Source organism: Lingula anatina, chromosome 1 (genome assembly GCF_051362555.1).
Source record: "Lingula anatina isolate TDL-2025a chromosome 1, LinAna3.0, whole genome shotgun sequence".
NCBI lineage: Eukaryota > Metazoa > Brachiopoda > Lingulata > Lingulida > Lingulidae > Lingula > Lingula anatina.
Window position 1 is genome coordinate 68,944,163 of NC_141767.1, and position 287,586 is coordinate 69,231,748.

Genomic DNA, 287,586 nt, shown 5'->3' on the forward strand with positions numbered 1-287,586 from the left:
CAACATTGTGTCTGGATTGGCAAATTCCTCCTCCCCTGAACTGTCACTCAACTGCCCCTCTTCCTCCACCCATGTGGAAGAGTCCCCAGTTGACATTGATGGCTCCATTTGGGAAACTTTTTCTTTCAAATCCCTTACCTTTTAGGCAAGGGGTCCCACGGCGGCGCTTCCCAACGCCTGTAATGTATCCATAGACTGATCAGTCCCACGTGCCTTTTGTTGTTTCCCTTTGTTGCTGCTTTTGTGTTTCTCCATACGTGCGTCCTTTTTCACTGTTTTTTCCCCACCATCTTGGCCTCGTTTGTCCTCCTCTAGCTCCTCCGCTGCTAAAATTTTGTCCATTCCTTTCATTAAGTTTTCAGCTACATGTTGCATGCTCACATTTTTTACTGGTTTTGTAAAGAGGCCCAGAAGTACACACTGTCTGTTAATTTCTCAAAATTACTTACCATCCTTTCTAAATATGTTAAAGGAAACTATTAATTTCGTAAAACTTTCCTGCATATTATTTAACTTTCGAATCAAACCATTTATTCTGTTGAAAATGCTCTCTTTCAGGTAATGTTGAATAGAGTTTATGTTGCATACTTGTGTTCATAGTGTTTATCCTTTTATTTACTACAGAGGCAAAAATTTTACCCTATGAGCGATCTCCCATTTCTCCTTCCTTGTTTCCGTAACTAACTTCTACATTGCTCCATTATCAGTACTTCTCAGATGAAATAGAAGAGCCCGCATTTAGACAGAGACAGCTGGCCAAAACTGTCTCAATCCACCTTACCAGCGACTACTGGCAATGTAAGCAAGGCTGTCTGAAAACTACCTATCAGTCTTTGTTTCCATTGTTCCTTTGCCGCAGTGTTTATGAATCAACCTCTGCACACCCAAGTCATCTCCATTATTACTTCACCCAATTTTGCGGCAGTGGTCTCCATACACCAGATCATTAACATCTGCGGCTAGCACAATCATGTAATCTGCGATTGGCCAAATGTGGGATATTTCACATTGCAATCTTTTATTTCTATTGCCTTTTTTTCCATACTTTCACAACGTAATCTCTAATTCTATGTACTATATGTTACCAGGTATGATCAACTGAACTCTGTGGCTGGTTCAAAGTTTATTTCAAATTCTAAACCAATAAAATATAAAAACAAAACCCTAAAAAATGTACACACACACACACACACACACACAGTTGTGTGCACCTTTGTGATGAGTTTTCCTTGTGATGAACTCTTATCGGATCAGCATTGACTTGTGAGTAGTCAAAATATGCTCATCACAAGTCAATGTTGCCTTATTAGGTGTGTGCTTCAGTTGTGTGCACCTTTGTGATGAGTTTTCCTTGTGATGAACTCTCATCGGATCAGCATTGACTTGTGAGTAATCAAGAAATTATGCTTATCACAATATCCTTAAAGGAGCTAGTTCACAGACGAGTGGTAAAATTTCCGAAAATTTTGAATCCAGATTTAATAATGTCTTAGGATGTATGTAGGGTTACACGCCAATAAACTAGGATATCCCGCAAGCGGTCGCTGCGATCAGAAGAGTGGGATTCCGTCGCCGGAGGTGGCACATGGCCCGCCGCACTACCACGTTTTGATTTTACATCTATGTTGTTCCGTGCTAGTTATATGTCATTTTAACATCTATTTGACATAGGCGGGTGTCATGCATGAGGCAGGGTATGTTTACTCTATCCGGAGCACCTAGTACCGCTTCCTAATTGGATATTTTACATCTGTCCATTTCATTATTTGGGAAGTCCTCTTAATTATTGCACGTAGATTTTTAACCTCAGGAGGAACTTATATTTACAATGCATACATAACTTATTTTCATTTATAGATATTTCAGGAAAGAGTAAAAATACCTCATGCATGACATAATACATAAATACACAACCCAAATATTATATGCAATCAAAACTGCTTTAATTACAATACTATCCTAAAGGAGCAGAAAAGAAATATCAAATATGATTGAATACCATCTTTATTAGGAATAAACAACTATCAATTATCCAGATACATTAATTGATAATAAAATCATATTATTAACATTAATAGTAAAGTTTTAAATCCTTTTTACCAATATAGGGCCAAATTTAGTCCAAAATTAACTGAACAGATTCAAACACATTCCAATATCTTGCAAACAAATAAGTGTTCCATGTTTTAACAGATGTGAAGAAATACTTAATGCTGGCAACAAATTAAAATATAAAGATTGACAAGTTTACATGGAATTCTCCCACACTTAATGACAATAACCTCTATACAGTATGGTAATAGGAAAATGATTACCAATTAGAGACCTGTCTTTTAATATCTCAATTTTCTAAAACTTCATAAAAATTATTTATCAGATTAAAACAATCCATAGAAAAAGATAATGTTCTAAATGAAAGTCAGCATGGATTTACAGCAAACAGGTCAATTGATCTCTCACAAGCAGAACTGACCAAAGAAATCACAAATGCTATTGAAAATATTGAAAACATGTTAAAAAACATTCCATACAAAAGATCATAAACTTTTACTAGAAAACATGAATATTATGAGAAAAATAATGTGGAAAATCTTTGATTCCATTAAAGGTTATCTAAAGAAACGTTCCAACAGGTGAAAAACGACCTTGAAAATATACATGTCGAAACTCCTTACAAATTAAAAACATGAATTACTGTTGTGATTCATGGCAAAATGCTTATAAAACAAATTTAAGACCTTTGGTATTATTAAAAAAGCAGTAAGAATAATAACACAATAGTCTAAATGTGGAAAAAATTGAACCCACTTAAAAAAAATTAATTGAATACAACTAGATGTTATAGCATATAAACACTGGTATGTAATGTTTAAAGTATATTTAAAAAAACTACTTTCTCCAAAAATACAAGGCAACCAAATACCTGAAATAGGTGGATATATAGATATGCACACATTTCATTATTAATTTTTGGAAGTCTGCTGTCGTTTTATCTTTTGGACATCTGCGTTTATTTTATTACGGATCTTGTAGGCAGGTACAATTTCCAACGCTGTTCCTGTTGTCATTTGTGTTATTGTGGAATTCCCTGGCACTTTCTTCTCCGCAATAATTGTTTTAAATATCTTTTGATAATCTGGGTGGATTTTCCAATTATTGTCTTCTTTTCTCTCTGATTTTTTAGAAAATCAAAGCCGACAATTTATCATTCATGAATAAGAAGGAAGGAAGGAGATTTAGGAAATTTATGAAGATAACTATATATATATAAAGAGCTTGAGAGCAAAGCAAGATACATGTACATGGAAGAGATTTTTGGTCGATGAATAAAATATTCAAATAAACTAAGATCTCTACCTGTGTATTTTATCCGCTTCTTGTCTAAATCACTGTGGAGAGATCTTTTTGATGCTGACTGCTCTGAACTCTGAAATGCTACATACACATTTGTTTTAATATTTTACATAATAACCAGTAATCAATCATTTATACTGTTATGTTGAGCCCATAGCCAGGAGGAAGGGGTGCAACAGGTGCACATGCACCCTTTCCAGATATCAATAGTTCCTCCCAACTGAAAAACTCTTGCCGCAGAGATAAATGTTTCACACAATCCCAGTTTTATTAAAAAATGAGGTGTTAATAAATATCATATTTTGTAATAAAAGATATCAAATGTATGGGATTTAGCTTTGAGACCTTTTTTTTTTTTTTGCTCGTCAACTTTCTTCTGGTTTCAAAAGTTTCACTTGTATAATAGGAAGTTCCGCTTGCTGATTCTATGCACCCCTTCACTCAAAATTTTGGCTATGGGCCTGTATGCTGTGTAACTTGTATCATAAATCATGCCTTTAACTTTATTTTGACAATGAATATAAATGTTGAGCAAATTATCATATCTAAACTTCAGTCTTTCAAACACAGAATGATATTACTAATGAATATTAGAGCAATGTTTAGTTGAGTATATACCAGTTGTTTGAGGCTGACTCGGAGACTGGACTTCATCATCCACGTCATCATCCAAAGCAGATTCAGGAATAACAACATCTGCACAAAACAGAAATGTTACATGACAATAAAGTGTACTGATGTGTATACACACACACACACACACACACACACACACACACACATATATATATATATATATATATATATATATATATATATTCCTAAAATTTCTAGCTTTAAGTTCCTCTTAAGCTCAAAAGTTGTCATTTATTTCATTTTAAATTGGTATAATACAGAAATAACTATATTTCTGTCATTACAATAAATGACATGATTTACATTGTTTCTAACATTTACTCCCCAACTACTCATATCAACCCTTTGACTGCCAAAAATTAATGTGTCTACATCTGATTTTTTTCAAGTTGATTAAAATGTCATGTTATTTCAAGTTCTGCAATTACAGTTTAAATAACACATCATGCCTGTAGGAAATGCACAATGTTCTATTAGAGTCAGTGAGCGAATGTTTGTTTGTTTATTCCATGTCCTTTATCAACAGCTGACAACCAAACGCCAATGCCGAGGTGACTGCTATAGCTCTTTGGGACAAAGTCCTGACGAGCTAAAAAAGGATTGAAGGATCATAAAGGAAAATATTAGAAAGAAAAAAGTATTAATGTATCAAGTGCAAAATTATAAATGTAAAACTTACCTTCACATGAAATTTTGTCAAGTGATTTTCCACGGTACTGATCAAGATTGCCACTTTCTGATAAGACCATCAATTTCGCCATCTTGGTTTTTTCGATTGTTGTCGACATCATTCTGTAGTAGTCTTTATGCACATGCATAGTATGGCCTAAATGAGACGCCACCCACTCGAGTTCATACGCCTCAAGGGAAAATACCTGGGGATAGAATAGAAAAATAGTTAAATATCATTTAATCTATACTTCTTCCTAATATTTTTAAGTAACAAGATGAGTTACCAAACCATTATCCAGTAATAAATTGTCAAAGTCTGAGGACCTGTGTACGTGTTACTATTTTAGAATATAATATGGACCTTTTCCACATTGAAAATTTGAATTCCTATTATTATCAACTTAAAAAATGAAAAATATTAAAGTGGCAAATAGCTGACATATATATGTCTATCTATTTGCTGTTAACTCAAGTTTATATGACTGTGAAATTGCACGTCAAGGTCAAATTCAATGTCATCAAAATGAGACAATTATATGACTTCCTATTAGTGTTCAATAGTAACCACTTCTAATTTTAATATTCTACAAGTTATATAGCAACCTGAAACCTACATGATATCAATTGACTGAAACATAAACTAAGGTACAAGGTGTAACTAAGGTGTAAGAGTCAAAGTCACCAAAACACTATCAATATAACTTCTTGTAAGAGTTTAATAGTAACCATTTATATTTTTGAATAGTCTATAAGTTTAAAATATGGTTGTCGACATCATTTTGTAATAGTCTTTATGCACATGCATAGTATGGCTTAACTGAGATGCCATATCATGAAGTCATATAATTGTCTCATTTTGATGACATAATATCAAATGAAATAAAATAAACATCAAAGTCACTAAAATGAAGCCAATAAAATTATGACTTCCTATTAATGTTCAATAGTAATAATTCACAAATAGTCCCGCTGTAATGAATCGGTTCAGCACCAATACCATTCCATCATGTGTATATATATATATATATATATATATATATATATATATATAACCTGTGTCAGGCAATAATTGATCATACAGATGTTTCAGTGCAATGCAGACAATTCTATGTATGCTGTAGGATGAATACAGTGAACTTATTCACCCCATGCTGCCCTTGCATATTCTAAATGCAATCTGGACATACTAAATGTACATTTATACTAAATGTTTAAGATCTACATATTTTGTTGCTTATCATTAATATATTGTTATTGAACCATGTTTTATAATTAGGCTCTGCTAGTCCTTTAATGTTGAATGCATGCATGGTATGATTACATATTATTGACATCTTCAATGGAGATTTAAATAGAAATCATTTGATAAAAAAGTACAATACACTACCTGTAAGGTTGTGGCTAAATATTTTCGTAATCTTGTAGCTTTGATTGAGGAAGGATCTTGTAGCTTTCTCTTCAGTGAATCAACAACTTTTGATAAAGATTCAACCGCTCGAACTACACCATCACCTAAAGGGACATCAAGAGCTTTTCATACTGTTGTATAATTATATTTCAATCTGTTGTATACTATCTTGTAAGAACTATAATCTACGATAAATTATTTATTTGCAAAATATAGTAAATAATTGAACTTTCACTTCAATAAACGTGACTTTCAACCGAACATTCGCCATTTATTGATTTATGATTGATTGACTGATTAATCCATTAGAGTGCACTTTCAGCATCGAAGGCCATGCAGCACTAGATAGAAATCCGGGACAGGGTTACAATACCCTACTCTTACGATTGTTCTCAGGAGATCTTTATAGTGCGTGTCCCCATAGACAGTGCCACACAATACCAGGCCTTTTACACAGTCGGGCTGCACTGCCAAACTCCTACCCTAATGCCTGCATGCAAAGCAGGGGGGGGGGGGCAGTTTGTACCATTTTGATGATGGTCTTTGGTATGACCCGGCCGGGGCCCGAACCCACGAACTACCACAAGAGAGGTGGATATGCTAACCACTAAGCCATCCCGACGAGGTCTATTTCATTTATGAAATACAGACTTAAATCTCCTACCTGGCAATATTAAGTCAAAAGTGTTTTTGGCCTAGTGTTTTGTGAAATATGACTTGTCATTTTTTTACAGACTTAAGTCAAATAGTACATTTTTGGACTTGAAAAGGACTTAAGTCTGTTCGTGAAACCAGGCCCTGATCATAACGCAGACTCATCCTTTCCACGAGCAAAAACAAAATGATGTTCAGTAGCATGTTAGAAGTTTAACTTACCAAAATTTGGGAAAAGGTAAGGTGAATTGTCTACTTGAACTGCTTTTCTGACTTCTTCAGATGCTAACAGTTCCAGCAGGTCGTACAGATCAGGGGGCAGTAGAACTGGAACTCCACGTCCCCTCTTTCCTCTGACGGTTATAAGTTCATGTGTCGTCAATAAATATTTCTCCAAATCGGAAAGGGAAGACATGAACTGTGACATGTGTGGCTCACCTTCCTTTCTTCTCTTCTGGTAGTCATCAAGACTATTGAAAAATCATCAAACAGAAACTAAAGTTGATGTCGTCATAATTATAGCTATGTGATTCATCTACTTTTTCTTGTTGACCCCATTCTTCACTCATTTAATAAAAAAGTTAATCTACAAAACCAGCTAATTAACCCACTGCCACAATCAAACACTAATTTTTGTTACATTAAAATTTTTACTCTACAAATCACACTGTGTCCCCATTGAAACATGCAACTTGAGCAATGTGATAAAAAATAAAATAATACAAGTACTGTTGGGAAATAGGCAATTTATGATTTAAGATTTATTACGATTTTTTAATATTGTTTTATTGCAAATGTGTAAAAAAGCCAAGTTTATCTTGAACAGTATGGAAATATGATTGACTTTCACTCAATCAATGGATACCATGGAAGTAAAGGTGTCAAATTGAATTCATAACACTTTAAAGTTGTAATATTGAACAATACTTAAATTTTTAGCATGTAATTGCTTGTTTTGGGTTTATATTTATTTTAAAATATATGTAATGGTTTCACAATCCCAAGAAACTTATTTTTTTAATGTTCAAAATCTAAGAATGTTCAAAATTTAAGACATTTTTGTGGAAATAATAGGTTATACTTACTATATAGCTTCTATCTCCCCTGGCCTTCGCTTATTGAATGTCACCAGTCTTGCTTGAGCGATCTCAACCCCTTCTCTAAACCCATCCTTCGTCTTAAGGATTGCTTCAGTGCTCAATGAGTTTGATTTCCACTGAACATGTTGTGACAGAACCCTCAAATCTTCAGGAACAGGTAGAGACTGAACGGTAGTGTAACGACCTTCATCTAGAGTAGCTGTTGCTAGCGATGATACATTGCTGCTCCAGTTTTTCTCCATGAGCTTGATGACATCTGCTGCTTCCTCAGCTCTCTGCAGGTTTTTTGGGCTACTCATCAGAGCTGCACTTTCCTTGATGTTTGCGAGGTCTTTGATAACGTATCCTCCTTTCAAAGCATTTGATGGGGTTTCGTACGTATTTCCTTCTTTTCCTATTCCTGCAAGAGTTGTCACAGCTGTTACGATTATGGTAAAATTCTCCGGTTTCAGTACTTCATCCCATGTTATTTCTTTTGCCATTATTTTCCTTATTTCGATCAGAATTCTAGCTGCTAGTCGCATCTTATCAGATGCATACCTTCCTCGTTTCAGAAGATTTTTCGCCACATTCTTTATCGTTTGGTTTCCCAAATGCAGAATAAGTTCATCTTTGGTTGCTACACAGCTGATTTCATCATTAATAAATTTACTGAGTACTTCACTTTTCAGGAATTCAGAGGGAATATGATCAGTTCCACTGTCTAAGAGTCCTTTAGCCAGTAAAGAGGCTCTTGAACTGGACATATCACCATCAAAACCTTTACATCTTTTCGTATAACTGCGATGCTTGGCCAAATCTTTAACGTATAAAAAACAAGTAGGACATGGCAGGAAATCGGTAGTTTTCATATCACCGTCAGTAAATCGACGAGATAGAAGCAGTTCACCCTTCTCCTGTTGCAACACCCTCTCGTTGTGGTCATGATCTCCTTTGTTACGCATAATTTCTAATGCATCCTTTTGCTGCTTTTGTGACATTTTGTTTAAGGCTCTAATTTCTTCATGATCTTCGTGGACATGAAGCAGATGATCACGAATTCGGAGTACCAGCTTCCCACAAATCATACAACAATGTTTTGAATTCAAAACCCTTTCATTCTTCTTTTTCTTCCCATTGTAGGACAACTTTGTTTTTTTAATCTTTTTTATATACACATGTCTCTTATCTGTAAAGAACAATTTGTCTTCATCCAACTTGAGTAGATCATCTGGAGAACTCATCAAGGGAATTTCAAATGATTCATCACTGCTGTTGTCTGAGCCATATACTATGGTGTCTTCTATGGATTCATCAGATGCATCAATTTTCACAGCACTCCTACTCTCTTCTGCAAGAGAAAGCAATAAAACTAGAATTGATATTACATGACCGACGGAAAGCTTCCTGCTGGAAAAAATAGAATAAATATTATATGGGTTGCTTGGGGGATGTCTTGTATGCAGTGTGTATTTCCTTATTAGGTGTGTGTACAACTCAGATCTTATAATAGTAAACAAAACGACACCTACCCACATCAGCGACAGCAGACTGCAACAACTGTTTGTTACTGCCGTGCGACTCCGAAAGGATTTCTTCTCCCGACGGAAAGCTTCCTGCTGGAAAAATAGAATAAATATTATATGGGTTGCTTGGGGGATGTCTTGTATGCAGTGTGTATTTCCTTATTAGGTGTGTGTACAACTCAGATCTTATAATAGTAAACAAAACGACACCTACCCACATCAGCGACAGCAGACTGCAACAACTGTTTGTTACTGCCGTGCGACTCCGAAAGGATTTCTTCTCCCGGCGAAAGGCTTCCTGCTGGAAAAATAGAATAAATATTATATGGGTTGCTTGGGGGATGTCTTGTATGCAGTGTATATTTCCTTATTAGGTGTGTGTACAACTGAGATCTTATCATCAACAAAAGATATATTTTAACTAGTTGCATATTCAAAATATTATGAAAAAGGATTTTGATCTAAGCTCAATATATTTCATGTTCACATCCTTTGCAAATATAAAAATGTGCCTACCTTTGATCCGAACTGAAGCTATCTCATAAGCCTCTTTTATTATACAAGTCAAATCATGCATTTTCTCAGGGGATTTGCATTTCTTCTTAATGATGTCTGGTAAGTATACAAGTTTTGAATAAAAAACACAGTTATTTTCTATATTCAAAATGAATTCACTTCTACACACATTCAGCATATGCAATAATAACGATGATATATATATATATATATATATATATATATATATATATATATATATGACAAAAACTTGAAATACAAACACAATATATTACAGATTTTCAATTTCCTTCATATGTACACTATATTATTGAGTTACAAGCACAGGATACGAAAAGAAATGTTGAATTCCTTTTTCCTGACATAAACATTACGTCCAATGGGTAATGAATGCTAATTGCCAAAGATATGGTATGATAATGGGGAATATTACTAGAATTCTTTAAATTTGTGACACAATAAAGGTTTTTGATTTTTGTTCATAATAAGTATGATCATCATTATGATACTAAGGTTTTGAATTTTAGTGTCCGGAGATGGCTATTTGAAGTATTTATGTATAGATATTTTGATTAAATAGAACAGATATAATTCAAAAGGGTATTAGTATTTTCAACAGTAACGAGTTTGAACATTTGAAAATGAAACTAAACATCATAAACGTCTTATATATATTTCATTTACCTAATGACTCCTGAAGATAGTCAACACTGGTGAATGGCACTACTCTCTTAAGAGAGCGTTTACCTATCTTAACCCTAACAACAACAAAAACTACTCAAATTCTCTCCACAAAAGTAAAACGATTCTAAATTTTGCTAAAATGTTAGATCAGATTATGACATTGTGTGAATAATCTAAGAAACAGTTTGTATTTTCTAATTACACTCAATTACAGCTATCAAAACATTTCATTGCAACAAAAAGTATAACAAAATATATCAATGGTGCTACATTTATGATGTAACCTTACATATAGTATGCACATATGAGATCAGGGTATGTAACATTGTATGGTTGGGGAATAATGAAGTTATAGTCAATAACAAGGTCATCAAAATGAAGCTAATATACGACTTCCTATTAGTCATGTAAGTGTTCAATAGTAACCATTTTCCATATTTGTAATAATAAATAGCCAACTGAAAACTATGATAGCAAATGACCCTGAAAATATAGGTCAAGGTCAGATTCAAGTTCACCAAAATTAAGGAATTTGTATATGACTCTCTATTCATGATGTATAGTTACTATGTGCATATTTTGCATGGTTTCTTGGCTAAAAGCCGAATCAAATATAGTAGGTTATCATACCCAGAAGCTCATAATATTAAAAATATTGAAAAATAGTTCATACTGCAATGATTTAAAGAAACTAAAAATATGTACTTAGGTGCATGAGAAGTCATGAGAAATCAAAAATGTGTGTTCAGAAGTTTGTGCTGTTAAATGGTAGAAATAATACTCTTTTCAGGTTCATTTAAAATAATAAATCTACATACCATCCTGACTCGTTGAACCAACCTATGTAAATATTTGGTTTCACAGCTGTAACGATACCCGGCCACCATATTTCAGTGTCTGTAGTCTTACACCATACTATTTCACCTGCATCCATTTCAATCCTACAAAATTATGATCAATATCATTATTCTACTTATTAAACAATTTTTTTTGTGAATTTTGAAAATACAGAACAGTGTTAACAATTAGATTAATAATGATAAGTGATTGTGGGTATCTGTGATTAATAGCATATCAGTTGCCATAAAAATCGACATGAGATATTTATAATTATATAAAGGCGTCCGTTTTCGTGCAAAATAGTTACAATGAGCTACATGTATGTGCCCTATTTTAAGTTGATATATCTAGCTTACTGCCACAGACAAGCTATCAATCTACCTAGAATAGTCCTCAGAATTCATTGTAACATGGACATATAATGTATATACAATTATCGAAGATTATTTGTCTATCGGAAAAGTGTTGTCTATTTTAGTAACCATTACTGCATTAGCCAACTTATCCGAAAAAAAAAATAGAGTAGATCTAACGACGTGGTGTGTTTCGTGAGCCGCTGACAAGTTTTTCTTTTCGGTAAATATTCAACAGAATTTTGAGAATTATATGCTATCAACAAAAGTGAATAAGTTTTATCAAACTTGACTGAAATTTTATTTCATTACTCACCTATTTTTGTGCACAGCTATCAAAGTTTTCTGATGTGTGAATTTCCCGCTTCCCGCTATCGGGCAGCCATGTTGGATTGAATTTTCCATGAAGTGAAGCACGCCGGGAAGCACGTGACGTAATTTTGCATGTAAGCTCCAGGTGGCGCCATGAGCCAATGCGAATGAAAAGTGTGTACACGCGTTATAAATAGCAATTACACGCATCTCAATGCACGCTAATCGAATGGATTCCTTATGATGATGTTGAAAAAACTGTTCCACACGCATCACTAGACGAAAATAAACGGATTTAAGAGATTTCCTTCTTGAAAGCTCATCACAAGGAAAAATGCTCATCACAAGTCAAACTATGTCGGATGAAACGCTTCACAAGTCCTACCTCGCCCGCGCGCACACACACACACACACACACACACACACACACACACACACACACACTTGTCTATGTGTACCAACCGAGGACATCAGCACAACACCATACAACCGAGGACATCTTATTCCTTGGTTAAATCAAAATAAAAACATTCAATTTAGGGTAAAATCTATTCGGGTATGAATGTTATAAATTAATTTTTTATAAAAACTAATTTTTTGCTGACAAGAATTTTACATTCTAACCGAGGACACACACGGACACACACACGGACAGACACTACACATTACAACCGAGGACATGCATGCATCTACATGTAATAATGATTGTACTTTTAATGCAAAGCAAATTTTATATAGCGTTACTTTGCAGCAATTCACATTTTTATGAAATTCTTTCATATTTAAGGTAAATTCCAAAATAACACCAGAGGTGATGATTAAATGAACAGTTATACAATATTTAATGCTGGGCTTTGCCACTTTTTTAGAATTGAAGATTATGAGATAAAACATCAATTAATTTAGGAAAAGAAAGGATACTGATGAAATAAAATAAAAGACCAAAGAAATTCGTTTTCAAACATTTTATTTTCATAATGCTTATTTTCTATTTAGCACTCTTTTATTATCATGAATTTTATATTTTGATAACACAAAGTGTCGTCCATTGGATACAGACTTGCACAGTACACAATTTTACAATTGAGGACATCATGCCAGCAGCACCCAAAATTGTGCTTTCTTCCAATTTGGTGCAATATTATATAATGCTTAACAGCATAATGATCATCAATTTTTTATAATAAAATATTAGTATCATGAATATTCAGAAAATGTGACTAGCAAAGGTTTTCAGGTTCATGGAACTCCAAAGTCATACTTTGAAAATGCTAAATGTATACAAGAGAGCACTGTACTGAAATGGGCTTCTTTCCATTTTTAACTTTTTTACATAAAATAATACAGTTTACTGCCATTTCACATGATCAACTAAGAAAATTGTTGAGATGGCAAAAATATCAATATAACAAGTTTAAATGTCCAATTTCCTCCATTCCAAACATTGTGAATGATTGAATCTGACAAACTACAATGATACGAGTTCATTTCCATTTTGGCACTTTTTTTACACAATACAAGATAACAGGTTTACCACCATTTTTATATAATCAACTAGCAATATTGTCAAGACGCAGAAATTGTCAAACAACCCATTTTACATATCTAGTAAATTCAATAATGAGACTGTTTACATGCCTGACAATCAAATCTGAGGAAAACCACTTATATACAAATAATAGCTGAAGTCCCTCAAAACTCAACCAATCAATCTTATTTTTAAATTTGATTTGTATATAGATAACATTGATCACTCTTGTGAGTTTAATGACAACAGGCCTTGCGGTTCTCCCTGAAATGTGCTTACAGTGTTACTAATATGCTTTTACTAATAATCATCAGTTCTGTGAGTTTCATGAAAACAGGCTTTAAGTTATTGGTTCTCCCTGAAATGTGCTTACAGTGTTACATATATGCTGAAAAAAAAAACAAAAAAACAAAAAAACAAAAAAAAAAAAAAAAAAAACAGCATAACATTTGAAAGAAAAGGGCCTGGTCTTGCTGATTTTCAATCTTGACCATTCTTTTACTAATAATCATCAGTTCTGTGAGTTTCATGAAAACAGGCTTATTGGTTCTCCTTGAAATATGTTAACAGTGTTGCATGTACACTGAAAAAAGGAGAAAAAAATGCAAAACTTTTGAAAATAATCATCCCATTTCCTCCATTTTGAGACACTGTATTACACAGTACATGATAACATGTTTACCGTCATATTTATATAATCAACTAGCAATGTTGTAAAGATGCAGACAATTTCAGAGAAACACTAACATATTTACATATCTAGTTAATTAAATAACGAAACTGTCAACATGCCTGACAATCAAATCTGAGGAAAACCACTTATATACTTGTTAATAAAAGCTGAAGTCCCTCAGAACTCAACCAATCTATCTTTTTTTTAAATTTGATTTGTATATAGATAACATTGATCACTCTTGTGAGTTTAATGACAACAGGCCTATCGGTTCTCCCTGAAATGTGCTTACAGTGTTACTTATATGCTGAAAAAAAAAAAACAGCATAAAATTTGAAAGAAAAGGGCCTGGTCATGCTGATTTTCAATCTTGACCATTCTTTTACTCATAATAATCAGTTCTGTGAGTTTCATGAAAACAGGCTTTAAGTTATTGGTTTCTTCCTGAAATGTGCTTACAGTGTTACTTATATGCTTAAAAAGAACAGCATAACATTTGAAAGAAAAGGGCCTGGTCATGCTGATTTTCAATCTTGACCATTCTTTTACTAATAATCATCAGTTCTGTGAGTTTCATGAAAACAGGCTTATTGGTTCTCCTTGAAATGTGCTTACAGTGTTACATATATGCTGAAAAAAAACCAGCATAACATTTGAAAGAAAAGGGCCTGGTCATGCTGATTTTCAATCTTGACCATTCTTTTACTTATAATCATCAGTTCTGTGAGTTTTATGAAAAGAGGCCTATTGGTTCTCCTTGAAATGTGTTTACAGTGTTGCATGTACAATGAAAAAAGGAAAAAAAAATGCAAAACTTTTGAAAATAATCACCCCATTGCCTCCATTTTGAGACACTGTATTACACAGTACATGATAACATGTTTACCGTCATATTTATATAATCAACTAGCAATGTTGTAAAGATGCAGAAAATTTCAGACAAACACTAACATATTTACATATCTAGTTAGTTCAATAACGAAACTGTCAACATGCCTGACAATCAAATCTGAGGAAAACCACTTATATATATCAAAACAAGGCACAACTTCCACAAAACTCAACCAATCAATCCTATTTTCAAACTTGATTTGTATATTGGTAACATTGATCACTCTTGTGAGTTTAATGACAACAGGCCTATCGGTTCTCCCTGAAATGTGCTTACAGTGTTACTTATATGCTGAAAATGGCAGAAAAAAAACAGCATAACTTTTGACAAAAAATGGCCCGGATATGCCGATTTTTGATCTTGACAACCCTTTTACTAATAATCATCAGTTCTGTGAGTTTCATGACAATAGACCTATTGCTTCTCCTTGAACTGTGTTTACAGTGTTGCATGTATGCTGAAAAAAGCAAAAACAACAGCAAATTTTCTGAAAAAAAAAAGGAGCCCATTATGAAGATTTTCAAACTTGACCTGCGTTTAACTAATATTCATCAGTTCTGTGAGTTTCATGAAAATAGACCTATCGGTTCTCTTTAAAATGTTGCATCGCATATAATATTATGCTGAGAAAAGGGAAAAACAGCAACTTTGTAAAATTGGCCAGATCACACTGATTTTCGAACTGCGTTTTATAAATATTCAACAGTTCTGTGAGTTTCATGACAATAGGCCTATCGGAAATATGTTAACAGTGTTGGAAATATGCTGGAAAAGGTGAAAAAAGCACAGCTTGAACCCCCCCCCCCCCATGCTGATTTTCGAAATTAACTTGCTTAATTTGCATAAGTTAGTTTTAGTGGATCCTTTGTTTGCATTCTGTTTCTACAAAAGTCTTTCCAGCTCCTGCTATCCAAAGCAGATTCTTGTTCCACACATTCCATGATTGCTTCTTTTCCAGGCAGTTTTCCTTGAACCAGGAAACTTCCTAAATGCTTCAATACAGCTGACACTTCTTCTTTTGTCCAAGGCCTTTTGCCTTTTGCCTTCTTTTTTGGGACTACAAATAAAAAAAGTATGGAACTATTCAGACTTAATGCTGTAGAGACTAATCATAACAAATGAGCTGCAGCTTAACTGAGCTGAAGCCTAAATCATCACACATGTTAAAAAAATAAAATTTTATCCTTTAACGAATCGACCCGCCTTCCCTGCAGGGGGGGGAGAGCTATTAAAACAGCGAAGTTGCCTGAAGACATTCCATTAAAGAATTAGGTGTTATTCTTTCAAAATGTCACATGATGAGTCAAACCCTGGCCCAGTTGTTGTGAAAGGCCTCTTAGGTTCCCCATAGAATATGGATCTAAGCATTTTGACAGCAAAATTAGTGTATAGCATATTTTCACCTGATATGTTATTAGATCATGTAACAAGTAATATCCAGAAAAAAATATGTTAGAATACCAATATAGAAATTTGAGAGTTCATTATATTATTCAAATATTTTGATAAACATTTACTGTATGTAATTTCTTGCAATTCTTTTTACCTGGTTTTTCCACAAATGCATTAACTTCTCCACCATTATCTAAAGGGACCCTTGGAATCAATTGACCAACAATATCTGAAAAAGCAAAATTAAAGGTAAATATACTAAAGGGATAATAAATGACCATTTTAGCAAAAAAAAAAAAAAAAGGGGGGGGGTTAAGGGCAATTTTCACATACTTAAAACTATTGGTCAGTGAATCAGATCTGCAATTCAAAGTTAGTCCCTGTTTTTTTTCTAAAAAGTTTGGTGTTTTGTAATATTTTCTTAAGAGAATATTACAGAGTACAGTCATCTATGGAGGTCACGTGATGTGATAACAAGCACAGACTTCATAAAAATTGGGTTAACTGCCACTTTGGTGGTAAAATAGCATTTGTATTCATTGTCAAATAAGGATTTCATACTAACAGTTATCACTTTAAATGTAGCATGTAAATCTAGATAATTCTGACAGTTTTTATTGTACGTTTACACATAGAAGTGCACTCACTGCATGTTCCTATACTACGAAAAACATCACTTGTGCAACTCAACATTTTATCAAATTTTACTATACCTTGAGCAGAGTCTTCATTTGCTGCGTCCTCCAACAATTCCTCTTCAAATACTAAAATTTGAAATCGTATAATGTTTGATTGATAAAACAACTAGTGAAATGAGAATTCAGTGTGTATTCTCTTACATACTTTGAATAAATTTTAATGATAACAGATTTTTGGTAATATCTCTCAGGTACACAACATCTTAACATTTAGAAATGTTTTCAGGGAGATGGATGGAAGTGTTTCACAATGATTTCTAAAGAAGGATCTAATACATACCATCTTCAGTGGTGACATTTATGTCATCGAGAGTCTTGCCTCCAATTTGCAGTCCTTGCTCTGAGGCAAGCAAAAGCTTGGACACTTTGGCCACCTGAACTGTTGCTTCTGGCAGTCTATAATATTCCCGATGTATACGAATATCATGGCCTAAAAACTTAGCCAAGATATCCAGCTCATTCTCTCTCAGATCTACCACCTGGGATATGGTGGCAATCTGCTTTCTCAGGGTGGTGGAATTGATCAGCTCTGGCTGCTTTGCTCCACTCTCTTGTGCTAGTTCTCTAAGGCAGTCCGACCACCGGATGTGACCCTCACTGCCATAGTTGGGCCTGGGGAAGAGATACTTGTTATCTTTGCTCACTCCAAATTTTGATCTTGTTTCAATGAGCAAATTTATTGCCTGTTGCACATCTGATGGGAGAAGAACAGGGACTGTTCTTCCCCTTTTCCCTGTGATCTCCATTCTGTGTAGGGTTTGACATAACTCCTGCTCTACAGTAGTAAGACTATCTAAAACTACCTTCTCCCCATTAGGTGCTGGCCTATTCTGGTAATCATCTAATGTTATTCTGGAGGCCTCTCTACGGACGATCCATTTACCCTTTTCATTTAATTCTTGCACCCTCAAAAGATTGTCGGTCCTAAGATCTACCGAGTGAGCCACAAATTCAGACAGTTCTTTTTTATTTAAACCACTCCAAGTCAGTTGTACTAATAAAGAAGCGTGCCGTAATATGTACAGTGCGATGATAGTTATGTAGTTACGTAACGGCCTAGGAGAGCTTAATTTGATAAAAAAGACCTTTAGTTTAAAAATATGAACTTACTGAATATATAGACATCTGAGATATAACATTAGTTGCAGTTTAGTCTGCCCTTTACAGCACAACCGAGGACGCGGAATTTGGTCCGCCCTTTACAGCACAACCGAGGACGCGTGTGTATAGCACGATTTCAGACAAAAAGTTGGACAGTATTTCTGATACACTCGTGGCGGGAATTTGGCCCGCGTTATACAGCATAACCTAGGACTGGCTCAGAATAGCGTCAAATTTCACCACCTAACTTGAGATGGGCCCCTTTATGCATTCCACTGCTTATGTCAACCGAGGACGTCCTCGGTTGGAGGTGTGTCCTCGGTTAGTGGGTTTCGGGCGGGTGTGTGTCCTCGGTTAGAATGCGTGCACAAGAGCACACACACACACACACACACACACAAAGATATTTACAATACAGTCGAAAAAATAAATGATAGTGACAATTTAACATGTCATTGTTAAATTAAAATACTAGTCTTACTACTGTAGATAAATGCCACATTATACGTGTATAGATTTGCACATAGCACTAAACCTTACGTACCCCAATGTCCAAGAGGGGGTTGTAAATGACTGAGACGGAGGATGAACAAGAGGATGTCTGTTTTCTGAGTCTGAAAGAAAAATGAATAAAAGCAGTGGAAAACACTTGTATAGTAAATACCATAGGAAATACGAATAGAAATGAAATACTAGAGCAACCAACTCGCCAACACAATTCTCAAGTGTCAGCCTTTCCATCATCTCAGTGTTGGAAATTGGCGCGCTGAGGCTTTATATAATGAAAGGTCACGTGATATAAGACCAGATGTCAAGAGATGTGTAAGTACTTAGCAGTCACGAGAGTTAATGAGAAGTATTCTGAGAATAACCAAATATATCACACGGTCACATTTATCTAGGATGATTTTTTGGTTTTCTATCAAACTCTTCTTTTAGCTTGACCAGGTGTAAATTGTAACAATCTATTCAATCTAATCTGAGGATCTTACCCAATAATTTTTTCAGAGTAATGAAATTCCATTGTTTACTTGGAGATGAGGAAGAACAAGATTCTAGTGAAACATGGTTTTGCTAAGTTGAAAACTACTAAATTGAAGATATCAATCATTGTGCGAGTTTGTTGAGTGGTGTCAAAGACAAGTGTGAAGGTGCAAATTTACCAACTGCAAGTGAATCAAGTTTGTTTTCATAATTAAATGTGCCATCATACACTATTAATGCTTTAAGTGGAAATGCAAAAGGCTATTCTTCACTAGAATCTTTAGTTCTTAATCATCTACAAGTAAACAATGGAATCATGCACTGATTCAAAGAATGCGAGTGTTTCTTTCAGTTTATCTGTAATCCTCCTCCTTCACTACATCTCTCTCTACAGCTCTGATACACCCCCTCATGACGGCATCTTAACGTGTTCTTTACACACAAAGCAGATCCTCCATTTTCTCGTCTGTTTCCCTCTAAAGAAAGCACAAAGACTGACACAGACTCTCTACACAAAGACACTGCAGAGTTTTGGGGCTCATTTCCATTGAAATTATTGATTGATTAGCATGCCTTCTTTGTTAAGATTGTGGATATTTCTGCAATCCTTTTTTTCTTCAGTTACATAAGTCTAAGAGTTTCACATGTTTATTTTCTGTAGTTTTAGATTCCACTTTGTCACAAATTCACCTTTAAATATAGTTACATATAGAATAAATTTAAATAAATACTATTGTGTAGAGAAGCAATTAGCAATCACATTACAGTGGCCAGCATTACAGAAGTGAAGAGACTTCTCATGTAGTTACAGCTAGATGAAATAGTAATTTACCATCTAACCAAAAATTGTTTTTGGTTTGCAAACTGACATCCTTGATTTTTTCTTGACTCTTAAAAATAACTATCTTGAAAAATTATAGTTTATTGGCAGCCCCTGTATTTTACAATACTTATTCAGACAGTTCAGGCTGTATTGAAGACCTAATGGGCTCTTAAATGATGCTAATAGGTTTCTGTGTTGCAGATATGCACCAAGAGTGTTTTTGATATTAAGGCAGAGGTTATATGGTATTGGGGTACAGGTGATTTAATATTGATGCACAGGTTATATGATATTGGGGTACAGATAATATAAGATTTTGGTGCACAGGTTATGTGATATTGGGGTACAGATTATATAAGATTTTGGTGCACAGGTTATGTGATATTGGTGCTCATGACACTGTCAGTTTATAATGCCTAGGCTTTGTCTGTGATACAAGAATGTAAAATTGAAATGAGAATATTTTATATGAAAATAAAGTTATTTGCAAATCAAATTTTGCTTTCATTTTAATGTATTAAGTATACAGATCAGTAACCAGATGTAAGGTTCTCAAAATCAAAGTGGTAATTAATGAGCATTGAAAGACCTAACATGAACAGAAAATAATTATTGGTTAAAAAAGGAGGTAAACGTGTTGTAAGAAGGGGAAATTGCAAACATTTCATTTGTGGTCCAAATATAATGTAAGACTATTCCATTATCATTTTAATAATGTATGCCAAAATTTGACGTAAACTTTATTTTAAAGATACACTCCATTAATATTAATGGATTTTCCACTAACGTATTTTCCCAGAAAAAAAAGTTTTCCCGTACTCATGAATCATTTGTGTATCCCTCTCTGCACTTCGATTCGACCTTTAATAAATAAAATTTGACTGGCCAGTCATTTTTATATAAGTTCCAACAGAAATATCTACCTTGGGTACGCTCCAGAAAAAAATTTAAAGGGTTAAATCATTTTCAAGATGTATGTAAGGTTTTATGAGAAGCTGTGGATAGCAAAAATAAGCATTTTCGGGATTTTCAAAACCATGGAGTGTATCAACATTACAAGAATTGAAAGTAATTTTTTCTCAGTTTCAATGAACTGGATAAATTGAATAAGGTATTTCCTTTTCAAAAATGCTGCATCAACCAACTTAGTTAAAAGATGTCTACAGTAAGCTTTTTATACTAGCTGAACACTTGACAATAACGTAAAGCAGTGTGTATGCACAATAAGGACAGCTACCTCCACCCCCCCCCCCCCTCACCCCCCAAAAGTGGTATCACCTATCCTCTGGTCCACTGCTGAATAGCTCTTGTTATAAAGTTCTATTTGCTATTGCTAAGATTAATTGCACAGCAGTAGTGAAATACCCCCTCCTTCCTTCAGAAAGTAGGCTCTAGGTAGGTATATTTCATTTAATACCTTCATTAATTGGATTCCAGTGCAGCAAAAAATAAATAAATAAATAAAATAATAATAATAATAATAATTATAACAATAATAAATAAATAAATTGATATTGCACATGTAAATAACATTTTATTCAAATCTACTACATAATGTTAAAGAACTTTATTTTACAATGGAAAAAATATACAAGATAATGACCAATATTTACAATGATCTTTCCTATTGCTTGAAGTATTATTTTTACTTCCATGATTTTAACTGTTTGTTTTTAAACTCTCAGCAGTATTATTCAAGTTCTCCTGATAATGCTTAGTAGATGTATAATGAGCCATCATAGGGTCCAACATAACCTATTGCAATCAATATGACATCCACTATAGTCCACACTCCCAGACCTCCAAAGCTGAACAGTTTGCCAATCCCTTCTCTCCAGAGACCTAAATAAAATCTGTCTGCTCCAAAACCACCAACTGTTACACTGAAATTGAAGAGTTGTTAAATAAGTTGCATTCTTAAACAAATTAGAAGATAAATAAAAAAAATGAAAAATCAGTTAAGTACTGTAAATAATTGCTCAACTTTTCCAAACATTAGAGAAAATTTAAGATTAAACTTAAAACACTTAAAAACAAATTATCTTAAGCTAAAAGAAAAAGAAAGTCACCTTAAAATGAGAGCAGTGGACCATCTGTAACCCTTAGTCCAATTGCATGATCTGTTCTTGTAAAACTTTCTTCGTCCTAAAATATTTAAGAAGGGCATGTTTTGAACAGACATTTTTGGATGTAAGCATCTAGTACTCAGACAGCTAGTGAACCACAGCACGTGAAAGGGCTACACCATTCAACAAGAATCATCGGTTGTTGTGATGTTACAGATCTGATATAGTAGATGAGTGAAGGTTTTGTTTAATGTGGACATAGTTTAAAAATGGAAATTGCTCAGTCAAGAATCAGATGGGCATTCCTTACCTAGACAAAGAATATGGTCTTTGACAGAGCAGTTTGCCCTATAGGTAGGACGCGGTGTGGTCACAGCCTGACAATTGGATTGAGTGGTGCAAGTATGCTGCCACTCTTCTGTTTGGTAGCAATAACGACAGTTGAATTCCCTTGTGAAGTTTCTTTCGCCCTGAATTTAAAAGCAGAAAAGAATGAAGACAAACTTATGTTTAATCTAATATATTTTTAATGATTCCGTAATCAAAATGTCAAAAATATCTCTTGAACAGATAAGCTACATTAATCCCAATAAATAAATAATTAATTAATTAATTTATTTATTTATTAATGTTGATGTTTTTTTAAGTGTGTGTCCATGATAAGACCAGTCAGAGGGTGGCAAGGTGGGGGTCAACAGATTTCAACCAAATTCATAATATAGTTGCATACATAGGAGATATTCACATTGAAGGCAACAATCCCAAAAGAAATCATTGGATATAATTATAATATAATATTAAATGTTTTGGCCATTTTTGGCTTGATTTTCAGCTTCAGTCAATAAAGCCACTTCATAAGCAAATATGTCAAAACTGCTGACTTTTTAAAATAAATTGATAATTTACCTATTTAAACCAGCCATTTGCCATTGAGAATATGTTACTTAATTTCAGTTTAACCCACAAACTAACGAGCCACGCCCATTTTTATAACCCCACCCCCCAAACTCACTTTTCTACCAAGCAATGTTCAAGCATTCATATCTCTCTTTTTGCAGGGTTGACAGCCATAAAATTGAATAGGGATCCTGAGCATATATTGGTCTCATCATACAAATTTTAAAAAGTGTGTTAAACACAACAGAAGATATTGAAAAAGTGCCTCAAACATAAGCAATTTTAGCAGAAAACCAAACGACCAAAATCAAGATATCAGTACATTTTGAGATAATACCTTCCAATAATCAAGTTTAATCAAAGACTCACAGCCAGGAATTCAAACAATGCTTTGATAAGGGCAAATCTATCCAATTTTTATAAATACAAGATGGCTGCCATCAATTCTGTCCCAAAATACAGTTACCATAATTCCTCAAAATAATCAAGAGGCCCATTTTTGCAGGTTTTTTTTTTTTATTTTGAGATCTGTAATACAGGATTGCTCAGATAATATTCTTTTCAAACAGAGCCATACAACTTCTGAATAAATTTAAATTATTAGTGACAAGTTATTCACCCCCCCCCCCCATTTAATGAGTTATTACTGTGCATATCCAATGTCATCAGCATTGTGTATATACCTTATTTTCAGGGAGCAATAGAGAAAAATAAAAAATAAAAAAAATTACAAAGGATTTTTCTAAAGGTAAAAGGGAATGACTGTCTCATTTTATCAGTTTTCTCAAGTGCAACACTAATTAATCCACTTGAAATGATTTATATTGCATTTTTCAACCATTCTTTTTCCTTTCAAATGATTCATAGGTTTTGTAAATACATGTGATATCTTGATATCTATATTCTTTATTTATAAAGAAAATTAAAACAGAGTCAGCAACATACAATGACAGGAGTACTTTATTTTCATATTATCAATTGGACAGTAAAAGAACAAAGCAATTTCTTTTTCACAGGAGTGAAATCAAGCTATGAATCTCCAAGGTTCCAATATCACGGTCATCTTTTCCATATACTGAACACAACAGTGATGGGTAGTGTTCCAGAGATTTTAATCTTATAACTGATTGATCCCCAAGTTTCTTCTTCTGGTTGAGAGATCTAGGGTCTCCTTAGACAGTAATGATAATTCAGCAATCTTAGAATAAGTGTGGTAACTTGAAGCAACATGCCACTATAGTTTAGTGTAACTGAACTGTCAATTGTCAATATTTGTCAATCCAATGGAAATCCAATTTGAAATCCAGAATTTCATAATAGAAAGACAGAGTTGGTGCTCACATCTGAATCTGATGAATTTGCCTGTGCAATTTCAGGTGAATCTTCTATTATTATCTGTACGATTGTCCAGGTCAAGGTTCACATCCAGGCCTAGGATGTAAAATCTGAAAAATAAACATAACATCAATAAATGTTTTACAACAACAGAGGCTTACTGTGTTCAGAATAGAAACTACTGTAGCAGGATCAATCTATCTCAGCGGAGTATCACACTCAGGCTCAGTCACTGTAATCAGCTTAATTGTCTGGCACACCCCCTTGCAAAGCAACATGAACAACATAATGGACCGCAAAGTCTTCCTGATTTTACTTAAGTACTTTCTAGTTGTACAAGTGTTCTGTGTAAGTCTTGAAAATTGAAGCAGTGTGTTACAAAGTCACATAAAGCTAAGTGGTTAACTTCAACTTCATTGTAAACACATATAAATCTGCATATCAAACTAAAATATAAAAAACTGGCACAAGTAACATCCCCTAAAATGCCAAAACTTGAAACTGAATGTGTGTTACATACCTTTGATTCTGGGTAAGAAATTTCTAATGAAGCTGTCTACAAGCTGTCTCTTAACTGTTTGTGTTATGATAACACATGTAACAAAGCCCTAGAATTTAATGCACAAATATACTTCATAAGTTAGATACACAGTTAATTCTTTTCAGCAAATATATTTACCATGAAATAGAAATCAAGTAAAATTCTATGAATTGAAATATACCAGAACATCTTTTAATTCTGCTTATATTCTTTATATTACTTAAAAATATTCAAACTTATTATTTAAACTGGTTTGAGTTTTTAGTGTATCTGATTCTAGTATATGTATGCTACCACTGGCCAACAACAGAGTAGGTTATTACTATATAAAGACTACCTGAAATAGTGACAGAACCGACTTTGTCTGTATATATATATATATATATATATATATATATATATATATATATATATATATATATATGATCACTTACCTTACAACAAACATCCAGAGCTAAATCGATGAGCTGGATATATTGAGGAACCCAAGCCTGACAACAGTCTGAAGTGGTTCAACAACAACAACAAAAAAAAAAAAAAAATGCACATTCTAAAGACGACCAGCTGCTATGGCCATTTCTTGTGATATTCTGGTGCACACCAATCCTTCTGAGATGTACCTAAGCATCTCTAGCGCATGTTCTTCATAAAATTAAGAAAGCATTATGTTTTAACACTGTAAAGACGATGTGCTTTTCTCCACAGTTGCTCCGGTGATAATCTTAGTACCCGCCATGTTGAAAATAGGTCACAGAGTTAGCATTGTTATTTTACATTTAGTTTCTACAACATAAACAAATTTAAAAAATGTATTTTTGCTTCATAAGTTTGTCTGCAGGGCAAACATGGTTGTTTTAAGGGCTTTTCACAAACCTATACATGGTTTTGACTTATTAATTTAGTGGAAGAAACAGATTAGCATTTCAGTAGTATAAAAATATTCGTTTTTAGGCCCTTTTTAAAATTGTTATAGTTCTCATTTTACAAGGTTTAACACGGATTTTATTTCATAAAATTTATTTTGCAACCCTTTTCTATCAGCACATACCAAAATTATATGGATACAACCTGCAAAAAAGAAGATGTGTGCATTTAAAGAAGGGGAGGGGGTCAAGCATACGGAAAACATGCCTTATTAGAATCAACCTTGTGTGGTCATGACAGTGCCCTTTCGAAAAATCTGTACTGGGTATTAAAGGTCTGTCCTTAACCCATCATATGGCATACCTAAATAATTCCTTATGATGTACATGATTTTTTAAAATAATATTTAAAATTATAACTTTTCAAGAGCTGAAAAATGCTATATTTTGGCAAAATTGCGGATAAAAGACCTTCCCCCATATCTCTAAAACTAATGATCCAAAATAAGAAAGCCAGTGGCTCACAATATCTTTCATGTTGATGGTTTACCACACCAAAAATTATTAAAATCTGCTGACCCCCACCTTGCCGCCTTCTGACCGATCTGTTTGGCTTTCTCATGGACGCGCTCTTAACACGTTTTGCTAAGATTAGGTGGCTATCTTCTGTTAGCAAAGATAATTTTGTTTTCAAACACACTATCTTACATCAACAAGAGATCATTAGTAATTTACACTTACATCACATACAATATCTGCCAGAGCTTTGCAAGTCACTGTCACATCATCTCCATAGGTGCATGAAGTATCAAATTCACATTCAATGCAACAGGCTCCTAGCTCACTACATTTTGCCTTGCTAGGACATGAAGATATGTACTGTTTGCTGCATGTGTTATTAAAAAAATTAGGATCCAGGACGGTACTATTGGAACCTGAATGCCCTTGCCATATCACAGTGCTTTCATCTGATGGAAAAGTATGTGTTCCTCTATCTGGAAAATCTGTTGTTAGTTCTGAAATAGAAATTTATCATATTTGTTGATAATAAAGTTTTAGGAGTTGGAGTTTTAGCTGAAAGATATAAACAGATAGCACCTATGAATACGATTAAAATAAATTGAACTGTTTTAACAAACGGATTTAAAAAGCCTTGCTTCACGGGCGTTGCTTCACTTAGAATTACAGTATCAGGAGACCAGGATCAACAGTGGTCCGATTCTTCTGTCTTTAGACTGCTGGTCACGTTTTCAGATATTTATTGAGCGTGCTGGAACTACTGTGCATTAAAAGTAAAAAGGCCTATCATTTGGACTAGGTCACCACAACAATCACTCCTGTCAGTGATCTCAACCAAGGTAAAACAAATCATGAAATAAACATAACATGAAATAACATTGCAGACCCATATTAAGAATAATTCAATTTGGATATCCTTACTACTGATTCGCTTGCGGGTGTGTATAAATCTGGCAAAAACCTACCTGTTTGGTCAGCTGTTGTTGTCAAAAAGTAAGAAAATACGAAAAGTATCAGCAATTTCGTTTTTTCCTCGTCGAAGGCCACCATGTTGTCATCCCGCAGATAATTAAATAAATGTCAAACACAAATGAAACTTTCTGCTGTGATGCAATTTGAAGCTTTCCTCCTGATATTTTGTTTCAATTGTCCCATTAAATGCTATATTTCTACCGACTTTGGTTATTGGTTTTGTCAAAAAAGTGCTTTCGACCTCAGGCTGCTAATTGGCCTCTCTTTGAATGAACCAAGCACTTACCGTACCAAGAAGGTAAACATTGTGAACTAATGCATGGCTTTGTTTATATTTTTTACCCACAGCATTCGGCAAACGTCAAACACAAATTAATGTATAATTCTGCATTATGATATATTATTTAAAGTAGATTGCTCATGTACTGTCATTGCGATTGAAGTCGAAAATCTTCCTCATTTGTAGATCTAACATTAGTTAGTGCTTAGGAAAATGACAGATCAACAAACTGTGGTTGTGACAGGTAAGTACTTTTACATCATGTGATATTGTTTTGTAATAGATAGTCTTTTTTTTTTGCATTTTTTTTTATTTAACACATTGTGAAATACATGAGTATATAAAAAGGAAGAAAATTCTACATATTTTAAAATCAAATCTTTTTTTATGAAAAAATATATTTTTATAGAATTCAGGGATACAACTGCATGTACTAGTATTTGGCCGTATTTCATTTAACTGGCACTGCTTTGTAAGTGGTACCATTTTACAAGTTTTTTAAACACTCATAGCAATAAATGGAAAAAGAGAACACACCATATATGATATACAATTTTGAAGGATTTGGACCCTTTGGTTCCCACACAATCAATGCCAGCTGGCTTGCTGTCCAGGAGTTGGCAAGGAAAGGTTTGGGACAAGGCATTAATCTTGTGGTGGACCAGCTACCAGTGGCCTACTCTGAAGTGAAAAATATTGTGCCCAAGTTGTGGAATCTTAGACCCAAGGTCAGTACGTATAGGTAAATTCTAATTTTTTTCTTTTTTGTTTTTTTAAATAAATATCCTCCATCATTTCAGGAATAACATGGCTCTTACATTGTACCTTCATAATTCTTACATTAAAGTTAACAGAAACACATTTTTATTGTGGTTTCTTTTTAATTAAAAAAATGTGAATGGTATAATATAATATAATATAATATAATGCCCAGCAGGGTTTATTGGACCACAGTCAACTTGCTGGTGTCAGTGTGCCAATGACTTCATTTGCTGCACTGTATAATAACTTTCATCACGATACTCTTCCACTTTTAGTTAGTAGTACATGTAGGAGTGTCCGGGATTGCAGACAGACTGACACTGGAGCAGCTAGCACACAATGACGGCTATGAGAGAGAGGATATATATAACTGTGTTCCTGACACCAAGTGTTGTGTGGACGGAGCAGACCACTGCCTGGTGTCGGCTATAGATATGACTAAAGTACAGCAGTGTGTTAATAGCTCTGCTTGTGGAGTGGAAGCCATTGTTTCTACTGATCCCGGAAGGTGAGAATCGAAGTTGATGTCAGATGGCATTCTCTGAATACTTATTGTACCACCAGCGTAGGCGCTGGCGGTACACATGGTTTTAGTCCCGACCCGTATGTTCCGCCGGCTCCTGCGGCTCCGCCGGCTCCTGCGGCTCTGCCGGCTCCTGCAGCTCCGCCGGCTCCTGCGGCTCCGCCGCCAAGTCACCGTTACCGCTTCTCCTCCTAGACGGTAAGGGCCTCCATACCCATCTCTTGGATTTAGGTCACCTATAATCTCAACTCGTTCCACGTAAAATTTGGGCTTTGTCGGTATTGGGGTCTAGGTGTGGCACTCATTGCAATGCACCCTTGTCCAAAAATGGCAAAATTAAATGCTAATTATCTCCCCTACGGAAGGAATTATGGGAAAAATTTCTACAGACAGCTTTCCAAAAGTCATATGTGTAGATTTCATATATGCCCTTGGATTTGACCTTTGACCTTTATTTCAAGGTCAAACAGGCCAAAATTTTCAAAAAAACAAAATTTTTGCCGAAAAAAAAATTATTTGCGGCCTTATTCAGATACCACACAGACTTAACTAATAATATTAATGGAAAGTGTTACCCTTCGGGTCATCTTTCATCTCCGTGAATTTGGGGTCAATCGGTGCATTTTCACGGGAGTAGCGGCCATAAGATATCGAAACTTAAAACTGTCTCTAATTTGGGAACTGTTAATGCTAGACACCCATTCTTTTTTGCATTTTGTAGAGCATGTAAAGCCCAACACTGGAGGTGGTCTCCGTTTTTTTGTATTCCATACCGTTTTCGAGTTACGCTGTATCAAAAAGTACATATTGGTGGTGAAAGCAAAATGTGCAGTACGGTAATGGATAATAAATTTTGAACTCCGAAAAAATAAAACATAAGCCTTGGCAAAGCAGACAACTTGTGGTCAAAAATGACATTATTTCATCAAATTTGAACATCTGGAACTTCAGAGCACCTCCCATTTCAAGAATTTTGACCAAAATGACCTTTTCTTTATTTTAATTAATTTTTTCTATAGGAAATTTATGGCACATTATTGTAACTCCAAAATTATAACATTTAGTCCCTGATATCTCCAAAACTGGCAGAGATAGGTCCATAGTTACTATTGAAGTTGAATAGGAAGTCATATACTGGCAATCTAAATGTGACCTTAAAATTGACCTTTGACCTACTTTTCACCATGAGCTGAACTTTGCAAATTTTGCTTCCCTTTTATCTCCAAAACTGGCAGAGATAGGTCCATAGTTTCTATTGAACTTGAATAGGAAGTCATATACTGGCAATCTAAATGTGACCTTAAAATTGACCTTTGACCTACTTTTCACCATGAACTGAACTTTGCAAATTTTGCTTCCCTTTTATCTCCAAAACTGGCAGAGATAGGTCCATAGTTACTATTGAAGTTGAATAGGAAGTCATATACTGGCAATCTAAATGTGACCTTAAAATTGACCTTTGACCTACTTTTCACCATGAACTGAACTTTGCAAATTTTGCTTCCCTTTTATCTCCAAAACTGGCAGAGATAGGTCCATAGTCTCTATTGAACTTGAATAGGAAGTCATATACTGGCAATCTACATGTGACCTTAAAATTGACCTTTGACCTACTTTTCACCATGAATTGAACTTTGCAAATTTTGCTTCCCTTTTATCTCCAAAACTGGCAGAGATAGGTCCATAGTTACTATTGAAGTTGAACAGGAAGTCATATACTGGCAATCTAAATGTGACCTTAAAATTGACCTTTGACCTACATTTCACCATGAACTGAACTTTGCAAATTTTGCTTCCCTTTTATCTCCAAAACTGGCAGAGATAGGTCCATAGTCTCTATTGAAGTTGAATAGGAAGTCATATACTGGCAATCTAAAAGTGACCTTAAAATTGACCTTTGACCTACTTTTCACCATGAACTGAACTTTGCATATTTTGCTTCTCCTTTATCTCCAAAACTGGCAGAGATAGGTCCATAGTTACTATTGAACGTGAATAGGAAGTCATATACTGGCAATCTAAGTGTGACCTTGAAATTGACCTTTGACCTACTTATTATCATGAACTGAACTCTGCTAATTTCTTTTTCTTTTAACTCCAAACCTGGCAGAGATAGGCCCATAGTTACTATTGAAGTTGAATAGGAAGTCATATACTGGCAATTTACTGTGACCTTGGAATTGACCTTTGACCTACCTTACAATGAACTTAACTTTGATTGTACCATTTGTAGTTATATATATATTTTTTGCATATTTTGAAAATTCTTGTTGATTGCATTTTTACAGCTTGGCAAGCACAAGACTGGTGGCTGTGTTCCTTATTTTGTATATGTGGGGGTCTATATGAATGCGCTTGCTCCAGCTGGTGGTACAATATTCGGAGGCGGTATCGCCTCTCTGATCCTCTAGTTTAGTCTTAGGGCTCATTCTCAATGAAAAAAATCTTTCTTTCTTTGTAGACGAATCCAATTCCTCTGGGACTCTTGCTGAGTACAACCAGATTAACACACCTTATTTCCAATGCTCTCAATTAGTTACCAGCCTTCTTTTATTCTACTAAGTGACAGGAGGATAAATCTACCTACAATACAATATGATACAATACGATATCTTTGATAAATCTACAGACACAATTAAGACGCCCATAGTAGTATGAATTTTGGTTAAACAATAGTTTCATTGGGAACAAACACTCACTAGCTTTATTGGAGAGTTATTTTTGTGCTTATCTAATCAGCCACTGTCTCAGCTTAATGATTGTATGAGCAGTAGTTTTTAATAACCTTATTATTGCTGTTAAAAAGGTTTTGGTGGTCTCTGGATATGATATGATAAGATAAGATAAAACAGTTATTCTTGACTTTGAGATTAATGTGAATCTCCAGTATCAAGTCACTTTTGCACTTTTATTTTTCTTTCAGGTTCCTGTGTGATTTTTCCTATTATCTTTCCCTTCATGTCAACCAGGATTGTGCAGCTTTCATACATGTTCCAGATATCAATAAACCATACACAGTTGAGCAGCTGGCAGAGGGACTGAGAGTAGCCATATTAGCCATGCTGCAACAGTTGCCATCTTGATGTCAGGGCTTTTTTGAGTGATAAAGATTTAATTACAAGGCTGATGAAAGAAATCTGATTTTGTTATATGATGCTATAGGAACACAAGTGGTATGGTTTCCTCTGTTCTAGTCATTTAGAACATTATAAAAAAATGATTTTTTTATTTACCAGTTGACAAGTGGAACTACTAGCTAGCTTTAGACATAAGTGATTGGTTCAAAAATAAATTGATGAACTGTTGATCAACTTTTGAAGATCAAGGTTAAATGAGATGTAAAAATCAGGTGTGCATGAACATTACTTTAGTAGGAGCATTGCATTGAGTGGAGGAAAACGAAGCCCCCTCAGCCTATATTTCAATTTCTCAATGTCATTTACAATTTATGGAAATCCATTAAAACAAGTTCCCTGTATAGCACATGGACACTTCTTTTTGACCCATTTGTTAGGGTAATGAAATGATGCTTAAGGCAAAATATAGACCAAAATGACATTTTTTATTAAATTTATTTATTTCTAAAATATTAGCAACAGAACACTTCAACATGTATCAAGTGACTCAAAAGATCACATGATATAAAACATTCATTTGTTCCTTAAACAATCGTTCTTTTAGTAAAACTATAATTTTTGTAACAACTACATGTATTCTGTTATTTGAATGTAAGTAGAAAGATTGAAATATACATATCATTTTGAAAATAAAATGTTACTGAATGGAACAAGGTGTGTAAAGAATGGGAATCATCTGAGGTGTCCTAAAATGAGGCCTTTCAGACCACGTGATATAAAAGACTGGAAAACAAGAAAATATGCGCTAGCGATATGCACCGAGAAAGTATTAAAAAGCATTGCAGTAGTGAGACCAAAAATGTGTGAATCCATATTGTTCTGCACAAGAACATAAAACAACCAGAGGGTACATAAATTCTGTCAGCTTTCACTCCGCACTTGCATTTCTGCCATTATTTCTGATCCCCCCATCTCCAAATCCTGCTAAATCTTGCTTGATTTTATTTCAAGTAACAAAGACCCGGTTCTTTCAGATGATTCCCATTAAACAGATAACATATTGCAACAAAAAATATACGCACAACAATAATTGCAACAGAAAACAGTCATGCACACAAATAATTGCAATGAAAAGAATGGCTGACAATATTGCATAGACCATGTTGACGTACATGTACACTTATGTGTCAATAAACACAAATTTTAATGGTAATACTTTTGTATTTGACTGAAATGATGTTTGAGAAAGCTGGTTAAGCAGCAATGACTAGTTCTATGACAGCAGTCTATGATGTCATAGATACTGTGTCAAGACACCTGCTGCACATAGCATCAGCCTAGTAAAAATGATTTTAAAAATTCAAAGTAACCACTGTGACTTAATTATATAATTACTATAATAATTATTAATCAAATTACTTAAAAACCTAATCTAGTTAATTTTAATTTGAACTAGAAGTATTCCGAGGACTTGTAGTCAGTTTGATCAGTGGTTTGAAATGTTTAAGACTGCATTCCCAGAGATTTAGATCGATCTATCTGGGTCGACCTAACTCCCTGGGGGTTCACGCTAAATTGCTGTCAGCCGAGCGAGCACGACAGTTAATTACCCCCTTACAGCTCTTAGTAGGCGGGACAGACATTTAAGCCAGCTAAGCTGATGGTAATCTAGTGAAACTCCCCACAGGGATAGATCGATCTAAAATCTGTGGGAATGGGGTCTAAGGTTCAGACTCTTAATATATATATAGTATGTTACTGTGTTGGTTGCTTCAATACCAGAACAGTACAATAGAATAGCAAGCACATTAAAGCCCTTGGTAAACACAGACACTCAACAAACTTTGACATGCATCCCATTTTAAGGTTCAATGTATAGTATATTTTCTAGTCCTTGTAACATCTGCTATCTGACTATATATAAAAAAACAGTGACACACATCTCTGACTTAAAAAAAAGAAAAGTGAAAATATTTATTTTCTATCATCATAAGTTGAAATCCAAGTATTTGGCATTGGTAGTCATAAAAATATAATACAAAATTATTTATCCTTTTTACTCCTTATTTACACAATTGATATTTTAATAAAAATTTGGGGAATATTTTGACCCCCCCCCCCAAAAAAAAAAAAAGGAAAAAAGAAAGAAAGAAAGAAAGAAAACTCGATTACAAGAACAGTGCTAAAGTAAAGAATAATGGCTTGGGCCCTGAGTTTCCACACGTTAAAAGAAGTAACATCTCAGTAGAACTTATTCTGCAACAAACATAGTCCAATGAAAAATGACTAAAACAAATTTCTAGTATAAACTTCACAGGTCACTAATCAATTCAGTAAAATTTCTTGCCAGCTGTTCTACTAAAGATGTTACTTCTTGGTGTAGAAAATAATGCTGATGACACTTTACTACATGTGTGCTTATAAACATGATTTATTACAATAATACCAATAACAATCTCCTCATGTACTTGAGAAGAGTTTTAAAGGGGAGGGCTGCTGTAACAGCCTCCTAAATGGTGTACTGCAATGGTTGAATTAGAATCCTAATTAAAAACGAAGTTAATATTACAATGAGACATCTGCCATTTAAAGTAATGTTACAAACTATATAAAGATTAAATTACTAATTGTTTGATTAGAGACGTTCTGTTTTGAGTATGTTTTAATGATAGTTTGAGAAATGTAATAGCTACAGATTCTGATGTGACAATGATTTTGCCAAGAGAAAAGCAATGCAACTATAAAAAACATTCTAACAATTTCCTTTCAATGTGTCAAAATAATTTAAACCCCCCCCACCCCCCAAAAGGTAATATTAGATCAAATCTAAAACCCCTTTGTCTTGACAGTAAATTGCTTTTAAAAGCATGGTTCAAATTCTAAGTTAACAAAATAAAACCATTTTCATTATTTGATGGCAATTAATTTTCCAACTTTGTTGAATAACAAACTTTGAATTCTGGTTATTTTCTACACCTAAAAGAACCAGCAAATCAAGAACGAACAGTGTAACCTACAAGTTCCACATTATTTTCACAAGAGGAGGGAATATTATTTTTAGGAGAAGAATTCATAACCAAATTGCCATCAGAAAGCTTTGTCTTTGTGCCATTTCCTGCACTATTTTGGCGAATTGGAGTGGCTCCATCTAGTGGCCTGTTTGCCCGCATTATGCTTCCACTTGTTATCAATTGTCCAAAACCCTCTTGGTGTGCAAAGGCATAGCCAGACCTTATGGAACCATGCTTGCTGCTGCGATTGAAGGAGGCACGACTTAGTTTCAATCCAAGGTCTCTTGATTTTGATTTTGACTTGGACAGTTTAGTTCTAAGCCTTACTCTGTCAGTTAACGTAGGTGCTGTATCCTGTTTATAAAATCTGTAGGCTACCACAGGTAACAGTAAGACCACATTGCCCAGCACAAGAGAGAACCAGAAGTTGGCTGTCGCCATGGTGTGTCTTGCCGCTCCTGTGTATGTCGTTGTAATGAGCCAGTTGTTCCCAAAAATGTCAGAGTACAGAAAGAATATAGAGCAAAAATAAAATATGATGCTGCCAAACGTCATGATGGGATTGAATACTGACCAAAACTGTGTGTCTATTGCCAACTGAAAGGAAGAAATTGTCTGATTATGCTTGCTTTCATCGTGTATAATCTTCACAAACAGAGTAATAATATATTTATTTAAGTCTAAAATCCATAAAAATATCTTCTATAGACTTCACAAATAAAACACAAAGTAGAAAGAATTATTTCAAATGAAAAAGAGAAGAATGTCCAATTAAAATGTTCAGTAAATTATTTAATGTCCAATCATAATTTTTTTTTCTTTAAGATAAGTTTTCTGTAGTGAGAAAAATTCTATAAAGGGAACAGAATTCTTTCTCACCTTGAAGTGTTTTGAATGTGAAATGCACTTAATTATATAAAACTGGGCTGATACTTCCCATTACATTCAAATTCAATTGAAACAAAGTTGCTTAAAGGGCACAGTTACCAAAATATTACCTTTGAAACTCTTTTGCGTCATATACAAACTCAACTTACCCGGAATGTCACTACAGGTATAAGTATAGAGGCCACTGTGACTCCGTAGGTATGAAAGTCGGCCACGTCATGGCCTGTGGGGTCCACCCCCATGTTGAAGGCCCCGTAAGGAATGAAGAACAGGAGAAGTGAAGAAACCACTCCCTCAAACACACTGTGAAGAAATACTTTTTTGTTGAACAGTAAGTTTGATAGGCCTGGTGCATACAGCTTGGGATACTTGATTGAATATATATCATTCACATCCTGAAACAGATGAAAAGGTGTCATAATATTAGATGTTGATATCAGAATGTTAAAGCTATTGCTTATTTATCAAAAAATAAAAATGTTTGTATAAATGAAAAAAAATATTCTGTTAAAAACATTCATGGAAGCACTGGAAGACTGACAAAGTGCAATCATAGAAATGTCATGTACTGTCTTTAATATTCATCAGGGAGACAATGCAACATCTAAATAGGCACTGGAGCCTTAACTTCACTAACATACAAAAGAGAAGAGATATTCTATAAGTCATAAAGATGTTTCTACTAAACACTTCATCCAAACTTGCCTGCTCAAATATCCCTATTACCAACACTGGCATTGATGTGTAACATAAGTTGTACAATGAGATGAAGAATGGGTCATATAATGTCTGAAAGAATACGATAAATTAAATATAGTAAATATGAAAATTATCATTTACATCATGAATTAAATGCTTGAAATATAATTCTAATTATTTAAAACAGTTCCACAATAATAATATCAAAGTGTGAAATTTTTTCAGTTTACCTGTGCAGAAAATCCACAGAAGAATGCAAACCAGAAATGACAAAATGTGAAAGTGAAGTTCTTGTAAAAGAAGTAGCGTAAAAATATGCACATCCTGACGTAGGACCAGCGGCCATGACATAGAAGTAGTCTCTCCAAGTACCGGAACTGAGCCAGCGAGAAATCACTAGCCAGCACTGCTTGCATGCCTTCCTGGCCACTGATGCCAACACCTATGTGAGCAGCTGAAATGAAAAGATCATCTTTTAATTTACCCATCAGCAGCCCTGTAGGCAGGGGGGAATGGGGGGGGGGGGGGCAGTTTCAAACAAATAAAAAGACACACCATCTTCAAAACTGATGGCTTCATACCTATCTATCCTTATGTACACATATAAGACTAAATAAAATGGCATTCTAGAATTGTACAAGAAACACTTTTCAATTCAAATTGATATAAAACTTAGATGCTTAACAGGTTGTGACTGTACATAAAAATTGTGTTAAAATTTTTATTTTTTATCAGAAATTACAGAATTTTTGTTTTTCACTCATTATTTCAGAAAAGTATTTAGTGTGTTTGTATACTGATATCATTTTTCTTAACAACCTTTTTTTGTTTAGATATATTGAATATTTTATGGAGACATTAAAATAAGACTTATCAATAATTTAGGCACTCACTTTTAATCATGCTAACATCATTGGCCCCATCTCCTATTGCTAAAGTGATAGATTTCTTATTGACCTTGACTAGATCCACTACCAGCGCTTTCTGCAGCGGAGTGACCCTGCAACAGATCACTGCCTTACATAAACAACCTGTCTCCAGCAGAAGTTGCTCCATATCTTTATGTAGGGCAAATACCTTGGAAAAGAGAAACAAGTCGTCAAAAGAAAACTCAAGAAAAACTTAAAAGTGCAACAAAATTTTGAATAAAACCTGCTGTCTATTCAATTAATTTAAGTCAACAGAAATGAATTTTCTTTGATATTCATCTGGATATTTCTATACTTTTGTGATATATTTCACTGTAATAATTTCCAGAGAATTCAGTGATGTTAAGTTTAATAAGCATGACTTTCATATAACCAACAATGCACCTTACTTATATTTCAATAATGAACTGTCTCTGGAAGTCTTAATCATCTTAACTTCACATTTGTTCACTTTAATTTGAAATTTAATTAACACTGTTGCCATACTAAAATGTCTCATCACTTCCTGTATATAAAGCCTAAAGCATACAACCATAAACATAAATGTAGAAACTTCTCTGCCACAGCTCTACTTACCAGGCTGTGTCCATTGATGACCAGAGCATAGCCTCCAAACTCCTCTGTTGAATTTCCATTCTGCATGGGAGTAGCAGTTCCAGCATAGGAGACGACCTCCACACTGGAGTGCCCAGACATCATGTCTTTGGCATTCTGCAGCTGTTTGGCAACTTGTTCTTTAGATTCCCCGTCCACTACGAACACTTCTTCCATTTCTTCTGTCAACAGCTTGCAGGAATACCCAATGTTGATAGCCGTTTCTAGAGATTAAGTTGTAAATACTTAATGTTTTGATAAAATGGGAAAGGATCAGAATAAATTAATGTGGTCCAATATTTCAAACTTATAATAGTGTTTTTCATTAGGTTTATTTTTACCTTGTTTATCCCCAGTAAGCACCCAAATCTTAATGTCAGCTAATGCAAGGTTTGCAATGGTCTGCGGGACACCATCTTGTAGTTTATCTTCAATAGCTGTTGCACCTATCAAAGTCAGATTCTGCTCTATTTCCTCAAATACTTCATCTAACATCTCATCTCTGTTTACCATTGATGTGCTGGAAATAGATTAGAGGATTTTTTTAAAAATATATAAAACATTCTAATTTAAAATATACATTCATGGGAGACAAACAGTGCTTCTTTTTTTCCCTTCTTTTTAAGGAAAGAATAGTAAGGCAGGTGTTCATGTGTTTGCAATACAAGTACTGTAACTATACAACAGACATTAGATGTATGCAACATTTCTCTGACCGCCAATGCATTACTGGAGTGGAAAAAAGTGGGATTGCTGAGATGTAATTACACAAAGAAGGAAGTAAGTAAACTTATATGTCATTTCAGGCTGCAGTGGTTAATGTTATAAATGCCATGACCCTTACCTTGCTCGGTGGTGTTTTTTCTTCCACTCATTGTAATAATTGGAATCAATCTCCTTGGTTGCCAAGCACAGGGTTCGCAGTCCAATGTGAGCAAACTCCTGGGGAGAACACAGGACACACAGTCAACTACAGGGTCAGGCCTACCCAACTACCAGACTCAGCACCAAATGATCCTGAATTCACTGGCAGATTGGACTACACTGCCTGTTTTCAAGGTGTGCGTCAGTACGCGCTTCGAAGTATCAGACACGAAATCGCTCTTGCCTAGTAGGCAATGTGATAGCAATGATTCTGAGCAGGATTGTAAAGTAGTGCATCTCATCTCAAAATTAGTTCCGGGGTATGATACTGTGAAATGTGTACTGACGCAAACCTTGAAAACGGGTAATGTGGTCCAATCTACTGGTGAATTCGGAATCATTCGGTGCCGAGTCTGGTAGTTAGGAAGGCCTGAGGGTGTAGCTTCTTAAGCCATTACCACTATCTAACAATTACCCTAATACTATTTATTCATTTATAAACTGTATTTATTGAGGGTAAAAACATGGTAATCATAAAATTATTCTTCTCCAAGATGCCTATTATCCAGTTTATGCATCAAACCAACTTTTTAGAATGTCATGCAGATAACCATGTGTTACCTATACATAGAACTAAGCAAAACATAAATATAAATATATAAAATAAAATAATAAATAAAAATAATAAATAAATAAAGTAAAGCACACTTACATTTAAATGACTAGTGGTTAGTTCTTTAATATCTCCACAGTTTTTATCCAGGTGGGCATAAACAGTGGTGTCAGCTCCTTTGCACATCAGCATTATCTTGTCATCTTTTTTCACGATCACCTGAACATACCAATAACAATAGTAGAGAACACGAACAGCAACATACATTGTAATATTACCTACCATCTAGCCTTTATCCTCCCATAAATTTAATAAATGCTAAGTTAGTTGAATCCACTTTGACAAATGAATAGTATTACGTGTACAAGTACTTACAGACATTCTTTTCCTGACATTGTTGAAGTCTAAAATACACAACAGTTCATAGATTTCCTCCACCCCATTCACTTCAATGGTGATTGTAGTGGGAGTTCTAGTCTAAAAATATGGAAATTGTAGACAGTTATAAATCAAAAACTTCAAAAAGTTCAAAACTTAACATTTGCATTTTTCGATGGGTGATCGACACTTGAAGACTTTCTCTTTTAAAAAACGAAACACCTGCTCTAAATATAGCACTGTCAAATTTCATGTCTCACCTTAAACACAAATCCAAAATTCCTTGCTGCAGACACCAGTGCCGCCTCATCAGGAGACTGTGCCTGGTATTCTAACTTGCCTGGAATGTAGAGTCAGTCCTTGGGTAAGAAAATCACTTTTAAATACAGTCTTGGACAATCAATCAAGATCACTGGTAACCAATCATTATTTTTATTTCACAGAATAGCACAGCATTCATGACCAAACTTACCATCTTTTTCTTCAGACATGACAGTATGACACAAAGCCAAAACACGGAAAAATTCATCTGCGTGGGGATCTTTATTCTGAACTGCCTTTAGGAGTCGGACATCATGAAATTCGAAAGATTCCTCATACATATGGTTTCCAGAAAAATCAACTTTTGTTCTCTGGAAGAGGAGAAATGAAACTGTTAAGTGGCAGAACTCCAATGTCTAGCTGCAGCACAGATGTTTCAGTAAAACCAATTGTTTGTTATCTATCAAAATGGGTAACCAACAAATCCTACTCATCAGAGCAAATAGACATTTATAGTATGAGAAACATCATTTGCAGAGTGCATCACTTTACAATTTATAATAGGTTACATCATACTTTTTTCTCTAGTAATTTGTCACAGCCTTTAAATTGGGATACTTGTTAAAAGAGAATTGAAAACAGCAAATTTCCTAGGTTTAATAAATAATTCTAACATATACTTCTGACTCACATCACATATTTCCATGGGGTTGCCATCAGGATCATAGGGGTCGCCATACATTTTCCCATTGATAGAACATTTATTAAATGTCATAATGTTCTGGAATAAATGAATGCAAATCAACAGTTCATTCAAGTGCAAGGAAAACAAAATCAAATAAAACATAATAGGCTGTTTGAAAATCTTAGAAAGCAACACATTTTATTTAAATAGGCTTGGTTTGTCACTTTAAGCCACCCAATCAGGCTTTCACAAAAACTTAAAAACAAAGGTTTCTGAATTTTTCCTCAGCCAATACAAGTTATCTTCAAATATTACGGGACAGGAGGGTGGATGGGTGGGTGGAGGGGGGGGGGGGGGGGGTAAAACCATTTCTACCCCTATTGCTCACAATGGTGGTAAAAAAAAATCAATTACCTGTGTAAGTGTCCCAGTTTTGTCTGAAAAAATATATTCTATCTGGCCTAATTCTTCATTGAGAGTGGTAGTCCTGGCCCTGGCTGGGGTGTCAGACTGGGGGTGGTGCATCTTCCTATCCCAGTTGATCCACCAACTGTTCACAAAACGTATCACCTCAACACTGGAAGGGAGCAGCAGGCTTTCACATAATGTACAGAGTACAAAACTAAATAATATACTTCCAATATGAACTCTGGGTGGAACAGTAAATGAATAAATGGGAAAAAATACACCAAAATATCTAAATTCCAGAAGTGTGTGTGACAACGTTCAGGAAGAGGAACATGATTATTTCCTTGAGCAGGGATAAGACTGCCATATAATAAAGAGAAAAAATCAGAAAAGATGGCGTGGGGTCCAGGGGAACGCCTAAGCCAATGATATTTTTGGCTCCAAAAAAGCCAGAAATCTGCCAATAGTCTGAAAAATCTCATACCTGCTTGAGAAAGAAATTGCATAAATGTTATTTGGGATTGTTAATCAGGAACAGTTGTGATAACGACTGCTATAACAGTCTTCTAAAAATGATGCATTTAATCAAAGATGTTTTGTGAAATTAATTTCTCTCACCTGACATACAAAGAGATTGGCACCACTGTATTCAATATGATGACGTATGAGAAGAAAACCATGAGTGCCAGCACCGTGGCCCCAGCCTCTTTGGTGCCAGACGTGGTCCCCAGGGACGTCCCCGGGATATAGTCCTCCCAGGGTAAGTAGAGCTGGAAGTCAAAGCCTGTGGTCGACTCCCAGATACCAAATGCCACCGTGCAAATAAGGCACAAACAGCATAAGGCAATCACAATCTGGAAATGCATTTATTCAGAACTTTAGGAAAACATGAGATCTTTTCCCGTGTATTTTATATAAAGTTAAAAGAATTCTTCAATTCTATTGAAGATACTGAAGTTGTAATTCTTTCTCAATAAAATACCATCAAAATAATCATCATACTGCCTGTCAAATGGATTAGATCAAACAGAGGAAGTTTGGCTGCCATTCTAAGGTAAATGCTGCTGCCTCATCCCATTTGGACACCTCAGTATTCATTTTGTTTCTGTGCCATAATAACTCACTAAAACTCACCCTAATAATGAGAACATTCATGAGACGATCAATATTGGTCCTTTTGAACATGCTCTCTCCACAGTTCATCATGAGTTTTGTGTCTTGTCCAGCAAACACCACCAACCCATAACACCACATGGTATTTCTTAGTACACAACCACGGAGGAGGATCTTGTCGTTATCCACTGAATACGCCTCCCCCTTCCACTTCAGGGTGCCCTCGTATTTGTTCAGCCTGTTGTTGGGGGCTTCACAGGTCAGCTCTCCTATTGAAATCATACACAGAATAATGTTAACTAATTAAGGCACACCAAATGAACTGACCTCTCATTATTAATCAGTTCCTTCAGTAATTATATAGCTAATTAATCAAGGAGTCATCAATAAATGCAACTGATTATTAGTTAGCCAATTTCTGATCTTATAAGTTTAATCAACTCCACCCATTACTTTTTGAGTTAGGCTGTAAACTAACAAACCAACAAAGACATAAAATATGAATACCTAAACGGTGGTTCTTAAAGCAGACACACAATAATGAACTAAAAGTCAGTGAGATGTCAGTTGATTGTGATTTTGCAACTAATTCACTCCAAACACAATCCAACTGCATTTTCCAGGTCACTTTCTTTTTAGAATTCAGTTTTCCCAAATAACATTAATATCCACTGATCTTTTTTTTTTTTTTTATAATCATTGAAGCTTAAATATTTATAATCGAAATCAAGTAATCACCCACTTTTTATCCACAACCCCAATTTGCCTTTAAGCATAACAGGCATACATTGGAAAATGAAATAAACACTACAGTAAATAAAAAAGTGAACTTAACATTTTGCAAAAATTTTTTTTCTTGTATCCTACTTTTAAATTGCACCAAAAGGCCATTTTTCTACAGGTATTTCCACTGTTTCAACTTATTCTGTAATTTTAACCAAATCCATAAAAATTCATATTTTTTCTTTTTTATTTTTTAAATTATTATCAAACAATTCCATGCTGGCCTGATTCTGGACTCTCTAATTCTGCATGCCATGTCTCACCATCAAATTTACTGAGCTCTCCAATATCATTCCCCATTTCTGCCGTCTCTGGCAGAGCCTGTCTGACCTTCAGGTTGGTTTCCCTGTAGATAGAACCAATAAGTTAAAATCTACAGAAATCAGGATTAATGTGCTTACAAAGGCATTCCCTTTATGAACTGGAAACTCAAACATCATCATCATCAACCAGTGGGAGAATATAGCAAGAGAGCTTGACGTCTGAAGAATCGTTTTGTCTATGAGAAAATCAAGTTTTACATCCTCATATCCTGGGCTGTATATAATTCTATTACCCCAAATATGATAACATAGAAATAATGGATTTCTGTGGAATCGATTTACAAAACATACCCATCTAGTTCTGCTGTTTCAATATAGCACAGACTGTTTGGTTCACTTGTTGAGAGCAGCAATAAATCGGCCTGAATCAACAAATATGAATAATTAATCATCAATAAAAATCGTCCAATATTAAGATAACACTCAGTGAAAAAGGCCAGATCAATTCCCTGACAGTGACAACATCTTGCTTCTGCCAGTGAAATAGAAGGATGGTAAGATTGTGTATATTGGGAACTTACCGCTACAAATTGATTATTTTCCATTTTGATGATATCCCCAACCTCCACTTTGTGCCAGCGCTCCTCCACGAGCTGCCCATTACGTAACACAGACGACAGCCGGTTGTTGACCCGGTTATCGCTTCTGTGCCTTTGCTGAAATAATCCAACACAAAACGCACATTGACTTAACTGTGGCAATAAAGCTTAAACAATCCAATACTTTCTCAGTGAAAAACTTGTTAGTTAATTAATACGCAATATTTACTCATACATGTATGTTTAACGTTAGACACAATTCAATCTAAGGGAAATGATTGTAGTACAGTGCACATGGATTATTGACATCTTTGGATCTAGACCATATTGTCTAAATAAAACTGCCTTGCTTGCAACGCAGAAATAAATGATGGTAATAATAAGATCAATAAATCATATAAAAATATGTAATGAAGAGTACACAAAGAGCTATGGATCTGCTCCTTAATGTTTAGACATGAAGACTGAATTAGATACAACTCCCTCCTTCCCTGGAAGAATTGTGAATAATTTGCTATGAGTAAAAGCAGTAAAGATTTTATACAGCAATTGTTTGGTGCTATTCAAAGTGGGGTATTTAATTTGTAGTTTTATAGAAAGTGGAAAGAAGCTAGACCTTGCATTAAGTGTGTTGGAAGTAAATGAAATAAAAATAAAATCCAATTTTTGGGATCTGGAAGTCTTCATTGGGTTGGTATTGAAATTACAGTGAAGTCTGAACTACCATTCATCACATTAGTGAGCAAGCCAGATTTCCAATTTCTGCAGAAACATCTGGCATTAATTCACACTGATGCATCTTAGTCCAGAGCATTCTATAATCAATAAAGAAAGATTAAATTCACTGTGGAGAGAAGTAATACAGACACTCAGTCCACTTCTATAGATTATCAAGACTGATCTTAACTGGACCCTTGGAATGTTTCACAAAACGCTAATGGTAAATGTTTGCTTCTCATATAAGCATCTGCTTAGGACAGCAAGGGACTGACCAAAATCAATAAGATTTTTTATCAGGCTGACCAGCAATTCTTTCCAACGTGATAGAAAAGCTTCCCTAAAACTCATTCCAGCTGAAGGTAATCTTGTTTTCCTAGATACCCATGTAACCTTCAGCTAAAAAGACTTACAATCAAGCAAAAAACGGATAAGATGGTTTTGATTTTTTAGACAACTGAAACCCAAGGAAAAGAAGTTTAAATGTGCAAGTCTATTTCAAAGCAGGTGCTGGTGACATGTTAAGTCTAATACAAAATTTACTGACACTTGTTTGGCAAATTTGATCATCTGCACCAATACAACTGCACCCCAAATATGTGAATGCTTATATATATCAATGCAGGGGGGATAGAGACCGTCTTCTGGGTCTTCCGGAAGACAGTCAGATTTGCAAGTTTACATTGACGAGTATCTATTTTTTTCTGCCAGAAGACAGTCAAAAATGGAGAATGGATCAACAAGGACAATTTGGAAGACCGTCAGAAAATATCTCTGGATCCCCCCTTGCTGGACCCGCCCCTGCTGGATATGCCTGCTGTGACCATATCAGGACTTTTCTAAATGGACCTGTCTGGCAAGCATAAAATGGTTTTGAGCCTTAATGATCTGCATGAACTCTGAAACTCTGACTAACCCCAAGGTATTGATAATTTCTACTATTCGTCTGTACCCCAAGTTTGCAAGTGCTGAAGGTGACTCTCCATTTCATTCTACATCTACCTGCCCAGTTTATTCTCAACTCCCTCACCTGCCCATAAACAGCCTGGTTATATATAAATCTAATGATTCCCTGGTGACATGATGTTACCTCACCATGCTACAAAAGCCTGAATAAACAATTGCATCCAGACAGCATCAAGGTCTGCTGTAATTTATAATTAACCACAAAGTCTCGTTATCATTTACGTAATATTCATTTGATGCTAAGTTTATATCCGACATGATATATGATGCTGCTGGTAACACTGTATGGAAGGTCCAAAATGATTTTGAGCAAATTATCTGTGTGAACTTTTGACCTCAGAGTAACCCCAATGTATTTCTAAATAACATCACTGAAGTGCAATAAATATCTTGAGTTTGTTTTCACAATATAAGTAGAAAAGCATGTAATGTCAATGGAGAGGAAACCTACATATGAAACACATGAAGATCCATAGCTTTCTGCTACATTATATGTTAACATGCAATAAATGGATTTCCCACAATTGATTAAACTTAATGGGACTACAGGGTCATTTTTGCAAGCAAATGTCCAAGAAAATTAGAAGAAAACTAAACATGATTAATATCTTGGGAAACAAAACAGAAGGCAATATACAAGTATGACAAACTGAAATAATGCTGAGATGTTATTCAATATTTTTTCATCTTTTCTTTTGGACATTCAGAATTGCAATCATGAGATGCATAAGAATACTAGTTCAGTTAACACAAAACATTTAAGTCAAACATTTAACATAACAGACAACAGGCAAACAGAAGCTTGGCGAAATGGACCCAAAGTATACAACAACATTCTCTAGTCCACTCACTAAGTCTTCCAACATTTCCTTGACAGCAGAAACAGCGAGTACAGTAGCAAGAGGAACCAGTGTGGTTAGTGGGGAGAGTGAGGAGACCCAGGGAAGCAGCTAGTAATGGGAAAGAATATGTAGGTGTATCAGTTAGTGCTGTAAGGTTCTATGGCAAGTAGTCAAGCGGCCATTATCTGGAATGGCAAGTTTTGAGGAGCTGGTCGGTTTTGACACCAATTCGGGAAGAACAGTTCGGAAACCACCATCACACCCAAAACTGGAGGGAAACTTTGCCTGATGTCCGTGCCAGAATACTGTGTATAGAGCCAACAGAGGAACTGCTCGAAAGCACAAAACAGATTTGCTGTAACACAAAGCTGATACATACAAATCTCTTTTAATGATTTTTTTATTCCCCTACACAGTCAATAATCTGAAACAGACTCAATCAAAGTAGGTAAAATCAAAAGCCAAAACCACAAGAGTCTTTTTCAGAAAGTTATGTCTAAATTGGCAATCTTTTTTTCTTTCAAAAACCCAGATTCATAAAAATGGATTTATGAGTATAACTGTAATTAGTTGGAATGACATGTATTCCCAACAAACACCCTTTTTCACATAAAATATCCATTTTTATAAGCTGTTGGTTTTGACTTCAGACTAACTCTAGTAGTACGCAGTTCTCCCGGCAAGCAGGCCTCCCTATGCCGAGGTGAATCACACGGTGAGCAGCACCAGTATACGTAACAACTTACTATGTCATCAATAGCATCTTTGAGAGCAGTGATTGTAAGTACAACTGCCAGCGGCACAATGGTCGTGACTGGAGTCAAGGACGAGATCGGTGGAATGAGCTATAAAACAGGAAACAAAATATCCATGCAAAACTTAGTAAACAAAATACTGAAACCATTAATTAAAGTATTCACCATAAAATAAAATTAAATACAACACTGAAGATGTTAAACTGGAAGATAATGAAACTCTTCTGTCATTATGATGTAATTATAAATAATTAACTAAAGAATATTAAACAAATATGTAATATAGTTTTCATGCTCTTTATTTATATTTCAAGTAAACATAATGAACCTCCCAAGTATGTTTTTTATAAATTATTTCATGACAAAGTACTATACATGCTACAAAAATAGTAAGCACATCTCAAAATTAATATAATTGCTCAAATCAAACAATAAATCTTTTGTGTCTCTTTAATTCTTTTATCATTCTTTTAAAAATAAATAATCCCGAAAAAATATAAACAGAAACATGCATCTCCTCACTGGCAAGTAAAAACAGGCCATGTTATTTCTAAACCAAGGTCTTTTAAAAGAGGATTTAAAACCCCTAAAAATGTAAATACCAGTACAATGTTAGTTAATCTGTTTTCATCAGCATATTTTTAGTAAATCAATGTTATGCCGCAATGAATAATTCAGCGGTGAGGTGTCACACATAGATACCTGAAACACAATCAATAAGAGTCTGTGTCCTGAAATAGCTGTGCTGAGCAGACCAGAAAATTATAATCTGCTGGAAAATTGGCTCTGTTACTCTATTATTTTCAACACAAGTACTGTGCTCTAAATCCTAATTTTAAATTATATTAAATCACTGGAGTCAGAACAGACACCATCAGCAATGATGGTTCCAGTCTTCAACTTATTTCTATCATTAAGTTTATCAGGTTTTACACGATCAAAAATGTAATGAGATAATAATGTGTTTTATCTATAAAATGTTAACCTCTGTGACAATGTAAAATTCAACTCATAAGTTGTCCTAAAACATTCACTGGTGACACAGTAGTAACAAATAGCTTACCTGAAGGATGAGTAAGCCAAGGAAATAAGAATTGGCTATCCTCTGAAACTGTTCAAACAGGTTCTTTGGCAGGAATGTGTACCAGGTATACTTGGAGGTACAGATGTAGTTGTTCTGGAAAATTGAAAAAAAAAAAAAAAAAAAATATATATATATATATATATATATCACATGCTTTACTGGAGATAACTGATTTACAAATGACACAACAAACGGTATCTGGTGCATTTTCTTCAAAGTACAGAAAGGATACTCACTGCATAATTAAAGCTTTCATTGTATGCCGAATCGTTGGACTTGATTTTTCTTTCTAATTCTGAAAATATATAAAAAAAATTTATATACAGTAATATTTCTGTTTGGTCCATAAGAATCTGCTTCAAATATGAAAGTTACACATTTAAAAACACAAGCTTAACACACAGAAATCCCTAAGATCATTGGAGGACAACAACTATTTTTTTCCCAAAGGGAGATTCATAATCATCAACTTCAATATGATAAATTCACAACCTGAGAAATTTTTTTTTTCAAAACATACCCCATCAGTACACAATCTAAAACAAAGCATGACATCATACAAGATAAGAAAGTGTCTTAAGTATCACTTTCTTCCAAATCCTGCAAAATCTTCTTTCATATTTACAAAGTAACAAGACTATGGGCTATCTGGGATGAAACCAACTTTCCTTCCACTGGCAGCCAACAAAATTGTTCAGATTGTGTAAAAATATGTACATCCTCCCTGCAGTCTCACCTTCAAATGGAACAGGAGCAGCATAGATACGATTTGACCTCCAGCAAGGCATTGTCAATCACTGCCTTTATTTTCAACTTGGTACTTGAACATACACTACACAAAGTAGATGCTGGGTTTTGGTAGAGAAAAATATCATCACTTCAGTGACTTTCCTTCCAGAATATGAAATCAATGCTGGCAGCAACAGATGTCATGGATCAGTAAATCTCAAGGGTTGTTAATTATTTACTTTTTTATCACTTTTTCTTTTTGTTTTAACTGTCCTTGAAACAATTCAGAAAGTAAAGCTGCAACTGCTTCCAATCTGTTTACGGAATTCCTTTGATTATCCTACATGTATAAATAGCAAATACATGTAGCAGCTCATGAACATTAGTTAGAATTTAACTGCATGATCTTTCCACATCAGTTTCTTCCATAAGACTGTATATCAGAATATTTTCATGTCAAGATCCTAAGAAATTACAGCCATACACCTCTCCCAATGTGTGAAACTCAGTCAGTTCCAAAAAACATGAAAACTGACCACAGCCTCTGCAACCAAACTAAGGTAATTATCCAAACTGAATACATATCAATGCAACCAGCCAACTTGGCAGCCAAATAATGAAGAACTTTGAGGGCACATCCATTTTCCCCAGAAACTTATCCTTGAAAGTATACCTTCCACTGTATATATATACCACTACAGATGGGTCTGCCCACAGTATTGCATGCTTACCTTGCCAACACCTAAATCTAATTACAAATTCAATAGATTTATGAATTCTTCTGGGAGTTGGATAGGTAGTCATAAAGTTGGGGTAATGGCACAATATTTGATTAAATGTTAAAGAAAGTAAAAGTAATTAGACTGATGGAAGGAACAGACAAAGGTAAGAAATACTTTCTTTTTCCCTTCCTGTTTTAGATTACAGAAAAAAGGGAACTTTGAAGCAAATTAATGGCATGAACATACCTATATATTTTCTTCAATAGTAGTTTAACATGAAGTAGAAGAGAGCAGTTCAAGATTAATACGTGTCAGTAGAAAATTCTGCATCACAATTAAGTGCTTAATTTGGGAAATTGAAATGGCAGCGAATATATTTTCTAACAATTAAGACATAATTAAATATAATAACCTGGGGAGAACACTGCAATGCCATTCCTTAAACTGAACATTGCATGACTTAATAATTATTATACCATACATAGTCAGGAGATGCACTAGCTTACATAACACTGGCCTTTTTTTATTTAAGTTAAGCAATGAAAAATATCTACTGGTAATATTTCTGAACAGAATTATGTTACTGAAGTCTGTAATTTTTAGATTTGAGAACATTTCTCCAAAGCTGGCTCCCGAGACAAGCAGACTAAACTGCATATTCAAAAACAGTTATTGTAGGAAACATTTGACAGTAAAGCTCTTCTAGGCTTCCTTTCAATTTCTACCCTGGCCTACCATAAAAACATTTGACCATCCATAAATATCTACGAATATGAAGTGGACTTTACAGATATCTTAATTTTTATCAATCCTCAGAGGGCATCCTATATGGGCTTTTGGCATGATGAAAAAAACCACAATTAACATACTTTCTTGGCTTTCTGTACTACTTCCAGAACTTATTACCTATTTCTATCAGTATGCACATTCAAAACAACCTATAGTATGTTTTCTCATTAAGATTTAGTATTCTTCTTTTTTTTCACCTAAACTTCACAATGAAGATCAGATTCTTTTTTAAATATTGGACATCAGTTATGACACAAATAAAAGCACTTCAATTGTGTGCGTGGGGGGGGGGGGGGGGGGTATAAAAAAAAGATTATCCAGCTTTTCTTTAAAAAAAATCAAATTTGACCATTATTTAAAAAAAAAAATTCTTAACTGAAAGTAGAGTAGTGTTGCATACCATCCAGTAACATGAGGTGATCTATTAGACAGCTGGGCCTAATTCCATATAGCTCTAACAGCCGGGTAAATAACAGCGTGTCCATCAGCCTTGGAAAAAGGTAACTGGGGATCTGAGAGGATTCCAGGAAATAGTCATGACCAGATATTTATAGTGTTCAGACATGATCTTGGACTGTAAGGAAAATAGTAAAAAGAAATGGCGCCTGGGGCTGCTTGAAGTGGGATTTCCAATTTAAATCAAAGAAATATACATGTGTGGATGTCTGGATATTACACTGCTGATTTCCGCACATCTAGAAAATATTCACTGGCTTGAGAACTTGATCAAATACATGTACATTTTTTTAAATTTGTTTTCTGAATTCTAAGGTGGCCTATTTGGAGATTTGACAAAATCTCAAAAATGTCAGCTTTCACTTATCAGAGTTGTAATGGGATCTAAATGACAAAATATCCAATTCTTAGGAAGGTCTAACACCTCACAGCATTCCACACTGGGGCAGATCCAACCATCTGATCTATTTATTTGTAACACACCCATGTATGTAGAACCTATTACATATATGCCCAAACAGTTTATCTGTGAGCTATGCAGGGTTGCCAAGGTAACAGTATTCACAATGTCTGGATCCATATATTGTTTAACACGCCATCAATAAGAAAATAGCACCTGAAAACAAAGGGAGCTTGTAAAGAAAAGACAGAGTGTGCTCAATATGAATATATATACAAAGAGTTGGAAATTTCGAAGATTAATTATGACATTAAGTTTTCTTGGGCATGGTGATGAATGTCTGGGTTCATGTGGATTTAAACCTTCTTTGTTTGTCTGGGCTTTAGTATTATTTGGATTATCTGTGTGGTATTTAACATTTCTGGTTGTCTGGTATGTCTGAACCCTATGGCCATTATTTGTGATATATGCTATAGTAGTGTCTAACAGATAAGGCTGAGGATCAACCCTTTGTGTTCCCATTATATTACACCACCCACTGTTATGAGTAGACCAATGTGAATGCTGTATAAATGGGTTATCAGCATTATAATATCTAGTCTGTGAGGCAGGCTTTTACAATACACCTGACACAAAAGTGACCTACTTAGGTGAAGTAAGGTATGATACTCACATATGCATTATACAGATGCACATGACTTTTGTTTTATCACACCCAAGCTTAGGATGTAAATAAAGACACACCTAAATGACAGTGAAGGAAATAAATCTGTAAATTCTCTCAAGAATCTGGCAATCAACGATCCATTAACCACTCAGCATAAGTGATCTTTATGGGTTTTATGACAGAGGAGACTAATTGGTGACTGGTGAATTATTAATGGATAATTTTGCAGAAAGCATGTGTGATATAACTGTTAAATTTGGGGCAGATCCTTAATACGGCTTATCTATGAAATAACCACCCTACATATATACTCCTACCTGAAGTCACATGCAGCCTGTGTAGTACTCATACACATACCAGCTAGTATATATACATGTATATATATAATAGAAGATATACTGTTGTACTGAATATGATCAATACATATGTGTCAGCCAGATATGTGAGAGCAATGATTCATCACACATTATGTATGTTTATTACAAAATACCACACTTCACATTTTCCTAGATGTATGAGCAGACAGGTATGTTTAACCACTGTAAAATGATCTCCCCCTTGGATAGCCAACTCACGTTTTTCTTCAAGTGTGACCGCAACCCGTTTGTATAGCTTCATTGTACCTCAAGTACAGCCAGGACAGCGCTAAATCACATCTAGCAGGATGTCACTCCCCTCACCACATACGACAGACTGTTCACCTGTCCCACACCTTGAACTGAGATAATTACTGACACTGTGTGTATGTGTGAGAGAGAGGAGAGGTTAAATGGCAAGGTTAACTGGTCTAGCAATTTATATGGAGGATATTATGCTAAATACATCCTGGCTAATAAATAAAATCTTGTCATTAGTGGATCTCCTAGGACTGAGAGTTGAGCTACAGTCATATATATCTCACTAAGATGTGAAGATCTTGATGAAAGGTTACTCCTGTTACTGCTTGAAGGATTCAGAAATAAAAGAATTAAAGTCAAAAGAGAAACACCCAGGATGCAAAACAACATAATGGTATGACTGAGTGGCAAATGGAGCGGATCGAGCAACTCCCTTTGGCTTATCCTGGTCAAGAATGAAGTTGAAACAGAAATTGGGTTACATGTGCATGTGTGTGTGTACATGTGTGTGTACATGTGTGTGTCTGTGTGCACGTGTGTATGAGATTTGGTGGGTGTGTGGGTGGGAAGTGGGTGGACTATGAGGTTGGGAGATAGAATTAGTGCATGATAATAGAATAATACATTTAAACAGGATGTGGCATATTCATGATGAAGAGACAAACAGATAAATCAGTAGTAATAGGGCTATGCAAATAATACCATGCAAATTAAAGAACCACCTAACTGGGGCCCATTCTCTGATGAGTCACGTTTTCCAAGAATTTGTTGTAGCATCAGTGTAGCTAAACCACGCTAGAATATTAACAAACAAACAGAATAATGAAGAAAGAATTACTTTCTACTGAGAAATATATTAAATTCAATAGTATTGAAAAATATGATCCAAACAAACATGTTGATAATTTGCATAATAATTATATTTTATAACAATGTAATAAACAATATGGAATCCTGCAAAACAGTCCATTTTTGAGCAATGCTAAGTAACCACAGGCAAATATAATTAAAAGTTAATGCAATCAAAACCACAATGCCAAGTTAGCTAGGTAAAATGCCAAAATCAAACAAAATTACTTTTTTTCTGTCTTGAAAGTAATCTGATCCTAGCTCTGTTATCTATTATTTTCTGCTGGCTCCCCACATTACTGCATCAAGAACATTACGACTCCAGTATAGTATACGGAGATCTATTTGAAAAGATGCCATATTGCTCTACACAAATTTATCAGGGTTGGCTTCATTATGCATATAAATAATTAAATCTGTAAGATACCTTATATACTGGTTTTCAACTTTTACACAAGAATCATGGTGCATGTATTTTTTGACATAAAGCAGCTTGAATGGATGATTTTGAACTCTTATCTCAGGTACAATGGTAGCAGGTGCTTGCTAGGTGCCAGACAATAACTGAATTGTTTAATCTATAAGACACCCACAGCCAGGTACTAGTAGGGCACCTGACTTCACTCACTTAGGACACAGCAAGTTCAAAGATATCTCAGAGTCCCAATATTATATATCACTATCTCAAACAAAAAAAAGTCATATGAGAAGAAATAGTGAATTTTAAAATACCTATTTATAAGTTTTTTTTATGTTGAAACTCTGTACAGTGGTGACCTAAAGTTAATATAATATTGTAACAGATATCAGGAAAATTTGGTAATTCAAATTGTTCATGCAAAAATCACATTAACTGTCCTTTAAAGCTGAAACAACTATATATATATATATATACATACTGTAAGGAAATTTTCACATGAGGTCATATAGGACATATGTCCTGGATAGAAATCCTATAGGATGTCTGATTAAAAATCCTAGAGTCCCATAGGACATACTATAGGAAGTTTTTTAAAGGGTATGCATGGGTCTTATCTATCATTAACACAACCAGATAGCTAGCTTAAATTAAATAAAGATACTAAAGCTTGATGGAAACCCACTCACCCAATATAAATTTGTCACCTGATGATGACAATACATCCACCCTCCAGATAATAATATATATATATACTTTATGTATCATGTTATTAATAAGGCTCATAGATAGCCGGGACCTGAAATTGGTCTAAACTTTTAGGGTGTATTTCCAGAGATTTAGATCGATCCAGGGATTAAAATTTAGATCGACCTAACTCCCTGGGGGTTCACGCTAAATTGCAGTCAAACGAGCGCGCACTATAGTTAATTACCCCCTTACAGCTTCTGGTAGGCGGGACAGACGCTTAAGCCGGCCAAGCTGACAGTAATCTAGTGAGACTCCCCACAGGGATAGATCGATCTAAAAATCTATGGAAATGGGGTGTTAGAAGCAAAAATTTGGTCTTCTTCAGTTAAATCAAGTACTCAATGTCTGACACAATTTCTTTATTGTTCTACATGTAGCACTGGCACAATATTTAGGGTATTACAGATTTATTTGGGGTCAAAGTAGACTAAAATTTGATCTTAAAGTTTAGACCAACTTCCAGCTAAAAGTTTAGACCAACTTCCAGTTGTTTTGTGTCACCAGTCCCTGATGGATATAAACGCTGGCTTTGCTGAGACAGGCACCTGCTCAGGTGACAGGAGGTGACAGGAAGACTGACAGGTTGTCACCACATTGTGTAGTTAAATCTCAATCACCTGTTAAGGACACTTATATACATATGGTGTTTTTTTGTTTTGTTTTGTTTTTTTAATCAGGAAAGTTGTCTTCATATAATGTGGCAACATGTGCAATCTGCTATCAAAATTTATATCTTACAAAATTATTAGGCTACATTAAATATTGTACAATCTATTTCTATTTCTAATGAGAACTCTTTGATGGTAATAGCAAAAATCCTTAAAGGGTTTGCTTCATGCCGTCAGAATGGCCTGAACGGAACATATTCTTCAGAAAACATGCCCAACTAACGATATCTTTATCCAAATACACAAATTAAAAGCTCATTTTGTAAATTTTTGGCTTTAAAAAACGTCCTATTTGCTCGGCCTGGGAGTTAATGAGCTACGTGGTCACGTGGTCTAATGACGACAATCGAGCCACTGGAGAACAGAGTGTGCTTAGCTGTCAAACTGAGCTGCATTGTCTACCTGTAAGATGACTTCTCTGGCTTCTGATAAAAGTTCATACTCATTCAAATCTCTTACCGGAGGGGTCTAAATCCTCGTGAAGCTGTGTAAAACCATTTCCCGTCTAGTCATTTCTTTAACAAGCATTTCATTATGGTTATCCCAAGTTGTATAAAACACTGCATTTGAATGAGTTAAGGGAAATGTTGATTATTGCATATGAGGTCCATGTTATTTGTGAAATTCAATTTATTTTATTAAACCGCTGACACTCCGTCTTGCATACTTTTATTAAACTGAGGTAAACAATGCCCGTTACCTTTACAAGTCCTATCTTAATCATCCATCTACCTGGAACTTCCTTTACCTCTTAATTAGAGGGTTAAATGGCATTCAATTTGTCTTGCTTGTATCGAACGCACTCTCTATCTAAGCTTTACTCCAGTTATCTCAGGTAAAAATCTACCTGTGCGTTAGTTACAAAGCGCAGCTCCCGTAGACCTGGGGGTACTAGATAAAATCTGAACACCAGGTTTATCGAGGAGCTGGAGAAAGAAAGGAAGAATTTTTCCTGCACAACTTCATAGGAATGTTAACACGGACTTGATCCAGCTTAGACCTCCAAACTAACAGGGTGACATGGGCAATTTTCACAAACAAATCATAAAACTATATTTCAGTTAACCGCCTTTAAAATAAATATACCGTTCTGGGTAAATTAAAATAGTTATTAAATCGCAAGAATATTTTTGACTTAAATAATGATTTTATTATTAATGGAAATTAAGCTACTATATGAGGTACATTTGCTGTGATTACGCTGTCCTTCATGTTTTGCGTAAGTCTACATTTTGCTGTATGTGCTTGTAATCTTTTTAAATATGTGCGTACAATTTTTGCAGGTCTGGTTACCCCCCTGTTATGTGATGAGAGTATTAATTTGGCAATTAGTTCCTTAGCTTATTTGAATAGAATTGCAGTGTAAAATTTTCAACAAGATGTTGGCGAAATAGCCCATTACTCTTTGTAGGTATTTCCCCCGTCAAAGTTTGTCTAAAATTATCTTTCAATCTTTACTCTTTCAAAGACAGTATAAAGTTACCTGACATATTTTCGTGTAAACTTAATGACAAGCCAAGTGTCTCCAGTTCATTCCGTACTCAATTTTACCCAAGCAAATTTTTTTCTTGAGTAGATCTTTATAGCACGTTGTTATAAGCTTACAAATTTGCAAAAAAAAATTGCGTACTGACGCAGAATTTGCGTTTCAAGTTATAAAATAATCAATCTTTTAAATTCTTTAATATTTCAGATGAAATAATCTTCAGAAACAAATCCTCAAAGCATAAATGAATTAGGATAACGAACCATTTTATTATAGCAGTTCCCATTTTTTCTTTAATATGTTTTTCCTCAACACGTTTTCTTCCACGGAAGCTTCAAGATACCCTGAGAGCAATTTCTTTTATTAATGTTCGCGACCGTGTTTGAACTTAATTGTTTAAGTATTGATATTTAACGTCATTTACAAATACCAATAAAATAACCCCATGAAATAAATGAGATATATTGAAAAATATGAAAGCCCACCAAGACGAGTTTCATACCTGTTATTACCTGGCTTGGGAATTGCAGCGGTGCATAATTAACAGGTTTGTTGTAAACGAGCTTTTGGTCAACTACAATGCATTTAAAATGCATCAGCAATCAGTAAGTTTGCCAACTGTTGACAGTTAATCTGAAAGACTACCAGCTCTTGATATGATCTAAACCACCTGAGGTGACCATGATCTAGAGCATCGCAACTATTGTCACCGAAGTTAGTAAGTAAGTCATGGAAGACCGTCACAGACAAAGAAAGATTGTCAACGAGAGCTGCAATTTTGGTGAATCCCACGGCAACACACCGAGGCATAACGAAAATTCCTCAACTCCGTTCAACACAACTTTCCTTAACTTCTCCGTCTGTATGCACCTGCAGCTCAGTTGAGTCTCATAGACCTTTATCGTGATTGTCGTCACAGTACCACGTGACCCAGATCTGTTGCTTCATTTTTGCATATTGAGGTGAGGTTTACTAAAACGCTTTTTTTCTACTAATAGATTGTTTTTATAATTTTTAAATGGCGGGGATCGATTAAAACATACCTCTAGTGTATAGATTGAGTGCTGTATCTTCAAAATTCGAGAAATGGATTTTTACATGAACATTGTCCTTTAAAATCCTTCCAAAAAAAACCTTACATCTATTACATACCAATTGGTTTTTCCTTTTTCCAGCATGGCTTCATCTTCATTTTCAGGCTTCTTTTTTCCTTATGAGAGCACAGGGAATGTTTGGTAACAAAAATAGACTTGTTTGTATTTCCATATATTTGCACCACTCTCTAACCTGAAAAACAAGGAAGTGTCTCACTTTAAGGTCTTCATTTGGATAAAACATCAAATACTTCCTGCTATCATTTAAACTGCAGGTAACACAAAGCATGGCTGAGCATATTTTCATATATATATATATATATATATATCCATTATTTACACTTGTTTGATCATAGAAAAGGTGACGAGACAGCTTTACAGCCAAATGCTTCTGATCCAGTTATCAGACTAAACCTATAACACCTTAGTCTATACACTTAAAATGGAAAAAAAATGCACTCAAAAAAATAATAATAAATATCTCCTTATAAAATTAGGTACACATTATAACAGAAAAAGTCTTTTTTGTATATATTCTACTCTATGTCATGTTATGTGAAAGTAATGGAAAAAGAAAACAGAACCTTCTATATGCAAAAAATAATAATAATAATAAAATATATATATTGATCAGATGATGAAAATGAAATAAATGAACAAATAAACAAATAATGTTATGCCAATATATAATATCACCATGTTTTTCAAGTGGGCAAGGTATTTTATTGGTTGGGACAAAATAACTAATAAAAGTGGTTGTTAAAGTGGACGTTAATTAAAATCATAACCATGGGACTGACCAACCAAGAGGTACTCTTACACTGACTGTGGCAACTCTATTAAGTGGTTTCCTGTCAAACAACACTAACTCCATTACCAAGCAGGAACACAAATATAAACAAGGCCACTGCAAACTTATTTAATGAGTTCTCTCAATTAGAATGCCTGCTATTCTAATCACAGGTTTCTTTTTTAGGAACATAACTTTTTCTTTCCTTTTTTTCTTTTTACCAAAACTTTGATAAATCAATAAATCAAACATTCATTGTGATTCCACTATGTGTGTTGTATTGATTAAGAAGGTTCTGTTATTTTCTGTACCACACTGTAAATATTATATTATATAGCTAGTACATAGTAACTGTGGCTTATTATGAGTCTTTAATTTCACCTACCCATCAATCACAAGCTCCTCTCTTCACCCCAGCTAAAGTGCTATCACTTGCTACATCCATCACTAGTTCAATGTTCACCCTGCTATCTAACCCCCATACAATGCTCTATATAATTTATCATTTACAACTGAAGAAGGATTCTAAATATAAAGTATAACGATGCACTGTATGCATCAACATTTTGTTTGTTTATACAACATACAATGCCCCAGCTCACTGATAGTGTCATTCAGTTGTCAGTGGAGATAACAAAACAGTACTGTTGCACAGATGAATATAATTAAAAACTCTGTAATCAAACAAAGTCTATGTATTATCCACTGGTTACAGTATAAATATGTTTATGGTTTAATCAATAGTAAAGAAAGGCCCTCATCTACAGTGCAAACCACTCAAAGTGTATAGTAGCAACTGCTTCCAAAGAAAAGCAGCTTGGCAACAACCAAGGTTATATCTTCAATGTCCCATGATTGATTTTATATACATATATTTTGAAACATAATTAATTACTGGTTAATACTTACAGTTACAGTACATAAATGCTTAAGGAATTTATTCATTTATTGTGTAACTTTTTGCACCTTGTGCTGATTAAGACGTTCATACAGTGCAATCAGTAAGACAGGACACTTATTCAAAAAAAAAAAGTGTTAACAGTACAAATATAGATGACAATGGCAAACTGTTAATAACACTTTGCAGTAATTTATAAGTGGTAATGGATGCAATGCAGCAGTCCTCTGAACTTCTGTATATGTTACCCATAAATACTGAGGTACAGTAACTGTTTGAATTCACTCTGTTTTCCCTGCTCACAAAAAATAATTTTTAACTTTTGTACATATGTTAAATGGGGTTATTCATTGAGTAATAGAAAAAATGCATTCCATTATATACATTGCAAATAACTTAGATGCCACATAAAGAACTTACCACAAAGAATTTGTTAAAAATAATAAAGGCATACCTAAACATAAATAAATTCAATCAGAACCAAAAAATTCAGCACACCAAGTATAATGCAACCCTGATTAACTAAACTACTCAATAATTAAATGCTACCATTAGTATGATATGATATTACATGTTATTAGTATGTACATTGTCTATTTGAAAATCTCACATTTATTATCAAAAAGACTCACCAATCTCTAGTTGCCGGAGGGCAACCAAGTAGGCACTTCAGCTACTATTTCCTTCTCTACCCAAGTCAGCATATGTATCAGCTAACAAAACTGCAATGTATCTGAAAGCAGGGTAAGAACGTTCATTGATCCAGAATATACAGACTTTAATTTAACAAGTCTATAGCTGTATATAAGCCCTTTGTTGGAGTGTGACAGGTGCCTGTCATTTCTGGAGTATATAGAGAAAACTAGCATGTACCATAATTTTTCTCCACATCACAAGCTCTCCTGTATTACTTTTTCCATCCAGGATATTGAACATGTCATTTGATTTATGAGGAAGGGATATAATGAAGCAAATCACTGAACAGTCAGTGCGGCTCGCTTTGAGTTCTGACGTCTAATTACTGCTTCTGTCAAAAGATGCTACAAAAGTTCATGGACAATAAAAACAATGCCAACCCATCACGACAATCAGTGCATCTGCCCTTTTTTCAAAGCAGTGAAGCAAATCACAATTATGTCACATAACCAGAACCGCACTGTTTTTTTAACAATACCCAGGTGTATGAAATAACATCAGTCAGGTGAAATAAGGACACTCCTATCTCTCTTTCTTTTTTCTACTAATGAAAAGATCACTACTAAATGACAATACATCATTGATTTTGCATTCAAAAGCAACTTTACAAATGCGGGTTTGAAAATTATATAAAGGTTTTGATATCAGACAGAAAGCCAGCTTTAATATTTCTATCCACTCATCAGCTATAAAAACAGAGCATACTTATGCTTACAGGTTTTTAGATGAGTGACATTAAATTGATGAATCTAGTGTCCTCAGCTAGGTACAAATGAAATTCAAATTATGACTGAGATTTTCAACAGTGGCCACGGCACACTGCTCTTTGGCAAGAACAAATGAACAAGATCAATATTCTTTGTGTAGCACTGAATCCACATGACACATCGCGGATGTGGAACCTTTTGGCTAAATCTGACTTGTTATCATTGATGTTTACAGTACAACCATGCTTCATTTCACTACAATTAACTGAAAGCTTAAGATAATATTGAAATAACCACCATGTTATCTACATTGTTTTCCTTAGCAGATATGCAAAATTTGGATTTTTGGTGAAGTTTTCTCTAATGAGGCCTTCATTAAGATGAGATGCATAGAAACAAAAGACAGGGATTAAATGATATTTTAATTATGCTTATTTGATGTTTTTACTCTATAATGCAATGCACCAACTTCACTTCATATGCTCATTACTTTTAAGACTCTCTCCAACTGCAGATTATTTTATTTCAGTCACCAATATTTATAGACTACCTAAATGAGATCATTAGAAGCCTACTACAAGTATGATCTTTAACATCAACCTACTGATACAGATCTTGATTTTTTCAACACGGTTTCTATAAGTTTTAAAGATAAAATTACATATTTTGATAAAGAAATTTAATTTGTCCATTTGCTGATCATATATGAGAGCATAATGCTTTTTAAATAAACATTTAAGCAACTGGGAATTATAAAAACACATAAATATAAAACTTAAATAACTACAATAAAATTTTCTTGCTTTGAAAATATATCCCTTGGTTGGTCGTAAAGATTGCTTTGGATGGGCCTAAGATCTAATAAACGTATATTAGATCTTAGGATGGGCAAAAGCATTTGGGAAGAAGGAATGGGGGGCGGGTGCTAAGAGTTTTGACTTCCCATTTTAAGCTTAGATTTGGACTCTGTGTATCATTTACAGATCTAAATTTCATAAAAATTATTCCAAGATTTGAAAGAAACAGATCATTTTGGTCAATGTAAGTCATAAATAATTCTTCAAACAAACACGTCCCGTTTCTTTCTATCGCCGGTGCTTCAGCCGCACTCAGAAAGTTATCCTGGAAGCTCGTTTTCAAGATATTCAATGTGAAACAAACACGGTAAAATATCTCTACAGACAATCTATGCCCAAAATTACCGAAAAAAATATAGCATCCTTAGTTAAACATTATATCACCACAGAAAACATCTCGACAAACTTAACCCTTAGAAACGAACCTGCTTCTATCCTGTCAGTCGCCATCTTGCAAGTCATTATCAACAGGTCAAAGGTTATTGTCCGAAAAGAGAATCGTTCGGACCGCGGTTCACCAAATGCAATGGGCGTCGAAATCGCACTTAAAAGGCATTTACAATTTGTTTAGACTCTATCATATATTTTATTTTCTTCTCAGTCCTTTATTGCTAAATGCGAACATATTTAATTTTATTGTGTTATCCTTAATGTTGTTTTTAAGGGGCCGTAGCGATAGTCCGAAGGTTCAATAGTCCGAAGGTTCATTGGTCCGAATGTTCACTATAGAACCTTCGGACCAATGAACCCTTGATTAAAAAGTCGATGAAAACGTTACCACTTTTCGGACCAATGAACCTTCGGACCAATGAACCTTCGGACTATCGTGACGCCCCCGTTTTTAAAGGACTGCTCTTAAACTCATGACAGGATTGTTCCATGTGGGGCATTGCAGATTATATCATTTATGGTCTGATATTTTGCGAAGGGAATATCCTGCAAATGCCTACAGCTCAAACATTAAGGTATTACTCAATTTACCCATCAAAACTGGAATTTTTCTAAGAGGGCCATTTTTAAAAAGATGACATGCTTCTTTAAAGCTATTTTTCATCATATCTTTCATTAATATACAATGTATATACCATCTGAATCAATTAAGAACTTAATGTACTTGTACTGCACTTATTTTAACTTCACCTTTCCCATTCATTGCAAAAATTCTTCATTGCTAAGATTGTTACGTTTTTGAGTTAACAGAAGATAAAATAAAAAGGACGTGCATAGTTTTCAAGCACAATTAGTATGAGCTTGCACACGTATTTTGCTGCCCAAAGAAAAGATTATAATACAGTTCTCAAAACCTCATTTTATTATTGCATATTTATGCCATATGTGATTATACAAATATTCAAATTATTAGTGACAAATATTCAAATTATAAGATTATATTTACATTATTGGAAAATTTGAGGACCCAACAAAAATAGAATTGAGCCCAAGAAAGATAAATACTGCAACACATGTACAAAATTATACTTAACATAGTGTAGTCAATATACATTTTGGTTTCATTAATTTTATAAGTAAAAATATATTCACCTCACAAAATACTTTTTACCTGATAAAAGCCAATTGCAGACTGGTCATTATACAACATCTTCAGCAATATCATTACATAGGGTGCCTATTGCTGTCATACAACTAATACTTATTCAATTTTAATGAAACAATCTTACCCATAGAGTCATATTTTTTTCATTCCAAAAATTCCATAAATGTTATCTAAGGAAGATCTCAAGTTGATTAACTTGTACAGATTAGAAATTCCATGTTTTAACCAAGATTTTGTGTGATAATTGTCTTTTTCCTCATGGGATGAACTTTATCAACATATGGTCTGTCCAACTCTTCCTTTAATTTATGTCTATATGCCATTTCTGCCTCTAATTGCTTTTCATATTCCCTTTGAGCTTCTAAACTTTCTATATGTTTCTGGCGTTGTGTATAGTTCATCTGTCCTTCAAGATCTGACTGATACTGTAGATTCTTCTGACGCTGTCTTTCTTGCTGTTCCAGTTCAATTTGTTTGTTCTCCTCAATCGCTCTCAGAATCTCTTCCCGCTCAACAAGAGCTTCTCGCTGCTTCTTTTCATTTATGGACACTGAAATAAGAAAATTTTAATTTTCCAAATTAATCAGAATGCAAATGTATTGTACTTAATGAAAACAAAAATTGGTAGGTCATATTTAAAAAATTGATATAAATAATATTACTTTATCTTATTCTTATAAAGGAAAACAGAAATGCATTTGATAAAGTATGCATGTGTTTTTTACTCACGTTTTTCATTAATCTGCTGCCTCCTAACAGCAAGAACTTCCTCTAGCAGCTTCTTTCTAGCCTCCTTCTCAAGACGCCACTGAGCCAGTCGTTTCTGCCACATTCTTTCAACATCCTCATCGATTAACCGTTCCATTTCACTCTCCCTGATCTTCTCTTCCTCCAACATCTGTTTCAGGTATTCACGGTATCGCCTATCCTCCTCCCTCAGCTCTTTCTGTAATGGGAAAATAGCACTAAATAAACAAACTGTTTCAACACTTTCATTCAGTTGTCAGTCTTGGCTTACCAAAAAGGATACACATTTTATTTCATTTTGATAGCTGAAAGTTAACATTTTATACACTTGTCTAGCTTTTTTACTTTAAAAGTGAAACATACCTTTCTCTGTTCCTGCTCCATTGCTTCATTGCGAGATTCCTCTAACAACTGTTCCAGAATCTTCATGTCAAATGCCAGCTCCTCTTGGATTTCCTTGGCCTTCCTCTTCATCTTCATCCTCACAGACCTGTCATAGATTTCTCTAGTTTCCTGCTGCTGACGACGTTTTTCTTCAAGGGCCTGTTGTTCTTCAAGTTTACGCAGCTGGTTTTGTTGTGCCTGAAACGTGACAAAAAATAAGTCAAACTTTTCCACTGGTTTACTTATGCCTGCAGACATGATGAATTGAGCTTACCTGCTTGTACATACAAAATTTTGGACATCATGGAATCTATATAAAAATGACACTTTAAACACATAAAATTTGTTTTCCTTCTGCTTGATTTTCTTAGTCAATACAAAAAAAAAATAATAATTAAGTAAATGCACTCACCAATAACCTTGCTTCTTCTTCCCTTAGTCTTATAGCTTCTTCCTTCTGAGCTTCCAGCGCAGCTCTCTGCAACTGAATAACTCCAAGCACCTCACGATTACGAGCATGCTGTGCTTGAGCCTCGCGCTCTTCTCTCTCCATCTTAGACAGCATATCCTTATGCCACAAGTCAGCATACATGGCCTCTTCTTGCTTCTTTTCTTCTTCTATTCTTTCTTTGATTCGAAGCTGCTCTAGTCTTTCAGTGCACACCTCATCCTGGTGTCGCTTACTCAATGTGGAACGCAATTCCTCACATTCATTTCTGAAACAACAACATCAGATACATGTATTCACAAGGCACTGAATGAAACAAAAGTATAAGGACATATTGGATTTAGATAAAAGGTGAGTGGGTGAACAGTTAGGTTTTTCTTTTTTTTTTCTTTTTTTCTTTTTCATAATATAGGTGAATATTTTGACTACTTCTTCTCAAATGGATATATCTAACAAAGGCAAGTATTAAATCTTTTAGGTGATTTAGCAACATTGGTGCATACCTAAACTTCTGGTCTAGTTTTTCCTTGACAATTTGCATCCTCTCTTGTTCCCTTTTCTCTCTGAGGTCCTTGGCTCTGCCCCTCATTTTAGCCTGTCTTTCTAACACAGTTTCCTCTTTTTCTTCCATTTCCTTCAGATACTGTTGTTCCTCCTCCATTAGAAGATCTCTTAGTCTGAACAATATTAAAGCATATTTCTTAAACATTTGTTAAGATATGACAAGCAACAGTATGGTAGAACTATAAGAAAATTTCTGTATGTAAAATATTAAATCAGTGTTTTGCTTAAATAATATTAACTTATCAATGTGAATTGAGCTTGCATATAGGCAGCAAGGATTAATGGTGTTTTGCAATCACTAGTGTGTAATTTTATAATGACATATATACTCATACATGTTTCTTCTCGTTTTAAAAATGTACAATTATCTTGACAACATGTAACTTACTTTTCTCTTCTGTCTTCAATGCCAAACTGTTCTGCCTGCATCAAACCTGCCACTTTCCTCTTCACTGTATTGATCTGTATTCGTCTGTCTGTCCATCTCTCCCAATCATTTTTCAAATCACAAAATTCATTATACTTTGTCTGATGTAAAGCTTCTTCTCTCATTTCTTCTTTCTTTCTTCTTTCTAAGATGAGATGCTCAGGAGGTCTTTTATTGGTAGGGCGAGCAACCTGCAGAAGTGAAAATAGATTGTATCATTTGAATTCTATCTAGGATATATTCAATTAAAAGAACACTGTTGATAATGGATAAATAATTTAACTAAAACAAGCTTCAAATTCCACTTATACATGAAGTAGTTTCAAATTTACCAATCTAAATAAATGAAGATCCTTTCAAAAGAGATGTCGGATGTACATTTGGGCAAAAAAGTCGGAAAATTTTTGTAACAGCAAACTGATACTTTTATCAATAATATTCACTGGATCATTTATTAAAACAAATATAGGGAAAAGCTATCTTGTCTTTAAAAACTAAATAAAACAAGCAAAATTTGCCAAGCATTACTTCATTGACCTACACATGGCCTACCAGTACTCTCAACCTTTAGATTCAACAACAGACATAACTTTTGCAAAAAAGAGATTTCTTTCAGCCCTACAAATTCCTAAAGTATTAAGGGCTTATTTGATGCCTTAAGCATCCTTTTCAATGAGTATCTTAAACTGATATACTCTGATACAAGGTATATATTTGAGTAAGGATCAAAGACATGTTTCATATATACTAGTATTTTCAAGGGGGGAGACAACTAAAGAGAGTGATTGTATCAACATTTACTCATATAACTGACATTTTTCCACTGGTAATGATGTTGTTACATAAATCTTAAGAAAATTATTGCTCCACATATTATAAAATTTATTGTCGCACTTAAAATATGAGGTTGAAGTTAAACAAAGATTATTTTAGAATGGTTTCATTAAATGTTTAAATGTGCTTCTGTACTTTTCTGTACCAACTACGTTCTGTGACAACTAAGTACAGCTCATTTCAATCATAAGCCAAGAATGATATTCATTGCCAGTGGTAGTTTAATTTTAGCAGTTTAAGTGGTGTAATTTGCTAAGTAAAAAGTATAACACCCTCAATGGGAACAAATTAAGCAAAAATACTTACGATAGCGACTGAATGTGGTGAAGGGCCAGTGTGCTCCCTACACCGCCGCTGCCTCTGTGTTGCCATCATCTTGGCAAGATGAAAACGTTCCGCTTTTTACCTTAAAATTCTTAAATCAACCACAGTGCTAAAACCTTGCAGACATCAATGTTGTTCCACCATTCTCTGACGTCACGTATCCAAGGTGCGCAACAACATATCAATGCAGTAGAAAATTAAGATTGGATTTTATATAGCGTTTCTGTTGTCATTTTTATTAACATTTTCCTTTTTGTTTTAATATTACATGTTGTACTACAGTATAAAAGGGATTATTAAGGTAAATTCAAAATTAATCTCATTCAATTTGTAAATTGTACACCAATAAATTCGACTAACCTCACGTACATTCGTTCTCATTTTTACACGTACCGCAAAAGTCTCGTCAAATCTCGTCATATACGAAGGCGGTGATTTGAAACTTGAAACTAAGAGAATAAATGCTGACAAAAATAATTAAGGGTGCGTATTGTAGTAGGTACATCTATCAGTGAGATTGGAAACTTTCTCACATATTGTCTCTCAGCAGAATAACTAAGATTTATTTTTAAACATTTAACTACCGGTATCTACTATATGTATCTATCCGAGTAGTACATATATGATTTTTTACTGTGACACTAAAACAAGAATGATTCATTATTTAAAGCAGGTCACATCATTTTTATGCCACTTTTTACCTTCTGTGTTCAAAAATGGCCTTATACTTATGTAATTTTATATCATTTTTTTAGAACATGGATTCTTGCACTGTTATGGAACTTGCTTCACAATTTGGTGATAAAATCCAAAACTTGAAAAATTGTTTTAAGCTCCAAGCCTGCAGTGGAGATGTTAACTGCCAGCAGCTGTTGACAGGTATAGATAAAGAGATCTGTGAGTTGGAAGTTTTGATGGCCTTGATGAGAGCAGAGGTGGCAAGAGAAAAAGAACATTTGAAGTCCCTGGAGGTAAGAGCAGTTTCATGAATGTAAACGCCAGCTTTTTTTCTGTTATATTTTGTTCCCTTGTGAATGGAAAAGATTATCCTGTGCACCTGCCCCTCCCTGCAGAAGCATCACCTAACATTATCTACTGAGCAGTATAAGTTTTGTATTAATTTTACTTAGTTTCTTTGTCTCTTCTAACTTTTTTTCCTCTACTCTGTTAACTGTGATTATATTTTAAATTATTTTTACAGGAAAAAATCATTTATATGGATTTGTTTTCTAGGTGTTAAAGGAACAGGTTCTAGACCTCCAGAAGAATCTCCATTATGCAAATGATAATCTTCCACAAAGGCTTCCACAGAAAAAAGTTTGCACTAAAAATGAGGCATCTGAAAATGGGTAAGTAATGATATTCGGCAAAAGACATGGGCATGTAAGTATACATTTCACTGGACTCCTCAGTTTCCCATGGCATATTGGCCACATAGTTGTTGGGTATTGAAAAAGAAAAATTTTTAAAACCTGAGAAAAAATAATAAACATTAGTTTTCTGTTAAGGTGATGCTGGAATAAGAAAAAAAAGGGTCAGCAATATGAGTAGAACCTACAGGAAAAGTGATTTTATTTCCCAGAACCCCCCCCCCCCCCCCCTTTTTTTTTAATTATTCATATTGCTTTTTCAAAAAATACTCCAGAATTGGGCTGAAATAGATCTCTGATCTGGTTTTTTAACTGGTTTTTCAACCCTAGTTTCTTATGCTGCCTGAAACTTGAACCTCATTTATGCACAATGTTTAGGTTATTTTAGATTTGCATCATGTAGTATGGTGAGGCCATTTTGTTTTTTAGAACAACTGGCAGCCCATTAGGAAGTAAGAAAGATGCAGTGAGCTCAGAAAATGGTACGGTGGTGCAGGGAGCTAGAAAAAGAACCAGACCCCCTGTTCCTGCTATTGAATATTTGACAAAGGATGAATTTGAGGAGGTGCCTAAGTGAGTAGTTCACTTTTTTCTCTCAGTACGAGACTGTTTAGTAGCATTGCCTGGTATATAGTACCAGTATATATGTTAATAGATGCTCAGTAAGTGTAACTTGACATATGCCATTGTCCTCCTAAAGACTGACCAGTTATTCCTTGAAAATAGGTTTGAATTTTTTCCTATTTAAAATGCTTTTCATTTTTTCTATCTTAAGCTTTCTATTATGTATGGCATTTAAGAATGTGGAAAATGAGAACGTATTTTTATAATTTTTTCAAGGTACATAAAAGGAAGGATAAATTATGACAGTGTTAATTTGGCTATTGATGAGCTTAACAAGGCTGTTTCTGCCAAGTACAGTATTGTTGGAAAGCCCAGATCTGTCATTATGAAAAGCAGTGATGCCATAAAGAAACAGTTTGACCAGTTTAAAAGTCAAGAAACAAAGGAGACTAAAGGTTTGTGAGAATTGCATCTTGAAGATGTAGTAGATTTTCCTAGTCAAAAATGCAATATAGTAAACATGTGATACATTATATAATTATTAGAATGGGCATGTTCAGACATGTTAACTCTGGGTCAGTCAGAAATCAAAACTGCTTTTTTTGATGAGATAAGTGCTGTAATATTCCATGTTTATTTATATGTAATTTATATTCATTTGTTCTTTAAGACTGCATTGCTATGTTTGATAAACCCAAATACAAAACCGGGAGACTTACCACTTCTTCTGTTCAACTTTTCCTACAAATAGGTGTGCATTTCATAGTTGATGGGGACATCAAAACACTGAGCAGTTTAAAGATGGACTCCAGTGCCAGATGTGTGCTAACCATACTAAGACACTGTGGTAGGATAAAGGAAGTCAGGGGAGGAGGCTGCACCAGATATTGTGTTTGTGTTTAAAGATGGACTCCAGTGCCAGATGTGTGCTAACCATACTAAGACACTGTGGTAGGATAAAGGAAGTCAGGGGAGGAGGCTGCACCAGATATTGTGTTTGTGTTTAAAGATGGACTGCACCAGATACTGTGTTAAACATGTCAGACATATATTAGATACAGTGTGTAGTCATAATTTATTAGCTCTCTGTATGCCACAAAGGTGATAGTTCCTAAATTTATGAGAGATTAAGATCCTGATTTGCTTAACAATGTTTTTGACTTTTCCACACACTTTAGGAACATTGTTTTAGTATATTTTGATCCATTTGCTTAAAACTTACTGAATCCACCATGACTATGCCTTTCCCATGGACAGCCACTGTACTGGTCTTGTCAAAAAAGTCCCATGTGTGGAATTTCATCAAGTTTGTTAACATTATCATTTTATTACGACTAAGGCTGTATTCCCAGAGCTTTTAGATCGATCTGTCCCCGTGGGGAGTCTCACTAGATTACTGTCAGATAATCTGTCTTAAATGTCCGTCCCGCCTACTACAAGCTGTAAGGGGGCAATTAACTTTCGTGTTGGCCCGGCTGACAGCTATTAAGCGTGAACCCCCAGGGAGTTAGGTCGATCTACAGTAGATCGATCTAATCTCTGGAAATGGGGTCTTAGACCCCATTCGGAATAGGGGACTAACCAGGCAGAGGGACAAATATGGCCGACCTACTTGAATACTTCCCCACAGGATATCTATTCAGTGTCTATTAGTGGATTAGACAGCAAGCTTTGTAGTGGGTTGCCCCTCGGACTAGTTAGTCCCCTGTTCAGAATGGGGCCTTAGAATTACCTGGTGCATGATGACACTCAAAAAAGGGCATTATAAACTTCAGATATGATCAATATTTCAGTAAAAATGATGTTGTTGTACTGTGCTTCAAATTTACATATGGAAGCCAATGTTAAATCCTGATGAAAGCAACTTGAGTTGATATTTTAATCAAGCTATTTTATGTTTTGATGCTTATCTTACAAGTGCTTACCAGTGTAATTTGATTAAAAAAGATATTACAGTGTTCAAGCGTATTGAATTTTTACTCTTAACAACTAATAGTATTTTTATAACTTTGTATGTTAACATCCAAACCTGTTGGATGAAATAAAACTTGGGAATACAACTTGATGTTTAAGCATTTTGATGAGGGTTAAAGTAAATGGTAGATTTTTCTGCTCTGAATGCATTTTATATGAATTGGTCCTTGGATAGAGGATTGAATAGGGATGCACAGTAATAATACAGCATAATTTTGAATCCAAGAACAAGGCATTTGTCCTGTCAGATAGCAGTGGCAAAACTTCTGTAATATTTATATAATTAGCACATTGTATTACCCTTAATGGCTTTTTTTCTCAAAGAACTCTAGAATGGGCCTGATAAATCTCTGATCTGCAAAACTTTAGGTTTAACCATTATGCTATCTTTTTTCATAAATATTAAATTATACAAATTTAAAAAATGGAAAATTGCTAATGTTTTCACTAGTATCGATCATGTCCAGCATCTGGTACATGTCCTTTTATCAGCAGCTAAGATATAAACTGAGAATTTCCACTGTTTATGATTGCAGAATTGTGGGCTTTAGGTGTCGCTTTCTACCAAACAGTTGTTTAATAAGAAATTTGCAGATATTCTAGCATGGGTATTTGAAATGTTATGCCATTTTTGAAGTGGTCATATCCATGCTACACATCTCTAGGTAAAACCTGTGTAACAATTACACAATCAGAAAAGGTGGAGCTTGCTTCTTGTATGAGGACTTTGTGATTGATTTGTTATATGTTAAAATATCTCAGCCCAAACATTGATTTTTTACTAAGTTTCAGTTCATGATATTGATTTAGTACTCTGGAAAAAAATTAAGTGAAACGCCTGTCATTCAAAGTTGATTAATATCCAAAACGTTTCATGAAAAATATTTATTCATAGCTTACATTTGCTATTCAGTAAGTAAGTTGAATCCCATTACAACTCTTGTTTGTTTAATGCAAAACTTCCTTTGTTTACCCTATTGATTACTTGTTAGCAGTATTTCCCGTCTGTTGAAGTAAGGTCATTGAAAGTCCTAAACAATAGATTCATGCATGTTAAGATGGATCAATGAATCCACTCTTGAACCCTGTCAGAGTCTCATTTAGGTTGAGGCATGTCAATACTCGAGTAAGGTTTTTGCCCAAATTTCCTGTAGCAGTTTTTTCAAATTGGTAGAAACTTCGTACTTATACAACTCTACTAAGGTTGCATAAGAAGAGGAGACAGGATGGGAATTTCCAGCATCTTGCTGGTAGTCCTTTTTCTTCAGGCTTCATTGGGGGTAGAATGGAATCCTGATGGCTCCTGTAAGAGTAGCATTCTTTACTCCCACTTCACGGCATCCTCTGATATTTCCCGTCCTTTGCAGCACCTCCGAGACATCCACCACATCCGTCATGAACAGCAGTGCTCGGGATCTTGTATCACTGAACAGGGGTGCCGCGTTTTCCATTATGACAAGGAAAAAATGGTCTGCTCTCTGTTTACTGACAATGGGCCAATAACACTGGACAATTATTATGTTGTCAATACAACCCAGGACTATAGAACTGTAAGTTGTGTATTTTGTTGTGAAGAATTTCACCTCTTTTGTAATAATGCATTTAATATAATATAATGTAATATTTAGAGAGTTTAAAAGTTTTGATCACTGAAAAACTATGAAGATGTATCCATGGGTACGAGTATCTATAATATCTGCAGCTCTAGTATTTAGACACTAGCTTTTCCTCTGATTCATGGAATTCAGGGATTATAAATTTTATTCTGATGGCAGCCCCCAAAACCCCTGTCGATTAAGTGAGCATTTAATATTTTTGTTATTTTTCAGTCAAGCAACATAAATTGATGTAAGCATTGTTGTTATGGTACAAATCGTAATGTTCAGGACTTGAGATGATGCTGTTTCTTCACTGTTAATAGTACAAGTATTATCATCTTCATCTTTTTAGTTCTTAAGACACGCTGATTGTCCTTACTACACAGAGTGCAAGTTCGACCCTTATTGCCAGAATGACTGCCTGGACAAAGAAAACTTCACATGTGAATGCCCAACAAATAAGCATGGAAAAACATGTCTCCAAGGTAGAGTATCACAAATGAATTTGGGGCATAACATTTTTGTAAAGTTTTATGGATTATTTTTCCACGTAAATAAAATTTATAGTTTTTATAACTTTGACTTTGAGTATATTATATAATGAGTGTTTAAGATGAGCTTTATCATGTAGACATATCCAATCTTTACTAAGCAGACCAGTTTGTTGAGATAACACATTTACTAACCATATCTTAAAAGTGAACAAACAATTTGTGTCAATTTCCTGAAGTGTATATATTATTTCATTTCTTGGTGGTTGATGACATTTCAGATTTCCAGCACGTCCCAGAGCTGGTGCAGACTATTCCTGTACATTATGGAGTCAATGGGGAACACATGACCATCAATGGAAAACACTACTTGATTATCGCCTCCAGGTAAATATATAAGCTAGTCTGACAAATATTTCAATTAGGGGATGATGTCAGAGAAAAAGGACAGAATGGCATTATTAATTATTTCAGATATAACCTATTTTAATGTTTGAAATATATTTGACATTGTCTTGAGGATTTCATACATGAAAAAAAAAATACATTCTTTATATACTTCATGATAATAGTGTTTTATTAATAAATGTCCAGATAGGTCTTTATCTAGGAGAATTTTTTGTGAATAACGTATATGCCAGTATAACAGTTAAAACAGTTATAGTTCAAAGCCAGCTGAATTTTTTAATCTGTTCTATATTTAAATTCTTTTTAAAAAAAATTAACCCATTTTAAATTAAAATTCTGTCTAGGTCCACCAAGTCCTGCTGTTGGACTTACGATGCAGGTCTGTCCAAAGTGTTTGTATATGAAGAGGTTCTGGAGAAATATGTGCACATGCAGAACTTGCTCCCCAGTAGTACAGCAGATCTCCAGGGGTTTGTCACTGAGGTAAAAATTGAGAACAGACAGCAGAGTAACAGATCTGCAGATCAAATATGGCTGACCCACTGGAATGCGTGTTGCGTAATCCCTGTAGGGATTGTCTAATCAGGAATTAAGCAGCAAGCTTTTATATGGGTCGCCATATTTGATCTGTGGATCTGTTAGTCCGCTGTTCTGAATGTGCTCATTGACACATTGTTATATTACTATGTATTGTAACCTGTATGGTACCAAATGTTATATTTTAACCTCTAGTGGTACATCTGTGTTTCTTCATATTGTCTTTTATCCCATTACTTTCAACATTTGGTGTGTGGTGTTTGGCACACATGTTAGGAGAGCATACAATTGTTAAAAAAAAGAAGGAAAACAGAAAAGAGATAAAACTATTATAAAATTAAATACTTATAAAAAATAAAGTCTGGGAGAATGCTCATTTATTAATCTGATTAAACTAATATAATGATGTAGACTGTATTTTCTACAAGCACAGTCACATATGAGATATATTGCATATTGTCTGCCAGCACCAATTTTATTGGCTCTTACTGAATACATTGGAAAATTTGGTATTTTCAAAAAGACTCTTAAGTTATCAATATCATGAGGCCCATAATGCAATGTTCATAGAAGTAAATTGAGTAAAGCATTTGAAATATTAACTGTGTCTCTGGGAGCATAGAAGCATGACAGGATGAATTGTTTGGAGCCAAGCTTATTCCAGTAGTTTTTTAATCAGGTCCTTTGTAAAGTGAGTGTGGTATAAACAATTATTGCTTCCATACAAAATCTATTGATTATGTTGGTAAAGCATTATTATCACACTGTTTGCTGTAGTTTCATTTTATTGATTAATCTTTTGATGAAAAAAGGAATAAATACAGTGCACCAACGTCACAGAGGCAGGTCAATTCCTCATTCCATACACGATATTGATGGCTAAACGGTCTGATCTTGAACCATAGTGCCTTCACTTGCAGACCATTCATTTAGTTTGACAAAATCATAGAAATCTCTGAATGTGGTTGTAGCTTCCCAAGTACAGTAAACTTTAATGTTAAATTATCATGCATAAACAGTCATTTCCAACAGCTGCTCTGTGTTAAATACAATGTTGATCCAAGCCAACCCAATTATTGATTTCAGCTTTCAGATGGATCAATTTGGCTATTGTGTGTTTTTCCAATAATAATGATTAACAAATTCTTTACTTTGTAGATCAAAAATAGAAAAAAAAAGATGTTTTTCAATGTTTATAACTTTGCGATTTTTAAAGTGGGAGCAAAGTTGCCAACAAAATAGAACACAGAATGCATGGATTTATTCTCTCATTAACAGCGGAATAAAACGTAAAAAATGGAAGTCTGTCCTAAATAGAATGTAGAAAGTGTGTAAATGCATAGAGTTGGCACTTCAGTGAAGACTTCCTGTTTATTTATACATCTGTCTTGCATCCTATGTCTTCTGTCCAGGCCATCCTAACGTTTTTTAAATTTAATAACTTTAGAAAGGATTGAGCTAAAATCACCAGACACTGAACAAATTGTTATCTTGGATGAGCTTTTAAATACTTCATTTCAACATTGTTGAAGTTTATAGATTTGCTGTTACCTTACCTTTCAGATTTGCTGTTACCTTGTGGTTACCTAGTTGGTCTACATGTACTTTTCCTCTATTCCAGATTACTGCAATAAATCTTCGCAAACTCCTTAATCTCCTGTATAACCAGTGCTTTATAATAAACATTTTGGGCATAATTTGTAATGATTCAAAATGCTTTAAAATACCAACTGTGTGATTTCCTCAACTGCAAAACAATTTTTATGTTGTTTAAGATATCAATATTTAAAATATATGTTCCTTGTGACACCTATTCAGAAATTGTCATGTGTGTCATATAGTTATACATGTAAATATGTGTACTTTTTTCTTCAGGGCACTCACTATCTTATTACAACAGCATATGAGGATCTGCCAGGCATAGCGGGAGGGAGTTCTAATGCCTTTGGAAATCCAACAGATAACACACTGTACAAATTTGAAGACACTGAAGGTAAAGTGGGCAGTTCTTGGTAAAATATTTCTAAAGAATATTTTTTTAAGTTTACATTGCCTGCAATTTGTGTATATGGGTGCATGTACTTTGCCACTTTCTCTGTGTCATCTTAGATTTTGAACTTTGCAGAAAATGAAAAAGATGCTTACATTATTACCAATTTTTTGTCTAGCCATTTTCCCTGAAATTGTCGCCATCAATGCTGACCAGAAACTGACCTACATGGTGAAAATTGGAGGATCTTGGGAAATGCATGAATCTGAAACATGCTGCATGATGGCTGCAACTGTTCATCCCTCTGGCAATCTAGTTGGCATAACAACCGGCCGCTACATCCAAAGCAAACCTACTCTGGATTCTCCTTGGTATACCTTTTATTTTGTTTCATTTCTATCAAATTTTTGTAATAATGATAAGATAAGTTTCAAGCTGCAAGCAGGGATAACTTGTCATATTTACCCAAAATCATGTTTGTTTGTTTTTTTTTTGTATCCTAATATGCCATTAAAATGGCATATTTATATCCAATATAAGAACTTTCTTACCACAAATGAGAAGATTTGTTTCATGAAGTTTTCAAGAGTGATATCTACTATTTTTATGTACAGACACAGATGTGTCTGTACATATAGCCGTCATCTGCGTCTGTCGTCGCCGTTGCCGTCGTCGCCGTCGCCGTGCACTTTTACCGATAACACGATAAGTGGAAAACTGTTTTTTCTTTTGGCTTGAAACTTACAGAACTGATGAATATTTGTAATACGCAGGTCAAGTTCGAAAATCAGCATGATCGGGTCACTTATAGGGAATTTATGCTGTTTTTTCACTTTTTTCTGCATATATGCAGCACCGATAACACGATAAGTGGAAAACCATTTTACCTTTTGGCTTGAAACTTACAGAACTGATGAATATTCATAATACGCAGGTTAAGTTCGAAAATCAGCATGATCGGGTCACTTATAGGGAATTTATGCTGTTTTTTCACTTTTTTCAGCATATATGCAGCACCGATAACACGATAAGTGGAAAACCATTTTACCTTTTGGCTTGAAACTTACAGAACTGATGAATATTCATAATACGCAGGCCAAGTTCGAAAATCAGCGTGATTAGGTCATTTTTAGTGAATTTAGGCTATTTTTTCTCTTTTTTCAGCATATATGCAGCACCGATAACACAATAAATGGAAAACCATTTTACCTTTTGGCTTGAAACTTACAGAAATGATGAATATTCATAATACGCAGGTAAAGTTAGAAAATCAGCATGATCGGGCCATTTTTAGGGAAGTTTTGCTGTTTTTTCACTTCTTTCAACATATATGCAACGCTAATAACACAATATAAGAAAAACAGATAGGCCAATTGTCATTATACTCACAGGAGTAGTCAAACTAACTAAAACGCAGGTTGAGTTCGAAAATCAGCATAATCGGGCCATTATTTTAGAAGTTATGCTGTTTTTTCACATTTCCTCAGATTCAATTGTTAGGCATGTTAACTGTCTCATTATTGAACTAATAAGATACGTAAAAGTGTTTGTTTGACATTTCCTGCATCTTAATAACATTGTTAGTTGATTATGTAAAAATGATGGTAAACTTGTTATTGTGTATTATGTTATAAAGTGTCAAAAATGGAAATAAATATCATTGCAGTTTGTCAGATTCAATCATCTACGATATTCATTATCTCAGAATGGAGGAAATTGGACATTTAACACTGTTCTATTGATATTTGTCCCATCTCATCAATTTTCTTAGTTGATCATATACAAATGGTAGAAAACTGTTTATTTTGTTTTATGTTAAAAAAGTGTTTTAAAAATGGAAGTAAACCCATTGCAGAACAGTGCTTTCTTGTTTCAGCATATATGCAGCACCGATAACACGATAAGTGGAAAACCATTTTACCTTTTCCCTTGAAACTTACAAAACTGATGAATATTCATATTACGCAGGTCAAGTTCGAAAATCAGCATGATCAGGTCATTTTTAGGGAAGTTGTGCTGTTTTTCACTTTTTTCACCATATATGCAACACTGATAACAGGATAAGTGAAAAATCATTTTACCTTTTGGCTTGAAACTTGCAGAACTAATGAATATTCATATTACGCAGGTCAAGTTCGAAAATCAGCATGATCAGGTCATTTTTAGGGTAGTTATGCTGTTTTTTTCACTTTTTTCAGCATATATGCAGCACCGATAACACGATAAGTGGAAAACCATTTTACCTTTTGGTTTCAAACTTACAGAACTGATGAATATTCATAATACGCAGGTCAAGTTTGAAAATCAGCATGATCGGGTCATTTTTAGGGAAGAAATGCTGTTTTTACACTTTTTTCAGCATGTATGCAACACCTTTGTGCTATATGATGGTACTGTATGGATGGCAGCTAGTCTATAAAATTGTCCCTTGGGTGATCACTAATTAAATTAAGGTCTATAAAATCACTTGCCTACTCATTAATTTTCAATTGGCCATTAAATGAGATTACATAAAACACTCCTTGAGATTTCCCTGTAAAGTCCCATAGGTTTAGCTCTCTTAACTGTGTCACAAAATTAGGATTTGGTGATAATTGTGCAGATAAATGGTGTTAAAGGGATAATAACTCTTCATTTCGGCCAAAAAATGAATTTTCCTGGAGTAAACAACAATTTTCCCATACTTACCAATGGTTAATGAATCCATTTTTACATTCAAAGTTAGTCCCTGGTTTTTTTCTAAAAAGTTTGGTTTTTTGTTAAAATCTCTTAAGAGATTTTAAGAGACTATGGCCATCAATGGAGGTCACGTAGTCTAAAGACAAGCTCAGATATCAGAATAATAGCTATAACTGCCGTTTTTGTAGTAAAACAGAATATATTATATTTCTATGAGTTATTCACAATGTTTTTGTTGTGAAATATAGATCTCATACAAAGAGTTATTATCCCTTTAAACATTGCAAATAAATTAACAACAAAAAGAATGTGTTATGCCAACATGCTATAGATGAATAACAGTGCTTTATTTTTCTCAAACTTGGTGGGGTTATTAATATCAAGTTAATACAGCTAGATTAAAAGTTTGAATAGCAGCTTTATTGGAATTTTTTACGTTTTATTTAAAATTTTTTTAAAATTATTTTTCAAACACTAGCATCTTCAAGATGTGATTTTTTACTCCCATCCAGCAGAAGTGCTGTGCATTTTCTGTATTTTTTTGTATATAAGTCTTTTTTCCTCGGATTTAATTCTTAGGCATGTTAACAATCTCATTTGTGAACTAATTAGTAATGTAAAGGTGTTGTTTTGACATTTTCTGCATCTTAACAATATTGTTAGTTGATTATATAAAAATGATGGTAAACCTGTTATTGTGCATTGTGTAATAAAGTGTCAAAAATGGAAATAAACTCATATCTTTACAGTTTGTCAGATTCAATCATTCACCATGTTCAGAATCTCAGAATGGAACAAATTGGACATTTAAAATTGTTCTATTGATATTTTTCCTATGTCAACAACTTTCTTAGTTGATCATTTAAAAACGACAGTAAATTGATTATTTTGATATATGTAAAAAAAGTGTTGAAAGTGGAAAGAAATTCATTTCAGTACAGTTATCTCTTGTGTACATTTTGGCATTTTGAAGTTGTGACTCTGAACTTCCATGGCCCTGAAGACCTTTCCATATCAAATTTTCTGAATATCCATGATACTTTTATTTTATTATTAAAAATTGATGGTCATTATGCTGTTAAGCATTATGTAATATTGCATCAAAATTGAAGACAACCCCATTTTAGACAATGCCTCCACAGTGACCATTAAAGGAAAACCAAGTCACTTACTCTTCTCAAACTTACAGAAATGTAGCATAGCATTAAATTATAGCTTCAGTTGGAAAACCTGTTATGTCGATTAACTTTCTTGGAAATTATATAGTTTTTTGTTACAATTAAAATTTTCACATATGGACATTTTCAAGGTGTGACTTAGTCTTTGAACTTCCATTGGCTTGAATACCATTGCTAGTCACATCTTTTGAATAGTTATGATACATTTACTTTATTATTAAAAATTGATGGCCATTGTGCTGTTAAGCATTATGTTAAATTGCGTAAAAGATGAAAAAAAAACTTTTTTGGACATCGCTGCTGGGATGACCATTAAGGAAAAACCATTTTACTTATGATATTCTAACTTACTGAAAAGTTTCATAGGACTGAAGTGTAGCTTGTGTTGGAAATCAATGTGATTGTTTTCTGTTTTGGAAGCAATGCAGCTCTATGGAATGCTATATGGGGCTACTGTTTATGGATGGTGGTAATTGTCCATTAAATAAGATTACATAAAACACACGTTGAGATTTCCCATTCAAGTCCTATAGGTTAAGCTCTCTTAACTGTGTCACATAATTAGGAATTGGTGATAATTATGCAGGTAAATGTTGTTTAATATTGCAAATAAGTTTACAAAAGAAAAAAAAATTGTGTAATGCCAACATTAATTCAATTCAATTCAATTCAATTTATTTCTGTACTGGTACATAGATTGTCATGACCTTGTACAATATGATATACAAATGATGATACAATACAGTTAGTGTATTACCATCTTTATATAATGAAGATAAGTACTAGTAAAATTACTCATAAAATATTCTAAACAATGAGATAAACCTTGGTGTGATTATAAATTTACCATAAACATACCAGAAACATGTTACACAAAAAGAATATGTTTTTAAAGAACTTAAAACCACCGTTACATAGCTGTTTACATGGCTGTTTGATGACATTGATAATTACGATTAATGACAATTACATAAGACATATAAGTAAATAAGTTACACAGATATAAATATTGTGCCATGTTCAGTCCCACTGCCGAGTCACTTCTCACAACAGTGGGACCATACACTGACATTTTAAGGGATATGCTAAGAGTTACCAAGCAGAGCAACCACTTCACTTCTTTTCTTAAATGATTTGATTATAAAGTTGGAGAGGGACACTAAAGTATCTTTGTTGGCACTGTTAAATACATGGCATAATTGACTGTCTGGTGGCCTTGAATCAGCTTTTAGGAATGAGGTTTTACTGAAAAAGGTGACTCGGTCTGTTTTGTACATTGGGCATTGGAATATAAAATGGTATTCATCCTCAATTACCCCTTGTGTGCACAGGCGACAGATTCTGTCGCACCTTTCAGTTTTTGGCCTGGTGTGCCGCCCAGTTTCGATGTGGAGTTTATGGTCACTAAGACGTAGTTTAGCAAGGGTTGATAAGGTGTCGTAATTTGTTATTTTATCAACATAAGTTGCCCTTTCACACTTTTGGTTAAGTATACGGAAAAGAGATAATTTACTGTTGGCTTGAAGTTTGCTATTGCATATTTGGGTAAAGTGGTCAGTTTGTCTTTGTTTGAAAATTGTGGTGAAGTTTTTTGGAGGTGACTGGCTAAGCCACACATCACCAAGGCCAAATGTGAAAAGGATTTTTCGGATACCCTCAGACCATGACATACAAGCTGGTCTGAGTGTGTGGACTGCGGGTGGGACATAGGGTGTCAGCAACTTGTAACTATTTATCTCTTGTATGTATGCTTGTTTCATTAGTGTAGCATCAGACATTTGAATAATTTTACACCATAGTTTGACAGATGCAAACTGTATTTTGGTATAGAGGGGAAGGCGGCCAAGTTCAGTGTATACACCATAGTTTGATACGTTTTGATGGAGGCCAAGGATTTGTTTGCAAAATTTTAAGTGCAACTTTTCTGTAGGGCAGTTATCCGTTGACACCGAGTAGCCCCATATCTCTGAGCAATATGTAAGGATTGGGGAAATGAGGGTATCAAATAATTTCTCTTTTAAGGATGTGTTAACATTACTCTGAAGTGGAAGAGACTTGGACAGACTGAAGAATGCCTTTGTAGCACGTTGTAGGAGATTATTTTTGGTTTCTGTAAAGCTTCCTGATCGATTTAGAAGGAGACCTAGATACATGTATTTGTTGACCTCTTGGATTGGTTTTCCATACAGAAAAAAATTTTCACTGTGAGCTTTTGATTTTGAGTTGAAAATAACTACTTTAGTTTTGGTGACATTTACAGTCAGTCTCCACTTGTTACAGAAATTTTCTACTATTTCCAAACTTTGCCTTAGCCCATTGGGGGTCTTGGACATAAGGATGAGGTCATCAGCATAGAGTAAACCTTGTATTGGTATTCCATTTATATCTGGACTTGCAGCACTTTCGCTATCAATTGATCTAAGAAGGTCGTCAATAAAAATATTAAAAAGAAATGGGCTCAATGTGTCACCTTGTTTTACACCTAGTGTTGTATTAAAGGCCGGGAATATACCACTACTTGTCTTAACACATGCTTGGGAGTTTTCATACATGCTTTTAATGTTTTTGTACATAAGTCCTCTTATTCCTAGAGTACTTAGCTTGAACAGTAGTCCGTTCCTCCAAACACTATCGAATGCTTTTGAGAAGTCAATGAAACATGTGTATAATTTTTTCTTTCCTTTCATAAATTTTGTAATAATGGACTTAAATATAAAGATATTATCTGAAGTACCATGACCATGTTTAAACCCAGTTTGATGAGGTAGGGGTACCCCTTGTTGGGATGCGTGTGCTTGAATTCTGTTTAACAGGACCGAGTTGTACAGCTTTCCGAGGCAGCTTGTAATAGATATTCCCCTGTAGTTGTTAACATTTGATTCATCACCAGATTTGTGGATAGGGACTATATATGCCTTGTTCCATATTGATGGGTACTTAGCACTTTTGTATATGATATTGAACAATTTTACAATTACATCTATAAGATAATCCTTCCCTGATTTTATCATTTCGTTGGTTACCTTGTCTTCCCCTGTTGATTTGCCATTTTTCAATTTTTTTATATTGCTCATGATCTCATCAGCACTAATGTCATGGTCAAGTGCAGTTCTGTCTGGAGAATTCATTTCACTTTGCCTTAGTTTATTTTCTATTTTAAGCTTGAAGTCTTTATCAAAGTTATGTTTACTTGATTCAGTTTCCTCACAAAGACTTTTAAAATACTCATAAAATTCACTTGGTTCAATAAATTCAGTTTGTGTAGACTCCATATTTAAATCTTTAACCGCTTTCCAGAAACATTTGGGATTTGCATTTTCCATGGATTGCAACTTTTGAAGTAGGCCTTTTTTATATTCTTTTTTTGCTTTCTTACATCCTCTCTTATAACGATTGAATGTTTGGTAGTATGATGCATTGACTGAATTGTCAAAGGGTTTCTTGCTCCTAAGTTTTGCTAAGTTTTTTAAGTGGGACCTCAGAGATTTTAAGTCATTGCTGTACCATGTTGCCCTTTTCTTGTTTTTTCGAGGGTGGACTGAGGTGTATTTTCTTGATTTAAGAGCCCTTTCAGCTGCAGTTGTGAATATTTCATTTACTAAGGGTAATGCCTCTTCAGGAGAGAGAGCTTGTGACATAAAGTAATCAACCTTTTGTTTTGATTCCATGTTACCCAGGGCCTCAACAAATTTAATATGAGAATTATTTTCCCAAATGAATTTAGTTGGCTTTGGTATCAGCTGAATTGATTTTGTATGTTTGTTGTAAGTAGTTTTGCAGTACAGTTTAAGTTCAAGTAGGGCGTGGTCAGAAAATATTGACAGATCATTGACGTGAAAGTATGGGATGGTGCTGTACAAAGTGGCACTACAGATGACATAATCAACAATGCTGTTACCAGCTGGTTGTTAACAAGTATATTTGCCAAGTAGATCACCTAGTTTACGGCCATTTAAGCTTCTTAAATTGCAATCTTTGCATAACTCTAGCAGCTTTCCACCAAATGCATTGGCTTTTTGGGAGTCCATTGAGTTTCTAGGAGGGGGTGGGTTGTATGCATCACTGAGATAATGGGCCCCAGAAATTAAGGTTAAGTCTGTGCTGTCATCTGTGATAAAGTCTGAGTTAACTTTCGTTCTGGCATTGAAATCCCCTTGGTTAATTATATTACAGTTAGCTGACACAGTTGTAAGTTCAGCTTTAAGTTTATCGTATGGGTCTGCATTTTCATTGATCACAGAGTTGGGGGGACTTATGTAGACTTATTAATGCTATAGATGAATAACAGTGCCTTATTATCCTCAAACACATTGGGATTATTCATATCATGTTAATACAGCAAGATTAAAAGTTTTTTAATTTTTTTCTAAACACTGGCATTTTCAACTCCCATCCACCTGAAGCTCTTCAGATTTTCTGTATTTCCACATAAGCAGTTGCATAGGTTTTTATGTCTTTAAACATTATGTAATATTATTTTATGCACTGTCAACATTTTTCAAATATTGGGCTTTTCATTATGTGAATTTCAACTCTCATGGTCCAGAAACTATAATCTTATTGCAGGGGTGGATTGAGGCCGTCTTCTGGGTCTTTCAGATGACGGTCAGATTTTAAAGTTTACATTGACTGGTATCAATTTTTTTCTGTTGGAAGACCATCAAAAGTGGAGGATGGATCAACAAATATAGTTTGGAATACTGTCAGAAAATATCTCTGGATCTGCTCCAGTTATTGAGCATGTTACCTGTTGTGCATGATTAAAATTCAGTGTTGATTGACAGTGCTATTATAAGCATTATTTAATATTGCATCAAAATTGACAAAATGACCCATTTTCTATAGGTTAAGCTCTCTTAACTGTGTCACATAATTAGAAATTGGTGATAATTATGCAGGTAAATGCTGTTTAATATTGCAAATAAGTTTACAAAAGAAAAAAAAATTGTGTAATGCCAACATTAATGCTATAGATGAATAACAGTGCCTTATTATCCTCAAACACGTTGGGGTTATTCATATCATGTTAATACAGCAAGATTAAAAGTTTGAATAGCAGCTTTATTGGAATTTTTTTTTTTGTGTGTGTTTTCTTTTTAATTTTTTTTCTAAACACTGGCATTTTCAACTCCCATCCACCTGAAGCTCTTCAGATTTTCTGTATTTCCACATAAGCAGTTGCATAGGTTTTTATGTCTTTAAACATTATGTAATATTATTTTATGCACTGTCAACATTTTTTGAAATATTGGGATTTTCATTATGTGAATTTGAACTCTCATAGTCCAGAAACTGTAATCTTATTGCAGGGGTGGATTGAGGCTGTCTTCTGGGTCTTTCAGATGACGGTCAGATTTTAAAGTTTACATTGACTGGTATCAATTTTTTTCTGTTGGAAGACCATCAAAAGTGGAGGATGGATCAACAAAGATACTTTGGAATACTGTCAGAAAATATCTCTGGATCTGCTCCTGTTATTGACCATGTTACCTGTTGTGCATGATTAAAAATCAGTGTTAACTGACTGTGTTATTATAAGCATTATTTATTATTGCATCAAAATTAACAAAATGACCTATTTTGCATCTTTATTATCTGTTTTTTGTCTGTACATTTGACAGCTTTGCTGCCTTGTTGGCATTTATAACCATTGGTGCATGGAAAGGACATAATTTGAATTATTATATATTAAACAGCTCAGAATAAAATCTCTTATCTGGGGATTTGAGTAAACATAATATTGACTGGTGGTCATAGCCAAAGTTTATGACCAATCAGAGTAAAGAAAACAAATCAACAATCAGAAGACTGCACAGTAAAGGAAGAATCATCAATTTGATGACAAACAATTTGGCAGATTTCAGCAATGCTGCAACTTTTGATGTAAACTATATATTGACAACTAGGTTTTAAGTAATATAATAAAAGATTGATTGACTTTCGCTTTCAGTCAATATGCAGTTTTGCATGTCTAACTCAGGAAAGTCAATATAATTGTGCAAAATCTAAGGAGTAAAACTGCATTCTTTGTATATGCAGTCAGAATGCCATGTTTTAAATACATATTTTCCTTTTTTCTACAAACGTAGGTCTACTAATCATCCACATTCCTGCTGTGCCTATGATGTATCTGCTATGGAAAATGGGACACTTATAACAGTTGGTGGTAGTGACACGTTGTACTACAGAAATGGTTTCTTTGATAGCTGGCACCTAACTTCTGAGGGTAAATAATTTATAGTGAAATATATGGAAAAAATGTGGTGGTGATTTTACATTCTCTAGTGATTTCATTACATGTGAGTATCATTGTTACATTGAAATTAAGTGTAGCATGATAAATGGAAACTGATTAATGTCATTTTAATATTAAATCAGTGCCTAATGTTGATGGAAAAGCTTGAGTATGTACTTTGTGGCACCGACCCAGGTATTGCTTTCATTGCAGTTTAATGCTCATACTAAAGTTGACTATCCAATAGACTCTGGTGCAAATCAAGTCCAATTATAAGTACATATCAATAAGTTGCTTTAGTGATAGCATGTTGCAAAAATAAAGTTTTCTGGTATTGTTTATAGCATGCTGTGTTAAAAAAGCAGCTGTCATGGCAGACGGGAGGATAATTGGGGCAGGCACAGACAACCAGCTGAAGGTTAAGCAGAGTTTGAATGACCCCTGGGTGACCATTCCTAGCTCCTGCTGTATCATAGACGTCGCAATCACACCAGATGGCACCATTGTTGGCCTGGGCACCAATCAGAATTTATACCTGCGCCAGAAGCTTGAGTTTCCATGGGTTCACGTCCCCAACTCTTGTTGTGTCACAGACATTGGTTCAAGTATGAGACAGAAAATATATAAGAATTTTTTAATGTCATCAAACTTTCATTTTATTCATATTTAGAGACCTTTTTCTAGAAGTTAAATTCTTAATAAGATTTTTGTTTTCTCATTCAGAATTTTTTACATATGTAAAAGTTACTTAAAAAAAGGAGTTATTAATTTTAACATTTTTTTTTAATTATCTGTTTGTTATTTGGGCAATTGTGATTGAACATTGCTTATGTCATGGCTTAAATGATTTTTATATCTATTTATCAATACATCTGTATGATTGCTTTTCCATCTTATTAATGAAATTATTTTTATGACAGTAGCATTCTAAATTGCATATTGTGCTTAATTTTCCAGAATTATTATCTCTGCCTGTGTTGGTTTGTTAGTTGCCCCACTCAATAAATTACAGGCAGATAATGTTAAAATTATCAGGATGGATCAAAAGTGGGTTAACTTAGAATCGATTAGATTTGGCGATGATCCATTAATTAATTGAATAATTAATGAGTATTGAGCTGCCATGTCAGAGGTCTGAGCTCTCTGAGAGCTTTTCTAGTTTTCAGTATTTTCAGTATTTTGACATATGTAATGATATATGTCCTTTGACTACTCTCAGATGCATTTGGGCACCGTTTTGATATCACCAGCAGTTATTTGGATGGGACAATATCAGAGTCCTCCCACTGCTGCACAAACAACCTAGCTGCTGACTGCGGGACGGAGAATGGAGAGTAAGTGTATATGTCTGTGGGTCTTAAATTGGCTTTGACAGCATGCCATTCTGTTTGATGTTTAGAATTTTGCATGGAATATGAGATGTCAGCTTCTGCACAGCAAGGGTAGGCTGAATAGGTCTGAATAGCTGTGTTAGGCAGAGCCATCTCCATCATACTAAAAGAAGAACTTTTGTTAAATTTAGGTGGTGTTTTCTTGTAACATATTACAAAAAGTCAAAAAGTTTTTGTTCCTTTTTTTAGGCTATTCACAAGTTATGGATCAACTATTGCTTGGTGTTCAAGCTCTAATGATGAATCTCAGTACCTTCAGGTTGATTTGGATGACATTTACCTGGTCTCTAGGGTTGCTGTTCAAGTAGGTGAAGTCAAACATAACTGATTAAATGGTTAATGAACTGGAAGGACCCAAATTTTTGGCACCTATTTTTCATTCGAATGGAAAAAATCAATTTGGTATTGGTTTGGTAAATGGAAGAACTTTACTGAAACTAGAAAAAGAACTGAATACTGTTGTTTTTATGCTCTAAAATTGCAAAACAGTGGATTTGACATTTGCACCCTCTCTAGTTGAAAATCAAAAATTCACCAAGCTAACCTGAAATATATTTGTTATGCTTGTAAAAGATCTTATCTTTAAAAAAACATATCTACTATTTACTGAGGGTTGTTGCTCGTTAACCAAATAATCAACTTTGTCTGGCCTTAGTTGCAAGTGAATCATAAAAAGCTTAAGAAGCAATCAAATATATATATAACCAAACAAACAACCAATGAAACAGAATAAATCAAAAGTCAGAGTTCATTTTCCATGACACCATATATTCCCTCCATGTATTATAATGGCATTTTTCTCTTTTTTTTCAAAGTTTTCTTGATTTTCAGTACAGTTGTTGTCATTACAACTCTGATGACATTGTTTACCAATGGAGAAGGACTACAAAATGCTGTATTAAAAAGGCTGAATTTGTATGAATTCTATTGATAGATGTATAAACATTTGTACATTTGTTATAATGTACAAGAATATATATTTGTTCTATAGGTTTTTTTCCTAAAGAAATTTCTTTTCAAAATATTATTCTGCATGACACATGTACAGTTTCTATATCTTTCAGGGACGGTATAATAGCAATCAGATGGCAAAAACTTACCAAGTGTTTTATTCTACTGATGGGACACATTTTGATTGTTATAGAGAGGATGTAAACTCTCACTGTATGGTAAGGTGTATAAAGATTCCAATTACTCATTCCCAATAGAATTATTGTTCTACATTGATCAATCCAAATCTGCGGGGACTTGCTGAATGCAATCAGATTAATGTCTGATAGAATACAGAAAATCTTGTGAAGAGGCATGTAAATCTGTTAATCTGAGTGCATTCAGCTGGAGTACCCCCGGATGGGTCAATCTACGATGAATGATAGTTTCTTTTGGAATGAGTAAAAGTATTAAATTGATAAATGTTTTGAGTATTTGTCTTCTTTCTTAAATAAATCATAGGTTTCGTTCACATTTCATTACTTCATATATATTATTTATATAACTAGATAGGCTTTGTATCCTTGGATCTTTTGGGGGTCAAAGAAGCAAGAAAATAGCTCTGTGTGTTTTTGTCCCATTCATTTATTCACACACATTGTTGGTGGTACCCACCCCAAAAGATGGCTGACACTTCTGAACGTCTACTTTTTTCTCTACATACGAATTTTGGAAGTTCTAAGAAATGAATTATTCAGTTGTTTGCCTTGTTAAATAAAATAAAACAGTGGCGTTTTATATATAAAAATGTTTTATATACACAAAATCATCCTTATCAAATTTAATGTAAGCCTATTTTAATATATGAAACTTTCTATAATTGCTTTATTACAGACCATTCAACATGTCAAGATCCATTCTGTTTACTGAAAGTTTTTTACTTCCAGATGTTTTCTGCCAACCAAAATAGTTATGCCCATGTCCCTGTAGTTCAGTCATTTAACCACTCCGTGTATGCTAAACACATACGATTTAGATTCTGGTCTTGGGTAAACCATTTATCGGCTAAAGTAGGAGCTTTTGGCTATAAACCAAGTAAGTTCCTCTGTTGAAAGCAAATAAAAAAATATGTCTGTTTAGTGAATAGTTTTTTTTTCTGTTGGTTCTCTCTCACATACCAGATCTGGTATCTGCTGTTATATTTATGAGGAAAAGAGTATTAGTTTTTGATCTTGCATAGTCTGACAAAAGATTTAGTAATAAGCAAATTGCATTACTGTTTGTGCTGTCCTTCACATGAAAAACCATGACAATTAGAATATAAGTCTCCATCTCCCAAATGATTAGAACTACAAGTGGATATATATGAAAATAAACACTTTTCCAGGCCGTTTCCTTCCTCACCAGAATTTAACCAATGCAGGTATCACAGGCACTTGTAGTTATAAGCGTAGTAATGGTGACATTGTCATGGTGCTGGCCCAGGAACACGATGCTTGGTATAACACAGAAGTGGATACATACGGCTATGTCTATGTGTGGAACAAGGAGATGAAGATGTTCCTGAGCACGGCAGCACTTCCGGTATGTCGTTTACATTTTGAATATTCATGTCTTTGATTCAGAAAATGTATGTTTCAATTTTAGGTTTGGAGCAAATAGAAAATAATTGACAATTAAATCAGTACATCAAAAAAAAATGGTTAGCAATGAGTTCAAAGTCCAAAACTTTTCTTGAAATAAAGTTGGAATCAAATATCACTTAAAGGTACATCAAAACAGCTTTTTCTAATGTGAAAAAAAGATGTATTGTTACCTCTTTTTTCCTTTTACTTAAGACCCCATATGGAGGCAGTGATTGCGGTTTGTTTGAGAGCAACAATACTATGCATGCTGTTCTAAAAAGTGACCCAACCGATAGTCTTGTCTTCAAACTGCCTGATGCGATCACAAGACCTACCACAAGTAAATATTTTTTTTAAATTTTGATTGTATTACTTTTGCTGTTTGGCTGCAATCTTTTTTTTTTTCACGTTTTTACTCCATAGCCTGCAGGTGCTACCATCTGGATACAAAAAAAATATGTATAAATAATGGTTGTAAATTGCACAACTTTGCCAGTCAGGCATTTTAGGCATTTTAGTTTTGATAAAACTGTAATGACTAGAGCCTAGATTGCAATGAAACTGTTAAGTGTTTTCACCAGGACAGCAGTTAAATGTTCTACCAAGTGGTACTTATATTGACTTCATATAACATTGAACATTGAGCATGTCATTATGTAGTAAAAATGTTATTTCTCTTTTTTTTTAATTTGATTTTCAGTGTCAGTAATTGGAGAGGATATAGTGGCAACCACACGTAAAGATGCCAGTCCGCACTATTATGTGGTAAATTTGAGGCACATTTTCCCCTCTGATGGTAAGATCACTAATAGACTAAGATACAGCTAGAAGATTTTTCTGGAAATGTTAAATTATCCCCTCAATCAACAAAAACCTTGAGCAAACTATGATCTGAATTGAGATGCATTTACATTATCATTCTCATATGCAACCATTATAAAACATAGTAAAACATAGTGAGCACACAACTTGAATCTACATTGTTGCCCTTAATATATTATAAGGTAGCCTGCATTCCATTTATTTTCCCACAGGTGAGGTATTTGCCTGGCAATACTATGCCGCAGGTTCCGGGGGACCTTTGATTTTCTATATTTTCCGCCCTCTGTCTGGGACTTGTCAGTTTGAAATAGTGGGAGAATATAAGGTGAACTCAGTCAGAGAAACTGGATATAGAGAGGTAAGACTATAGATCTACACTTTCACCTTTCATCATAAATGCAATTCCTGTTTATTGCATTCAATAAAGATTCATTCATCATAACATTTTTGCTGTGAAAGTTACTTTGTTGTACATATTTTTGCTCCTGTGGAAAACAAATTATCTGAGTTAACCCAGTATGATTTTTTAGTGTAAAATCATTAGAGATCAACTTTTACCCTTATCGCTAAAAACTTAACCCCACTTCAGATGACAAAATTATCACACCTAGTCTCACTTTAGGCTATTTAGGCTATGTTTCCCGTTGCTGTATATATCTGGTCACCCTCACTGACATGAAGCTATTGTTGACATTTACAGAATGAAAACCTTGAATGTTCATTAATCACATTAAGAATGGTGTATGTAATGTCATTCATGTAAGAAAAAGATAAATGAGTAAAAACATTAATATATCAGTGTGTTGGGCATTTGTGATGCTTTTAATGTATAGAATAGAACTACTAAGTAGCCTGCTTTTCAATTTTGTTATTACCTCTCTATAGGAATATTCTGATATACGACTTAAAAATACAACATCAATAAAATTCACAATTTCCCCATTGTCATTACCGTTACCGCAGTGTATGACATCACTTTCACCTAAGCATAATGTGTGACATTCAACTTCTTTCACTTCAGATAACTCTCCCTGTTAACCAGCGGATGCGTGTTAAGGCAGGGGACCTGTTTGGTTTTGCATGGTTTGATACTGGGATTATGGGCTTTCCAAGTCATGACTGTGAGTGGTATAGACAGAGAAAGCAGTGAATTTAAACCAAAGACCTCACAACTTAGACTATTTGTTTTTTAATGTTAAAGGGGAAATCAAATTTGGTTTTAAACACTCGTGGACATGCCAGTCAGTACTTAAATAACAGAAAAATATCAGTTTCTGTATCAAACTCCTCAAACTTCATTTGCGTCTGTAACATTTTTTTCTAAATAGTTCTTCTAGGAACCCATGTACTTCATCTACTAATAAGATAAAAATATGTGCATAAAATCTCTCCCACCCTCATATCCATCTGTTGCATTTCTAATTATTATTCAACATATACAGGGAATGTTACAATACCAACCTTGATGCCTTAACATCTCTTTCTATTTCAGCTACCATGCAGGATGTGTATCTTCCCCTGGCTGCAAGCATCTGTCTGGCATCACATGGTGGCACAGCTCCTACTGCTGGTCAAACTGTGACGCTTTCGACTGATTCCCCAAGATATTACTCTATGAGAGCAATATGGCAGCCATACAATGGTGGGTTCATCACACAATGTGGTGATATTATATTGACACAAAGACAAAGATTGCGATGTCATGCTATATTGCACAGATATACCTCCTGTTGTTCAATATGATTTTCGAAAAGAAAACCAAATTTCCTATTAAAAGATTTGTAAAACTAATAATTAAATATATCTCTAAGCGAAGTACAAAATGCACAGAAAAGTGATACACATTCAATATATAAAAAAAACAGACTTGGGATTTCGTGATTTTCATCAGCCTTTAAAGATTTGAAAGGTCATCATCAATCCAGCATTTCCATTATGTTTTGTATATAAAGATGTATGTATGTATGTACAGCCATTTTTGTTTCTTACAGATTCCAATAGTCCCCAAGCTCTGGGTATGGAGAGTGGTGCTATCCCAGATAGTGCCCTCAGTGCTAGTCATTCACACGGTGACTGCCACCTCACCAGAGCCAGGTTGAACTATTTTGATGACACTATCATTGGCAATTCTTGGTGTGGTCTTACTTCTGGCACCTACTGGTTACAGATAGACTTACAGGATTACTACATGGTCACTGGGGCTGCCTCTCAGGTGATTCAGTTCTATACCAGTATAGACTCTGACTGTAGCTGAGGTCAATATTTTATTTTTAAAATTATTCTATTGACTCTGCTTCTTGACTCAGTTCTCTACCAGTGTAGACCCCGACTATAGCTGAGGTCAAAATCCTGGGGATTAAAGTGGTGTGTGTGTGTGTGTGTGGGTGTGTGTTTGTGTGTGTGTGTGTGTGTGTGTGTGTGTTTGTGTGTGTGTGTGTTTGGGGGGGGGGTCACCAGAGGTCACACCTAATATTTTGGTTCTAAAATATTGTAAAAAAAATGTAATTGAAATTTTTAAAATTCAACATTACTATTCTATTGGCTCTGCCCCTGTTTGCATTTAGTGTATGTACGTAAAGATCCCAACTGTTTTGTTGTAAATTGTTAAGCTAAGTTATGGAGAACTCTGGACATAGATATAAAAAAATGAAATACGTCAGACATTTGTCAGACAATTTCAAGTAAGGAGGAGACTATTCAAAAGTTAAAACATTTCTGTATAGTCAGTCTTTTCCTCGCATTGATACAATTTTTTCACTCTAACAGGGACGTCCTCCCACCAGTGTTTGGTCTAGTCCAGGACAGTGGGTCACCCAGTACGAGCTTCACTTTTCAACAGATGGAACTCAGTTTTCATGTTACAAAGATCAACAGGCATCGTGCAGGGTAAGAAATAACATCCCAGTGGGAAATAGTTTTATTTAAAAAAAAGAAATTGATTAAAGGTGGCAAGGCATCACGTGTTGTGGCAATAGACAATATAACTCATCTATCATTGAGAGACAGAAGTTATCTTTGTTCTATTTACCCTCTTTTCACCTTCTTTAGAAAGAGGCCTTCAATGTACCATCAGCTTGTGAAATTCCATTCGACAGAAACTTTTTTGAAAAATCTTTTTTCATGTTTTTCTAGGCATGACAGATTGAAGTCAAGTTTGCCATTTGTAATTTATTTCAGGCATTTACAGGCAATTCCAACCCCACAGCAGTTGTCCACAATGACCTCCCTAAACCATACTTGGCTCGCTATGTCCGCTTCTATCCCAAAGCTATATACGGCTATGGTTCCATGAGGGTAGAGCTATATGGATACCCTACAGGTAAGTTACGGGAAATTTTTTTCTTCCACTATTGATATAAGGAAGGGATGAAAGTTGTACATTCTTGTACATTGTGCACAGTATGGTCTTAACTAGTATATGCATAGGCCAACATCACAATTTAAATGTCAGATTTTTAGATGATTTTTAATTTAACAAATTGTTTTTGGGGAATTTGAAATTGCTTGCTTAAGCACAGTTGCACATTTAGTGTAACACAAAAACTGGTCAGTCTCCCCTCAATACAACCAGATCGCCGTGTGGTTTGAGTGAGCCCAAGGAGGCAAGAACAGCAACACCCAGTCTGCATCGGGACCAAAAATAAGAGGGTGTCTAATGGAATTAAACCACACTGAAATGCACGTGGAGTGTGGTTTACAAGAAATGAACCTTACTTTAATTTGTGATTTGTGGTGATGTAAATTTGCATATCTTTTAGAAAATAAAAATGACATATAATTAATAATATCTTTTGTTCTGTATTGTTTTCATATTTGAGTGGTATGCAGTCATATGTCCATGTGAAGTCAAAGATTCTGCTTGACAGAGCACTTGTCTTTTTTGTTGTCCTGTTGAATAACTGAATCTTTTCTTTCTATTTTTCTATTGAAGACTGGAGTATGCTGGCAGCAGTTCCTAACAGTCAAGGTGGAAAATCTGTTGATGTCACAGAGTTCAGTGGAGAGGTATTTGCGGCTGTGACAAAAACAAGCACCATGACAGTCTCTAAATGGAACACAAACACCCAAGCATTTGACGAAATCCAGAATTTAAATGTTGGGCCTACTGCAGCAAAACCATCCTTCTTTAAAGCAGGTAATATTTTACATTCATGGGCTGGTATATATAGGCATGCAACACAGTCTGTTTTAGTTTGTGAGATAAATATGAAAATTAGAGGACAGATATCTCCGTCCAAATAAGGCCACACTTTTTTATTTTTATGGATGACATCCTGCGCGTGCACCGATTTTCATCCGTTCTCCGGAAAAAAAAAAAAATTCTCCCCCCCCCCCCCCCTCCAACGAAGTCGGTTGTCGCAAACGTCGTTATTGAATTTGCCCGAAAAATGAGCTTTCTGCGCATGCGTATTATCGCCACGTAGAAATATGGCCGCTTTGCTGTCAAATTCATCTCTAGGATTACTTTCAAATTACACGACAATTAATTATGTAAAGTCATAAAGAGAATGGGGCCGTTGTTTTGGATTGTTATGCCATTGATATTGGGCATGGAGATATCCACTTTTTTACAATTATGCGAAAGGCTGGCGGTGGCCAGCGATTATCGCCCGGAAAATTTCAGTGACATTCTGTCCAAAGCAGCACATACCAGGTTTTTTTGTAGCGAAAAAAGGGTTGACAGGGCGTCAAGGTATTTGGTGGGCAGAAGGTCGGTCAGGCCACCCGACAGTTTGGCTGTTTCCTGTGAGTCGAAGTAGACCAAATGACATTGACCGAAATTACCTTTTATAGATTTGGTGGTATTAAGCATATCTTAGCATCATTTTAAAGATTTCTGTGAAGTGTTCATAATGCTTTAATATTCTGAGTACAAATAAAGACACACTGTTTGTTTGATATTTGTTTTATTGATTGTTATACCAACAAAATGCATGAAATAAGCTAAATAGATTTGGTAATAGGCAGCATATATATCTATCAGGCCCGTAGCCAGCAATTTCAAAAGGGGGGTACTTTTTCTGAAAAAGTTGACCTTTTTCCATAAAAACTTCATGTACCTAGATCAAATTTTACCCAGAGTGGACCTTTTCCCAGCAAAAGGGGTGGTTCTTTCTACTCTCCACCCCCCCCCCACCCCCCCACCCCCCGGCTTCGGGCCTCTCTATTCATGACTTTTTTTTACCTTTCTACGAAGTATTCACAATGCTTAAATATTTTGAGAGCATGGATAAAGACATATTGTTAGTTTAATATGTGTTTCTGTGGTAAATTTGTGTTTCCAGCTGTGTACTGACAGCATTCCTTTACTTAAATAGCATTTTTTTTTTTTTAACTGTTCTTTTTTTTTTTTTTTCGCCCTCTCGCACCGATTTCGGGGTCCCAAGAGGATGTCATCCATAAAAATAAAAAAGTGTGGCCTAAACCAAATCTTAGGATTTGTGGGATAAAATTCTTAATTTTATTTAGATTGTAAAAATAGATTGGTTGTAGAAATAACATTTATGTAGATCACATGCAGAACCTTCAGGAGTATACAAGGTAAAGGACTTCAGTTTCACTGGCCAAAATGAATTGAGAGTGGAGTCTAGATGTTTTTGCACAGTGGTTGGGTTAATTGGTCATGTTATTGAATAAATTTTTTTTTTTTTTAACAAAGGAGAAAAGTCCATTGAACTGTTCTTACATTCCTAAAAATCCAACAGTAGTGTTCACATTACTCGTTTCTATTGATTACAGGTGGCAAGCTGTACCTGACCGCAGCAGACGAAAATGCATCCCAAGTGACCAACCCAGTCTATGTATGGGACGGGAGTAGTTGGTCGTCCCACACCACACTGGACGGACACAGTGCCAAAGCCATCATTCCTTTCCAGCGTGACCGGGACACTTTCCTGGCTGTGCTGAACTACTTCAGTGATCAGCATTCCAGTTCTCATGCCAGACACTATGATGCCTACCCCTTCATATACAAGTGGGCTTGATTGGCATTACCAATCTTGACCTCATTAATTGTGCCTTAATGAATTCTGCTGTATGTGAGTTTGCTTACTGTAAATGAAGTCAACTTTCGCGTAATCTTACAAATCTGACAAAATACTTATCTGCGTTATGGAAATAATCAAATTCTGTTTTTCTCTGTTTAATATCTATTGATATGTTTTATATACTGATATTTTTACCATATATCTTTTTCTCTCCAACTTACATTACAATGAGTTTCAGCAGTTTCATTTTAAATTGATGGACTTTGTTTTAGAGTTTTGACGATGCCATTTCAGGCAAATGGCAAAGTTTTATGGTATTGTGGTTAAGTGAGATGTCAGTCTTTTCAAAGCAAAAATAATCTATATAATTTTGTGTGCACTGTGATATATCATCATTTTCTCAATTAAGCAAAATTTTCTAAAATCTTAATGAGATATATTGATGTCAGGAAGTTAAGATACTGCAAGCATAAGATCATTTCATGCACAATCTGCATGTGCTGAGGAACTTTATATTCAGCAAAAGAAGTTGGACTATTTCCTGACATCTCTAGGTATGTTGTCATACAGGGAAACTTGGCTACAAACTTTTATGTAAAAAACTTTGTTAGAAACTTGTTTAGTAAAGACTTTGATCAATAAAACCCCATGTGTATCTTACAACTATTGTAGGACCTTAGAAAACAAAGGATAACATTATTTTTATTTCCAGTTTTGTTTTTAAAAAAATTCAATATGTCAAAATTAAGTACAAATCTATTTTTAATATTCTTCTTTGTATGATGATTGAAATAAACTGTATGACTGTGCATATTACATGGTATTGGTGTATTAACTTATATGCATGATTGTAACAAAACGCTTTCTGGAAAAAAAAAAGAAGTTTGGCAGACATATCATTAATGCTGCTTTGCATTCCACAATAACCACTGACATTGTTACAGTTTACTAGAATAAAAGCTCTGTAATGGCTTGACGTGCCCAAAAGGTTGTTGTACGTTACATACTATTTGAATATCACTTGAATTCCTAATTTCAAACCTATGGAGGGTGGTGGCCTTTGTGCGTAATTCTTCAATACTTTCCTCAAATTCTGGGGTTTCTGTGTTATTTTCACAGTCCTCCACATACAAACAATCCTGAGGTAAAATGGACAATGCCCCATCTTTACAGTTCATCCTTATTGGTAACCATCTTTCATTGCCAAAACAAGCCCTTCTCACAGCAAACTTTTGTAAATCAAGGATCTTGTTGAAGTTCCTGAGTCTGCACAGTTCATACAATTGTGGGGGTGCGTACCAGATTCTCCTTTTCCTGTACTGCGTCAAAGCTGCATCTGGTGTGTACCATTCAGAGGAAACCATCTCTCGTTTACAAAATGCTGTATCAGGTACAGTATTGGTACATACAATATAAAACATTGTATCATATCGTCTGTTCTGACCAGGTCCTGTTACTTTGAAAGCCATGTCTGTAGGTGTGAGCCAGTCACTCCATTCACTAAGAGCCCAAACATCGGGTACAATTTTCAATTCTTTACACATTCCTATAAAATTCTGAGCACTGTCGTCAACTTTCCTCTGCCAATACTCAAGCACTGAAACTTGTGCAACATCACTGCTGATATTTCTTATTGTTTTGGCAAGCTCTATGTGGGGACTGGAAAAAATGTCTTCATAGTTTTTAACCACTAGAATTCCAGACTCTTCAAATGTTTCCCTTATTGCACATATTCTTAATGCCACTTCATTGGGAATAATACTCCCATAGTTATTCTTATAAAGAGGTGGCCTGACTGCAGCAGAATGTTCCAGGATGGCTGTAGAGGTTGTGAAACCTGCAGCTTGGAATACCTCCATCCATTCTTCAGAATAATCAGCAGGGTCCAAGACACCACCTGGGAAAACATGAGCACTGGGCATAAACTTGCTCTTGCTACTTCGCTTCAGCATGAGAAGATGGTAGTCCTGGTAAATATGTCTGGGGGATTTCTGAGATGTTAACTGCAAAGGAGATTTCCCCCTTCTGGCTGCCAGTATGAGTGTGGCAGCATCCTTCCATGGCCTAGACATTCCTGAAACCAGTCAAACATTTTCAATGAACTGCAGTACCATACAGTACTGTAGATGTATGTACAGATCAGTTACAGTTGTGAGTTACAGAATAGAAACTGGAACTCACAACCAACTAACCCCGGCAACACACATCACATCGTGGGATCCCATCAAACACACAGGCAAAACAAAAGCAGCTGGAATCAAGGCTATTGCAACCCGGACAGGCATCACAGCAACTACTTGAATATAGACAATGTAGTCATATCTAGTTCGATTGGGAAAGATCTGCTAGCAGAAAAACTATTCCCGAAGACAAACAGCCGCTGCTATATATTAAATGGAAAACAAATTTCGGATGCCAAAAAACTAATGACAGAAAATCATTTCGGACAACCCAGAACTGTCACAGTCATCATAGGCTCTAATAATATCAGCGCAGGCCAACCCCCGCAGCAGGTGGCAGAGGAACTAAGTGACCTAATTAACCACACCAGACAACAATACCCAAAAACAAAAATAATTGTCAGTGATATTCTCCCCCGTTGGGGAAATGAACAATTCAACGCGAATGCACTACAGGCAAATGCCATCATTCAGGACTTCTGCCACTCCTTGCCAGGAGTCCACTTCATGATGAATCATAACATAATAGGCAGAAGAGATCTTTTTACTACAGATGGAATACACCTCGCCCGGCCTGGAGTTATCACTCTTGCACGTAACATAAAGATGGCTTCAGGCACCATGCATCCAAACAGCACCTACATCTCCCACTCATACCAGCCCAGAGGACACCGCAACAGCAAAGTGTTATCTTATCCACGTGACATCCAGCAGCACCAACATCCCGTTGGAAGTGAACTGAAAATGCTGCATTTGGAAAGATGGCAAAATGACAGCAGAAACCTCCACGTATATCCTCATTCCAACCAAAATAGGAACCACTACGGCCACAGTGAAAGAGAGGTGCCCCATAGACAACACATCGCTAACAACAGAGATGGACAGACACTGCAGCAGCCAAATACACCGGTACGCGATAGTGACAATAACACTTTCATAATAGAAACGCTAAGGAATCTACTAAGCTACATTAGCTAAATATGAACTGCATAAACTATTGAACGATACAGATGGACTTTAAAAGATAAAGTAAAACTGAGACCTCTCAGTAACGATGAATCTCAATATATAACATACTGGTACCATATACATAATTAAGCCTCTCAAAAGCATTCAATAAAGAAGCCGAAGAAGATGGGCTGTGGTAAGTCAATGTAGACAGTTAAGTAATTGTAAAGCAATGTAGTTATTAAGCTGTTGTTTGTTATCAGTTGATAGAGTTACATCCAAATAGATTAAATGCAATACTAGATTACTGAGTTTAAACAATTATAGTTATTACGTCAATGGAATTTGTTTCAATGGATCAAAGTTGATTTTAAATGCAATCAATACCTATAGTTTGAAAAATGGTATAAACGCAGTAAACAATCCAGTCTAAAAGACTGAAAATGATACAATTGAATCTAGAAAGCTTGCATAGACGTAAGACAGTTAAAATACTAGAAGCTCTGAAGCATCCAATATTTCAGTAGTATGTCGCAAAACCTTAGAATAGGAATGAGAAATGTTCATGGCCTTAGCGAAAAACTTAAGGACACTTACTTTGTAAATACACTCTCTAAATATGATATAGTGGGTCTTGTAGAGACCTGGAGTAGCATTAGATCAAATGTCAATTTCCCCGGAAGTGATTATGTACATTTTCACCAAATTCGAAATAAGAAAAAACTGAAAGGTAGACCTTCAGGTGGCATAGTAGTATACTACAGAAAAATTCTTATGCAAGGTATCACAAGAGTAGATAGTAGTAGTGAAGATCTCTTATGGGTACGGCTAACTAGAGAGTTTTTCGGCTTTGAAAGAGATATTTTTGTTTGTTTTGTTTATATAAAACCACAGAATAGTACAAGTGGAACAATTGAACAGAGCACCTATGACGTGCTAGAAAAGGAAATCGCTCTATATAGCCAGAAGGGAGATATTATGTTAGCTGGTGACTTTAACAGCCGTACCCACAATATGAAAGAGTACATAGAGAATGATGAAGTAAACAGAGTGCCACTTCCAGACACTTATACCTGTGATACAAGAGTAAAGATAAGAAATAATCTGGACCACAAAATTAACCCTTTTGGCTACTCACTGGTCAACCTATGCATCTCTGCACAGTTACGTATCTTAAATGGCAGAAAACAGGGAGATACTCTCGGATACTATACATGTCACAGTAATAATGGGAATAGTGTGGTAGACTACATGGTGGTTGGTTCAGATCTATTCAAATCAATCAAAAATTTCTGTGTAAACCCCATTGACTATATCTCAGACCATTGTTTACTGGAATGCATTCTTGAAATGAAAACAAAACAAGGTGAAAAAACACAACAACATGAAACTACAAATATTAAAAGCAAATTTATATGGGATAAAGACTCCAAAGTAGCCTTTGAAGAGGTTTTCATAAGTGCAGGAATAACACAAAAAATTATAGATTACGAATGCACCTCTTTTGCTAATAACGAATCAGGAGTAAATGATGCAGTGAATGAGTTCACAAACATAATGGAATCAGCAGCAAACCGGGCACTCAAAAGAAGGCGTTCACATGTTAACAAAAAATCCAAACACAAAATGAAACAACCGTGGTTCGACCAGGACTGTAACATACTAAGAAAAGAAAGTATAGGACTAGGAAAAAAGCTGAGAAGAGACCCATTTAATATGGCACTGAAAACTAGTTATCATCGAGCAACAAAAGAATACAAAAAACTAGTAAAATATAAAAAGAAGCAAATGAAAAACAATATTTTGAACAACCTATTACACATGGAAAATAAAAACCCTAAAGAATTTTGGGAAATCATAGGGCAATTGAAGGGGCAAATGAAAAGTGACTCATCGGAATACATTGAGCCCAATACTTGGTACAACTACTTTAAAAAATTAGGTGAGAGTCAGAACTCTCAAAATGATCAGAACTTACACGAAAGTCTAGCCAACCTAGAAAAACACTTAGACCAAGAACAATACAAAAAGTTGGACTATCCCATAACCATCAAGGAAATTAAATCAGCTATCAGAGGTCTGAAAATCAGGAAATCATGCGGAGAAGATACAATATCTAATGAAATGCTAAAAACGTCTGCCGCATTCATAGCTAAATCACTGGCTAAACTATTCAATCTAATCCTAGGTAGTGGTAAATTCCCCTCTCTTTGGAATAAAGGTATGATAAAGCCACTGCTGAAGTCTGGAGATCCCTTAAACCCACAAAACTACCGAGGAATTTGTATAAGCAGTTGTTTAGGAAAACTTTTCACTTCAATTCTAAATACCAGGCTTCTCTCTTACATCGAAGAATGTGAATCTCTTTCTAAAGAACAAGCAGGGTTCCGCCCTACATATAGAACCTCAGACAATATGTTCATTCTAAACAGCCTTATTAACCAATTCATCAATAAGAATAATAAGTTATACGCATGTTTTATAGATCTTAAAAAAGCTTTTGATAGCGTGTGGATTGAAGGTCTATTCCTCAAAGTATTAAAACAAAAAATAGGAGGAAACTTTTACAGAACAATAAAACACATGTATCAAACTACAGAGCTGTGTGTCAAAATTGGCCAAAGACGCACAAACTACTTTAAGACAGATATAGGAATAAGGCAAGGTGACAGCTTGAGTCCAATGCTTTTTAATATTTACATAGATGATATGAAAAATATATTCAACAGCACATGTGATCCCGTAAAAGTTAATGCCAACACTACAATCAGTCACCTTTTATATGCTGATGACCTCGTTATTCTATCTAAATCTGCAAAGGGCCTACAAAAAAGTCTGGACAATCTGGGGGACTACTGCAAAAAATGGAAACTCACAGTCAATACCAACAAAACGAAAGTAATGGTATTTAGTAAGTCAGGCAAAAAACCAAACATGAATTTCACAATAGACCATCAAACAATAGAAATAACACATGAATATAATTATTTAGGGATAAAATTCAAACCGAATGGATCATTCAAAAGCGCACTTGATGATCTGAAAGGTAAAGCCATGAAGGCGGTTTTTGCAGTTAAGCAGGCTTTACAGTCCACCACCCACAATATGACCCAGACACATTTAAAACTCTTCGATGTCCTTATAAAACCCATACTGATGTACGGATGCGAAATCTGGGGACCATCAATCACATCTAAAAGCATAAAATCTCTTAAATACATGAATACTTTGCCATTTGAAGTAGTACAAAATAACTATTGCAAATACATTTTAGGTGTGAGGCGCAATGCCAGTAATATAGCAGCTAAAGCAGAACTAGGTAGATTCCCAATTACACATGACATAATTGGTCATGCTACATCCTACTGGCAAAGATTTTCTGAAATGCCAAAGCAGCGCTTGGCAAAAACAATGTATGAATATGAAACAAAACATGATACACAGGTAAAAAATTGGTCAAGGGAAATCAAATACATTACTCAAAATCTAATGAAAACACAGACTAATACCCCCTCGAAAGCAGAAGTAAAGAACGCACTGGAAAGTCATTATACCCTTTTGTTTCTCAAAGAAATAGAGCGAGAAAACAGCATACTACGTACATATCGATTATTTAAAACAAATTATGAAAGGGAAGCGTACACAACAGCACCTATACCAAAACATGAAATGCAAAATTTGGCAAAATTTAGAACAGGGGCACATGACTTAGAAATCCAAAGAGGCAGATACCGAAAACCAAAATCAATACCCCCTGAAGAAAGGATCTGCAAGTTATGCTCAGAGGAAGTGGAAAACGAAATACACTTTCTTTTAAAATGCCCCTTACTCACCAAACACAGGGAGATCCTAAAACCAGATCCTACACAAACCCCAGAGGGTCAGTTCAAATGCATAATGCAGTCAAATGATTTACAAGTTATAAAGAATGTGGCCCACTATATCACAATGTGTAATAAGGAAAGAAAGAATATTCTCAACCAACCACCACCTAGTCAACCAAAGTAACTGAGCGTATACTGCAATTGTAAAATCTGATCACAGTTATTGTATAAACAATATTGTAATTTACTATTGTAATTTTAGTTATATGATTATATAATGTATACTGTTAGGTCATAGTCATTGTAAAAAATGTACTTGAACCGCAATAAATAATAATAAATAATATGTAACTTGATGGAACACATCTTAGCAGGTGCTTGTTCCAGTAAAATTCTATCTGATAACATATTTATGCCCCATTTGCAGATTAATCAATCTTCTGTTTGTTTTCAGCAGCATATTGAATTGGCAATTGGTATTAAGTGGTAATTGGTAATTAGTATTTTGATGAAAAAAATGAGTATATAATATAATATAATATAATATAATATAATATAATATAATATAATATAATATAATATAATATAATAATTTAGGGGACAAAAAAGGATAATATCTACATGTAGTCAGTAAATAGTGTAAAGGGAATATTTATAATTTCTTTCAAAAACACCTGCTAATTACCTGACCATGAAAATGAAAGGCCTTATGCTGAACATTTTGAAAAAGACAAATAAAAACAGAATGTTCAAAACGGCTACTAAAGGGGTACAAATTAACTTGCTAGGTTTTAAATTACAGTAACTCTCACATGCATGCAGCTTCACGTTATTAAGAATCTTAGATGGGATAATTTCTTTGTGAAGTGTACGGACATTGGCCAATTCAGTTCATGGGCATTGGCCAATTCAGTTCATGACTCTACAGCTTTTCGTGGTCAATATATTGCTCTTTGTAGCAGAACATATGACAGAGCCTACAAAAAGTCTTTTCGAGAAGAGAAAAACGTCAGCAGGACGTTGTGTTGTGGTGGCAAGATACGCCAAACGCTCTCAGAGGTTGTTAAAAATCACATTTGCATGTAAATTGTCCGACCATGACCCTGACGATCAGCAATATCACACGCCTGTCTTGTTTTCTTTTACTGACATTGATCTGGATGCGAAAAAGACATTTACCTAAGTTATTTCTCTCCTGTCGACTGACTTTGGAGCAAAGTCTATGGTCTCCATCACATGGCCTCGTTTTGCGTTCCGTTAAAGTAGCATAGTTATTGCCCAAAGTGAAAGCAAGCGTTATCACTATTCGTTAGCAGCCTTGTGCCACATGCTTGTTTTTTTTAATAAATAATTCCGAAACATTAGCCTATTTTGACAATATATGATTATATGTAAGCATAATCTTTAAAATACTTTCACCACCAATTACATAAAATTTCCCACAATTCCTTTCAAAATGGCTGCCTTCATGCGGAGAGTACACATGGATCTACCATTAAAACATACAAAGAAGTGCTTTTTAACATGCAGAAACATTCACAGACTCATAAGACACGGTGTAAACTCTAGTCTAAAGTTAGGAACAAATTTACACGGAATCGGATACTCCTCTGGACATGGACACCTTACCCATAGGCTGATACAATGTTCACGTTCATTGCAGAGCCATAGAATGTCCTCGAAAGTGCCTTTGGATGGCGGGGTGCGCTGTCTTACTAGCTTTGCCAACAGCCGGTTCTTTCAAAATAGAAGCTGCATGCTAGGTTTGAGTAATTATTCTTCAAACTCTTCGTACCTTCTCGGAAATTGTGCCTCGAATCATTACATAACGTCTCGAAACTACAGCAGTGCCAGCAGCGGGAGTGGAAGTGACAGCGATGATTACGACGACGATAAAGATATTAGAGAAAATGTCCACAACAAGGTGGATGACAGTGAAGAACAGACATATCCGATGCCGCCTTACTTCGAACGAGCAAACACAGCAGCTCTAAGCAGACAAACGGTGCCACTTGACTTCCCGCATGTTCCAATAGTTGCCGTTGATGATTTCCCTTTGTTTCCAAAATTTAATAAAGTGCTTGAGGTAAGAACCGTAAATGTTTTGCAATCATTCCAATAAAGGTAATAGCACATAATTCTTATCTTAACTCTCCTGTTGACGATCTAGGTTTTGCTAGTGCAAAGTCCTCCGCTCAAAAAGTGTAAAATGAAGACCAGTTTCTGGAACAGCCATATGGTGCTGGAACTCTCAAATTTTTATCTTACCCCTCATCTCCTCAACTCTCACACTCCTGTAATGCCCACCAGTTTCCCCATCAACAGAGCTGTGAAGAAGGTTTGTCCATCTGCCAGTTGAGGAGATGAGAGGTAAAATAAAAATTTGAGAACTCCCACACAACAACTGGTTAGTACAGCGTAGATATCAAAATCGTCAATTGGAGTGCTAACACATGAATTTGATGCTGTAAGATAAGTGTGTTACAAAGTTCCTGAAAAAAAAAATACCTCAACATTTTTCTTGTCTTATGTAATTTGAATTATTTTCTTTCAGATAACAGATGACGCCTTGGTCAGATTGATAAAAAAGAAACATGAACTCAGGTTGCCATATATTGGGATTTTCCAGAAGGAGATATCAAGGTGCCAAATGCTTTCAGATTCTTTCCATTTTTTTGCCTGAAAACATACTGTCATGAGATAATTTTCATGCTGGGTGTCATGTATAAGTAGATTAATTAGATAAAAACCAATATAATTTTGAATTTTAGGGAACATTTTATATATAATTATGTTTTTTTCTGCAAAACCTGTGAATATTTTATAATTTTTCACTTCTGTTTAGTGGAGATACCATTGAAGGTATGCTGCTGAGGAGGAATATCTACAGAGTGGGAACATTTGCCAAGATAAACACAATCCAAGATTTTGAAAATGGTATAAGGATGACTGTACTTGGACACCGGAGGTATGATAAACCTTGTTGACCTTTTTGGTGAATTAATATAGCTTTTATGAACCATGAAAGTGATCTTGTTTTATAAACTCTTTCCTGTACAAATCATCTTTTTAAAAAGAATTTGGATATGGGTGACAAAGGATCAATTTTTATACAGTTTGTTATAGAATTTATTGTACTCGCATTGAAATAAAATGAAGCACATGGAATTGTTTCACATTTGTATTTATACTTTGCTCAAATATTATGCACTTGCTATGCTTTCAGGATTAAAATTCTCAAAGTTCTTGATGACAGTGAAGTTACATATAACAAACCACCTTCACTTAGTGGTAAGTAAATCATGAGTGTTAATTAGACAGGAAAAAGAAAGAGTGGCATTTTATCTTAATAATATTTTTTTACATCCCAGTTGATTACCTCAGGATTGAAGCACTTTTTCACAAATTGGAACATATTACATTCTTACATTTACTTTTTGAAACAGGCTCAATCCTACTTGTTCATTAAGTTGGGCTCTTTGTTCACAATTGATTTTTATTTGTTTAGTCTGTGAAGTTGAATATTAAAATTAACAGTGTGCAGATACAAACACAGAAACTGAATGATTTGGCAAATTACTTATTAGTCAAAAATGTGTAAGCTCTCTGAAGTATTACTGTAGTTTGAAGTTCTATGACAATGATTTTAGCAGAAAAAGATAAAGACCAAAGACATTCAAGGGATATTGATGAAGGTTATTCAGAACCAGAGTTGGAAAGAACCATCTATCCCGGAGAATTACTGATGGCATATACAGAGAACATGGTAGAAGAAGAGTTTGAAAAAAATCAACATTTAAGAGTAAGCGTGAATTCGAATTGTATTTTCTCATCACTTCAAAAAAAAAAAAAAAATTATACTGTTTGCATCACTTTGTATAGAATACGCATTTGACACATTCATATAACATCATTAGACCACTTCTATAATTAGACTTTGGTCAGCCTGAAGCTAGAAGTTTGGGTCTTTTGAAAATGCTGACATGAGAAGTTTTATTTATAAAAGCTTTACTTTAATTTTCAGGCCCTTACAGAAGAAATCATAAAAACTATCAAAGACATAATGTCTGTGAATGAATTTGCCAGAGATACTTTGGTTTTCCTATTGCAAAATTCTTCAATAAGGGTAGGAGAAAACCCACCATATCTTGCAGATTTAGGTAAGAGAAAATAACTTTTTTTTCTGTTTCTTTGACTTTTTAACTTAAAGTAAATAAGAACAAAAATGTTGTTCATGCTGTCCATTTTGAGAAAATAAAAAAAGTTTTAAACATTCAAATATTTTTGCATTTCTCCTGCTCATGAAAGGGCATCTGATATGTACTTAAATTCACAAGTATTGATTACAATTTTGTCACAGATGAAAGGTCAGCCTTCATATCAACCTAAATTGTAACCATTAATGTGTCTTCAAAAACATCTTAAGCTTTTATTGTTCACATTAAAAGCTAGCCAACCAGAGATTGTGGGATAGAAAAAAATTGGAATTGTTCCTTGCTTGAAAGAGTATTTCCAAAGAATGGGAACAGTAGTAAATGGCCTTGTTATATTACATTTTGGATTTTTGAGAAAAAATGTTTTGAATTATTTAGGTGCTGTGCTTGTTGGACATTCACCAAATGAGACACAAAAAGTCCTGGAGGAAATGAATGTGAGTTTACTTGTCTTTAATGTTTTCTCGGCAGCATTGTTTTGTTCGATTAGAAAATTCAAGATTTGATGTTCTTGATTTAATGTTTTCCTGTTTTAGCATTTCTTCCCAGGGGTTTACAAATCATTACAAAGAAATTATATAATATTGGATAAATGTAAAACTGATTAAAGTATTATGACATTTGGATAATGTAACAGAATGTTGAATTCTATTGACCATTGTTTGTTATGGGCATTTTTACAATCCTGGGCTCCTTTTTTTCCCACCAAGGGTCAAAAATAGAAGTCATTATTGTGTTGAAATTTGTACTTTTCTTGAAAGTATAGACCTGAAGGGTATAAGAAATGACAATCCCGAGATAAAACCTTGTGTATGTATAAAGATATGATTATTTGAATTTTGAAAATCATTTTTTTAATTTTCATAAGCTAAACCTTGAATTGTGTGACTTTTATGATAATTTAAGGTATTGATCTCCAGAAAACCACTTATTTTTACTCAGAGAGTATTGCTCTTTTATGTATTTGCAAAAAAAATGGATGAAAATATCCAAAATTTGACGAATCAATGATATTTTGTAATTTTCCTGTTTCAGTATTAAATGTGACTTCATGAAGTTTTTGATTCTGAGATATTCTAAGGACTTCTGTACTTCACTTTACCTTGCATTAGTTCTTTATGTTATGCTTCATGATTGTGTAAAATATTATTTTGCACAGACATGTTTGCTAATTGCAGTGTCATGTTAAAATAAATGTCCTTTCCGAAACATCCCTGTTTCGGAAAGGACATTTTTTAACATTTATGATATTGTTTTAATATATTGTAGTATTTGAGTTTATAAGTTTTAGGTAAAGTCTATGAATAACTGGGCAAAATAGGTGCAAGCTGAACTAAAAATGAAGTCTTTTTATTACATTTTGTGCTTGTTTTGTCTATTCTGTACTAGTAATTCGTTACCGGAATTTTATTTTATTAAATATTGATTCTGAGATATATTCCAGGTATTCTTTACACCATTACACCTTATTCCAGTTTCTTTTGTTAGAGTTCATAGCTGTATAAAATATTATTTGACAATGTCAGATTTACCAACAGTAAAGACATGTTTAAAAATATGTCCTTTTAGACATGTCCTTGTTTCGGAATGGACATTTATTTAACATTTATGAAATTGCCTCAAGATCTCACAGTATGTTGGTTTACAAGGTGAAGCAATCATTGGACAAAATATGAGTTAACTAGATTAAAACTGAACTGTTTTTATTACATTAATTGGTCATTTTGGATAGGTTTTGATTCTTTTTTGAAATGTTACTCCATTAGTATTTGATCATGACATAAAATAGAGAGTTCTACACTCCATTATACCCTATTCTACTTCCTTTTGTTACAGCTCATAGCTGTGTAAAATATTATTTGACAAGGTCAGGTTTAAATTTAGTAATTACATTTTAAAATATGTCCTTTTAGGCATGTCCTGTGTTTTGGAATGGACATTTATTTAACATTTACGAAATTGCTTAAATGATATATATATATATATATCATGATGTATGTATATATTATAAATAATCACAGGAAGTTAATTATAACCTGCCTGCAAGCGCCTCTGTAAATCGTGCCAGTGAACTGACTCTCGCAACTTTAACATGTGTAGCCTCATAACTATTTTCAAATACTTTTATGTACATCATAAGTTAGCAATATTCAAAGTACAGGAAGCTATATTATTCAAAATTATATTCTACATAAATTTGATGTGTTTCCCATCATCCTCTTCCTCATGAATAATAAATAGATGAGCAGACCAAAGAGTAAACAAGTGTTTTAGACAATGTGTTAAAAAATGTCCTTTCCGATACAAAGCATCCAAATTGCCTATATTTCTATTTTACTGATATAATCTCTTCAATTAATTGTTAATTTAACTTTGAAATACATGAACTTTGGGAAAATATGCAATGGAAGTTCTAGTAGATCCAAAGAAAAGATGCTGACTCGCAAAAATGAATTTTTTTGTTGAGGATATATATAGAAATTTAAAAAGATGCCATTGAAGAAATGTTCTTCTATTATTTTTATGTCATATGCATGATGCTCTTACAGTAATTTGCTCATGTCAAGTGAAACATACAGCATTTAAGACAGAATTCTCTCTATTTATAATATTGGCAATGTAAATGTACTTTGTTTCGGAATGGACAATTTTTAACAAGCATCTCAAAAAAGGGCACAGTTAAATGGGTTTCTGTGCACTGGGTTTTTTTTATATAAAAATAAATATCACATGTCCTGGGCTTTAGAGAAATATATATTGTTACAGGCTAGGTGTCAACATGTTCTTTTTATGTAAGAAAAACCCAATGTTTCGGAATGGACAAATTTAACGGAAAAACACGGTAGGGTTATTTTTCACTCCATGTCAAGCTCCAGAATCATCGCGCAGATTTCATTATTTGATACAAACAATACCAATACATCCAAATAATGATTAGGATGGTTAATTATACTGTATGTTTTATGATATCTTTTCTGAGAGTAATTTATTTTTGTTTCGGAATGGACATTTCGTTTAACGGAAATACCAGCATGCCATTAAAAGACTTTTTTTCTAGGATACACCTCTCTCCTGTTAATATTTAAACTTTTTTGCTTCCACCATACTACTGAGTGTTTTATAATCCAAAAAATGCAATGTCAAAGACTGTTTTAATTTATTTCAGATTGCTTTTTATTTCATAAGACTGAAACAGGAAAAATTTTTGGTCATTTTTCGGGCTTTGCTTTAGCATAACTTTGGACTCGGTGGTGATATTTGATTTCTATTTTCAGTGTTTATCTTCACTTACACCATTCTCCAACATAGTGATAAAAGAATTCTTTGATCATATGTATGTAATTTGTTAATTAGCAATATGTGGGAAAATCTGAAAAGTGCCCAGGATTGTAAAAATGCCCTTATTTAAAAGGCTGCTAGAATCTTGTTTGAAACCATGATCACAAAAATTTTTATGACAGAACCTTTGCAAAATACCTAAAGTCTGGTGAGATAAGTAATACATGTATAAGATACACTGAAAACACTACAAAGGGTTTCTTTTCATTAGATACCCGAAAGGCTGAGGTTGTCTTTGACTTTGCTGAAAAAGGAGTGGGAAACTAAGCAGATTCAGCAGAAGATAAGAAGTGAGGTCTGTAGAATGGTTCAGTATATGCTTTATCTAATGGTAGATAAAATTACAGAGTTGTTTGGAGAGTGCATGCTTCCTTCAAAGAGAAAAGACGACTAGTATTGTTGAGATTTGATCCCCAAACTAAATGCTGTGACCACTTGTATAACTTAAACACTTGACCAGGGATTCAGTTGTAATAGGTCAAAAATCATATTTTTATTTATGGACACAGTATATCTGTACATATAGTCATCAACTGTGTCTTTTCTGTTGTCTTTTTACTGTAAAAACAATAAATGGATGACTGTGTGACTCATAATATACTCAGACTTGTTATTTTTAGGACTAAAATTTACTTTGAGTTCTAAAACCAGCCTGATTGGATTCTCTTTTTGCAGTTATGGAGATTGTCTTTGTGAATAAATCATGGAATTCAAACTTTATTTTACAAACAGGTGGAAGAAAATATACGACAAGCGGGGCACAGGGCCTACCTGATGGAGTCCATGAAAGTTATCAAAAAAGATTTAGGAATGGATAAAAATGATAAAGACACAGTAGAAGAGAAGCTTCGAGAAAAGCTAAAAGTAAGAAATGACATTTAGAAGACTACAGACAAAAAAATAACAGTTACACGTGAATATTTGGACCTCTTTTAGAAACTAAGCCAAATATCCACATATAGTATTTCATTTCAAAAAATCATTCATGCTACAGCACTATTTATGATTGGTCTTTTTTTAACCCCAATTAAAAGTTTTGACGTAATAGAGGGCATTGGGTGTTGTTAGTTAACTTTCTTTGCATACTAGTTTTCTTGTAGACCATTAATATTCACTTTGAGAATAGGAATAATTTTTTTACAGGGAAAAACTTTACCTCCTCATGTCCAGGAGACTATTGAAGAAGAATTTCAAAGATTCAGTTTTTTGGATCCCCATTCGTCTGAATTCAAGTAAGAAAAAAGGTTTTTATTGCTGTTCTCTACAAATGCATGACTTAATTAAATCTGTGGCAGCTTAAATATATATATATATATATATATCTTTTCATTCAGTGTTGCAATTTGGATTAATTGTTTGATTTAAGAGTTTTTAATATTGCAATTAAAATTTTTCATAAAATAATAAAAGGTACACAATGTAAGATTTTCTCAAGAAAAAAACATACTTAACAAATTTGCCTGGGTTAAATCATATTTTTTGTCTCTAAATTACCAACCTTTGAAACTCCTCTTAAGCAATGTGAGAAATTAAAGAAGTCCTTAACCCAAGCTTTAGCAGTGGTTTTTCAAATTTTGTAATGAATTAGATTATTTTTGTCAACATTAATTCATGGCATTAATCTGTATAAAAATGATCAGAAATTTACTATTACTTCAACATCAGATAAGTTCAATCAAAAGTGATTTATGTACCTAATGTGTTTAAAATCTTACATTATTTAAATGTATCCCCACATTTTTTTCACTTCAGTGTCACCAGGACCTATTTGGAATGGCTGACATCTATGCCATGGGGGATTTTCAGTGACGAAAAACTCGACTTGGAGCATGCAAAACAAATTCTAGATGAGGACCATTATGGGATGGATGATGTTAAAAATAGAATTTTGGCAAGTTTTTAAAACCTCATACATAGCACTCATTACATGAAATGTGAGATCCTCAGATATGGCAGGGAATAATTTGTTAAATAATTAATACTGTAATTCCATTGCTTATTATTATTAAATGTAAAAACTTTTGGTTTTTAGGAATTTATTGCAGTAAGTCAGCTGAAAGGCTCCACACAAGGAAAAATGATGTGTTTTCACGGTCCACCCGGCACTGGGAAGACCAGTATTGCAAAGTCCATAGCAAGGGCCCTGAACAGAGAAGTAAGTGGCATACTGATGACTTATCTGTGGGGTGGAATCTTTAGAAAAGCATTGCATCAGCTGTGTTGTGCACTCAAAGTTGATACAATACAGGAAAAATAAAATGATTGGAGTGCAATTAACTGTGGGTTTAGCTGTCATATGAAGAAACTGTTGATAGTAACTTTGTTGTAATATTTCACTTTGACTGAAACACCATGAAATAATGTTTTATATAGAATTGGATCCATATTAATGCCCTCTATTGATTTTTCACAAAGTTTCAGAAAATATCCCTGCATTTAAGAATTGGATCCATATTAATGCCCTCTATTGATTTTTCACAAAGTTTCAGAAAATATCCCTGCATTTAAGTTAAAAGTTGAAGGTGATAGCAACTTGTCAAGAAATTTTCTCATAAAACTTTAAGGACCTCTGTAGAGTTCACTAAGTGCAACATGGTGTGTAAAATAAAAAAAATCGCCTTTTTTCCAAAGCATAAACTTCTGTTACAGCTCAATGTCAACAGCAGTTGTTACAATACTTCAATTTTTGTGAAAATAGCATTTTTATGTAAATCCTCTTTTTATGTGTTGGCTGTTTATTTCTAGTATTTCAGGTTTAGTGTGGGTGGAATGGAGGATGTGTCTGAGATCAAGGGTCACAGAAGGACATATGTTGGTGCTATGCCAGGAAAGATCATCCAGTGTTTGAAGAAAACAAAGACGGAAAATCCACTCATTCTCATAGATGAGGTAAGCCGTAATGTCTGTAGGCTGAAATAATTCAGATTTTTTATATTTCTTCACAATTTATGATTATTATTCATCTACATATATAAATGGTAATCATCCCAAAATGCAGTTCTTGAAAAAAAGGGTTGCTTTGTAAGTACAGTTTTTATAACAGTATAAAAATAAGTGCATTCTTTACAAAACCATCTTCATCTTCTAGATTGACAAGATGAACAGAAGTTGGAGAGGGGACCCGGCAGCTGCCATGCTTGAGCTGTTAGATCCCGAGCAGAATGCTAACTTTCTTGATCACTACTTGGATGTTACTGTGGATCTTTCTAAGGTATGAAAAGGTGTTGAATTTAATGTGATATATGATAGTTTTGGCTCCAATTTTACAAAAAATGTTACGTAGGTTTTTGGTTAAAATCTTAATTATTAATGTTAATAAGACTGACTGTGAAAAATCTCAAGGGCTGCTTATCCGTCCGAGATTTAAACAGCTAGGCAGAAATCCTAGCCTCCTTGGAAACTGCCTAACCTCAAATTTAGTCTCAAAACATAAATGAAGTCTGTTTTTGAACTTAATTGATTAATCTTACTTTGATACAATATGGCATGGTCTTTGTGTTGTTCTAGGTATTGTTCATCTGTACTGCCAATCAGACCAATACCATCCCAGACCCCCTCAAAGACAGGATGGAGCTGATAGATGTGTCTGGATATGTGGCAGATGAAAAAGTGGCCATTGCACAGGTTAGACCCTCTTCAGTCATGCAACTGATTTGTCTCGATTTATTGTGATGTAGATTTATTTAGGTTACAGAGTGAGACATTTTTTCTACTCATTATAAAAATAAAGGTTGCATAATTGCAAATATTTGTAGTAACTGTATGTTATCTATCATATTCATCCTTGTGTACATGTTAAGCCTTTCTTTTTTTTTTTGTTCCAGCAATATCTTATCCCCCAAGCTCGCCAGCAGTCTGGCATAAATGATGAACAAGTGAAAGTCGGAACAGATGCTCTCAATGTCCTTATAAAGAACTACTGCCGAGAGAGTGGAGTTAGAAATTTACAGAAGCACATTGAAAAGGTAAGTTTTTTTTTTCTATAACGATGTGACACAAGTTGAAAATAAGGTAACCAGTTAGTCCACTTATTTGAGCATTTTTAAGGGCATTCAATTATTTATCTTTATTTGTTTATGATTATTTATTTATTTATTTATTTATTTATTTATTTATTTATTTATTTTTTCCAGATTTTTAGGAAAGCTGCTTACAAGATAGTAAAAAAAGAAGAAGACTCCATTATGGTTGACAGTGATAATTTGCAAACCTATGTTGGCAAGCCAGTCTTCACCCATGACAAACTATATGAGGAGACGCCCCCTGGTGTTGTGATGGGGCTGGCCTGGACAGCTATGGGTAAGTTTGATTTTCGTTGCCAATACATAATGATGTTTCTAAAACCCAACTTGTTCTCTGATTAGTACAATGCAATGCTGTCATGGCATAAAAAGAGTCGGCTTGAAAAAGTAGGACTCCCTGTTATGTAAATTGGTTATTTTTTTAGTAAGATGTAGAAAACATCTTTGTTTGCTTCTGTTTGAACAACAATGCAATGTAATTTGTATGTTATCCATTATGTTACCTATATCAAGATTAATTCTACACTGTTGACATTGACCTTTTCCAACTCACCAGGTGGATCCACACTGTTTATTGAGAGCACTGGGAAGAAGGCAATGGACACATCCAAAGATGCCGCTCTCACCATGACAGGGCACCTGGGGGATGTGATGAAGGAGAGCGTACAGATTGCATACATATTTGCCAAGGCATTCTTGCTGAAGAAATACCCAGACAATAAATATTTACAGCACACTGATGTGCATGTCCACGTGCCTGAGGTAATGGCCAGCTTGATGCTTTCCTCTCATGTTTGTGAAATTGTAATAGTAGGTTACTTTCACTTCACCCCATTTTTTCCTCATAATTGCTTTAACTAAAAAAAGTTTCATCGAAGTTTTTTGCATCTGCATTAGAATTGTAAGAATTTATTCGGTGACTGTTAAGTTCAACATGACGGGCTGTGATAACCAAACCATTTATTTATTTATAAAGTAAAAACAAATTAAGGAGCTGACTTCTCCTAAGAACCAAGTAAATCAAATCAAGAAAATTTTTCCTTTGTCTTCATATTGCCTTACAAAATCTGCGGTCCTCTTCTCTTCAGGGTGCCACCCCCAAAGACGGCCCCAGTGCAGGATGTACCATAGTGACGGCCCTGTTATCCTTGGCCAGGAACCTCCCCATCAGGCAGAATGTCGCCATGACAGGCGAGGTCTCCCTTACGGGGAAGATACTCCCAGTTGGAGGAATCAAGGAAAAGATCATTGCTGTAAGTGAACGCAGTGCTTTTATTTTGAAAAAAGTTGTAGTGAGTTTTTCATTATTATTTGAAGTGCTGATGTAGGATGCCACAGACAGAAAAAAATTATAAAATAATAAATTATGTATGCAGTGACATTTGCATGTGTATGTGTAGATATAAATAAATGTTTTTGAAGGGTAAAGGTTTTTTAAGCTGGAATAGCAGCCTTAGCTCGTGAAATGATTCAGACCTGTTGATTAGTCATGTCTGACATTTCTTAATAACTCTCACTGGGAAGTTTTTACATAAGATTTTAGCACTGAATGGTGTGTGGTATCTGAGTCATTTCTACACATGGCATTTCCTTTATTTGGGGATAATAAATGTCCCAATTCAGTTAACAGTACAAAAATTCTTACCAATTTGAAAGTAAAATGTATTTTCAAAGTATGAGAAATTGACTCAAATCAAATGATTGCACTTAAAAAGTCATTTTTAGATTATTCAAATAGTAGAAGTGCCAGGTGGCAGCACAGAAAATTGTTCATTTTGGTGACCAGCTTTCCATGATTTAACCATGTAGCATTATTTCTGGCCAGAGGTGTTCAGTTTCCCATGCCAGTGGTAATGGTTTGTGTGATAGGAAGGTCAAATTTCTTTTCTGTGCCTGCCTTTTTGTGTACTTAAATGATATACCAATACACTGTCTAGTCAGAGTATTGATTTTGCATGTTTGTGCCATCTCTGTTTCTTTCATGCTGTAAGATCATAATTTAGTCAGTGTCCCTTGCTGTCTGTGAAATTAGAGTTAATAGTTTATATCACGCACATGATTAGTAAACAGCTATAGTTTCAAATTACCAGAACTACCGTAATGCTCTAATCACCTTGTTTGCGCCCAATAAATATTTTGTTCTCTGTTTATGCCAGCCTTTGGAGAATAGATCAAAGCATTTCTCTGACAATGAAGTGAAGGCTTAAATTGGCCTTACATTGTCATGGCTTCTCTTTTTATATACAGCTGAAAAATACAAGATCTGTGGCTGTGAATATTTTCTTTCACCTATGTTATATATTGATTTTTGTTCGTTTTATTCTGTTTTGTAGAATGTGCACAGTAAGAGTTTCTAAGTCAGAAAATGATAATAAATATTCTTGCTCTGTAATGTGTGGTATATGAAAGGGTACAATTCAGGAGGAGTCGTGAGGTCAGCACTGGATGAGTGGGCCTCAGACTGTCACTTACGCTTCTCAGTCTATTCTAAAACATTAGGTGTTTTTTTTTAAACAGTTCAAATGTTGTTCTGTGATGAATGTTCGAGTTCGAGAAGTGTTTTTGGGAAGTCCTTCAAAATGTCCTAGAGCAGATTTAGAACATTCGTCATGAAAAAAGAAAAACATTATGTTCTGGGACAGATTGAGAACCGTGAGGGAGTGTTAAATGAGACACGTTTTCGCATTGGTTGTCTTTACATACAACTTTTAAAATAAATGCCAGGAGTGGGATTTTCAAGGACCATGGAATTTTTAAAATCATTGGTATTCATTAGAAACATTATAATGATGTAGAATATAAGTGGCATTTTATGGTATAGAAATGTTTAACGTAGTGGAAGGCACAGATAAGGCATGTCCCTGGAGGATATATAGCTGTATCATGTAAAATGACATTTTGTTTCCAAGGAATAAATGGCTTGTTGCAAAATACCATTTTTGATGCCAGCCAGAGCACTTTAATATTGGGATTGCAAAGTGCAGTTCTTCGGGAAGGGAATTGCAGAGATGGTGTGCATTCATTCTCTTCCATCCAATCAGATGTTGTTGCGAATGTTTTGACCAGCATTTTAATGAGGCAGCCATGAGTGATGTACTTCTGTAACACAACAACTTCAGGTCAAACTTTTCAGTTATCCACTCATGATATTCTTCGATAATTCATAGTGACATTTTTAATTCTCCGAAGTGCACATTGTGCTAGTAATTAAGATGAGAAGAACTTAATCCAAAGGTATATTTACAAACAAGGTTACCAATATTGAGATGATGACACTAAAATCAAGAAATGTTATGTGTAGCTTAAAGATAAAAGGAAATCTATTCAAATTTCCATTAACAACTGTGGAACTAGAAAATAGCGCACATCTAAGAATCTGCCTAAGGCCCTCTTAGCTTTTATTCTCTGTAGTCTGGCTTCACTGCCATTATTTTCTTTCTGGGAGCTTTCTCTTGGAAAATTGCATTTTCGTAAGAAATGGCAAATTCTACTTTATTTGGAAGAACATTCATTACTTGAGTTGATCACGAAGTGCATTTAGGATAAATGGACATTTGAATGATACCTGTAAATTTTTGTACAGAATTTTTTTTCTCCAAGTTAGCTCTAGGTAAACTTTCTTGGTCTTCTGTGGTTGCATGATATGAATGTGTTATAGGAAATTTTGGACACAGTCCTGTAAATTTCCTGTGATTTCAACCCAAGATGACTTTTTTCATCCATTTGTAATGGTCACATCATGAGATGGTGTGAAATGCGCGGGACAATACTGGTCCCTAGTGTGTGATTTGCGAGTTGCAGTGGGCATGGAATTGCTACTGCCTTGACGTCATGTCATTGGGACACCTATTAAATAAACTGAGGGTAAAAAAATAAATCTCAAATTACTGTTGCATTGCTTTTGACTATTTCTGTTGTTGCGGACTTAAATTATCAATTTACAGCTGGTTTCGCTGTTTATTGATTCCAGTGTAATTTATCAGGGAGGACATATAGTCATTTCCTGCCCAATCAGTGTGAAAATAATGTGGAAAAATTCGGTGCAAAGCTACCTGTAACTGATAAATAACAGTTTAGGATGACTTGATAGTTATTATACTCATCTTATTTATATGTTTATGCTGTTGTCTAGGGTGATTGTATTGTAGTATTATCTTATTGGACATACTTGTGAGTAGAACTGTTCATTTTGGCCAGTACATGCTGGTGTATAAGTTGCAGTATATTTTGATGAGAGCCATATACCAAAAACAAAAATCTGTTAAAACAAATTAAAATTTCCATCTGTGTATTTCCATCAGTTTCTGTTTATTATTCCCCAGTAATAAGAGAGAGAGATATAGCGTTGGCTGATGTGGCTGTGTTAGCTATCTAATGGATGTGTGCAATCTTGACTCATGTTATGGCCGCCATCAGTCAGTGTAATGAGATGAGCACCCCATGAGGATAGCCTGCATCAGGATGATGATGATGTCCAATTACAATATTGTGGTCCAGCCAGGACATTGACCCTGACCTGTATGCTTGATACTTTGTATCATTGTTATTCTTTTTTGGTAGTCATTTTGGTAAATATAGCACTCCCTTTCCTCCAACTCTAATGGTTAGAGACATCATGTAGAATTCTGCATTTTGGTTGGAAGTGAAAATACAGAGAGCTTTTAAAGGGCCTTAATTAAAAGTGAAGTGTTCTTGAACATGTTGGTATGGCTATAATCTGTCTCTTTTCCTGTGAGAATTGCCATTCAACACTGTGAGCTGATGTTTGTGTCAATATTGGTCAAGCAAGAAGAGTTCATTGACAGATAATGCTCTGAATAAGAAATGACAGCAGTGAGTTTTAAGAGTCTCCACTTTTTGTGAAGATGGTGGTGGTTGTGATGATAATGGGCAGTCTAGGGAATTTTTTTTTTTTTTTTCTTTTCTTGGGCTTAATGTTAAATTGAGACATTATATCTGGTTTTTACCAACATCTTCCTCATAAAGACATTTTCTTTTGTGAAAAATTATGAAACCTCTCGTTTCCCCTTTCGCTCTTTAGAAAATGCCAAGTAAAACACAATAGGAATCCGGTCGTCTAGCGTATCAGTTTAAATAATCAAAGGAATCTGTGGCATCAGCATCATATTGTACATGTTCTAACCACCTGAGCACCTTACAGATATGGTGTTAAACAGAAAATTTCTTTAGATAATAAATTTGAAAAAAAAAAAATAGATAAAATAGGGGAATATCTTGTTATTAATTTGAAATCAGTTGTGAATGCATGTTAATAAGTGATGTCTGAAGTTGATAAATGAGATAATTAAAGGTGTGCAATTATCTCGACATGCATGTGGTTACTTGTGGCCCCACAGAGAATGTGGGATAACTTCATGAAAAAATTGCATTTGTCATTTCATCTACTCTTTACTCTTCAGTACTTTTAGCTGTGCAGAATGTACTTTTTATTTTATGAGTTTTTTTCTATTTTAGACAGCACTCAACCTGTTTTATGTCATAAAGCATTATGAGCAGGCAATGTGCTAGAACCATATTGCTGATGAAGCATCCATAAAATGACGGGAAAACACTATCAGGCTCACAAAATTGCCATGAATTCGTACTGATTTACATGTATGGTGTAGGGGTTTTCCTTACTTTAGTCCTACTTATAATCCCTATAGAATACTACTCATCCATTTGCAAGGCCTGCTTCCTGTATTATTGGCTTTTTACTGATCACTTTTCAGTCTGGATTGGATGATTAAGTAAAATGGCTTACCTATAAACTTAATGAAGCTTGGAGAATGAATCAGCCATTGGTGCCTGTTGAGGTAGTGATGTGTGTGCGTTGGGGGGGGGGGGGGGGCTTCATCATCATCATCATTATGTAAATGATGTATGGAATAAAGAAAACATTTTCAATTATTCTTGAGTCAGAGATATTAACTATTTAAAACCTGCATGGTATTTTTCAGACTTTATAGAATTCCAAAGTTGGCCTCTCCGAAGAACATTTGTTGCAGCGTTGTACAGTTTACTTTTTCAGACAATTCACAGCATTTTGTGTATATTTGAGTCTTTGATGCCTGTCTATGGTCAGTTCATTTATGCACTGTTGTCATGGTTGCATTGTTAAAAAAAAGTGACATTTTCAATGTCATATGACAGTAAAGTGAAACATTGAAGTATTGAGTTGTTTAATGTATACTTTATCTTCCCTTTAGCAAAATTAGGTTGTCACAGTATTCTGGGGTGGGGGTGGGGGGGCAAGACACAGAATTGGAAATTCTGTTTTATTGATAATTTAAAAGTGGTTCTTTGTCAAGAATATGTTCCCTTATCTGGTTTACCTTTGAATATGCTATTAAAAGCATTTGATGATGAACTACCATTGTCAATATTTAATGAAGCTCGTCCAAGTTTCCCTGCCTTCCAATGTATCTGGCCAATGCCAGACAATCAAGATTTTATGAACATCTAAGTGTTTTCATTATATAGACAGTCAGGTTGTATACCATCTAAATTGGGGAGCTGATTGTCACCAGGAAGGAGAAAATAATTAATCGATTTACAGCACATTTGCATCCAGAAAGCTTCTGATTTGTCTGATAAAAAAGTTATTGATCGAGTGCAGTTTATCATGGTAACTGCTAACATAGCTCTACCACTCTCAGCAAATGGTTGAAAGAAAAAAAAAGAAGGGGAAATGGAATCATTTTGCCTGCTTTGCTCTGAATTGGCAGTAAACTAAGCAATAAGCATATAGGTCGGGTGTATTGATTGTGGGTACCTTGTGACATAACTGGAGCACCTGCTTCAGCTTAGCATGGAAGATGGCTTCTAATAATTGTATTGGTTTGCTTCATTGCAGTGCTAGCTGATAAAAACATGTATGGCAGCAAATCACTGAAAGAGAGAATTTTTATTCTAGGTGGATATAATATACTTTACTTTCTGTATCTAATCAAAGGAACATTTTCATTGAGTCCTATTTCCTTCATTATTCCTATATTAATCACCGGGGACAGCGCGCTGTGCCGAAGGTTCGCTGTGCCGAGGGTTCACTGTGCCGACAAAACCGGAAAATTGGTCTAAAATCGGCTAAGTTTTTCCGGAGCCCCAAAATCAAAGGTTCGCTATGCCGATGGTTCGCTGTGCCGAAAGGGTCGCTGCGCCGAGGGTTCGCTGCGCCGAAAAAGTCGGCTACCCATCACCCATTGTGCTTGTTATGTAACGTGGCGAGCAGTGGCCTTTTTTGAAAATAAACGAGTTTTAAAAGTTCTCTTCTTCTATCCGTACCATTTGGATTTGTTAAAACTGCGCATTGAAGATTTATCCTTATGGACATAAACATCTTAAATCGCTTTAAATAATCAGTTCTGTAAGTTAATATATTAATTATTTTTGGCACTATGGGCGTCACCCACATTTAGGAAATTACTGACAAGTAAACATTCTCTAATTATTTTTGGCGAACTTGTTGTAGTTATTGGGTGTGTGTAAAATTAACATCTTTTTAAAAACAATCGGCATAGCGAACCCTCGGTATAGCGAACCTTCGGCTCAGCGAACCCTCGGCATAACGAACCTTCGGCATAGCGAACCCTCGGCACAGCGAACCTTCGGCATAGCGAACCTTCGGCATAGCGAAGCGCACCCTAATCACCTTGTCATTCTTCCATTAGTCTGTTCACAAATATGGATTTGCTGGCTTTTGTGCCAGGATGCTGATACTTGTTAGGCACATTGGTTATAAGTTATAACAAAGATGTGTTGTAAAAACTTTGATAATTATTTCCTCCCTCTGTCTATCAAAATTTATTAAAGGTCAGGTGATGATACTTAGTAGGAACATTGGTCATGACCACTAGAGGTGCCTAATAAATATTCAGGTCAAAGTTCAACCCCACCCTCAATTTGAATTTGTTTCAAATTGCATATTTGCAGTGTACTCATTTTTACATATTGTATAGTGTAAACTCTCCAAAGGAAAAAAAAGGGTTAAGTTACTACAAAGTTGAATCGAAAGTCTTACACGAACATTTCAATATTGATAGTGGATTTGACCTTTGGCCATTTATACAAGGTCAAAGTGGGATTGGAGATGATTATGAAGTTATAAATATTATTTGTTGTATAAATGTCAGGACTATAGACATTTATATTATGATTGATACAATGGATATTTTATTTCTGACCCAAGATTAAGATGTTAATATATGCCACCTATACACAGAGTGCAGTTTTTAAGAAAAAATATTGTCTGCCATCTTATGTCATACAGCAATAAATGTTCTACTTAAGTTATGCTCCTGGGGTAAAAAATAGCCACAATAGTGTAACCTGTTATGTGAGGTTTAGTGGGTGCAGGGTAATTTATAGTGTTTGTGACTGTTCTAGTTTTTGCATGATGTTTTTACATTAATTTTAACTGAATGACTGATTAAACAGCAGGATAATTACCACAGTTATCATTGTTACTGCTTTATCAGTACCTTGTAAAGGAAATTACATATCACCAAAATGTTGACTCACTTAACAAATAGCTGCTTCAGTGTGCATAATATTTAGAAATGAAAACATAGACATCATCTCAGTAAATTAATCTCATGTTTCTCATTGACTTGCCCAAAGTTTCAGGATGAATTCTGGGCTCTTGATCTTTAGCTTGTCTTTACTGATAAACAAAAGGGTTTTAATTTTTTTCTTTTATATTTCATAACTAATCACTGAAACTCTTTTATTTAGCTTTGGTCACCCCTATTTGATTCTTACAGAGATCCCACCTTATCCCATCAATAATATAAATATGTTTCTCTTTTTTTTTCAGGCAAAGCGTGTGGACGTGAACTGCATCATACTGCCTGCAGAAAACAAAAAGGACTTTGCCGACTTGCCCAACTTCATCACTGAGGGGCTCGAGGTTCACTTTGTAGATAACTACCAAGAAATATACGATACTGTTTTTGATTCCTAACAGACTGGAAAGCCTGTCATCTGGCACTGGCATCAGACTTGATTTGCCAAGATAATAGTCTGTACATTCTCAAAATACACCAACATTAAGATGGATAACGTCTTACTTCCCTGGTGGTCTGTGTCAGTTAAAAATGTTTTCACAGGAAGGAGATGTTTAGTATAACCATCGAAATCTGTCAAAAATGCACAACATTATTGATACATTTATCTTGGATTTCAATTTAACAGAGTGGCTTCCGTGTAACATTATGATAATGCTTCTGCTTTGGGCATCTTATCTGACTGATCAAGCTGTAAAAAATGTTGAAATTTTACTTTAATAGTATATGACCTCAACTGTGCAAATTATATAAACCCAATGTACTGCTAGAAGAATTAAGTAAATTGGAAATGAGGTTTTTTAAACCTGCCCAACAGGAATATCTCAGTTGTATTTTGTGTGAATACATTTCCCTGAATGACATGTCCTCAAAGGCCATTTTTGGCCTTAAAAGGTAAGCTTCTTTTTTTTTTTTCTCGGAAGGTTTTGCATTTCAAGTTGATATGTGGGCAATTATGTAGGAATAGTAGAGATAATTAATAAAATTGCATTAACGCTATATATTGCGTTTCTGCACTTATTTACCTTCTTTGTTTTCCGACTTGTTCATGATTTTGCAATTTCTTTTTTTTTTTCTTCAAAATTCATAACGATGATTGGCAAAGAAAGCGCTATGGATAAACGCCTTGAAAACCTCCGCGAGGAGATCACTGGTACTTGTTTCCCCGAGTTGCGTTCCAGGTAATCTTGTTTTCCTAGATACCCATCTAACCTTAAGCTGGCTCTGAGTCTAAGAAGGCTGGACGGTCGAGCAAGAAATGGGTATGTCAACTATTTCACCTTTTTAGACAACAAACCCAGAATAATACTAATAAAAGGACCATACAAGTTTCGTTATTTCATAATGTCAATGTATTGTTGGAGCGATAATGCAACAAATGTGAATAACGCTAAAATTATCACGTTGTCAACACCCAGAAAAACAATGTTACAATACAACGATACTCTGACAACTTTTTTCTAACGGTAAATTCGACAACATTTTGCAGACAGTGTAGCGGCATTTCCTTCGAGTTACAACTGCAATATTGTCGTCTCTTGGAAAACTTTCATACAGGTCAGTTTCCTGTGAGAAGAATTACCGTCCTGGCAGCTGCCGCCTGCTCAGTTGCCTTGATCGACAAAACGGTACATAAAAGATTATTAAACTAAAATCAACTTTGCCATCCGTAGTCTCACGTATGTATCAATTGTGGTTCATAGATAGGTTCAGTAAATCTTGACAAAATATAATATTTATAACAAACAGTGGTGCAGTAAAGAAAGTTTATTATTATCATTATTATTATTAAATCATATTGGCACGCACAATATACAGTTAGTCGTATTTCCAAAAACTATATAAACCAATACATCCAGAGTCACGAGCAGTTGGCGAAAACCAGTTATAAGCGGATTAGGCGTATGCTTTTTAATTATCACTCGGAACAAAAGTGCACACATGGTTTATCTTGAAACCTTGGAATGGGTTCACCTATTTGACGTGGCTCTTTGTCACCTGTGATCATTATGGATGGGGCTTCTTCGAAACGTGTGACGCTATTGTATTTAAGGAACTGGTGAATTATAGTTTTTCGTCTGAAGTTGTAAACGTATAACATGATGTTCCAGTCTGTGTCAAGTTACTTTTGGGAAACGTGCAATGATTCAAACTTTTCAAGACTTTTGTTTGAAAAATGTTATAACGGAAGGCATTTCTAACTATAATGAACAAGTCCGCTAATACTTGGGAGTTTCATGATACGCAAACTGCAGTCGGGTTTAGCCCCTGTAGGTAACGGCAGAAGCCAGCACTTCTCCATCCTGCGATTCAACGCGCATTTTCAGAAAAGTACATATTAACTGCTTTTTTGGTCCAGTTAAAAACAGGATATTGCTATCGCCTTGCCGGACGTTCGCGGCAACCTGCCGCGGTATTATTCATATTGGAATTTAATTCACTTTCGCTCAGATGGAAATAGCTCGCCAACAACGCATAACCCACTTTCGTAGAGCTTTATCGAAAGTCAATGATAATGTAGTTTGTGCAATTCTTTCCAAAGTTTCGATCTAAAATCCAGTTTCACTTCCTTGGTTTGAATTCGTGTATTAAATGTTTCAGTGAAAATGGGCGTCTGAGGTTTAAAAAAGTACCTAGATAATTTATACAGTGTATCATTTGATTGGCTAAAGTAGACCGTAGTAAATTGTACATATCTCCACAGTTTATAATATAATCATTTTAGACGTTAATTACAAGTTCAATAAATATAACCAATTAAAATTCGGCACACTGAATAATATTTATGCTGTAGATTTAACAAGAGACCGTAATTTTCCTCTGTTTCATTTCCAATGTAGTATCTTTATTATTATTAATTATCATTATTTTTGACATGGTACTGCCTGTAGGCCTAATACATAATCTCACATATTCTAAATACATATCCCAACTTTTAAAATGTCAGTAAAATATATAACAGAAATGTTTGAACATGCCTTTACCAGTATAAGACAATACCAATGTAAAATTTCGATCTATAACACTATACTTAGTGTACTTAGTCATGCTTTACATATTTACTGGCGGCGGTTCCAGGATATCATAACGGGACAGGGGGGACAAAGAGACGATCAGCCAGGTTAAACACCCCCTCCTCCGTCAATAATAATTGATCCATATAAAACAAAGCTATATAGTCGGCAAGGGAGGTGGATCCGCAGTTCTGTTATGGAATGGGGGGGGGAGAGGCATTGGACATGCCTGAGACATGAATTTGTGTGTGTGCATGTGTGTGTTAGTGTATGTGTAGATATATATACAAGAAAAGTTTTCGTATTCGCTGTAATATTTTTTCTCAATAAAACACGTAACATAAGACGTCGCTGCTATTGCGTATCCGGAATTCTACATGATAGCCAAAGCTAAAGCATATTTCCGCGTTGGAACCATCAGCCACGACCTTTCATTATATATAATACTCTCGTTGGTAAGGCTTATTCATTTGCGGCACCCTAGAATCTATATATATTTTTTTGTCCGTTTGAAGTAATGTTCATTCTTTCAGTTTGTGCCACTGTGCAATCTGTTTTCTGGGACAGTTCACTACTTCACTCCAGTGGCACAATTCATTCCCCTTAGTATGTACACCCAGGTCCAGTCTGCCTATGACCTCGTTCTTGGTGACACGATCGTAGTCTAAGAGAAGCAGTTCCAGACCAATGTTTTCGAGGCCTTCGTTCGAGGGTACGTCAAATACGAAAGATTCGTTGAAAACTGGATTGACGGTTCTTTTCTTGACGTGGGTTTTCTTTTTCGCAACACGTTGGCCGTCGTATAACAAATAAATCTTTACATATGGATCTGGAAAAAGAAGATGAAGAAGATAAATTACACTATTTCATACATATATAATGATCCATTTTATAATGACATTTAACGTTCATAATATATATTTATTGCACGACATTTCGTGTGTTGATAATTTCCTCCACCAGATTCGTCTAACACTGAGAATAAACAGTAATGGCCAACGGGAGGTTTATTCTTTTTTGTCTGATATTACAAAATGCCTAACATAATTTTTGGTAGTGAATAAAAACGTCACGGGCAATGGGAAACTTCAGATATCCAAAGCTTTTCTTTAACTCTGTTAGATGTAAGACAGACAAAGTAATTATAGTACCATTACACATTCCCACGAGACAAGCCTTGCGACCAGTGCCAATAACACAAAAGTAATATCCTTTGACGTATTGGCTGCCATGCAAATATTTTGTTTGTATCTATTCTAATGTAGAGTTGACATGCCAGGCTTCCAGATAGTTTGCTATCATCTCGATATTCTCAGAGTTCACCATTTACGTAGTTCCATCAGTTAATTGGAGATCGCAGTCAGATATAGTTTCTACAGGAAATTGGGTTGGCTTTGCATAATATGCAGGAACACAGCTACAGGTCGCTCAGATTCACATTATTTGAAGCAGCCTGTCTTTTACTAGATACACCAGCGGCATTTACTAATGTTATAACAGTATTTATTCTTAGGTTCGCGGTAGCAATAAAACAGACCGTGGTGGGCGGTACTCGAAATTTTTGGTTTGCTCTAATTACAGTGGTCGCGCTAATTGGCAGTCAGTTTCTGCTTAGAGAGACCCTAATATCTTCTTAAATTTATTACTTTTGATTTAAGTGAGTTCTGATGTTTTGGTTACCAACCCTGAGTAAAGTGGTTCATTAATTATTATTGGCCTCGAGGGAGGGTTTCTGCACTGTGACGCCATATTGATATTGGGACAGTAAAATATTTGTGTCGGTGTCATTGTCGGCGTGAAGGGTTACTTTCGTACGTGTGCTTCTCTGTATAATGTGTGACACATTAATTATTAAAGGTCAGGTGATGATACTTAGTAGGAACATTGGTCATGACCACTAGAGGTGCCTAATAAATATTCAGGTCAAAGTTCAACCCCACCCTCAATTTGAATTTGTTTCAAATTGCATATTTGCAGTGTACTCATTTTTACATATTGTATAGTGTAAACTCTCCAAAGGAAAAAAAAGGGTTAAGTTACTACAAAGTTGAATCGAAAGTCTTACACGAACATTTCAATATTGATAGTGGATTTGACCTTTGGCCATTTATACAAGGTCAAAGTGGGATTGGAGATGATTATGAAGTTATAAATATTATTTGTTGTATAAATGTCAGGACTATAGACATTTATATTATGATTGATACAATGGATATTTTATTTCTGACCCAAGATTAAGATGTTAATATATGCCACCTATACACAGAGTGCAGTTTTTAAGAAAAAATATTGTCTGCCATCTTATGTCATACAGCAATAAATGTTCTACTTAAGTTATGCTCCTGGGGTAAAAAATAGCCACAATAGTGTAACCTGTTATGTGAGGTTTAGTGGGTGCAGGGTAATTTATAGTGTTTGTGACTGTTCTAGTTTTTGCATGATGTTTTTACATTAATTTTAACTGAATGACTGATTAAACAGCAGGATAATTACCACAGTTATCATTGTTACTGCTTTATCAGTACCTTGTAAAGGAAATTACATATCACCAAAATGTTGACTCACTTAACAAATAGCTGCTTCAGTGTGCATAATATTTAGAAATGAAAACATAGACATCATCTCAGTAAATTAATCTCATGTTTCTCATTGACTTGCCCAAAGTTTCAGGATGAATTCTGGGCTCTTGATCTTTAGCTTGTCTTTACTGATAAACAAAAGGGTTTTAATTTTTTTCTTTTATATTTCATAACTAATCACTGAAACTCTTTTATTTAGCTTTGGTCACCCCTATTTGATTCTTACAGAGATCCCACCTTATCCCATCAATAATATAAATATGTTTCTCTTTTTTTTTCAGGCAAAGCGTGTGGACGTGAACTGCATCATACTGCCTGCAGAAAACAAAAAGGACTTTGCCGACTTGCCCAACTTCATCACTGAGGGGCTCGAGGTTCACTTTGTAGATAACTACCAAGAAATATACGATACTGTTTTTGATTCCTAACAGACTGGAAAGCCTGTCATCTGGCACTGGCATCAGACTTGATTTGCCAAGATAATAGTCTGTACATTCTCAAAATACACCAACATTAAGATGGATAACGTCTTACTTCCCTGGTGGTCTGTGTCAGTTAAAAATGTTTTCACAGGAAGGAGATGTTTAGTATAACCATCGAAATCTGTCAAAAATGCACAACATTATTGATACATTTATCTTGGATTTCAATTTAACAGAGTGGCTTCCGTGTAACATTATGATAATGCTTCTGCTTTGGGCATCTTATCTGACTGATCAAGCTGTAAAAAATGTTGAAATTTTACTTTAATAGTATATGACCTCAACTGTGCAAATTATATAAACCCAATGTACTGCTAGAAGAATTAAGTAAATTGGAAATGAGGTTTTTTAAACCTGCCCAACAGGAATATCTCAGTTGTATTTTGTGTGAATACATTTCCCTGAATGACATGTCCTCAAAGGCCATTTTTGGCCTTAAAAGGTAAGCTTCTTTTTTTTTTTTCTCGGAAGGTTTTGCATTTCAAGTTGATATGTGGGCAATTATGTAGGAATAGTAGAGATAATTAATAAAATTGCATTAACGCTATATATTGCGTTTCTGCACTTATTTACCTTCTTTGTTTTCCGACTTGTTCATGATTTTGCAATTTCTTTTTTTTTTTCTTCAAAATTCATAACGATGATTGGCAAAGAAAGCGCTATGGATAAACGCCTTGAAAACCTCCGCGAGGAGATCACTGGTACTTGTTTCCCCGAGTTGCGTTCCAGGTAATCTTGTTTTCCTAGATACCCATCTAACCTTAAGCTGGCTCTGAGTCTAAGAAGGCTGGACGGTCGAGCAAGAAATGGGTATGTCAACTATTTCACCTTTTTAGACAACAAACCCAGAATAATACTAATAAAAGGACCATACAAGTTTCGTTATTTCATAATGTCAATGTATTGTTGGAGCGATAATGCAACAAATGTGAATAACGCTAAAATTATCACGTTGTCAACACCCAGAAAAACAATGTTACAATACAACGATACTCTGACAACTTTTTTCTAACGGTAAATTCGACAACATTTTGCAGACAGTGTAGCGGCATTTCCTTCGAGTTACAACTGCAATATTGTCGTCTCTTGGAAAACTTTCATACAGGTCAGTTTCCTGTGAGAAGAATTACCGTCCTGGCAGCTGCCGCCTGCTCAGTTGCCTTGATCGACAAAACGGTACATAAAAGATTATTAAACTAAAATCAACTTTGCCATCCGTAGTCTCACGTATGTATCAATTGTGGTTCATAGATAGGTTCAGTAAATCTTGACAAAATATAATATTTATAACAAACAGTGGTGCAGTAAAGAAAGTTTATTATTATCATTATTATTATTAAATCATATTGGCACGCACAATATACAGTTAGTCGTATTTCCAAAAACTATATAAACCAATACATCCAGAGTCACGAGCAGTTGGCGAAAACCAGTTATAAGCGGATTAGGCGTATGCTTTTTAATTATCACTCGGAACAAAAGTGCACACATGGTTTATCTTGAAACCTTGGAATGGGTTCACCTATTTGACGTGGCTCTTTGTCACCTGTGATCATTATGGATGGGGCTTCTTCGAAACGTGTGACGCTATTGTATTTAAGGAACTGGTGAATTATAGTTTTTCGTCTGAAGTTGTAAACGTATAACATGATGTTCCAGTCTGTGTCAAGTTACTTTTGGGAAACGTGCAATGATTCAAACTTTTCAAGACTTTTGTTTGAAAAATGTTATAACGGAAGGCATTTCTAACTATAATGAACAAGTCCGCTAATACTTGGGAGTTTCATGATACGCAAACTGCAGTCGGGTTTAGCCCCTGTAGGTAACGGCAGAAGCCAGCACTTCTCCATCCTGCGATTCAACGCGCATTTTCAGAAAAGTACATATTAACTGCTTTTTTGGTCCAGTTAAAAACAGGATATTGCTATCGCCTTGCCGGACGTTCGCGGCAACCTGCCGCGGTATTATTCATATTGGAATTTAATTCACTTTCGCTCAGATGGAAATAGCTCGCCAACAACGCATAACCCACTTTCGTAGAGCTTTATCGAAAGTCAATGATAATGTAGTTTGTGCAATTCTTTCCAAAGTTTCGATCTAAAATCCAGTTTCACTTCCTTGGTTTGAATTCGTGTATTAAATGTTTCAGTGAAAATGGGCGTCTGAGGTTTAAAAAAGTACCTAGATAATTTATACAGTGTATCATTTGATTGGCTAAAGTAGACCGTAGTAAATTGTACATATCTCCACAGTTTATAATATAATCATTTTAGACGTTAATTACAAGTTCAATAAATATAACCAATTAAAATTCGGCACACTGAATAATATTTATGCTGTAGATTTAACAAGAGACCGTAATTTTCCTCTGTTTCATTTCCAATGTAGTATCTTTATTATTATTAATTATCATTATTTTTGACATGGTACTGCCTGTAGGCCTAATACATAATCTCACATATTCTAAATACATATCCCAACTTTTAAAATGTCAGTAAAATATATAACAGAAATGTTTGAACATGCCTTTACCAGTATAAGACAATACCAATGTAAAATTTCGATCTATAACACTATACTTAGTGTACTTAGTCATGCTTTACATATTTACTGGCGGCGGTTCCAGGATATCATAACGGGACAGGGGGGACAAAGAGACGATCAGCCAGGTTAAACACCCCCTCCTCCGTCAATAATAATTGATCCATATAAAACAAAGCTATATAGTCGGCAAGGGAGGTGGATCCGCAGTTCTGTTATGGAATGGGGGGGGGAGAGGCATTGGACATGCCTGAGACATGAATTTGTGTGTGTGCATGTGTGTGTTAGTGTATGTGTAGATATATATACAAGAAAAGTTTTCGTATTCGCTGTAATATTTTTTCTCAATAAAACACGTAACATAAGACGTCGCTGCTATTGCGTATCCGGAATTCTACATGATAGCCAAAGCTAAAGCATATTTCCGCGTTGGAACCATCAGCCACGACCTTTCATTATATATAATACTCTCGTTGGTAAGGCTTATTCATTTGCGGCACCCTAGAATCTATATATATTTTTTTGTCCGTTTGAAGTAATGTTCATTCTTTCAGTTTGTGCCACTGTGCAATCTGTTTTCTGGGACAGTTCACTACTTCACTCCAGTGGCACAATTCATTCCCCTTAGTATGTACACCCAGGTCCAGTCTGCCTATGACCTCGTTCTTGGTGACACGATCGTAGTCTAAGAGAAGCAGTTCCAGACCAATGTTTTCGAGGCCTTCGTTCGAGGGTACGTCAAATACGAAAGATTCGTTGAAAACTGGATTGACGGTTCTTTTCTTGACGTGGGTTTTCTTTTTCGCAACACGTTGGCCGTCGTATAACAAATAAATCTTTACATATGGATCTGGAAAAAGAAGATGAAGAAGATAAATTACACTATTTCATACATATATAATGATCCATTTTATAATGACATTTAACGTTCATAATATATATTTATTGCACGACATTTCGTGTGTTGATAATTTCCTCCACCAGATTCGTCTAACACTGAGAATAAACAGTAATGGCCAACGGGAGGTTTATTCTTTTTTGTCTGATATTACAAAATGCCTAACATAATTTTTGGTAGTGAATAAAAACGTCACGGGCAATGGGAAACTTCAGATATCCAAAGCTTTTCTTTAACTCTGTTAGATGTAAGACAGACAAAGTAATTATAGTACCATTACACATTCCCACGAGACAAGCCTTGCGACCAGTGCCAATAACACAAAAGTAATATCCTTTGACGTATTGGCTGCCATGCAAATATTTTGTTTGTATCTATTCTAATGTAGAGTTGACATGCCAGGCTTCCAGATAGTTTGCTATCATCTCGATATTCTCAGAGTTCACCATTTACGTAGTTCCATCAGTTAATTGGAGATCGCAGTCAGATATAGTTTCTACAGGAAATTGGGTTGGCTTTGCATAATATGCAGGAACACAGCTACAGGTCGCTCAGATTCACATTATTTGAAGCAGCCTGTCTTTTACTAGATACACCAGCGGCATTTACTAATGTTATAACAGTATTTATTCTTAGGTTCGCGGTAGCAATAAAACAGACCGTGGTGGGCGGTACTCGAAATTTTTGGTTTGCTCTAATTACAGTGGTCGCGCTAATTGGCAGTCAGTTTCTGCTTAGAGAGACCCTAATATCTTCTTAAATTTATTACTTTTGATTTAAGTGAGTTCTGATGTTTTGGTTACCAACCCTGAGTAAAGTGGTTCATTAATTATTATTGGCCTCGAGGGAGGGTTTCTGCACTGTGACGCCATATTGATATTGGGACAGTAAAATATTTGTGTCGGTGTCATTGTCGGCGTGAAGGGTTACTTTCGTACGTGTGCTTCTCTGTATAATGTGTGACACATTGACAAGAGAATACATCTACTGGGATGTTTCACATCGCACTTGACTAGTAATCAGGTCGATATATCAATAGCTTTATTTGTATAATCATGCCTGAATTATTGGCAGCAACTCGTGTCGTGGGAATGGTATTACTGCCAACCTGTTGTGTCTTTGATATTAACCACCACTTGCGCGTCTTTGCCACATCCGTTATTTCACGCCGATTCATCAGACAGGCCATTTTAAATCTAACAATTAAAGGAGTTACTTGTGCTATTTTTGTATGGTGTCCAATTTTATTTTTCGCTTAGTTTAAAAGTAACGAATGCATATTCTCTGTGCTTACCCAACTGTTGTTATCTTCACATTCATTTTCCATTAGCAAACGTTTAAGTTCACAAATAGATCTTAATACTTGCAGTAGCATATGTCTTACTTTATAATTATCTTTCAATAATATCCTTTTACTGCTATATTTTTCGTTTTATCCTTGCAAGGAATACGCTTACGTAATATGTGAAATACGCAATGTAGGCCCTACAGATTCTGCGATTAAATTTTAATTTAAACAACGTGTAGGTGAGCTTTTTGAAGTGTTTCAGTAGAATTTGAGCTGTGCATGATGGCGAATATTTATGAGTTTCCATTATAAACTAACCACAAATACACTGCGAGGCTTGCGTTTCACGAGTCACTTCACATCCCCTCCTGGTAACGCGCCCACACAGCCTAATGCGCCAGACTTTGAGAAACTCCGTTTCTAGACAGCTCTTGTTTTTTTTCTATATATTTCATTGGATTCTGCAATTCGCGTGACCCAGGAGAAATGGCCCCATCAAGCACTGAATCAAAAACCCATAAATCACAAGTAATCAGATTTCCTGACAGAAGATGCAGGATAGGTATTGATATAACGTGCGCGCCGCATTATGACAAAACACAATCGAATCCCTTGTTTGCTACTGGTTCTAATGCCAATACGAAGACATTTCCTTATTATGTAAACCATGACATTTATATAAATGAAATATTATTGTTAAGATTATTAGTAAAATGGGTAGATCATTACTTCGTCTTGGTGATAGCTATTTCTAGTCATTCTGCCCTAGTACCTTAGAAATGCCCACGCCGAACAGGCATTGCCATTCAAAGATAATGTCACACATTCCCAAAAGTCGCGTGTTATATTAAGCAATTATGCACCAACGAAAGTTCTTGAATGAAAATACTTAGGGTTTGGATCTTATAGAACCAGCGGTGGTAATGATCTCGGTTTCCAAAATGTTGGAAGTTTAAGGTTAAGAAGAAAATTAATTCTAGGAATTATTATATATAGACCTGCTTCATTGCGCCGCGGGAAAAAAAAACAGCTAAATTTAGGAATGAGGAGCGGTATGACATTTTACATGCCGTGTTGCATCATCGTTTGAAACGCCATTACATGACTGGGATTTCATGTCATTCTGCAGCTGTTTGAAGGCATTTCTTGAAACGACACTGCCACCTTATTTATAAAACTATCTCCGTTTATGTACATTACACTATGAAAACTGATTGTTTTTTTCTACTTCAGGCACCTTGAGGCATTCCTATGAATTTGCATATATATTATACATTCAACAGTCAAATATAAGTTCGAATCTAAAAGAAAGCAGCAAAGCTGTAAAATGTACAGAAATAAAGCAGAAAATTACTATGATAGTGTACAAAACAATATAACATGATGCTTAACAGCATAAATCACCAGCAATTTTAATCATATCTTACTGTTATTACGGCCATTCAGAAAATCTAACTAGTACAGGGCATCAGGCCCATGGGAGTTCAAAGTTCCACCTCAAAAATCCCATTGTGTGAAAAGTGACTTCTTCACAAAATACTGCATAACTTCAAGAACAAAAGTCCAATAAATAGCTGTTATTCTAATTTGGCCTGTATTTTGGTACCATAAATCAGTCCAGTAAACTGCAAGATAATAAGCCACACTTTTTTACATTTATTTCGTTAACTGTGAAAAGTACACGGGGACGCCGCCGACGACGACAGACGCAGGTGATGGCTGAATGTATAGATATACGGTGTCTGTACATAAAAATACAAATATGACTTCTACTTCATTGGTTCGAATGACAAGCAAGCGTTTCGACATGCGTGCATGTAAATCAATTTACGAAGATGTCGTAAAGTTAATCAAAATGCGGTTTCATCTACCTATGTCACCATCAATCATTTCTTCTACGACCATACATCCACCATATCCGTATTAAGGCAACGACGCCTTCATAATCAAATTTCAGCTGTTTTATTGACGCTATAAATTGAAGAAAGTGGTTTTATATGTATTGCCAATAATGCCTCGTTTACTGGACTGAAGCAGTCATTAACCACAAGACGGTGAACATGATGTCACCAACAGATACGTAATTAGAAACTCTTATTTATTTTTATCCCCTCGGCATTATACAGTAAATTCAATTTTGTTTGCTTTAACATGCGCGTTTTGCAATAGTCTCAAAACACTAGGCTCATGTAGCGGATTATCTCCACTTGCAGACGTAATATTACTATTCAGTCATGCGAATAAGAGCATTGACGTGAGCACTTCGGCCTGCCTTCATTCCAAGGAATATTGGATTTGCCAGAGGATATTAGGAGACAAAGGTCACTCACTCAGACGAAAATTGCTTTGCCGAGAGTGTATTTGGTCGACTATGCTTTTCAAATGAAGTTTCCAAGGAAAGAGAAGAAAGCATTACAGTGTAAAACCTTCCTCACGCCAGTGGATTCTAAAAGGCACGTAGATACTGTGAGGCCTATCAACTGGTCATGTTTGATTGGGTTAATATCGACTTTATTTCCCGTAATTCGATGTAAACAGAAAAAAATCTTTTCATAAAGATGCCTCTTCTAAGCCTCAATGTCACATTACCTGTCGCTTGGGATTTGACTAATTGTCGTATTCAGAAATTCAGAATGGCCTTCGTGATTTCAGCCATGTACGCCGAAGCAAACAAATTGGTGAATTTCAAAACGCGCTGAACTAAAAATATTTGCAGTTTTGCTGCCGTTTAAAGTAAACCCATATAATTGTTATAGTTTTTTTATTCCTTACACCTTTTTTATCATCAATATTTGCTATGTTTTATACATATATTCAATAATTGTAATAGCATTATGCACAGAGAGAGAGGGAGAGGAGATGTACACGGCAGATGTATGTATACGCATTGGTAAAATAACATTGTTTTAACATAATTGTTTCTCTTTATTTTTACCTTATTACGTTTTTAGACATAGAGACCCTTCATTGACTTTTCCATCTCTCTCTCTCTCTCTCTCTCTCTCTCACACACACACACACACACACACACACACACAGCCTTTGCGTACGGAAAATGAGATATTGGAAAACCTAGAAGCATTCTGGACAAGTCGATTACTGTCTGGTCGGTAATGCCATTATGTTAATAATTGTGCTGTCTATTCATTGCTTTTCATTCATAATTCTGGCGCTATTTGGATTACGATCACGCTATTAACTTGCCAAAGAATACAACATTAGAAATCCAACACTTCAGAAAGAAGTGAAATGCTTAGATCCCAAGTTATCTAAGGTAATTTTGTTCTCATTTTCCTCTGCTTTTCCTTCTTTAGTATGGATCTAAATTCTTTAGTATAGATCTAAATTTTAAGGCGTAATAAAACCAACTAACAGGAGGAGTACTAGTTAAATACGACATAACTTTCATTTGATTGTACTAGAACATAAGTCTGGAATACATGATATCTACGAAGACAAATTTGAGAATTTCAAAACGCGCTTAATAAAAGCATTTCTTGTTTTGCTGCCGTTTAAAGAAACCCCAGACTGGCTTTATGGTTTTTAGTCTCTCACATCTTCTTAATAAAAAATATTCGATATATGTAATATATATCTATTGAATAAATTGCCCTAGTATTATGTCTCTCTCTTTACATACATACATATATATCTGTCATTCTTTGCTAGTGGTTACAAAATGTTGAATTTGACCGAAAATTTCAAACTTTCTCTGGGAAGCTGTAATTTTGCGATGTGATAGCTACACCATCACAGTTTATCATTTCATAAAAAGGGAAACAGCAGCTGCCCTTTTTAGGGCACACAGGAGAGTTGAACAGCTATACCCACCAAATCCAAGACGCGTTACCCTGGGTAATATATTTTGCACAAACTAATGAAAGTCTAATGGAATGTTTTCAGTTTTAGTTTAAATCATAAGGGGGTGTTGTCTCAATGCTTCAAAACTGGTTTTGAAGAATTTAATCCACATTTCATAATTAATAAAAATGGTGAATATGTGGGTCACGGTAACGTTATTGACGCGGGTACAAAAACTTTTTATAATCATGTAAATAATAACAATATTTTTGCTATTATCCATACACACTTCATTCATGAGGGGCACACCACTTTCACATGCTTTTAAAATGGAATTGACAAACACAGAGGAATAATGCACATATTTTATTTACTGTAACTCTGTCATATGGGACACACACTGAACAAAGTTGATCTAAAGAATGTTCCAGATTGTAGTTTTTTATCAGAACTATTATTTTTTTATTATTATTTTAACACAATAAAGTTCAGTTAAATACAAAATTTAACAAAATGAAGTTCAGTGTAACACAAAGTTCATAATTATAACATTCTTCCTGACATATGTAGACCAATGGTGATATCTGTCCTGTGCTCACTAAGGCATCCACTCTTGGGATTCTGAAAAAAAATCACACAAAGAATCTGTTAACTCTGATAACGAACAATGGATAACCTAAGATCACAAATAGTTTATTGCTTATTCAAACAAAGTACAGTGCATTATGAGTGGCAAACACGCATTACTGAGACACATTTTCTTCACCCATTTTCGGTGCTTCATTGCGTAACGTAAGTGTTGCTAGTAATCCATTATTGCTGTTTTTACAGACGGTTAAATTTTAAACGCACGGAATACAGTGTAGCAGCTTAATTTAAGACAAAACTAAAAAAAAGTAATTCAATTTCGATGATTGAGTTTTCGAGAACAAGAGAACATGAATACGGTATCACCGCGTCACCATGTTCAATATGACCTTTAGTCCCCCATGTGAAACAGACGCAAAACGAAAGTTCAGACGAAGTCACCCTACTTATAGAATGGTAAAAATCAATCGGTACACAAATATGTTGAAACAATTGAAGAAAAATGAAACGAAACTCATTATTTCTCACCTTCATACAAAGAAGATCCCAATAAACAATCCTGTGACGGTTAAATCGAGGGAATTACACCTGTGCCCTGCATCCTATCTCGACAGCGTCATTGCGTTATGCGTTATCAGAATGGGCCACCCGCCAGTTTGAGCTGGTTTTTTTAGTGTGCAAAAGAAGCCATTCGTGTGTAAGACGTCATCAGTTAGTGAGTATGGAAGAAGATCGCTATCGATGTATAATTTTCACGCGGCATTTTAAAGTCGTCTGATAAAAATCGATCTCTGAAGTTTCAGCGTTGCGAACGTTATATTGGGACGCGGTGAAGAAAAATCGACCTTGCTGAGCAATAAATGTGAAATTCTTAAGAAACTGATATTATCATGGACTTCGTGACACAAACTAACCGACATACTACTTTGGACGATTGAACAGTTTTAATACGGAAAGATAGGATTAGATGAAATTTTCATCGGGGTGGGACACCGCATGTATCGTAAGTTAAGCTAATTTTGTGATCATTTTTCAGTGACTTCAAATAAATTTTTATTTAAATAACAATTTGCACATTCTGTTTATTATATCTTCTTGCAGTAGATGTATTTCCTGCTTCAATAATCCATTCAAACCCTAAACAAACTGTTCTTAAATAGAGGTAGGGTCAAAATTCCACAAAAAAGGACGCCATTTTGAGGGTTATTTCGATATATTTTCTGCTTTTTCTATTTTTTTGCTTTTATAACAACATCCTCCTTGCTCATGCAGCTTCTTTGATTTGTTATTGAAACATACACAACGATGTCATGAGAATTTGGTTGGCTATCTAAATTTAAATAACATTCTTGTTATGGCCCCCCTGCAGTGCACCACTAGCAAAGAATGACTGATATATATACAGAAGACATTAACTTTACCTGTACACAGTTAATGAAGTACAACTAGAAGTAGTAACATACACGTACATGTACCTGACAGGCCGGTGACGTCCATCTTGGGGAGATCTCTGGCCTTCAAGATGACCACGGTCAATCTGTTGGCCACCGGCTGATAACACAGGGAGACCAACAGTTCCCCGCGTCCCTGGGTTACTATCTGGAACAAATGGGAGGTTAATCTATACTAACAGGGAGGAGTATATGGTGTTATGATTTCCCTTAATATAGACCTGCATCACATTAGATATGTGTACAAAGATATTATACAAGGTACGCGTACATCTACAAATATAGACTTTGGCTTATGCGACATTTTGTTTTGCAGACTTTACAGAGGTCTGTTGCCGTGCGCAAAACAACAATGAAAACACCGAAAGCAAAAGTCTATAATTGCTTTATTGTATAATTTAATACCTAAAAGTAAATACCCTATAGGATAACATCATAAGATGCAACTTTGGTATCACCCAACACCGCTGTGGTCTGATTAATGAGGTTTCCTTTTCTTTGATTGGCCAAAAATCGTTGATATGATGATGTCATTCGTCAATATAAGGTTTGGTGATGTCGCCCTCGGTCAATGTCATTTTTTATCATAGCTCAAATTCATGTACTTAAAGCCAATATTTATGCTCATTATAATTACTGATTGTGAAATAAATATGCTATGCGAAACGCCCGCGTTCCATTGTTTCAATCTCTTCCTATTTCAAACTACGGCTTGGATAGAATACACAAAATTCTCAAATAAAAATAAATTACCAGCACCAAACACAGAACGGTGTGTTATGCAATTTAAACAGAATAAATCATTATTTCTTGCAAAGCTGTGGACGAATCTTTTGAAAACTATGAATACTTGTCAGTGCAGCGTTTCTTTTGTAAGAGTTCCTCAAGCCAGCGACGTTCAAATTGAAAGCCGTATAAAATGCAATACCCAGGCGAGATCTCAACGGAATTTCGTTTGTTTTCAGCAAAAACAAAATCTGTTTGACTAACCTTCTGTCATAATAAGTGTCTGGCATCTTTTTTGTAAGATACTAACAATACAGCATCATGCCTAGTAGTCTATCATAGGTGTCAAGTTGTAGAGCATTTACGTCTGTATTGATTGTTGAAAAAAAGAATGGTTGTAATTCAATTAGAGTATATGTAGACACTAATCTTACCTTCTGTTGCCGAGGAACAATTTCTTTGCAGATGGTTTTCTCTTTATGACCCAGTTCCACGTCTGCGAGAGGATACACCACTTCCCCTATGATTTCATCCCTCGAGAAACGGTCAAAGCTGACAACAACAAAATGGAAGGTGATGCTTTGAAGCTGATTCACACTGATCCCGTAGAAAGTAAAAATTTCGTCGTACGTTGGGTTCAAGGTTTTTCTGAGTACTCGTGTTTTCACTTTGTGTCTCTTGTCAGGGAGGAGCTGCAGTTTGATGTAAGGATCAGCAGTAACATTTGCAGGATCTTTAGCCGGTAGGTCACACGCTCTCAATATGGTGACGACAAGAGACATCTTCTTCTGGTCATATTGTACCGTGAAGTGAAGTGTCCCAAGTTTTTGCTTCTTTTCCTCCAAATATTTTTCCATGGTCTTTTCGTCATTTTCAGGGGTAAAGTCCCCCTTTTCGCTCTCCATGTGATAGGCCTCTCCCTTGAACTGCTGCGATTCTAGGTGTTGATGTAGAGGCCCAGAAGAAGATGGCGGAATCTTTTTGTCAGGCACCATTGGCTCCAAGCGCTGTCCATGGCCCGGACATACCGGGCTTTTCATGGAGATTGAAGACGCGCTGGATTTAAGGCTAGTGCTGCTGAGATCTTTCTTGGGTGCACGTTTAAAAGCCGCCGAGGCATAGTCTGGGTGATGTCTAAAGGCAAAGCGGCGTCTGTAGCAGGTTATAAAGCAGATGGACAAGGAGACAAGGAAAGCCAAACCACCAAAACAGATTCCCAGAATGGCACCCACGTGTACTGAAAATATATATATATTTAATCAACTTATTTTAGAAAATCTCAAAATGACTCTGACTAATTTAATAATATGTCACACATTATGTTTATTACAATTGGAGATATAATGGGCCCTACGTAAGTCAGCCATTATATGTTGTCCTTGTCATATTCGCCGGCCTCGATTCAGATGTTGTTTAAAATTCGCAGACTGTAAATATATATTTGAAAATACTGGTCTACAAAATTATTTTGAGCATCAGTTTGGTATATGTATTGACTGCCCACTGACAGTTGAAATACAACATTCATTCAGGTACGGCTGCTTTCTTTAATGATATTAAAAGTTCATGTCACCTTCGAGGATTTTGAAAAAAAAGGTAAAAATGACTTCATGATTACTCATCTGAAAAATGGAAAATCTTTCTTGTTTGCTGTTTTATTGAATTCAGATATATAGTTCTAAGTGTTCATTGCAATGCTTTGCACGGTTTCTGTTTCGCGCGTGCTGAAGTGTGTGTTACTGCTATGTATTAGCGTCATTTCCGAGACACTCTCGCCTTTAATCAAACTAATGCCATATGGTGAAAAAAAAATCATAGATTAACTCCTCCACGTTACCCTTTATATTAACACATCTATAATATCGCTGAGTATTATTCAATAAAAACACTTTGTTAATAGGAATAAAGAGAGATGAAGGTAGTGTATTTATCGAGCGCTTGCTAGGATTACACAGCAAACACTGATTAAGAAAGCAATTCAAGTCCATCCCATGATAAATTTAAAGCGCCTCCGCTTAAGAGTTAACATATGGTGAAATACTAAAACATTCACTGTAGAAAGACTCTCTTTTTGTTTTGACATAAACACATAGCTCAGTTTTAATGGTAGTCGGTATCTGTATCTCTGTAAATCTACAGGAAATGGGCTTATTTTACATTTACTATGATTGATATTAATGAGATCTTTCACATTTTTAATTGGGTATGGTCTTAGTAAAAACGCTATTTCATTTACTTCTAATTATATTAACATTCTTGCAACAAACTTTTCCTGACGCTTTGACAGAGAACTAAGTTGCTTCCAAGCTCTCATAAGATCCTACCACAAATTATTGCTTACGATAGTCTGCTTCACCAACCAAAAAACGACACAGGAACAGCAAGATGTGGAAGTTGATCAAAATGTATAGAAAAGACAGTTATCTAGAAACCATGTTGTCTAAATTGAACCAATTTCACTGTAAGAATCTGGCTTACCTGGATGTTCGGGTATTCCTTCTTTTAGTCCCATTCTAAAACCCAAACAGTGTCATAGATTACGAGCTTTGGGATACTTAGGCCCGCACTGTCATGTTCAAGTCAACTCTGTGGCGCCGTGGATCGCTCATTAGGCGAACTGCGAAAATCGATGAAACCAGATGAACAGAATTTCGCTGCAGTGTGTAATATTCAACATCAGCGCACTAATCTAGTCTTGGCTAGACCAATCAATATCTCTGCTTTACAAGGCAATGCTTTTACTAGGTATATTTGATGTCGTGAAATATAGAAACTTTTAATGATACATATTTAATGTTTTTCACGTTTTGTCAAAACTACCGTAGAGACAGGAAGATAGATTTCCAGATGCCATGTAATAAGCCCGCGGCTTTCTTTCTCTAGAATTTCATAATACCCAACCAATTTAAAAGAATACTGACATTTCAGAAAGGCTCCCTCTTCTAGCACACATGTAAGTCGCACAGAGAGAATATATGATGAACGTGGCTTTAAAAAATCGAAAATAATTCATAATTTTATTTTGAAATTTGTAGAATCGTTTTGTCTCGTTTTTCACGTTTCTGATTTGACGTGATTGGAAAAAACATCAGTGAAGGTGTAACATTGTTGCTTTGCTTCTGACTCACGGTTAGTGTCTTGTTTCGAGAACAATCTACGTCATCCATTCATCAAACATCGGTATGCTGCGCATTTGTCGGCGTTCCAAACACTACATGATGTAAACAGGCATGGTTAAAAAGTTCAAAGATGGATTAAGGAACAATTAACGATGGGTGATAACGATAAACGGAGAAGGTGCGGCGCCGCTGATGCGAACGATCATCCGGATATTATCATTATTGTTATATATGACGAGCAAAACGCCGATTTTCAGAACTTAAGACCACTTATTCTTCCGATGTTTAAGTGGCATAAACCACCTCTCGGTTTGTGTTTACCACCCACACACTGTAAATATTAAAGAGGATAAACTATTCTGTTTGGCCTTCGTAAATTGAAATCCATCAAGAGCTTTTAAGATATCCATTACGCCATGGTTGAATCTTGTATATGCATCTACAGGGACCGATATCATAAGTCATAATAAATCGGACTGTATATCTGTTCTATTTGCTCTTTCCAGCGTCTCTTTCCGTCGGCTTTTATTTATTTATTCATTTTTTTGTCATTGAGACATACTGAGCAACCAATACATAAGATTTATAACCTAGTTTTCATCTAAATTTCATTTATATCAATTCACATCAAACATTATAATTCTTAGGACCCATTATCTTTCGACCAAGATATGTGTTGCTGATAAAGCAGTCCGTTCATCAGACTTACTGTTCGGGCATATTTTAACGAGGCCTGTTGATAAAATGTTCAGTGAACAATTATTGTCTGCAAAAAAGGGCAATCCAATAGAAATGATATATAATGCAATCACACTGAAATAAGAGAAATCATATTGGCCCTTATTTTGGAGGCTTCTAGTGATCCCAGTCCCATCGGAGTGAATTTTTGCATTTCGGCTCCATTTTCGTTTACAAATGTAAATCGTTTTTCCTCCCACTGTAACTGACTTCATTAAGTGAGGGGTATCGTTTTTCGATGCAAAAAAATTGATGCTAGATCTGAGGCAAAGAGGCGTTTGTGTAGTCGCAGAAATTCTGAGAGTGATTTTCTCGTGCATTATCGATATGTTCCAGGGGGGTTGTTTCTTTAATGTATTTTATACCATGTTTCGGGCCGGTGACAATCAGTTTACTAACCTTAATATTTTTTCATTAGGATTTCACTTTAAATTCCCTATGAACGATTTGTCGACTTATGGTCGGCTATCAACAACCATTCCATTTTAGATATACGGGGGAAATAATAGGTGCAACAAAAGGTTTTCATCGCGCTTTTGTTCTTTTTTCCTTGCCAATGCCCACTTCACCCTGTTCATTCATTCATTCATGACACAGTGTCGCTTAATGTCTAGATCACCTGTACACCATAATAATAATAGTAGTAATCATAATAAAAATAGTCTCGATTTTCGATCATTTTTCACAACTTACCCATTGCATTATATAATCTTTTAAATGCGTTTTTAGAAATACAATTGCTATAAATTACGCAAATTATGAAAACACGTATGTCTTTAAACCTAAATCTTTTCTTCTTTCTCATTCATTTTTATTTTTATTTTGTCCTCAAAAGTGCATAAACAGATATTATATTCAAGTATAGTTCTTTCACGATAGATAAGAGTGATTTACCCTGGTTTTTTCCACACAAAATGGGGTTTTATTGTCATCATTTTATTCACAGGTCGACTCATGACGCAAATACATGTTACATCTTTATAAAAATGACTTGCTACACATGCTCAAATTTAACATTTTCCTCTAACTGAAAATGCAAGGAATACAGGTAAGCCAAGAGGGATCTTACTACCGTTGAACTAAAGAGCAACGGTTTTGGAACTTGATAGAAAGATGATCGATGGAAAACTTCAAAATGGTCCAAGACGCCAGAAATTTGTTACATGATTTATTTACTTTTCCATAGCAGTATCCAACAGACGGTCCCCCGGGTAAATGGAGTTCTTTCTTTTGTGTCAAGCCTAAGCCAGCTTTGTGATTGATTGAGCTGTAAATGATGCAAGTATACCATTGAAGTATGTTAAGTGCGTTAGTTGACAATGGTAAAGAAAAAAAAGTAAAATTCAAGATAGCGCACGAACGTTTAAAATGTCGTTGGAAGGCTATGAATGTTATCCTTGGTAGGGCCTACTGGAAAAGATTTTTTTAAAACGGGACGAAAATCCTAGAAGAGGAAAAGGAAAAAAAATGTTGAGATGACACTATTCATTTAAGAGATGTACCAGTTGAGCAGTGGGCTACATCCCAATTTCGTTAAAAAATTATCTTATTCTGTTTCCCCGCTTTAAATCGTATTTTCCTCATACACGTCTTTGATTCAGTGTTTTATGCCATTCGTTTCTATTTTCTGACTATTTAAATAGGAAATATAGTCGTCGGGTTATTTCGAGTTATTTTTTCGTTTTAAAAGCCTGGATTGGGAAAAATGATAGCTTTGCAGGATATGTAGACCAAGAAAATCTAGGCAGTTTTAAACAGGTAGTGCCCTCTGACGTTAAAAGCCTCCCTTACCGTCAGATAGAACTGAAATGCAATTTAGATCAGCTAAGATAACGATTTATTTCTAGTCTGTTCAATTCATTCGTGTACTGATACATACACTTTATGACCTTGTACATTGCAATGTATAATGTGTGACACTAACGTTTATTGTTACATTGGGATAAGTGGCAGCTTATCTTGGGTGAAGCGCCATCTAAAGGTGGGACACAGTGTTGATCAAAATGGCGGATCTGTCTGGCACGGACGATACAAGTTTGGATTTAAATACAACCCAAGAGTCACAAGATGAACAACCCAGTCAAAATGGAGACCAACCCAAAGAAAGGAAAAGGTAATACACCTGCTGTAGTTATATTTAAGGCAGTTAAAGCTGACTTGATAACAATAAAAAGCAACTGGATTTTTGAAAAACCACGTGGGGCCGGTCGACATTTAGTGTTGATCTTTTGTTTCATTCTGTTAGGGTTTCCCATTCTGAAATCGTGTGAGGGGAAAGTCTTGTTTCTCTTTTAAGTGCAGGTGAACTTTGGTTGGTGTCTGAACTGATTTAAGTAGTTTCATTTGCTCGAAATAACTACTTTTATGACTATTTTCGATTTTTGCTTTGTGTAGTTACACAGAAGGCGTTGACACAAAAAACTGATATCGAAACTACTGTTATCATTTGATTTAGTGGACCACTATATAAATGTTAACTGTGGTTATTCCATTTACTGGACCACTATGTGTATATATAAAAGTAAACTTAAGCTGGTCAAAGATTAAAAATTTTGTGAAAAAGTTGAGGCCAAGATTTCACCTCAAATATTAAAAAAAAACTTTCTATTGGGTTTCCCATTTGGAAATTGTGTGAAAAGAAATTCTTGTTCCTTCTTCTGGCATCAAGTAGAATACAGTAAAGCTGATGATTGTAGGAGTATGTTGGAAACAAGTGGGAGCTGCTAATCTGATTGCATTCAGCACAAGTCCCAGTGGAGTTTGAACTACCTAGTATCACGCTCGGCTGTCACCTTGATTGGATAGTAAACGATTGTCGTAAAATCGCTAAATGATATTAAAACCGGGTGCATAAACTTGAAAACCACCTACAACAACCTTGGACTGCCACATTAATCCAATACAATGCAAACATAAACTATAACAAGTGGTTAAAGCCTTTAAACCGAATGTCGTAAAGTCCCCATATACCTCCATAGAGACAATAAAATAGAATAAGCTTCTGAAACAAGAAAAATCCAGTTCCAACATAATAATCGAAATAAAATACTGCCGGGCATCGGAGCGGCCTAAAACTTGGCACGCTTACCGCTAATACTGCAGGCTACATCATCCCGTCGCTCGTTTGTAAATTCCGTGCATGGCATACGCACAATCAAACCGTAAAAAACAAATTCTCGGGGTGTCGTTGGCCAGGTCCACTCTAACCTACCATTACGAAAAAGAAGCCATGCCATTGGACAATGCGACCTCTGCGGTTACGTCATTTCCTGAATTGGATTGTTGAGTGGACCTGGCCAACGACACCCCGAGAATTTTTTTTTTACGGTTTGATTGTGCGTATGCCACGCACGGAATTTACAAACGAGCGACGGGATGATGTAGCCTGCAGTATTAGCGGTAAGCGTGCCAAGTTTTAGGCCGCTCCGATGCCCGGCAGTATTTTATTTCGATTATTATGTTGGAACTGGATTTTTCTTGTTTCAGAAGCTTATTCTATTTTATTGTCTCTATGGAGGTATATGGGGACTTTACGACATTCGGTTTAAAGGCTTTAACCACTTGTTATAGTTTATGTTTGCATTGTATTGGATTAATGTGGCAGTCCAAGGTTGTTGTAGGTGGTTTTCAAGTTTATGCACCCGGTTTTAATATCATTTAGCGATTTTACGACAATCGTTTACTATCCAATCAAGGTGACAGCCGAGCGTGCCTAGTATGATACTTTCATCGTGAACCAGCCTTCGACTATACTCTCTAGTAAGCATAAGAATAAACTGAATTCCTTCAGTGATTAAGGCTGGTCATATGAGCTTATTCCTTAAGATACTATTTAAATTGCTTAAATTACAGATCAAGATCTCCTGTAGACCGTGATAAGAAAAGAGAAAGATCAAGCTCAGGTACACGTGAGCCAAAGTCGCGGCGAAGGAGTAGAGCTGGTGCAGGTGGAAAGGAAGACAAGAGAGTTCTTATCACAAACATTCCATTTGAACTGACTTGGCAGAAGTTGAAAGATCTTATTCGGGAGAAGTGTAAGTTCTGTCTTTGTTGCTCAAAAATTCAGCACAAGCAACTATTCCACAAAAGCAATTTATTTCTGAAGATCTATAGGTTTGAGTTACTGTGAAAAGTCTTAGATATCTGATTTTCATTAAAATTATGCTATTATTTAAGTCAATCACTTAACTAATGCATATGTCAAGAAGTGCACATCAGATTAATTTTTTTCTTTCATTTTTATTATTATTATTATTTTTTTTTTTTTGAAAATTTGTAGTGGGAGATAGTGCTGTGAAAAGAGTAGAGATTTTCTCAGATGAAAATGGGAAGTCCAAGGGAGCTGGGTAAGTAATACTCCTGTCATTTTCACCATTGTAATCTTAAACTTTTTTTACAATTTCATGTGTACAAATTATTGTGTACATAAATCATCAATTTTTAACTTTTGAATAATTAAATTTCATAGATTATTTATTTTAGATAATTTTAACCATTATGTTAGGCTGGCAGATATGCGTGACTATGACATGGCCACGAAAGCTATTGAGGTATTGAACAAGCATGTTGTTAGTGGGAGGAAAATCATTGTCCGAGAGGTCAGTAACTTCTCACTTACACAAAAAGTTAACAGATAAAGACAATTTAATCAGGCAATATATGGAGTGTTACAAGGACTTTTTTGTTTGTTCAGTATTATTTCTAGGTGCAAAAGATATGTACTGTAATTTTTATCAATAAGCCAGTTCTTGTAATTTGGATGATGTTATTTTCTGTCTTAAATTGAAAAATGATGTTGTTTTAGCTTACTGAGAAAGACATCCGTCGCTACATGCCCTCTCAGATGGGAGTTGGGAACATGGGCGGTGGAGGAATGGGAGGAGGAGGAGGAGGAGGAATACTGGGAGGAGGAATGGGAATGGGTGGGGGTATGGGAGGAGACATGATGGGAGCGGGAAATGCTGTTAACCCCCAGTTGTTGCAGTCCCTTGGGATCGAAGGTCCTGTTACCAACTCAGTATTTGTTGCCAATGTAAGTATGTGAAAATAGAGTCAAGCAGATTGTATCTGTATGTTTTTATTTTTAAAAAGTTGTAAAATTCTTTTACATTGGGTGCAAAAGTATTCATTAAAAATAGTGATGTGATAATGAAAATTTGTTGAATCACATGTAAAACTGTTGGAATAATATGTCAACTTTTGTATCAGTTTGTTAATTATAGGAAAAAGATTAATTACATTTGAGTGTGCAATCAGGAAAAGTCTTAATACTATAATGAAAAACTACTAAAAAAAGAATACAATTTACATGGAAATTTGTTGAAATAATAATAAAATAAAAATTTTTGTTTTGTAGCTTGACTTCAGGGTGACATGGAAGAAACTAAAAGAGATATTTCAGATGGCTGGCAATGTGGTCAGGGCAGAGATCAAGGAGGATAAGGACGGGAAAAGCCGCGGCATGGGAACAGTGCAGTTTGAACTACCTTTTGAAGCAGTGCAGGCTATTTGTATCCTTTTCAATGTAGACTATGAAAAAATAAGTTATTTACATTGCAACAATGTGGAAGAGGGCTGTTCTTAATTTTGATAGAATTACAGTTCACATTTGAAATGGAAGTAATAATGCCTCAGCCTTATCAGGAAGCCATCTTCTGATGAGCTGTCACTGAAGTCAAACTCCAGCATGAGATTTAATGATAACTCCATATTAATTTAAATTGATGATCTGGAATAATCCTACATTCACATCACTTACATTTTGCTACTTAGTGAGTTTTTTATTCCCAAAAATTTTTGACTTTTCATGTAAGCCAATGTTGTGATTCCTTAACTTTCACTTAGCTATGTTTAATGGTCAAACTCTTTATGACCGAGCTATGACAGTTAGAATGGATAAATTGAATGATTCCATTCCTCCACAACAGCCAAGGCTGCCAAGTAAGTGTACCTGGATGCTCAGGATGCCCCTATATACCAGGTTACTTTTATAAGAGATTGTTTGCTGTTAGCACTGTACTACTTAAGAAGATAGAGGACTGTTGATTCACAATTTAGTAAAAATTAAGGATTGGACAGAAATAATGATACTTTCCAGTCTTGTTATGTCTTGAGGTATGTCAGTAAGAGAAGTATTTTGTTTTACCAGGTGGTTTGAAGGGCATTGGTATGGGTCTAGGCATGGGAGGAGCTCCAATACATGGACAAGGGGGACAGATGGGAAGTAAGTAAAGATTATCTCAATTATTATATTTTACTATATTTTATTTTAAGAGTTTTGATATGTTTTTTTTTTCTTTTTAATTTTCTTGGCCAGTTATTTCTAGTGAAATCAAAACAAAGTGATTATGTCCTTAGCGTGTGTCCCATCAGACCTTTCTGAGCTTTTGTTTTAAACTTTTCTTGTCTCCCAATTTTCTTTTTGCTTTTAGTTCAATTTTTCTACACTGATGTGGAGAATAGGCCTCGAACTGCAGCTTTTGTGTGATTGAGCAATGCAGAATTAACTCGTAATTTTTCATATGATTACAACTATTTGGTGTAAATATTTTTGAAACTTTTTTTCAGACATGGGTATGGGAGGAATGGGATCTGGAATGGGAAGTGGAATGGGCAACATGGGTAAGTGATCAATTTAAGACAGTTTTAGTTCTACTTGTTCTTTGTTTACTGTTGAAAACTGAATTTTTATGTACAGACACAGATGTGTCTGTACATATTGCCATCGCCTGCGTCTGTCGTCGCCGATGCCGATGGCGATGGCGATGCCGATGCCGATGCCGATGCCGATGCCGTGCACTTTCCTTGTAAACACGATAAGTGGAGGGCAGTTTTACTTTTTGTCATTATATTTACAGAGCTGGTGAATATTCATAAAACGCAGGTCAAGTTCGAAAATCAGCATGATCGGGCCATTATTGTAGAAGTTATGCTGTTTTTTCACTTTTCAGCATATTTTTCACATTTCCTCAGATTCAATTCTTAGGCATGTTAACAGTCTCATTATTAAACTAATAAGATACGTAAAAGTTTTTGTTTGACATTTCCTGCATCTTTACAACATTGTTAGTTGATTTTGTAAAAATGATGGTAAACTTGTTATCGTGTATTGTGTAATGAAGTTTCAAAAATGGAAATAAACTCATATCATTGCAGTTTGTCAGATTCAATCATTCACTATGTTCAGAATCTCAGAATGGAAGAAATTGGACATTTAACACTGCTTTATTGATATTTTTCCCATCTCATCAATTTTCTTAGTTGATCATATAAAAATGGCAGTAAACTGTTAATTTTGTTTTATGTTAAAAATTGTTAAAAATGGGAAAAAAAAACATTTCAGAACAGTGCTGTCTTATTTACATTTTGGCATATTCAAGTTGTGACTTTGAAGTTCCATGGGCCTGAAGACCTTTGCTAGTCACATTTTCTGAATATCCATGATACTAATATTTTATTATTAAAAATTGATGGTCATTATGCTGTTAAACATTATGTAATATTGCATCAAAATTTGAAAAAAACCTACTTTGGGCACTGCTCCCATGATGACCATTTAAGAAAAACCATGTCACTTACTGTTCTCAAACAGTACAGTAAATATGTACAGATGTGTCAAAAATGTGTCTGTACATATTGCCATCACCTGCGTCTGTCTTCGCCGTCAGCACCTTCACCGCCGTCACCAGCGCCTTGCACTTTCATTGTAAACATGATAAGTGGAAGGCAGTTTTACTTTTGGGCTTTATATTTACAGAGCTGATGAATATTAATAAAACGCAGGTCAAGTTCGAAAATTAGCATGATCGGGCCATTATTGTAGAAGTTATGCTTTTTTTTCACTTTTCAGCATATTTCACATATTGGCATTTTCAAGGTGTGACTTTGAAGTTCTACATGCTTGAAGACCCATGCTAGTCACATTTTCTGAAAATCCATGATACGTATATTTTATTATTAAAAATTGACGGTCATTATGCTGTTAACCAATATGTAATATTGCATCAGAATAGAAGAAAACAATTATGGGTGCTGCTGCCATGATGACCATTATTGGAAAACCATGTTATTTATGATTGCCAAATGTTCAAAAAAAGAAACACAGGACTAAAATGCAGCCTGGGTTGGAAAAGTAGTCTAATTGGCTTCTTTTTCTTTAAGTTATACATTTTCAAAGTGTGAACTTGAACTCCCATGGGCCTGAAGCCTTATGCTTGTTACATGTTTTACTTACATTGGTATTACCTGTTGAGCATAATTAAAATTTGATGTTGAATTTGCAGTTTAACATAATGTACTTTTGCATCAGAATTGACAGTAGCCTATTTTATGCATAGTTATTTCCTGCTTTTTGTCTGTACATTTGACAGCTTTGCTGCCTTGTTTGTGTTTCCCCCTTGAACCCAGCTTGAAATTTATATTTATATCAGCTCCACAGCTGTTTCACAAAAAAATTTACAATAATTGTTATTACTTTCTTTTGATCCAGGTGGCATGGGCAATATGGGCATGGGAGGCGGCATGGGCAACATGGGTGGAGGAAACATGGGCATGGGCTCTGGGATGGGCAATATGGGAGGAATGGGGGGTGGTATGAGTAACATGGGAGGAGGAGGAGGCATGGGCAACATGGGAGGTGGCATGGGGAGCGGCATGGGCATGTCTGGAGGTATGGGGGGTATGGGGATGAGCAACATGGGCATGGGCAGTGGGATGGGGGGTAACATGAACAACATGGGGATGGGAGGTGATATAGGTGGAATGGGCAACATGGGCAGTGGCATGGGTGGTCTGTCAGACATGATTGGAATGGGTGGTGGGTCCAGTGGGTTAGGAGACAGCATGGGCTCTGTGATGTCAGGCATGGGTGGATCCGGCAGTTACATGGGCAGCAGTGGGCTTGGGGACAGTGGACGTTATGGCAGCAGAGATGGTGGGCGGCGTGACCGAAGCCGTGACAGAGACCGTGGGGACAGAAGAGGCGACAGAGGCCGGGATTATGGCCGAGATCGAGATGGGAGAGGAGATGGAGGGAGCAGGGTGAGAGCTGGACAGGAAGGATGCTCAGTTATTGTCAGAAATGTGAGTATTCTGACTTACATAAATTAATTAACCAATCTCTTTTTAGTTCAGATCTTGAATTTGTAATTACTGGTGCACAAACAAATTTCTCAAAGTTAATGAGTGTAATTTTAATGAGTTTAAATTATAAATGGTTGATGTATCTTAAGGATTGGTTTAATTGCTTGTTTGTTTCTTTTTTATAAGCTGCCTTTTAGCGTTGACTGGCAACAGTTGAAAGAACGATTCAGAGATGTTGGTAAGTATTGGTAGTTTAACATATATGTAAATTAATTTAAAGGGATAATAACTTCATATGGGGTCTATATTTCACAATAAAAACATTGTGAATAAATCATAGAAATATAATATATTCTGTTTTACGACAAAAACAGGAGTTATAGCTATTATTCTGATATCTGAACTAGTCTTCAGACCACGTGACCTCCATTGATGGCTATACTCTGTTATAATCTCTTAAGAGATTTTAACAAAAAACCAAACTTTTTAGAAAAAAAAAACCAGGGACTTACTTTGAATGTAAAAATGGATTCATTAACCATTGGTAAGCATGGGAAAACTATTGTTTACTCCAGGAAAATTCATTTTTTGGCCAAAACAAAGAGTTATTATCCCTTTAAATGAAATTTGAAAAGTAAACTATGATTTAAGCAGTTCATTTTTTTTTTGTCCCATATTGATAGCCAGTATTGCATGCGTTACAAAGGTGTCATGATAATTAGCTAGAAAGTGGAAAATGTTATAGATTATGATAACTTATTTCTTCATGTGTTATAGGTGATGTCAAGTTTGCAGAGATCAAGATGGACAACGGCAAGTCCAAGGGCTGGGGTACAGTCCGCTTCAACTCGCCCACAGACGCTTCGAGGGCAGTCAGTATCCTTACAGTAAACATAGATCTCTCACATTTGATGCTGTTATTATTTAGACTTTTAGTTCCGTCACAGGGTTTGTTTTATTGAAGAATAACATAACAGTGTGATAGAAGTTTTCCTTGATAATTGCCCAGATTTGATGGATGGAGCCCTTGTTGAAGGACGTGAAATCTCGGTCCAAGTCTATGTTTAAGATGGTAGTGTATATAAAAGAGACTGAACTGATAATTGGCTTTGCTTTGTCGGATCCCGACTTCACTTGATCCACTGGTTGTTGTTAGAATAGTTTTATTTTGTTCAGGTCCCTCTTGGTCCAGTGGTTTTGAGGAAGCCATCTTTGGAGACTATTTGGTTTTATTTTAAAGACAGAACCTAGAGTGGTCTAGATGTCAAATATCCAGTCGTCATGTTGAACTTAGAAGTTATGAAAGGACAGACATTTGAAATATACACCAGATCTTTTGGAAGCTGGTTCCTCTGTATCGGAGGAATTAGATAGTGTATTCAAGATGCTGTAATTTCCTGGCACAAACTGGTGATTTTAATTATTTTACGTTGTACAGAAATGTGTGTCACATATATAGAGAATAAAGCTTTACATTATATATAAGTTCTTATCAAGTTGTTGGCAGTTGTAGTGAGTAGTGCCTTGTATTGGACCAGTTTGCAAAGTCCATTTTCATGTTTCTGATCTTTCACCATCTTGTTTTGGGTTGTGTGTGTTTGACAAAGCTTTGCGTAATTTACATTGGCTTCATTTTTAAAGCCCAATCCAAGATAATGACTTTTCTCTTCCTGAAATGTTTAGCGCCATTCAGTTTGAGTGGGGGCTAGAACTACAGTTGTTTGATGAAATGGCAACCTTGGTCATTTGTATGTTTTGGAAGGTAACGGGAGTTTTGTTTTTTTTTTCCATTGCATTGACAAGTCTGTCATCAAGGATGGGTTAAAAAAGGTTCATTACTGCCCCACTTGCACCAATGTATGCCCACATGAAAAGTGGTTGTTATCACTGAAGAGTTAACTTGAAATCTTAACTTGGACAATATAAAATGATCATCAAAATGAAGAAGCTTGACCAGTTGTACAAGCAAGAAAATGTCGACAGCATCAACATTGGTTATTTCCAAAGGTCTGTCGACTTATTTTGATGTTATTTGACACCCTTTGGTTTTGCTGAGAATTCTCTGCTCACACAGTGGGGTGGTGAAAGAAGACTGCAGCTTCAGTCTCTAGGCTTTATAAACTCTTTGGTGTTTGAAGTTAACCAGAACAGGATACGTGAATGAAAATGTTCCAAAGTGTTCCAAGTTGTGATAGTTTTCTATATTACCAGTGTTTTGCTACACTTTAAAAAAGACAGTTCCTGTACCTCTGTCATAGTTTTCAGTATTTTCAGTGTAACAGTTCTTTTTTTTCATTATTTAGATGTCTTTGACTATTGAAATGATTTTGTATCCTAATTAATATGCTTTCTTGCTGTTACATCTTTGTGCATTGTTTTGACCCTGAGTGTTCATAATGTTTTTACTGTTTGTTAGCACAGTTTAAATAACAATTAAGTTTCATTTTAATATGGACACTCACTTCAGTGAATACATGGCAGCTCAACTGCTTTTTGCTAAAGGAATAAGCCCATTACTTTGTCTTTGATTATTTTCTTATCAGGCTTATGTTTGTAATTTTGACAGTTAAAAGAACAAAGTAGGTGCTTGTAGGAGACCAGATTGTTCTTACTGTTGATAATTTACTTTATATATCAGAGAAGATGGATTGCTTTTTGACAAGAGAGTGGTATACTGTTTTTGTAATCTAAGGAAGTTTCGTAATTTCACTTGTACTATTAATTTTCAGATGTGAATGGCATGAAGTGCTGAAATTTGCTCAATGGTTGTAGCATAGCGCACATGGAGCAGTTTTTATGATTATGTTGAAACATTGTTGGGGATAAGCTCTATTAACATTTGTATATAGTTTTCACACTAGTTGTCAGGAATTATCATCACCCGGAAATTTATTTTTATCACTGAATTTGTAATCTGACTGATTGAGTGTATTGTTTAATTTTGTGACTTTTTATCAGAGTATGTTGCAAGCACAGAGTGGAAGAAATTGTGCCTTTGAAAATGGGGCCCCCAGCAGTGTTAATTGAATGAAAAGATTTTCATCAGTAGATCGGAAAGCTGTCACCTGGTTCAAGAACATTGTATGTCTTGCTGTGTGCTGGTCCAGATTCCTTTTAGGCTCCTCATGGCATAGATACAGGTCTTCCATATTAATCAGCATATGCTGAGTGGTGAGGTGCATGCTACCATTGGCGATTTAAATATTTTAAGATTCCTGTCCTGTATTAGACAACAGTGTGTCCAGTTTCAAGGAGGGTCAGTGGATGGAGAGTCCAGTGTGGTCATGTCCAGCTCTGGTTTGTATGTCCACTACCTTGGTCATCTGTCTCTGTGTTAAAGTGTTGTAAATCGCCTCCTAGTTGCAGTTCATGGTAAGGAAGTGGGTAAATATGGCAAGTTTGGTTTTTTTATTTACACATATTGCTAGGCTGAAATATATTGTTGGCAAGCTTTTCTCAATGTTTATCCAGATTTGGGCTATTGACATTTCTGTTACAATATTTTGATTTTGAGGTTTCATGGAAAAACCCATTCCTGCAGTTCAGTTCATTGTGGTTTCTTGAATTTGTCCGGATGCGTAACGTTTCATATTGTCCGATTGTATTTGGCCTCTTGTACAATTTATAAAAAAATTAATTAATATCAGATGTAAAGTATTTTTAAAAAGAAACTTCAAATAATCAAGAACGTGGCATAGATTGAAGTGGCTGAAAATATGTTTTCTATTTTGCCAGGAAAGCAAGTAAGGATGATAACAGCTGATAAACCATTGGTTTAAAATTCACATACTCTGCAGTGCCGAAATTGGTAAGTTTAAAAAAAAAATTCTGTAAATATTTCAGATGAGCAATCAAGGTGCCTGCAAAAAGACTACTTAAAAGCCATCTCTACTGCAGTAGGAACTTGTTTCTGAACCGAGTTGCTTCATGGTAGCTGTTGCTTATCATTTAGAAGTTGTACTTTATGTACTTCAGTTTATTGCAGGGCATCCAGTTTTGGTAAAACATGAACATTGGGTAGGGACTTTGCATGAGGCAGTTTTAACATTAGCAGATCTCTCAAACTTCACATCATTCTGCTCAAATATTAACTAAAAGGGTGAACTTTGCTATGAAATATAATTGTACCACCAGCGTTAGCGCTGGCGGTACACATGGTTTCGGTCCCGTCCGGATCGTTCCGCCGGCTCCGCCGGACGGCTACCGTTACCGCTTCTCCTCCTAGACGGTAAGGGCCCCCGTACCCATCTCATGGATTTAGGTCACCTATAATCTCAACTCGTTCCACGTAAAATTTGGGCTTTGTCGGTATTGGGGTCTGGGTGTGGCACTCATTGCAATGCACCCTTGTCTAAAAATGGCAAAATTAAATGCTAATTATCTACCCTACGGAAGGAGTTATGGGAAAAATTTCTATAGACGGCTTTCCAAAAGTCATATGTGTAGATTTCAAATATACCCTTGGATTTGACCTTTGACCTCTACTTCAAGGTCAAATGGGCCAAAATTTTCAAAAAAATGAAATTTTTTACGAAAAAATTTTTTTTTTCCCTGTTATTCAGACACCACACAGACTTAACCAATAATATTATTGGGAAGTGTTACCCTTCAGGTCATCTTTCATCTCCATGAATTTGGGGTCAATCGGTGCATTTTCACGGGAGTAGCGGCCATAAGATACCGAAACTGAAAACTGTCTCTAATTCGGGAACCGTTAATGCTAGAGACCCATTCTTTTTTGCATTTTGTAGAGCATGTAAAGCCCAACACTGGAGGTGGTCTCGGTTTTTTTGTATTCCATACGGTTTTCGAGTTACGCTGTATCAAAAAGTACATATTGGTGGTAAAAGCAAAATGTGCAGTACGGTAATGGATAATAAATTTTGAACTCTGGAAAAATAAAATATAAGGCTTGGCAAAGCAGACAACTTGTGTTCAAAAATGACATTATTTCATCAAATTTGAACTTCTGAAACTTCAGAGCACCTCCTATTTCAAGAATTTTGACCAAAATGACATTTTCTTTATTTTAATTAATTTTTTCTGTACGAAATTTAAGCCACATTATGGTGACTCCAAAATTATAACATCTAGTCCCTTATATCTCAAAAACTGGCAGAGATAGGTCCATAGTTACTATTGAAGTTGAATAGGAAGTCATATACTGGCAATCTTACTATGACCTTGAAATTGACCTTTGACCTACTTTTCACCATGAACTGAACTTTGCAAATTTTTCTTCCCTTTTATCTCCAAAACTGGCAGAGATAGGTCCATAGTTACTATTGAACTTGAATAGGAAGTCATATACTGGCAATCTAAATGTGACCTTAAAATTGACCTTTGACCTACTTTACACCATGAACTGAATTTTGCAAATTTTGCTTTCCTTTTATCTCCAAATCTGGCAGAGATAGGTCCGTAGTTACTATTGAACTTGAATAGGAAGTCATATACTGGCATTCTATATGTGACATTAAAATTGACCTTTGACCTACTTTTCACCATGAACTGAATTTTGCAAATTTTGCTTTCCTTTTATCTCCAAAACTGGCTGAGATAGGTCCGTAGTTACTATTGAACTTGAATAGGAAGTCATATACTGGCAATCTAAATGTGACCTTAAAATTGACCTTTGACCTACTTTTCGCCATAAACTGAACTTTGCAAAATTTGCTTCCCTTTTATCTCCAAAACTGGCAGAGATAGGTCCGTAGTTACTATTGAACTTGAATAGGAAGTCATATACTGGCAATCTAAATGTGACCTTAAAATTGACCTTTGACCTGCTTTACACCATGAACTGAATTTTGCAAATTTTGCTTCCCTTTTATCTCCAAAACTGGCTGAGATAGGTCCATAGTTACTATTGAACTTGAAAAGGAAGTCATATACTGGCAATCTAAATGTGACCTTAAAATTGACCTTTGACCTACTTTACACCATGAACTGAATTTTGCAAATTTTGCTTCCCTTTTATCTCCAAAACTGGCTGAGATAGGTCCGTAGTTACTATTGAACTTGAATAGGAAGTCATATACTGGCATTATAAATGTGACATTAAAATTGACCTTTGTCCTACTTTTCACCATAAACTGAAGTTTGCAAATTTTGCTTCCCTTTTATCTCCAAAACTGGCAGAGATAGGTCCATAGTTACTATTGAACTTGAATAGAAAGTCATATACTGGCAATCTAAATGTGACCTTGAAATTGACCTTTGACCTACTTTTTATCATGAACTGAACTCTGCTAATTTCTTTCTCTTTTAACTTCAAACTTGACAGAGATAGGTCCATAGTTACTCTTGAACTTGAATAGGAAGTCATATACTGGCAATTTACTGTGACCTTGAAATTGACCCTTGACCTACCTTACGAAGAACTTAAATTTGATTGTACCATATATATTTTTTGCAATAGTTAAAAAATTCTTGTTGATTGCATTTTTACAGCTTGTCAAGCACAAAACTGGTGGCTGTGTCCCTTATTTTGTGTATGTGGGGGTCTATACAAATGCGTTTGCTCCAGCTGGTGGTACAATATTTGGAGGCGGTATCGCCTCTCTGATCCTCTAGTTATTTATTTAAGTTTTATGTTTAAACAAATTTTTATTTTCAGCAGTTTCCAGACCAAGAAATGGAGATGAAATAACATGACTGTTGTAAAAGAGACGTGAAAGGTTTCAAAATTAGATTCTCTTCCTGGTTGGCAACATAAGATCCTGACATGGTGTGTCTTACATTCATGCAAATCACTTGTGAATAAATGTTAATGAGCCTTGTAAGTCATATAGAAGTCAAATACAATAATCTTCAGCATGTTAAAAGTGGCATCCACTCATGCTTCTACCCATTATATAGTAGGCATCCACTTTTGTTTCTGCTACATGAAGTATTAAATTTAGTAGTAGTTTTTTTAAAAGTAGTACTTTGTTAGTCATATGCATTTTTACTACTAGAAATATTGTGTTGGTGGCATTATTTGGAGTCTCACTTTATGTTGTATTTTTTTTTTTTTTTTTTTGCAGCGGGGTACTGGTATGACGATGTGATAGAAGATGAGGTCCTCCAGCTCCTGTTTATTCCACTGTGCCCAGGAATGGACTGAAACGAGATGCTAAAGTGCGAAATTGGGATGAAAAAAAAAAATCAAATTTCATCCCTCCTAGTTGATATCTGAATAAACTGTATGTGACTGGTGCACCTAACTTCATTGTGTTCCATTTCTTATGCTACAGCCAGATTCTGTTAGTTATAACAATGGTTTAGATATAAAAGTATGGCTGCATAGCAGGCACTATTGCTAGATGCTAAGGAAAGATTAGAAGAGGAATAAAACCCAAACCTCAATGGGACCAACAAATGAAAGTTAACATTATTATTGCATTGTTTTGTACACCACAATTTTGTAATGAACAAACGCATTTATGATAAAGTTTGAAGTTAAAAGGCATAATATCAATTCCATACCATGTATCCGAAATCGTATGTACAATTTAAATAAATTTATTAAATTTTAAATAGGTGTATTATACTGCTCACTCTGTATCACTCACAAGTATGATCAAATCTAACATGAGCACCTAAATATATTTCACTGGTAAGAAATAGTCTTGACACAAGAATCTGTTATTATTTGCTTAGCACATACGCAATTAACAAAAATGTATTGCTTCTTAAAAGTAATTTGCTTCTCAAAAAGACTGGACATGTTAAGGCATGATTTACCAGCCCAGTCCTTTCTCAGGGGATCTTAATCACATCAATAGGAGCTCCAAAAATTCCTCTTCACACTAAGGAATGACAAACCTATCTCACTGTGTCATGAATTTGTGTACCTGCAATCCTCAAAAACATTTTTTAAAAGGTCAGCAAAGAAAACAACCTGGTGCATGAGCACAAAAATGGCAACATCTCAAATTCTTAAATATAAAAGGGGTTGGTTACCTTAAAAATTTAATGTATAAATATGGCCCCATTCAGAATAGTGGACTAACTAGTCCAAAGGTCAAATATGGCAACCCACTTCAAAGCTCTCTGTCTAATCCGCTAATAAACACTGGGAAGTATTGAAGTGGGTCGTCTGTACCTGACCCTCGGACTAATTAATCACCTATTCTGAAGAGCCCCTATAATTTTAGATGATATTTCAATTATTTCAACAGCAATACATCTTAATAATTAGTCAGAGTCTTGGAAACTCCCCACATCAGAACCATCATCATCTTCATCTGATGAAGGTGAGCTGAAGTGTTCAATTGTCTTTAATGCGCTAGCCAACAAATCCACGTGAGAGTCACTTGGCGACTGTATCTTTTCTGGCTCCTCTGCTTTGTCTTTTTTTGTATGTCTTAGCTTGACTCCTACCTTTATCAGATTCATCAATTCATCATGGGGGGTAGTGGAGTGTGACGCTAGAATTGCAAAGAATTTTTTTTTCAAAGACTATACTTAATCTGATGGTATCTGTTTGTTAATGAGCAGCAATTCTGTTAATAATACAGAAATGAAATTAATGATAATTCTTTTTGTTTTTTGAACATATGTTTTGTCTGGCTTTGATAACAAGAAGAAAAAACGTGGAAAAAATCCAATTTTCTCAAAATTGGGGTAAGTCATGCTTGTAAATTAAAAAAAAAAATTTTTACCTCTTCTTTATATCATTTGTTTCTAATGTCAATATTGCACTGTCTAATTACAAAGTTTTTCTACTGTTTACAAACCTGGTTTGGCAATGGGACGGTCTGCAGCCTTCTTGAGTCTTTTTAGCTGCGACGAGATGATCTGCTCGTCAATTCTGTGTTCTCCACCTGTGCTGGGGGACGTGTTCTTTTCAGCTGACTTGAGTGTCACATTGGCTAACTCAGCCAAGAGGTCTGAGGGAGAGGGTTTGGCAGTAGAGGGAGATGGCCCAGGGGCAGAAGGCTGACCTGGGGGTGGTGGTGGTGGTGGGGCTGAGGGTGGTGGTGGTGGTGGTGGAGGAGGAGGTGCCATAGGCGGGGGAGGAGGTGGAGGAGGAGGAACAGGTGAAGTAAGAGAAGGAGAATTCTCCTGAACTGAACTAGTTTTCAATTGTGGACTGACTCTTGCTGGTATCCTTTCTTTCTTTTGTGACTCTTTTCCTGCATGTGCCACAGGTCTTTTCCCTGTTTTCTGACTGCTGCTTCTAGACCTGGGAGGAGTGGCTTCTACATTTGATGACTGTGAACCTTTTCTCCTTGTTGGAGGCTGGTACCTTGGGGGCTTGATTGTGTCAGGTGTCGGGTACTTCTAAAATAGAGTAAAACACACTTACATGGAATGAAATTAACTACTAATTATAGAGTAAAATAATTTATACTGAAATGTTTGACACTTACTATAATTACCTAGATTCCAGTGATGCTTTCGAAAGATAATGTTCCCGTTTTCTTTTGCATTCATGATAATTTAAAAGGTTTATTTTATCTTATAATGATGAAATTTGAAAGCAAATGCACACAACTACAAAAGCTTTTCTTTACCATCTTGTAACTTTTAAGTCTTTGGATTGCCTTTTTCCTCTCTTCGTCAATAAATTGTTGCTTCTTTTCTTCTTCCTCTTTTTTCTGATCTCTTTTCTAAGATTTATTTCAAATATATATATATAAAATATATGTACACAAGTAATATATTATCTATGGTTAGATAAATACAGGTCATATAATTACTGAATGCTATGTAGTTTGAGAACTATCAATGTGACACTGCTTGTTTTAAACCAATAATAAGAATTTTAATGCATTAATATTTCAATAATAAATATGCAGCATATTACTCAAATATAATAATAATAATTCAAATAGAAAATATATTAATATTACTTACCATTTGCACTGCATGATGCTGCTTGAATTTTGCATCAGCAGCTATTTTTTTCTGTTCCTTGTTAACTCTCGTCCTGTCCATACTTTTCTAAAAGAAAATGTAGCAAAATGTGCAATTATTTCAATTGCAATTTTTGAACTACTTGATAATTTTTATGTACAATGTAACTAAAAATCCATGATACTGAAGGACAAGAATAAGAATATTACTTACCAATTTGTTTCTAATTTGAGCTCTCTTTTTGAAAATATGGCTCAGTTTTTCTCTCAAACTCGCCAGATGTGGGTCTTCATTTCTTTTTGGTTCCACTTCTTCATCTGAACTGATCTCTTCTATGTCTTCAACAGCATCAAAGAAAGTCACCTCTTCCTCAGCATCTAGACCAACCAAAAATAAAAAAAGAACCATAATGTCAATTCTAATTTAGCAAAAGATGTTTAATATATTAGAAAGTTTAATATATTAGAAAAGTAACACACACATTTCACTCTTTCACACCAATTTAGTTAGGTGCTATTGAAACACACATGTGTAGCTGGATAGCACATCTTCGCTCTGAAGACTTACTCTGGCAATTATGCTGGAAAACCAGTACCTGTTAGTTCTTTTTTACGCATATCCATTCTTATTCTGTAAAGTGCTTCTTCCTTCTCCAAAATGGACATTTCAGCCTTGTATAAGTTTTTCTGGCATTCAAATGCTTCTCTTTCTAGCCTCTGGATGTCTTGTTTTGCCGTGGGCCCCTCCTCTAAGCTGGCTATCTAATAACAGAAGAATTTGAAAGATGAACAATTATCCTCATGCATAGCAGCTGTACGCCTATCTCTATTTTAAAGGGATAAGGACTCTTCGTTTTGGCCAAAAAATGAATTTTCCTGAAGTAAACAACAATTTTTTCTTACTTACCAATGGTTAATGAATCATTTTTACATTCAAAGTTAGTCCCTAGTTTTTTTTTCTTAAAAGTTTGGTTTTTTGTTAAAACCTCTCAAGAGATTATAACCGAGTATAGCCATCAATGGAGGTCACATGATCTAAAGACAAGCTCAGATATCAGAATAATAGATATAACTGCCGTTTTTGTGGTAAAACAGAATATATTATATTTCTATGAGTTGTTCACAATGTTTTTATTGTGAAATATAGATATCATAAGCAGAGTTATTATCCCTTTAACTTTCTACATAAATTTTTAAAGGAATCGTGGCTGTTTGAAAACTTTCACTTTCCTTATGCGTATCCTCTAAAAGCATACAGCACCATATCTTGCCTGTTCTTTAACTTTGTCCTTTTCTTGTTCTACTCTCTTTTTCTTCATCCTAAGCAACTGCAGCTCCTCTTGGGCCAGATCTTCAGTAATCCTGCACAAATACAAGACTAACATTTGTCACCTTTGTGTCACGTAAATTTTAGTACTAATTTCCTAATTATCTCTAAGTTTTAACATACATAACATAGATTTCTTAGTAAATAAATCATAAAATACTCATAAAATCACACAGCATATCAATCATAAACAATGAGGTAAGAAAAACAAAAACCTGTTTAATCGTGGTAATGCCATGTCTTCAAACCCAGACTTTCCAAACCTTTTCTGGTCTTCTATCATCCTCTCTTGCATCTCTGAAATTGACCAAACTAGCTGTTAAAGACAATGTTAACCACTGTCTTGTATAATTGTATAATGTAACTGTACACATTTTAATGCTCAATAAATTATTATAATTATTACTATTATTATTATTATTATTATTATTATTATTATTATTATTATTATTATTATTATTATAATAATGCTCTGTGTTTATATTCCAAGGATATGTAACATCCCTTTGATTCAGAAATGAAATCGTACACACAACCATTCTCTTTACTTACAGAGAGGTAGTATGTACATGACATATTTTAAGGTTGGACCATCTTTGAGAGTAGAACTTGAAAATGTAGAGGAGAGGTTGGTTATTTATCAAAAGAAAATATTGCTTCTCCAAAACTATTACTTCTGCTTACCATGAAAACACTTGACAGTGGTTTTATAGTACTTTTCATACAGGTCTTGAATATTATCCAGGGCACTAGAATACTGTTCCTGCCATTCTGTGAACACCTTCCTGCATTCTGCTTTTATTCTCTCTCCTAAATCAGGATTGTGCAGTTTAATTCTAGCAGCATTTAAATGTGAATAGCCCATCTCCCTCAAGTCTAAAAAAGGCTGCAGTTGCAGATTATAGAGCTTTGCCAACACTGCAAACACTTTGTCCATTGCTTCGTCTTCTAATTTGTATGCCTGTACCATGTCAAGCAAGTTTATTGAATCTTTTCTACTAGCAATAACAGTTTGTAGCTCCTCTCTGGCATTTTCTAGTTTCTCTTCAAGTTTTTGTCTCCTGAGGTCTCCAATGCTCTCAAAATATTTTTCCACGCTGTGTTCTTCAAACAAGGAGTTTACCAAAAAGTCCACAGGGCAGATTTCAACTGCCATTGAAAAGTAATTTTCCAGGTCTTGTATAAGTGCCTCCTCCAGTTCAACAGGAGGATAGATGTAGGCCCACAGACCTCTGGGTTCGTAGGGAAGCTCAGGAAAGTATTTGGACAACTCGGGATAGACACTTGACAGTTCTTCATGGGCACCTTGCAATTCTGTACAAGAAAACAGTCCAGACCAGGCCCCATTAGTTGCTGTGTCACTGACCACACGACTGTGAGATCTGCATGTCACTGCAAGCTTTCCTGAAGCATCATTCCACGCCACATGGAAGTTCAACTTTGTCTTTGCCTCTTTTTTAGGAAATGGATTTTCTTTGATGGCTACCCAGTCTGATTCATCCAGACTTTCAAATGTGTCTGACTCCATTTTGCAAAGTTGAAATCCACTACTCACAGGTTTTCTTCAGAAGATGGTTTTTCCTTATGCTGAGCACCCTGGAAAAGAAATTGGGAGGTAGGAAATACAAGTCATATAACGTGATTTGGTGCTTTTCTGTGCCATTACTTAGTTTTTAGATAGATACTGGATAAGGATTTTAATTGAAAAGTATTGTTCCAAACTTCCAACTAATAATTTTTCAATGTTAGACTATGTTACAATATTTGTTGACACCAGAGTCCAGCCAGCTGAGCATCAGTAATACCTTTAAATTAATCTTCAAAATTTTATTTCTTTTTATACATTAAAATGTAAACAGGTAATCAAAGTAAATGAAGGGGCACATAACTAAAGGAATGACAAGAAAAACAGAAACAAAACATAAGAAAATTATAAAATTTACAAATGAATCACTGAGCATTACATCACGTGCAAACTTGCCTCAGTTTTTGGAACCACAAATATCCTTCTCATTTTCTATAATTAGTGTAACTAAACATACCTAAAGCTTGAAAAGGGTCTAGAGTTTAGTTTAAAGACACATTTATATATTGTGTGCTGAGAAATGATTAGATTACATCAAGAGGTTAAAACTCCTTAACGATATCTTATCTGCAGGTCGCCGGGGTTTTTCCACCCTTCCCAAGTTTAAACTACAATTTTGGGGACCTTTCTTCACCCAGAATTATCTTTAATATATAAAAACTATAAACTTACATTAACCACTAGATTAAATAAGATTTTTTTTAAAAATCGCAATAAGTACCTTGTAAAACAAGTGAACATCGGACACCGTGCACTTGTCCGTTTTTGTTATTGTCTGACGTCATTGTCATGATGACGAATTTACAATGACGTATGTTTTCGCATAAAAAGTGACACTTTTTTCAAATAAAATGGTATGTATTATCAGTTTTATAACAAATGTGAGCCTTGTTGTATTTAATACAAATATTCTAAAATATTGTTTCTTTTATGTTATATAATTATATTTCAAAATAGTATACGAAACTGAACGAGTATTCGAATATGCGCTTTAAAAAGAAGTTTCGTCGGTGATGCACTAAGTAGTAGTAGTACTCGTAGGTACGCTTCTTTGCAGACGCTTAATTCATACCGCATTTATTAGCAAATTAACATATTTCATGACACACAAGACAATTAATTTAAAATAAGTTTAAAAACAGCCAATACAGCGTTAAAGACGAAATGTTTTGGAAACGTTTTGGAAGAGTCAGTGTTTTTATTAATTTTAGAATCAATTAATGATTAAGCATTACGGCATTATGGAATTTAAAACCTTGCTTTCAGTGTATCAAACTTTGAAACATTTTTACTTATCTCACTCTAAGAACGTACTCTGATAGTCTCTGGAAATACACAGCCCTTTTAAATTAAATGTAAAAGTAGTTGCAAGTATGTATATGTAAGTCTACAGCTACCTGTACTAGTACCTGTACAGTGGTAGGCATGAAATTACCATACCAGAAATTTTACATGATGATGTCTTGATGACCAATATATGTTACAGTCTGTATATATGGTTAAATAGTGTTTCTACCATGTACAAGCCCATCTTTTTTTTATTTTATTTTAAATTATTTATTTAATTTATACATAAGTGCCTTTCAAAGGTGCAACTGAAAATGATACTGCCTGGGGCTGTACAATTTTGATCACAACTATATTAATATAAATAAGAATTTTTTTCTATTTTCATGGATAGATGAGTTCAACTTGAAGACGAAGCCAAGAACAACAAAAATATGTTCAGTTAAAATAATAAAAAACATTCCATAAGTGCTCACCATGGCAAAGCAGATTACTTCAAAGGATGTTACTCAACCCAAATTACAACCAGCCACTGATGTTTTTATTAGTACGATGGCTGATGTTGTGAAAGAAGATGACATTTATTCTGTGATTAAAGCCCAAAGACACATGTAAGTATATCTGTCACATCCAGTGTAATATGTACTTTGTGGCCCCATGGCACTCCTGCTGTTAAGATAAATGTCTAATAGATCTCTTGTAAGAAATTGATAATAGCAATTGTTACTAAATATAAGACTAATGGGAGTTTTGTACGAATTGATGATATTTGTGATGATATAATCTATAGAGTTGTTGAACGCTTAAAGGTTGTTGGTACTGTGAATAATTTTGTCATGTTATGAACTCTTTTTCAGGCTGTCCAGATTTGAAAAAACAAATGAAATGCTGTTAACATTCAATGCACTGTCGTCTCAGAGATATGAAGCAATGTTCCAGGAATTTAAGAAAAATACAGCACTTCTTTATGATATGAAGAAAGATTTGGACACAGTTTTTAGGAGAATTAGGTAAAAGATAGTAAAATGTTAATAAAAGTCGAAAAAATGTTTTAAGTATATGGAGAAAAAATAATAATGACATACAAACATTCGTAAATGATCAGACAATTTTACCTTATTATATATATTAATAATTTTTTTTTTTTTTGCATAAACATGATTTGACAGAACAAATTTATTCATACAGTTTCTATTGCTTAAGGTGTTCTTTTTAAATTTTTTTTCCAGAACTCTTAAAGCCAAACTAAGTAAGCAGTATCCAGATGCATTTGCAGGTTAGTATGTGTTTGCACCCAGTTCCTCTAGCTATGGAAGGTTTGGGATCAGAATCAACTGTACTGTGATTAAGAGATGTATTCTACATTTTTCTATAAATGACAATCTCTAAAAGGACCAAAGAACAGAGAATGAAATAAAATAAATAATTTCATTTGTAAAAATTAAATTTATTATTGTTTTTTTAAATAAATTATTTTGTTTATTTTATACTCAGCTTGCAGTGATGTCTACAATGTACTGGAGGAGGAAAGTGAAGAAGAAATAGCAGATAAACAGCCTGCCAGTTGATGGTGACGCAGGCACCTTGTGCACACTTTAAGAATTGGCTTCTCTGAATATTGTCTGGTGACTATGTCATACTTATTCTTAGCGCCAGCAGTGCCAGAAGTTGGACATTTTTAAAACAAAATAACCAATGTATCTTTGGAGGGTTACTAATTCATGTTGCCTGGTTCGCAGCAGTGCCATCAGTGTTAAATTATTGCTTGTTGTTAGCGATACACATTTCCAATAATGAAATAGTCTACATTTATATAAATGGCATGTATAAATTCATTTTTGTAATTTATTTTGTAAAAGCTAAAACATACACAGCTCAAAGGAACATATTTCAGAAGTGTTACTGGTATTTTAAGTGTCACAATAGTATACATCATAACACCTGTGGATTCTAGTTCTGTAAAATGATGCAAATTTCTCCCATTTTTAAGTTGAAAAAGAATTAATATGGTAATAGTCCTGGGATGACTTAGACCATATACTATACTTGTAACCTTGGTTTATAAGTTAATGACGGTTATGAATTGTTATTGCAGCTACATGGACATTAAATTGCGAGTGGTGCAATCGAGTGAAATTCTCTGAACCGTTTCAGATGTTTTTCGTATTAAGTGCAAGTACCTTTTTATGTATTGGAGTACATATGATCTGGTAAGTTATTGTGCTGAAGACTGCACTTTAAGTGTAGCGTAGAAATAATTTTTTTTTTTACACTTTCAAAATCCCACAATGTTCAAATATTGCTTTCAGCCTTCACCAGTTATAAATTTCATGAAATATAAAAAAAAAAACAACTTCCAACTACTTCCATTAAGTGTTGATATTAGATAATCAAGATACCACTGTAAAATATGCTAGGAAACAAAATCTAGTTCCTTTTATTAACAAAACAAGGTCCAGTAAAATAATAGTTTATTATAAAATTGATATGTTACATACATTAGCAAATGTTAATGTTAAAATTTTACAGTAAAACCTGATCAATTTTGATGTCCTTTAAAATCAATAATATTAGAAACAATGTACAATCATTAATAACATGTCAATAATTACTGGTTTCAAATAAAATGATTGAATTTCAATCAACATATTTTTAAAAGAGAAAACTTCCCCCATAAAACCTTCAGATAAAGTATTTTAAAAACCAACAAAAGTTGGGGTGCTGCAGACATAGGTTCATCTGGAATGTCTTTTTGTGCTCATTTTTACACACTGAAAGTGCACTTTAGTGCTATTATGTCAACATGTTCAACTCTTGAAGGAATACAGTTCACTGAGCTCATCAGTGGTGGTTGCCTCCGTATGTTGAGTCAAATGCTTGTGTCCCTGTAAGGAAGATGGTAAAGTTGTAATGATTAGAAAAATTAAAACTAAACCCATTCACATTGCAGTTTCCAAGTACAAACTTCCCTTTTGTTATTTAACAGTCTCTCAAAATTTAAGGTCTAAGTTTGATAAAATTTTCAGGACGAGTTTAAATTCAGGTACATAAATTTTTTTTTTTTTGATGCTGATCCTTTAATCAATAGAAATGATAACTGTGCAGCCTTGGAAGTGGTCTGAGAGTACTTTATGAGTTAATTATGGAAGCATACCTGAGTGATACCCCATGCTGCAGGCTTAGACATGGATGCACAGTATGGCCGTCCACTGGCTGGATTCAAGCTTTCCCAGTAGTTACGACGGGCCCTGAAATGGATACACAATATCAACATGAAACAGCAGCAAGAACATCCAACTCTGCCATACACCTTCAGTGTGTTAAATACCGATTGGTCACACATTAGAAAGCAATTTTCTTAGGTTATTATAATTCTTGCATGCACTTACCACATAAAATATGTTACATACCTTGCTCGGACCCACGGCTTGGTGTGCATGCGCAATTCGCTGCCCCATACGCCGTGCTTTTCTGAGCCCTTTGGTTTACATCCCCTCTCCTCTGCCAGTTCCTCAGCCACAGCTCTGATGTGATACGGCTCAAACCCACAGCAACCGCCAATGTAACGTACTCCCAGGTCATAGGCCTGGCGCGCATACTTGTGCATGTCAAATCTTGTGGACAGGCGTGGCTCCAATGCTGAAATTGTTTAAAGGCTTTTTTTACCACAAAATATTGCTTACTGACAGCATTGCATTTCTCCAGAGCAAGATTTCAAACTGTTGAGATTTGAAATATTTCATTACAATGCTGCAGGTAAAATTTTCAACTTGTGCATTCACAAAAATGTCCATAATTATGTGAACTTACCGAATGGGAACTCTGGGAGGTCGATGAAACCCTGCTTGTTGCAGTCTGGTGTATGATAGGCTAGTGGCTGACACATGAGGTAGGGCTTCAGTCCTTCCTTGTCCAGAGCTTCCTTCATCAGACGAATCGCTTCAAGGGAGACAAAGGGATCAAAATGACAATTGACGCCAACAATGTCTGCCCCACATTTGGCAAGACGGACGGCACACTCTCCTGTAGATATACCATGCATGTCGCCCTCTGGACCAATACACAGGTTGGCAGCTATTGGTTTTCCCATTTCCTTACACACCTCTACTGCCCATTCTGCTTCCTCCACATGTTCAAAATACTGAAATGAATAGAATTTTATGACCAAAAAATTCTTAAGTGTGAGAAATTCTGCCGAATTCTATGATAATCTTAGCAAAAAAAAAAAAAAAAAAAAATCAATTTTTTCTTATGCTAATATGTAAGGCAACTACTTATGCTTTAATGAAATGGAATATGTTCACACCTCACAAATCATGAAATCGACGTCATTTTTGATAAAAACATCAAGCTGCTTTCTGAATTCTTGCTGAACTTCTGCTTTGGTCTTTCCTGAGAGATAGCTTGGGGTTTGGCATATTCCCCCTGCAACAAGGGCATCCCCCTCATTGGCTACTTCACGGGCAATCTCACACGCAGCCTGGTTTATTTTAGCTCCCTGTAAAAAAATTAAGGAATGAAAATAATAAAGAAATAAGAAATTTGATAAAAAATATAAAAAGACCAACAGAATTTAAACCCAATTTTATTAATCCTTTCTATTTGGTTATTCCTACATTCTGCTAACATAACTTTTATAACTAATAGCTAAAAGGGCTAGTATATAAGTTGTTGTGGCCACATTGTTTCTTAGTCTCCAAAGGCTTACGCTGTGTTTTGATGCTGCCTCATTTCCCCTGTTGTCCAGTTTGTCATCACTGGCATAGAATGTGAATGTTTGCATCACATCTGAACCTGCCCGGAGAAATTCTCGATGAAGCTGGCGAACTGGAAGAAAGAAAATCTCTCAATGAGTAAATTGAAATTGAGTACAACTTTCAAGCAACTTGAATTTTCAAATTTTTGATAATTTTCACACCTCAATAATTGAAGATTGGCCACTAAAAAAAGGAAGGCCATATTTACCAGCTTCTGGATGCTCCACTGTGGCCTCAGGAGTCCATGGTCCCGCCTTCACATAGCCACGCTTCTCCAGGGCAAACACAAAGCCTCCATCACCAATCACCACTCCCTCTGCCAGGCGCTCCAAGATACCTCTTTTACTCTATAGAGATAAATGTACAAATATCCATTTAACATATTTTAATCCAAGTATACGCCACACAAATTATCCATTCTAGTTCTACTGGTAGTAAGCTTTCAAGAATCTGGGTGGGGGAAGGGGGGGAATTGTAATAAAATGAGGAAAATGAATAATATGGCCTGAGAAATTGGTACTGAGGTAAATAAAAGGGTGCCTTAATGGGCTGAGCCAATTATGTAATACATGGACCGCCCCTAACCCAGGGACTAGGAATTTCATTCACGGGGTGCGGCGGACTGCATTGTTCAGAATTCTAGTTTCATCCGGATACTTGTTTACCTAACCACTTTCTCTTTAGACTGTAAAATTACTAACCGTATCTAGTTGGAAATTTGTTTTTATATGAAAATATCAAATTAGTTAATTTACTTAAGTTTTGTGCATCAGCAAAAATAGAGAGTCAAAATTTTTACAGAATAATGGAAAACTCCACTTGTACCCTTATTATTGTTTAGTTTTAGAAAGGATACATACACGTGGCTTTAGCCCAAGATGGTCTTTTTTCCGATATAGTTTCTATATATTCTATCTTCCATACAAAAAAGAAGAACCTTACCATATTTGAAATTTTGCTTTTTTTACGTCTAAGACGGCTTCTTAGCTCCGCTTCTAAACAGTTCTTCTCTTTGAAAATGCTCTCTCTCCTTCGATCTTCTCCGGTCAGGTGTGTGTATGTATACGGTAAAATTGCTTTTAAAGGCATTTAAGGATAAGCCGCACCCATCTTCTAAGAGGGAACATTGTTTGCTTTCAACTGTGTTGAACAGAAATATTGCTTTGGCAATTTATCGGCTATTTGTCGTCTGTTTGTGCAAAAGCATATTTCGCCAGGTAAAAGACTAATTACTTTCTTGTTCTAGGTGAGGGAATGGTAATTTTTAAAGTTTTAATTAATTCTCTGACACCCACACCCCCTTTGTTACTTCGACTTGTCGCAGTTGAGCAGTTTCAGCGCGTTCTCTGACAATAACAAGACTTGCCAACGCCAGGCAAATCCGGTTGCATGCGGCTTTGTTTATATCGCGTTCTCTCTTCAAGTTGCTGCCACATGAGGTTGAGATAAGAATGTTATATTCTGGTTATTGAAGCTAAGTGCCCGTACGATTTTTGTTTTGGACACTGTACCAATAGTGTAGTTGTTAGTTCTTTTGTAATTTGAGGAAAAAGTTGCTGCTTTTTTTTGTGTTGTTTACTTTGTTCAAGCGAAAACTAGGAGTAATTTCGCTAAGTGGAAGAGCCAGGTGTTACAGGAACTAGGTCAACTTGTAGGAGAGATGAGGATGTTGTTGGCCGGTAGTCGACGTTTTTCCCGCTGTGGACTAACGAAGTGCTGCACAGCACATATTTCAACCAGCAGCACCAGTCCCTCCAGTGATTCTTCCAGGTATACGCCGTGAAAGAGTTCTGACTCTGACTCCGTCGAACGTAATATTAAATAGTTATGTAATAGTAAACAAAGCCATGGCATGGCAAGCTACACACACACCGCATTGACTCCCAGTGGTTACCTATGCAGTATGTCCCCAAACTTATTTTCAGTGTTCGATGTTATTCTAAATTTATTTATAAGGTGATTTGATCAATGTCTCTGCTATACAAAAAAAGTTCACCTCTAAATGAACTGCAACTTATTATATTTGAGTGGGCTTGATAACTTGTAAAAACGCCAGAAAAGCGTTAAGTAAATTTCCAAACTGATGTACTTGAATAGCAGAGACATTAATTAATGGCACCATATAACTGGAATTAGAAAGACATTTAAAATCAAAGACATAAGCTGCGTTCACATGAAAAATCTAAATTCTAAAAACCTTAAAATCCATTGGCAGTATCTAGTGATCTGTTCCCTGAATACCCGTGGCATAATTAACTAGCGCAGTGAGCAAGTTACTTCCAAAGTTGTAATTAAATCTTGGTTGCACTTGGGGGGAAATTCTGATATCTGGACACATGCGCAGAGAGAAAGAAAATGACGGTCGCTGTTGCTTTGAAAAGTGTTTGTCGATTTTGTGTAACAACAAGACAAAGAAGATGAGGTCCATATACACATGACAGATATAAGTGCAACTGACAAACTACAGAGTTTAGAGATACAACTGTGCATGTGTCCAGTCGTTAGAATCTCCTCTGAGCGCAGCCAAGAATTAATTACAGCTTTTGAAACAACTCGTTCGCGCTGCTAGTTAATTACGCCATAGGGTATTCAGGGCACAGACCGTAATCACTAGATACTGCCAATAGATTTTTAGGTTTTTAGAATTTAGATTTTTCATGTGAATGCAGCCATAATTATAATATATATATTTTTTTCCTTGGGGTGAGAGAGAGAGAAGGGGCATACTACATGTAGTAGAACAATATCACTGCTGACTCAGTACTATATGATGAGAGTACAGTTTAATATTTGTGTTGTTTATGATAATATGTTTAAATTTCATTTATGGTTGGTTAAGAAGATCTAACTTATACATTTTACTGAAATAGGAGGCTGATGGTGATTAAGGTGCAGGGGAGGTGGAGTGGGTGTGTATTAAAAAAGTTGCACATAAATATTGCAAAAATGTATAACTGAGGCATGATTGGTATTGTGGTTTCCAATGAGTGTTTTAGATTTAAATATTGTAGTCATTTTAATGATTTTAGTTATATTATCCATTATTGTAAGCTAGGTGCCTTGAGGTAGAATGTAAGGCGCCATATAAGAAGCTTATTATTATTATTAATTAAGTTGAACACAAATTATAACATTTTCCTATTTAAGGAGGCTCTCTCATATAGGCTTAAGTACTATCGTACGAGACAGACTAATGATCAAATTATATCATGCAATAAAATTTGTAATTCATTCTTTAATGAAAACTTTGTTGTTATTTTGATAGAAGTTACAAAATGTTGTGTTTAGCAGAGAAAGCTCAGTGATGCTTAGACTTTCACGATGTATATAACATGCGACTTGAAACTTGTTTACCATTTGTGACTTTTTTGGGATGCTATAGACCTCTCGAAAATGAAGTGGATTACCCCCAAATTTTTTATATACCTTACTCATGTGGAGAAAAGATTTTTTCTTACAATTTTTATCAAAATAGCTAGGGCAAAAATGGTGTTTCTGAAATATGAGAGAGCCTTCTTATTAATAAGAAACCTTTTTATAAGGAGTTTTATGACCTTAAACAACCCTTAGATTCCTGGTGGTAATTAAGGCCACTGAGCCATTTCTTACTTTTTCTTACGAGCCTGAAAGAATTAAAGATCCTTGCATTCTGATCTTCTTTTATATCTTATGTTGAAATATGTTTTATTTTTCAGTGGTTACTCAAGCCCTAAACTGCAAAAGAATTTGAAGGAAAATGCAGAGACAGTGATCATAGGAGGAGGTGTAGTGGGAGCAAGCTTGGCCTATCACCTCGCTAAAGCTGGACAAAAAGATGTCATGCTTCTTGAAAAATCGGAACTTACTGCTGGGTCCACATGGCATGCTGTAAGTTACAAAATTTAAAGAATTTCCCTTTTTCTATTTAAAGATGAAGTAATTACATTCTTGTGGTTGGTATCACTATAAAATGTTTGTTTTGATGATGTGAAAAATGAGCCCCATCAGCTTACAGGTAAGTCTTGTTTAACTTTACAATTTTATTTTAAGATTCCCTTAGTACATCACCTTTAGCTTTAATTCTTTACTAAAGCCTCTGTTTTTCAAATTGATCCTTTTGCTAAATTCTTCTAAAATTCTTTTGAAATTTTTGTTTAAGCTATCACCTTATATTACACTAGAAGTATGGAGGAAAAGAACTAATTTTAAAAACTGGGGTCGTGTAGTTGTATATGTATTCTGCTTTAAATGTTACATTTTTGTGAGAGAACTGAAAGACCTTTGTGGTCTAAAGTTAAATAAACAATTATAGCATATTACATCTTTGTGAGGTCATGTGTGTGTTATCTGTGATCTGGCCTGCCCGGTGAGTATGCAAGCTAGAACTGGCTGCGTCTAGGCTTCATACTTATCACCACACTCCTGTGTTATTAATAATAAATCCGTGAATTACTTTTCAGCCTACAATTATAGTAAAGTACAGTATTAAGTTCCATGTGTATATGGTATTTAAATAAACCACATGTTTTGATGAACAGAAACATTAAAATTTAACAACATCATGGTATAGTAAAGACTTATACTGGGTTCATCTATTGCCAGTATGCTTAAGTGATCTTTAAACAACCAAAAGTAAAGGTATTAGATTTGTTGTCAAATTCATCCTTTTATATTGAGCTCCTATGTATGATAAACTTTTATTATAAAGTAAAACCCAAGTTACATAAGTCATGAGGCATGGAACCATATCCATGCCAGGGGTATCCTGCACATAATTCACAACTCTTACCTGTAAAAAAAAACTAAACATCTACAAAACAAGAAGTATGTATAACTCGGATAGAGAAACTTACATTAGCAATTGACAGACATTGCAGTTTCAACCTGAGAACTTGGGCAAGGTATAAAGACCTGGATGGACTGGTCACCTGATTTGTTGACACACACATATTTACAGAACTGGGCACTGGAGACTATTCCTAGCTGTTTGTCAACAAATCGGGTGACCAGTCCATCCAGGTCAATAAGTGTTTGAGTGCTTGGGTTGAGACCGTTCAGTTGCTAATGTAAGGTCCAGTCTCAGAGCTGTTCATATTTCTCATTCTTATTCTACTGGATGACTTAAAACATTCCCTCATCTACAGGACAGTGCACTTCAGGTGAAGCATTGTTTACCTAATTAAGTCACTGCATAAAGAATTTTTGACCAAGAACAAATGTTTTCTTAGCAAGTAAGAACAACTAAAAAGAGAAGTGAACTTTAGAACAATAACAAAAGTTGAACACATTGTTATTTTTTAAAAGCTTGTGTCAATATTTACTACACAAATAACCTTCCATACCATAAGTACTCTAGACGAGATAGAATTCATGAAGGCTTTTGTTTTACTCCTTCATTCAGATATGGAATATTTTTGTCTTTCATTAATCCTCAATAATATAAAAGGTAAAGGCTCTTTGACTGCTGAAATTCAAAGTGTAGAGTGATGAGAAAATGACATTATGAGATGTAACTGTGTCCGACTCATTTATGGTAGCCATACCTATGGGACGTAGTGAATTTCAAAATAACAATTCTTTATTTTATTGCATCAAAGGTAATGTAGAACTGTTGCAAAATGTATTATTTTTTTTAGTGCGTACCTTCCACTTTATTATTTTGGATCACCATTTCAGGCATGCTGAAAACTTTTCAGAATGGCTGGACATTTTGACCAGCAGTAATGAAAAATTTGCCGGACCGAATGGATTTTTGTCGGACCGAAAATCACCCTATTCGTTTGAGACGGATACTACCAGTACGATTAGGGTAGCTTACTTTGTTTGTGAATGTGATAGGTTTGAAATGGAAGGGGGAAACCGCTTTGGGTTTTATATAATTTTATTAGTGAAGTATGTCAAATGATGACTGTAAATTCAAAATTGTGGCTCTAAAAACTCTTGTCAGTCCTTTGGACCGACCAAGTCCAATTTTTAACCCCCCTAGACAAATTTTCCTGGTCATGACCAATCGGACCGACAGTTTCAGCATGTCTGCCATTTAGTCATAAGAAAATCATCCTTGTGTTTTAGGCTGGACTGACCACCTTATTTCACCCTGGCATCAATGTGAAAAATCTCCATTACTACAGCATACAGCTCTATGGAAAACTCGCAGAAGAAACGGGACAGGTGGGTGCATTGTAAAATAAATAAATAAATAAATAAATAAAATTTTTAAAAAATGAACTTGAATTTTTAATCTGAAACATTTGTTTCAAATTGATGTAACCCAATTGTTTTCTTTCAGTTAATGTCCAGTATATAATTCTGTATGAAACTTTTGAATGTGGAGTCAAGACACTGACAGGAATAAGTGGTAGTATAATATCTTGTACCTTTGCATTAAGAATGATAGTGATCTCCTTCTTTCCCTATGCTAGGAGGTTGGATTCCATACCCCGGGCAGTATTCGTATCGCCAGCACCCCAGAGCGTATGGATGAGGTCAAGTATCAGATGCAGAGGCAGGGATGGAACAAAGCTCCTCAATGGCTGCTTACACCAGATGAGATCCACAAGATGCACCCTTTACTTAACATGGATAAGGTAAGAAGAAAAAAGACTAGAAAATTTCTTCAAAATGAGTAACAAAACCACACAGATTAATTTCCATCAGAACAGGAAAAGTGATTTTGTTTGCATACTTAGATTTTATTTGCTGAGAGGCTAGTCATATTTTTTCTAAAGAGGTTACTTTATAATTGATTGAATCTCAATTAACTTTTGTACCTAATGAATAGAGACTTGGATGAGTATATAAGGTACAATATGTCCTTTACATTTTTTAAAGAAATTCCTGTTTTATACATGTGTTACTGAAAGTTCTTTTTTACATTAGGTCTTGGGAGGATTATTCAACCCCGGAGATGGCCACATTGACCCCTATTCCTTGACCCAAGCTTTAGCCTCTGGTGCCAGAAAGTATGGGGCAGAGATCTTCATGCCGGCCCCTGTGACTGGACTGAAACAGACGGCCAGTGGCGGCTGGGAAGTGAACACTCCACACGGCACAATCAAAGCCAAGAGGGTGATAAATGCAGCAGGTGAGCTCTGGATAACATCACAACACATTTGAGATGGACTGGATGTGACAGCCTTCCAAGATTAACTACATAGAACATGTTTGAGATTTGAACACATAATGATTTTTTTTACTGAAACAAGAGACAGTTTTACTTGGCGGTGTCCTTTTATATAAAATGCTTATAGAGAATAATTAATTTACTAGTCTCATCTTTCAGGGTTTTGGGCCAGGGAAATTGGGGCACTGGCAGGTCTGGAGCATCCCCTTGTTCCCATCCACCACCAGTATGTTGTTACTTCCACCATTCCTGAAGTTGCTGCACTGAAGGAAGAACTTCCAGTGATCAGGGACCTGGAGGGCTCCTACTACCTCCGCCAGGAGAGGACAGGGCTGCTGATTGGACCATATGAGAGTGCGGAGAAGATGAGAATGTGTGATGATTGGGTGAATGATAGAGTGCCACCTGGTGAGTTGACAAGCTACTTCATGACTGATTATAGCAGATCTTGGTTTTTATTTTGAGCTGTAGTTTATTTGAATTTTGCTACATGTAAAATGTGATAATAATGTTCAGAACTTAAGATTGTGATAAATGTGAGCATATAATATTAGTGTATGATATGCAGCAGAAACATCAATGAAAGAGTTATTTTAACAACAACTTGGGTCTGATAATCACGCATCTTGGTGCTAGATGAAAGAATGTAAATTGAATATTTTCAGGTTTTGGCAAAGAGCTCTTTGATGGTGACTTGGATCGTATCAATGATCACCTGGAGAGGGCCATGGATTTGGTGCCTGTGGTCCAGAATGCCAGCATACAGAGTGTGGTGTGTGGACCCATCACCTACTCCCCAGATATACTCCCTATGGTGGGGCCACATCAGGGCATCAGCAATTACTGGTGTGCAATAGGATTTGGGTGCGTAGAGCTACATTGAAATATTATTTTTTTATATGACTTTAAATTAGAAATGCATATTTTTCATGTAAGGACACTCCTTGTTAGTTGTAAAATTCATAGATGTTTCAAATTTTTATTTCAGCTACGGCATTGTTCATGCTGGAGGTGTGGGGAAATACTTGAGTGACTGGATATTGAATGGAGAACCACCATATGATCTCATAGAGCTGGATCCTAATAGATATGGAAAATGGACAACCAAGTAAGCTACATTAATTCCTTAATTTTGTTCCTGAATTAACTATGTTAGCACTTTTGTAATAATAAAAGTAATATTTTAGACAAGATTTTTGGGAGGGTGAGGGTGTTTTTAAACAGATCTGAGTGGAGCATTTACTTCAATATGCTAAGAAATTGAAAAAATGTGCATCAGATTTTGCTATCAAGTCTTTTATGTCTTTTCTTACTATGTTGACGGGTTATTTCCACTTTTTCAGAGATTATTTATTCAAAAAGGCCAGAGAGTCCTATGGCTTTAATAATGTGATAGGACATCCAAAAGAGGAGCGTTTTGCTGGGCGTCCCACTGAGAGAGTGTCGGGGGCATATGAACTGATGAAGGAAAGGGGAGCAGAGATGGGATTTCATGCAGGTATGTATGGCACGGTATGTTTGTATGTATTCTGGTAGGTAAGCATTGAAACTTTGTGGTGCATTAATTGTAAAATGTGTTTCTATCGAAAGCAGTTTATTATAAAGAGCACTTTCTGACAAGTATTTTCATTATCTAAGGTTGGGAACAACCACACTGGTTTGCCCTGCCTGGGGACACAGCTGGGTACTATCCCAGCTTTAGAAGGACTAATTGGTTTGATCCAGTTGGCAGAGAAAGTGAGCTCGTAAGAACCAAGGCTGGCATTATAGATCTGACACCTTTCGCTAAAATTGAAGTGAAAGGGAATGATGCTCACAAGTACATTGATCACCTGTGTGCCAATGCAGTCCCAAAGGTAAAATATTTTGGTATGTTTACATACAAAGGCTACATGTCTGCAATACACTTGTAGTAAACAGATATATTATTGTGTAATTTCTGAAATACAATAAATGAACAAAAGTATGCTAGCTGCATGTTTTTGGTAGAAGACAAAAACATAATGAAATTACTGCAGCAAATTTTCGATCTTATTTAACCTTAATTAAGAAAAAAAAGAACCAAAGTTTACATTCATTTTTTTGTCCCATTTTAGGTTGGCTATACCAACATCAGTCACATGTTGACTCACAGTGGAAGAGTATATGCTGAACTGACTGTGACCACGCTAGCACCAAACCATTTCTTCTGTATAACAGGCTCTGGGTCAGAGCTGCATGATCTCAGGTATCTTTTCATTACAAATATATAGGAAAACCTACCTCTATTCATATTGGACACCATGGTTCTGGGTGAACATTACATTGGTAATGGACATTCACTGTTTGCTCGGATTAACCAGGTTTGAAATCTATGAAATCTTTGAATTTGCCACCAGGTTTTGAGTGACAAAACAACATTAAATGTGATTGATACGTTTTCAACAACTGGTAAAATTAGATAGATGGAATGTGGAACTACAGTCACTTGTTTTTCAATAGAAAAACTTAAGTTGTGCAAGTACAATATAGGCCAGTAAATGGGCATATTTTCCCCACTGAGGTTGGAAAAATAGGTGGCAAAGGTTTCTCAATTGATTTGTCAGTTGAAGGTCCTTTATATCCCCAAGTAATATCCCCATAAATAAGACATTTTCCACTCCCTAGGTGGATGGAAGAGCAGAAAATCGCTGGAAATTATGACGTAGAGCTGATCAATGTCACAGACTCCATGGCTGCCCTGAGTCTTGCAGGCCCTCTGTCCAGGGACATCTTGAGCAAGCTGACCACAGAGGACATCAGCCATGAAGGTTTCCCCTTCCTCACCTACAGGCAGATGGAAGTGGCAGGGGTACCTGTCAGGGCCATGAGGATTTCCTATACAGGTAAAGGAATTGTATGATTCCTTGAGGTTGTCAGTTATCTTGCTGAAAGCAGTTTTTAGGTTGGTTGTCTTTCTAAAATTGGTTGGAAACTTGTTTATGTGATCATGTTCAAAAAGAGAAATATCTTCAAAAGATAAATGGATAATTTGTAATATGTGTATTTTGCACCAACATAATTGAACAAATTATAGAATCATAGAATCTGGGTAAGAAAATAATTTTATTTTGAACCCCTAAACATTTCAGGAGAACTTGGCTGGGAATTCTACCATGCCAGACAAGATACCCTCAAGTTATACCAAGCTTTGCTGGCTGCTGGGGAGGAGTTTGGTGTTGGGGATTTTGGAACGTATGCCTTGAACTCTCTGAGGCTGGAGAAAGGATTCAGAATGTGGGGAGCAGAGGTGATTGTCTGCCTTTGATTCTAAATTTTACTGTCTGCTTATCTCAGGTGAAAGTTAATAATCTTAACTGCTGCATAAAATTAAACAAGATTGTTTTGTGACACTTTTAACGAAATCTTTTAGAAAGAAACAAACTTATTTGAAAATGGACTGGTAAAACCCGTATTTGGCATCTTTCCAGATGACTGTTGACAATAATCCATTAGAAGCAGGACTTGGATTCTTTGTGAAACTGAAGAAGGTATGTTTAGGCTACTGACTGGTGTTTGTCTTGAATTGTAATATAGTTATCATCTACAATTATAGTTTTTCCAAGTTGAACAAAAAGGACAAAAAAAAAAAAAAAACACCCATTTGTTTTTACCCATGCACATTGTTCTTCAGCCTGCTGACTTCATTGGCAAACAAGCTTTACAGAAAATAAAACAGGAGGGTCTCCGCAGGACGCTGGTGTTCCTCACGGTTGACACAGAAGATGTGGATCCAGAGGGCAATGAAACTCTGTGGTACAATGGCAAGGTCAGAAGCCCCTTTAATCCCACCCCCTTTACCAAAAATTTTGTATGAAAATGATTTAAATGCTATCATGTTGTGAATAGTACAGATAGAAATTGTTAACCAGGTAAAAACAACCAATGGTTGCAATTGTTAACAAAGGTGAAGAAATTGTCATTGTATCAACTAACATACACTATTTTCTAAAAGGACAAGAAATAAAAGAGAAATGGAATATTTTAAAGGTGTAACAACTTTTTGGGCGTCATGTATCATGTTATATGAAAATATTATGTAATTCACGAAGTATGTGACATTTTATTTCAGGTGGTAGGTAACACAACCTCAGGTACCTATGGTTATGAGGTGAAGAAAAGCATCGCCATGGCGTATGTTCCTCTGGAACTTTCCGTGCCAGGCACCCAAGTCCTGGTTGAAATGCTAGGGCAGAAGTGGAATGCCACAGTGCTCAAGGAACCTCCAGTCAAGATTGAACCAATGAGAAAGAGAGAACAAGAAAAGCAGAAGAAAGCAGCATAATACTACCATCTTTCAGGAATTTGTTGAGATAAGACTTATGGCAATCTTGGTGAATGGTGGACTCCTGTGAAAGAAAATTGTCCAATTGCAGTGTAATGATAAATTGCAGCTGTGCCTGATATTCAGGTGATCATTTGAGAAAGACTACTTACATAGGTATTAGTTGAGGTATCACTCTTCATTAAAATTATGCCCAAGGTAATGGATTTCACATATTTGGATTCCATGTATTTTAATGTCTAGTAAATTGATTTCTTGTATTGTGTCAGTGAGAGTGCAGGGTTTTCATGCCAACAGTCAATTGCCAAAATGTTGGTTTCTCAATGCCATACAAAAAAAATGGTTATTTTGGGGCAAGTTTACATTGATTCATACTATAGGAAAAATTGTAAATAAGAAACTGCAACTTTTTTGAAGGATATGGGGATATTTTTTTAATGTAGGTTGCCTATCAACAGTATAAAGTAGGATAATAAGGCAACAATATAATATTTCAGCTGACAGATTAAAAATAAGAGGAATATATTTGTTTTGTAATACATAAAAAGAAAAGACAAAAAAAAAAAAGCCACGTGGGTAGACATTTTGTAATATTCATTACAAAAGAGAAACTGCATGTTGACCAAAACAGTTCTTATGTTGTCAGATTGTATTATTTGTGATTGTAGCCAATTGAGCCAATATGAATTAGAAAAATGCTTGATTTATTCAAAATTAAAAAATATATTATATACCAGTCACATTTCTAGACTTTCTGGCCATGGTGACAGTAACAAGGCATAGAAAAATGTCCATTTTTGTAAGATAGCTAGTTGTACTAATTTTTTAAATGGAAAATCTGGCTACTGGGCAGCCAGTTTATTAAAAAAATTAATCAAAAACTGAATGACTGTAAAAAAAAAATCCCAGGTATTGGGTAGCATACTCATATCAATATATTTTTATAAGAAATACAACATATTTTGTTTCCACTATCAAGATGCTTTAAGTCTAACAAAAAAAGAAACGGTGCATTTCTTGTACATGACTTTCTTCCATGAAAATGGTCAAAAATAACATTGGTAAATTGCACTTTTCACTATTTGATTGATATTGTAGCGCATGTCCCTGTTCCAAGACCAAACTAGGTCCCACATTATGATCATGGGAAAAGCTTTTACCCAGTTGCAACCAAAGAGTTATACATCATGTTTATCCCAAAAATTCATTGATTTATTTTCGTGTATTGTCTGAATGAAAATAAAGCCAGTTTGCTCGTGAAGCTGTGCAGTCATTACTTTTTAGCATGTTTTAAGTTGTGCATGGGAATGACATTGTTGAAACTGCTCAGGATAATTACTTCAATATGCCGTCTTATTAGTATTACTATTAATTATTTTTTTGATGGGCAAGAAAAAAGGTAAATTTTGAAATTAGATGTGGGCTAAGTGTAATGATTTCCGTCCATCCCCTAAAAAATTTCAATCAATTTTGATGATTATTTTAAATCAATAAACTGAAGTAAAGAATAATGAAAATGTTTTTTCAAAATCTTCTTTAGAATCTTTAGAAAAGTTACATAAATAATTTTGGAATATTTACACTAATTCACATTAAATTCTGTATGTTGTTTTCGTAACATTTATTACAATACATTTTAACATATAGTTGATAAATAACCAAGACAAGAACTTCATTTCCATATTTACATAGGTTTCCTTCAAAGCAACCTTAACTATTACAATCACATTGAATGTATGTCTTTGTTGAAATTGGCATCTGAATGTTAATTGTACAATCACTGCCGGTGTGACAGAGTCCCCCATGATAGAGAGTCAGCTTCCCATTCATTTGAACAGGTAAGCCTAGATTTTGACACTTAGGTCAGGCTAAACCCAACCATTATAAGTAAATGGAGGGCGGACTTGCTGTTACACGGACCCTCAGTTTTGATTCACCGGATGTAATATAATGTATAGGTGGAACTATGCACCAAGGATGTGATCTTAGAAAGCAATACAAAAGTAATCAGAGAAGTATGGCCAACAGATACATAAGACTGTAATTCTAAAGACCTTTGGAGAAAACAAACTGAAAAATAACTGTGGATAAATTCTGTCAGCTTTTATTTGTTGCTGAATATTGAACTAGCTAGTCTGCCATTATTTCTGACCCCACTCTCCTCCAAACTCCACGAAATCTCTCTTCATTATACACTAACTCACAAGACTGCTGCCTTGGATGATTCTCATCAAGTTGGCTCAGTTGAAATTTTAAGTCTTTTGTCACGAGTGTATCCTTTGTTCCTTCATTATTGCTGACAGGCACTTGTCACTGCCCCATGAACCAGCCCTGTCAGTTGAATTTAACTTGCTAACTACCAGGATAGTAACATGGTCAGCAACTGTTTTATAACTTTGTCCTCTGAAGAACTTGTGCATGGAAAATCATTCAAATTGAACAGAATGCAAGGATACCCGTTACGTAAGGATACCCATACATGGTACTGATGCCAACTTCAGTACTAATTACAGTACAAAGTTTGAAGGAAAGCAGGCCTATTTGAAATGTACTTTCATCATGAAGGTACATATTGTCAAATCTTACTTCATCACAATACATCTTGGTGATGTCAGGCCTAATTCTGCAGTGTTTTCCTCTTTTTTCTTTATTTTTCTTTTTGTTACGCAAAATGAATCCCCTCTGCATTGAAGGCATGAAGCAACCTGAAGGAATAAACAAGGCAAATCTAAAAATGTTCTTTAACATGTATTTATTCTGTTTTTATGATACTTCATGAAGTTTATCCAGGAACAACATGAAAAATATATTTGAAAAGTGAACTCGTGCTTGTCTCTAATGGGGAAAATAAGCTGCAGTCAAGACACTTACCCCAAGAAATCATCCATGTCCATAGTCCTTGCTCTCTTTTTCTCATAATCGTTTTGTATAATTATATTTTCCACTTTTTCTTTTATATCAAAATTTTGAGGAAGAGGCTTGAACAGAAAAGACAATTAGGTCAATAATAAGGGAGTGACTAAAAAGAGGACACACCTGGATAATTAAAATAGCCAATTTCATAAATGATATAAAAAATACTGACAAGTTGAATGGTCAGCAGGATGAAAACAATGGCAAAATTATTTTTATAAAATTTAAAAAGCAATTATATCTTGAAAATTCTATGTTCTCCGCCTTAAATAAAAACATTCATACATAAAAATTTGCTACTTACAATATTTTTTACAGAACAATGTATCTTGTAATTTTTCTCTAGCATTTCTAATACTGTTGAGAACCTATGGGAAAGAAAAAGTAATAAATTAATTATTAATTTGTAATCGAAACTACACATTAAAACAATAATTGATTTACAAGTGTGCAGATAATAAATGTATTCTTCCATTCAAAACTTTTTTATCACCACAAAAATATAGACACTGAGTGAATTTCACAAATATATCACACACTTTGATAACCTAAAATTTTGAGTACCTAAAAGCTGCTCCAATGGTTTTATTTTTTCTAGAAAAACATATCCTGGTTAAACCATCCCATTCCTGGAAGTTGATTGGTGGTGGTGGTATTTTTGGCTCTATTCTGACAACACTGGATTCTACTTTAGGTGGGGGTCTGAAATTGTTTTTGCCAACCTGCAATGAGAGTAGCATTCATCTAACACTGGATATATTAAAGATAAACTGTTCTCATACAAATTTTGGATATTTTTCATATTTTTCACTACAGGCTTTTGAAAGGCAAAGAATTGCTTTTCCATTATCGACTCCTAACACTCTTAATACATAAAATAGAAGCAATTTTGTTAAAGGTTCCAAATTTCATTCAGCAGATATCGTTTGCAACATGAAGATCTTTTTTCTATTTACTTAAATTTTTCTGAAAATCAAGCTTTAAAACTTAAAGGGTAAGGTAAACGTGGTCCCTCACTTTGATCAGATGGTCCACTCTGGCCAGGAGCTGAGTGTTAATGGACAGTCTACAGTACAGTTTATCCCCTGGCTTAGCCACCAGACGCTGAGCAAACTCTCTTTGAAACATCAGTATTGCACATCTGAAAATTTGTTGTATAATAATACTCTATAATAAATATTTCCAATATTTATAGATGGATGACATATAATTATTTGGCCTTCTACCTAATCTGGTCAGTCTGCTCAATACAAAAGTTTAATCCACATGTCATGTTACAAATTTAAGCCTAGTAGTTAAGTTTACCTGAAGAAGGGTCTATGTAAAAGAAGCTTGAAGACAAATGGGGAGGAAATCTGAAATAAAAAAATTAATTAGCCATTAAAATTCATATTGAAAATGAATACCTTACAAAATCAACATTTTCAAATGAGTTAATTTTATGTATTTCAAATGGTGTAATTATGGAAACCACTAGCACCATTTTTACTAACCACTTACAGTCACAATGCATGTATCTAAATAACTAAGAGTCCAGCTCACCTGATACGGCAAATTTGCAACACATACATCAAAATAAGGTAGATCTGTTTTTAAAACATCACCAACAACCACTTGTAGTTTGCTTGATAGAGGCCTGCAATAAAATTAATTTCTTAAACTTTGCATATCTACATTTATAATCTTATGAATAAAATCTTTTCATTCTGATAGGTCCAGGCCTCTTATGTAAATGTTCTGTGTGATGGCAGGGAGCATAAAGTCACAAAAATATAACAACTTTTAAGTTCAAGCCTAAGTTTTGTGTTCCTGCAATGGGTCATTGATATCATAGATGATAATATCCATAGAGCTCAAGAAAATGTATCGTGTCAAAGTTTATAAAGACTTAGTTCTTGAGTAGTGTTCAGTTGTATGTATGTATCATTTAAGTAAACATGGGTTCACATAAGACTACAAAAGTTTTTCAATCACTTGATTGATTTGACAACAATTCAGATATGGGCTCCACCAGTACCACGTTGATTGTGCTTTAATATACTCTTTCAACAATGTGAGAACATACTCAACAATCTCCTCCTAAATTAATCTGGCAAAATGAAATTATAATTAACTAAAAATTTACACTTACGTGCACTGCACCCTTTTCTGTAATTCTGCAGCCATTCTTGGATCAATCTCACATGCTATAACCTGAAATATAACAAATATAATTATGACACTGATAACACTGTGATGGAATCATTAAATTCTTTAGCTATATTACATATTTCAAGAAAATTCAGGACAAGATCTAAAAATCTGCAACTGTTGAAAATTTTTTCATACCTTTTTTGACTTCTCTAAAAGCTTGACTGTCATGTTTCCTGTGCCAGGGCCTACCTCAAGGACCACATCCGTGGGTCTTAGGGCTGACTGATATAAAAAATAGTTTCCATAAATGGACAATATATGTTATCTATTTCTGCACAGTGGCTTGTAGCTTACAGGTTCATTACTGCCATTTGTCTGTCATTGTTGAAGCAAAATTTTATGACTAGAATTTTTATTAAAGACTTAAAAAGTTAATTTGGCATTATCTAAATCAATTTGTTTCAGTCATTTTTCTTTCGCTAGCTTTTTAATTTCTTTGTTCATAATGTATTGAACATAATTGGATTTTTTACTCTAAATAAATATTATTATTATTATTAAAAAATAACTTATGGAATGAACTTCATACACTTTCTCATTAAAATGGTGTGCAGCTTATGAGCAAAGCAAACATACCTTCTCTACCATGCTTGTGATGATCAAGGGGTTTTTCAATATATGCTGTCCAAGCCCTGTATTAAAGTTTAGTCCTAGAAAAAACAGTGGGTATAAATGTAAAGTAGGACATCACTTATTAAAACAGAACATTTTCTTTAAAAAGATAAATCCAAAACAAAAAATGACCTTCATAGCCAACTGAACAGTGTATTTCTAATATACTAACACTGTGCATCAGTGGAATATGGGTTTAATATAGGAAATAAAAGTAATAATAATAAAAGCCTGACAGACTTGACGATCCATGTCATCATATTGTTACCTTGTTTCTGGACTTCTTGGTGGACTCTGGATTTCTTCGCCGACTTAACTTTTGGCATCTTGATAGCGTACCTAGTTGCTCCTCTTGGAGAAGAGGTTTTTCTACAAAATAGTGACACGGTACTTTACACAGTCGTGAACCAAACACGTTTTCAATTTAAAGCGGAAGCGTTGCCCTAAATGACTCTCCTTCATTAGAAGAGTTCTTACGGAAGTACTGCCTTGTTTGTTTGTTGGTTTCTTAACTTTACCTGCAAGATGAAATAGGATTTTGTCCTGGTTATATTACGCTGTTTTGCCTTACCTCTTATGTAAGTTAATTCTTTGAAAAGTGGAGTTATCTGCTCTCTTAGTCACATTAAATCTCAGCCTGTAATCTTCAGTCAATTAATGGATCTAATTTTTTTTTAGATTTTTAATATTTTATTACTTTGCACAGTTTTCAGTAATACGAAAGAGGACAATATTTTTGTTAACCAATACATGTAGGGCTACAGTATTGTAACACAATTACAAATTCACGAGTACCTCTCGTTGAATGTTTGCCAGTGGTTACAAAGATGTGGCAAAAACCGTGGAAAATAAAAAAAAATTGTTACAAAGGAAGAAATACTGTAGTAATAGTAAAGTGCTATGCCATGTTCTTTAAATGGCAGTCTTTGGAGAGAATAATCACTTGCATTTATTCAAAATATACTTTTATACATGTACGTTCAATTTTGTATTCAAAACCTTTGATAACTGCAGATCTACAATTCTACTCATATTCGTGAGAACGCAGAAACACCAATACTTCAAGATATGGCAGCTCCACGGGGTAAGATTTAAATATAGGATAAGGCCTGAAGAATGAAAACCAGCAATGTATACGCTTCTCAGAATTAAACACTTTCTTTGAGCAAGGTACAATGTACATGTTGCTTTTTATTCTTTTTGATCGCCATAGGTGCCTATATTAGCAGTACCTAACACATACACTTTCTTGTGGTAAGTTACATGTAAAATGGGATAGAAAGAATAGAAATTGAGATATTTCTTAAGTTTATTTTGATATTTTGATGTCTGTTTTAATTTTTTTTTCCTTTAGGCATGACAAGAGAACACAGAGCTGCCCTGATCAAGAACCGTCTTACTCTAGTTAATGACATAACAGAGCCGTCACTGCTAAGCATTCTTAATTTCATGTATTCCAAATCAGTTTTAAGTGACAGGGAGTATGAATACATCAAATCCAAGCGAATCAAACATGATATGAATGAAGAGTTTTTGGACATCCTTATTGGGAAGAGTGATGTAGGTTTTTATGTCTTTCTGGAAGCCTTATGGGAGGAAGGAATGCATCATGTTGTCAGCCAGCTCCAGGGTGGATCAGGGGCAGGAGGAGACGCAGGTGTGCAGTGGAGAGCATCTTCCATCTGGATTTTCTTTTTCTTTTTTTAAGTATAATACACAAGGCATTTGGCCAGCAATTTCAAGTTTTTTTAAAGTGGGTCCCCACCCCCTTCTTTGCCCCAGTTTAAAACATGGAACAGAACTTATGTCAAGTTTTGATTCAGATTGTACCTTTTCTGTCACAGAAGCCAGTTCCTTCAATAGATTATTAAAAAAAAAAAAAAAACAGTTAAATCCCTGTGGAATCATCAAAATGAGTTTGACATTCATTGAAAATTATTTCATTGATATATTCATAATGTACTAAACAGTAATCTGTTATAAATATAACATGGAATTTTCAATTTTATCTTTAAAGTTGAAAGCATGCCTGGAGTCATGATGATGAGTAACCATCATAAGGATCTTCTTAGGCGCAATAGAATGGCTTTAACAAACGACATGACAGATTCTGATACCAAGTTTATCCTGAACCATTTGCTGCAAGAAGGTGTCTTCACTCAGAGAGACAATGAGACAGTGAGAGCAGAAAGGACATGTTATGCTAGAGCTGAAAAACTGTTAGACCTCCTGCCAGGAAAAGGAGAAAGTGCTTTTGAAATATTCCGCTATGCTCTGTGCGAGGGTGGCCAGGAACACTTAGCTGCTCTGCTTCAAGGTTATTTTCCTTTTTATATTTTAAGTTCTATATTTTTAATCAAAACCAGAGTGCTCAAGAGGAGTCCATGACTGGCCACTGACATTCCTCTTGTAATGTTTTTTTTTTCCTGTGGAAGACACTTTGCAAGTGAAGACAGTTACATTATAGTTGTGATCAGGATCTTCCATTGCATCTTGCCTTTATGGCAAGTCCTTATAGGCAACAGCTATGCTATGTAGCCAGTCACAGTTTAGGATGTACACAAATATCATTCACTGACAATGCCTTGAATGGTACCACGATTTAGCATTCACATTTACGTGTATATCTTCTTAACTTAGCACATTTACTCTATTACTGTATACACCTTATCAATAGATTGTTCACGGTTCCAAGGAATTATATTCAATGATGTTTTAGAGACAGTAATCACTTATGTTGGAACAAAGATGGAAGTGAAACAGCTATGTTTCACTGTTGTCACTTGAGCAGTATCAGGCTGAATGCTCATGACAAGAGCAAAACATAGCTGTTATGCTGCTAATGGTGTTCCAGAGCAACTATAAGTGATTACTATCACTAAAACATCAGTAAATACGTCCTCTTGGTTTATTACAGATGGTCAAGACACCTACCCAGTTCAAGCCACCGACCAAAGCTTGAGAAATCCCCAGGGATATGGACAGCCTTATGGTCAGCAGCATGTGCCACAATACGGACACCCTTACGATCAGCAGCATCTGACACAATATGGACACCCTTACGGTCAACCTTTTAGTGCGCAGTATCAGCAGTTTCAATAAATGTTTCTTTTATATGCACAGTCTGTTGAACTCTTTCTGGGATGATTTGGTCAGTTCTTATGGTCAAGCCAATTTGTAAGCAGGAAACTGTTTGTGATGTGAATGTAATATAATTCCATTTGGATGGGCTTCTTTGTAAATGTTTTTATTCATTAAAACTTTTTACAAGACTAGAAAATGTAAGACATTATGAAGAAATATTTAATAAGGACCATTTTCTTTTATTTTACTTTGTTAGATGATTTTTAAAAAGAAAGCATATTTGTCACCAATGTACAAATTAAATATCTTATGATCACAGTATTTAAATGATCCAACTTTTGAAAAAAATAAAGAGAAAGTTTGCAAAATATGTCCTTGCATAAATCTTCGTTTTTTATCATTAAAAGGCATGTTGCCTCAGCACTTAAACAGTGAATACATGTTAACACAACTCTGAACTTCACCTGCTGTTTAAGACAGATATTCCCATACTAATGTAAAATAACTATTAAAAGTTTTACATATACTGACAACTGCACTTTTTTAATCCTTGGTAATTTTCCTTGCAACCAGTCGTAACTTTCTTAGGATTAGACCTATTGAATTGAGAAAGTGCAGGCTGAGGCCCATCATGAAGAGAAAAGATTTATGTGACTACTTCAGTCAAAGATGTCATTGGAATCCTGTTCAGAAAATCCAAACCCAGGTTTGTCTCATCTGTGTTCTCCAACTGCCAAGCTGCAAAAAGTGTACAAGTCAATCTTAAAAGAATGCAGATGTACGCCAGTGATAATATTTACATTAAATGGAATGGTTTCCCTTTGTTACTGAAAAACTGACACAACCTAAATGTATGTACTTTCTACTTTAAAATACTGGTTGAAAACCAATACATTCCTATTTGCAAAATTAAAGCTCAGGTAATGTTCTGCTGAATTTAATCATAATACCAAGGTGAGCTTGAAGCATAATTTACTACTTCACTCAAACTTTCTTACCTTTCCTTTATGTAGCACAGGCATAGTAGGCAACACCCCTGGCTTGTAGGTATGGTTCACACCTGTTGCCTCAATTATTCCCTATCAACCCGTACTCTAAAGACATTCCAAGTCTCACCACTGGTGCAACTGAACTCAGCCACTGGACTAAATAGCTTCTGGAGTAATAATAGATATAAACATTTTCTTATATTACATTTTCTTTAAATTATATGCTTGTTAATGTCAGATGTTGAACAAGCATGTTCAGTTGTACCAAAAAATTTGTTTCACTTGATAATAGTACACTAAACTTGTAACAGCCTGCTTGCTGGTGAGCACTTGAACTTCCCATATTTCTTACACTACAAACTGACAATGTGTGTCTTCAGTATGCAAGTAAATTTGACAGACAGTAAAGGAAAATAATATCAGTTCTTTTTTGTCACAAAGGTTGAACCAAGAGGGTATGTTTATGTATACATCCTTGGTTTATGGCAACTACACCATGTGGACAGTCAAACAGGGTTCAAAATCTATCTAACACTGGTTATGATTGTTATGTTCACTTTTCATTAGGGTTATTGTACTCTTTGCAATATATAAAACACATATTGAATGCATACGTAAAAATATTATATCTATCTACCTATCTATCTATATATATATAATTGCTATTAGCACCCACCCTTTTCTTCTCATGCTGGGTGTATGGCTTGTGGCACTGACACCTGCTAAACCCTGTGCAATATCTGTGGATATCTCTGGTTTGGTGGCTCTTGAGAGGATGCTATGCTTCATGAGACTGGCTGTATGGCAAGGGTGAAGCTGGAAATATGGCCTGCCCAATATAGGATGTTCCTGAAATTCATTAAATACGACATTTTTAAGCCAAACTTGTGTACAATAATTGACAATGTTACAGTGAAGTTTTCCACAAAATTGGCACTCAATATACATTTTTCCATCAACTTAAAAATAGTTTAAATGATAGAAAACAGAATAAATAAAAAAATAAAAATCTCACCAAGACCCAAGGATGAATATCATTTCATGATCCCACAGGAATGATTTTACTTCACTGAATTTTTAATCTATTTTCTACTTACCTGCTGCGTAAGGAATGTCCACCTTTCTTGGCTAAGTCTGCTTTGGTAAATTTGAGGTACTAAGGACCATATTTCATCCAGGGTCAGGAGTTTCCCACCTGTAACATAAAAAGTTAATTTCATTAGAAATACCTTTCATTATTCTTCTCAAATGTTTCAAAAACTCTTCAATATCCAACATAAAAATTTAATAAAATTTTTTAGCAAAAATTCTTGGGACACTATTTAGCTACAATAAATTTAGCATAAAAATGTTGAATAATTCTTTTTTTCTTTCTATTATTTGTTAGTCTAGAAGATAACATCAAATAGAATGTGTTCTCAATTGTTGTACCCTAAGCATATTGTTTAAATGCAAGCTGCATCATTAAGTTAAAGTTATACTTACTGTCATGATACATGTTAAAATACAGGACTGGTACACTATAGCTGTCACTGTACGCTACATGGTATTCACATGATATCACCCTGGTCTGAGGCTTTACCTGGATAGTATTTGATTCCTATATCAAATGAGAAATGCTGTTATTAAGATCCAAAATTTTCTAAGATTTCATGGAGAGAGATTTTCTTCCACATAAAATATAATATTGGGACATCCTAAACGGGAGGTTCCACAGGGGTTGGGGGACAAGGAGTCCAAAACATAAATCTTTGATTTGGTCAATGCTTTACAGGGAGTCCAACCCAAGCAAGCCCAACCAACCAACCCCTGATTTCCCAAAGATTTTGTAAGCTGCCCAGCCGTCTATTGATGCTAATGGCTGTCCAAATAACAACTGGATGGCTTTATGGGGAAAGCCCCAACCCTTAATGATCAATAATAATGATACACTCATAACTGTCATGTATGGCATAAAAATCTTAATTCAATGAAGAATATAAATTTAAACATATCTACCTCATCTTCAACTTCTTGCTCTGTAAGTTCGTCAACCTCCAAACTGGATTCCACCATGCCACTAGACACATCTGCTAAGTGTTGGTCTAACTTTAAGAGTTGTCTTTTTGATATATAGCCACACTTGGAATCATTTGCCTGAAGATGAATCCTCTACATTAGAACTAAGACATTTTAGGCGAATAAATTATAACCTGAATGTCAATATTTGGTTGCTGTATTTGGTATAAATAAGAAGGACATATCCAGCTGGCTAATTAGTTAAAGTCAAAAAAAAAAAAAAAAAAAAAAAAAATCCCCTGAAATCTATTTTTCTAGCATTGTAAATATTTCAGAATACTTGGCCAGTTGTTTAAACGAATTATTAAATTTAATCAGAATCAGAGGTTTACTGACAATCTCCCTAATTCCGGACATGATCAAATACAAATACATGAAGTAGTTCAGAGTGATTTCCATAAACAACTTGATATACATTGTAGTATTTAAACTAATGTAAAAATGTATTAGTACTAAACAATATATGGATCACTACATGAAAACGTATACTTTAACTCTACTTGCCATATCTTATATCTACTATTTAAAGGGGGAGGAGAGTGTTGAAAAATGCATCATTAGTGTGTCTACGTTTATACAGCATGGATGCAATTTTCACATCCCTTACTTTAAAACAGGCATCTTCAAAGTCTGTTGTGCATTTTGTTATATCAAAATCATTACATTGTAGAAGGGTAAGAAATAATGCTCTAATGGACTCTGGAGCTGCACTGCCCAGTATATCCCTGACAAGGGCTTGATATTTAAGGGGCCATCCCCAGACCCTATCATACTAACTGCTGAAGCTGCTAGGGGGTAATTAAATTATCGTTTTGCAGGTTCAGCAGGCGTGGCAGACATCTAAGTTGAGTGTAATTTAGCGAGAAACCCCTTGGAGATGGGTCGATCCTGTTAGAACGATCTAGGTGTGGGAACCCAGTCGTAAACTACCATCTTGCCCCCCCCCCCCTCCCCCCCAACACAATGAGATCTGTCGGGCTTCGCCATATGGGTCTTTAATTCAGTACTAAAATAACTTTTAATATTTTATTTTTGAAAATAGGAATACTAGCCCCAAAATACCATTGCTAACTGCCACGTATCTTTCAGTGTCGCAGAAAGCTCAACAAATGCATGGAGTTCGTCTGCAAATACAGAGGCGGATATCGTCCCATCGACCATGCTTGTTTCCTTTATGTTTTGACAGTAGAATGCAAAGATTCGGATAACCGAAGTTAGTATTACGCAGGCATTCTTGTAGTATTAAAAAAGTGTGACAGGAAGAACTGCCCCTTTAAAGGATTAAATGTTCACTAACACACTTCTCACTGTCAATTTACATGTACTTCAAAGTTACACCACTGGGACAATTGCTTTAGTTTAGAAGTAAACTAGCTGCTCTTGCGCGCAGAATTGCACTTCTTTTATTATTGAACTTTATCGGAAGTTTTGCACTCTTTCTTTCAAAATTGGTTGTTAATAACTTGTAACTGTATTTGACATAAGACAAATGCTTGCCTCAGTGATCATTTGCCTAATTGTTTTAAACTTTAAACTTTAATTTAAAGTGCAGCTTTTTGATTTATCTTTATAATATGATAAAAATTTTGACTCGCCATAAATATGGCCTCTATTTTTTATCCACGTCTGCAATTTTGCTTAACTTCATTTTAAGTAGTACATTTCAAATGTCAAAATTAAAATACATAGCAAAAATAACTTTCTATTTTTTCCACTTGCAAAGCTTGATTTTAAACCTCAGTATACGGAAGAAGGGGTGTTGTTGGAACAGCGGATGCAAGCTGGACAAGTCCAAGCCTTGGCTCCAAGACATGTGCTTTGTGCTTACGTGATCATTTGCACTCAACATTTTTACTTGTAACAAGCAAAAAATAAGAATGCAAAATTTCTTTAATTTTAAAAGAATGACGTTGCTTAGTACCTCCAATTATTTCACTGCAAACTGCAAACCTCCGGCCCCTCGCCAACATCGTTGTTTAGATGACCTATATTTCAGCAAATAGAAGTTTCAAGATCTCCAATGCATTGAGAAACCTGAAAAGTGGAGCAACCGCTTTTATCTGTACCAAATAGTACAATCGGCGTTATTTCGGCATGCAAATATTGATGATGACCATGAACTCTGTCACTTACAGGTCCTTGTAATTTTTGCTGTTGAATTTCTTGGATAATTGTTGATATCTTGTGTCCCATAAATTCTAGGTTTTGGTTAAATATTTAGTCCCTGTATATTAATACACCACGACTATAGTCCACGACTATATTATATACTGTTGCTTTCATTACACAAAATCGAGATTTTTCCACTTGGTATATTTCAACAACTTGAATGATGTACTCACTGGATAATTTGTAAGTTTTTTGTTGTTGATTTACAGGCCAAATATACCTCTGAACAAAGTAATATCTGCTGTATTCTTGAAAATACTGAATCAGTGGTACGTACATACATATGTAGAAGAGTTACCGGGGCGTCTCCCCTTTTTTCACACACACAAAAAAAAAAAAAAAAAAAAAAAAGAAAAAGAAAAAGAAAAAAAAAACATTCACACGGTGACAAAATCTGACATTCACATTTAGTCAGTTTTGATTTTCGAAAACATTGTTTACAATATTCTATTTTAACACAGCAATAAATGCAATACATAAACCTGAATCGACTTGGCCTTAATCAATAGTTTGTGTCCCATTATAATTCTCGTGAATTTTAAGCGCTGGCGCAAAGGGAGACGGGGCAAAACTGTATGACGTAGACAGGAAGTAGGTAAGCATATATAATGTTATATAACTCCCAAGTTCATGCACGGAGGGACGAAACGGTGTTTGCATTTCAAGTTGTTCAGCCCACTGCATGGCATCATTCAGTCTATAGATCAGCATCTCAAAAAAAAAAAAAAAAAAAAAAAAAAAAAAAAAATTCGTGACATCATAGGGTAAAAATGCTAAATATAGTCTGATATTTGATAAGCAGAATACCTGGTTAAAAATTCATCAGACAATTCCACAGACAAAGGCACCAATTAAGAACCCCACTCCTTCCTTTTAATTTTTTTAGGGGGGGGGGGGGTCGGCACTACACTACAACTGGCCCACGTGCTTTCCCTGCATAATATGTATGTCTGTAAAATTGAACTGTTCAGATTGTGTGCCATTGTGACTGTGATGCAGTATCTTTGCAAGTCAGAATAACGTTCACTTCGTAAATGCAATTTGATAAAACAAATAGACGACAAACAACGACATTCAAGCACTGGTCTAGCTGGATCTAGCTGACAGCTAGTAGCTTCCACCGGGTCCCCTCATCTACTGTTAAACGTGGACCTTAAAGACCTTACAGTGTAAGTGCATGCCTAAATTTCCAAACAGATCCAATCCACTGTCATATCCTGCTGTTATATTTCTTTTGACCAAGGCTCTGATTAAAACGACCTGTTTATTATGAAAATTACTAAATATTTTAATAAGCGACTTCCGGTTAGCGGGTTATAGCTATTATAAGTAAAATTAAGGCTCAGTTTAGATTATTTGGGTCACTGAGGTTCGTTGATGATAATAAAAATATTTACTTATCATAGTGAAAAGGTATTACGACTACGTTCATCCCAGGACAACTGATAATTACCTTATGCTCGAAAATCAGTTTCAATCATATTTTGATGTTAACCAAGCTTCTATGTATTTTACAAGGATTGTAATAAATTAAATTGTTGTACACATCAATTATTTATCAGTGTAAATTAACGCACTCAAAACGTAGCATCAAATAAATAAATGCTTCCATTAAAAAAAACAGTGGTATTTAGACATTTAACATATCATATTACTGCACAAAAACGTGAAGGTACGTTGAACAAGTCAGCGATGTTGAATATATGGCACTATATATTGATAGCTGGCTGGCAGCCAACCTCGCTTATCAGCTGGGCCGTGTGATGTTTGAACACGACAGTTTCAAGGCTCACCAATCCTCCGTAATAACTCGCCCAATCCAAGATTGCTATTTGACAGGTCCTTGTGACGTCTCTATGACGACGAGGTCAGTGTCGTCCTTGATCATGGTTTGACAGGTGCGTGACAGTCAGCTCCCAGCATGTACGCTAAAGGGAAAGGATCGACGGTTCCCTCCGATGCACAAGCAAGGGAAAAGTAAGTTGCTTTATATGCTTCGACAATTCTGTGCATTCTTTGAATTTGCTTATTTAATTTTGGAGCGGGGATCTTTGTTCGACCTGGGACGTATTTCCACCTGTAATAGAGGGATGCCCCTTTCATATGTGTAAATGGCTGTTCTATCAATTGCGCCTTCCGTTTGAGATATACGTGCTAAATATATTTTCTGCAATCTTAAGAATAAGAGTGTTTTACGCGAAACTATTAAAGAGTGTTAACAGTCAAATATGTAAGAAAATGACCTTAAAATATGATCAAAATATTTGAAGGGAAACCGAAGTTACAGAGCTTTGTAATGCGGCAGCTACACACATTTAAAATCAGAATGGCCGCCATTTCTGAATAATAAACACACAAGTAAATAATCGTAATGCAATGATATTTCTTTGTTTTCAGGCTTGCACTTTATGTATATGAATACTTATTACACGTAGGGGCTCAAAAAAGCGCACAGACATTTTTATCAGAGGTAAGTATTTCGATCTTTGTTATGTTCGCCGGTGACCGGCTTTGTATATAACATTCAAATTCCTACATGTGCACACACTTTGTGTTTTGATAAATTTTTGGAATTTTGTGGATAAAGGGGTTATTGACTTTGTCTCTGTATTGTGCTTTATGAAACTGAATTCATTTTCAAATACGATTCTGGTTTTACTTTTTTGTGTCTATGCTTTAACTGAAGAGTGCCTTTATCTGACCTCTTTGGTAAACTCAAGAGGCTCCAAAGGGGGGTTCTGTACAACAGTTAAATAACTTCCTTAACCATACATGATTTATGTTCTTCTTGTGGTTTCTTTGTTATTCAGATTGGTTACATAAATTATGTGTAAATTATGACAGAAAAGCAGTATGATTTTTAATTTTTATAAGGATAAAGGAAATAGAATATATATATATATATATATATATCTCGAAGAATTAAGTCAGTTCACCGTGAAAAAGTGCTCCACCCATGGCGGCGGCCCGTGGGGAGCTGGTATAATCAAGGATGTGAATAACTTAGCTTCCTCTCTCCATTTTATTTTATTTTTTTTTAAATAAAATGGAGAGAGGAAGCTAAGTTATTCACATCCTTGATTATATATATATATATATATATTTATATTGTACATGCACATTAACACCAGGTACTTGTCAATAGTTTTTGTTGCTTGCTATCATGATGTGCAAAAAGCACATGTTTGAATTTGATATCTGTCAATTTTTTAAAAATTGTTCTTTATATTAAATTAAATGAAATTAGTGTGTAGGGGGAGAGATATTTGTCAACATTTTTCAACCTAAAAATAAAGAAATTGGATGACATTGTATTTCATTTTTCAGTAGCCAACATCATACAGAATGAGAGTTATTTATATATAACTGTTTATTTTACATATTCTAAGGAGATGCCAGTGAGTTAGAGATAAATGAAGTAAAAGAATTGATATTTATCACAATTTGTTTTATTCAGAAATAGTATTGCCGTGTCATCTCCAAAGTTTTTACTTGTAAGCTTGCTTGAGTCTGCATCCTTTTATTCTGATGTTATCTCAAGTTCCTGTTTCTTACCCTACAGAAACATTATAGAGAATAAGAAACAGTTTGTGCCAAAAACTCTAGACCTTCCACATTCTGGGCAATCAAGGTTCAAAAGTGGGATACTGTTATATAAAATTTAAACTTTTTTCCCAGCCTGGTGCCTCTCTAGATGGGCAATAGCCTCGAGCTAGGGCCTAGTGCCTCAGACTAGCCGATGGAAGCAGTGATTTCATAATTTTTGTAGTGTTTTTTCACCAGTAAAAGACCCACCTGGAACTAATTTGCTAAAAATTATGAAAATTGAATTGCTGTTCATAAAAGATAACATGCCTTTTGAGATTTTAAAAAAAGTTGTAAATTTATTCTGTGCTTTTTTGTTTTACAGATAAGATGGGAAAAGAATATAACATTAGGCGAGCCTCCAGGGTTTTTACATTCATGGTGGTGGTAAGTAAATTTTATTCATATTTCCTGTTATTTTGAATTAGGTATTTTGAAGTGCTATTTTAAAACATGTCTCAATAAACCCTGCAATGTATATATTTGTTTTTCTAGAAGATAATGGTCAACCTGCCCTCTTTTCCATTTCCACTGACATTTGATAGAATGAGATAAGATTTGTCTTTAAAATTTACTTAATATTTTAAAATAAAATTATGATAAAGCTCTCAGTGACTTTATTTATAATAAAAGTGAATATCAGAATTCAACAAGTTATTGGACCTAAACTGTATGTTAGATGTGTCGAAATGATATTATTTTGGACTAGTTAAATGAAAGAGGTCAAGCAGGTATACTAAACCTGGTATGCCTCCGGACCATTTCTTGTTAAATGACTGGTCTCTTTCTTGTAGGTTACTTAGCCTTTAAGAAAAGACAATGATGTTCCATTAGTTTTGACAATTTGTCATCGATTTGATGACAATTTTTAAAAAAATATTGTCACTAAAAGTATAAATATTTTAAATTAGTTGACAACGGTGTACCCATTTGTACCAAGTTAAAATGAAAAAAAATTATGTTTGACAAAGTTAAATTAAGAATAGTATATTGTCCTTTTGTGGACTGTATTTTTAGGTTGCTTTTTAAAGGTGCATTTAGATCTAGTCTTACTTGAACTTAGAGTAATCTAATAGCTGTCATCAGACAACAAGATAAGAAAAACCCTGTCACACTTCAGAATTTTGCAACCCATTTTACACAATTTGTTTATCTGGGGATCTGTGTCAAGACCAGTTTTTGGTTTGAGATAACACATTACGTTGTACCAGTAGTACTTCATTTTATAATTTTGTGATAAAAAAGAAATATATTTTACTTCATAATGATGCATAATTTTAATATTATTGTGAAAAATCATAGCAAGACTGAATGAATTATTGTTCTGAAAGATGACATTTCCTTCCTAAATATACCCATCAGAAGTTAAAGGAATTCTTTGAGTTGGGGAGAGATAACTTTTTTAAATTGCATACCTTTTACCTTCACTTTCATATTACTGTCAGGCCATCATATCCTCTGCAAGGTTTGAATCAGTATTTAGTAGAGTTAACTATAGAAGGGTTGCAGTATATTGCTCTCCATAAGTTTGATAGAAACTGTGTAGGAGTCTTGGTTGGGCCTTGTGTAGGAGTCTTGGTCTGGTCTTGTGTAGGAGTCTTGGTCTGGTCTTGTGTAGGAGTCTTGGTCTGGCCTTGTGTAGGCGTCTTGGTCTGGTCTTGTGTAGGAGTCTTGGTCTGGTCTTGTGTAGGAGTCTTGGTCTGGCCTTGTGTAGGAGTTTTGGTCTGGCCTGGGATTGCTAGGGATCGGTGACATCAGCTTCAGAGCTGAGTTTTCATAAATGGAGTAGAAATGTTTAGGTTTTAAGTGTGGGTAGGTTTTTTAAGTGGGCAGATATACGGTGAGATGTGGGTGTGGAGTCCAATCATGGCGGTGTTGTTTTTGAACTGTACGTAAAATATATTAAAAGTCTGAAATTGACTGCCATATTTATATGTATTATGTAGAAGGTCACATTGTTGTACCATATTGTGGTAGCTCCAGTAGAATAGGATTATGCTTGAATTCCTTTGTTATATTCTATGCAGTAGGAAGGAAGATTTTGGTATAAGTTGTGTTTCTAATAAAGTTGGTGTCTGATAGCTATTAGCCGACTATAGGAAGCTACTCTGATAGCATGCAACTTTACCTCATTTACATGTGTGTGTGTGTGTGTGTGTGTGTGTGTGTGTGTGTGTGTGTGTGTGTGTGTGTGCAGAAGGGGGAGAAGAGACATATTTGATTTTGTTAGTAGGATGTACTTATCATAATGGGACTGCCATCTGAGTTGGCTCTTACCAAGTAAGGTGGACCCTAATGATTGACCGGGAACCCGCCTTCCTTCACCCAGTACTTGGCTAGCATAGTGCCTCCTATGCATGTGTGTCTTCTGCATATTGTGACAGAATTGTTCTAGGGCATGTTCACTACTGGACAAACTTAACATCCATTATCTGTCAATTTAGGTTGGCATGTTCCCTTCCATGCTTGATTATGGTCCATTTTCTGTCAAATTGGTTGACCTACCTTAGTGTATGCTATTTCAGCAGGACATTTGATTACGATTAGTTCACCTTAGGGAGTAGATCTTATCTCTCATGTCTCACTGCCGCCATTGTAATCAAAGTAATGCATAATCCACGAGATTGGCTTCCTTTGCTATAAAACTGTAGTCAGATGATCTCTTGAAATGGCAGTATTTAGTTAGATCAGCTCAGCTGGACTAGAAATGCTCATTTATGCTGGGGATAGTGCAAGGGATGTCACCATTGGGGATAGTGCAAGGGATGTCACCATTGGGAATAGTGTAAGGGATGTCACCATTGGGGATAGTACAAGGGATGTCACCATTGGGGATAGATGTCACCATTGGGGATAATGCAAGGGATGTCACCATTGGGCATAGTGTAAGGGATGTTACCATTGGGGATAGTGCAAGGGAGGTCACCATTGGGGATAGTGCAAGGGAGGTCACCATTGGGGATAGTGCAAGGGAGGTCACCATGGGGGGACTTGGCATAGGATCGTTTTTTCAAGCCATGAGGAGGGTTCTCTTGTTATCTGGTGGCTTAGTGATGTCAAAAAGACTTGGTTCAGTCTTAGGCCAGGTGTGAATGTGCCCATGTATACTTGTACCTGATGTTTGCTGTGAGTGAGGAGCTTTAGCAGGAGTTAGATAAGGAGTACTTACATGGAGGCAGGTTGTAATATGGTAGTTGCCTGATAAAACATCAAGTGATGAATTGTAAGTTAATCTGTGAATAATGTACAACATAAGTATGCATAATGGGTAGATAGATGTAACGGGTGGTACAGAAGGGATCAGGTTTACACTTGGAATACAATGCACAGTTTATACAAAGCGGTGCCAATGAAGAAATTACATTTTACGTTAAAAGTAGATGTAGTTAAAATTAATAAGCTGATTTTCTTTAATTAATGACATTGGAATGAAAAGTAATTATTGCGTTAGAAAATAAAATAAAAAATGTACAAGTGCCCGTATTCATCATTTTTCAAGTCATCTGTAGTGATATGTAAGATTTTCTCTTTGTCAAAAGATGGGCCTTACCACATACTAGTGTCAGTGCATAGGTGTCACTGCTTCATTTTTGAGACCAGCATAATTAAGTACACCACCTAATTAAGTACATACAAATTGGTGTGTTTTTGTTTTTTCCTGTGATTGTAATCTCTATTATCCATTTTATTATCTGTATCTTATTTTACCACCTAATGACTTACCGGAAAAAATGTGACATTTTTTCTTTGTAAAATTAAGCCATTTAGAAATCAGAGGAGGTGCATGAGCTCCAAATGCCCAGTAGATAATTAGAACCATTTATTCGTGTTGGTGGGTTTAATGAGGAAGGCTATATAACTGAGGATATGGTGTCGAAGCTGTGGGTTGTATTGTCTTTCTGGGTTCCTTTTAACCATGCTATAAGGTGGATTGGCTTAATTATTTACCAGTGAACCAATTAAGTTCAAAAAGGGGAGAAAATGGGTAGAAGGTGAATAGTGAGATTCCGTATGATGAAAATTAATCTTAACTTTACCAAAGGGAAATTTACAATGAATGTATAATTAGAAAAAATGATAAACATTAAGTAGATATTAAGTAGATATTAAGCTGATAAGGATGCTATGTTCAAATATAAGGATGTTATACATTTACCCGTCTGTGGTAATGACTTGGATCTTTTCAATACAATGGGGAAAATTATCATTCTTTCAGATACATAATTTTGGAATGATAAAAATGTATTTCAGTGAAGCATTTGTGGGGCTTTTACTGTATAGAGTGGAACTTTAAGGAAGCCTGCTCTAAAATTTTATTACTACCACTCAATGAAAATGTTCTAATTTTTTAGAATTTAACTTAAAAAAAATACAGTATCTGTAAAATTCACGATTTCTCCCCATTTTGAATTTAATCGATTCCTGTTCAGCAACTTGTTCATTCTCAATTTCTCTAAAATAATTTGTCATGCTGCTAGGTTGTTTGTAGAGAGAAATGTAAGGGTTTGTAAGATGTGGAGCAGTGAACAATGTAAATGTTGTATTGGACCTTTACTGTTGGAAGTGTTGGTCCAACCATGATCACTGCTTGAAAAACAAAGAAAGCAACCAGAATGGTGGAGCAGTTACTTACTGTACCCATCTCGTCCCAGATACACATTGGATGACATATTATTTCTTGACACACTGACTCTTTTTGCCTACCAGCCATGTCAAATTGCTGCTTTTGACCACATGTGCAATGATATTATAGCTGTAGTTGTAGGATTCTGTCAACTTTTTTGAAAGCATGTCAGTCTTTTTCTTAAGTCCACCAAAATACTTTTGGATTTGTTCAAGCTTTATTGTAATGAATAAAGAGAAAAAATATGAGATTTGTTAAAATGTATAAGACCGCCTACAAATATTTATAAGAATTTTAGGACGCCACCATCATTGTTACCTTATCAGTACATGGGTTGTCTATCAAAACCATTCAGGTACAAGTTTGTGCTGGTTACTGTTACCTGCACCTGTAATAATTTGTTAAAATTATATGAAGTCTTTCATTAGTAATTAATGCTCAAAGTGTCATTCACTTTATTATACCATTGTCCTCATTAATTAATGTGCCTAAGTCACATGTTTTAGAATCGGCTAGTGGATTTGGGTACAATATGGCATACTCAATAATGGCAGTTTATTCCTGTGTACCGTTTCCATGGAATGTCAGTGAAAAAGACCAAAACAATATTGCACCTCGCGTATTTGTAGGTATGTAGAGTAGTTGACAAAAAAACTTACAGCAGGGGTGAGATGGTACATGGGCAAATATCTATTCAAGTCAGATGGATCTTACAGCATGGTTTAAAGTTGGAATTTGAATAGTTAGGGATTATTTTCATAGCAAAACGATATTAAGAAACGTTCAAGTTTAACATGCTGCCAGATAAGATTTTGTGGACATCTTGAATCTAGATCGTAATACTAAAGGTGCATATATGTAAAATATGCTACATGCAGTACAGAAAGGGAACAGTGTTACTTCATTGATTATGTTATTAGACAACAGAGTTTGTTCTGGCACAGGATAGGTTGTCACAATGGATGCTTGTGGGAGGGTTTTTTAACGGAACACTGCCAAGGTGTACAGATGCAACTTGGAAAATATTTTGTCATCAAATGCCTCAGTGTAAAGTATATCATCTTATAATTATGTTATTTGCTTCTTCTTGTTTGTCTCTGTATAGCCTTATGTTCTTTTTGTAACAAGACAATTTACAGGACATGACAGGTTTCTGTGTAATTATTTTAAATTCTACCCTACACCAGAGGAGTTTTTATGAGACAAGTCTGAGATGTGAATCTGTCTGTTGTAGTTTGGGTCATTGTGCTCCACTTTGGCAGAAAAGATCCTGTTTGTTACAGTGATTTTGTGAGAAGTAATCATCAGAAGAGTTGTGTAAATATATCTTTCTTGTTGCCCAGTCGAAATAACAGTTGTTAAGGAAATTTAAGGGAGATTTTGCAAGCTTTCTGGTTTCGTGTGAATATTGTCATGCGTCAAGGTAGATACTGGTTATTTTTACATTTTGATGAAAATCACTTATTTTGAATTTCTTTCCTAAAGATAAGAATCTTACTCAAAGTTGAGTCAAGCTCATTGCTATCTGTGGTTATATTTGAGGCAACAGAGACCTCACTACCTTGTAGTGAGACCTAGAATAGTGTATTACTGTAAATTTATTGATCAGTGACCTGGTGTTTTGTTGTAGTTAAAACCAACAATTAAAGCAATAGGAAAGGCATGCAGCATGATTGCATGTTGCTGACAAAATGCGTGTGTAACATAGCACACAGACAGTTATTAGGGACAAGAGAGAAGAATGGGTTTGGATGTTAATTCTGGAGAAAAATGCTAGGTTTTGCAGTCCTGATGTAAGCAACTTCCAGCCTAAAGTAGATATAAATCCCAGGTGAAAATTTTGTGACATCATCACTCAGTGTGAAATGGGATTTTTGGCATGGTTTATGACTCCACAAATATAGTTCAAGTAAATTTGCCATGTTATACATTGAAAGCAAATTGATATATTACTCTTTATATGCCATTTCCATTTTTATTTTTTTTAGAATATAAAATTATAATGAAACATAAGATATATAAGTTTTACAATTCAGTACGGATTGTTGTATTGTCGGTTACTTATTTCAAATATGTCTATATTAATGAAAAATAGTAGATTAATGCTGATTGATTTCAATATTTTTAAGAGAGAAGTTTGAACTTTGCCCCCTTTAGAGCCTCTCAGTTTTCAGGCATCTTTGTGATGTCACTGGTGTTTGCCACCAGTTTAACAGTGAACATATGCATGCTGGGTCAGTAAAATGTGGTGCTAAGTGAGACAAAGCTAAACTACAGTAATATAGATGCATATTAAAATACTGTAGGTGAAAGAAAGTTGTTTGGATATGTGAAGGTATAGACAGGAATACTGAGAAAACCTGCACCTCTTGTTGGAAGGCTAGACCTCATGAAAAATGATGATGATGATCAGACATTTTTGTGATTCTTTTACTGACTTTACCAGTTTAGAATTTATCAAGTTACTCCATCTATTATTCATTTAGTGACAACTCTTTTCCAGCCCTTTAATTTTTTTTTTAATTTAAAATATGCTGCAACCTAAGTCAACAGTTTAAGTGAAAAAAAAAAAACAACTAAATAATCTGCATATGGAATATCCTGTATGGGTTGTTACATGTACAAAGTCCAATATCAGTCTGCCAAAGATAATTTTTTTTAGCTTTTTGTGTGTTATTTTTTTCAACCTAGTTCAGGATCTCAGTCATTTGATGAGGCATTTATTCATTTAAGCTGTATTTAAGTCAGCAGGGTAATTAGATGTAATAGAACAGGATGAAGGTAAAATACAATACTTGGGTAATTAATTCATTCCAATATCTCTGCTGCCTGTACACACTTGTTGTAAGAAGTCAATAATTGTGAGATTTATTGTAATACTCTATCCTGCCACCATTGCAGCTTGAAACATTATACAGTTGTCCTGCATCTACAAATGATGCAACTCAACTTCAAAAAAAAAAAAAAAAAGAAACAGTAGGATGTGTGTGGATGGATCAATGTTTCATAGAGAATTGAGTGTTTTATGATTTCTCTGAATGGGGTTTTTATCAAATATTGCACCAGCAAAGTTCCACAAATTACAGAAGTTGTAAGCAAGTGTACTGCAGATTTCTCCTGCTGAAAGGAGCATAGTTGTGGTGGATATTTAATTAACTTGTTTTTCTGTGACTAGTTTTTGTCCCGAGTTATCTTCACCCAGAAGTCAAGACAGTAGTGTGTCCTGGTATGCCCAGCAGATACTATATTCTAGCCATAGGTTTAGGTTGACTAGTGGGAGACAGAGGGAGGTGGGGTCACCCCGGGCCTAATACATGGCACAGTCTCCCACTAGAGTAGCAACACACTGGGGCACATATTTGCATTCATTTGTTTACTGTAAATTCTCTTTCAATGATTTACCTTGCTGTTGAACCCCCCTCCATTAGTCAACAGAACAGGCTTTGGTTTTGGGTTTTACTTTCTTCCTGCTGAGGAGAATGTGTATTGAAAGTAACTCATGCGCAGATGGCTGTTTACCTGGCTTTTGCTGTCTGTGCAGTCAGTAGATACAGGGGTCAAAGCTTCAGAGCCCCTTTAGCTTTGGACAACTGGATGGACCGGAGACACCATACCAGTCCACTTGTTTAGTATCCCGCCCAGTGCGAAAAGCAGATGGACCGGAGACACCATACCAGTCCACTTGTTTTCTATCCCACCCAGTAAGAAAAGCAAGGCCAGAGTAGGAGTCACCTTAAAAAATTTTTCTTTTTCCTCTGATGATTCAATATTTTGTGAAGTGTGAAAAGTTTATATCTAGGATAGTCTAGACAATTTGATGAAAGTAATATATATCTATTAAAAATACATCAGAAAATTCTTTTCAGCAAAATTAAAAGCTGATGGCAATTGCCTATGACAGTTAAGAAGTGTTGATAAAACTTGACTGTGGAGCCATCCCATAACATGCATACAAAAATGACATTCACATATAGCTTTTCATATTATGTTCATTTTGGATTACTGAAATCATACTTATGTCCCAATTTATCAGCATTAATGTGAGCAAATGACCAAGAAATCGGTCTTCACTTTCTAACATCTCTGTAACTGATCGTATATCATATTTTGTACATATTTTTTCTCTTTTTCAGTGTTTTCTGGGATCTTTACTGTGCAGCACCAGAGAGAAGGGACACATGTGATCATTCTAGTGAAGCTAAAGCATTTCATGATTATGTAAGTTGTTATTTACCATACAATAGCTTTCAGGACAGCTTGGTGGCACAGAAATAGTTCTGTAATAAGGTGCTGGTATTGACACTGATGCTTTCTGGGATTGTTGTATATGTGTCAGTAAATATGATTGGCTTTTCTAACCCTGGCTGTTCTGAAAGATGGTACTTTTAACTTGGGGATTTTATAGGTTTTATTGTTATTTTGCTTTGAATTAAAAAAAAAAATTCCAAAAAGTGAGTACTGTCAATTAATTTATTTTACTTACTGAATTGGAAGCTTGGAACCATCTGTTTCACCCAAGATTTATTTGGTGGACATTTTTCATCATTTAATTTGCTTATGTTGGAACAGTGTAAATGAACTAACAGACATGCTTGTCTTTTTGTGGTGAGCCGGCTGTCAGAATGATACACACAGCATTATATATAAACTAATATTGCCCCTTGGCCTAAAATGTGTCATGTTTTTGTCACAGAAAGTAGGTAATTCAGTGTTTGAATTGGTTGGAAGGGAAGTGCCCAGGCAGTAGCTCTGCCATAGTGATCTCCTTATATTTTGATCTAGGTGTAAATTTGTGGGAGGGTGTGAAAACAGCATAAATTGTCTAGACAATGCCACAATGATTTCTATATTATTGTAACATTTACAGTCCCCCATCAAACTTTTTGCCAATTTTTATCTTCCTATACACTATAAAAGAGCTGAGCTTGGAAGTTTTTTTACTCCCCCCCCCCCCCCTTTCTTTAAGAAACTTACGAGGGGGGGTGCAGTAACAGAAGTGGCCATATATAAGGATATTTGCACTGTGTTTTAGTATGGGGTGTACAGTCAGGTGGCATGCAGCACATGGGGGACCTATCGGGGTGTTTGTTGTTTTGGTTTTAAAATTTGCTTGTTTACTGCATCTCATGTAGCAACTTTTTCAACCAAACTGCCTCTAGGCTGGATCCTAATATAACATTTTGAGTAAAAGAATGTCTCTGTTATAGTAATAATGTCACGTAAAGGGATTAAGGTGCTCTATATTATGACAGGCAGCACTGGGACTATGTTTTGTGCTGTAATATTGAGAATATTGCCATATTATCTGGAAGGCAGTGATTAGTTTTAAACCCTCATCAGGCAGTGTAGGCCACCTCCTTAGATGGCCCCTCCAATATCAGGCATTCTGATAACCATCAGAGTTTGTTGCCCCATTACAACTCTCCCTCTGCTGGGACCATATTTACCTTTATATTGCTGGGCTATTGTGTACCCGGGAGAGATAAGGAAGACTCCTCATTCAGAAAATGGACTGCCATTTTACACGTGGAGAACTGTGGACAAACCTTATTCAGGAAGAATGCGTAGGACTCCCTTCACCATAATATTTTGTTGAAGTGCTGACTTTTTCAACACAAAACTATCTTCATAATTTATACCACATCTAGATATGCCCAAACCTGTGCAGTCATACTGCATCCTACTTTCCTGTTGACATATTCTAGTCTTTTTTCTTTTTTCGTTGAATAGTATAGTTAAGCAACAAGAAAATACAGTCCTCCTCTCTGTTGACACCTTACATATACATGTATCCTGCACTTATTTGTTATCACTTTTTGAAAATTTAACCAAGGAAACAAACATCGGATGAAAATCCTCTAACGGGCCTTATTTGGCAAATTGGGAGCTGGGAGGTTGCATTATGCATGCAAAGAGCAAGTTCTACCTGGGTATATATCTGTCTGTCTGGATGGAGAGGAAAACAACAAAATATAGGGCAGCAGCATGGGGTGACTTGTAAATTTCCTTTAAGAGTTCAGGGGAAATTATTGTCTATGGCAACCTAGGTGTAAGATAAGAACATGGCAGAAAAGAGAATGTTGTTTGCAAAGAAAGAGTTGACTTTGAGTCTTTTCAAAAAAAAAAAAATACCCTTTGATAAAAAATATTTAAAGCAAAATGGAATAGTTAAGGATATGTGCTTTATTTGCAAAACAGTTTACTGCATTACAGTATATTCTATAAAATTTTCAATTTGTTTCACAGCCGGACACTTCTATTGTAGACCAAAGTTATCTGAAGGAAAAATTGGAAAATAGCTAGAGCAGCATTTATGTATGAAAAATAAAGATAAAATCTTTTTAGGAATATTTGAAAGAAAACAACTGCCATGCAGAAGAGACAAGTCCATACACTAAATTTCAAAGCTGATATATGGTTTATTATTATAAAACATACAGGTAACAATAATTATATAAGTTACTGTGAGAAATTCAAAAGCATAAAATACTCAAAATAAACAAAAAAATCTTTTTATCGTAAAATAACTTTTTTCACTGATAATGAATTTAAATGATATTTAAACACTTGATTAGGTATATTATGTTGAAAGGGGAATGTCGTATTTAGATTAAAGGATTCTTGATTTATCTGACAAGTGAGGTTTTGAATACTGTGTGCTGAACCATACTGAGTAGTTACACCATGACTTTCCTTCTCCTCAAGTCTGTGCAATTCTACAGCAGCCATCCTAGCTCCTTCTGCTCTCAACCTTATCACCTGTTGCTTGTCTGAACCAATCTACTCCAATCTCAAAAGGCCCAATGAAAAGTAGTCAGAAGTCGTACTAAGTATCAGTGTTTGTTGAAGATTTGCCCTTTTCAACCAGTTTTTGAATGTTTACTTGCCTGTCTTGTGGTGGTGTCAAATATGTTGAATGTATAGCCTGAGGTGCATTGTTCTCCAATAGTTTCATCATTTACCAGTTCTATGAAATACTTCCCCCACAGATTTTTTCTACAACAACTTTTGTCATTAAAAAAATATGGTTTGCCACCTTAATATATAAAAAAGGCAACAAAAAAGTCCACAAAATTATTGATAATAGGCTGGTGCTTTCTTTAAATGAAGAAATACTAAATTCCATCCTCTGCACTTGAATAATTTTCCATAAGCAAGTTTGTTAGTATTAGACATATATTTGTTGTAGTTCAGTTAATCTGGCTTTCTGCTGGTGATTACATTACCTGTAAAAATATCAGTCATAGTTTGATATTCTGCAGTTAGTTTGTTGAAAAAAAACTGCATTTTGCTGGCAGTATTATGTTGTAAATATTGCCAGTATCTTCAACATAAAAATCCTTCATGACATATTTCCATATAAAAACTTTTGAATAAAACTATCCTTAACAAGAATGATGCAAAGATATTAATTTGGTGATAAGTCAGCTTGCTCAATGTTGAACCGTTTACAATTTTGGTTTATCCATGAAATAATATACATCTGAAATGCCTTGACAAATATATGCTGTTAACATCTGTAGAAGCATTGTCGTTTTAATTCATACAGCATATGTGACATACATTAACAGCTACATCTTCCAACACATTTGCTTTGGTGTTCTAGCATGATTGAACAAGCTGCTTTTAGGCAGGTTAAATGTCTGCTTGTGAATTAAAACAACAACAACAACAACAACAAAATACTTACAACTAAGATTGTACATGTGGGGCCATATTTGTCAGTCTGTAAAGGGTTTTTAACTAAGTGCTTTGCAACTGGAAGAATCTTATTGAAATGATTGAATGTTGTCATACTTTGCACACAAGAGCATCAGTTTCCACTCCCACAAACATCTCCTGTTTAGTGCTGTTATTGTTTTCTATTTTCTTATTGAGTGTTCAAGTTGCTGAATTCATTTTAATGCGGTTTCTGGGTTCATCTTTGCCTTTCAGTCTGGAAATCATATCTGAAATCCTAGAACCAAATAAAAAAGAAGATTCAGTAAAAAGTTATGTCATAAATATTAAAGAAAAAAATGCAAACAATTTTTTAAGTGACTTTACGTAATATTTGTATTTTCTTGCAGAAGAATAAATTCTGATGGAAATGACATAAGTGTACATTAAAGTACCAAACAGTTATAATTGCCTTTTGATATGATTGTGTTGTTAGTAATGTCTCCCTTTCTTCTTATGCAGGACAGCACAAAGAGTTTACCTCTGAACCAATCTCAGATACAATCACCAGAAAACCATACAGTAGGTGATACTTCACTACTCTCTCTAACAAAGCATCCAATAATATTGTTTATAGACTCATCCCATACTCTACTGACAAATGTTAATCCCAGCCTTCCTTTCCACTCGTTCTTTTACTCTCAGCAAAAAGCACCACTTCACCACCAAATAAGCACTTTTAATCACTGAAGTCATATTTACTTATATGTATTTTAAATATCAATAAATGTGGATCATTTTTCTCTTTAAGCAAACTCAAACTGTTGTAAGCCATTGCATATGCTGAAAACAATAGATAATGGCCCGTGCTCTAAACTGACCAGCTAATCAATGAATTGCACTGGAAATCAATATGTGCACTCCCTGCTTTACTTGAATCATATTCAAGTAAGTTTCATATGTAAATAAACCTTGGTTTCAACACCAGCAGTATACTGTGTGGTAAATACATACAGACAGAGCCATAGTTGACCTAGGAGAAATAAAGAGTCAAGGTGATAGGGCACTTGTAATAAACACACTGTGTGCTGTTCAAAATGGCTGATGTTGTTGCAGAGAAGCCTGTTGTTGTTTAGTACTGATAGAGAGTAAGGTGCAAAACAAAACAATATAAAGCTCTTAATTCATTTTTGCCTTGAAGGTCTGACAGAATCATGACAGGACAAAATATATTCCTGTGGGTTGTGCAGATTTAAAAGTCTTGGGTCCCACAAGTTCTTGATGTTGTGACAGCTTATGTTTCAGAGCTGTTTACCTTATTTAGCGTAAAACACCTTTTGTGATACAGTCAAAAGTTCCAGTGTAAAATCAGTGTTAAATCAATAAAAAGAGTGTCACACAGATTTGCTAAAGATGTGTCTAATGAAGCAGTAGGTTGTATGGTTGTTAAGAGAAAAATTTGTTTTCAAACAGATATGGAATTGCCTTTATCTTATATGCCCCCACGTAGAGAGCATGAAGTCAGTGAGAAAGAGAAGTGAGGAAAATACTTGAGATGTAATGACCAAAATGAAAAAATAAATAACCAAATTACCATCTGCGTATGTTTGTTTCACTTATAATGACTATGCCTAGGCGATGCTGGTCCTGCATATCTTGTCATATTGGGCGTGCTCCGCTCTGGAAGGGGAAATTCATCACGAGACACCCAGAGTTTTTGCCCACACTTGGTTGAGATGGGATTCCTAACCTTTGCACAGTTGCGGACTTAGCAGAGTTGGTTAGCCATAGTGTTTATGAGCCAGCTAAAAAAAAAAACGAAGAGTAGAATGAGTGATGGAATTTAGGTTGAAATAGTTCTATCAGTAGTTTCATAAAGCACATTTTAGAGAAGTGATACAATAGCAGATGTTCTAGGACATTTATATCTAGGTATAAAGATCCAGCACATAGGTCCACCTCCCTTGCTGAGCCTTAGCAAGGGCATTTTCACCCACGTTTGCCATCGTTTCCACACAAAGACCTTTCCTGGTATTGATTTTCTGTGGAACACAATGACTGCAAACAGTACCGAGAATATTGATTTTTTGACTGGAGCAAAGACAACCGGCACGGAGGACCTGGGACATGGGCACTCTCACGGGTTATAACGGGAAAGCAGGAGGTCGGGGGACTTGGGTTTCATGGGAAGTTTTTTTTCCCTCCCCAAATTGTTAAATATTGATTAAATTTTGGGGAAAAAATACATGTACTTCTGTAGTTTATGTGAGCTTGCTTCTGAAATATAAATATGAAATCAATCACTGTATGAAACTGAAGTAGATAATTGATGCCAGTTTCTAAGGTATTTAGGGGTGTGAGGGTTTGCCATCACTGTACACAAGCTCTAAGTAGAATATAGAAGAAATCGTGAACAAATTTGGTTATAAATTTATAAGAATAATGATGACTAAAGGACAGTGTCACTTTAAGCAATATAGTGTAATATAAAGAATGTGCTTTGTGATATTGTTGGTATGAAAGTTTGCATGTTCGAATTTATGTTGTTTGATAACATATTGTCTGTTTTTGCTTTACTACATTGTATTGTAAGCAAACTAAATTACAATTTATCCAAAATGTTTATTTTTTTTTTTCAAGCATGGCCAATTTGATGGGTTATCTACCTTCTTTGAATGAAATTTCTTTCCCTGATTAAAAATCTCCACTATTCTATCGCTGATATTATATTCTTATGTACTGGTGAAGGGTTATTTGGTTCAGCTTTAACCATTAACTGTCATGTATTCATAACCATATTTATAACAATATCACTGACTGACTTATGGTTTTAAAAAATATGCTATGGAGTCCAGTCTTTTTAGATCAATGTGCTTTTGTTTCATCTATGTTATAGATGGTTCAAGCTAATACACTTTGGAACCAATTTGGTATGGCTTGCCTGGTTGTCAGGCTCATAAACATATAGTGGTCTGGATATTAATGTTATTATATATTAAGTCAATGACAGTGATTTATGTGTATTTGATATTATTTTGTTGCTTGTTTGTAATGCTTGGTTGTTCTTTTTCTTTTCAGGGTTTTGTAAATTCAGGTTATGTTGCAAATGGTTTAACACATGTAAGTATAGTTTTATTTTATTTTATTTTAATCTATCTGATTCAGTTAGTATGTTATAAGTATTAAGTTTTCTTCTGTCATATTTTCTTGAAAGTTCTCTTTGTAAAGAATGCCAAAGGATATCTTTCTCTAAAAACCTGTTGGCTAAATTATAAATTACGATCCTATCAGAAAATACCAAACCTAAGTATCTGCAGTGGAGTTTCGGTGCTTCAGCCGTTTTCTGTGGGTTCAAAAGTTTTAAGATATTGTGGAATTTTTATAAGCAATTTGTCATCCATGCATAGAAGTGTAGTTAATGATTGGTAATTTGCAGAAGACTAAATGTTATATGGCAGCCTGGTCCTGTGATTACAACCTAACCAGCTTGTTTGAAAATATCAAGAAACTTTTAAAATTCAGGTCCGTAGCCTGCAATTTCAAAAGGGGGGTTCTTTTCTGAAAAAGTGAATATTTTACCATGAAACCTTCATGTACCTTGATTAAATATTACCTACAGGGGACCTTTATCAGCAAAAAGGCCATCCCCTGAACCTCCCGAACCCCCTGGCTACGGGCCTGATATTAACTTTATTGTGATTTCTTTGACTTAAGATGTATCACTTTATTTCAAAATACCGATTTTCCCCCAATTTACAACTATTTGAAAAGAAATCAGTTATCAGCACCATTTTTAGTTGAATGGGAATCTTGGAGATGCCCTGTCTCTTGATGAGAAAATCAAGCAAGTAGGATTTGGAGGAGAGTGGATGAAATAATGGCAGACCACCCTGTGCATTGTGACAATAAATAAAACATGACATAATTTATCCATGGATATTTTAGTGATGTTTTTTCTTAAATTCTGTAGAATTACAGTCTCTAGCACAGCAGTACAAATGCAAAATGTCGTTTTTATATTCCTTTGAATACCATGTTCCCACCACATAGTTTTATCCTAATTGTTTAAAAGTCAGCCCTACCTCACACCAATTCTAGCATATTTTCTTATTTTGACTTGGTCATCCAGTGGTAGATTTAGGGGGGTGTCCACCCCCCACCCCCCACCCCCACCCCTGTTTAGAATTTTGACTAGCTGAATCATAATTCTGAACCATACCATATGGCACCATTGTCCCTCCAAAATTCCAAAATTTTCGGGGCACGCTAAGAGTCAGCTCCTCAGCCGCAGCCTATCATTCTTAAAAAATGGACCCCCCCCCTTCAAATAATTCAGTATCTACCCCTGATATCCATGGGACAGTGACAAGGTCCTTATTTCTTACAGAACTTAGAAATGTTTTTCTATGAAAAATTTTACAGACAAGTAGATAGTATTGCAAGCACTTTATTAATTTATGGAAGTGAGAGCATTGATCAAGCATATTCCCAGTGTTCATCTCATCAAACTATTCTTCTATCTTCCATACATAATCATAGGAGTTAAACAATCTGTTGTTAATAATATATTAATATGAGTCCACAGTGCTGACCCCCCCACTGACAGTTAAACATTGCTTGAATACCCCCCCCCCCCCCCAAAAAAAAAAAAGAAAAGTTCACCATATATCTTATATTAAGCATAAAGTTTAGCATATAAAGGCAACAAATAGAATTAAAACAACCTCCAAAAAAGATTGCATCGCAATGAAAAAAGAAATAAAAAATGTCTGGCTTTTGAAAAATAAAACAAAAATAAAGTGTGACTAAAAGTAATAAAAATATAGTGTGACTCCCTCCTTCAAGTCAATAATTATCAGTGTCTTAACACCTTAATTTGGTTCGAAACCAGATCTTATGTACTACTTGTAACTATGTTATTTAGAGTTTTGTGCGTCAGCGTTTGCCTCCCTGAGAGGAGCTCTCAGCAGTATTGGTGACAGTGCTCTAGTACTTATCTTCTGATCAGTCTAACTCATTTCATTCCAATAATAAGAGGATAATGAACATTTTTGAATGGTTATTTTTAGAGAAAAATAATCAGTTTAAAGATACCTATTATTAAAGATTATGCAAGAAATTGAAAATTGTGTTTTTGTGACATACTCAGGTGATGTTGCACTCAAGTCTGTGGTATTGCAGACACAGAAAAAGTTAAGTAACATGAATAACAGCAGTACCTGATCTCTCTTACTCCTAAAACTTATCTTTTGAACATATTAATCCAAACTGCTGGTGACTACAACTTCATATTAATTGATTTAAATGTTGAAATCAAAATGGCTATTTGTTTTAACATCAATATTGTTTAGGGCACACTCAAATTCACACGCCCTACTAGCTGGGTCGGTTCAATTCTGCAGGGGATTCTTGGTAAAGTGCCTTCAGTAAAATCTGGTTAATCAGCACATGATAGTTAATTACCCCTTGAGGAGGTGTGAGACAATTAAGCTGATTCCACTGATTGCACTTTGGCAAGAATCCCCCGCAGAGTTGGACCCACCCAGCTTAGTGCAATGTGTGAATCTGAATGCAGTACTGATAATAAAAATAAAGACCATCATTATTGATGAACATTTGTATTTTAATCAGGGACTCACTTTGTCATGTTGTTGATTACTCTTAACCTGGGTCAAGAAAAAACTTTCAAATTTTGTACTTATTAAAGCACTAAAAGGAAAAATGGGGAACGGGGATCAGTACATAATACTGGAGAAGGATACCAAGTCCTTTCTGCTTGATATAACCAGCAGCTAACTGGAAAAGTTAGCAGTTATATCCCATACAAATCTAAATATTTCTAAGCATATATTAATTTATATGTGAAAAACCAAATTGAATGTAAGGAATTGACTTTACACATTATTGTGTGGGGATGAGAAATAATAATGTAAACTTGGGAGTTGAAACAACCCATGCCCAAATCATGGTCCATCCATTCTGCAGTTATTGTGCTTCAGATATTGGACTTGTGCTAGTGCAGTGATTATGATCCTAATAAGCTTACTATCTTGACTATGGAGGGCATTAACCTAGTTAGATTTTTGATACAGCCCTCTGGAGTTCTCTTCAACCAATCCATTATTGCAAGTCACAGCAAACACACTCTTGTTAGTGAACCAGCAGTAAAATATCAGTGTAGGAGGAAATGTGGGATGTATTTGAATTGCTGTTTGACACAATGTTTCAGTTGCATCAGCCTATTCAGAATTGTGTAATACTCTATTTGTACCAAATTGACAAAAAAAAGTGTGTGCGTGTGTTGATAAATTTGTTTGTCCAGATTTTCACTTTTATATCTCTGTTGTACATGTACATCTATTTGAACCTGTTGTTAACCTGCAAACTTTTAAAGTGAAAGTCAAGTATTCATTTGTCAGCAGTTGATAGAAAATTTAATACTGTTGTCTGTATTCAGCTTATTTTTGTGTCTCGCCAGAGCTCATATTCTGGCTATGATACAACGCATTGCTCCATTGTGAGGTATCTATCATATTGAAAAATAATTTATTGTAACCCAAGTAACAGTAACACGTGTGTATGAACTGTATAGTAATAAGCAGAACAACACTGCAAAATAAATGGCTATTGGTTTGAGAACAGGTTGCATGAAAGTTTCAGGAGAAGGCTTTGAAAGAATGGGGTTCTTCTCCAATTGTATTTGCCTGATCAACTCGGCCTTTCCAGGTCAGCTATAATCCTGATGAAGAATCAATATCACTGTCTCTAGAAAAAAAAACTTCACTGATTCTGCATGTGAATGTTAAATAAGGAAACAATTTATAAGGTTTTGAGAGGTTTAATTTGAGTAAGAAAATTAAATTTTTGACTAAATGATGAATGTTTTGGTGCAGCGTTAAGTAGTTCAGTAAAGCCGAAAATCCTGAAGCCCTGATGCCCTCTTTGATAAATAGGCATTATGACAAAGCTGGGAAGATTCATGTGCTTAAGATACCAAGTTTACTGAGTAGGTAGAGAGTTGCTCCCGTCTTATCTCTGATCTCCATGTAATAGGGGCACATTCTTGACCTTAATTGTAGATCCTAACTATGATATGTATTAAAATTTATTAACACATAACTGTTGATTTTTGAGAAGGGATATCTTTATCATAATATGACCTTTCTGAAGTTTTTACTTTGAATACTTTGGGAATTTAACTTGTTGAGAAACTTTTGTTCTGAAGGGGTTAGATCAGGTTGGTGTATAAAAATGGATTCTAGAGCTTAGAAGCACTTCCCTTTGCCTTGATTATCAACCCAGCCTGTTGTCTCACCCTGACATCCTCACACACCTTTTCCTACAGCCAGGAAGGGATTGTTAGCAGATAAAAATTTACTTTGTCAATATCTGAATTAAGTTGATTTGTTATCAATAATATTTTGAAAAATATATTTGACTGAAATATAGAGGAAGTTGATTTATATGAATATAATTGATACTTGGACATCTATTCAAAATATATTTTACAAAATCAGGCCTAGCTAGGCCTCCCAAAAAGAAATGAAAGCAGTTTTATATCTTCACAAATTATTTTCTGTCTGAAGATTACTTATCAATCTCAAATTATTGAAGCTTAAAGACGAAGAGAAAGTAGAGGTTGACTATTGTTTTGACCTATTGACCTTGCAGGTGACCCCTCACCTTTGATAATTACCCACCAAACATTGTAATGAACATTAAATTGTTCTCATGTTTTCAAACAATGCCTATCATGTCTACAAGAAGCTACTAAGAGACAGAGCGTGGTCTAGCTTCATTTCTGAAAAGATGTGTTTTGTACGTGATTACATGAGAGATGGGCTGTCATTACCAGCCAGAATTTTGTTACAATCACCTCAGTATATTTTAGAATAAAAGATGCAAGTAAAGTAAACAGTTCATATTTAACTTTAAAAGTTGGGTTTAGAAAGAAGCCCCCCAGTATGCCCACCCCCCCCCACCCCCCACCCCACTGCATGGAACACCTTGTGACTGGGGGTGGTGGAACAGGGGACACCCTGTCATCAGACAGAACCAATGGATGTAACTATTTCAAAGCAGAAGAACTTCAGTGCTGATACTATCTGTGGTCCTAGTTTATTTATTTACACATTACGCACTTCACACATCATTTAACCTATTGAAATGCATGGGCCTGTGGAGCCGAGAATCTTACAGGTAACACTCTTAGCTACAGTGAAAACCCCCCGCAGAATCCTCTTGGGCCCCTGACTTATACAAGAGATTTGAAAACAAACAAGGAAAGTTACATAATTTCAGTCTTTCTGTCTTGGTAGGAAAGCAGAAATTTATTTAGCACACTTTCTATACATAGGTCAGAAATCAATATGTGGTGCTGTTCCAGCAATGATGAGTGCACCCCTCCTCCCCTTTGCTAATATTCTCTATACACTATTGTTTGCCTATGATGATGATTGAATGGATATCAAGGATGGACTGCTTAGCAGAAGAACAAAGCTACTTTGTGTCAAAGTTTTATACCAACACAGTTTTACTCTACAAGTGTATGCTGTGTTTACCACTTTTTAAGTAATTCCACATTTATCTACAGAAGGACTCAATTCCCATGTTTAAATGATATTAATTAATTGTGTGAAGGCTGTCCTTACATTTGGGCCTAACCTGTAATTAAAATCGGTAATGTATATGTATATACAGCAAAATTGAAAATATTAGGTTGATTGAACTGGTATAAAACTCATAAAGGAAGTGGTGTTTGTCATTTTTCCTAACATAACCCCCAAGATTAAACATTTTCTTGGTAATATGTTTAAGTGATATCTTTAATTCATTATTTGGATTCTACACTGAACAAAAATTTAATAATAAAATTCATGATAGGTCATCCATAATTACGCAAACAACATTGTAATCCAAGCTATAAATGCTAAACAAGGATAAAACAATCTATATGTAGTACAGAAATTTGTTAACTGATATATTTATTTATAAATGTATATAACCAGGACTGCTGAAATCAACAATTCGTAAAAAAAGATTTAAAAAAAGAATCACATGAAAAATAACGTCTCCCTCGCACTTCTCTTCTCCTCACTATGTAAGTGTTATTACTTGTTTATGCAGTGTGTAGAGTTAAACTGAGGGCAGAGCCGAGTTAAAGGGAATTGAACAGTATGAGCATGCGTCTTGTTGCCCAGTGTAAAGAGACAACTACATGCACCTCGGGTTTAACTGTAAACAAGGAAAATGAACCACAAGCTGGTGCTGGCATGAAGAAAAATGAACAAGGATGATTGTATACTACATGGAGGCAGAAACTTAATTTACTAACCATTCCGTATAAAGCCTCCCCTCCCCCCTCACTTTCACTCCTACCTTCCCTCAGTGATAGGATTGAAGGTGTAAGGAATGTTCCTCTTCATGACATCTTTTCTCTGAATTTATAGTCCCTAGTCTGTATTCATGCATAAGTAATGTCAACTTGGCAGTTATCTTGGATTGCCAGCAGAGAGAAGATATTGACCTTGAGAGTAACACTGGCCCTATCCCCTGGGTGTATGAGTACTCAAATATAACCATTTATAAGGAGGGTTTTGGCCCTCAACTAATCTGACTCTACTCTGTGCAAATTATATATTGCCAAAAATCCATGTATAAAAATGCATTGGTGTCGTTTGTCCTCTTATTTACTATCTGCTACATAAATATGTAATCCGAAGCTGATTTTTTCCAAAGAGTTCTTGACTAAACTCTAAGCCAAACCTTTGAGAGTTCTTTCAATCAGCCACAGAACGATGATGGTACGTTTCTTATTGACCCATTTAGTAGCCTCTTCACCTTAACTGATAGCCCACATGTTGGTATTCTATCAGTGCAAGCAAAGTGTTTCTACATGTCATGTTAGGACTCATTCATAAGATATGTCTGTCTAGGGCTACTAGGATTACTACTACTGGAGTACTGGTAGTAGTAATGAGCCCAGGACCGTAGCCAGTGTTTTCAAAGGATGGGGTTCTTTTTCTGAAAAAGTGGACCTTTAACCACGAAACTTTTGTGCACCTGGATCAAGTTTTACCCAAAGCAGACCTTTTCCTGGCAAAAGGATGGTGCTTTCAAACCCCAAACTCCCCATGTCTGCATGCCTGGAGCCTGTACTCCAATAAATCTTTGGAAAGTTCAGACCAAAGAATTGTTCGAATATTTTGCTTTTAAATTTTGGATCAATGAACCTTTAGAACCCCACAGATAATTTTTGCATGGATACTGCAGAGGATACTGCAGATATAGTGAAAGCTTAAAAATAAAAAAAGCCAGCCAGACTTGGAGTTATGAAAAATGTACTAGGTCAAAAAAAAAAACTAGGCAGGATTGACTGTGAATTCAAAATGGCAGCTCGAAAAACAGTTGCTGGTCCCTCGGACTATATGTACACCCTTTTCTCCCAGTCTTTGAAAAAAATTTTTTTCAGTAGGGACTGGTAGGACTATGTGTTACCACATAGCCCAGAAAGAAGGAAGATGAGTAGGGAAGGTCACTAAAATCTTGAGACAGAGGGATAATGTATCATAGGTCCTTTCCACGTTGAGAGGCAAAATGTTTTTTACCCCACCAGTTTGTAATCATGCCACTGGGGGTGGGGGGGGGGGGTTACTCTCTTTCACATGTCTCATGTACCAATCATAATTACTTTGGTTAACTGTCCCTGTTGAGTGCACTGGCTCCATGTTGGTGACTCTCTTACATAACAGCCAGACTATTCCATCTTTCAAACCAGAGAGAGCTACAGAAAACTGTACCACTCCATGTGAAATGGTCCTGAACTTGTGATAAGTGTCTCTTAACAGGAATATTTTTAATATCAGACAACCTCAGAAAGACAACAGGTAGATATAGATATAAATTTATGGGCTGCTGCCATACAGGCTTTGTATTGTTTTTAGAATGTCAAGTAAGGTATTAGGACAGGAGTCTGAAAATGTGTTATCTAATATAAAACAAGAAGAAAAGTTCAATGACCAGATGATGATGAATAGTACTGTACTTCAGAGCTAGTTCTACACTATATAATGGTTGTTTTCTCCACCCACACACACAGGCAATTAGTCCATAATGAATTGATCTGCCTACTTGTTATATTTGATTATGCTTCTAACTGTATGATGTTCTTGATATTCTGGAAAAGTTAAAATTTATTTAATGTTTTTAATATTTTTGTTATTCATCTATTATTGCCATGCCTAATTTAATAGTTAATTCATTGTTGTCTGAAAGTTTCCAGAAAGTGAAAATAACATTTATGAAAAGAAACTTCTCAGAAAATAAAATCCTACAGTCAAGGAACTAGGAACTGGAAGTCAACAGTCAATGAGTAAACTGGGAAAATTTTTGCATAAACCTTCCGAATGAAAATTAATTTTCAGTTTGCGATGTGTATTAATTTGTGATTGTCTGTTTCAGAATACAGCACCCAGTCCGTTAGGTCAAATGCCGCCACAAGATGGCATGCCTGGGGGACCCATGCCTCCAGGGTTCTTCCCTGTAAGTATAATCTCACCTCATAACAGTCCAGAATGTGCTTGAAAGGTTTTGATTTAGACAAAGGAACCTGACAAGAACTGATCTTTTACAACTCTCCCAAAAGTCTGGTCATGGCTAAAAAAGTCTGGTCATCGATAACATGTGCTAGTGGTTCATTTAAAAAGATATTTTTTTAAAATTCTGTACCAAAGTTACTTTTGGTATCAGTAACAAATTGTATGCTTATGATGTAATTGGACTTCCCAAACAGTAACTAGTTAATTATTCATGAACAGTCATGTTATTAATTATTGAAGAGAGGGACTAAACAATAGTTTGCTCAGTTTTTCATGCATGAGATTCTACTTACATTGAATAAAGTATAGTAGAATTACCTCTTGAAACAAGTATTTTAAGTAACAGCTTCAACTATATATCAATTTTTGAGAAATATGACTAATATTTAAATGATTATCAAAAACAAAAACAATTAGCTTGACAAGTCCTTTGATTATGCACTGGGATGGTTTGTTTTGTAAAAGAGCCAGTGAAATGTTTAGATTCCATAATAAATTGGTGACTAAACAGAAATAAATGTGTAAAATGAATTTTAGGAAACCCTAGGACTATTGTGTGTTTTGATACTTTGCTGCCGTGTCCGTAGTCAAGTCTTTGTCTGGTGACAGCAGAGAAATGACAGTCTTAAATAATTGACATAGCTATGTTATATATCTAAAACCATTCAGGATTTATGCAAGGGTTAGAATTAGTACCACTTAGCACTGATATCGAAAGATTGGGCTTCCTGGAAAAATATGATAAGAGATGTATTTGACTTAAAACTTACTAAAAAACCTTGAATTTATAGAAAGCATTCAAAAATATAGGACTATATAAACCAGCTATCATTTGTAGCTAGAGGATGTGAAAAAGAGGCTTTAGGAATAATCTGATTTCACATTCACAATCAATCTGAAATAAAAGGATGTTTAGCTTGGTTATGTTCAGTTGTTAAGATGTTCATGTTTGTGAACATAATTCCAAAAGGGAAGATTGGACTCCAGATATATTGACATGCAAGTCAAAATATTGTGGAATTCTCAAACAGTAATTCAGTTCCAGAGTAAATCCAGTTATTTAGTTAGCCTCAATTATGTCTAAATCTAGACAGCTTCAACATAGAAATGCTTTTGAGAAGTCTGTGTTGTATGTCTATATTGTGAAAAACACAATCACTGCCTGAATGGTGCAATGTGTTTGGTGAGACAAAACACAATGGGTAGAGCAGGAACTCCTGATATGTGGGCTGTATGTATGCGTGTGCTGTTGAATTATATTCCGTTTGTTGGTGTTTTGGGCTATCATTGAACAGTGTTGGAATGGGTGTGTTTTTATGTATGTGGGGTATCAATTGTTTTTCTCTCTCTCTTTTTCACAAGTATTTGTTGGTTGAAGATGTGTTTGTGTTGGTGGTTGCAGTGGCACCAGATCTTTCTCATCAACACAATCATAATTTTACTAAATAAAAGAGGACCAGAGACCAACAGCACCTCCACTGTAACACAGCCTGTGTCACACGATTAGAGCACTGAAGAAAAATGTGTAGACTAAATAGTTTGATTATTTACTTTTAAGCTAAATGTGAAGTATATCCCCTTTTGTATTTCAGAGGTGATAGCTACGTAGATATTTAAATATGTATTTTATCCAGTTCACATATATGACTTCCTACCAACACTGGTGTCAACTGAATAAGTAAAATGAAAGATATTCCGTAATTTTTTTAACTGAAATTGGGAGCAAATTTGGTAATGAAAAAATAGCATATGATAATTTTTAATCAAAAATTGTCTTTAGAAATATGTACAGTTTATATATTTGAAAGGATTCCAGTGTTTGGTACTTGGTGTAATAATGATAAAAATTGGTAATAAAGTCAAGGGGTTTTTTTATAAGATAATATAATTGTCCTCACTAGTCCTAAAATTGTATGTCTTTTGGCATTGAATGAGCAAAGTGAAAAAACAGGTGCATCTTCCACGTTATAGATGAGTATCAATTAGCCCAACTTAGTATATGCTTTAGCAGAAAATACAACGGTTCAGTAATTTTCTTTAAATTGGGTTTGACTATTTTTCTTCACATTTTGCTTTCATTGCTAAAGAATAAGGATAATTACATGGTTTTGCGGGGGGGGGGGGGGGGGGGGGGGGGGGGGGGGTATACTTATATGAAATAAACAAAAGAGGCTTGTCTTATTTGAGAAAACAGCACTGTTTGTTTATCTCTGATGGAAGATTGATACAAAGTTATCATGGTTATGGGCCTATTTTGCCCTTATTAGACCTCCATCTTTCTGTACAATTGTTGAACATATTGCTGAATTAGCGCCATCGTTGCTCTGCTACAGAACGCCCACATGCGTCCTTCACCGCCAGCGTCACAGCCGTCCCCCCACCCACAGCCGCCACACAATCCTATGATGGGGCAAGGACAAGTAAGTAGTTGATTGTGGCCAATATTGCCCCCAGCAAACTCCTAGATGGACCTGACAGAACTGGCCATTTAATGAGGGTCACTTTCAAAATAGTCAAGAAAATTGGGTGAAGTATTGCTCCACTTAAAATAACAAGTAGATTATTTTGTCTGAAATGTTTTTGAGTTATTAACATAAAGCATATGGCAATGAAGTTAATTTTTTGCAAGGGGATATTTAAAAAAATCAAACATTGAAAGGGAAATTGGTTTCTGTCAGAACTTGGAATGTGATCTCTAAAATGGCTAGTTGTTGTCTTCTCTTGGTCCACTTGTCCCTCCCTTCTGTACATTTGTGGATTTGATATTGTCATTTTGTCACCTTTCAATCACCATTGCACATTGCACCCACCACTCACTCAGTCATAACGCTAACCAAATAGACTTCATCATTGCTGTGAAATATTTTACCAAGATACCAGAAAATCTTTCAAAACTTGAGAGAAACAATTAAACATTTTTCCTAAATTAAATGTTTAGTATTGTTTCGCACTTGCTTAATTTTAAATTTTGATTTTGATGATTTTCTCAAAAGAACTAGCTTCAACTGTCATCACAGCAAAGTAAGTCTATGGCCATGAAAAATGTCTGTTACTAAACTGGCCGTCTCTACACTAGCTATGTAACTGTGATCTAACATTAGTTTACACAAAGAAAGGGGATATCAACTTACCTCCATGACGCTCTGGGATTAGTGTTGTTTGGAGCTCTAACCATTGCCTAGGTGAAACTGCTCTCCGGGACAGATTTAACTGCACTGCTGAATGTTGCATGTGTGTCTTGTTTCTTCGTGGATAGAAGCTGTGGAGTAGAAAAGTGGTAGATTTAATCCTTTTTTGTTTCAGTGTGTATTATGTATTTATGATTTATTTTCAAGCTTATCTGATGTTTTATTTGTAGTTAGTGAAGGATTATTGTATTTTTAGACTTATAAACTAAATGCTTAGATATATAATCTATTCAAGGATAACTTAAGAGTGTGATGTTCATGAAAAGGGATTTTTCTACCAATCTGTGATAAATTGTGCCAGGAGTGTGGTAGATGTGGGATCTCAACAGACACAATCAGAAATTGTGACCAAACTGAAATGTTGATAACTGCTCAGTTATTACATGTATTAGGATTGAAAAGATATGGTTCAGTTGAATAACTGAAAAATCACCTCAAAAGCATGAGGAGGATTGTCACTTACACAACACGTTTATTGAGTGGTAGAATGTAGAATATGATGTTTAAGTTAAGTCAACAGTTGTACAAAAAATAAAAAATTATGTTTAAACAAGATAATGTCCATGCTTGTAATTGTTGAAACGGAATCTTAATAAAAGCTTGCAAATGTTATAGGGGGAACTTAGGATATTTAAAGACTGTTACTCTTCCTCGGTGTATTTTGTCACTGAATAAGCATGATTCTGAATAATCAAAACATGAAAGAAAATTGATAACATACACAGGCTGTGACATTAGTCTGTATGTCAGTTTCTCTACAGTCAGATAAAACCAGATGTTCACATGCACATTGCAATGGATCATGCCTAGAGTAAACTGCCACTGTGGCTAAAAGATACAACAATCAAACCATAGAGCAGAGTTCTAAGTACCATGTCTAAGTGTGTTTTCTTGTTTGTCTCCAGCCATTCATGTCACCCAGGTATCCAGGCGGCCCCAGGGGACCAGTAAGGATGCCTAACGATTTTGTAAGTAACATTGACACTGTTTGCTGTTCTGTGCTTTATGCTGATGGATCGTTTCTTCAGTTTCATTTAGATGTTGTTGCTGTTCAGAAGAATGATCATACTCTTGAAATTGTGCATCTCTCTCTCTCTCTCTCTCTCTCTCTCTCTCTCTCTCTCTCTCTCTGATGTTGGTCATTAAATCTATTGAATCATAATGGTCTTGGGCAGTATAACTTCAAAAATTGAAGAATCTAACCCAATATTTTAATTGAGTCTATGTAATAATATTGTATGCTTCATTTTAAAATTGCTATTTATTTATGGACTGTCTGTCTCTTCCAGCCACCAGGCACGATGGGTGGTTGTCAGATGCCGATGCCAAACAGTATGGATGTACGGCCTGGTAAGTGGAACCTGCATCTAGTAGATTTACTTCAGCTTGCTCTTGTTTTAATAATGTAGCTATGTGTGAAAAATTATGAAAGCAATCTATGTATTGTGAAAACAAGGTTATCATGTTTTCAAAGCAAAAACGACTTTTTATTTCACACCAGTTTTCCTGCCGGTGAAAGGATTCTATATTTGTACCACCAGCGCGCAAGGTTAAATGGGCCAAAATGTTTCAAAAAATGGGAGTGTTTTTCAAAAAAAAAAAATTATTTGTGCTGATTTTCAGAAACTACACAGACTTAATCTATAATATTTTGGGCAGGATTTACACTTTCATCTTTCATCTTCGTGAGTATGGGGTAAATCAGTGCATTATCACAGAAGTAGCAGCCATTAGATGCCGAAACCAAAACCTCTCTCTTATTCTGGACCTCTGGTTTGTTGCATTTTGTAGAGCTTGTCAAGCACAATACTGAAGTTGGTGTCCGGTTTTTTTTTTTTTTTTTTTTTTTTTTTTTTTTTTTTTTTTTTTTTTTTTTTTCATATGGTTTAGGAGTTGCTATATATCAAAAGTACAACATCACAATATTCAGTGGTGAAAATAAAAAGAAAAATACTTCAAAATTAGCAGAGATACCCAATGTTACTACTGAACTTCAATAGGAAGTCATTTAATGGCAATCTTACTGTTTCCTTGAAATTGATATTGAACCTACTTTTCATGATGCATTGCACTTTGCAAATTTTCCAGTCCTTACATATACAAAACTGGAAGAGATATGCCCATAGTTACTATTGAACTTGAACAGGAACTCGTATTCACAATCGACTGTAACTTTGGATTTGACTGTTTACTTTTCCCCGCGATTCCATTATAAATTGTAATTTTCTACCAAAAAATTGATAACTCTATTTTATTGCATTTTGTAGAACTTGTCAAGCACAACACTAGAGGTGGTGTCCCTTTTTTTCCATATAAATGCACTTACTGTAGCTGGTGGTACAATATCCTGGGGTTGTATCTCCTCTCTCATCCTCTAGTCTGATATTTATTTTAAGAAAAACTTGAACAATTTAGACCAAATGTATCTTTACCACTTGCTCCAAGGTAACATGATGAAGTAAAGGATTTAATCAGTATTTTAGTAAGTCTTTTTTTATGTGGTCATTAGCTGTCAAATGAACAATTCAATAATTCTAACAGTCTGTCCATCAAATATCTTTTTAAAAAGGCAGTTTCTTCACTATGTTCACTGCAACAAGGGTTCCAACAGACGCCTCTTACAAGAGAGTTGAATAAATTTGTAATTAACAGCATGGATATTTATATTTGTCACAGTGAACTGGTCGTGTATATTGTCTATCCTAGAACATTTTGTGCTGAACTTCAAAGAAAAATGCAAGATTTTTTTTTTCATCAAGAACTAAACATATAGAATATTTTGCAGTAGTCTTTACCAATAAAAGAGTCTCTTCATAATCCTGTAGACTGGTGTGTATTTTTATCCCCCACCACCAGGAGACCAATGCAGACCAGTGTGGTAGAAAGCTATTGATTTGTGTTCATTTTGTTACAACTGTATTATATTTTCTCAAGAGCTATTGATTTAGGCTATGGGCAATCTTGTCAGTTATTACTATTCATAAAAGAATTTCAAAGCATCCTGAAGTATGATGAAAAAGCAGATAAGTTGATAATTTCTGGAAGTTCTTTGAAATCAAAATGTTTATTTTGACATATTGGACAGGACTGTCTGAACTTAAAAGCAGAGCTAATTTGCATGAGGTGAGAAAACCATTTTGATGATGTGAACACAAGATGTCAGATGATAAGAAGTGATGTTCTTAAGTTGACAGTATCATCAATGAATGCGCATTATTGTCAGAGACATTAAGATGCACTTGAAAAATCTCTGTAACATGGGAATTGATTTATGCTTATAGAAATGCATGCAGATTCCACACAAAATGCCCTGGCCTTGTTTGGATTGTCCAATGGATGTTCAGAAATTTAAAGAAATTGTTCTATGATTTAGTAGAGTGATAGAGGCTATTTAGATGTTCTATGATTTAGTAGCATGATAGGGGCAATTAAGATTTCATTGCACAGGTGTATGCAGGAACAAATATATATTGACTCATTTTTAGAAAAAAACCTGTGTAATAATTATTCAAGAGAACATACTACATTGGTAAGGTATCCATGTTAAAAAAATCTATTTTAGAGTTCCACACATAATGTAGCGGGTGTCACCATTGTCACATACAGACAACTACTTGGAGATACGGGTGAGAACTGAGGGACAAATGAGAACCAAAGTGGCTGCACTACTTCTACAGAGCTATGCATTTACAAAAATGTGCAACACTTTAAGGGACTAACTCTACCAGATATTTAATTAAAAAATGTATTCTACAGTGTACATGTTATGTCCAAGACAACCCTCTCATTCCTACTTCTACCACATGCCACAGTGCACTGTATAGTGCCTGCAGTGTGTTAGCCTATAAAGTCTACTTAAAATGCAGCTGTTTTTACCTCACTAAAAGGATTGTAATATGACACAATCTGCTTATAGGATAAAGTAGCAAAACATTCAAGTTGGTTTCTGTCTTTGAAAAGCAGATAATTTAGGTGAAAATTTTGCTCTGAGCCCTCTTACCTGCAATCCCGTCAGTTCACTTCAGTTTTTCTCCTGCTTTAGTGGTGGGTATATGGAGGTGAAGGCCAGATAACCAGCATCCTCTGCTGACAGCTCAATCTCAGTCATTTTCTGCTTCAGTTGTACCAAGAATTGCAAGCTGTGATCCCTGAGATCCTTCAATACATCCTCAATCAACCTGTCCCGACAGCTATGAAGTGAAGGTCCTTTTATCCTGTTGTATGGCTAGTTCCACTTCTGCTTTGATGGAGGGCAGTTTTTTTGTCCCTGAATCTGAAAAATGTAGAAGGTTTTCTGTCATCCTCATTGTAGTGCTTCTGAACTGAGGAACAAATCTACTGAAGCAGATAATAACATATTGGTTGTTGGAGAGCAAGGGGAATGCTATGAACCCCTAACAAATAACATAAGTTTATTTTCTTTATAAACAGGCTGTCAGAAGTTAAGAAAATGTAATTGTATAAGATGAGCCATTGCAGCCGGTTTATAAAATGCATGGCTGGTGATATTTATCAAACAACAAGAAAAAGTACCACTAACAGTCTCTCACACATCTGGTGGAGTATGAAAACAAGATGTCTTTTTGCTGCCCTATCAGTGTTGGTCCTACTGACAGTTTTATCATGGACTGGGTTCTCATACCTAGGTTGATCTAACAGGATTGATCTGGACTATCTCCAAAGGGTTTCTCGCTAAATTGCTTTCAGCTTAAGCGGCTTAGATATCTGGCACACCTACTGAAACCACTAAATGATAGTTAATTACCCACTAGCAGCTTCAGTAGGCATGACAGATATCTAAGCCACTTTAGTTGATTGCAATTTAGCGAGAATCCCCTAGGAGATAGATCGATCCACAGTTAGTATAATAGGGTCTGGGAATGGTCCAATAGTGTTGGTCTTACAGTTGTAATGTTGGTCCTTCATTAACAATACAGCAGTATCATTGATATTAAATTCTTTTAGAAACTTCAAAGTCAGGTCAGAGCTTGAGGCAGGAAGGGTTTTAGGTGGTTCCAAAGAATGGTCCTTTTGGCTGGAAAAGGTCTGTGGTGAATCAGAAGTTGACTTAGGTTATGTGTCATTTTTGAAATAGGGTCAAATAATTGATAAAAAGGTCCACTTGTTCAAAAAAGAACACCCTTCCCTTCAAAATTGTTAGTTGCCTGGAAATTTAAAAGGAAGTTAAGAATAATTATGTTGCGCTAATGTTGTAGAATTCATTTTGCTGATATGGCATAATGATAAAGCTGAAAAGTAACAGTTAAAAATATATAGTTGACATTGTCCTCAGCCTGATACCTAACCACAGGTTCCTCTCCGCTCTCAGCAATGTGCATCAGCCTGCATTAGCCAAGTAGAAGTGGAAAATCAGTCCGATCAGCTTTTGTTTGAAGCCAAAACCAAAGATAAATTAACAGATGTGTACTTAAAGATCCTGCTCTTTTTGGTAAACCAATAGTTTTACAAGCTGATAGGTGAGGCAAGCCAGTAATACATATAGCACTGTTCAGCACAGTGTCAGCCTCTTACCCTCTGCATGGTGTTGTAGTAGTACATGGAACACTGCCGTTATCGCTTCGTCATTTACTCTACTTACATCTTGACGGTGTGGTCTAAACATGCAGCTACGTCTGGTTGCAAAACTGTGAATGTCTTACCACCCGAGAAATGTGAGTATGATCAGAACCAATTTATACCTCAAGTACATGTTGGTACAAGTGTCACAGGCTGTTAGCTGTACCTATGACTTGTATGGCAATGGGGGTCTGCATGTCTCTTCCATAGTTAACATGGAGGAGGAAGACAGCACTTACATAAATCAACAAGCTGGGAGTACATGTATCAACGACCTCCTCACGCATGTTTCATGTTGTACTAGGGAGCTGTCACATACATAATCTTAGCTTAATACTCCGTTTCCGACAACAGTTTTGTATTGTAGTACATGGCCCGACTCATTATTCAGTGATGTATGTGTTAAGGAAACATTAAGTTTAGTTTGCTTGCGGTGACTTTGTTAAGCAGTGTTGCATGACTCTGTATTCTGTCATGAGTTGCTCACTGTCTCGGAAATTGTCACTGAAATGTAGTGTAGAACAACTTGCATGTATGTTTGTAGTGCATGTGTGTGTGTGTGTTTTCTCCTTTGAAAACCAGTGCTCCTTCAGTAGAGTTAGGGTGTTTTCAGTGTCAGCATGGTCAAATTACTGGATTCGTGTAGTTTGAAACTTTTGGTGACATTTGTGATGTGTTAACTAGTAGAACGCTGTGATAGTTACATGAAGGAACAACTTTATGCCTCAGCCTGATCAATAATTTTGTTATTGCCAGAGAGCTGACGAACATAAAACCCTTTGTTGTCTGAGTTAACATGTGTAAGAGATAAAATGCTTTGTAGGAAAATGTCAGAGTGTCATGTAATTCACAAAGAGTAAGATATGTTAAGTAGCAGTCTACAAGGAAAAAAAAGTTAAAGAAAACGGATACAAAAGTGGCCAAGCAAGCCATTCCCAAGAAACTAACCTTATTAATGAAATTAACAATGACCATGTTTAAGTTATATCTTAAGAAATAGTTTTAAAGAAAAGTAGGAAATGGGAAATCTTACATCCTGCAGGACATATCTTTATATTTATAATGATTGGGAGGCTGAGGAAGGGGGAAATCCCATAGTGCCTGTGCCTGAATCTAGTTGGGTATTCCCACCTGAGTTTTTTCATTTCAAAAGGCCTGCTTAGAGCATTATTTTAGATTGGACTATAATGAGGGACTGGCTAATGATGTTGTCATGGTTAATTCAGTGGCTGCTCAGTATGGTTGGCAAGTTTTCTGAAACGAAGACATCTACAGCAAATGGATTTTGGTTGTTCGTGCAAAGATTAGGAAGCTCGGAGACAGCTTTTTCATGCAATGCATTTTATTGATGAAGAGCAAATTTCTAATTTGACAAGTTGTGAGTGATTGCATCCTAAAGCCCAGATAATGCTTAATTGAGAGTGCTTTCTTGCATTTAAATGGAAGGCTTCAACATTACACAGTTGCACTTTAATCATGGCCAGAGAGGATTCTGTGGGTTTCTTTTGTCAGATGGACCAGGGGTTGGAGGAGGGGGGGGGGGGGGGGGGGGGGGGGGGAGGAGCATGGTCATGCTACTGTCAAGTAAGCATGGTGTGAATATTATACTGCCCTGGTTAAACCTTCACATCACACATAACAGAATACAAAAATGAAAAGCATTGTTCTTTGATCTAAAATGAGAAACTTTGAACATTACCAGAGAAAAAAATAATAACCCTGTCATGTAATAGTGCCATATACAAAAGCAAGTCTTGACAGAAGATGGGTTACATTTTCACTGCTGAATTTTAAAAAAGTATATGGGCATACAAATATCCATTGGGTTAATAATAAAAGTAAAAAGTCCCCAGTGAGTTTGGATTTAATTGAGAAATACTCTAACAGGATCACCTACCACAATTGACATGTTGAAGTAAACAGTGGATCTGTTTGTTGCTGTCTGCCAATGAGCACGTCATTGAAGAAATAGTGTATATTTTATCATATATCCTGGAATCTAACTGGTTGTACTGGTTGGTACTGGTTGGTTGATAGAAAGCAGCATGCTCTATAACCATCATGGTGGCTTACCATACTCCATATGAAGATGGATGGGGTAGTAAGGATGGTATGGGAAATTTGTTCTCTCTTTGACATTTGATTTATACTTATTTATGAATTGAACTCTATCTTGATTGATTCATATTCCTCTTCCTATTACTTCATAAAGACCAAATTTCCTTAGAATTCTTACCTTTAATGGCCACATCTACATCCATGGAGTCATTTTTTTTTTCAGTCTAGGTGATTTTCTCCAAGTGCTGCTCTAGCCGCATTTCCCATCGTGACCTCACACCAGATCTAATCATGTAACGTGTCAGCGGTGTGCAACGCACCACTTAGGCAGTTTAAATGCCACCAATCCAACCAAGTCTGCTCATATACAACATCACAAGAATGAAACCCTTCAACTGCATAGCAGTCAGTGCTAGTGCTGGTATACAAAGAGCTGTACATGTATCTATGTATATGTCTCCATCCAGGGCTTTCAGTGTGTGTGTGTTCAGTGACAGTGTATGTACGCCGGGGGAAGTGTTGATTGCTTTTGATGTACAGCATGGAATTGTCCTCATGCTGGGTTGTTATTCACTGGCAAATTAGACTTGATTGAGTTAAGTAGAAATGCTGGTATTTCCAAATGGCAAACTTCGTGATATTCCATTTAGATGTAATACACAGTATCACTCTTGAGCAAACCTAAATGCAACAAAAAGTCCACAACTGCACGGATCTCATGAAGTGTGCCGGCTGTCTGTGGAGTAGAGCTTTTAGAAATAATTGGCTGAACAGTTTGTACATGTGTGGCCCTCATTTAGGGAAGGCACTAATGCTGTTATATTGATGGGGATTACATGTACTTCAGCGGTAGGGAAAGCTTATCTATACACTACCTCCTCACGTCACGTCACGTCACGTCGCCCTCAACAAACTGAATGTTTTGTTACACCTGGGGATAAGTTTTCTTTTCTGGTCTCTGTATTAGGTGGTTTTTATTTTCAAATATAAAACTTCCTATGTGAGATATTAAGTTAGGTGTGTCAAAAAGCTATGTGTTTACAAAGGAAAAAATACTCAAACTCACCTGCACAAGAAACAAGGACCCCAAAACGGCATCCCTCCATTGTATTATCTGGAAATGATCAGCTTATATCTCTGTCCCTATATATGTGTCGTGATTGTGTCTAGCATATTGTTTCCTTTTCCTCCAATTGTGGCTCCTAATCTCTTTAGAGCAGGCCAACTAATGAATATATGAAGTTCTCAGTTGGTTTTTGTTTGAAGTCTCCTGAATATACTGGATCTTCTTTTGATTCCTACTGAGGCAGCCAAGCTGCAAGTTGTTGGAATTGCAGTTTGAAAAAGAAAGAAATATTACTGATGGTTGTTTTTCATAGTGCAAATCAATGTTTTAAATTGACAAGTGCTTTTCCTGTTGTAATTGCTTGAAATGATATAACAACACTGACTTGTGGATTAGTTCATTCTCTCCTGTGGTTCTTGTAATGTTACAGCATACTCCAATGTATACATATTGATATCCAGGAAATAATAACTTGTATTATGAAGCACTGTGCACTCTTGTTTCCGCTAGAATCCATCACTGAACCATCTGCCTAGCAGCAGGAGTAAGAAGACATCTTGTGATATCGTTTACAAATAAATGAAGAAATGGAAAAAATGTTTCTGCACTTCTTTCTGTGTTTCTCTACATTAAGGAAAAAAAACAGAGTATTGCATTCCACAGGATATGCTTTTCTCCCATTGGGCCGTGATTTGTTCTACTATTTCTCCTGTTGTTAGGTAATCTCTGTGTGTTGTCCACATTCGTGTGACCTCTACGAGCTTGGAAATCACATCTGCCTGAGGCCCAAGTGGCAAGCGCAGATATAATGGCTGAACTTTCCTAGAATGGAAAGAACCAACTCTTCCTCACAGTTGTTTTACACATTGAGTTGTCCCAGAGCTGTGTAAGATTGCTAATAGATCATGCTTTCATAGGCTTTGTTATCATTAATCACCTAGCAAAACACCCAGCTCAAAGCAGATTGTTCTCTAATAACATGCAATTTCTGTAAGCAGTGGGAAGTGATTACTGGGATTTCTCAGGGCAAACTGATGGATGTCTGGGATCTGAAGGGGAGGGGGGGGGAGATGATTGGACATTTCCACTGCTGGAGAAATTAGCCTCCTGGTCCTGTACCAACCAGCCAACCACCTGCCTGGTTCGTTATGGATGGCAACACATGCAGTAAATAATAGAACACATACCAGGGCTTTGGGGTGAACCCACATCAGCTGCTGCCTTTGTCACAAAACTTGGGGAACATTGCTGTTCAATGAGTGTTTTACCTCTATGGTTCTGCAATGTGTGTGTGTGTGTGTGTGTGTGTGTGTGTGTGTGTGTGTGTGTGTGTGTTGGGAGGGGTGGGGATAAGTTTAGATGTACACATTTGCTTTTGCAATGAGAGCATATCTGAAAGAATTTAGCAGATGTCAATCAATACCTCACCTGCCTAAGACACATCTAAAGGCTCATTCCCAATGAGGCTATGGTTCTGTGTAGATCGATCCAATTTTGTGGTGACTTGCTGAATGCAATCAGATTAACAGACTAACACACCTCCTGGCGTTGAGTAGCTGGTTGAGCATGTTCAAAACAAGTTGAGGCTTGTTAATCTCTTTAACTGATTATATTCAGCAAGAGTCCCCACAAATTGTATTGATCTCTGCAGAACAATAGTTTCATTGTGAATGAACCCTAAAGAGAAATAGTCTAATGTAGAATATCCATGTGATGTAAAGTAACCTGAAGAGACCCAAGTTAAACAAGGTCATAAGGGTGTTACTCTATGTCTTCTGATGAATGATTAACAGTGTATGTGTAAAGTTGGGAACACCTTACCTGATCTGAGCTGTCTTGCCTGGGTTTTCAAGAGGACAGGAAGACTTCTGTCTTCGTTGGTATTCTCTGCGACTGTGGTGTGCGTTATCCCATGTCTTATCAGGAAGACATCACATCAATCAATGTTTGTGATGTTGGGGGGAAAGGATATCCCATTCTGGTTCAAATCACCAGTGCCTTTCAGCTGCCTTCCTAGAAAACACACTGGTCTGTGGGGCTTAGTCGGAATCCAGTCTCTTTGGAAGTAATGCCTTACTAATTTTCTATCCAGCTCCTGCAATATGTCAGGCTAGGGCTTTATCGCACTCACTTCCAATTTTTCATTAATTCCCACAGCAGTGGAGCTCCTATTTAATACCTTCCCATATCTCTTCTCTTCTTATTAATATCTTAAGATTAGGCACCTTGGCTTTGACATGACCATGAAATAGAACATGAAACACAATAATGAATCCTATGGAGAGCGTTATTTTTATTAGCTTGCAACTTACTGCAAAATCTCATTACATTGAGATCAGAGTTAGCTGGCTACATTTTTTTTCTGGAAGAGACAAGACAATCCTTTAGGTAATGATGAAAATGCATAGGGTTTTTTCATCATGATTGGATCGCAGGCCACGATAACGTCTTGGCTGGAAATTAAAAAGTCTTCCTTGTCATTCCACTGTGGCAATTGAAATACTGACAGCTCCTAACCCTTTCTCTGAAGAACTTCAATATTCCAGTTCAGGTGTTAGAAGGCAGGGTTTTGGTTCCCCTTGTGAGAGTTGATTATTGATGGGTACTACTATTCACACTGAGCTTGTTCTCATTGTAAGCTGAGGCCCTCCTTGGGTATCAGGAAAGAAATAACTGCGGCATTTACCTGGGTTCATCACTTTGCTCTGTTGCTGTCAAGAGCTGATAATGCGCCACCCTTGCTTTACTTGATGATAAACTGCTTGCCAACAAAGTAATTAGGATAACTTTTTCAACTCTTCATCTATTGATTGAGCTGCTTACTAGAATATTGTAATGGGGTATTATTATAGTAAAGTTACAGACAACCGCTTTAGGAGCATGGTATAAAAAAGAAAGTGTTGAAATATCAGTAGGAATTTATGCATGAAGTGTTGTATTAGATTTTCCACATTTGTTCAAAAAGAAAACGTCTTTATGCATGAGCCTGACTAGATTTCTTTCACATGCACACCTCTCAAATAGTGCTTGACATTTCACGTATTTGATACAAACCAATGAATGTGATTCCTCAGTCTCTGTCTACAAAACCTTCTAGGAACAAACTCAAGCTTAAGGAAATTTGAGGATATTTTCCAAGTGAATTACTAGGTAAACTGATCAAATTGTGTTCATCTTTGTGTCCTCATGTCATTGAAAGACTTGGATCTTGTTCTGCCTACGCAACTTTTCTGTCAAGCACACTAGGCATATCAGATTCATTGTGATTTTTTCTTCAATTAAAAAGGTAAGAAGTACCATAAGCAGCAATCAGTGCTTGAGATAAAATGTACCTATTATAGTAATTGCGTCTGAAAAAATTGCACTTAGAAATTGCTCTGTAAGTGAGTGCTTTACTTAACTTGAAAAAGCACTCCACTGTGATATGACATGAAAAATACATAAAACAAGATTCTGCCGGGAGGATGATATTGTAAGACAATTCGTGATCAAGTAAAGTGCATAACTTACCTAGTATTTCACAAAAAGCCTTTTCTTACTTAGTATCTCTCAAAAAGCCTTTTCTTGTCTTGCGCTAGGGAAGGAATACTATATACCAGGGCTGGTGAAGAGCATCTGGGTTGTACCATTCATATAATCTGCAGCAGAAACGTTGCATGTCTTATGTCTGAAGTGTCAGTGCCTTTTCATGCCATTAAATGTGCTGGTTCTTTTAACCTACCAGTCCATGAAGGTCAGCTGGGAACAGTTAGCCATTTTGTTTCGGAAGTTTTCCCCTTTGACTTCAAAGAATACTTTAGATTTTATGGCTTCACGTTGCCTGTATGGTTTACATTTTAGTTAACAATAAGTGCCCAATAAATTCATTTTCCCTTTCAAGTAATGTGTTATCTTTTCCTTTGAGAAGTGACTTGGACTTGTGCACTGTGACAAGACATTTTGATTTGACCTGAAAATTTAGCTGGATGAGATTCTGCAATAAGACATGTTTAAGATGTGCAATAGGAATAATAGATTTGAAAATTGCTATGAGCAAAATAACATTGTATATATTATAGTATATATTTTACCGTAATACTATGGTTAATGCATGTCTAAAATGCTAGTCCTTTGGATTAAAAAAGAGGGTGTAATATTAAATAATCTACATTAAATATTTTTGAAAGAACACAGGTAGAACACATAGTCTTTGTTTGTTTGCCTGTGTGTTCATGTGTGAGGTTTTCTTCTCATTAATTTCAGTTCTTCAGTTTGTGCCAAGTGTTGTTCACCAAGTTGATCAGCACTAAATATTTTGACAGGTGCAGCACATTTTTCAAACACTTTTTGGATGTATAATGATGATGGGATTGACTGTAGTTGGGGGGGGGGGGGGGCTGTCTTTTTTAGTATTAATGGCAGCTATTCATTGAAAACAAAAAAAATGAAAATAAAGATTGCCAAAGTTTTAATGAAATTTAAAAAGAAATAAGGATACAGATTGTTTGAAGACAGAAATGACAATATAAAGCTTTACTTATGCCCATATTCAAATATTTGGCCCATTCTTCTTTAGCTATCTCTGCTATGGTGTTAAGCTATTCTGCAGACAAACAATGAACAATGTGTGGTCAAAATAAGACCAATGTGATAACATCATTCTTCTCCTATGAACTTTACACTAATATCTTTAATGAGTTGATAGACAACTTTTGAGGAGATAACATTTTATCCTTTTATAAAGAGATACATATGCTACACACACACACACACACACACACACACACACACACACACACACACACACACACACACACACACACACACACACTTAGATTAGGACAATTGCGTATCTTTCCTCCAACTACAGTAATCTCCCATACTCCACTCACCTATTCCGCAGCTTGAACTTTCAGCCTGTCCTGTGCGATGGCCTTTCACACAGTTCAGCTCAGCTGCCACTGTATACACTTAGGAAGTCCTGATACAATCCAAGCCAGTTCAGTTTTAATTTCTCAGTTGACTTACCTTGCTTTCTTAATAAAAAGATAATCTTGTTTGAATGAGAACATTTGTCATAATATCCTAGAGCCGTGGGCTTAGGACACAGTTATTAAAGCAGTGGCTTTGATCAGTGGGGATATTCAATGCAATAACTGGCTCTGGTTATAGCAGTAGTGCTTCAAACTCTGCTGTATTTGTTTCTAGTCTCTCTTAGACACGAAACTAAGGTAGATCTTAGACACGAAACTAAGGTAGACTGATGTAATTCACGTGCCAGGTATAAAAAGTTGATATAACTCGGGGTGATAACACATTTTTTTACTCAGAAAGTAGTGACTTTTAAAAATATTTTTCTCTGAGGGTAGAAACTACAAATTTGGTGGCTGTCAAGATTTTGAATTTTACTGTATTCTCATACAAGTACCCAATAAGTGTTTGCTGGGCCCTTGTTTCATAACAGAGTTTGAAAGGCCTTGTCACAGGATGTAATGTGTTGAGAAAGAAAACCCACGAACCAGCAGGTAGGATAAACAGTTGAAATAGTTTGTTATATTGAAGTTCATCTTAGCATTTTTTTCTGAAGTGCGTAATTGAGACTCGTACTACATGACCTTTTTGTGCTGGTACATCATCATTATTGTGATGATTTTTTTTAATAGTTATTTTGAATTATTTAAGCTGTTGCATTCAGTAATGCCAGGGCTCTTACTGACCTTGCCTGTGTACCAACACCTTCCACATTGTTTACAAGGTTACTTTACCTTAGTTTACAGTGGTGAGAGAGAGATGGTCAAGTTGTGGGTCATCAGATTTTTAAAAATAAGTCTGTGCTGATGAAGGAGATAGATAATAAGATGGATACACAGAATTAATGAAAAGAAAAGACTGAAATGAAATATTTCCTGTGCACAAGATCTCCACAATGTTATAACTAGCATAGTGAGAGTACTTGACCTTTTATTACTACCACCATTCATCACTTAAAAGTGAAGCATTGAGCAGTTCTCTTACTGCACTACATGTGATGGTGCATTTTTGTCTGCATAATAAATACAAAAATGATTCAAAGTAGATTTTATCCTCATAGTTATTCACATCGTGATGCAAGTTGGGAATAAAGGATGACTGGTGTGAAATAAAAAACCAATTTCCTAGCTATCTCTTTGGTGGCAATAGTTTTCCTGCTACTTAAGGCAACATTGCAATTAGAATAATATCTTGAACTGAGGCAAAATTGATGAATGATAAAATTCAACTTTAAATGAGATATGGGAAGACCTGTATTGCCTGCCACTCAAAGAAAGACAATAATGGTTCCAGTGAGTCAACAAGAAAACTATTACAACTTTCCTGAGCTCACAAGTTGTTAAGTAATTCACTCCTTTGTTCTACTTGCATGTAATTGATTGCAATATGTCCATACTTCCAGGTCCTCCTATGGCTCACATGCAGCGAATGCCAGGAAGAATGCCAGGTCCTATGAATCCTGTAAGTCAGCTGCTTTCTCTCAGTCTCTGTTGCTTCATTGATATTTATCCGTATGTTTTATTGCTAACAAAAGTAAATTGAGTAGAGATATGAGAGAAATGAAAGAAAAATGAAACTTAACACAAAGACAGGTCTTGGAAGATTTCTCACGATAAATTTTGAAAAAAAAAAAAAAAAGAAATCAGTTGGGAGGGCTAGAACCTTTTTTACAGTAATGTTATACTGACAATGACGAGTTGGAGTTTCAAATATTAATTACTTCAAAGGCTCTAGTTTTATGCTAACATGGCCCTGTTTCAGAACTATGGTCCAATGCGTGGCCCTGCACCCAATGGTATGGTACCAGGAGGGCCGGGACCTGGAGGACCAGGACCAGGCATGCCACCTATGTCAATGTGAGTACACAAAACAAGGTTTGCCATCATTATCTTTAATGAAAAGATATTAGAATTAATACAAATTAAATGCATGCACATGTTTTTATAGTGCTCCTGTTATATTTATGGTTAACTATGTTCAGAAGTCAGAAATAATGTTGAGTTGTATGCATATTTACCTAAATTAGTTCAAAATTAGTGCTGCCGTTTTCGCATTTGCTGTTTTGTACATTTTGCTGTAAATCTATACGTGTTGTACATATTTTAATATTCGTAATATTTATACTGTTGGTAATGCATAATATTTGGTCAGAAATTTTTTGTCCTATATATGACTGTTATTTCTGCCTTCCAGACCTGGACAGATGACCCGCCCCTGGCCCCCCTCATCTCAACCAGTGAGTAACAACTTCTAAAATAAACATGGATTTGTTCTCACTCGTACTGGATCGTGCGTTGAAATAGACATGTAACATTCGGTCCAGTATGAGACAAAATAGTTTAAAACAACTGAATGGAGCAAAACTTTCCTTTTTATATTTAACATCCATGTCTATGTGTACTAATTGTTCTAATTATACAGGATTGAAGTAGCTGGGCTTTCATGATCTAAAGATTTTATTGTAAAATTCACCTTAACATTCTCCCTAGCATAATATCTATAGATATGTATTAATGAGGTTGATTAGAGGCAGTAGTTGAATATGATCATTATATCACAATTAGTCTCACAATGTTAGTGGCAAGAAGATCCTGACCTTAACATTTCTGTAACGTCACTCAAGTCCTTAGCACTGTGATTGACACGGGTATATTTTCACTAATATTTGAAGGAAACTCTATGATTGATAATATAACTTTATACACAGTGGCCATTGGATTTTATATGCTGCATGTTTGAAAAAACAGGTGTTCTTTTGTTGGGAATTTTTGTAATTTTTTGTTTCCATGTTTGTGTTGGACCTTACACAAAAACCTGTAACTGTGACCCATGTAAGATATGGGGAGATGATTTTAACATCCAGTGGCCAGTAATAAAAAATTAATCAGAATGGCTGTTGATTGCACTAACATGGTATCTGTTTTTCTTCTCTATGTAGATGAGTTACTCATCTCCCTCGCCTGGAAATTACAGTGTAAGTGAGAAGATTTAACTTTAAAGCTGTTTTAGAAGCCACCATCTTGAAAAAAATACTGACTGTTGTAGCAATCATTTTGGGAAACAATTCATTTAAAAAAAATGTTTGGTTTCAATGAAGTTTGTTGATCTGAATTCATGCTGTAATGTCATGTAGAGCAGACTTTTTAATGAAATAAGTAAAAGTCTGCACCCTCTCTCTCTCTCTCTCTCAGAGGTTCTAGAACAGCTTTACAAAACAATCACTTGCAGCACTAATTTAGATTAAAATCTGCAATTCTGGGAGAATTTTGTAGATAAATGATTTGAGCAATATATGCTTATAACTCAGCATCAAGCAGAATTAATTACCAATTTAAGATTGACAGCAAAATGAGAAGTGTCAGACAGGACTCTTCATGCATGCTCACTTAACATGTGGCTTATTTATCACTTTAATGTTTAAAATCCATCTTCTGCTTAGTTTCATTTTAACGTAATTCTAGATAATAACAATAATGAATTCCTTAATGTCACATTTGTCATGTAAAAGCAAATGAATCATTTTGATAAAATTATGTGTTCAGTTTAACCACTGTGTTAGTAAATTTCAATATTTTATGCTTCTCTATATTCAGGGCCCACCAACAGGCGGACCTCCAGGAACTCCCATCATGCCTAGCCCCCAAGGTAAGCCACTTCTCAGTCGAACATCTCTCATTTTGTCCATTTTATGGTTTGTCTTTTTGTTTCCGATAGATATTGCCTCACCTATTTTGGTTGTGTTAGTTTTTGTTAGATACATGATTTTGGTTTGTATATTTTTTCATTTTTCTCCCTCATATTTTAAAGAGTTTTTTTTTCTTTGATCTTTTCTGAAAGGAAGTAAATATCTTGTGTCAGATGTCTCTCTGTGTGGAGTTTGGCATGGAAGTGGGGGTGTTCTTACAGAAGAGACAATATACACTCTGTTGGTGGTACATGTATTATTGTGTTAGTATGGAGGGTATTCAGAGGATAAAAAGTACCCATTGCAGACCCGTCATGATTCAATGTGAACATGAAATAAGTAAAAGAAGCATTACAGTATTATAACTCCCATACACAGCATAATGCTATTTCATGAAATGAAACTTTTTATTCTGTCTCTTTGATACAATGTGCCGTATGTCTTATATTGTTCAAAGAGGCAATTGATTACTTATTGGTTCAACTCACTGTAATGTCATGACTGCCATGGGTACTTAAGTTAACCTACAACTGGTTTTATTCAGGATCAACTGGACCTTACTCCCCTGCAAGTCACAGAATGAACTCTACTGCTGCAAGACGAGGTGATTGTTTGATGGAATTTTATTAACCCAACTAACACCACAATAATTGATATGGGAACATGTATTGTCCACTTGTCAAATTTCATTCAGTACAGTGCGTCTACAATCCAAATTCTAGTTCCTGTATGTTCCCACATGGGTTTTACCTCTTCTTTTGTAAATGTGATGGAAAAGTTCATTTTGACTTTAACAGGGGTAGCTTTGTGTATTTGGTTGTTTTTATTTCTTTTTATGTACAGACTGCAGTGACTGTACATACAATAAATTTCTCTATATGCCATTTTTTTTATTTTTGCTAACTTGAAATTAGTCGTCTTTTTCCCATTATAGAATTACCGTAGAGCTAAAGCTACACATCAGTTTAAAAGTTGGGCCTAAATACACCATTTTTCAAGTTTTTTTTCATATATTTCAAGTATTTTTCTGCAGTACTTATAAAATAGTTAGTTTTACTCAAGCCTGTTGAAGTCACAGTTAGTCTTAACGTGCACGTTAATGATATTGCAGCCTTGTTCTTTGTGAGAGTCTACTGATTCTCAACATTATTTCTTACTGTTCAGGATATTTTTCATAGTTGAATTGGTCTGTACATTTGTCAGCTTCAGCTGCCTTGTTATAGAGTCCAGCTTACAATGTGTCAACAGTACTGAATGCTACATGTGCATCTTTTCCCTGACAACATCTAATGTTATGTGACGTGCTGTACACAAGGCATGCTACACTGAGACTGCTTTGGTGTTAACCAAATAACAAGATATGCTTTTTTTTTCATATATGACAAGATTTAACCCACAGTTGTTTTTAGTTGTTATAAATGCTCCAGAGGAAACATAGCACTTACATTAATCATTGGATAGCTTCACTGAAGTCACGTGAAGTTGGGAGTAGTTGTCACGGGCTTAGTGCAGTGTCATATTTAACATTGGTGACATCATTTTAGGACTGACTTAATGCCATTTCTTAGATGCTTGTTTAAAAATCAAAGTAGAGCACATATTACTAACTATGATATTATAGGAACAAACAATGAACAGAATTATAAGTACCTGACTCTTATGTGCTGAATGCATTAGATTCATGCCTAACTGTGTGTGTGTGTGTGTGTGTGTGTGTGTGTGTGTGTGTGTGTGAGAGAGAGAGAGAGAGAGAGAGAGACCATTGGGTTGTTTGAAAAGCACACTTCAGGTCTGTTAGGCATTATTATTCATTTTCTGCCTTTTATTGTTGAATTTAATAACATTTTAAGACTTCTGTCAGAAAAACAATTAATAAAATCAATCATGAGACCTGGTAAGGTTATGTTCTCATGTCATTGGGTATATTTGCAGAAGCTAAATTAATTGCACAAGTTAATGATAGTGTACCAGTGTACTGCATAGCCAGTTCCTGGTCAGGTGTTGTTGGAAAAGGCTTTAGTTGGTTAACAGTGTAAGTCATCTGTCTGAACTAAAATTGGTAAATAACAAAAGGCAAAAGGACAATACTTGTTGTTTACCAACTTTATTTGGTACCCTACCAAGTGGTATGGCTTGCGTCGTTGTAAAGACGTATCATGTGCATGCTTGAGTGAGTTACGTGTACTTGTGTCACTGCTGCTTGTCCCTGTAAATGTAGCAATGACCTTCAAAGAATTATCAGTCATGTTTGCATTGAAAGAGGGTGTCATATGTATCATGGACACACTTATTCTGAATCATGAAAATGTTGTGAAAAGTATTACATGAAAGTCAGTTTCTGAAGTTATTTACGCCACTGATCTGTATTTTTACAAGTGCGTAGAATAATGAGTGAACACAGGTGTTTTGATTAATTCTATTGGTGAAAAGTTTTTGGTATTTAAATTGTCATATAATGTTTCCAGGCTTGCAGCAATTTATGAAGTTGGACTGGATTTCCTACATGTGCCCCCATGGACCAGAGATTGTACTTTGAGTGATGATAGCATAACCTGATTTGTATGGTAAATCAAATGGAAATATTATTTTTATATTCTCTCTCTCTTTACAGATTCAAGTTCTGGAGAGATGGGTTATATGGGAATGAAACCTAACATGGGAATGCCTGTAAGTCGTGTGGTATTTGTCATCACCATTGTAACATTGCACATGTTTGAAAAGCACTTTGCTGTAAATAGAGTTAAGGTGATATCTTTATGCTGCCTGTAATGCACATGTGGCAGCATCATTACCATGGTGAAGGAAAACTGAGTGAATTTTTGTTGAGTCTGGCATTTGGACAGACTCCATCGTGATGCTCTTGCAAAAAAGTTATTCATGTCATCGTGTCTTACATATGTTCTTCATTGTGTTCCTATTCCTTTCAGTTCCCAGGTATGGGCCCTGACAATCCTATGGGGCCTATGGGGCCAGATATGAACCCAGTTATGAATGGTAAGTGCTATAAAACATCCAATATCAAGACCAAATGTTCAGTGGGTGATTTTATCACAAGTGTATATTACAAACTTCAGTGCTGACTGGCTAACTTTTAAAACTTATTATTTAATTTCTTTTAATTTATGGAATGTTGTATCAGTACCCTCATTCTCATCAGTTGGTAATTTTATATGATGGTGCCATTATGTCATTGTACTTATCCAGCTCTTTATAGGTTGCCAAACTATTTACTAATAAACATATATGTCTTGAAGACTGGAGGCTTTCTTATGAGAATATGGTTGTTGAATGATGCTGGTTTTAAAAAATGAACTAATTAAAATGTAAATGCCAACTAAAGTGCCATTTAAAAAGGAAAAGTTAAAAAAAAATTACTCATTCATGCAGGCTGGGTATTTTGTAAGTTCTTTTGTTTTGTGATGCTGATACCTGTCACTTCAGGAGGGGATGGTCTTGACGGAATGAAGAGCTCTCCTGCCAATGGAGGCCCTGGGACACCTCGACACGATGAGATGCCACCTGTGAGTGCGGGGGACATGGGAGGCTATAATCTACCATACCAAGACAATGTAGGAAATGTAAGTGACAATCTAGCTATTAGGAGGCCAAACCAACACAAAATTCTGTTTGTGTTCTGCATATTTGCCCAAATGTTCTTTTTTTTCCTGTATCCCCAATGGTTGCAGTTGTTTGTATAAGTGAATTGAACCTTCACAAAGCTTTTTTCCCTTTCTTGGAATTATTAGCTTGCATATGTCTTCTGCAAATCTGGCATTACATATCATTCATAAGACCTAAGAAACATGTTAGAATTGTTGTTTTAGATATTCACACAGCTTTTTAGCAGTATCTCACATTTGCCCTTTATATCTTCTTATTGTAAGAAAAAAAGAAAAGACAAACCACCACCCCTACCCAGTTTAAACAATTTGGAATGGAATCTAGGTCTGGAGTACTAGTAAGTATCTGAAATCTGCCTTTACTCTGATTGCATGTATGTTGTCACTGCAGACATGAGAATGGAAATACCTACCTACCTTCCTAGAGACTTTTCCTGGGTCAATGCCTACTTGGCGTCATTTAACAAATTTGAACATCCAAGTTAAATCTGTGTGACAGAGCTCTTGCTCTGCACCTTTTGAGGTCCTTTCCAAAAAAATACAGGTGAAAACTGAGGTCAGTCTGAAGACAAATGGCACACCTGACACCCATTTAACAAGTAACAAAGGCCCAAATTGGTGGTTGATGGAAAGGGATGGGATAATTATAAAAAATCTTGAAATGGCAATTTTATCAGTCTCAGAAACAGGATTTGGTTTGGCCTCTTCAATTTGTTTTCAATTAAGAGTTCAAACTTGTTGAATATTTTCTTATTGTTAGTGTGCTTTTATTTTGCGTTTCTTTGAAGTAAAGTTAAATGAATCAATAAAAGTCATAGTTGACTAATTCACTAATAAAAATGTCTTTGGTTCAATCTATTCTTTGGGCTCCTCTCATATTTTCATGCTTACTTGTTCTCTTGCAGTAGAAGTGTTGGTGTATCTGGAGCTTCAGTAGAGATGACTAATATTCTAGAAAAACACACAGTAACAATAATGATAGACATAGTAGGGATATAACAGGCTACAATAATTTTTTCCATATTCTCCTTTCAGGACCACGGAGAATCGGCAGCCATTAAAGCCATAAAAGAAAGCATGCAAGAAGAAGCAAAAAGGTTTGAAAAAGACGTGGGTCCTCCGGGCCCCGACCATCCCACTGATTACTTTGGGATGCAATAACACCTCTCATGGCATGCTGGAACTTCTCACTTCATCAAAATCATATTATTTATGTCATGGATTACTCCTCAGATGAACATGTCTGCCCTTCACTGCCGGGCTCTGGTGCTGACTATGATAACATATGGCAGTGGAGACAGAGATGTGACTCCAGTGATACATTGTGAACATACAGCAAACAGAATGGCAATTAGCAAGCAGTTACAATGGTGACAGGCCAGGACCTAGAGAGACGGAGACAGAGAGAGACTGTGGAACCTTGTTATATTACCGAGACCTATGAAGCAGGATACAGAGTCAATTTCTTCCAATATCTTTCAACAAATGTTTTGATGTGAGACAATAAAGAAATGGAAATGATCTCATCCTTTGCAGAAGTCTGTGTGTGGGGTCTCATGTAAAGTAGACTCTTTAGGTTTGGACACTCTTTGTTAACCAGAGTGAGTGTAAAAGGACTTGAATAGGTGACATTACCTGTGGGGTTGTTCAGTCGTGTTAGTGTCTGGCTGTTGGGGAGGGTGACATGGAAAATGCAGTGTGACACTCTCTGGTTCATGATTAAATAAGTGGCAGGACTCTCAAAGATATTTTTTAGAAAGTAAGTAGTAACTGGTCTGTTTTACAGAACTGCTGATTAAAACAGGTTCAGTAGTTTGAAAAAGGGAGATATTCTTTTAGAAAAAGGAGGGGGTTGTATATATTTATATATACATATTAATGACCTAGAAGAAAGTAACTTTTTCTTCTAACTCAGCAAGGACCTGGTCGATGAATAAGTGAAGCTTTGGAACTTCACAATTTTTAAACTGTAATCAAGATGCTGTTGAAATGTCAAGGGCAGACACCTGTAGTTTCTGGATGGTGAAATGACCACAGTCTGCAAACAGGACGTGTATTGTAGAGGTGTCCTGGATGTGAAGTGAACTAGTGTGGCAAGTTGAACCATTAAGACTACTGCAATACCAAATCAAATTTATTATTTATATATATATAACTTATTTTTAATGTACAGTCATTTTGTTTAGATTCGTAGCTGTGAGTATTAAAAATAAAAAAGCAATCCGTCAATGTGGTCATGTTGAGAGGTACGTGTAGTTATGGGTTGGGGCTTTCCTGGGTCATGAAAATCTCATTTTGTTCTTTCATGTTTGTTATGTTTCATATCTGATTCAGTGGACCTGAACAAGAGTTTTCTGTATTTTTCTGTAGTTCTTTGTACAGTTAATTGTGGCAGTTATCAAGAAAAGTCATCAAGATTTATTTACTATTGTATATTGGAATGACCGAACAAGCACCCACAGTTGAAAAACACCATTTATATGGGTGTCCTTAAGTCTAAGAGATCTGTACTCCCTTCTCCCACCTTTTTCTTTTTCAGAAAAACCTGTGCTTTATTTCTTGTAAGCCTTATATTCTTTCTTTTTTATGTGTCAGGTTTATTATTTTACTTATTAGAGGTAGAAAATCTTTTAGATTCAAAGATCAATGTAGTCAGATAACTATTTATTATCAAAATTTATTTCAACAAATTATAAAAAAAGGCTTTAAAAGTAGCATTAACAATGAGATTGCTGACATTATTTATTGGATTATGCAGAAGGTTGTAATCAGCACACCCTAGTGAATGTATGCTACAAATATTGAGGGCTGTGATGGTTCCATGTGAAATGAAATACCTCAGAGATGGCGCCACCATAGGCACATTCAGACGACATGAAACCGGTCCAGCCCAGACTTAGCAGATGTATATATTGAAACTGAAGCATTCAGTGTGACTTTCACGAATGTATTAATATTTAATTATTATTTTATCGTTTTTTTTGCAGAACTCTTGAGTTCTCACAGATTGTGCACAAAGTTGTTTAAACTGGCTGCTTTGTATTAATTCCAGCATTGTTCAGTCTGTCTGTATACTATTAATTTTGGCCTGTGAGATATAGGTGTATTGTGTACCAGTGTTGTCAGCTTGTGAATAGATTTATGAGTTAAATGGCTTTGTAAGATACTGCAGTTATGTACAAAGAAAAATACCCTTAGATGTTGGTGCAAATGTTTATTATATCCAGTAAGCATATAAACCCACCTCCCCTATTTTTTTTCATTTATATTTTCTTAATTTCTCCCCCTTAGAATGGACCAGACAACAGTTGAGTTCATTCCTTATTCAAGGGGTGGTGGGCTACCAAAGAGACAGCTTTGATCAATGTTCTTGATCAGTAGACTTTATTTCAACTTGTATGTCAAGTTGCATGGGAACTATTTTAGCCAGCATTGACAGTCACAAACTCAGCAGAATAAATCTGTTACCAGACCTGGTGAACTCCATGCTGTTTATCTTCTCCTAGACTAGTTGTTGCATCTTGTACTGTGACGGAGGCATTTAAAGGAACGTAATTAAAAAGACCAATTGAAGACTAAATATTGTGTTGTGTTTATTCTTATTGATATAACGGCAATTGTGAAACATTTACATCAAGTTTAATAGACTATAAATCTTGAAAACTGCAATTCACAGACTTTGAAGAGATAAGGATACGTTTTATATATCAAAATAAAGCAGATTTAAGGATAGAAAAGCATAACATGACTTGAAACGTCTTTTGCTAATATATGCATAAAAACACCATGAGTTTCATAAAATTTGAAATTATCTGCAGGTTTTTTTTATTTGGAGAGATGGCAATGTGCTTTCACGGGGACCAAAGAAATATTTAATTGACTGCCATTAGCATTATGTACAATCCAGTACAATCCAGTGTGCTATACACTAAAAGGAAAAGTTGCTTGAATAATGCATTTTTTCTCAGAAGACGTGATTTGAATCACAAAATTGTTATCCTGATTGAATATTCCATCATTAAAGCCTAGATAACATTTGCCATGCAATGTCTGTACGGTGAATCCCTTCTCGTGCAGCGGCTGAGCGGAGGCAGACGGTGCGAAATCGTACGAATTTATGGTCTCCGTGGCCTTTACGATTTTGTCGAGGTAACACTTATGACAAATTTTGAAAACTGTAGTCCGTAGCATTATTGTAGATGGCATCGACAGTTCCCGTGCGGGCAATGTTCGACGGACTTGCGGAAATTGTGATTTTATATTTGAACCTTTAAATGGTCTCTTTTTCTTCTACCTTTGGTAGGCATGACATAGGAGGCATGACATTAGTTTCAAACTAAGTGCAATTCACTTGCACGAAATTGAAGTCGTGCGTTTTCTCGTACTCACCACATTGGTGCTAAAATCGTAGGAATCTGCATGGACAACGTAGGCTCCGTTAGATCATTTTCAACCGACAAACCGTATTTTCCTTTCGTGACTTCAAGGTCATGTCAGCGAAATGGCGCGACACATAATGTAAACGTACTCACGATGTCATAAAAATCGCACAGAAAACCCTATACTTCATTGCATGGCGTCCGTGGCAAATGTAATCTAGGCTAAAAGCAAGAGTGCACTTGCAGACTGACAACTGTGTTAATAAAATATACCAGGTAGATATTGTGTAATATAACGTTGTCTAACCGCATTTCAGATTGAGTTAATGTTTGGAGTCAATTAATTATAAAAAAACATTAACTATGGATTATTATTTTTTAATTTGAATTAATAACTCATTTACAACACATCTCAGAAAGAAAATGACTTTGGACTTTAAAATCCATCGATTATTCATGAGAAGATTAAGGTGAGACTGTACTCAAATAGGACTAAAAATTAAATTTTTACCTCCGCCAAGGAGGTTATGTTTTCACCCCTGTTTGTCTGTCTGTCTGTCTGTCATCAACATAACTCAAAAAGTTACGGACCGATTTTGATGAAATTTTCAGGAACTGTCAGAAGTGGGCGATCCGGATCAATAATCAATCGATAAACAAAAATATCGAAAATTAAGGGGTGAAGCGGCATTGGATGGAGACTTTGTTGCCTTGGCGGAGGTATGCGCCCTCTGAGTGCTTTTCTAGTTATTGATAAAATCAACAGTAAGTCCTTACAGAAAAATCCCCAAACCCAATTTGACAATATGCCAAAAGCACCTCTATTCGTACAGATTGTAAGTAAATATTTCTAACTTACAGATATTCAAAGATGAAGGGCGGGTGTTTTGACAATATGCCAAAACTCCCTACAGCCTATCGCGAATAAAATTTCTAACTCTTATGGCAAAACAGCTTGCATTGCCACGAGAAATTGCCATACAACTAGAGCTATAAAGTAATGCTTGTTGTTGAGAGACGCTGCTGCAGACAGCCTACTGTGGGCATTGCAGTTATCTGTGCTGCAGCAGAGAAAACAGAACTTCCTGTCGTTGACCGTGCGACACTGGGTGTGTGCGTGGTCACTGCAGCTGATCACCGACATGGCCTCGGTTCCGATTTTGGCCTCCAAATGGGGCTTACATCCACGATGGTAATAATCCACGGCGCCTTTGGTCTCTCGTGAGATCTGTAACGAATAATAAGGTATATATACTTTATGTGAAATATTAATGTAAGTTATTTGAAACTGCTGAGTTGAATTCTTGAAGAAAAAATTAAGGGCAGTGAGGAAAATAGCTTAGCCAGGGTGGGGTGTTCTTAAGCCAAAACGTTGATACACTGTTGCTGTTTGGAAATAATTAAACTTTGTGAAACACACACAAAAATTAAAAAGAAAATTACGTTTGTTTTCTATTTTAATTGTAGGCCTATACTACACATACCCAGCAATGCCCATCAGCACACTGGACGGTGTTGAATTCCCTGGTATCGTCACACATCTTGAATGCAGTATGAGTGCAGTTTTGACAGATGCGGCCCTGAAAACGCACGATAGAAATAAAGCCAAAGAAGGAGAGAGGAAGGTATATATCTTCAAACGACTGTTTTGAAACGATACATTTACATAAAAAATCTTTAAATTTGTTTTACTTTCCAGATCGATCGAAAAGCTGTAATTTTTCCTGCCTCAAAAACTACTATCCAAAGGATAAAGGTTTAACAAAATCATACTCACGGTGGCGTCTGAGAGGAAAATGCAAATATAGAAGAAAAAATAAGCAAACCCATTTACCAGAACAATTACTGCTGTTTAATATATCAATACAATGACATTATAAAGTAGATTTAAAGAAAAAAGAAGAGTGAATGAAAGCAAGAGGGTTAAACACATTTAATCATCTTCAAATTTTCGCAAAAGATGGATACTGAACAAAAACTATACAGAAAGAACAATTACATGTTGGCGCTGGGGTAGTAGTGGTGTGATTGTTTCCACTGCGGGGTGTCGTCTGCGTCGTTTCCGTCTCTGTTTGGTCACCGGAGCCATCGTCCGTGCTCGGCCCCTCTGTTGAATGATGGGTACTGTTGAATTCTGAAGCGTTCATTATCACAACGGTGACGTCTGGATCATCGTCTGGAGCATGTGACGTTGCCATGGTTACGGAGTTTGTTAATACATGTGTCGTGATGCTAATGGTTTCTCTGCTGATCATTTCAGTAGCTGAGGGTGCCACGTCCACCGAGATAACTCCACTGATGAACAAGGACAAGAACAAACCTGGATAATGACAATAATGCGCTCTAACTAAAATGATGAGATATTTCTAAAATCAGAGATGTAAATATTGTCAGTTATTTTTCCAGAATTGACTGTGATAAATTGTCGCAAAGCCTTTGATACAGTTAGCTATAGCAATGACAAATAACCAATTTCAAGCCGAGAAAAGTAAAATAAAATCTTTGAGTAATACACAATAGGTGGTTAGAGTTATGTGCCCTGTGGAACAAGTCTGAATTGAGTCAAATATGTACATTCATGGCCCAGTCACTGGTGTTTTCAGTTGTAAATCCCGAAGGAGACTTTGGGAAGTTTGTGGATGAGAAAATCTGACCGCAAAAAGAAGGGTATTGCTGATTGCGTTGGAATCGCCCAAGGAACTGTCTTTAAGAACAACCAGAGACAGCGCACAAAGCAAATTAACCAACCATGCATCAGTACTGGTCGTCCCCGTAAGGCTACAGCCTTGGAGGATCATAAATGCTACCAGATATGTCGTAAACAAAGGAAGATTCGCCGCTACCAATGGCTCGCCAACTTCACTGCCGCCAAATGCGTCATTGCTTCTTGTTTCATGTAATCTTCGAGAGAGGATTGCTGCAGATTGAGATGGGATCTGCTGCCCACGGTTGTACTTCTGTCCATCTTTGGGCCGTTATCCCATGAGAGAGCGTAGATGTTGTATCTTGTATGTCCTCCGTATGCTACGGTCAATTTGGTAGTTAGTTTCTTTTCCAATGTGGCAATGCTGCATTTCACCGTGCTTGCAAAATACAACAATTCTTCAAAAACCAGGCTATTGGGCCAATAGAGTGATCTGTGTATTATCCTGGTTGAATTCCCATAGAACGCTGTACATGTTCTAGACTGTGCACAAAGGAGGAGAGAGGTCCACCCAACTGCACTGGATGGGTCGAGACAGGATCTTGCTGAAGAGAGGACTAATGTCAGCCAGAGGTACATCAGCAACTGGTCGAGTCAGTGGCACAAAGTGCATAAGAGTTTTCATGTCATGACTTTACCTTTGGTTGATTCCGGCGCTGTTTGCCAATTTTCGCTTCCTTGAACATGACATTTGCTTTTCGCTATAAATTGCTGATAATTAGTCAGACTTATGAACTATCACCAGAGGGAACCCAAACAGAAATAAAGTTTCCTTTTATACTGTATTTGAAGTTAGAACACGGGATTATAATAAAACACCAATGAGCTAGTTGGATTTAATGCGCAGTTAAAACATTCTGTTGAAATTTTCCATTATTTGTAGAAAGCGTGTGTAACTGGGTGTGTCGTCCAAGATGCAGATTTATTCCTTCTAACCCCGGTTTAATTAGAACGAAACACATTTGTCTCTTTTGAAGTATTTGGATTTTCGTGCCTGGCCTCTGAACTAACAGTATTTGGAACGACATTCGGTAAGAAAATAAATCTCAAATACATGTACACCGACTGCCCAGCAGGTTAATCTTTATCCTAATCTCTTCGATTAAACATCGTAAATACCCGACTCTGGGTCTTAGGTTCTGTGGGTAGATGATACTCAGCTACCCTGAGTTTCGTTCCAGCTAAAGCCAATCTTGTTTCCCTAGATAACCCTGAAAACCTGTAAAATGTATAAAGATGGCCAGGCACTGAATGGATGAGTAGACGGTTTTGTCTTTTTAGACAACTGGAACCCAGGGTATAATCACCAGCATTATCCGATTTCATCAAAGAGCATGAACACCAGAGAAATAAGCTAGCTTTATAGAGCTTTAATCTCAATAGGCTGGCGTGTATCAAGTGCTCCCGATCACAGGGCGGGAAGTTAACACCACCTGAGAAATTCACTCTTGACAGTTCTCTGGCTTATTCAATACACTTTCCTGTGCCCAACAGCATTTATATATGGGATTGTCATCAACGAGTTGGCTTCCCGTAAAGAGTACATTAGAAATATTGTTTGGAAGTTTTGCTAATTGAAAAACTATTTATTTTAAATAAATATGCACTAATTGCCGTAAATTTACAAATATGAGAGTGAGAAAAATACTAAAACCCGAACTATAATAAAATGATTTTAAAAATTAGTAGCCCCGTGTTAAAGCACACTTTTTTCATTTCAAGTTTTAGTTTTTATCTCAACTATAGTCCCAAAGGTCCAGTATTCTACAACGAATTTGATTAAAGGTACACTGTACGTGTTTGAAAATCCCCAAAATTCATATTATCTATAACTACATATCCTGCAAAGCTACTAATCTTACCCCATCCAATTCAGGCCTTAAAAACTACGAAACCCCTAAAATAAAAATACATGTACTTCATGGCGATAGTTCTCGATAGTCGATAGATTTTGCTCGATGTGACCATAGAATAAAATATTTTTGGATTCCCCTATTTGAGGCACAACAGTTTACATATGTAGAGGCCATGATTTAAACAAAAATTGAAATATCTGGATCAGGATCCGGCCCACCTTTAAACTGGACCATCTCAACATGCAATCACATGGTTTGATTCAGATCATTTCAGCCATTTTTGAGGAAGTTATAGAACTAGACAGGAAAGCTGGCAAATACACAGGCACTTTTCAGATATAAAAACCAATTTATATATAAACAAGCACATTCCAGTCAAAAAAGTATCAAAAATAATCCGATCATGCTCATTCATTTCAGAATTGGGAAATTAAAGCAATCTTATGAACGCCGATACCCACAATAAATAACCTGTTGTAACCACACAGATCAGTTGTGCATTTCCGCTGTGATTGATGATAGTTCTCGTTAATCAAACTGACAGGAAATTGTTCCAGAATGCTGTTATTACCACTTTCATTTTACTGCAACATGGTTATGGTTTTGGGAACACGTGTCGATATATTAAAGGGGTGGCAGCTCTTCGTTTTGACGCCATAAAACGAGTTTTCCTGGGGTAAACGACAATTTTCCCTTAGTTACCTATGGTTAATGAATCTGTTCCGACATTTAAAGTTATATAATTAATCGTTTGTTTTTAAGAGTATGTTTTTAGTAATAATCTCTTTAGATTTTAGATTCTTTAGAGATTATTACGGAGGGTAGCAATCAATGAGGGTTCTCTATCTTGCGAAATCCGGATATTACAATTAACAATATTGGTGTTCAAATGCAATTTATTACTTTTTTATATGCTGTTAAAGATGTATTTATTGTTGTATTTGAATCTTATACCTTAACAAAAGGGAAATCAGTCGGTCCATATGAACTATGGCAAATACTGGCCAATAAGCTATAGTACAAATGAAAAAAGAGAAAGTAAAACATAAAATAAACGTGTACATATTCTAATAGGATAGCATTGGTTGGCGTATAAACACTATTTTTGTACAAACACCATCAGTGTTAAAGCCACCAGGGCGATTGTGCCAACTCATGGAGAAGGCCGCATGGGATCGCCCTCTGACCAAATCGTGCACAAAACGTGTCCAACCTTGCCCAACCGTGCCAAGCAGCGGAATGTTTCGCACTGATCACTTGCCCATAACTTTAAACACCTTAATAAGAAAAAAAACGTTTTTTGCTGTGATGAGTAGTGAAGATATATACAGACTTGACATTTAATATGGAATATTTTTTTCCACATCATTTTTTATCAGTTTTTTCCTATTTTGCTGACTAATAAATGAAAACAAGGATTAAAATCGTGTTTTAATAACTTTTAATTATCTCTTTGATGTCATTGTGACATCAGTTCATTAATGGAATTCACCAGAGAAGCAAACAAAAATACATTGCCTATTCTATGTCATACGAAAACCATTAAAAGAGATATTTTGGACCTCCATATTTTCCAAATTATTGTCTGTAAAAGAGTTACACACTCCACAAAGGACCCTCATGTCAGTGTCTAGTCACAGCAGTGGTCGCTGTTACGCCTGTCCTCTTCTGGCTGCTACCAGCGCTCTCAAGTGGCAAGGCATTCCTTGGGATATGTTTTTAAAGTTCAATCTGGAATAGCATTCCAGGCACCGGTCAAAATCTGTCTAATTTGGTTCCGTTTTGTTGTAGGACATGTAGGCCATTGATTCGGCCAGTAATAGCCTACCCACATATTGTCTGTGTGGTTCAAATGTGGCGATTTTGATGACCAAGGTAGCTGCTCATTCCCTTGGTTCTGTAAGTAAGCTGCTTTTAAAAGTGCTCTGTGTGAACGGGCAATCTCACCGTGCCACCTAAAATTGTTCCTAAGTTGCCCCCTATCAAATGATAGCCAAGTGGTTCCCAGATTATTTCTTTATTTGATCTGGTTCAGGTTTTCGTTGATGACTACCAGTGGTGTTTTGGCACCAATATGGTATCCACTTCAAATACTGACGCTTTTAATGACTTTAGTCATTTCAGACGCGGCACACGCTTCGTCATTGGCCTCTTCTGGTCGCTGTAAACTCTGTTTTGACTGTTGAGCGGTACAGGTGAAATCTGACCTCAACAAAGAAAGCCACGAGATTTCAGGGTTCAACCCAGAAACAGTCAAGGTCTCCAATTCATTAGAGAAACATACAACGATGTTTTGCTGTTTACAGTGGGTTCCTCGGAGGTCGTCTGGTATTCTAACCTGCTAAAACCAGTTTGGTGTTCGCTTAGGGCCTTGAAAAATGCGTTTTGGTGGCAATTTACCCCTCATTCTGAACAGACTGGTTGTTTTTTGTTTAGTTGCAACAGCATATCCCGAAAGACAGTGGGTCCTTACCCTGGTGGTAAGATTTCAATACATAGGGTGTGGCCTCTGTGTAGGTACATCAGTCTGGGCATTACTCTATAAAACTGTGCGGACCGTTTCGTTTGGCACAATTATCTGTCTGGCAATGCCTGTCTTTTTCGCGCCATTCTGCCACAGATTAACAAATTTGTAAAGCACTGCATAGCTCATTTTACACACTGCAAACCCGACCACCTGCATGCAAAATTTCAAATTCTTCTATGCAGTAGTTGCCGACATATGGATAGTTTTTTGACAGAACCATGCTTTGCCAAAACCAAGCCTTGACCTGCCCAAAGGAGCACTACCAAATTAAATCACTGCATATTACATAATGCAGCAGCGCAACAAACCTGGTATTCAGTTAATTGGTAGCGACACACCTGACTACACACTTCTCCATTCACATATCTTATATGAGATCGGAGTTTGTGAAAAAAGAACGCATTTTCACCTAGGCATACCTTCGAAACTGAAATATTCCATATTAAATGTCAAGTCTGTATATATATACAATAGCAGCTCAGTGAATGTAGCTCGCATATGTGCTACAGCTATTGCTACTTAGTTTTGTTAACGATTTGTCACGTATATTTTTGCTGAAGTGATTAAAAAATACAGAAGTGTACTCTGCGTGATCTAACTTTACTACATTGTGTGTACATTCCATCACCACATGATGATGCAGAAGTTACGAAAATAAATGTATTTCACATAACGCTGCTCCATTGTCACTGAAAAAAAATCTATGTCGAGCAGTTTCATTAGCCGTGTTTTATATAAACAGAGTTCTATTTGTTACTAGCTGTAAAAATGATGGGACTGAGTTATCCAACCTTTACCTGCTATTCCTCAGGGAGGGGGGCGAGCATAGGAAGGGGGGCACCTGTCTGACACAGCACACCTAAGGAGTGATAGGAAGTATTACCTAGCACAGCCTTCATTTCACTGATGAATTCTGTCAGCAGGCGAAATGTTGGCTGATAAATCTCAGTTCATTTTTTCTAGCTAGTGACAAATGAAACTCTGTTAATAAAAATGTAGCACTTTTCCTCTCATATTGTTTGGCTGGTAATAGATAAAAAAACATTAATCCCATAGTAATATACTGTATTTTATGGTTAAGCTATGATATTATATGTTGTACATTTTTTTTGCTTACGTTAGAAATAGTTTGTTGTTTTTTCCTGCGTCAGTTTGAAATACTATAACTTACCTGCTGTATAGATAGTTTGTTGATGACATACCGCCATCTTCTTAAACAGAATGTCTCCTGGTTTCTAGAAGTCAATTACTTCCTTGTTAAATCAGAAAACGTTAATTTGAAACATCGACTATCGGTAAGTGAGTTAGTATCTGGTATGGCGATATCAATTAGATATGATGGAGATAAAGCATGTAACGACCTACTCGCGTCGACAAAGCAGAATAAATGTGACAGCGTTCACAGAAAAATATGGGGCCTTTCCTAGACAGGTTACCATGGCAACGGAAGACAATTTTGTCTCACCTTCATTAAATGAGAAGACCACACAGTGTCGATCGATACCACATGTCAAGCTGTTTTCTGCATTCAACCACTATACTTACCTGTTCATAAATGATATACAGGGAAAACATGCGTAGAGCATTTAACTTTCAAACATGGCAGAATGGAACTTGTAGTCCGCGCTTATTAACCTTGATAATATCAGACATACAATGTATATGAAGACTGATTTAACTAACGCCATAGGTTTAAGGCATGTTTCGAATGCGAAAAATCAAATCTCTTCTTTCTGAACATTTAAGCCTCTTTAATTAAAGCAAGCAGCCCCTGGTTTTTGTTACTGTCTCTTTATTAAGATATTAATGGGGAAGAAAATTAACATCATATAAAATGTACAAGTAACTGGGAATGTCAAACCGACAGTTTCACGTAACGAACAAACTGATAATGGAGTCCTCTTAGGCAATGGAGTTATGAGTTTCATTTTCTCATCATTAATTGGAACCTGCGTTTTATTAATATTTAAAAACGCAAAGAATTGTGGCTTACGTATCACAGGTGCACGTCACACAGAGCAGGAAAACAAGACCACCAGCGTTCAACATAATGACAAATGGCGTTCCAATTATTTTTGCAATTACGATACTGGTCGGTTGGCATGCTATCTCTGGAAGATATTTCGCACCAGCTGGGGTCGCCAAATGTCACGCGTAATTGTCTAAATAGTTCCAAATTGTGAATGTCACAAATCCAGCTGGTGCAAGGCGTTTTAAGGTCCTTGCATGACGTTCATTACATTGTAGACTACAGTATTTAGGGGCACACAGTCCAATTACCTTTCCATTCCTCTGAAAACGATACCTTCATTTCTCTCAGGCTCAACTTATTACACTTTCTTCATCATTCTCTGACATAGCTCAAGGATGCTTCAAAGCGCATTAATGTTTTTGCAAGCAATTGCATTTCTTACCTGCTGCAAATATGTCCGACCTTCTTGTCGTATCACCGGGAAAGATATATCAAAGTTCTTGTCAGACGGAGATGAAAAATTCCTTGAGGAAGCATGCTCTTCATGGAACGATTATGCTACACAGGGTCACACGGGTGTGATCGAACTCTTCCAAGCGCAAGACATATGGCTGTGTAGACTGGGATCTTCGCGGTCTCTGGACTGCGACATAAGCGGGATACAGGGTGCGGCAAGACGGGACGTAAAGAGAAGTGCCTACTACAAGAAATGCCCGAAAGGACCCACATTACGCAAAGAAATACGATCACTCACATACTCAGAGCGAAGAAGATTTCTCAAAGCAGTACAGAAACTCAAAAATACATTTGTTGGGAATGTTAGCCGCTATGATATCATCGCAAGACTCCACGACCCGACCATAGCTCCGCAAGCGCATTTTAGTGCAGCGTTCCTGCCGTGGCACAGAGAGTATATTCTCAGGTAAGGGGGGATCTTCATTCCTCAAAAAAAGTGAACTTCTGAGTCACGACACTGACGCACATATTTTGACAAAACTTGCATAATTGTATGGTATTTTGCAGTATCGAAAGAAATCAAAAGTTTTAACTTTTTTTAAAAAAGTGATATACAACAGTTATGTGAATATCACACCAAATGTGTACCAAATGTTCACTTTTAATATTAAAAGAGGTGAAATGCAAAACTCGAATGTTCAGGGGAGTTTCACATTTATCATGCCAATTTGACTTCAAGAATATGAAGCAATTTCCAGTTAATTGTGATTAAAATAGCTGGTCCCTTGTAAAGGTGCCTCTACCATTTATTTGATCTAACATCTTATTGTTGCCTTTTAACTTTTGCCTTCTGAACAGATAATTTCACCTCCCTCATTGCCAGCATGAATAGGAGACCTTTTTAAAACAGAAACTTCTGACCAGACATGGTCTTCCTTTAGTAGAGTATAAATGGCGGGGATGGGGGTGTAGATGTCTTATCTTCTTGACTCTCCTTCGGAACTAAACCTTTGTAAACCTTTGCACATATCCTTTTCGAAGCTGTCGTAATGAAAAGAAAATATTTTTACTGACATGATATGTTGTACTTTTTTTCATTTGCTTACGTTAGAAACAGTCCGTTGTTTTTTTTTTTTCCTGCATCAGTTTGAAATGTTATTAACTTACCTGCTATATAGATATCTTGTTGATGCCATACCGCCATCTTCTTTAACAGAATGTCTTCAGGTTTCTAGAAGTCAATTACTTCCTTGTTAAATCAGCAGACGTTAATTTATATTTTTACTTGAAAAGCAGCATTCAAGACGCCAAGATTTAATTTGCCATGACGAATTTTTTCCAGGTTTCCCAACGTCAGTTTTATTGGTTCATAATTTACCTTGCGCAGGTTTAACAGTTCTGCAGGGTTTTATTTCTTGGACATATTCTATTTCTTATTGATTTGTAAAATAGTTCGCCCACACTCAAAGTCTGTCGGCTACAATCTTATCAAAACTGACTCACTTTCTCTCCAGGTTTGAAAACGCTTTGAAAGAAATTGACTGTTTTGTTACATTGCCCTATTGGGACAGCACCTTGGACTATGCACTGCCTGATGGAAGAGACTCTATTTTGTGGACGGATAAATATATGGGCAACGGCGATGGTCCCGTTGATTCGGGTCCTTTCTCGAACTGGTCAATACCGGAAGAGGTTCAAAATAATGTACCAATATTTTCCACCCAATTCAGAGATATCCTTTTCAGGAGCACCTCAGAATCTCCTGGATTTTTCACCCCGCGATCTATTGACGCCATATTTGAAGCCAGGAGGTTCCGCGAGTTGGTGTGGCCAGTTAATATCCTCTTTGAAGCAGTGCATGGACGGATACACAACTGGGTCGGTGGTCATATGCGATATCTTTTGAGTGTTGCTTTCGATCCCGTTTTCTGGCTACACCACGCATTCGTAGATTGTCTGTGGGAAGAATGGCGGGAAAAGTTTCAAGAAGGTGATCCAGAGATTGATTACGTCACAGAAGATGGCGAACTTCATGACTCTCCGAACCTGGCCGACTTTGCCCGAGGTGACGCACGTATGCTACCTTTTGAGAAGGGATTTCTTAATAAAGATGGATTAAGAAATGATTACACGGAAAAGTACTATAAATGTGCCCCTAGGCCGACATGCTCCGTTAAACAGCCTACGTGTAACTCGCGGTATTTGTTTTGTGATGTGAGAACATACCGCTGTGTGTCTACGGTCCGGCCCGGTGGGAACTGTTCTGGATTCGAAAGCGTCCCGGGTGCATGTGCATCTGGGTTTCTATGTTGTGATAGTGTGTGTTCTCATACTTGTGAAAAACGTACAGATATGAGTAGTTATCGTACGACGTAAACGTCGCATGTGTTAATCGCCTCAACAGTGACATCTTCCATCGATGTAAATTGCTTCTAAGAGAAACACTTTGGGAATCAAAGTTTGCAAGATATGGCATAATTTCAAATCAGTTTGAACAAAATCAAAAGTATTGAGTGGCAGATTTTTTAAAATTCTTCATGCTGAGAGCAAACGCCATTGTTACTTTTGTTTTTTGACGTTTAAGCCTTAATGAGGATTTCATGAGACCAACTGATTGGAGGATTAACGTTGCATTCTTTGTGTCAGATTTTTTATGTTTAATAGAAAATGAACATGGCAGGTGCGTAAATCTGCAATCAAGAATATATTGGCGAAAAAAAAATCATATGATATCAAGAGATCAATTCTCGTGAGTAGGCTGAATGGCTTGTGTAGGTTTAATTTCCTTACATTTTTATTAAAACTGCAGTTGGATGTACAAAAATGTGCACTTTGATAATGCATAATTCTAGGTAACTGATAAACTTAAATTAGTGAGGCTTCAGTGGTGAAAATGTATTTATTGACAACTATTTTGTATTCGCTGCGCCAATAGTCATTTGTAATAAAATCTTTTATAAAAAGAAAAAAATTGTTGACTTATTTCCGAATTGGATATGTAACGAAATACATTACTGTTAGCAAAAATGCAATTCGAACATGGCTACAAAAATGTTTTTGAATTCGAACCGTCTGCCTTTAGAGCCTGTCACATTGGGTAGAGCAGACACCTCTGCAGCAGACACCAGTGTTTTGGCAAACATTTGGGTGCCATTCATAACCTGTGCAATTCCCACCCTGACGGGTATGCGCTGGCCTGCGTGCAAAGTGAGGAAAGATGCTTTATACTTGATATTCTGGAATCTCCGAGTTAATTGCAACGTGGGTTTAATTTTGGTTGACCCACGAGGAACTGCTGTCCATATCATGTACTGTATAGACGCTGTTCCGGTGTCCAAAGAAAAAATAATCCATCCTGTAGGGACAGAGAACCATAAACTGAAGGCGGAACCGCATCGTCCCACTTGTCAAAAGAGGTCTAATGAACGCTTGTATGCATAATCACCCACCTATTTCGTGTATAATCTTCATATAACAACCATTAAAAGCGACATTTGGATCTCCATATTTTCCAAATTATGAAATGTGGTTGACAACTTCATGTAGGCTGCTGGAATATGGCAATACAGTAATCCAGGACAGTAAAGAACGGACCATCGTTTTAGTCTAAAACAGCATGGCTGCTACAGTGTTAAAGATTTCTAAGTGTAATAGAAACAATAACTGTTGTGTGAAGTGAGATTTCGTTGAAATACACTGGAAAGGTTTAGGAAATAAACATTTTAAGTTTGGAACATTTTACTTGAACTATCGTAATGTGACACAACCTAACCATCAATTTTAAACAATTGCAAGAAGACAAGACCTGTTATATGTACTGTATATGGTATAATCATACATATTATGCAAGTAATGAAAATTCTATGTGGGTTGGATTCTAATCCGTTTATTTAATTTCATTATATTCCTTTTCCACCTTTTTTTCCTTTGGCAGAGTAATTGCTGCCTTCTGGTAACTGAATTCCATTTCTTCGAATTTACTTCAGCAGTTTGCATAATTATCAGGCAATCCATTGCTGCTATACTGACGTACCTTTGGGGACAGGCTACTTGCTGATGTCCAACAAACATTTTGACCAATATACTTAATTTTAGTTCTTTACGGTTTTTTTAATGTTCGACGCTCTCTTTCATTTAAGCTTCCCATCATTGTACGACGTCTTCCTTACAGTAATACTTGAGCCGTTACTAGCCATTGGCTCGGTCACGTTAAATCGTCTAAACTCTTATTTCAAAACCTGATTAACGCATCAATTACAAATTTATCCAAATTAAAATACATTAAAAGACACCCCAAGCAACACTTTTTCGCTGAGATAATCTATTTCAAACGAGGAAATAAAGCCTGCTGCTTGTTCTACATACACAACATACTTGTATGAACACGATATTGAATGTTCAGTTTACCGTGAACAGCAGTAATATTTCCACTAGTTGACAAAGTAAGGCAGAACCCAAGATACATGTACAAAGTATTACACATGCTTTTATTCTTCTTGTACTGTATAGTGTTAAATGTTGATTGGCACTCCACTTCGTCATGCAATGGCTATATAGATCTATGTATGTTATATATTGGAAATAAATAGAATAACAATTAATACATAAATAGCTAGATAATTATTGATGCTATGCATTAACAAAATGTTTTGTATATAGTTAGAATTGTATTAGTAAAATATAACTAAATAATACTAATTATTATTATGTAATACCCATGATTCTACAGTAGCCATAATGGACAGCTCATTGACAATGGGATATTTAATAAATCATTCAATGTAATTTTGGAAGAAGAATAAAAAAAACAGAAATTTATCATATAGGATACATGAAACGCTTCTTGACATGCCATCAGCCAACGGTTTGTTATGGTGCTGGGTTCCGTGTGTCGGTGTTATGAAAATGAGTGTCCGTGTAACAGAAAGTCAGCCCTCCATTTAGTTATAATAGTCAAGGTTAGCCTGACCTAACCGGGTCAAAATCTATACCTGTGCAAATGAATGGGAAGCGGACACTCTATCATGGGGGACTCTCTGTCACGTTACACCGGAACACTGTTAGCGTTGACCGATGAGTGTAATAAATTTCACCGAAACAGAATTTTAGTATCAAGTGTGTGACAGTCTTCGATATTAAAAATCTTTTTTCTATCTGTAGTATGGATGTACAGGCATTTGTCATAGATTAGCATATATCACTATTGTATCGGGTCATTCCATAAAAAAATGAACCTTCGAGTCACGCTTTTGATACACAGTTTCTACAGACGTACGTATTTTTTTAAAATTCTGACCCACCCCATGATTTTCTCTACTTGATACTACAGTACCTTCTCATATGTTAATGTAAAAAAGTTATGTAAATATTACATGAAAACTGACTTGACTGAAATGTCCATTTTTCTGTGAAATGACCCTCCTGTGAATTTATAACCTTTTTTTTTTTTTTTTTTTTTTGTAAAAAAAATGTGCTTGAATCAAAAATCCTTCTCTTTCTTTAAAAAAATTAAAAATTCAGTTTATTCGAACTTGCTGCTTGTATCTTTAATTTTTTTTCTGAACTCAAACATAATAAATACATATTTTTTGTGGGGATAAAATTTTTGAAATATTTCTATCATACATACACCCATGCAGAATTGAATGACATGTTAACAAATGCATGTGCAACGTCAAAATATAGGCATACGCATGAAGCAGATGTAGAAACAACGCACACCGGGAGATTGGTGCATTCTTGTAAATTATTTCAGGACTAGGAGTATGGTTGACTATATGTGAATATCAGGGTTCCCCTTCCTCTTCAATGCTGCTGAAATATGAGAAAGATACATATATTCTACTATATTCATTAGGTACTTACAATGGATGTATTTCCATCCTAAACGGGATTGACTCACATTACTTTTACTTTACCAACACACGGACTACTTACCAGATTCTCATTGAGATAACATGTAGATAATATCAACTTCACTCCCACCGTTAAGATATGACATCGCCAAACACATTAACTTTAGATAAGGAATTGGGAAAATAAGTCGAATCCAGACAATATTTGATGGAGATTCTAAATAAAATCAGCCCTGTGCCAAGCGCCAGTGTTCTTACCAACAGCGTGCCGGTTCGTGCATGTCCGAGGTAACACTTGGGAGGACTCTGTACTGGCCTGCCAGCTCTGCCGACGACTGACTACTGTTCACCTGTTCCTTTATCTTGAATTCTTCGTGCATTGGGCGATATTTCGTCCTGCGATATAACAAAAAGAGAGATAAGGAGACTCTCGGAACTACAATTCAACAAGTAATTATTTTTATAATGCAAAAGGAAATTAAGTGAATAACTTTATAGGACGCTCATGATTTTTTTATTGTCGCTTTGTCCTTTTAAGGACGTCCCTTTAAATAATAATTTGGTTCAGGAATCATGGAAGTGACTACCCGAAGAAGCAATTCTTTATTTCACCTGTGTTTCCTGTCCCCATTCTCTCTGTGCAGGGAGGCGCCTATGAGTTCTTGATAGCGGGCTTCAACCGGAAGTTGGTCAGAACAAATGGTGGAGATGGTTCCTGGGCGATGTCCTTCCGTCTTGGTATTGGTTTTAGTGTCAGGTCTACAATATGATTTATCTTGTTTTTTTAAAACACATTCAAATTATTCGTAGCATTCGAAGCAGAGAGCTGTATGTGTATCAATTTTTGTTAAAACTGGGGACGATGAGCCACAACCCAAGCTATTCCACGCGCAGCATGCTTTAGATCAATGGGAAGCTTATTTCCAGAAAAAAAATTTTCGTGATTTTTTTAAATTCTGCATATGATTAAAAAACGACCCTGTCTCTAAATGTTTAAATTCAATGTATGTTGAAGCATAATTTAACAGATTCGTGAATTTTGAGATTTTATCAAAACATTAAAATATGTTTTTAAAATGAAATTGATCCTTTTACGTACTTATATTCTACGAAAAAAAGATAAACGCTATTCTTTCGCTGTCATATCTACGTTGATAACCCTCAGTTTATGGAGTAGAAAAACGTAAAGATTCATAAGGAATCCACGTTTCTCTCTCTTTATTTCTCACCCACATAAATTCATATATATTCATTCTATATATGACAGTCAACGACATGTTATAAATCCCCATAGAACAGCAAGGTATATGTATATAGCGACAGAATTAAATCAATAACAGGAGACTTTAAGAGTGACAAAAGAAATACTGTATATAAAGTGTCGTGTCTTCAAAATATTTCAGTTTACCTCATTCTCTTTTTCCAAAGAAGACATCCCCCCGCCATCAGCATCGCACACAGACAGCCCACCATAGCCCACAGGATAGCGGCACCACCCTCCTCGGTCATAGTCCACGATATTCGAGGAGATACGATGTTATGCCTACCTTACGACTGATGATCACGTCAACAGGTGCGCCAATCGAGCTGATATGGCAGGCACCGCTCATTTTTCAAAAACATTTTTAGTTGCTGGTATATTCTGCCGTAGGGGTATCGTGCAGAAGGCGACGCTTTTTTTACGTAGAGATGACGACATATGGTGTAACTTTTCCTTACAGGCAGCATACAACTGTTAACGACACTGACTGACGTTTTCAGACCTCTTAACATAATTGATACCTTATATTTTGAAATGGAAAATATTTGTTTGCTGTCATCGTTTCCATTCACCATTCTTTAGCCAGGCTATTTTAAAACCAGGCATGCCCGTTATTTTCAATCCGTTATGTTAGCTAATGCCAGGATGATGCTACCATCATTTTCTTGCAATCACAGGTGATAGGCGTCTCAAATATTTGTCACGCGAAAGCAATTCTATTTAAGGACACGATGCCGTTGACAAAAGTTGAAAACGGAGCGTTCTCCACACTCTCAGTGCAACGGCAATACCAAACCCTTAACAAGCGTTATTCGTCGTGAGAAAAGAATTACGTCTGAACGAACAGATAATGTATACTTCTACTGATATTTGCAGTTACACTCATTGCACACTATAGATAAGGTGCACTCAATATTTTACTTTGGTGTATATTATCAACCTCAAAAAAATGATTGTCTTAAAGTTTAGAAAGAGTGTCCAAAAACAAGTTATGATAATAAGATAAAAGAGAGTATTTGAAAATATGTATCCTGTAACAATCCTCCACTACAAAAATTATTTACAGCTCCAGATGAAAGAAGACCTAGACATTGATATGTATATACACCTCATATGCACATTACAGTGTTACAATGTTGACAGAGCGCATGCAATACATTTTGTCGTATGCGACAGATGCAAGTGACAAACTGCAGATTATTGAGTTTATGTGCCACATAACTGGAAATGAGCCAGAAACACAGGTTGAATTTGTTTTTTAGGTTACATGTAGGTTTATGTGCCATATAACTGGAAATAATCCAGAAACACAGGTTGAATTTATTTTTTAGGTTACATGAGGTCTTATAAACAATGCTCAACCAAGTTGTGAGCCTACTATTTTATGTATTGATAATGTAAAAAAGAGCTGCAAATACACTGTCATAAAGCAATAACTTTTAAAGTTTCCCCACACTGCTCTTCAATTATGGATTTTAAAGCTACGGAAGCGCACTGCTGTCACTTTATTTATTTCTATTTTGAAATGTCGAGTTAGTCTAAGTATAGAAAAAATTAAGTGAAACTTACGTATAAAATCTATGGTAATAAGTATTACATCAGATTCGAGGGGGGGGGGCACTTTTTCTGAATTTAAATAAATAGTATAAACTGTGGATATTTTCACTGGTATTTTGTATTTTCTGTACCACGTCATGTCATATGTGTTATCTGAAAGCATCATTTAAAGGGATAATAACTCTTCATATGAGATCTATATTTCACAATAAAAACATTGTGAAAAACTCATAGAAATATAATATATTCTGTTTTACCATTAAACCGGCAGTTATAGCTATTATTCTGATATCTGAGCTTGTCTTTAGACGACGTAACCTCCACTGATGGCTATACTCTGTTAAAATCTCTTAAGAGATTTTAACAAAAAAACAAACTTTTTAGAAAAAAACCAGGGACTAACTTTGAATGTAAAAATGGAATCATTAACCATTGGTAAGTATGAGAAAATTGTTGGTCACTCCAGGAAAATTCATTTTTTGGCCGAAACAAAGAGTTATTATCACTTTAAGTGTTTACAGGGGTGATCATTTGAAAACAAAAATACACAGCCTTTGTGGGACAGCCTTTTTGACCAAGAGAGTGTAAAGGAAATGTTCATCTGATTGTGACCGGAGGAACTTGTCTAGTGTGTTAGCTGTGATATTGCGGAGACCATTTTATCGAGTTGTGACTTCTCACATCACGACAATCCACTTTGAGGCATACCTAGAGCACCCTAAAGACTGTATTATGATTATTGTATTGAAAATGTATGCCCCGCATTTAATTTTTCCAAAGATTTTAAAGTAAACTATTTTGAATGTAGTGAAAATGGCTATATCTATTGTTTGATTTTAAAATAAGATTTATTCAGCCAATAAATTATACACATATAAAACATTCAATATCGGAAATCCATTACCATGTTTGTGTTTTAAGGTTCAAAAAGTACTTGGAATTGAAAAAAAAAATTAAAGAGACACTGCCAGCTTTAAAATGTCCCAAAGTAGTACTTTCTGTGCCTACATAAGTGTATCTTCCAAAGCTACCTTCCCATATTCAGAGCCTCAAAAATAAACAAATTAACATAATAAAACCCCTCAAGGAAAAGTACCTGAAGTCGATATTTTCTTCCGAAACGTACGGGAGATGTTAACGTTAAGGGAAAACATTTAGAACACAACTGTTGAATAAGAAATGGTAAAGAAAATCGGTTCAAAGTGCAGTGACGGGTTCGAACTATGATTTGTAAGTAAGATTAAATCGCGTGTTGGGAGAAAAATTTGATTTGGAGATTAGGATGGATACCTTAAAGACTTTGATTAAAAAGAACACTACAGGTGGATAAAAGCCAGACGAAAACCATTAACTTCCCTTAAAAAACTAAAAGCTTAGCATTGGTTGGTTCAAATTTAAAATGGTTGCGAGCCAGGTTCGAACTGTTACATTATTTGATGTTGTTCAAAATGAACAATGATCCCTTTCTCAAATTCTCAAGTCAATTATTTAGGCTACTATATTAAAACAATAAACATAAGATCTCGTGATATTTTATTCCAAAATTAAGTGAATAATAGATTGTTCTAAAAATAAAACCCCTATTCACAAAGTACACATATACGTTTTTAACCACCATGTATTCAAAATTTCTAAAAATTGCCAAATGTGTTTTTTTTACGTTTTTAAACAACCTGGTACCTTGTTCCAAACTTTTTATGCATAAAAATTTGAGCTTTTTTCTTCTTATTTTTTTTTTTAATTTAAAACGGGGTATATTCACAATTAAATGTACATAAGTGAAATCATAATTGCTAAAAGAACCTCCCAAAACCTTACCATTTTTCTCTATCAGTAATTACCAAGATTATGTCTCTGTCTTATCACATACCGGTACATGTATTATGACGTTGACAGGGCTAGAGGTATGGGATATTTAGATATGGTTTTCAAAATATTCTGTTAAAGTGTAGGCAATATCTAGGGGCCGTTTTGACAGATATATGTGTATCTTTGACACAAATAAAGGGGTACATGTAACATATAGAACTAATTTTCAAAAGCTAATGCTACTTTCTTTACATTTTTATTGCGGGCGTTTCTAAAAAAAAAAAAAAAAAAAAAAAAAAAAAAAAAATCTACGATGTCCCAGCATAGGTACACTGTATTGGTACGATGATATTCTATCAGAAGTTTAGTCTAGATTGCAGCCCAATTGACATACTTTCATTAATCCTTTCACACAACAGCACTGTACTTACGCACAATACAAAACTCAACTTAAAGCAATGAGAGCTAAACAAATAGTTGAAAGAAATCCAAATTTCCTCCTTTACAGAAATACAAAAAATGCTATTTGCAGCAAGCCAGTAATAACATATTTATTCTGTTTCAGTGCAAATTCTGTTCGAACTAGAAACAGATAAGTGTTCCTCTCTCGCACATATGACGTTAGAACGCTATTTCCAGAAACAATTTATTAATAGACACTAGGGCCACTGACGCACTCAAACAACAGAGGTTTTATCGCACGAGAACTCTGGTACCATTACGACGTGTTATATTTTCTCTCTCGAAGGCAATTCCGAGCTGTGCCGTTATAGAAATTAAATTTGAACCATTGAAAACACTTTTAAATATAAATATCTGACCTATCATTTGAAGAGTTTTTGTAAAATAACAGTTTCTTGTGTTTATCATAGCGCTTCGGTACCCGGAGTTTTGCTGTAAATTATCTAAATTTTATGTCGCAACTTGGATAGGAAACGTTTGATCCAATTATGAAAGGAAGAGAGAATACATCTTTTCCAAACGCTACATGAAACCAATTTTCTGTTTTAGGCAAATTACATTAGTTTGCTTCTCATCCTTGAATTAAAGAAAAAATGGTCGGAAAAAACTTGATACTGTATCAATACTGCCGTTCTGACGCCTACTTAATGGCGACAAAGTTTGGTTATTGTCTTTATTGATTTATATGAAAAGGAAAGCATAAACGATGCGACAATATCAAATCGAATGGTAAATGTTTATATTTAAATTTACACTGTATATCATAAAAAATAGTATTTCAAAATAGAAACGTTTCTCTACAACATATGGAGCTTAAAAAAAGAACGGAATGATCAATACACTGCAGATAAGTAATAAAAGACATATTTCAAATACAGAAACCATTATTGTACATTACTATAAAACATATGGATAGTTGAGGACAAACAGCATAGGTACTCTGAAAAGAAGCCAAAAGAAGAAAGAGCTATATACCGAACCATTTTAAATACGATATTCTTGATCATCCCTCGGGGCCCGTGGGCAAAATGCCGTTGTATTTTTGGTCAGTTCCCACAAAGCAAACCATCTGCCCTTGATTACTTCTGGTCTTTCATATGGTTAATCGATGTCCAAGTGATGCATCTTGAATTACGACCTGTGGCATGCGCTATAGCTCCTTTTCTAGACCTGTGGGCCGGTTCTCTGGGGGCGGTTACTGTCACCCCATACAGATTAGGTCTTAAATAGTTATCATTTCACCAGACACGCTCCATCATGTCCCCAAAGCCATGCGGACAGGGCATGCAAAGCTCTTAAAACCATTTGGGTAAGTGTTCTCAGGACGACCATTGTGTTCGCATTAAATATCAATTTCGGCAATATAATACATATCTGTCTGCTTGTGCGTGAACATATGCGTATTTGCGTTCTCTTTCTGTCCAGAATATACTTTAAGTTTTCGAAATGGAACAACAGATATCCTCTAAGTAGAGTTCTATTAGTTAATGTATTTGATGATTGCCCTCGCGTTAAGTTGCAGTCATCGATTTTACCAGCACGCCACCAACCACCACCACCAGACTGAATTGGTTTCCCCGCTTTGTCTCAAAACCAAATTAGCTTTCAGTCATTAAAACGATATTTTATGTCATCAGATAAGCCTCCTGCCTATGCCGCATGTAAAGATTAAGCAGAAATACAATAATATTTCATTTACGTTGGGTTTAAGAGAAGCAGTTTAATCAGGCATTGATGCTCGTATTACGATCCTAGTCAATACAAACAGCCCTCGGGTCTCTTGGGTGACACAGAATTATGCTGTTGGCCAGACCTTTGGAACAGTTTTCATGTCAATATGTCTGTGACCTCTGCATCATCCGAGGAGTGCAGGAAACTGATTCGTGGGAAATCATTCACCACTTCCTTGTCTTCAATTGAACTGATTTTTTAACAGATTAGAATGTTTTATTTACGCCTTTAATTCCCTCAAGTTACTCAGAAATGCCGTTGTTGAATGGGGTGAAAAATCGACAGCCATTTAACATGAATGTATGAGTGACCGATTTACAACAATATGATTAAGAACGTGTACAGAAAGTAAGCTTATCATGTGATGTAATATGAAGCATTAACGAATATCAAGTTTATCTCCGAGAGTTATACAAACTATGTCTATTATCCTTGAACCGTTGACCCGTTATAATTCTTCCACAGAACAGCATGGAGATAGCGCGTGTTCGGAGACCAAACTTCCATACGTTTTGGATGCATGGGAGATAACGGTTCTATGCCAAGCGTCTTGTTAAACACAACTGCATACGTCTGCTGTTCTGATGGATGGCCAGTGATAAATGATGTCTTCTAGATACGGCAGCTACGTGTATTCTCAAGCAATAATATCTAAAAAGCATTATTAACCCAAGAATACCCGTAGCTGACATAACCACTAAATGACTGGAGGTTTTCTATCAGTCCATCTGCTATAACACTGAAATAAAAATAAACGGATTTCAGATCGTGTATGGTTGGAAAATCCCCCGTCAAATATTGCTTTCAATCAGTGCCCGCCTTGTAGAATGGAAACGGCGTCATGTCCAAAACAACATCAGATCCACAAAGAACGACTCTACTACCACAGACCATGTTACATCCGACCACAGTTTCCCGTTCATATGCTCACACGATTTCTAGCATTACGGCTTGCTGTACTTAGCCTTTCAGTTTGAATGTCCTGCCATATTTCACATTCGCCCATTCGAGCGTTGATTGCAGGAAGGTATTCAAGCGCAAAATTAAGACATTCTTTTCAATGATTTGCATTGACTATTAGCATGAAAATGTCTAATTCGACTGTGGATGGATTGGTTTTATCGGTTGTGTCTGCAGGATTGCCATATAAGATATGTCCTAGATTTCAAGGTGACTGAGTACATACACATGGAATATTGCAGTTCAAAAGGTGAAATGAAGCCATTTCGTGGACAGTAAAACAGCAACTATAATGAAATACGAAAAAACATACAAATTATCCTAGCACGACCCATTGGAACTGTAACTTAACCATTTTGGTGACATATTTGGTAGATGGTAGAAACGGAACTGATAGATGTTGTCAGTCTACCAAAACAACCTCACTTTGCAAAGCACAGATCTTTTGACACATCACACCCAGAACCACGTCGAACTTTCATTGGATACTCATTTAAAATCTGTCCTTAATTTATATCGACTTTTGAAACACCATCTACCATGTACCCTCCAACTGATTCCTACCTCAATAAACATCATATTTCCATTCTCCGTTTCAGTAGCTGGGCAGTCTGAACGTGACCTTTAGACTCCTGAACACGCAGTTTCAGTCTTTGCCATATATTAGCGAACAAACCCGTTTGGGTTTGTAATTGCGCGAAATGATCAGCAAGGCCAAGGAAGATATGTCTTCTAACGAGCTATAGATCATGAAAATGTCCGATTTGGGAATAGTTTGATATTTTCTAAGAAGAGAATTGAGAACAGTTATCGGACGTGTACTTCTGTGTGACTAATCGTTTCGTAGAGTATGGATCCCTACTTAGCCTATGCAAGGCAATTAAAGAAGGCGTTAGATGGTTGCGGTTTGGCTCTTAATTGAATATCCTGACCAGCACATGACAGTCCCTCTCCCTAACCACACCACCAATGTATGAATTCCAGGCTCATATCTTAAAGTTTGTCGTTCAGTTAATACTAAAACAATGGCCGTGTAATTTTGGGTGCCACTTGTGCCTATTTTGATGTTAGGTCCGGTCATTTTCAAAGCAGCGTAATTCTTAGATCGTAGTCCTAGGCGTTTTAGTGTATGAGAACCCTGCCTGCGTCTGCTGGGGTGTCGAAACTGGGGTGTCAGATTATGTGCAATGTTAGGGATGTACAACCAACTGGGAATACCATTGTTCTACCCAAGATAACGAAGTGCTTTAAGTCCATTGATTTTTTCGAATAACGGGCCATATCAAAAAACCTTGGGGACCAACGGAAGCGTGGCCAGTCTAGATGAGATAATAACCCAATGTCCCGCTATATGGTTCTTGTTTTGCATTTATGTCCTCATATGATATATGTAAAGGTGAAACGTATGCGTCACGGTGCAGTGAGTGATGACAGAATCATTTACAGACGGGTGATTGTGTATGCAGATGGTTGTCATATTTGCAAGAATGTAAAAGCCAGACAGAGCTAGCAGGTGTAGACAAACTAAGTGATATTTTTTGTGGTTTAGCCAAAACGGAAACAATTCCTTTGGTATATTTTCTTATTAGCGCAGCACATGTTCATAACTTGGATAAGATTTTACCATGTTGTTCACAGTAATATTTAATATGTTTAACAAGCATCCTTCAAAATCTTGCCCTGTAAACATGATGCTTAGGTACTCTTTCCAAAATGTGTGTGTGTGTGTGTGTGTGTGTGTGTGTGTGTGCAGTCCATCATCTCACCTCCAGTAGTTCCGCAATTCGACGGAATTTTGGCATTCATTTCTGGATGGCACTTGCCTACTTCTCTTAGAAGGTACCTTGGAGATTTCTGAAATAGAAACTGCAGTGTATTACATATTGGTTTTTAAGAGCAAGCTGTTGGTAAATCAATACGTAGCAAGACGTACATTCATCTGAAGATTGTGTCAGCATAAAAATGGCCGACGTGAAGCAATGTCCAAAACCATTAATTGAAAAACGAGAAGTCGGCGATGCTATCAAATAAAAAAATATGTAAAAATTGCTTATATGTTAAGGATTCCTATTCCGTCCATATTGTTCCTAAATTTTCTAGGTATCGGTACACTATATGCCATATGTGAACCGTGAACAACATCCAGGGTGTCACGTCACTATATTAGTATTCTCCTTGCGAAGTCAATCTCTTTTACACTGATGGGTCATGCAAACGTCACCATCATGTTGCAGTCATCTTCTGAAATAACACGTATTCTGTCATTCCCTTTAAGTGGTATTATATTTCACTAGCAGAATCAGTATAATTGGCAACCCCTTTCTTTCTCGCATGCCAAGTTCGATCTTTACCAGTTTCTGTCTAGCTCCAGTTTGTTTGACACGTACGGTGACAGTGCAAAGGTTTGGTCACCTAAACTTATGACGCAAATACTAAAAACAGATTTTACGAATATATAAAACCATCTTTCTTCTTCGCTGCAATTGGTGTTATAAGGCAAAGAAAAATGTTACCGCATTCAAAATACGTATAAAATTGAAAAATAATTTGTGATATGAAGACGACGTTTATCTGGATTAGTCTTAAATGTGTAAATATCACTTTTTCCCATTTAGACGCTGAGATATATAAATACCACTAACATATTTACACTTAATTGTACTTAATGAAAGTTGAATATAAATGCAAATATATAATCTAACTAAAATTCGCTATATCAAAATGTGTAAGTTTTTTATAATTTCCAAAATACTGTTTCAACGATAAGTAGATTTCAACTGCTGATTGAGGAAACATCGTGTTTATTGCAGGTACATTCGACACTGCCACAATGCCTGCACTGCCACGTAAGCGATCGTTACAGGCCACTTATCTTCGGTTCGAATATTTGCACTATATTGAATAATAATGCACAGTGCGTCTGTGGTATTAAATATCAGTGTTATATATGCACCATTACTTGGATTGTGGATAGGTGATAAATAATGAATAAACGCATTTATTACAATAAACACAAGTAGGAATTGCATCAAACATTTAGTCCCGAGTCGTGGCCATATTATAGATAAAAATTACCATTTTGTCAGAATTCTAAAACGGTTTATCATCTTAGCATTTTCCATGATATCTAAAATATAAGTCAACAAAGGAACTGAAATGAGTCCAAATCTCGTATAGTCTAAATATTGTTTAATGATTCAAATTGAACTTTCAAGCAATTTCCCATGATACCGTCTGCTTGTAAATTGACAAAATCCATTTTCACGCTCATGTTCCTACTCTTCTGCCTTGCGGTCTCATTGTATGGCATAGGCACGTTATAGATTCTGAGTTTGTGCCAATAAATAAATAAAGAATCAAAAGAAAAGACAATCTTCATTCAATTTGATATGTAGAAAGTATTAATCCTGCTTCGTTTTAATAACAGATCACTGCAATTTTAGAAATGAATGTTTTCAGTATAATAGAGCACATAAGATATAAACTCATTAATTCGCAAAATTCACAGTACAGTATCATCATACCTAAGTCACTTTGGCCCCGGAAAACTGTCCGAGTTACGCTAAAATTTCAGTTGGGCAATACTCATATTTATTTCAGCCGTTCTATAAAATGTGTTCAAGTTACACGATGATTCTAGTGAGATGGAATGAAACAAAAGTTGGTGTCAAGCATAACCATGCCGTCCTGGTATTCCATTATGTTTGATGTGATCTGCATGCAATCTTGTTGTCATTAAGAACAAAATCAAAATTCCATCTTTATAAGAGACAACCGCTGGAACGAAATTGAGTTAAAAAATCAGTGTAAACCAACTATCTTCCTTTTTGGTACGATGAAGGTCAGCGTATCGCTTGAAGAAAATTCACGGATTAGAATCAATAGGCAACATCATTTATTCATTTATTTTTGTACAAAACAAGTAACATCTACATCTTGACCTAACAGTTCATATTGTAAAAGTTGAAATATGATTAGTAATACTAACACCTACCAGTATCAAAACTGGATGTAATTTCCTGGGGTAACGATTAACCTTTAAGACAATATATACTTACATAATTGACCATATTCTGTATTAGGATGTTTTATAATTTCTTGTTTTCAGTAGAAATTACCGCTTGTTTTATAATATCCTAACTGGCAGTGTGGTATTTGTCCTCCCCCGCCTCATTATCGAACAAAAAGACAAAATGTACCAATTATACCCGACGATTTATCTTTGCATATATTAAACAAAAAAGGGAAAAAAGATTGAACCGATATCTGTTTTGTTGTACAAAATAGTTCTAAAGCAGTAACCAACATTAACATTTGCCGTCCAATATACTTTAAAACTACTTCCATACACGGGGGGTAGAGCCATCGTTAATATCTGGATAAATCGATTGAAATTCAATTACTGGCATAGACCTAAAACAGCCTCGTTTTTTGACAATTTCGGTTTTTTTCAGAGACAGTCCCTTGCTCGGTTCTCTTTAGGTTTAGGCTTACTCTTGTGTATCAAGTAAAGATGACTACCTGTCCAACTTCCGTCGCCGAGATTGTAAAGATACAGGCAGTCGCATTGTATTGACTTTCCAAACTAAGAGATATGCCACATGTAGAGCTAAGCATTTGAGCACTGTTCCCGTGGACAAGACAGACAAGATAGATTGGCGAGAAAATTAAATACTAATTGAATATCATGTTGAGACTGGTGATTTTCGTTCTACCACGTCTGTTTAATTGATGAGATGCGCTACCATGGAAATCAACAGTTTACTGGCTACGCTACGGATCGATCCAGCCTACAACTGCTCAGATAATCCCTCTTAGGGCAAGTGGCGCAGACTGAGGGGCTACTCTGGAATCTTCGCACAGAGATAAGGGAAGTTCAACAGTACTTAGACATTTGCAGTAAAGTAGACAAACGCTGGTACTCCATGTAATGTAATCTAATAACTCTTGCAGGGGTGCAGGAGACATATGAAGGTTTTATGCTGCAAGTTTGAAATTAACGTGAACCATTCGCACCATCTAGAGATCGGTGTACACATCACCATGTGTTCATTGCCATTGTAATGTATGGTTTATAAGATTGTAGTTTCCGCGAACGTGCCTAGTGAAAGCAGTGCACCTTCCTTGAACTTATTTCAGTGTTAATAATACTTAAGCAACCTCTGCAGTCACACGTAAAACAGTTGACAACAGCACGTGATACCTGAACAAAGCTATTGCACACCAGATGTTTCTTATTACCACCATCTTTCTTTAGTTTCATCGCGTCTCTCAAAGATCATTTGGCAATGTAGTAAAAAGCATAGCTTGTTTCTCTTTTCTTTCTTTTGGATTTTGAATACCTTACTATATTATGTTAAAAAATGTCACCTATTATGTACTTTTAATAGAATTGTGGCATACTGACACTGAAACCTGTATGACAGTACTCAGATAGCCAGGGACAAAGGTGATTCAATTATATTTTGCCTCGGTTTTCTATATCTTACCTTAACTGTCCTTGAGTAGGCTACTTATCTTCTAGAAACTACTGTGCCAATTATGTATCGGGTATTGGCTAACGGTATCCAGAGTGGTGTTACATACACTATATAAGCGTGTCTATTTGAACTTCGTGTACGCGTTCTCTGAGACATAGCGACAAGCGTGTTGCTTGATGCCGTCAATGTAAACATATACTCTTCGCAAGGTCCATCCTACATCGGCAATAACGGGATTGGCCATGACGCATTCTACCACACTCTAGGCCGGATCTATGATGTCATTTCATACAAACTGAACCAAAACTACGTCATTACTTACCCTGATTTTGTCGATGCCTGTTCGGCCGACATTTAGTTTTGTAGCCGATTTGTACCAGCCAGAGTGATTGATGACCGCCTGTCGGCTGGTGAGATGAGCACAACTGGTTAGTCGATAGGACAATTACATCAATCGGTACTTACCTCCATTGCATCTACCAGTGTTGGCCCGCCGTCTACAATCTATATACAGTACATTCCATATTGCTTTAATGCCAACGCCATTATTGTCACACTTAGTGCTTTTCCATCTATGGCTGCTGCATGTATTAATATGATTAAATCGTTTATACCATCAGTTTTGTTAACTGATTATTTTCAAGTGAGTTAAGCATACAGAAAACATACAGTTATTTTTCTGCGATGGAACTTTTTCTGACAAGGCTCCAATTACCCTAACGCATAGAGCAGTGACCCGATCTTACTCTAATATAGGGCATAAGAACGCATACTTATGTAGTGCTTACCACTTTTTAATTCAGTCCCCCGCAATTTGAAAACGTCCTACTCATTACGACGATAATCAGCCACCTAAATGAGTACTGATACATGTGGAAAACCTTTCAAAGTCAATGGCAGCTTCAGGTAACCGCAGGTGGCTGGATGATGGCTTACTGCGGTGTCATTCATTAAAGTGATTCTCGCTTCAATCTGGAAATGATCATTATCAGATTACTGTTCAGCTCCCCGCCTACGCCATGGCTTCTGGTACGGTTTCCAATGATGTAAGTGTGAGGACGGGGGTCGTCCTGAACGGTACACAACTTAGATTCCATCCGCCTTGTACTGACACCGTATGGTCTCCGAAACGATTGGGCCGTCTGTTGCACAGTTCTTGTGATGGTCTTTAGTGGCTTCGGTAGCTAAATACCCCACCGAATGCTTCCATTTAAAATCAATTATCTGTAGGCTGAGGCAGTCTCCACAAGATGTAACCCCGTCGGATTTATCGCATGCTCGCTCTATACTTGCTTAACATTCAATTCACTCTTTCCCCGATGAGACGACCTAGAAAATAGCTTACTATGTCTCTCAGGTAATGGCTTATATCATGATTCCTGCTTTTGCCGAGAACAAATCGATCAGAGTCGTCTGCAGAAATGCTTTTCATACATGTTCAGTTGTACAGCAGAGCGTCCGTTGAAACATCCCTTTCAGGCGACCATGGCCCATTTATATTAACCAACAGATCAAAACTCAAAGGTTCGGACTTGATTTTTGAAAGATTAAACAGTATATGTTCTGATCATATATTTATACGTAGTACTGCCGGTTCTTTGTATGAATAATTACAAACTGAGCCACACGTTGGCCAAGAGGGACTTTTTTGGTGGCTTAAATTATGTAGAACAAACACTGCCGCCTTAGGGATCCAGCGAATATGCATTCGTCAATAGCCTAACGTGATTTATTTACAAACAGGCAAAAAAGAAAATGTTCAGTTAATGATAATGGATAGCCATCTTTGGTATTCACATTTCCTTTTCTTTTCATATTCGTTATTATTATTACTATTATTATTTGCTAAAATATTTCTAATGTTTGGCACTTATATGTTCATATAAATGTAGTCACGCCATTTGGACTCAAATACAGCGAACCAGACAGGCAGACAAATATAACATAATTAACCATGCAAACCTTTGCAATATGAAGTAACTTAAAAAGTAACTTACTGTGTGCTAGTCTACATGTTATCTATTCAATATACAATCCCCGACCAGTCTATTTCATTCAGCTGGTGACACCCAGGACGCAATAAATCGGGCAGCATGTGCTTTAAAAACGCCAAACTTTTCATTTCACGAGACGACCAAGGTGACACATTAAACCAATGATGGATTGCCCTTTACAAAACCACAAGATGATTAGGGAGCTTTCGAATCATCGGTATCAATATTTAATGAAAATAAAAATTCTCTGTATGTGGGGAAATTGCCATTGACGGGAAATTTAAAGCATGGAAAGGAGAAACAATACATTCTTAAATAGCGAGCAACCGTCTGGAGAGGCATTTTACGGAGTATCACTTTTTTATCCTGATCCAATTAAGAATGCAGGGGATGGGTTGCAATTTCAACTGAATGATTTAAACCATTCATTGTACTCTGGCATTGGTTTTATCAGTAACTTGCGCTCCTTCATATTCCCGTGATAAACCAGTGATCCTGTGTGTTGGGCAACAAATAGATAACATGGCCTCTATACTTAATTATCTAACCTAATAACCTAGGGTGACCAACGAGAGGAGAAAGATGAAACAGCTGCTTCTAGTCTGAAACCTACATACGCATTTGGTAAACTACAAAAAAAAAAATCTATCTATCTATCTGCTGACAGCAGCAAATTTTCCATACGTAAAAACATACAGGCCTTTTTTTCATAATTTGCTTTTTTGTCACAAGTGTCATTTTGTTGCGTGAGCCTCGTGGCCAAGGCACTTTCCTATCTATAGGGGAAGATGCCGTGCGTTCTGTTGTGAAATGCCCATTAGCTTCAAGTTGCACCTGGCGTGTTCTTGCAGCATGCGCTCAATAGTAACTTGGGGAAAAAGGCAAAACAAATCGCTGCTTGTCGCTAGTATTCAACAAGACAGGTTCCCATTTTAATATATCGTGATCTTTTCCCTTTTCATCTTCTATCAAAAAACTGATTCTGCAGCGTAAGCTCTCAATTATTCTGTAACCAAATTAATTGCCTTGTAAATATTTCATACCGTAACTTAAGCACACCATAAGCGACGGAAGTGCCTATTGCTATGCGCGTGCGTATGCAGGTGTGCACGTGTGTTTGAACATTGCTATTATTGCCTTTGATATGGTACGTCCAGTGACATGACGTATTACCGGTAAAGTGATCTGTCTCTGTCGATACGTGAACTGCGTCAATAAGATGCTATTTGGAAGAAGCGTGGGCACATACCCACAGCCGATTGGGAAGCCTTCAAGTACAGAGTAAAATATATTGACAAAATGGAAAATATACAAATCAATCATAAAGATAATTATATCCGTCTTAAAAGAAACCTTTTGAAGGAACAAGCTTGTATTTGATTTCTTCTCTCGTCGCCTTCTGTTCTGTTATGTGGTTTTAAATGGTTGTATTTATAGAAATTCATTCCCAAATTTGTCACCCATATTAGTGGAGCTAGATTTTCTGAGCGTGCGCCGTTCACATAGTCCACATAATAATGTTAAGAGGCGTGTGGAAGAAGCGACATGAATCCTCTTAATGAAAGCGGTTATTCTGGAGACATCACGTCACAGCGTATAAAATAAGACAATGCTTGGTGGATTGAAGTTAGCCTAACCGGAGATTGTGTTTTTCAAATGAAAATTGAATAAAGGAATCCTCAAACAAACATGGCAGATCGCGACTAACTTCAGACTTTGAGCAAACTGTATCGCAGCAGAGGAACAAACTCAATACACCATCAAGAAATTTACTTTAGACGTGAAATTAATCAAAAGATAAGATTATTTCAGAGACGTATTTGATTTATTGCATTAGTCACATACCAGACGGTGTCCTAACTCTCAGAAACAGGCAATGAATATGAATACAACTTGGTAGAATAAAAATAAATAATTAATACATCAACCTGCGTTGCTAATTGAAATTGAAAAAGCAGATTTATTTGTTTCACGTCGAAATAAAGAGAGTGACATGTAACGCAGATGGAAAAGCTTCCCGACTGGATACACCAACACAAGTGGCCATATCTTTGTATAGTACAGTGTTCATGACAGCGTAAGAGGAACAATGCACGCACAGCATAGAGTGTTTCACGCAATCTCTTGAGACTTACAACAATTACTGACTGCATATGCTCTCAGGAAACGCTGGATTAACAGTTCAAAGATTGTGCCGACTAGTCGTGGTTGGCTGTAAACTGACCT

The 287,586-nt window shown here is 35.6% G+C and overlaps 22 protein-coding genes and 3 long non-coding RNA genes across 51 annotated transcripts; 10 read left to right on the plus strand and 15 right to left on the minus strand.

The window, feature by feature from the left end:
* Window positions 1-1,986: 1,986 nt before the first annotated feature.
* Window positions 1,987-12,816, minus strand: LOC106153550 (uncharacterized). 5 transcript variants are annotated; one of them, XM_087001306.1, is made up of 12 exons: window positions 12,039-12,816; window positions 11,348-11,470; window positions 9,846-9,941; window positions 9,544-9,630; window positions 9,336-9,422; window positions 7,810-9,154; window positions 6,947-7,194; window positions 6,050-6,174; window positions 4,670-4,865; window positions 3,973-4,050; window positions 3,358-3,435; window positions 1,987-3,172 (listed from the first exon to the last, which is right to left on the minus strand). In XM_087001306.1, exons 3-12 carry the CDS (start codon window positions 9,904-9,906, stop codon window positions 2,964-2,966), a joined length of 2,514 nt encoding a protein of 837 aa, XP_086857432.1. In that variant the 5' UTR covers window positions 9,907-9,941; window positions 11,348-11,470; window positions 12,039-12,816; the 3' UTR covers window positions 1,987-2,963. The 5 variants fall into 5 exon arrangements, with proteins under 5 accessions (XP_086857432.1, XP_086857433.1, XP_086857431.1 ...); XM_087001307.1 differs by lacking the exon at window positions 12,039-12,816 and having other exon boundaries at window positions 9,336-9,419; window positions 11,348-12,026; XM_087001305.1 differs by lacking the exon at window positions 9,846-9,941 and having other exon boundaries at window positions 9,336-9,630.
* A 168-nt stretch (window positions 12,817-12,984) lies between these two features.
* On the minus strand, window positions 12,985-19,348 carry LOC147764929 (uncharacterized). The gene is made up of 4 exons (XM_087001315.1): window positions 17,498-19,348; window positions 17,233-17,283; window positions 16,674-16,748; window positions 12,985-16,184 (listed from the first exon to the last, which is right to left on the minus strand). Exons 1-4 carry the CDS (start codon window positions 17,961-17,963, stop codon window positions 15,961-15,963), a joined length of 816 nt encoding a protein of 271 aa, XP_086857441.1. The 5' UTR covers window positions 17,964-19,348; the 3' UTR covers window positions 12,985-15,960.
* Window positions 19,349-21,637: 2,289 nt separating this feature from the next.
* LOC106163762 (TM2 domain-containing protein 3) lies at window positions 21,638-27,470 on the minus strand. The gene is made up of 5 exons (XM_013541442.3): window positions 27,312-27,470; window positions 26,569-26,843; window positions 22,502-22,661; window positions 22,195-22,270; window positions 21,638-22,008 (listed from the first exon to the last, which is right to left on the minus strand). The coding sequence occupies exons 1-5, from the start codon at window positions 27,394-27,396 to the stop codon at window positions 21,840-21,842; spliced, it is 765 nt and encodes a 254-aa protein (XP_013396896.2). The 5' UTR covers window positions 27,397-27,470; the 3' UTR covers window positions 21,638-21,839.
* On the minus strand, window positions 24,031-26,487 carry LOC147764930 (uncharacterized). The gene is made up of 3 exons (XR_015331956.1): window positions 25,399-26,487; window positions 24,944-25,031; window positions 24,031-24,533 (listed from the first exon to the last, which is right to left on the minus strand). It is a non-coding gene; the product is annotated as an uncharacterized LOC147764930 (long non-coding RNA).
* A 45-nt stretch (window positions 27,471-27,515) lies between the features above and the next one.
* LOC106164671 (pyroglutamyl-peptidase 1-like) lies at window positions 27,516-33,173 on the plus strand. The gene is made up of 5 exons (XM_087001317.1): window positions 27,516-27,616; window positions 27,785-27,842; window positions 28,160-28,326; window positions 28,636-28,868; window positions 31,807-33,173. The coding sequence occupies exons 2-5, from the start codon at window positions 27,812-27,814 to the stop codon at window positions 31,964-31,966; spliced, it is 591 nt and encodes a 196-aa protein (XP_086857443.1). The 5' UTR covers window positions 27,516-27,616; window positions 27,785-27,811; the 3' UTR covers window positions 31,967-33,173.
* On the minus strand, window positions 32,437-62,488 carry LOC106163761 (phospholipid-transporting ATPase ID). Of its 4 annotated transcripts, XM_013541440.3 has the most exons (25): window positions 62,431-62,488; window positions 60,378-60,478; window positions 58,116-58,250; window positions 48,649-48,707; window positions 48,392-48,505; window positions 47,320-47,418; window positions 44,031-44,165; window positions 43,801-43,871; window positions 43,450-43,532; window positions 42,425-42,672; window positions 41,909-42,144; window positions 41,297-41,459; window positions 40,889-40,978; window positions 40,409-40,568; window positions 40,197-40,276; window positions 39,934-40,035; window positions 39,658-39,777; window positions 38,926-39,023; window positions 38,423-38,601; window positions 38,064-38,305; window positions 37,452-37,635; window positions 36,789-37,012; window positions 36,565-36,648; window positions 36,009-36,254; window positions 32,437-35,568 (listed from the first exon to the last, which is right to left on the minus strand). In XM_013541440.3, exons 3-25 carry the CDS (start codon window positions 58,153-58,155, stop codon window positions 34,954-34,956), a joined length of 3,672 nt encoding a protein of 1,223 aa, XP_013396894.2. In that variant the 5' UTR covers window positions 58,156-58,250; window positions 60,378-60,478; window positions 62,431-62,488; the 3' UTR covers window positions 32,437-34,953. The 4 variants fall into 4 exon arrangements, with proteins under 4 accessions (XP_013396894.2, XP_013396895.2, XP_013396893.2 ...); XM_013541441.3 differs by lacking the exons at window positions 60,378-60,478; window positions 62,431-62,488 and adding an exon at window positions 59,233-59,373; XM_013541439.3 differs by lacking the exons at window positions 58,116-58,250; window positions 60,378-60,478; window positions 62,431-62,488 and adding an exon at window positions 52,751-52,947.
* Window positions 62,489-62,879: 391 nt separating this feature from the next.
* On the plus strand, window positions 62,880-71,282 carry LOC106155390 (SKA complex subunit 1-like). Of its 2 annotated transcripts, none has more exons than XM_087001313.1 (6): window positions 62,880-62,970; window positions 68,044-68,259; window positions 68,522-68,637; window positions 69,088-69,231; window positions 69,499-69,677; window positions 69,974-71,282. In XM_087001313.1, the coding sequence occupies exons 2-6, from the start codon at window positions 68,047-68,049 to the stop codon at window positions 70,123-70,125; spliced, it is 804 nt and encodes a 267-aa protein (XP_086857439.1). In that variant the 5' UTR covers window positions 62,880-62,970; window positions 68,044-68,046; the 3' UTR covers window positions 70,126-71,282. The 2 variants fall into 2 exon arrangements, with proteins under 2 accessions (XP_086857439.1, XP_086857440.1); XM_087001314.1 differs by lacking the exon at window positions 62,880-62,970 and adding an exon at window positions 67,668-67,771.
* On the minus strand, window positions 63,295-67,460 carry LOC106163759 (cilia- and flagella-associated protein 53). Its single transcript, XM_013541437.3, has 7 exons — window positions 67,271-67,460; window positions 66,092-66,321; window positions 65,643-65,816; window positions 65,104-65,407; window positions 64,671-64,889; window positions 64,290-64,506; window positions 63,295-64,110 (listed from the first exon to the last, which is right to left on the minus strand). The coding sequence occupies exons 1-7, from the start codon at window positions 67,337-67,339 to the stop codon at window positions 63,782-63,784; spliced, it is 1,542 nt and encodes a 513-aa protein (XP_013396891.1). The 5' UTR covers window positions 67,340-67,460; the 3' UTR covers window positions 63,295-63,781.
* A 177-nt stretch (window positions 71,283-71,459) lies between the features above and the next one.
* LOC106161214 (uncharacterized) lies at window positions 71,460-97,883 on the plus strand. The gene is made up of 23 exons (XM_087001304.1): window positions 71,460-72,746; window positions 73,147-73,279; window positions 73,567-73,672; window positions 74,038-74,176; window positions 76,106-76,223; window positions 76,399-76,591; window positions 86,167-86,303; window positions 86,657-86,917; window positions 87,532-87,646; window positions 87,893-88,007; window positions 88,768-88,872; window positions 89,581-89,728; window positions 90,021-90,217; window positions 90,472-90,598; window positions 90,959-91,054; window positions 91,293-91,438; window positions 92,102-92,201; window positions 92,573-92,722; window positions 93,072-93,292; window positions 93,847-93,966; window positions 94,258-94,399; window positions 95,012-95,215; window positions 96,820-97,883. The coding sequence occupies exons 1-23, from the start codon at window positions 72,423-72,425 to the stop codon at window positions 97,062-97,064; spliced, it is 3,642 nt and encodes a 1,213-aa protein (XP_086857430.1). The 5' UTR covers window positions 71,460-72,422; the 3' UTR covers window positions 97,065-97,883.
* On the minus strand, window positions 97,744-105,808 carry LOC106161226 (acyl-coenzyme A diphosphatase NUDT19). Of its 3 annotated transcripts, none has more exons than XM_013538125.2 (2): window positions 105,649-105,808; window positions 97,744-99,141 (listed from the first exon to the last, which is right to left on the minus strand). In XM_013538125.2, exons 1-2 carry the CDS (start codon window positions 105,650-105,652, stop codon window positions 98,006-98,008), a joined length of 1,140 nt encoding a protein of 379 aa, XP_013393579.1. In that variant the 5' UTR covers window positions 105,653-105,808; the 3' UTR covers window positions 97,744-98,005. The 3 variants fall into 3 exon arrangements, with proteins under 3 accessions (XP_013393579.1, XP_013393588.1, XP_086857438.1); XM_013538134.2 differs by lacking the exon at window positions 105,649-105,808 and adding an exon at window positions 105,199-105,365; XM_087001312.1 differs by lacking the exon at window positions 105,649-105,808 and adding an exon at window positions 104,705-105,159.
* On the plus strand, window positions 105,454-125,182 carry LOC106161222 (lon protease homolog, mitochondrial). Of its 2 annotated transcripts, none has more exons than XM_013538112.2 (20): window positions 105,454-106,105; window positions 106,574-106,662; window positions 106,865-106,987; window positions 107,246-107,310; window positions 107,670-107,821; window positions 108,044-108,179; window positions 108,612-108,670; window positions 111,784-111,867; window positions 112,305-112,436; window positions 112,716-112,804; window positions 113,325-113,463; window positions 113,605-113,727; window positions 114,318-114,461; window positions 114,661-114,783; window positions 115,080-115,196; window positions 115,397-115,537; window positions 115,706-115,871; window positions 116,151-116,356; window positions 116,683-116,847; window positions 124,410-125,182. In XM_013538112.2, the coding sequence occupies exons 1-20, from the start codon at window positions 105,476-105,478 to the stop codon at window positions 124,554-124,556; spliced, it is 3,030 nt and encodes a 1,009-aa protein (XP_013393566.2). In that variant the 5' UTR covers window positions 105,454-105,475; the 3' UTR covers window positions 124,557-125,182. The 2 variants fall into 2 exon arrangements, with proteins under 2 accessions (XP_013393566.2, XP_023932714.2); XM_024076946.2 differs by having other exon boundaries at window positions 107,673-107,821.
* A 7,422-nt stretch (window positions 125,183-132,604) lies between these two features.
* Window positions 132,605-144,207, minus strand: LOC106161179 (synaptotagmin-4). Of its 2 annotated transcripts, none has more exons than XM_087001311.1 (4): window positions 144,005-144,207; window positions 141,961-142,763; window positions 140,825-140,948; window positions 132,605-133,624 (listed from the first exon to the last, which is right to left on the minus strand). In XM_087001311.1, exons 1-4 carry the CDS (start codon window positions 144,036-144,038, stop codon window positions 133,317-133,319), a joined length of 1,269 nt encoding a protein of 422 aa, XP_086857437.1. In that variant the 5' UTR covers window positions 144,039-144,207; the 3' UTR covers window positions 132,605-133,316. The 2 variants fall into 2 exon arrangements, with proteins under 2 accessions (XP_086857437.1, XP_086857436.1); XM_087001310.1 differs by having other exon boundaries at window positions 140,819-140,948.
* LOC147764931 (uncharacterized) lies at window positions 139,115-140,755 on the minus strand. The gene is made up of 2 exons (XR_015331957.1): window positions 139,878-140,755; window positions 139,115-139,382 (listed from the first exon to the last, which is right to left on the minus strand). It is a non-coding gene; the product is annotated as an uncharacterized LOC147764931 (long non-coding RNA).
* Window positions 144,208-147,322: 3,115 nt separating the features above from the next.
* Window positions 147,323-161,665, plus strand: LOC106161252 (myelin expression factor 2-like). 3 transcript variants are annotated; one of them, XR_001238799.2, is made up of 16 exons: window positions 147,323-147,496; window positions 149,236-149,417; window positions 149,663-149,729; window positions 149,888-149,981; window positions 150,188-150,415; window positions 150,740-150,893; window positions 151,228-151,323; window positions 151,532-151,606; window positions 151,951-152,004; window positions 153,872-154,464; window positions 154,651-154,702; window positions 155,242-155,340; window positions 155,474-155,536; window positions 158,200-158,272; window positions 161,084-161,194; window positions 161,493-161,665. XR_001238799.2 is itself a non-coding variant. In XM_013538156.2 (13 exons), the coding sequence occupies exons 1-13, from the start codon at window positions 147,387-147,389 to the stop codon at window positions 155,530-155,532; spliced, it is 1,863 nt and encodes a 620-aa protein (XP_013393610.1). In that variant the 5' UTR covers window positions 147,323-147,386; the 3' UTR covers window positions 155,533-155,956. The 3 variants fall into 3 exon arrangements, 1 of the variants encoding a protein (XP_013393610.1); XR_001238801.2 differs by having other exon boundaries at window positions 161,087-161,194; XM_013538156.2 differs by lacking the exons at window positions 158,200-158,272; window positions 161,084-161,194; window positions 161,493-161,665 and having other exon boundaries at window positions 155,474-155,956.
* Window positions 161,666-161,827: 162 nt separating this feature from the next.
* LOC106166434 (junction-mediating and -regulatory protein-like) lies at window positions 161,828-168,019 on the minus strand. Its single transcript, XM_013544993.2, has 10 exons — window positions 167,943-168,019; window positions 166,321-167,232; window positions 165,852-165,933; window positions 165,581-165,671; window positions 164,906-165,071; window positions 164,524-164,687; window positions 164,311-164,397; window positions 163,968-164,063; window positions 163,188-163,734; window positions 161,828-162,878 (listed from the first exon to the last, which is right to left on the minus strand). Exons 2-10 carry the CDS (start codon window positions 167,162-167,164, stop codon window positions 162,646-162,648), a joined length of 2,310 nt encoding a protein of 769 aa, XP_013400447.2. The 5' UTR covers window positions 167,165-167,232; window positions 167,943-168,019; the 3' UTR covers window positions 161,828-162,645.
* Window positions 168,020-168,093: 74 nt separating this feature from the next.
* On the plus strand, window positions 168,094-172,145 carry LOC106166451 (kxDL motif-containing protein 1-like). The gene is made up of 5 exons (XM_013545023.2): window positions 168,094-168,262; window positions 168,903-169,119; window positions 169,366-169,518; window positions 169,738-169,784; window positions 170,003-172,145. Exons 2-5 carry the CDS (start codon window positions 168,986-168,988, stop codon window positions 170,074-170,076), a joined length of 408 nt encoding a protein of 135 aa, XP_013400477.2. The 5' UTR covers window positions 168,094-168,262; window positions 168,903-168,985; the 3' UTR covers window positions 170,077-172,145.
* LOC106166449 (betaine--homocysteine S-methyltransferase 1) lies at window positions 170,963-174,391 on the minus strand. Its single transcript, XM_013545022.2, has 8 exons — window positions 174,208-174,391; window positions 173,474-173,612; window positions 173,217-173,335; window positions 172,815-173,006; window positions 172,319-172,649; window positions 171,919-172,147; window positions 171,663-171,756; window positions 170,963-171,393 (listed from the first exon to the last, which is right to left on the minus strand). Exons 1-8 carry the CDS (start codon window positions 174,352-174,354, stop codon window positions 171,316-171,318), a joined length of 1,329 nt encoding a protein of 442 aa, XP_013400476.2. The 5' UTR covers window positions 174,355-174,391; the 3' UTR covers window positions 170,963-171,315.
* Window positions 174,392-174,644: 253 nt separating this feature from the next.
* Window positions 174,645-185,931, plus strand: LOC106166448 (dimethylglycine dehydrogenase, mitochondrial). The gene is made up of 16 exons (XM_013545020.3): window positions 174,645-175,035; window positions 176,961-177,132; window positions 179,317-179,415; window positions 179,667-179,831; window positions 180,124-180,328; window positions 180,527-180,775; window positions 181,033-181,231; window positions 181,356-181,475; window positions 181,711-181,865; window positions 182,006-182,223; window positions 182,464-182,594; window positions 183,014-183,231; window positions 183,478-183,635; window positions 183,817-183,876; window positions 184,020-184,154; window positions 184,458-185,931. The coding sequence occupies exons 1-16, from the start codon at window positions 174,926-174,928 to the stop codon at window positions 184,668-184,670; spliced, it is 2,607 nt and encodes an 868-aa protein (XP_013400474.2). The 5' UTR covers window positions 174,645-174,925; the 3' UTR covers window positions 184,671-185,931.
* A 345-nt stretch (window positions 185,932-186,276) lies between these two features.
* Window positions 186,277-190,826, minus strand: LOC106166455 (dimethyladenosine transferase-like). Its single transcript, XM_013545029.2, has 11 exons — window positions 190,657-190,826; window positions 190,353-190,426; window positions 189,912-189,998; window positions 189,715-189,776; window positions 189,126-189,219; window positions 188,889-188,938; window positions 188,601-188,724; window positions 188,148-188,305; window positions 187,888-187,951; window positions 187,542-187,648; window positions 186,277-187,375 (listed from the first exon to the last, which is right to left on the minus strand). The coding sequence occupies exons 1-11, from the start codon at window positions 190,712-190,714 to the stop codon at window positions 187,333-187,335; spliced, it is 921 nt and encodes a 306-aa protein (XP_013400483.1). The 5' UTR covers window positions 190,715-190,826; the 3' UTR covers window positions 186,277-187,332.
* LOC106166457 (uncharacterized) lies at window positions 190,814-193,842 on the plus strand. Its single transcript, XM_013545030.3, has 5 exons — window positions 190,814-190,966; window positions 191,403-191,472; window positions 191,743-192,045; window positions 192,406-192,705; window positions 193,306-193,842. Exons 2-5 carry the CDS (start codon window positions 191,457-191,459, stop codon window positions 193,488-193,490), a joined length of 804 nt encoding a protein of 267 aa, XP_013400484.2. The 5' UTR covers window positions 190,814-190,966; window positions 191,403-191,456; the 3' UTR covers window positions 193,491-193,842.
* On the minus strand, window positions 193,615-198,624 carry LOC106166458 (ubiquitin-like-conjugating enzyme ATG10). Of its 3 annotated transcripts, none has more exons than XM_013545032.2 (7): window positions 198,441-198,624; window positions 196,460-196,597; window positions 195,947-196,061; window positions 195,559-195,656; window positions 195,138-195,310; window positions 194,471-194,628; window positions 193,615-194,210 (listed from the first exon to the last, which is right to left on the minus strand). In XM_013545032.2, the coding sequence occupies exons 2-6, from the start codon at window positions 196,514-196,516 to the stop codon at window positions 194,541-194,543; spliced, it is 531 nt and encodes a 176-aa protein (XP_013400486.2). In that variant the 5' UTR covers window positions 196,517-196,597; window positions 198,441-198,624; the 3' UTR covers window positions 193,615-194,210; window positions 194,471-194,540. The 3 variants fall into 3 exon arrangements, with proteins under 3 accessions (XP_013400486.2, XP_013400485.2, XP_086857442.1); XM_013545031.2 differs by lacking the exon at window positions 198,441-198,624 and adding an exon at window positions 197,582-197,724; XM_087001316.1 differs by lacking the exon at window positions 198,441-198,624 and adding an exon at window positions 197,572-197,718.
* Window positions 198,625-200,509: 1,885 nt separating this feature from the next.
* On the plus strand, window positions 200,510-253,937 carry LOC106166446 (single-stranded DNA-binding protein 3). Of its 8 annotated transcripts, XM_013545015.3 has the most exons (21): window positions 200,510-200,665; window positions 201,086-201,158; window positions 202,599-202,660; window positions 211,031-211,115; window positions 215,079-215,138; window positions 217,635-217,676; window positions 226,017-226,097; window positions 228,487-228,573; window positions 230,247-230,309; window positions 230,631-230,691; window positions 244,455-244,513; window positions 244,814-244,908; window positions 245,246-245,288; window positions 245,991-246,026; window positions 246,646-246,697; window positions 247,282-247,341; window positions 249,349-249,404; window positions 249,665-249,731; window positions 250,179-250,315; window positions 250,622-250,695; window positions 251,393-253,937. In XM_013545015.3, coding segments are annotated over exons 1-21 (1,350 nt in total). In that variant the 5' UTR covers window positions 200,510-200,609; the 3' UTR covers window positions 251,394-253,937. The 8 variants fall into 8 exon arrangements, with proteins under 8 accessions (XP_013400469.1, XP_013400466.1, XP_013400470.1 ...); XM_013545012.2 differs by lacking the exon at window positions 250,622-250,695; XM_013545016.2 differs by lacking the exons at window positions 247,282-247,341; window positions 250,622-250,695.
* On the minus strand, window positions 213,297-242,038 carry LOC106166447 (uncharacterized). Of its 4 annotated transcripts, none has more exons than XR_015331958.1 (6): window positions 239,864-242,038; window positions 238,043-238,864; window positions 233,342-233,614; window positions 229,285-229,412; window positions 216,151-216,361; window positions 213,297-214,854 (listed from the first exon to the last, which is right to left on the minus strand). It is a non-coding gene; the product is annotated as an uncharacterized LOC106166447 (long non-coding RNA). The 4 variants fall into 4 exon arrangements; XR_015331960.1 differs by lacking the exon at window positions 239,864-242,038 and having other exon boundaries at window positions 213,297-214,123; window positions 214,588-214,854; window positions 238,043-239,306; XR_001238798.2 differs by lacking the exon at window positions 239,864-242,038 and having other exon boundaries at window positions 238,043-239,095.
* Window positions 253,462-256,405, minus strand: LOC106166441 (uncharacterized). The gene is made up of 2 exons (XM_013545001.2): window positions 256,221-256,405; window positions 253,462-255,964 (listed from the first exon to the last, which is right to left on the minus strand). The coding sequence occupies exons 1-2, from the start codon at window positions 256,275-256,277 to the stop codon at window positions 255,677-255,679; spliced, it is 345 nt and encodes a 114-aa protein (XP_013400455.2). The 5' UTR covers window positions 256,278-256,405; the 3' UTR covers window positions 253,462-255,676.
* Window positions 256,406-264,190: 7,785 nt separating this feature from the next.
* On the plus strand, window positions 264,191-266,628 carry LOC106166435 (putative tyrosinase-like protein tyr-3). The gene is made up of 2 exons (XM_087018172.1): window positions 264,191-264,717; window positions 265,766-266,628. Exons 1-2 carry the CDS (start codon window positions 264,191-264,193, stop codon window positions 266,625-266,627), a joined length of 1,389 nt encoding a protein of 462 aa, XP_086874298.1. The 3' UTR covers window position 266,628.
* The last annotated feature ends 20,958 nt before the right edge of the window (window positions 266,629-287,586 follow it).

Bases quoted from the DNA above. Each gene is read 5' to 3' on its own strand.
- LOC106166448 (XM_013545020.3), top strand. From the start codon at position 174,926: ATGAGGATGTTGTTGGCCGGTAGTCGACGTTTTTCCCGCTGTGGACTA. The intron at 180,329-180,526 runs GTGAGCTCTGGA...CTCATCTTTCAG, and splicing joins GAGGGTGATAAATGCAGCAG to GGTTTTGGGCCAGGGAAATT. The intron at 180,776-181,032 runs GTGAGTTGACAA...GAATATTTTCAG, and splicing joins GAATGATAGAGTGCCACCTG to GTTTTGGCAAAGAGCTCTTT.
- LOC106166446 (XM_013545012.2), top strand. From the start codon at position 200,610: ATGTACGCTAAAGGGAAAGGATCGACGGTTCCCTCCGATGCACAAGCA. The intron at 215,139-217,634 runs GTAGGTGATACT...TTTTCTTTTCAG, and splicing joins AATCACCAGAAAACCATACA to GGTTTTGTAAATTCAGGTTA. The intron at 228,574-230,246 runs GTAAGTAGTTGA...GTTTGTCTCCAG, and splicing joins CTATGATGGGGCAAGGACAA to CCATTCATGTCACCCAGGTA.
- LOC106166455 (XM_013545029.2), bottom strand. From the start codon at position 190,714: ATGCCAAAAGTTAAGTCGGCGAAGAAATCCAGAGTCCACCAAGAAGTC. The intron at 187,952-188,147 runs GTACTCAAAATT...TCTTTCCCATAG, and splicing joins ACCATTGGAGCAGCTTTTAG to GTTCTCAACAGTATTAGAAA. The intron at 187,376-187,541 runs GTAAGTGTCTTG...TTATTCCTTCAG, and splicing joins GACATGGATGATTTCTTGGG to GTTGCTTCATGCCTTCAATG.
- LOC106166441 (XM_013545001.2), bottom strand. From the start codon at position 256,277: ATGTGTGACGATACCAGGGAATTCAACACCGTCCAGTGTGCTGATGGG. The intron at 255,965-256,220 runs GTATGTGTAGTA...TATTCGTTACAG, and splicing joins GTGCTGATGGGCATTGCTGG to ATCTCACGAGAGACCAAAGG.
- LOC106166434 (XM_013544993.2), bottom strand. From the start codon at position 167,164: ATGGAGTCAGACACATTTGAAAGTCTGGATGAATCAGACTGGGTAGCC. The intron at 165,934-166,320 runs GTAAGCAGAAGT...GGTCAATTTCAG, and splicing joins CACTGTCAAGTGTTTTCATG to AGATGCAAGAGAGGATGATA. The intron at 165,672-165,851 runs GTTTTTGTTTTT...GTATTTGTGCAG, and splicing joins GCATTACCACGATTAAACAG to GATTACTGAAGATCTGGCCC.
- LOC106166451 (XM_013545023.2), top strand. From the start codon at position 168,986: ATGGCAAAGCAGATTACTTCAAAGGATGTTACTCAACCCAAATTACAA. The intron at 169,519-169,737 runs GTAAAAGATAGT...TTTTTTTTCCAG, and splicing joins ACAGTTTTTAGGAGAATTAG to AACTCTTAAAGCCAAACTAA. The intron at 169,785-170,002 runs GTTAGTATGTGT...TTTTATACTCAG, and splicing joins GTATCCAGATGCATTTGCAG to CTTGCAGTGATGTCTACAAT.
- LOC106161214 (XM_087001304.1), top strand. From the start codon at position 72,423: ATGGGAATTTCCAGCATCTTGCTGGTAGTCCTTTTTCTTCAGGCTTCA. The intron at 74,177-76,105 runs GTAAAAATTGAG...TTTTTTCTTCAG, and splicing joins TCCAGGGGTTTGTCACTGAG to GGCACTCACTATCTTATTAC. The intron at 87,647-87,892 runs GTAAGTGTATAT...TCCTTTTTTTAG, and splicing joins TGCGGGACGGAGAATGGAGA to GCTATTCACAAGTTATGGAT.
- LOC106155390 (XM_087001313.1), top strand. From the start codon at position 68,047: ATGGATTCTTGCACTGTTATGGAACTTGCTTCACAATTTGGTGATAAA. The intron at 68,638-69,087 runs GTAAGTAATGAT...TTTGTTTTTTAG, and splicing joins AATGAGGCATCTGAAAATGG to AACAACTGGCAGCCCATTAG. The intron at 69,232-69,498 runs GTGAGTAGTTCA...AATTTTTTCAAG, and splicing joins GAATTTGAGGAGGTGCCTAA to GTACATAAAAGGAAGGATAA.
- LOC106161252 (XM_013538156.2), top strand. From the start codon at position 147,387: ATGGCGGATCTGTCTGGCACGGACGATACAAGTTTGGATTTAAATACA. The intron at 149,982-150,187 runs GTCAGTAACTTC...ATGTTGTTTTAG, and splicing joins GGAAAATCATTGTCCGAGAG to CTTACTGAGAAAGACATCCG. The intron at 152,005-153,871 runs GTAAGTGATCAA...CTTTTGATCCAG, and splicing joins AAGTGGAATGGGCAACATGG to GTGGCATGGGCAATATGGGC.
- LOC106161222 (XM_013538112.2), top strand. From the start codon at position 105,476: ATGGCTGCCTTCATGCGGAGAGTACACATGGATCTACCATTAAAACAT. The intron at 107,311-107,669 runs GTAAGTAAATCA...CAATGATTTTAG, and splicing joins CAAACCACCTTCACTTAGTG to CAGAAAAAGATAAAGACCAA. The intron at 111,868-112,304 runs GTCTGTAGAATG...TTTTACAAACAG, and splicing joins AGCAGAAGATAAGAAGTGAG to GTGGAAGAAAATATACGACA.
- LOC106166457 (XM_013545030.3), top strand. The intron at 192,046-192,405 runs GTGTGCAGTGGA...TTATCTTTAAAG, and splicing joins AGGGGCAGGAGGAGACGCAG to TTGAAAGCATGCCTGGAGTC. The intron at 192,706-193,305 runs GTTATTTTCCTT...GGTTTATTACAG, and splicing joins CTTAGCTGCTCTGCTTCAAG to ATGGTCAAGACACCTACCCA.
- LOC106161179 (XM_087001310.1), bottom strand. From the start codon at position 144,038: ATGGGACTAAAAGAAGGAATACCCGAACATCCAG. The intron at 142,764-144,004 runs GTAAGCCAGATT...ATATATTTTCAG, and splicing joins AGGAATACCCGAACATCCAG to TACACGTGGGTGCCATTCTG. The intron at 140,949-141,960 runs GTAAGATTAGTG...CATTTGTTCCAG, and splicing joins TTGTTCCTCGGCAACAGAAG to ATAGTAACCCAGGGACGCGG.
- LOC106163761 (XM_087001302.1), bottom strand. From the start codon at position 49,200: ATGCCTTGCTGGAGGTCAAATCGTATCTATGCTGCTCCTGTTCCATTT. The intron at 48,708-49,148 runs GTGAGACTGCAG...ATATATTTTCAG, and splicing joins TGCTCCTGTTCCATTTGAAG to AATTAGAAAGAAAAATCAAG. The intron at 40,569-40,888 runs GTGAGTCAGAAG...CTCCTCTTCCAG, and splicing joins ACCCCATGGAAATATGTGAT to AGAACAAAAGTTGATTTTTC.
- LOC106163762 (XM_013541442.3), bottom strand. From the start codon at position 27,396: ATGGTGGCCTTCGACGAGGAAAAAACGAAATTGCTGATACTTTTCGTA. The intron at 26,844-27,311 runs GTAGGTTTTTGC...TTTCTATTTCAG, and splicing joins AACAACAGCTGACCAAACAG to AACTAACAACAGATTTTCCA. The intron at 22,271-22,501 runs GTAAGGAATGCC...TAAATATTTTAG, and splicing joins AGACCATATTCTTTGTCTAG to GACGAAGAAAGTTTTACAAG.
- LOC106166449 (XM_013545022.2), bottom strand. From the start codon at position 174,354: ATGCCTTTAAAAGCAATTTTACCGTATACATACACACACCTGACCGGA. The intron at 173,007-173,216 runs GTAAGCCTTTGG...ATTTTTTTACAG, and splicing joins AGGCAGCATCAAAACACAGC to GGAGCTAAAATAAACCAGGC. The intron at 172,650-172,814 runs GTGTGAACATAT...TATTCATTTCAG, and splicing joins TCGATTTCATGATTTGTGAG to TATTTTGAACATGTGGAGGA.
- LOC147764929 (XM_087001315.1), bottom strand. From the start codon at position 17,963: ATGGAGATCACAGGGAAAAGGGGAAGAACAGTCCCTGTTCTTCTCCCA. The intron at 17,284-17,497 runs GTATGTATTAGA...TTCAAATTTTAG, and splicing joins AAATGTCACCACTGAAGATG to TATTTGAAGAGGAATTGTTG. The intron at 16,185-16,673 runs GTAAAAAGAATT...TTTTATTTGTAG, and splicing joins TGCATTTGTGGAAAAACCAG to TCCCAAAAAAGAAGGCAAAA.
- LOC106166458 (XM_013545031.2), bottom strand. From the start codon at position 197,680: ATGGTCGATGGGACGATATCCGCCTCTGTATTTGCAGACGAACTCCAT. The intron at 196,598-197,581 runs GTATTTTGGGGC...ATTCATCTTCAG, and splicing joins ATACGTGGCAGTTAGCAATG to GCAAATGATTCCAAGTGTGG. The intron at 196,062-196,459 runs GTAGATATGTTT...CATTTGATATAG, and splicing joins AGCAAGAAGTTGAAGATGAG to GAATCAAATACTATCCAGGT.
- LOC106164671 (XM_087001317.1), top strand. From the start codon at position 27,812: ATGACAGATCAACAAACTGTGGTTGTGACAG. The intron at 27,843-28,159 runs GTAAGTACTTTT...ACAATTTTGAAG, and splicing joins ACAAACTGTGGTTGTGACAG to GATTTGGACCCTTTGGTTCC. The intron at 28,869-31,806 runs GTGAGAATCGAA...TTTTTCTTTCAG, and splicing joins GTTTCTACTGATCCCGGAAG to GTTCCTGTGTGATTTTTCCT.
- LOC106163759 (XM_013541437.3), bottom strand. From the start codon at position 67,339: ATGATGGCAACACAGAGGCAGCGGCGGTGTAGGGAGCACACTGGCCCT. The intron at 64,507-64,670 runs GTATGTTTCACT...TTCCCATTACAG, and splicing joins TGGAGCAGGAACAGAGAAAG to AAAGAGCTGAGGGAGGAGGA. The intron at 64,111-64,289 runs GTGAGTAAAAAA...TTCTTATTTCAG, and splicing joins GCAGCAGATTAATGAAAAAC to TGTCCATAAATGAAAAGAAG.
- LOC106166435 (XM_087018172.1), top strand. From the start codon at position 264,191: ATGCTTCAAAGCGCATTAATGTTTTTGCAAGCAATTGCATTTCTTACC. The intron at 264,718-265,765 runs GTAAGGGGGGAT...CTTTCTCTCCAG, and splicing joins CACAGAGAGTATATTCTCAG to GTTTGAAAACGCTTTGAAAG.
- LOC106153550 (XM_087001305.1), bottom strand. From the start codon at position 11,416: ATGGTGGCCGGGTATCGTTACAGCTGTGAAACCAAATATTTACATAGG. The intron at 7,195-7,809 runs GTAAGTATAACC...ATTTTTCAATAG, and splicing joins GGGGAGATAGAAGCTATATA to TCTTGATGACTACCAGAAGA. The intron at 4,051-4,669 runs GTAAGTTTTACA...TGTTTTGTGCAG, and splicing joins TGACAAAATTTCATGTGAAG to ATGTTGTTATTCCTGAATCT.